At 37.4% G+C, this 216,712-nt stretch overlaps 11 protein-coding genes and 3 non-coding genes across 19 annotated transcripts in view; 8 read left to right on the top strand and 6 right to left on the bottom strand.

The window, feature by feature from the left end:
• Positions 1-8,410, top strand: part of dnah12 (dynein, axonemal, heavy chain 12) — an 11,874-nt gene extending 3,464 nt beyond the window's left edge. Inside the window, 27 exon segments of the mRNA XM_046868782.1 lie at positions 189-430; positions 521-668; positions 947-1,092; positions 1,200-1,372; positions 1,375-1,413; positions 1,493-1,685; positions 3,721-3,824; positions 3,827-3,912; positions 3,992-4,164; positions 4,276-4,416; positions 4,564-4,722; positions 4,841-4,985; positions 5,091-5,241; positions 5,327-5,580; positions 5,732-5,872; positions 5,966-6,137; positions 6,315-6,369; positions 6,371-6,441; positions 6,444-6,523; positions 6,642-6,810; positions 6,813-6,829; positions 6,923-7,026; positions 7,124-7,328; positions 7,509-7,646; positions 7,756-7,847; positions 7,947-8,014; positions 8,127-8,410. Of these exon segments, the coding sequence (XP_046724738.1) occupies positions 189-430; positions 521-668; positions 947-1,092; positions 1,200-1,372; positions 1,375-1,413; positions 1,493-1,685; positions 3,721-3,824; positions 3,827-3,912; positions 3,992-4,164; positions 4,276-4,416; positions 4,564-4,722; positions 4,841-4,985; positions 5,091-5,241; positions 5,327-5,580; positions 5,732-5,872; positions 5,966-6,137; positions 6,315-6,369; positions 6,371-6,441; positions 6,444-6,523; positions 6,642-6,810; positions 6,813-6,829; positions 6,923-7,026; positions 7,124-7,328; positions 7,509-7,646; positions 7,756-7,847; positions 7,947-8,014; positions 8,127-8,320 (3,660 nt within the window). The 3' untranslated portion in view covers positions 8,321-8,410.
• Positions 8,411-21,034: 12,624 nt separating this feature from the next.
• Positions 21,035-36,308, top strand: tasorb (transcription activation suppressor b). Its single transcript, XM_046869707.1, is given in 24 exon segments — positions 21,035-21,468; positions 22,443-22,588; positions 22,973-23,065; positions 23,258-23,330; positions 23,660-23,751; positions 23,857-23,991; positions 24,090-24,205; positions 24,421-24,452; positions 24,832-24,935; positions 25,080-25,084; positions 25,086-25,183; positions 25,374-25,477; positions 25,610-25,682; positions 25,786-25,860; positions 25,952-26,632; positions 27,231-27,559; positions 28,078-28,201; positions 29,660-30,528; positions 30,636-30,755; positions 30,987-31,146; positions 31,427-31,526; positions 31,790-31,968; positions 32,102-32,239; positions 34,554-36,308. Coding segments are annotated over 24 exon segments (5,529 nt in total). The 5' UTR covers positions 21,035-21,161; the 3' UTR covers positions 35,930-36,308.
• A 3,808-nt stretch (positions 36,309-40,116) lies between these two features.
• On the bottom strand, positions 40,117-43,556 carry LOC124399157 (amphoterin-induced protein 3). Its single transcript, XM_046869913.1, has one exon. The coding sequence runs from the start codon at positions 43,170-43,172 to the stop codon at positions 41,778-41,780; it is 1,395 nt and encodes a 464-aa protein (XP_046725869.1). The 5' UTR covers positions 43,173-43,556; the 3' UTR covers positions 40,117-41,777.
• Positions 43,557-59,702: 16,146 nt separating this feature from the next.
• LOC124399102 (kelch domain-containing protein 8B-like) lies at positions 59,703-172,339 on the top strand. Of its 2 annotated transcripts, none has more exons than XM_046869818.1 (7): positions 59,703-60,377; positions 73,735-73,902; positions 75,068-76,035; positions 129,695-129,859; positions 137,296-137,520; positions 158,728-158,829; positions 170,540-172,339. In XM_046869818.1, the coding sequence occupies exons 3-7, from the start codon at positions 75,645-75,647 to the stop codon at positions 170,734-170,736; spliced, it is 1,080 nt and encodes a 359-aa protein (XP_046725774.1). In that variant the 5' UTR covers positions 59,703-60,377; positions 73,735-73,902; positions 75,068-75,644; the 3' UTR covers positions 170,737-172,339. The 2 variants fall into 2 exon arrangements, with proteins under 2 accessions (XP_046725774.1, XP_046725775.1); XM_046869819.1 differs by lacking the exon at positions 59,703-60,377 and adding an exon at positions 60,711-60,946.
• A 6,204-nt stretch (positions 172,340-178,543) lies between these two features.
• Positions 178,544-181,634, top strand: guca1b (guanylate cyclase activator 1B). Of its 2 annotated transcripts, XM_046869773.1 has the most exons (5): positions 178,544-178,933; positions 179,039-179,066; positions 179,166-179,281; positions 179,658-179,772; positions 180,271-181,634. In XM_046869773.1, exons 1-5 carry the CDS (start codon positions 178,733-178,735, stop codon positions 180,396-180,398), a joined length of 588 nt encoding a protein of 195 aa, XP_046725729.1. In that variant the 5' UTR covers positions 178,544-178,732; the 3' UTR covers positions 180,399-181,634. The 2 variants fall into 2 exon arrangements, with proteins under 2 accessions (XP_046725729.1, XP_046725728.1); XM_046869772.1 differs by lacking the exon at positions 179,039-179,066 and having other exon boundaries at positions 178,546-178,933; positions 179,132-179,281.
• Positions 181,635-185,854: 4,220 nt separating this feature from the next.
• Positions 185,855-187,943, top strand: oard1 (O-acyl-ADP-ribose deacylase 1). The gene is made up of 5 exons (XM_046869668.1): positions 185,855-185,996; positions 186,162-186,319; positions 186,417-186,475; positions 187,033-187,145; positions 187,318-187,943. Coding segments are annotated over exons 1-5 (435 nt in total). The 5' UTR covers positions 185,855-185,994; the 3' UTR covers positions 187,421-187,943.
• Positions 187,944-188,477: 534 nt separating this feature from the next.
• On the bottom strand, positions 188,478-191,655 carry apobec2b (apolipoprotein B mRNA editing enzyme, catalytic polypeptide-like 2b). The gene is made up of 3 exons (XM_046869666.1): positions 191,011-191,655; positions 189,082-189,617; positions 188,478-188,833 (listed from the first exon to the last, which is right to left on the bottom strand). Exons 1-2 carry the CDS (start codon positions 191,268-191,270, stop codon positions 189,083-189,085), a joined length of 795 nt encoding a protein of 264 aa, XP_046725622.1. The 5' UTR covers positions 191,271-191,655; the 3' UTR covers positions 188,478-188,833; position 189,082.
• Positions 191,656-192,815: 1,160 nt separating this feature from the next.
• Positions 192,816-198,925, bottom strand: si:dkey-109j17.5. Its single transcript, XM_046869665.1, has 2 exons — positions 198,399-198,925; positions 192,816-195,095 (listed from the first exon to the last, which is right to left on the bottom strand). Exons 1-2 carry the CDS (start codon positions 198,546-198,548, stop codon positions 193,317-193,319), a joined length of 1,929 nt encoding a protein of 642 aa, XP_046725621.1. The 5' UTR covers positions 198,549-198,925; the 3' UTR covers positions 192,816-193,316.
• A 468-nt stretch (positions 198,926-199,393) lies between these two features.
• ccdc115 (coiled-coil domain containing 115) lies at positions 199,394-203,750 on the bottom strand. Its single transcript, XM_046869667.1, has 5 exons — positions 203,468-203,750; positions 203,257-203,360; positions 202,920-203,026; positions 202,606-202,797; positions 199,394-199,727 (listed from the first exon to the last, which is right to left on the bottom strand). The coding sequence occupies exons 1-5, from the start codon at positions 203,675-203,677 to the stop codon at positions 199,612-199,614; spliced, it is 729 nt and encodes a 242-aa protein (XP_046725623.1). The 5' UTR covers positions 203,678-203,750; the 3' UTR covers positions 199,394-199,611.
• Positions 203,751-204,096: 346 nt separating this feature from the next.
• Positions 204,097-204,168, bottom strand: trnae-uuc. The gene has a single exon. It is a non-coding gene; the product is annotated as a tRNA-Glu (tRNA).
• A 361-nt stretch (positions 204,169-204,529) lies between these two features.
• On the top strand, positions 204,530-204,601 carry trnah-gug. Its single transcript has one exon. It is a non-coding gene; the product is annotated as a tRNA-His (tRNA).
• Positions 204,602-204,755: 154 nt separating this feature from the next.
• On the top strand, positions 204,756-208,251 carry LOC124399069 (EBP cholestenol delta-isomerase). Of its 2 annotated transcripts, none has more exons than XM_046869762.1 (5): positions 204,756-204,977; positions 205,703-206,012; positions 207,012-207,048; positions 207,139-207,269; positions 207,802-208,251. In XM_046869762.1, the coding sequence occupies exons 1-5, from the start codon at positions 204,972-204,974 to the stop codon at positions 208,017-208,019; spliced, it is 702 nt and encodes a 233-aa protein (XP_046725718.1). In that variant the 5' UTR covers positions 204,756-204,971; the 3' UTR covers positions 208,020-208,251. The 2 variants fall into 2 exon arrangements, with proteins under 2 accessions (XP_046725718.1, XP_046725719.1); XM_046869763.1 differs by lacking the exon at positions 204,756-204,977 and adding an exon at positions 205,240-205,424.
• A 1,503-nt stretch (positions 208,252-209,754) lies between these two features.
• On the top strand, positions 209,755-209,827 carry trnaf-gaa. Its single transcript has one exon. It is a non-coding gene; the product is annotated as a tRNA-Phe (tRNA).
• Positions 209,828-212,152: 2,325 nt separating this feature from the next.
• Positions 212,153-216,712, bottom strand: part of fkbpl (FKBP prolyl isomerase like) — a 5,402-nt gene continuing 842 nt past the window's right edge. The window contains exons 1-3 of one of the 3 annotated variants that reach the window (XM_046869678.1): positions 214,859-214,984; positions 214,233-214,631; positions 212,153-213,101 (exon numbers count right to left, since the gene is read on the bottom strand). In XM_046869678.1, coding sequence (XP_046725634.1) covers positions 212,370-213,101; positions 214,233-214,613 — 1,113 coding nt within the window. In that variant the 5' untranslated portion in view covers positions 214,614-214,631; positions 214,859-214,984 and the 3' untranslated portion in view covers positions 212,153-212,369. Of the gene's footprint in view, positions 213,102-214,232; positions 214,632-214,848; positions 214,985-216,712 lie in introns of those variants that run through there. The other 2 variants (XM_046869680.1, XM_046869677.1) reach the window with 2 other exon arrangements.

Below are 216,712 nucleotides of genomic sequence, written 5' to 3'. Positions count from 1 at the left end.
AGGTTCATCTGGCTTTATTCTTAGTTAAAAGTATTTGCTTTTAATCTAATAAATTGCTTTTACTTATTGGGTTTTTTTTCATTCGTTTGCTTTCTTCCCAGTTAATTTATCAGTTAAATGTTTTTTTGTAGTAAGATGCTTAGTCCTGAAGAAAACTGTAGGTAATTTTGTAATTAATGTAATTATAGGTAGTGGCTCCAAAGAAGGCTAATCTGGCTTTGGCAGAGCAGTCACTGGCTGACACTATGGCCCTGCTGAATCAAAAGAGAGCAGAACTGAAAGAAGTGGAGGACCGCTTGGCCTCCCTGCAGAAGACACTGGAGGAGAAAACTGAAGAGAAAGCTCAACTGGAATTCCAGGTGGACCTTTGTGCCCGTAAACTGGAGAGAGCTGAAAAGCTCATCGGGGGCTTAGGAGGAGAAAAGACTAGGTATAATATTTGCGAAAAATGTAATTAGAGACTTAACATTTCATTTGAAATTCCAATCTGGATATTAACAGATGTGTTTGTGTTATTTAGGTGGTCTAAAGCTGCAGATGACCTTCAGAACACATATGATAATTTGACAGGGGACGTGCTGATATCTGCTGGTGTAATTGCTTACCTTGGAGCCTTCACTGCTGGCTTCCGCCAAGAATGCACTAAAGATTGGACTACGCTTTGTAAGGTACTAAACCCACTGACAAAATGCAACTATGACACTATGTTTTAACTAGCACCATCAGGTTAATAACTCCAACATTTTATTTTTAAATATCTGTCCAGTGTGGTTTCCTTGACCTTTCTAATTTTACATTACTAGATATGTTGAAAAAAAATAAACAACATCTTTGCATTATTATCCAGTCGAACAGTTCTCATTCTGAGTTGCTTGATTGTCCAGTTCAAATAAGGTGTGTAACCATCCTATGAAAACAGCTGCAGTAATGAATATGCTTATTTCAGTCCAAGAAGATCCCATCCTCAGATGACTTCTCTCTGAGTAAAACCCTTGGGGATCCTATCAAGATCAGGGCCTGGAACATCTCAGGCCTACCCACTGACAGCTTTTCAATCGACAATGGAGTCATAGTGAGCAACTCCAGAAGATGGTACTTCTACACAAACATTGTACACAAAGCAAAACATTTAAATGTTCTCTTTTAAGGATCTGCCGATGATGTTTTGGTGTCAATGCATATTTAAATATTTTTTGCAGGCCTTTGATGATTGACCCACAGGGTCAGGCCAACAAATGGGTGAAAAACTCAGAGAGAGAGAACAATCTTAATGTGATTAAACTTACTGATGCGGACTATATGAGGACTCTGGAGAACTGCATACAGTTTGGAACTCCGCTGCTGTTAGAGAATGTCGGAGAAGAACTGGATCCTCAATAGAGCCCTTACTGCTTAAACAGATATTTAAACAAGGTAAGTGGTGTCATTAATTTATTGATTTAAATTCATACAATTGAAAATTAGAAAACATTGTTTTATTGTCTAAATTTAGGAGGTATAGACTGCATTAGGCTGGGGGAGAATGTGATTGAGTACTCCAGGGACTTCCGCTTTTATATCACTACTAAGCTCAGAAACCCTCATTATCTGCCTGAGCTGGCTACCAAAGTGTCCCTGCTCAACTTCATGATCACTCCAGAGGGTCTGGAGGACCAGCTGCTTGGCATTGTGGTGGCGAAAGAGAGGTGATGAAATACACAAACACAGAAAGATCAGAGGATTTATATAAGTGAGAGAAAAAGCTACTAATTCAGTTTGCCTACATATAGTATATAAGGCAATGAGCCTTAAAAAAAAAAGAAAAAATATATATATATATTTTTATGTATATATGTATATATATATATATATATATATATATATATATATATATATATATATATATATATATATACATATATATATATATACACACACACTGGCGATCAAAATTAGAGAACAATTTATAAACAATTGAACAATTCAGAAATAATGTCATCTTCACTGCTCAATAGTTTTTGTCCTGTCTATAACATGCTACCAGAACACCTTTTTCACAAAATAACTATGGCATTTCCAAAAAAAACCCATTATTTTGCAGAAAACACACTGATCAAAATTAGAAAACAACAATGTCTATAGCATGGAAAAAGATTACAACAAAATTTTCTGAAGGTTACAACAGTCAGCAATTAGTAGGAAGTGTACAGGCCTCTGCTCTAAATGACTTCAGCACATCTGCAGCCACAGGACAGCACTAGTCTCTCACACTGCTCTGGTGTGATTTTGGTCCACTCTTCTTCCAGTCTCCTCCACAGTTTGGTGACTGTAGTGGGTTTCATGACCATAACTTTGTCGCCAAGGATTTTCCAGAGGTTCTCTATTGGGTTGAGATCAGGACTCAGGGCAGGCCATGTCATTATTTCAATGTTTTCAGTTTCAAGGAACTGCTTTACCCGTTTTGCTGTGTGACATGGAGCGTTGTCCTGCATGAACACTGCGGGCTGATTGGGTGATGAACGCAGGGAAGGAACCATGTGTTGTTGAAGAAGGTTCTGATAAACATTTGCATTCACTCTGCCATGTAGTTGTATAAGAGCTGCAAAAAACATACCCCAAACCATGACACTTCCTCCTCCACTTTTCACTGACTTCTTTACACACTTTGGGTTCAGTCTTTCTCCAGTTTGTCGCCAAACATAATGTTTCCCATCGGACCCAAATAAATTAAACTTGCTTTCATCACTGAAGTGAACTTTGGACCAGTTCTCCTCTGTCCACACAACATGCTTAGTCTAGCCTTTTGATTCTTTCTGCTAATGAGAGGTTTGGTCACTGCAGAGTGGGCTTTCAGTCCAAATGCTCTTAAACTTCGAGACACTGTATGACGAGACAGATCCTTACCCTGTTCAGCGCTGAACTGGTGAGCAATTCCAGCTGCAGTGTGGAAACGATTGCCCATTGAGATCCTCCGCAGTATCCTGTCCTCTCTTGTATTTGTCTTCCGTGGACGACCAGCCTTCTTGACGGACTTGAATGAGTTTGTGATGTTGTAAAGATTCAATATTCTTGAAATCACAGATTTGGAACGACCAACTTGTCTTGCTATGGCTGATAGGGTCATCCCTTTGGCCTTCATCTTGACAACCTGCTGCCGGAGGCTTTCAGTCACTTTAGAACGGCCCACCATCTTGCAGAGTCAGCGAAACTGGAAGTTAGGCTGGCAGTTAAATAGGGGTTGACAGATAATCAAGGAAATTAGCACCAGGTACTAGATTAACACCAATAACTGGGAGGTATCTGAAAGTGTTCTCTAATTTTGATCAGTGTGTTTTCTGGAAAATAATGTTTTTTTTGGAAATGCCTTAGTTATTTTGTGGAAAAGGTAGCATGGTATAGACAGGACAAAAACTCCCTCAACTGTTGAGCAGTGAAGATGACATTATTTCTGAATTGTTCAATTGTTTATAAATTGTTCTCTAATTTTGATCGCCAGTGTGTGTGTGTGTGTGTGTGTGTGTGTGTGTATATATATATATATATATATATATATATATATATATATATATATATATATATATATATATATATATATACTGTATATATACTGTATATATACTGTATATATGGCCATTCAATAGTGAAAAGTTTATTTTAAGAGGTTGATCTTAGTATGCTTTTACAGCCTGTCTTCTCAACATTCTTGAATATTATTGTGTATACTTAACATTTGTTTCATAGGCCAGAGTTGGAAGAGGAGAGGAATGCACTCATTCTTCAATCTGCTGCCAATAAGAAGCAGCTGAAGGAGATTGAGGACAAAATCCTGGAGACTTTACAGTCCTCAGAGGGAATATACTGGAGGACGAGAGTGCTATTCAGATCCTAGACTCCGCAAAAATAATGTCTGATGATATCTCCGTGAAACAGCAGGTCTGGTGCTGAGAAACAGTGGTTTTAAAGATGTTGCAGTGTTGTGACAGTGACTGATTTCAACTTTGTGACCTTTCAGATTGCAGAGAAGACTGAAATTAAAATAGCAGAGTCAAGGGAAGGCTACAGAGCTATTGCCAAGCACTCATCCATCCTATTTTTCAGCATTGCTGACCTGGCCAACATTGACCCTATGTATCAATACTCACTTAGTTGGTTTGTCAACCTATATATTAACTCCATCCAGGACAGGTAGCTAAATATATTTTTTATGAACTTATTTATTTGAGCACTTAACAGGTTTTAAAAGTCTTTTTTTTATCTATATGGCACATGCTAATTAGTTTGCACTGTATGTTTTAGTAACAAGTCAAAGATTCTAGAAAAGAGACTGAGATACCTGACTGACCACTTTACCTACAACCTTTACTGCAATGTGTGTCGCTCTATCTTTGAAAAGGACAAACTTCTCTTCTCCTTCCTCCTGTGCTGCAATCTGCTCTTGTACGTCATGGTATCAACTTTGAGTAAACCGTTTTTTTTTATGAATTAATAATAATTATAAATAAATTGATTGATGCTTTTAGAACAATGAAACAACATGACTTTTCTTTTAAACTGTGGTTATAATTGTCTCTCTGTTTTAATCAGGGCCAAGAAGGAGGTTAACTACTCGGAGTTCATGTTCCTGCTCACAGGTGGAGTTGGTCTGCAGAATAATGTTCCCAATCCTGATCCCAGCTGGCTCCAAGAAAAGAGCTGGGATGAGATCTGTCGAGCCAGTGAGCTGCCTGGCCTGCAGGGCCTTCGGTCTGTATTTTTTATTTATAAATTTTTTTGTAAGCTTAACGTGCTTCAAAATATATCTAAGTCATAAAAGTTTTATTGTTAATTTCATGTTTTGCATGTCTTTCCCATGAATATATAGGGAGAGTGTTATGAAGTCACCTGAAAGCTTCCGACCTATTTATGATAGTAAGGAGCCTTTTAACACTCCGTTACCGAGCCCATGGTGTGACAAACTTAATGACTTTCAGAAAATAATCATCTACCGCTGCCTCAGGCCGGATAAAGTGAGATTTTCACATACTGTATATTCACTCATACATTATATTTAATTATACTTAAATATTAGTTATTTATAAATATATTAATGTTTTTTTTACAATTACTAACAGATTGAACCAGCCATTACTAGCTATGTGGCTGAAAAACTGGGTAAAATGTTTGTTGAACCACCGCCGTTTGATCTGAGTAGAAGCTACAATGATTCCAATTCTACGATTCCACTGGTGTTTGTGCTCTCACCAGGAGCAGACCCTATGGCCAGTAAGTATTGTCCGTTACTGTAAAAATAACTATTGTCCTGGTCATATCTCACTTACTGACTGTTAAATCCTCTTTTACTTCTCAGGTTTACTGAAGTTTGCAAATGACAAGAACATGGGTGGTACAAAGTTCAAGTCAATTTCTCTTGGACAGGGTCAGGGTCCTATAGCGGTAAATATGATTCAGTCTGCTATGAACGAAGGCACATGGGTGTGTCTACAAAACTGCCACCTGGCTGTATCTTGGATGTCCACACTTGAGAAGATCTGTGAAGACTTCAACCCAGACACATGCCACCCGGACTTCCGCCTCTGGCTCACCAGCTACCCTTCACCCATGGTGTTTATACATTTTAGTATTGTGCTAAAAGATTGTACATATTCTGTATATAAAGAAAGATACATCTGTGTTTGTGTCCCCATTATTTGTCTAATAATTTATATTGTATTCTCCCCCCCAAAAATTCCATCTGACATGTTTGCTGTAACAGTTCCCAGTGACCATCCTGCAGAATGGAGTGAAGATGACAAATGAGCCTCCCACAGGTCTTAGGTTGAATCTGCTACAGTCCTACCTATCAGACCCTATCTCAGAACCTGAGTTCTTCTCAGCATGTCCAGACAAAGAAGCTGTGAGTGTAGACACTTTGTGTTCATTAATTTTTTATTTTATTTTTTTTTAAACACAAAGTCATGATAAAGACAAATCCCCTTTGTATTCACAGGTTTGGGAAAAGCTTCTGTATGGAGTTTGTTTTTTCCATGCCCTTGTCCAGGAAAGAAAGAAATTTGGACCACTCGGTTGGAACATTCCATATGGATTTAATGAATCAGATTTGCGTATCAGCATCAGGCAGTTGCAGGTAAAGACTCTTTCATACATCAATAAATATATTAGTATAAACTGTATATAAATAAATTATTTATATTGAAACGGTCATAGCTGGCTTTGTGAGTAGTTTTGTAAAATTCTCATTCCCCAAATTAGCTGCGCATAATATAGATTGCAGCAAAACAAACATTTGTGCTTGATCCTGTATTTCTTTTCTGCAGCTCTTTGTGAATCAATATGAGGAGGTTCCTTTGAAGCCATTACATATCTGACTGGAGAGTGTAACTATGGTGGGCGTGACAGATGACTGGGACCGCCGCCTCCTCCTGACCATTCTGGCTGACTTCTACAATAACGACATCATCAAGAACCCCGCTACAAGTTCTCTCCTAGTGGAAAATACTATGCACCTCCAAAGTCCAATTATGAAGACTATGTGGAGTTTATTAAGGTGAGGAAAATGATTGATAACACTATATGCACAGATCAACATATACAATATTTTTAAAACCAGAAGAGATATGTTAAGTAAAATAATATGTAAAGTAAAATTCTTTGAATACTTGCAGATTTTGCCATCCACCCAGCATCCAGAGGTGTTTGGTATGCATGAAAATGTGGACATCTCTAAAGATCTGCAACAGACTAAACTCCTGTTTGACTCCCTGATCCTGACTCAGGGAGGTGGCTCAAAGGGAGGCGGAAGTTCTGCAAGTGACAACAGCCTGCTGGATATTGCAGTGACATTCTGTCTAAAGTAATCACCCATACTATGATTTCTATTATGTAATAAGTATGTATTATGTAAAACAGTGCATTGTAATGAAGTATTTTGTTGTCAAATATCTAGCTACCAGAAAACTTTAATATCGAGGCTGCTCTTGACAAATTCCCAGTGCAGTATGAAGAGAGCATGAACACAGTGCTTGTACAGGAAATGGAACGATATAATAAGTAAGTCCTTTAAAATTGTTTAGGATTCATTTGCTTTTTCGATTTTGCCCATTTGCTTTTTTATGTAAATAATATTGTACGTCCTTTTCTTCTTCAGTTTGTGCAAAACAATTTCTGAGAGCCTCCAGAATCTGTTAAAGGCCATTAAGGGGCTTGTCATAATGGATGCTGAGCTGGAGGAAATAGCAAACAGCTTGCTTGTAGGAAAAGTGCCAGAGAAGTGGGCAAAGCGCTCCTACCCCAGTCTGAAGCCCCTGGGCAGCTACATGACCGACTTCCTTGCTAGGCTTAAGTTTTTGCAGGTGAGAAAAGAAGATAGTACAGTTCATATAAGTAAAGTTTTTTTAAATGTATAACTTATACGTAACTTAAATGCAACAAATATAGTCATGTGATACAAAACACTTAGATGGTCTATCAAAATAGTTATATAATGTTATCACTATGTTATTGTCTCTAGTAATTAAAGGTTTTTCTTTTAGGACTGGTATGACACAACCAAGCCCTGTGTATTCTGGCTGTCTGGTTTCTTCTTTACTCAAGCTTTCCTGACAGGAGCCATGCAAAATTATGCCAGAAAATACTCCATCCCCATTGACCTCCTTGTATTTGACTATGAGGTATTCTGTGACAAAATACTTCATATGCTTTTATACTCTGAGAGTATTTTCTATCATGTAAACAAAACATTCTAGTTGTTCTTGATCTACCACTGATTACTTTACCCAGGTTATGCCGTTTGATACCTCAGCCACCTCCCCTGAAGATGGAGTCTACACTCATGGCCTTTTCTTGGATGGAGCTCGCTGGGATAGAGAAAGGTTTGTTTATTTAAGAACAACCCATACTGTATATCTGCAATGTATTCTACATTTTAATTAAACCTATTTTGAGAATCTCCACATTTTTTTTACATGCAGTGGTGTTTTAGCTGAACAGTACCCCAAAATCCTATTTGACTCACTCCCTATTATATGGATAAAGCCAAGTGAGTAAACATCAAAATATTCTAAAAAGAAAATAGCTTAAATGTCATTAGCCAACATTTTGCCATGAAAATTCTTGATTTTATTGACTGTCTTTTGATTTTCATATTCCAGTGGATAAGCGGGTTATGCCGGAAGCTCAGAACATGTATATCTGTCCTCTCTACAAGACCAGTGAGCGTAAAGGAACTTTATCCACCACAGGTCACTCCACTAACTATGTCATCTCTATGACTCTGCCTACGGGCCAGCGGCCACAGCATTGGATTAAGAGAGGTGTAGCTATGCTCTGCCAGCTTGACGATTAGTGACATACACTTTGACCTTGAATTTATTTAAATAAGTCGACTTACTGTTAAATGATTTCCTGCAAGTAATAAATGAGTGTTTCTACTGAAGCTAAAGCTTTTGTGCTTAAAACATATTTAAATCCTTGCACTATGGTTTACAATGGCTTTCCTGTTGCCAGCCTTGATATGCTATACCGCAGTATGTCAGTTGAATTGTGTGGTCCATGTCAGAAAGGGGTTGGGTGGACTAGTCTCATGATTGCATATATTTAACTGTCAGGATATAAATAGGTGTGTGTCTGCCATGAGCCTGAATGCTCTGAGGTTATAAGTGCAACACAATACAGCAGTGTCCGTTGTCGAAACGTAAAACATTTGCATCTGAATCTGTATATGTAAAAACATGTTCTTCCGGGAAAAGTGTACAAGATCAGTGGCGTGCTGCATGACCTGAGTGTTGCTGCCTGGCATTAATGTGTTTCAGAGATCAGATCACCACAGTTTCAAACTGTTAGTAATCAACAATTTAGGCACACAGAGTTTGAGAGTCAATTGCTTGGCAGTAATGGTTATACCTCATATGTTTGAATTCATTGTATAAAGGCTTTTTGCATGATCACTAAAGATATAGTACAGCTATTTTTACACAATACCGCACAAATGTTTTGCTATGATCCAAGTACTTTGGCTATCTTTACAGACAGTGTGTATAAAAAAATGAGATAAAACTCCATATATTCTCCATGTTTATTGGTCATAACCAGTAGTGGACAGTTAGGAACAAAATGTAAGTTATTATTGTACTTAAGTAGCTTTTTGTGTATCTCTACCTTACTGAAGTATTTCCATTTGGGGAGACTTTAACTTCACTACATTTCAATGTCAAATATCTTAATTTTTAACTACATCTTGTAAAATCAGTTGTTCCTTTTTATTTGTGAGTGGATAGAAACATAACCGGTCAAGCATGCAACAAGTCAAAAACCAGGGTAGAGCACGCGCTCTCTTTTCAACTTGTTTTAAATGTTGCTTGGTGGTATCTAGTTCAAACAGTTCAACAGCAAGCCTAACATTTTGAGAGTAATAAATAATGGAAGAAACTACTGAATCTGACTTGCTACAACACCCTTGGTCTTATTTGCACCATTTTTTTTTTTAAAGTACATGGTTTGTTTTTACTTCATTCACCACTGGTCATAACAATGCATATTTGCCTAAGGCCTGAAGTATGCCTAAATGATGCATTGTTCACAGTCAGCCTACACTAGAATTCTTTGACCATGAAGAATTTTTTTTACAGCCGTGTGCAGGTCTGATAAATTTTTGTTGGTCCTTTTATAAAATCTTTAGAAAAGTATAAATGTTTATCAAACAGTTTTGGAAGTGCTGATTTTCTCCGTATCTGCATGTCTATGCTGCTAAAAGGCAGTAATCACCAGTGCAATGCAATGCATTGCTGATATTCACTGAAACCCACACAACTTCCTAAGAGCCACAGCTCACAGAGAGGAAACTGCAAAATGACTAGTATGCTACTAAACAGGAAAAAAAAACTACTTTTGACTCACATTTATAAGACTAAAAAGAAACATAGAAAAGGCCAAAATATAAAGAAAAAAAAGAGTCTTTACCAATAAGGTCTTAGAAAAGCAGATATATTCTGATATGTTCTTTGCTACCCTGACTCAAGATTACATTTTTGTTACTGCTCACCATCACTGCACACCTCATCATTATTTATCTGTAATAAATAGACATTCGCTGCCACGCAGATGAGGATGGATACCCTCTTAAGTCTGGCTCCTCATGCCATCTCAGGGGTTTTTTCCTTGCCCCAGTTGCCACTGGCTGACTTATTAGGGACAAACTTAGACTTATAAAGAATTCTTTATTACAGCATTATCTGTATAAAGAAATCAGGTCAAGTTTTAATTGTCATTCAACCATATATAGCTGATGCAGTATACAGTGAATTACGACAATATTTCTCCAGAACCTTCGAGCTACATAAAACAACATAGAGCTACAAAAACACACAGCTAAGGACTGAAGCAAGTTGTCCTATCCACATAAAGTGCATCGTGTGAAACTTGGTGCCATTAAACCTTCTATACAGTATGTTATACAGTGCAATGTGCATAATACAAGAGTATGTAAGAGTGTACTTGTAAATAAACACAATATGTAAACACAAAAGCTTATGCAAAGCAGTCAACTGGATGTGCAAAAACAATGTGTAAACAGTTATGTAGTTATAATAAAATAATAATATAACATGGGTGGTACTGAAGACATGGATGTGTAAAATGAGTACCGAATGTGTGTTTTGATTTGTAGCAGCTCAGTAACACAATTAAGTGAGTGTGTGCGTGTGAATTTCAGTTCCAGTTCAGTTCTGTGTGTTGGGGAGCATGAAAATGACAGTAAAATGTGAAAAGGTGAATATTTTTGTTTATGGCTTTTATTTTTATTTATGGATAATGTATGCATAGGCTATGGTTGCATGTCTAATTTAATTAATTGACCATCTTAAAACAGGTATGGATTACTATATTTATAATTTTTATATTCAATTTTCTTTAATGTCATTTGTATGTTTACAGATTTACTGATTAACTGTCTTCACAAATATTACATTTGTAAAATAAATAAATTATTCAAACTGGACAACCCGATACATACCTTTTTCTTATACATATACAGTATTTACACACAATCAGGGTCATAAGGTGAATACTATCATTTTTCAGTATGTACAGGATTTTCATGAATACCAAATTTATATCTTATTGAGTAACTCAGCATGATAAATAAAATATTTTTTTAAATATTATTACTAATTATTAACAAGTACTGTAACTGCTAGTACTGACAAATACTCTGGGTCATGCATCCTCTTCCATACATTCCTTGTGTGTGATCACAGGAAATAAGGATGCCCTACAGATGCTTGTAAAGCACAAGGCAGCCATGTCTAAGGCAGACAAAAGGAGAATGATCCCTCTGTATCAAGCAGCAGTACAACAGAAAAGGAACATTTTGGAGATGGCCTGTATGCTTTAGTCCAGCACCATTGATTTGCAGGATCAAAGTGCTTAAAGTAAGCATTGGGCATTTTATTTAATGAAAGAATTGTATTATCAATCTCCATCAGGGTCATCTGAGTCCCATACACTGAAAAAGTCTTATCTGTTTCTTTTTGTTGTGAACATGTTACATTCCTGCTTAAGAATGGTACCAAACCTGACTGTCAGAATGAAGTTGAGGACTTAGGACTCTGCATTAGTTGTGGATGTGCAAGAATTAGGCTACTAGATATTGGATAACGGAAACATATAAATAAACAAGCCATGCTGTTTTGAATAACACAGACAGTCAAGACATTTGTTTTTTTTCTGTTTTTATGTACAGCCCAGTGTTTGTTGTTTCAGATATTATGTAAGGATCTCTCTTGGGCCTAGATGACTGTGTATATGCTGGTGCAAACACAGATGGCAGTAAATGTACATGATTAGGCCTTGTAAAATAAGAGAATTTGAAAGACTAAACTGCAACAAATTAGTAAAGTTTTTATATATTTTGCAGTATGCATAAATTGGCCTATTATTTAATTAATTTATTATTAGAAATTCAATTACCTGAATTTATCCTCTGTTTTTTCACTATCGTTCTTATGGGCCAGCATATGGCCAAAGCTTTACTCTGTAGAGTCTGTTCCAATGCTGTTTGAAGCAGCAGCATCTGGAAACCCTGATATAATCTCGCTGCTGTTGGAGTACGGAGCTGATCCCAACACTCCCACACAAATGGGCCATCTGCCCATTCACTGTGCTGCTTATCAAGGCCATCTGCTGTGAGTGATGGGTGGTTTCTTATGTGAATCCTCATAACTGTCCTGGTCCATAGGGAAGCCTTCTTTTAGTAGTAATAAAACAATATTTGTAACATGGTGAATATCTTGAATGGTTATATTCTCTCTATATATAGTGGATTTGCTCTGCGTTGTGTGTGTTGATAAAAAAAAAGACTTCACACAATGATGCAGTTGTCATGTGAATTACTTTCAACTTCTGGGTTTCAGTAATAAAACAACAGACACTATCAGACAGTAAAAGGGAGAATCTCTGGTCGAGCCGTGCCTCTCATCGATATCACATTGCTCAAAAGAGAAAGTTTATAACATACGTTGATGATTTTAGAACTACAGTAATTATATATTGTTGAGAAAGGAAAATACAGAAAAAAAAAGAAATACTATAGTGGTCCATTTACATATCTGTATTGAAACAACATACACCATCAGACAGTTGAAGGGAGAATTTCTCTAACCCTGTCTAACCCTGTCTAACCCGGTCTAACCCGGTCTAACCCGGTCTAACCCGGTCTGACCCTGCCTCTTATTGTCATCACATTCCGCAGAAAAGAATTACGTCAGCTCTACCCATCGCGCTTTATGCATGACATGCACATGACCATGCATCACGCATGCAATCTCTCTTAATACAAATTTCTAAATAAAAAAATCACATAAATTAATACCATTAGTTAATCACAATTTCAGTAATCTAGTGTGACAACATTACACACACACACACACACACACACACACACACACACACACACACACACACACACACATACATACATTTTTACTTGCACCTCTCCACTCTTAAAGTACACTATATGGCCATATGTAAGTGGACTCATACACCCATATATGCTTGTTGATCATTCCATAAAAGATCTAGACCCTTTTGCTGTGACTTCCACTCTCCTGAAAAGGCTGTGTGGGTTTCTGCAGGCCATCTGACCTACAACACCAGCTGTGGCAAATCATACTTTTATAGACATATAGACATGGACATACGTATTTAGTATGTGCTACATATTAGGCTAATTGTTAAGCAAAAATATTACATTGTGTGACAGCTATTTGCTCTCATGTTTGTAGCAGATTTTGGGAACTGTCCACAATTCTGTCCACACACTTTTGACTATATAGTGTATTAGCAAATACATAAATACAAACAATAATATTTTTGCTTGATTTTGCTACCTATCTTTTCGTCAGTGTTAGATGAAGAAGCATGTACTTGAGTTAAAGTAAGTAAAAAATTACTTAAAACTTTCAAACTAAATTTTTTTCTCTCTTTCTCTCTCTCTCTCTCTCTCTCTCTCTCTCACACACACACACACATTCATTCTCTCTCTCTCTCTCTCTCTCTCTCTCTCTCACACACACACACACACACACACACACACACACACACACACACACACACACACACACACACACAAAATGCAAAAATGCTGTTTGTAGACTACAGTTCAGCGTTCAACACCATAATTCCCTCCATGCTCACCTCTAAGTTGGAGGGACTGGGACTCAGCCTGCGGCTGTGTCAATAGATCTCTAACTTCTTGACAGACAAACCACAAGCCGTATGGGTGGGCAAACACCTCATCCACCCTTACCCTCAGCACTGGAGCTTCCCAGGGTTGTATTCTGAGCCCCCTGCTTTACTCACTGTACACATATGACTGTGTGGCCACTTCCAACTCCACCACCAGCATCAAGTTTGCTGACGACACTTTTGTGGTGGGCCTGATCTCCAACAACGACGAGACGGCCTACCTACAGAAGATTAAAAACCTGGAGAGATGGTGCCAGGAGAACAATCTCCTCCTTAATATCAGCAAAACTAAAAAGTTGATAGTGGTCTTCAGCACGAAGCAGGAGCAGTCATACCAACAGCTAAACATCAACGGGACCCCAGTGGAGAGAGTGGACAGTTTCCGGTACATAGGTGTTCACATCACACAGGATCTGTCTTGGACCTGTCACATCAACACCCTGATGAAGAAGGCCCGGCAGCGTCTGTACCATCTGAGATGCTTAAGGGACTTTAAACTACCCTCTCAGGTGCTAAAGACTTTCTACACCTGCACCATTGAGAGCATCCTGACGGGTAGCATCACTTCCTGGTTCGGGAACAGCACCATGCAGGACAGCCGAGCCCTCCAGAGGATGCTGAGGTCAGCTGAACGTACATCCACACCGAGCTCCCTAACCTGCAGGACATCTACAGCACGCGGTGCCGGACCAGAGCCAGGAAGATTATGAAGGACCTCAGCCATCTAAACAATGGACTCTTTTCTTTGTTGCATTCAGGGAAGCGCCTCCACTCCTTGAAAGCAAACACAGAGAGAATGAGGAGGAGCTTCTTCCCGCAGGCCTTCTTTTTTCTTAGTTTATTTTTCTCCTCATTCTATTCCCTCATGCTGGACCGTCGGTAAAAGCATTTTACTACATGTCGTACTCTGTGTGTACAGTATGTGTATGTGACATAAAATTTGATTTGATTTGATTTCATTTAACTCTCTCTCTCTCTCTCTCTCTCTCTCTCTCACACTCACTCTCACACACACACACACACACACACACACACACACACACACACACACACACACACACACACTCATTTACTCACTCACTCATTTACTCACTCACTTACTCAATCACTCACACACAGGCACACAAACACACACTCTATCTCTCTTCACACATCGCAGTACATCCTCGCTGACTTAAAACCTAACTCCCTGCACCATTAATAAAAGTTTTTATCCATTTATAAATAAAAAGGAATGACTGATGTCACAAAATGTAGTTCAGTAAAAAGTAAAATATTTGACTTTGTAATGTAGTGAAGTTAAAATAAAAGTCTCCCCAAATGGAAATACTTGAGTAAAGAACAGATATGCCAGAAAGCTACTTAAGTACAGTAACGAGTTAAATTTACTTTGTTACTGTCCACCACTGCTTCCCCTGTCATTACAGAGCACTGAAACAGCTAATACAAGTAACATAAGTAATACAATACAAACAGCTAATACAAGTAAAAAAAGAGGCCATTAAGGAGGGTGGCATGAGTCCATTACATGCAGGCAGACACTCTGAGTGTTTTAAACTGTACTTAAATGATGGGTTTGACCCTAACTTCATGCTTCATCTACGGGTGCACAAAAACTATGAGGATGAGCGCAGATCAGCACTTTATTTTGCTGTGGCAAACACTGACATACAGATTACTGTTGAAGGCTAGTGCTATGCCAATCCAAGACACAGTCTACTCTCCTTTTTACAAACTGCTAGATAATCCTTATTAACATAAGAAATGTGCTGCATCTGTTCAGATATATTACGTTACCATGTATTTCTCTATTGGCCTATATAGTAACTGTGCCTTTCCTGAAAAGGATGAGACCACCATCTACCACAATTTGCTTAGTACGGGATTGATCCCTTATCCCTTCCAAGATGACAAGCTCCAGTTTGTTGTTGGTTCCTTATTACTTAGTGGCATATGGTATCTAGGTGATTTTCACTGCCTCTGCCAGTTACATATGTCTGTGAATCTGTGCATGAAACCTTAATAACCACCAGGGTTCTTTGTTACTCACAGCCAAGACAAGACTCAAGGGAAAGATTGTCCACCTTATCTCATGTATACACCAATTAATTATCAGTTCTCATACTAGTATGCTAGTTTCACTTTTTCTTTAAAGCTGAATGTAAATCCATTGTTTAATTATGCACACAGACAGACTTGTTATTCAAGTTTCAGGTTTCACTGGCAGGTGCTTATTCTGCTTTAAGCATATAAAGAGAAATTCTACTATATTTGTACATTCCTCTCCAGATACAGAATGTAAATATTGTATGCAAAGTGACATATTGTATTGGGAAATTTTTAACATACAATATACACACAGTCAAAGTCTAGTTCTGTGTTTTTTTAAATGTTAAAGTGCAGTTACCACTGAACACAAATCATGGCTCAACTGTAATGATGAGCTTTCTTTGCCACTGTCTTAGTGTGAGTGGACCATGTGATGTCCTCAGTGATGGGAACACCAAGGAACATGAAGCTGCTGGCCTGCTATTCAACAAATCCCACTAGTGTTGTTTTTAGCAAATGTTTCAGGACTGTAGACCATCATGGTTGTTGGTAATCAAAACCTGCTACTGTTGCATCATCCGCAAATTTGATGATGACATTGGAGTTGTGTGTGGCCACACAGTTGTAAGATAAGATAATATATACCTTTATTCCTCCCACAGTGGGCAAATTTCTGATATGTAGGTGTAAAAGGTATACAGGAGAGGACTGAGAACACTAATGCTGAAGTTCTTTTACATATTACATATAAATAGCAGATGTGGTCTTTAATTCATTTGCATTCATTTGGATGAAAGGATTGTTTGCGTTCAGTTTTAGAGCTTATTTGACTATGCCCAAAGTGCATTGTTTCAGCCTGAGTGCCTTAAAAAATGCTGCTCTGTGTCCCACAACCCTCTTGAGAAAGTTTAGGTAATATAAAGCAGCAAACAATTATGACATTAGATTATATATATAAGTATATAAGATAAGTTAAGATACACCTTTATTTGTCCCACAGTGGAGATATCTATCTATCTATCTATCTATCTATCTATCTATCTATCTATCTATCTATCTATCTATCTATCTATCTATCTATCTATCTATCTATATATATATATATACACACACACACACACACACACACACACACAGTATATGTATATTAAATACTGCCATTCCTGTTCAGAAGGGATAACAGTATCCTGGCTCAAGCACATTACAGGACAGGTGGTAAGAATCTTGTTGGATTATGTCAACCATGTCACCTTCTGCTCCAAATTGAAGAGTGTCCTGGTAGAACTGAAACAGTGCCCAGAAATATGCAAGATTAAAGGTGTGTTATTAGCAACATAAAAAATTCCATTTGATTCCTTCTTTTTTTTTTCCTTATAATTCAACTTTTTTTTATTGTTTAACAGTCAAAACGGCAACAGTCAAAGCACATCACACGGCATTTAATAATGATCTTTGCTATTACACATTCAGCCACTAGTCACTAATAGTGTAACAGTGTAATACAATCATAATTAAAGCACATGGAAATTAAACAGTTGTTAATCAGTCCTACTTATTTAAACCATTTTTATATGCTGCCAAAAATGATCCCAGGTTATTTTAATTTCTCCCTCGCTATGCAGTCTCCCCAACATGCTCTCGTATGAAGCCAATACAATCATCCCATCAATCCAATCTTTCAAGTTTGGGGTTTTGGAGCATTTCCAATTGCGTAAAATCATCCTGGCAGCTGTAATACAACCAATCTTAGTTAGGGTAAATACATTTTTTGCTATGTTGGGTACCACTGATTTATCTCCCAGAAAGCATAATCTTGGTTTCACAGGTATATTAGACCATGCGATTTCTTGAACTTTTAATAGAGGATTGTTAATGAACTGCATGAAAAATAAAGTCATGCAGTGACTTATTACTCACTCAATGACATATTATGATCATTTACTGCTAATTCTCCTATTAACAGCTGTCAAAATTTTTAAGTTAGCTCAGTAATACTGCAACATACTTACTTTTTTTTTCATTTATTTATTTATTTATTTTTGCACAGATATTCCCTGAAGCTTCACGCAGTTATGTTGATTTCAGTGAGTGATACATGAGTGCCTTGGTCTTCTGTTTATTTATTTTGATCTGCTTTATAATTCTGCCAAACACCCTGAAGGACTATAATCAGTTCAACAAATATGACATTTACAGCAAAAGGCACTTGAACTAAACAGAAGCATTTCATTTTCATTGTCTTTGGGGCTTTTTTATCATCATTGACAGTTGTTGCCACATGCCACAATTGGTTGTTTATTGTGCACTTTTTTTGTTTGTTTAGAATATAGGTTCTGGATTTTCTCCATCATGGTAAAACATTTGTACAATGCAATATATGTTTCACCAGAGTTAACTGATAGGTTCATTCTATTTTAGTCAAACTGCAATACAGTACTTATTTATGCAATTCAATACCAAAGAAGCAAAAGTCAATTTAGTACAATTTGGAATTATTTAACATTTAAATTATGTAGAAATGGTTACGCTTTTTTAGAACAAGTACATTATGTACAACTGGACAACTGCCTTCATGCAGTAATATTTGGTGTAACGGTACATGTATTCATACCTGACATTTTTTGATACAGGGCTTTCGGAATGCAATCCTTTTTATGTGCACAGAACATAGTTAAAATCTGAGGTTCCTCAAGGAAGTATTAAATAGCGGACCGCAAAAACACAACAATTTAGTTTAGTCTGCGCTTCGCATTTTAAGTGCTTTTAAATTATTGGTATTACACTTAAAAACATACACAACAATGAACAGTGAAGACATTTATTAAAGTTTGCTGAAATAAGAAGAACAGTTAAGTGGATAATATCTTTAGAAAATTAAAAATTTAATGTAAAACACACAAACACTTACATACACATCTGTATTAATCAATTTAGTTTGTGCCAATTTAATTGATTACTCAATGTAATCAATTTAATACAAGTGTATTGCATTACTTACATTTTTTCTATTTTATTTGTATAAAATATTATTGTATATATTATTTTACCAAGCAGGCATTTTATTTAAAATTGTTTTAAAATGTTGGTCACAAATGTTAATAATAATAGATAGAGTTTTAACAAGAAAACGACAAGCAATTTTTTCTTTTGCATTACCTTATTGTTGCATTACATTATTGTTTGTTACCCCTAGTTTACATCAGGATTGGCTTCTTGTTAGCCATTACATGGAATATTTCTATGAAATGTTCTACAGTATTTCTATGTTCAACTACACAGATTTACCCGTTTTTAACCTTGTTTCCCCACAAATCTGACCTACTGTACCTCTAATGTTCAAGTTCACTATTACAATGGATTATATACATATCAAGACACATTTACCTGCAGTGTATGTGCTATTACTACTCACAGCACAGTTATAGGAATCCAACAATGGTAACAGACAACTTTCCATTGTCAATCTACAACTTATTTTATGTATACTACAACAAGGCCCTTTTCCTATTATAATTAGTAGTTGAATTATTATTATTATTTTTTACTTTAATGTGGCTTTCAAACCTACAGAAAGATCTGTTTTGCATACCAGATTTCTGAATTTTTAGATTAGTAAAGAATTGAGTGAAAGGTCAGAGTTTGTTTTAGAAGCAGCTCATGACAAGACAGAAACCCAATCATAAAGACAGTAGTGTGTTCGAAAGAAAAACAGCTTCTTAGACCGATTAACTTCGGCATGAGCCTGTCAAAAACTGCATGCTTACCTTTGCCATAAGATGGAAAGATTTTGTTGGCTTTAATCACTCATGTTACACATATTGTATGTACTGACATAATCAATATTGGATGAAGTACACAAACCGAGTACTTGACTTTTAGTAGATATACACTAGGTAAAATATTACTCCAGTAAAAGTGCAAAAACTACAAATGCATTTGCCTTCAAATGTACTTAAGTATCTAAAGTATTATGACTTATTATGGCTATAATGTCTTATTACTAATTTTGTTACAAGACTCTGGCTTAACTAACTGTAATGTAATGAACTGTAATGCAAAGACTGTAATGTTACTTTCAGCACACCAAACTATTAATAGAATAAAATTAATTAGTCAAATACTTGATCTTTATTATAATGATAATAAGCTCAATACCTTCTTTTCAAATACTTCAAGCAAGTTAGAGTGAGGAGTTTCTTCCATCATTTATTACTCTTAAAATATTCTGCTTGCTGTTGAACTGCACTGAACTATAAGTTTGTGCTAAGTAGATACCACCATGCGACAATCAATACAAGCGCACACTCTACATACGAATTACATTTACTTCATTACTGTCCACCACTGGACATATTTAAATGTTCTAGTGTCACAGTTGTCCTAAACTGTAAACTATAAATTGGGTAATAAGTATTTGGGATGAAAAGACTGATTTTACTGCTCTGGAGTAGCTAGAAATGTGTGTAAGGTAAGCTTTTCATGCCAAAGCATACTTTTTTTTTACAATAAGGCAGTCATTGGAGACACTATAAAGAGGAGAATCTGGCTCTTGTGGAACTGGGGAGATCGGAGAAGCCTTCCCACCTCACTCCCAGTTTTCCTGACATAGTCTCTGGATATCCCATGACAGGATAAAGTTCCTGATAACATAGCCAGTATGTGCAGGTACAAGATTAAAGTAAATACATTGTGATGTATTTTAATGATGATTTAGGGATCGCCTAAAGAATAAAGTACGCTTTATTTTCACCATCTCCATATAACTCATTTCTGACCTTTTGCTCTTCTATAAAACATCTTAATTTATGAATTACATAATTTTAAATCTGTTTAGTTCTAAGTTATTTATGTTTGGATTTAATCCATCCATGTCAAGTAAAAATAAAAAGCTAATGACAGTACTAAAACCTCAAGAATGAACCAATGAATGAACAAAGGAACAACAAATAGATAGATGGAGGAAGGGATGGATGAGTAAGTGAGTGAACAACAAAGTAACCAGTGAATGGATGGCTAAATGAGTGAGTAAATGAGTGAGTAAATGAGTGAGTGAGTGAGTGAGTAAACAACAAAGTAACAAGTGAATGGATGGCTAAATGAGTGAGTGAGAAACAGTTACACTGTGTGTGTGTGTGTGTGTGTGTGTGTGTGTGTGTGTGTGTGAGAGAGAGAGAGAGAGAGAGAGAGAGAAAGAGAGAGAGAGAGTGTGTGATTAGTTTTGGCCTTTGGGCGGCGCTCGGCTGCTTGTAAACAGAGTGACGCCAGAGTATTCGCAGCGCAGGGAAGCCGCACGTCAGAGGCATAATGGCGGAGGCTGGTTGAGAAGGAGAATTACTCCGTAAATCGGCGCTGAAACCAACTTCACCGCCAGTCGACTGAAGTGATCGGTGGCCAAAATGGCCTGCAATCTGAGCGAGGACAGAAAATACGAGCGAGACAGCGTCAAGCCCAGCGGCTTGCGCGTGGACGGCGGCGAGAGCCAGGAACAATTGTCAGCCTCTACCACGACTACATCCAAGCAAAATGGCGATCAGGCTGGATGCGAAGACGAGCAAATGACTGAACAAGATGCTTGCGAGAGGCGGAGGAGCGGGCTGTCAGATTTGAAGGGCTGCAGCACTTCGCCTTCGCCGTTGCTCCGATCAGCCGAGGAGTGGCCGCGGAAGACCTTCCAAATCCCTCGCAAGATCAAGGAGCGCAAAGGTTGTGTCCCCCCTTCACTGGCATTCCTGAACCTGAAACTGGGCTTCTTGTGCCTCGCAGTCTGTCTTGCATGCCTGCTAGCTGTACTAACCGCCACCGGCTTTGTCCAGTTAGCCTTGTTATTGTCACTTTTAGCGCTTTTACCGCACGTGTCCTGCTTTGCTTGTAACTCTAACAATTGACTGTTCATTTGAGCTCGTTAGCCACCACATGCAAATGTAAGTTAGCAGAAGATGGCTAGCTGACTAGCAATTCTTCCAGTACAAGACGGGTAGCAGGGTATTGCTTAATGCAGGAGATTCTCTATGCCCTACATTATGTGGCACTTCTGGCTCGTAATTTGAGCCTGGCTCTGCGAAGTTGCGACGTCTGTGCCAGCTTCATAGGTAGTTAAGACAAGCCTGGCTTCAGCACTGAGCTCCCTCACTTCTGCCACTCCTCATTCAGCACCAGCACATCTCCCACATAAACATCAACTCGGTCTCCTCTCTCACAACATCCAAATGACTCGAAACGTTTTAAATAACAAATCAGGCAACCATGGCCAAGTCTCCGAGTTAAAACCCAAAACAATCACCCATGTGACCATGCTCGCCTCATTCGACCCTTTAACAATCAGTGCAAAGCGATTAGGTTTTGTTTACATATACTTCCATTCACTTAGATTCAAAACTAAGCAGCAGACAGTTTTCTTACACTGTTATTGTCACCTTGTGTTGTTCTTTTTTTGTGTTCCAGTTCATAATAGCCCTAATTTGACCCGAATGGCTTGTTTTGTTCTAGTTACTGTAGTTACTTTCATGCACTCAATTCACAGATTAAACGATTCCTGTACGTCTCCGGGTTCACATTTTTTTATCAACTGTTGCGGCTTATTGTAGTCAGTATTCTTGTACTGTCCCGAATGCCTGGCAATAAACTGCATTCTGATATGACATAATCTTACTTTTCTTTTCTCTATTCTGATTTTCCAGGTCTGCTCCAGCAGATAATGCCAGAATCATGGGAATTTGAGGAGCTTTTTAAACTGCTCTCTTCCTCATACCTGGATGCATCATCTCGAGGAGCTTTCACCTACACTAAAGCATGTCTCATTCACAATGAGCTCCTGGAGAAAGAGGTGAGATCGCTGAATATTGTGAGGCGAAAATTTTTTAGTGTTTTTACTTTCTGTGACACCGGCGATTCAAGGCTATGCTTTTTTTTAATAGTTCAAGGTGGTAGTAATTTCAGCTCTGTTTTCATTGGGAAGTTATTTAAAAAACTGTTGTTATATAGTGACTAAAGCCAGCCTGATAGGTGCTCAATTTCTGATTGGTGTGTTTTGTAATTTAATATGTTTTATTAGCAGCCCTCACATACAAATGCCAGTTTGAGTTCATGATGTCACAGACTAAATTAAGTTTAGATTGTGAGAGGCCAAGTTTTGAGTACTATTCTTGGTACCGTTGAGATTACTGTTATTTATTTTTACTAAAAATGTTTCTAACTTGCATTTGGCCAGTACATAGAGAAGAAAAGGGAACTCAAGCAAGCTGGACGGACAGACGCTGAGCTTACTGACTCCTACGCTTTTCTGCTGCCTGATGCAAAAAAGGTGAGATTAGCTAAATGTATCTCTGTATAAATCTTATGTATTTGTCTATTTTGTAATCAACAATTTAACATAACTAAATCTGCTCTTTATTTAGATTTGTTAAGCTGGTAAAGAAGTGTAACGGTCTGAAGGATTTTGTTCCTGTATTTAAGGACATAAAAAGATATGTAACAGTTGTGCCTCTTGTTGCAGACTCGCTGGATCTGTGAGAAGGGCCTTTCAGTGGGGCATGCACGTATTAACAATCTGGGAAATCCCAGTAAAGGTGATACTAGGCTTTACACAATGTGTGTTTGTCTGTTCCATGCTACACCTTTTTGTAAATAATTAATCATACTCATGTTTTAGGTAGTCAGAGTTTTTCTAGCATATAGGACAATATTTTCCAGATTTATGCTTTCTGATCAGGAGCTTTATATCTGTAGTTAGTTGACAAACAAATCCAACAAATTGTGATTGGTGCTCCTGTCTGATATCACTTGGCCCTTTTTTTGTTTTTCCTATGGATATTCTTCGAGTTTTGATGCAAAATTGCAAATCTTCTGCCATCAGAATATTTCTGATTTAGAAACCTGTTGTTACTTTCTTCATTAGGAATTTACTTATCAAAATATTCAGATTTGTTGCAAATGAATCCATTCGAAGCCGGTGCTTCTGGGGACATAATCATATTTAAAGTCATGAAGGTAATATTTCTTTGATTTATATCACACTTAGAATGTAATCTATATTTTTTGTTGTTGTTTTCCAATTGTCAGTGGCTGATTATGTTGTTTGTTGTTGCTCTGCAGGGTAGATTAAAAAGCATATTTGAAAATATGCCCAAGAGTAATCTGGAACTTGTTCCTAAGTTTGACTGCCACATGCACAAAAATGCCAGCAAAGTTACCTCATTATTGTCATATAGGGCTTTTGAGCTCACTCAGGTATTGTGCATTGATTGTTCCTATTACTATATCATAACTCAGCATTTGCATGTGTTATTGTTACATGTTATGATTGTTTACCCCCATGTCATCTGCAGCAATACTTTTATGAGTTTGCTTTTGAGGAGCTGAGGACACGGCCCAGACATGTGTGTCCCTATGCTGTGGTGTCTTTTCAGTACAAAGGCAAAGAGGCAGCCACAGCTGCTCACAGGTACATGACCTTTTCTTTGTTGTACTAATACCTAATGGCAATTTCTACGGAAGGTCTCCTTAACTGGGATTAGCTGTTGCATATTATTCCATCTTTTCTATTGTTTTCAATTATAAAAATGATCATTGCAGCTCTAGTATTTAATTAATTTAGACTCTGTTCACCAATTGTGTTTTATACCATTGGATACATTGTTTATTCTCATTTTTTTGTAGATTGAACAGTGGCGTGTATGAAGGACATAGAGGTAAGCTTCCTTCATCTAGAGAAGTGGTGTTCAATCTTATCCAGAAAGGGCCGGTGTGGGTGCAGGCTTTTATTCCAACCAAGCAAGTCCACACCAAATTCTACCTGTTCAAATCTAATGATCATTTTCAATGACTATCAAGACTGAATAAATGAAAACCTGCACCCACACCGGCCCCTTTGTGAAAAAGATTGGACACCCCTGATCTAGAGTGTCTAAGTTTTCTTTGGGGTTTTTTATGTTAATAGTAGATTTTTATTTGTATTTTTTTTTTCAAGAAAATGTATTTATTCTCATTCGTGTATATGGCAGAATTAAAGTTCCTTATTCTGTGTATTAGCTCTGTAAGACATACTGATTGGTATGTTGTGTTTTGCAGGATGGCGTAGGTATACAGTGTGGAGTGGTCCGTTAGTGAACAGGGGAGAAGAGTTGTATCATGTGTGCATTCGGTCGCCCAACCCCCTTTCTGCCATTCAAACTGTAAGTGACCTTAAATAAAATTGTAAATGCAATTTTGAAATCATATAATATAATTGGATCAGATGATTTCCTATATGTCTGAGAAATGCGAATGTGTCTTTTATGGCGGTATTTTACTCAATTGTGTTTTTGCTTCTTTTTAAGTCCGGACAAAATTGACATAAGTATGGCAATGCACCTTGATCAAGTGAGAAGGAAAATTCCCTCTACACTGCTTTCATGGGACGCATACAGTGACACACAAGAAGGTAATTAACAACTATAATTTTATAATTTGTTAAGTATAATTAACAATTACAACAAAAAAATCATAAATGCTGATGGCTGTCATTTCTACCATTTTTATAATGAGGAATAATATTTCACAGTCTAATTGTTCTTTTGCCCATGTTATTGTTATGTAATGACTTCTGTTATTTATTGTTGTTTTCTATGAAGTAATGAAATGTGGGCTGTACTGCAGCCTCTTTGATGTCATGGCTAAGACCAAGCAGGGAAACTGTTTGTCTGGCCTGCTACACAAAATGGAGAAAGAGAAAATGGTGAGTTGTTTTTACATGAAAGGTGTACATACTTTTGTAAACTGTTATTAAACATACTGTGCTAAATGCGTTATTCCCAAAAAGCGTTGTCTTCTAAGTTTTTCCCAGCATTTATTCTGTGTGTTTATCCAGGTTCTTGTGAAGCCACTGGCAGAAAGGGGCTTTCTTTTCCTCCTGTCATCATCTCACTTGCACAATTCTAATGGTACACTCATGGTGCATATTCCTATTTACACATCTGTTTTTTTGTTGTTGTTTATTACTTCATGCAATGGCATTGTCTTTTTTTTGTTTTTTCTAAAATGAAGAGAGGCGAGGGAGAAGTGACAGAGGATTGCAGGCACTTTTTGTTTTTCAAGAATCAAGAATTACAGGTAGATTAAGTAAGTATGAGCCTGCATAGATATATATTTTTTGTTTTTTTGATACTTAGATTGATGCCTTTTTTCGTTTTTTCCCCCATCCCTTTCAAAGTGTCCAAGCACGCTGGCCTACATGTGGACTCTCTGGTTCCGTTAGAGCCTAAAGACCCAAACACTGAACATATAGAGACCTTTGCGCCTGCCCTGCACCATTCTTTCTACAAACTGCGCTCAAATCCACCGAAAGATCTGGCGAGTGCAGTGAAAACCCAGGCCCTGGACTATCTGAGTTTGAGGGAACAAGGCTCAGGACGGCTTTTCTCTGTGCCTGAGTATAGATCAAACATGGATGAACGGTCTGGGACATACCCACCAAAACGCTCCAAGAGCATGGACTTAATGTTGAATACATATGTTCGTGCACCTGCAAACTTCCAACTGGCTATATCATGCCTGCAGCAGGACGTGGAGGAAAGTGGTCCTCCTATGGTTGACGAATACAGTCCTGTGTCTGACTGGAGTGGCTCAAGCAGCACCAAGACTGGGCTGGCACAGTCTAATGGTAGTGGTGCTCAGAAGCCCCAGGGCGAGTATGATAAAGACAAGATGGAGAAGCTGCTGAAACTGATCCAACTGCACAAGCGGGCACTGGGCAAGGAGGATGGAGCCATGCAGGACCACAGCGAGGACTGGGAGCCTGCAGGGCACAAGCGGAGGCCTGAGGGAGACATCTCTACCGGAGTCAGCAAGTACCAAAAGACCGAAGTGGTTAGCAATGGAGAGATAGGAAGAGGTAAGATTCCGTTGCCTGACCAACAGAGTGGGGTCGTCTGTGCCATGAGACAGATCTTCACGCACTTAGAATACAGTGTTCTTCAAAGTCTTAACAGGTTTTTTACTTTCTAAATTTGTTGTTTTTGGAACAATCCTCATTTGGAAAACTGAAACCTGTCTTCATTTTTTAAATGGACAAACTCAAAATGAATACTTCAGAATATCTTGTACATGATGGCCATCTATGATATTTTGTCTTGTTATTAATATTGTGTTAGATTTACCAATTGCAAAGCCATGTAATGCCTTAACTGAAAAATAGTCTTCTTATTTGAAGCCTCTGCCTGCATGTGGTTAAGCCAAATATTAATATTTTTTTCTGCATGAATTATAACCTACATTTGGATTTATAAATCGATGGCACACCATCTTCCATTGCAGAATTAAAAGAACTGTTCTTAGTGCATATGCCTTCGTTAACCTCTGTGATGCAGGAAGTCTTGAAGAACATAGGGGAGGAGCTACAGATTGCAAGATGCACAGCTTGAGGAGCACCTGCCTGTCCCAGATACATTGTGAATTTAAATTGGTGTTCTTTTTTCTCCTGCATCTTGCAGTTCCTCAGGGCGAAACGTCAATGTCTTTGTCGACAGTGATGGATGGCATAGGGATGTGTGACACAGACCTGCGTGATCACGTTAGCCACACCACACCCATCCAGGACACGCAGACTCTGCTCAAGATCTTGATTAGTGCTCTGAAAAAGGTATCTCAAAGCTCTGCTTCTGCTTCTGCCACCACTGCACCTCTTATGCTGCCCACGCAACTCCAGGAGAGCCTGGTACCTGAGCGGTCGTGTGAGCCAGCCGAACCAACTGCCCACTATGAACGCAATTCAAGAGCTAGGCACACAGAGGAGGAGCAGGTCTCACAGGATTACCTAGAGGTTTGGGATTTACTATGTATTCTCATTTCATTTTTTTTTTTACATAAGAATAAACTACAATTGTTAATTACACAATAAATAGCATTTTTCTCAGTTTACAATTATATAAAAATTATCTTCACTCGTACCTGCTCAGGTTGTCAGAAATGTCTCTCTTTATGTTTATCACAATACAATCCAGTTTTCTCGGATGTACATTTGTTTGGTCGTAGTCTCTATCTTTCTAGCATCTCTGTATAGATAAACAAACTATTGTTTTTTTTTTAGATAGACGTATTAAATTAATCAGTTAGCTGCCTAACATAGCTGTTCCCAGTGCAATCATAACAGCCTAAAACCGTTATAGAAGATTAACGTCTGTAGATATATTTAAATGTATTTTATAGTCAACACTCCACATGTGCTTACTATATAAATATTATGTATGTATGATGAGTATTTGTGCAGATGTTCTTTTCCTCATTGAACAAGCATTGAAGATCCCATTAAAAGGTTTTCTGTTGCATTGTGTTGTTTAGGATCAGATGGCATGCAGTATTGGCAGTATGGATATGTGCAGTCCATCCTCCAGCTTTGAGCAACAGGTGCTGGTCCCTGCTGAAGCTAGTCATAATCGCTTACAGTGGCGAACAAACTCTACAGGTATGTTGAGATTCTTCCACACCATGAATAGCATGAGCTCTGTAAGGGTAAAGTACTACCGTATTTTCCGGACTATAAGCCTCTACTTTTTTTCCATGCTTTGAACCCCGTGGCTTAAACAATGAAGCGGCTAATATATGGATTTTTCCTGGGTTTTTCCCAGTTTCACAAACTTCAAGCCTAACCCTAACCCGTTGTAACGCGTTGAGTCTGGGTGAAGGGAGAGCTCACTAACTCCAGTTGCAACAGAAATCATAAAATTACAGACAGGTTTCCAAAACTCGTGCTTTTTTATTTTTCTTTGCAACAGCGTTAAGGGTTAGTCAAAGAAACTTAGAAATGAGCATCAGAAAAAAATTAAGGACATATTCCTCGGCCTTGCACACATGCAGTAATACCGGAAAAAAGCGGCGGCAAGCAATTCCCAAAATGCCGCTCTGCTCTTAATGGAGCCACAACATATTTCACCCGTTTCACCATGTAACAGACACTGTCTTTCATTAAATCCTGTGTAAAGTTCATTAGTTTCAATGTTTATATGGCTTATAGACAGGTGCGGCTTATTTATATTCAAAATAAAAATCTTTGCAAAATTTAGTGGGTGCGGCTTATATTTGGGTGCGCTTAATAGTCCGGAAATTACAGTATATACTTGCACATATTTGCAGTGCCAAATAATGATCTATGTTAATATTTGTCTTTATCATCTGTTTTGTCATTGACACATATAGTGATAGACACAAATATGGCAAAACTCACTAATTTTGTTGCCCAATTCTGTTGAATTTTTATATTCTAAATGGGAGACAAAAGAAGACATGGCTAGATATGAGTTTGCACATTATATTATGTTTGTAAAAGGAGCTGACATTATTCATAACATATATAATTATTCTATATTGTTTCCAGTTTAATGTTACACATAGAAATTACTTTTATTTGTAAAACTTTTTGTGATAATTAGACTGCTTATAATAACGTTGCATTAACTAGTATCAGTATATCTTTGCGTGACATTTTTATGTAATTGTTTTTTAATACAGTAATTTACGCTTTACGAATTTACGTTCGAATCTTGCGCCCCTGGTTTATTGCGGAATTGCATTTGCCACATAACTAATTAGTTTAGCTGATTTTCCCGGCCTCGCGGATAGCACGAGAGACCAAAAAATGTATATATTTATAAAATAGAATTATTCATTGAAGTAAAATGTTAATACAGTACAGTACTTAATACATAAAATAGCATTTTTGGGGTGGCATCCGTTTATCGTGGTTTTTCGTTTATCTCCGGCGGCTTTGGTATGAAACCACTGCGATAAACGGGATTACTGTAATTTTTTCTAAATAATTTTTGTAGGCAGGTCGATTAGGTTGAAAGACTTCTATTCCAATGTGCTGATTCCTATGATACTTTTTACATTTATTTCAAGTAATTTTTTTTTTCTTTTTTCACAGCCACAGTCCCAGTTACTGTGGGGGAGGAAGGGACATCTTATATATCAGTAAAGGACAGATCAGTGCCAACAGTCCAAACCTTGGACTCCATTCTGGACCAGGAGTTTCAGTCTCTCTGCACAGGCATTCAGGAGATGATGGAAAGGCAGCATATATTTTATGTTTCCCAGCCTACAATTCCTCGGCAAGAGGCTACACCTAGCAGATTGGATTCCACCTTTTCTACATATGTTTCAGAATACATTTCGCCTTTTCCAGTACAAGGTTATATCAGCATGTTATGCGAAAAAATGAATCACATGATTAGCTTACCTGCTGCTCCTCCTTTCCCTGTTGTTCCAAATGAGGCAGTTCAACCTGTTCTTGCTCCTCCTCCACCTGTTGCTCCTCTTTCTGCTGCACTTACTGCAGCTCCTACTGTTACTCCTGCTGCTGTCCTCCCCTCCAAACAGTCAGCTTTAAAGACTTTGAAATCGCAGGAATCCTCACACAAGACAGCCAGTAAGCAAATAACACCCATTTCAACACCGACATCAACCCCTGGCTCTACTCCCACCCCGATTCCACCTCCAGCTCTTAAGAAACAGCCCTCACCTACCAGCAAATCTCACCACGAGAAAAAGACAGATGCAAAGGTTCCAAATATTGCAGACAGTCCTAAATGCATGCTCACAGTAAGCACTGGTCTCCCACTGATACCCGAGGTGCCCCCTGAACCAGCGCAGACAGGCGCACCAGGAAATGACATGATTGGCCAGATCAAGCCAGATGTGCTGTGCACACTGATGGAGATCATGCAAATGAATGCAGTACGTTTTTACATTCAGCGGGGGGATGATGAGGAAAACAAACTCTGCACTGAGATTAAGGTAGGAATCTATATTTCTCTCTATTTATATTACATGTAACTATCACTATATTTAGATTGCTGTTGTCTCAACTATATGTTCTGTTTGTGACTGTCTCAATTTATCAGAGTTATTTAGAAAACCTTGGCAACATTGAGTGCAATCCTCTGAAATATCTGGAAAACAACTGTCAGCAGAAGTTTATGGTCATCATTCAGAATGAAGACATAGCTTCTCGTGTTCACAAGGTTAAATTCTTTTATAAATAAATAAATATATATATATATATATATGTATATATATATATATATATATATATATATATATATATATATATATATATATATATATATATATATATATATATATGTATATAATATTATTTTCTGCATTACAAATAAAATTACCATACAATAAGTGTTACATATTCAGGAGATTTACAGCACTCGTTTCTAATCTTTTTCAAATGTTTTATTCAGATTCCAGCATTGGTGTCATTAAAGAAATTGAATACAGTGTATTTTGCTGGTGTGGACAGCTTAGATGATGTGAAAAATCGCACTTACAATGAGCTTTTTATGTCTGGAGGCCTAATTGTATCAGATGAGTTCATCTTGAACCCTGACTTCATCACTTTAGGTAAGTTCTTGAATGGATAAAGAGATCTATTTAGATGTTGAAGTTGGTAAGGATCAAGGCTAATAACTGAAAGATGTTACAATTTTGTCACTATGCAGTTCCAGAAAGTATGGCAAGTCTGCCTGTTTGGGCTTTTTTGACTACTTCTTTGGCTCATCTGAAATGTCAAATGAGTTTTTATTTTACATCATATTAAAATCTTTAATCCCTACTCACACGTCATCAATCCTCCAAATTTCAGTTGTGGCCGATGGCTTAATGTTATTTGTTTGTGTTGCAGAAAAGCTTCAAGTATTTCTGCAGTTCCTGGAGCAGCAGAGCATGCCATGGAAATGGAAAGTTCACTGTAAGACTCAGAAGAAGCTGAAAGAGCTCAGCAGGTTAGTGCTTAGTTGGTGCTAAAGCAAAGAAACACCTTGTTTTACTACACCAACAAATTTATTTTATTTTATTTACCGTTATTTATTTGACTTTGATTGCTTGGTTTTTTGAGTGGCATGTTTTTGTTATGACACTTCTTTAAATAAGTTCCTGCCAAGACTAAGGTGGCAACCTCTCATTTTTGTAGATGCTTGATTCATGTTTTTCCGTTGACATATTCTCCTCACTGCCTCAGATTAATGCTCTTTCTCTACTCACACAGGTCAAACTCTGAAGCTCTGGATCTACTGAATCTGCTGACAGCTTATCAAAAGAAGCACCTGGTGGAGTTCTTACCTTACCATGAGTGTGATGCTCCGTCACGACAAGCTCCAGATCTGGACTGTCTGGTGAAGTTACAGGCTCAGCACACACAGCTACGACACATCATCTTCCTCACAGGTACATACATGAACTCTCAGATAGCAATAGACATTGATCCTGTGTATTTGCCCCATGCCTGTTTATTTCTCCTTTAAGTTTACTTTCTAATGATAAATTCTAGGTTTTTAACAGAATTACATTTTTTTAACAGATCAGTCTATTGATGAGCCCAAGTTCTCTAGTAATGGGATCATCACTGCTAGCCTGAATGACATCATAGTAGACTTTGAGAGCCTGATAAGCAGGAATAAATCAGAAGACTGCACCCAGCCCATTGTCCTGCCTCCAGGTAACAGCCACATTGTGGGGTTGCAAATAATGAGGTTTTTGTATCCACAATGAATTGGAATGTCTTATTTTCTTGAGCAGATCTAAATTGTTGTCTTGCTTTATGTCCCTATTCTCATTCTTTATTTATTTATTTTTTTACCTACAGAGTATCACTTTATCTCTGGAACACCCTCTAACAGTCAGTAATACTTCAAATTAGAGCTGTACAAAGTTGTTTTATATTGGAATCAGAGTTATATTTTAAAATAGTTCATTACTTATTCTTTTGTTTGGTCTTAATCTCAATCCTCCAGAACTAATAGTTTGTGTTTTGTTTATTTTTATTTATTTATTTATTTGTTTTGTTCAAATTAAAATTGCTATATATTAGGGGTGTACCGAATGCAATCTTTTCTACTTGCGAAACATTGATAATTTATTAAGGAACTGATTAAGTTTATTTAGTCTCTGCCTCATATATCGAGGGCATTTTTAAAAATTATTATTAAACTTGAAAACAATGGTGGGGTATAAAAAAGAATCTAGAGTTAGTGCAGCGTTACTGTGGCTACTCGTTTCATACTGGAAATAAGATTTGCTTTGTGCATGCATGACGACACTAAAGAATCCATAGCACTAGTGTTAGCCACTTCATGGTTAGCGGCTATCTGCTTAGCGATATGGATTCTCTTGAAATAGGGAAATCCTGACAATTCCACATTTTAATGGAGTGAATAAAGGAAGGTTAGAAGAAATAAAGGCATTTGTTGAAGTATGTTGAAATATGTGGAACAGTTAAGTAGATTATATCTTTAGAAAATTAAATTCTAAATGTAAAACACACATACACACTCACATACACATCTGTATTCCCAGAATGGGGTCTAATAACTTTAAAATATTTTCATAAAATCTTTCCATTTATTACATTTTACTTAAAGTTTCATTTGTGCTAATTTAATAGATTACTCAATTTAATCAATATAATTAGTGTATTGCATTCATTTGATTTATTCTGTTTTATTTTTTATAATTAAAAATGTAAACTGTTCAAATGTTGATCACAAATGTTACAGTTTTTCCTCAGTTGCTTCAGAGCGTTTCTCAGATCAGAAATGAAATTCTTAAAAGGTCTTGTTCAACCTCCACATCATGTAGTGCACATCACTTGTGCATATCATAAAAACATTTCTCGCCGCTTTAATCAAATTGCGAATGCTTTGGCACATTCAGTTAATTGTTTCGGTTTCCTACATTATCAGTTGTTTGTCATGTTGATCAAAATATATTATACTGGTTTCACCTGAATAATCTTATCCCACAAAACATCTCGGCATCAGTTCATTGTATGTCATTGAATGCAAAATGGTTAACCAGTTGTCATGATGAATTGTGCAGATGAATCCTGAATGTGACTAATGTAGGTGAGTTTTTGGCATCAGATCAACCAATGATCAGCTAGTTCTCTTAAACAGGTCAAAGGTGAATCTCGTGAACCTTTAATTAGGGAGTGTATAAAGACAGAGCAAAACACAGAATAGAAATTTCTGAAAATGAATAAACAACCAAGAACACTAGTACAGTACAGTAAAAAGCATGAACCATGTTCCGTCTCTTGCAATAAATATAAATCAAATATGCAATCAAATAAATAAATTTGTGCTGCTGAAATTCATAGATGCCAAACAGAAGAAATTCAGCCTTGTGGATTTTTAATCGTTGTAATCCAAACCATAGTTTATATCAGAAAGTATTGAAACTGTGCACTGTCATTTTGACAACATGATTAAACATTTTCACAATTTTGTTTGAACAGTGACTAAAGGATTCTGATGGTAATTAGATGTTCATTGACACACATTACTTATGAGAGATAAACTAAGGATTTTGAGAAAAGTATAGGCTTTTGCAAGAAATCCATTGTGTTGTGCTGTTTGTACACATTGTTTTGAGGTTGCATGTACTGGTTTGCAAATATTAAGGATGATTCTAGAAATGCTCCAAAGCAAATGAGGAAAAACTGTTATCATAATAAACTGAATTAATAAAAAAAAAAAATACAAGCAATTTTATGTTTTGCATTTTATTCCTCTAATCATGATAAAATTCTGCCGAATCGTGACTTTAAACCGAGGTACATACCAAAACCGTGAATTTTGTGTAAATATAAATATATATATGTATGTATGTATGTATGTATGTATGTATATATGTATGTCTAAATCCTATATTATACTTTACTATATATATAATATATTCTATACTACTATATAGTAAAAAAAAAATATATATATATATCTATATCTATATCTAGCATTGCCTTTCATCTCCAGCAGAGCCAGATGCGTGCATGGAGGAGGAGGACATGTCCCTTGACTCTGATGAAGATGCTACAATGCAAGTAGGGGTGAGGGCAGCAGAGAAGCAGACTGCTCTACCGTCTGAACCTGTGACTGAGGACGTTCTACCCCCTCTCTCTGACCTACATTGCACAGATTCTCTGTCGTCTTGTCCTGTGGATTACAGCATTCTGAAGGCGGCCATCTCACAGTATAAAACTTCAAAGCAGTCTGGAACCTCCATAGATGAGGAGGAGGACAACTTAGCTAGTTTTGGCGTGAACCCCCACCAGAGCTACTTGTACCCCAACTCGGCACAATGGAGCCCCTATTCCGGTTCTCCTGGCTTTCACATGAGTTCTGCCTATTCCTCACCTGCATGCTCGACCTTGCAAGGACAGGAGTACAGCCAAGTGAGTAGCAGAAATGCTACCCTGGCCAACACTGTGCCCCTGTCCCAACTTCCTAATCAAGCGAACCCCAACACTTCTTGTGTGAGCCAGTCTGCTAACCCTACACCTACAGGCCTGTCCCAGGCATCCTGTAGCAAAGGGGATGCAAATCCTGAAGGGCTGTCCTGCTCTCAAGCCTTGCCTCAGGCTCAAACTCCATCTGGTGCTGGTGACTGTCATTTGTTTTTGCCTGGCTCTCAGGATGCACAGACAAAAGCCACTGAACCTCTTGCCTTCTGTTCTTCTTCCTCTGTACCTTCTACTTTGCCCAGCTATCCAGATGCTCCTGTATTCCCTGGTCCCATACCCACACCCCCTGGACCACCCATGTATAACTGGACAGCCCCAACAGTTGCACAGGACAGCTATACACCTGGTATGAGCCCGGCAGTTTTTGGAAAGAATGAAGGCACAGTTTCAGCTGAAGGATTATCTATTGGGACTGGAAATATAGTTGATGAAAGCATGTCTGGCCCACCACCATCCTCCATGCAGTTCCAAGAAATAGGGTCTGAGCAGAGCAGCACATCAGGCAGTGTAATGCCCAGCAATCAGGGCTGTAGGACTTCATTAAACTCTTGTACAGAGACCCACAGAGGTGGCATTACACCTGGCCGTGGAATGCCTGGAGGCTGCATGCCTAGCAATCCCAGAGGGCTTCTACCACGTCCTGGAGTCACAATGCGTCCTGTGTGCCGAGGAGGGCCGCATGGACCAATCCCACACAGTGGGAACCACATGTTCGGTCCCCGAGGGCCCATGCCAGGGCCTATGGACATAAGGCGTGGAGGCTTTAGAGGGAGAGGTCCCCCTATGCCTATGAGATCCAGACCAGGCAGAGGGTCACTGTGGGGAGGTACGCACTGTAATCGGGGCTATGGTCCTCCGAAGGATTACTACTCAGACTACACTTACTAAAATGTTGGGAGCAGTCAGGACTTACAGACTACTGCCATACAGAATGTATATATTCAACATGAAGAGCACATTAAATTTAAGAAAGAAAAAAGAAAAAAAAAAATTGGTTTTGTACCATTTGTTCATCAAATCAGAATGCGTCCAGGCCCGTGACTCTTCTTTAACGAGTTGTTTGAAACCTTGTTCAGACCACTATATTTATATCGCCAAGAAATGTAATTACCTTTCAATGTATTTTTTTTGTTGTTGTTTTGTTTTGTTTCTTTTGTGTTTATAATTTTCAAAATGGATAGTGAACAAGGGGCAAAATGCAGACAATATTTTTTTAAAAAGGAAATTGTGAATCACTTAATTTTAGCCTTTTTTTTTTTTTTTTTTTTTTTTTTTTTTTTTTTTTTTTTTACATTCTTGGTTGTACAAATGTTCTATTAAACAAGGTTGTATCAAACATTGTGTTGGGTATGTTAGCTTGTGTGTGTGTGTGTGTGTGTGTGTGTGTGTGTGTGTGTGTGTGTGTGTGTGTGTGTCTGTGTGTTTAATGCAAGGATTGATTGTTTACAGATGTCTTTTGAGTCTGTTGAAGCTCAATTTCTTTTGCTGGCTGGCCAACAGAGGGCAGCTTTTCTCTTGCTTGGCACAGATGTCATCATCTTGTAGAGATGATTTTGTTTTTGTTTTTTTCGTCGTACACTTTTGTAGATTTGGAATATAACTGCCCTGTTTCATACATTTCTCTTAAACAGGGAGAGTTTGTGTATTAATTTCATCAATATATTGCCCATTGTTAATTAAAGAACAGTTACAATTCTTTCATTCAGGGACTTTTCAAGTCAAGTCAAGTTCTTTCTCCCAAGGTCTGATCGAAAGCATGTAGCTATAAGTAGCAAAAAGCACTGTAATCTGTCATTTTAAAACACAGCAGTAGAGAAGCAACACTTTTAAGGTTAATAACACTATAATCTCACTGTTCATTTACACTTTATTCTTAAAAGTACGTATGCAGCCATTTGCTTGTATGTGTCCATTCCAAACCCATTGGTGTTAAAACTGAGTTGGTCCCTTTTGCCACTGTAACAGCCTCCACTTTTTATAAAGACTTTCCACATAATTTTGAACTGTGGTAAAGTACAGTCATTGTTTCACTTCATCCCAAAGTTGTTCAGAGAGCTCAGGGCGCTTTGCAGACCATTGAAGCTCTTCAAACCATGTGTTCATGTACCTTACTTTTGGCAGAGAGGCATCGTTCTGCTAGTACAGGTTTGTACACCGTGATTCCAGTAAAGGGAGATTGTTGTAATGCTACGAGTCTATGCGTAAACACCTATGTTTCTGGTTTATATATTCAACCATGTAGTCTCTTTCTAAGGTAATGGCATATCAGAGCTAATTTATATATAGTTCTATGAAACAATTTAAACAATGACACTTTTGTAGGCAAACCAAAAAAATGTAGACAAAGATGACGGATTTGTTTGTGTATCTCTTGCTGCAATAACTGCATGAAGACTTTTTTTCCCCCCTGATGCTTTTCCAGGCTTATGGATTGTGCTTCTAAATATGCTGGCACTCACAAAGGACTTTCCAAATCTATTTCTGAATGCCATGACTGTTCAAATGGGATATTCTCACTATTTCTATGTGTAATTGTAGAAATACCCAAATGAAATTGCTGCATAACTCACCCAATTGCACGTGACAGATGTCAATAATCAAAATTAAGACTAAACCAAACCTTATATTATGACTGTGGCAGCGGTGAGCCACACCTGCAGAAGACCCTAATCAGGGCGCTCTGTTTCAGTCCTCTGACGCCGATTAAAGAAGAGTGAGACACCAAGCTGAGAGAAAGACGAGTGCACTCTGGTGAGAGGAAAATTGTGAAAATTAAAAGTAATATAGAAAGCTCTGCTTGGTGAACTGTCGCCTGTGTCTCTTTCTTCCAGCCTCTTCTCTTCAGGTGATCCATGTGTTACCAGACATTACCACTTTTTTGGAATATATTTTAGTGCTCACCTCTTGTTGAAAATCCCACTGCACCTCCAGAGGGCTAAATTAATTCTAGTGCCTTAGAATCCTCCCCTTTGTGTCTTGTCATCAATGCCAAGCTGGAGGTAACGCTTTTTTTTTTTTTTAAATCCACAGCCACTGGCTACTTCTCTCTGCTGCCTCTGAGAAACCTTGATGGCAGGGCACAGTCTCCAGGCTCTAATCCCCAAGTCTTTGAAGAGTCTGATTATAAATGTTCCTCAAAGCCACTGCATCCCACTTCCACAGGGCAGACTATGATGCTCCAGTTAGAACATCCTAAATTATGGATCATTGATTTCACTGGTTCCCTTATAAGGTGGTGTTGATGAGGCACTTGAGCATAAACATCTGTACTATGCTGAACATGCTTCACAGCTAGTATAACATACTGTTTATGCTGTCTGCTTATATCAACCAGCAATTTCCAATGATAAGCTAAGCTGGCCTTGCTCGCGTGATAAGGAAACCTCTTTGATCCTCTCCAAGACAAAGGCTTGTCTGTAACGTTTTCTTTTGTTTGTGGTTTCAGAGAATTAGCACCTTTTTTTTTTTCTAGGATGGAAGGGAATTTTAAGAAATTCACTGTGATTCCATGTGTACCATTCCTGATTGAGACTGACCTTACAGACACTGTATGTGTTAGAGAGGCTGACCGGGAACAAGGGTTACATCCTGGTAAGGCTGCCACTGCTCCTGCAATACTTAATCAACAAACTTCCTTCTTTCACAAATCCTCACAGCCTATCTTCCATTTTGCTACACCTTCCCACTGCACCTACTGTTAGAAACCCACATTACAGCCTCTTATGTATTGCATTCTTTCTCCACTACCATCTTGTTCTACCCTGGACCTATTGTCTTTCTCCAGCATGGATGACTTTCAGCCCAAAGCGTCCCTAGGAATAAATAAATAAATAAATAAATAAATATGTTGCTTTATTTTTTTAATTGATTCTTCACTTTATTTGTTATGTGTTTGCCTATTCAGTTTAATCCCACGTATACAACTGAATGAATTTCTACATGTTAATTAAGATATTATTATTGTATAATAATGTATCACATGCCACTCTCTTATTCTTCTTCTTTCGTCTGCTCCCATTATGGGTTGCCACAGAGGATCATCCGTCTCCATACCCCCCCTGTCCTCTTCATCTGCCTCTTTCAAACCAACTACCTGCATGTCTTCCCTCACCACATCCATAAACCGCCTCCTTCCTCCTTCCTGGTGGCTCCATCCTCAGCATTCTAATACCGATGTACCCCATGGCCCTCCTCTGCACATTTCCAAACCATCTCAATTGTGCTTAATCCCTCACCTTTTCTCCAAAACGCAATCACATTCCTCACTGGTGGTATTAAATGTTCCATCACAGATTCCTTAGCAAATTATGTAGTTTTCTGAATTCAAAGAATCAAATTGAATAGGTGAAGGCATGGAGTGCCTCATTATCCCTATGCCCAAATTGGTTAGGGTTCTAAGGAGCATTATCTATGTAGCATTATACAAAACAAACATTCCCAACACCATTGCACCACCTTCACCAGTCTGGACTGTTGACACAAGGCAGGTCTATGGATTCATGCTACTAGTGCAAAATGCTTGCACAAACATCTATGTACCTCATCAGGAATTTATATTCATCAGTCCACACCAGTTTTTTCCATTCTTACTGTCTAGTTTTGGTGAGCCTGTGCCCACTGCAGTCAAACTTTTTTTATGTTTTTGACTGACAGAATTGGAGTTCTGCAATTGTAGTTATCAGCCTCATGGGTTAATGTGTTGTGTAATCTGGGTGGCACTGAATGTCCATTTATTACAGCTAAACGATGTTGAGGTGTGCAGTGATTATGATCAAATGCAAACTGTAGTCCAGTGTCAGTGTAGCAGACGGTTTACATTAACTACAGAGGAGAGGAGATGAGAGGAGATGAGAGGAGATGAGAGGAGATGAGAGGAGATGAGAGAAGTCACTGGTTACTCAAGAGCATGTTTAACTCACCCAAAAAAGAGAGAGAGAGAGATCCCTTTTACATATGGACCAAGAGGTTGCATTATTCTTTATAATATTGTACTGCAAATTGACTAAATTTAATAAAGAACCAATTCATACAAGATCTTGAAGCCTGGTTAATCAAAATATGTGGTATTTAATAATTTTAAATTAAGCCATTTACAGAAGAGCAAGTAAGGTGACACAAAATTCATGGAACAGCTACACATACAGTATTGGAATAACAATGCAAAAAAAAAGTACAATTAAAAAGAAACAGTTTCATTGTGACAGCAGTCAGAATATCTCCTTTAATTTCCTCAATTATTTGGACATTAAGGGATCAAAGTTCCATTTATAATTTTTTTTATTAAAAAAAAAAAAAATTGCTGGTATTGCAGGTATCACACAAGGATTTTCATTAAATAATCAAGCATGGAATGATTGTTGACTTTTGGAATAAAGGAGAATTGACACAGTATAAAACTGGCTTTGCTGCTATGAAACCACATCTTTGCCTGCTACATCTCAATTGAATTTGCATGATTTACATATAAGTGAATGGCCTGCCCACTTTTATCTGCACTTTCATTTTGTGAGATTTGAGAGATGAGAAAAAGGACAAAGCAAAGCTTGAAAATTGTCAAACACCCACATTATTCTTAGAGTAATCTGGTAAATTCAGATCTGTTCATGTCCCTGCTCAGATAATCTGGTCATCCCTGCAATGCAATGCATTGACACTGTGTGTGTGGGAAGGGGTCTATGAGCAAGCCTGTTATATAACTAAGTGCAGCTTTGCCTCTGCACACTTGCCATATTTAAGCATCAAAGATTTAATTTCTTCTGTAAATGTTATATATTTAAATCACAGCATAAACCAGCAGCAAATAGTGCTAAACACTTAACTAATCTAAATAAAACTAAATTAAACCAACAAACTTTAACGACAAAGACCGCTAGACAACACTGTCGTGGGCTATGGCTAAGTAACAGTCCTCATAGGAATTTATGGAACATGACACATATAAATGGTTTAAAAATATAATGAGCAGAATCTTGAGAATGTATATATTGTAACTACTGAGCTCTTGAAAACTCTTTTAGGTCTAAAAGGGCATCCGTGCAGATTAAATTATCTGAAAAACGAATTAAGATTACACAAACAGGTTCCTGTATCACTTATTTGCCAGAAACCATGAGTATGAAGACTTTTGCCCTAAGGTTTTCATTTGATTCACCATTAAATACAAGATGCCAACACAAACAACTTCATCCCACACCTGTCCCAAATTTAACTGCAGTTCTAGATTTAGTGGACTGTGCTGTTGTGATTCTATACAGTCATGCTATTTTGCTGCCAAAATATTTTCGAAGCAAATGATTAAGAGAATTAATCCTGGTCTTTATATTGTTTGCTATATAGTCACTCCTACACTGCTATGTGCCAGTCAAACACTATTTCATCAAAGCCTTAAGCAATATATATTTCATTGCTTCACACAATTTGACCCTTTTATAGCAAGATGGATGTTTGTAATATAAATGTATACTATGAAATGTCATAGAAGAATAACAGAAAGTAATAGTATTTTATTTGTCATTTTCCAGATTCATAAAATACATTCCGCAGTCATAGCTGTCTATTAGAGCACATGCTGAACTCTTTTAGTGGGATAAATAGAGGTAAATGCAGTCAAAATAGACATCATTTTCATTTTTCCAGCATTTGCATATCAAATTGTAGCAGACTTTTTTAAGAACAATGAAAAACCTGAAAAATTCAGTGGTTGTTATCATGTGCTGCATATGATCCTTCTAGTCTTCTAGTCAGCTTTACCCTCTGCTGTAAGGTGCGTATTTGTTTCCTCCATGAGTGGCTCAAGGAACACCAAATGTTTGTCTAGGTTAGATTTATCCATTAGCTTCAAATTTGCAGTTGGTGAAACTCCAAAGATGAATGCCAGAGACTGGTGGTCCTCACGAAAGCTAGAGATTGTTGATGAGTTTGGTGGGGCTCTGCAGCAGCCACACCTACAAGGGGTTAAATATAGATACACAAGTATGAGAACGAGAGTGATGGCACAACTCATTAGTGTGGTGTAACCGGTGCTGAAAGGTTCTGTTCTTAAAAGCTGAGGATATACAGTTAGGTTTACTTCACGAGTTTCGTTGGTCATCCTGACCTTGTCCACAGTTAGGCAGCGGTAGATTCCTGAGTCTCGCATCTGGACAGATAGGATTTCCAGACTGCCATCTTTTTTCAGCTGCAGAGTACCATTTTGAATCAAGTAAGTCATGTTGTCTTGGTGAGGAATAACCCAAGAGTAAGAGAGAACCACATTACTGAGTGTACCAGTACAATCTAATCTGACCTGATCCCCTTCATAGACTATCATGTCAGCTTTGGGAGAAATCAAAGAAATCATCTTTTCAATAGTGCAGTTATCAAAGAAGCGAGGGCTGTGGAGGAAGTTGACTGAGGTGAGTGGATCTCCAAACATTCTACATGAATATTCATTCTTAAAATCTCTTACAGCTTCATAACCTTCTTTTTCCCAGTGCCAAAAAATACGATATGTGGAACAGTCACATTCCAAGCTGTTATTATGTATGAACAAGCCTCTTCGTAAAGTTAAAGGCAACAGAACAATATCGTCCAGAGGCAGTTGTGTTATGCGGTTAGATGAGAGGTCAAGAGTGACCATCTTAGGATGGCTATGTTTGCGAATGGAGAAAAAGGGGAAGTCTGTAATTTGGTTGAGGCTCAGGTAAACCTTCTTCAGGTTGCTCAATCCCACCAGAGCATTGTTTTCCACGTGGGTTATGTGGTTGTTGTAAAGTAGTAGTTCTTCCAACCCCAGCAGGTCTTGGAAAGGGTGTTTCCCCACTATCTGCAGTCTGTTGGATGAGAGGTCAAGATGATGTAGAGTGCTAGTGTTGTGGAAGGCTGCTGGACTGAGCAGAGAAATTTGGTTATGAGCAATGCGCAGGACATTCAGCCTGAACAGTCCATGAAAGGTGCCTGGTGCCAGCCATGTGAGCCGGTTGTGGCTGATGTCTAGGGTTGAAGTGGTGGGGGGTAATACAGAGGGAAATCTCTCCATACCTACAGACCCACAGTTTACAATGTCCGAGGTGCACAGGCATCCTGGAGGACAGTTAGCGTCTGACAAATGAAACCAGAAAGCTGTTAAAACTATCCACGCTGTAGAGGTCATTCTGCTTCCACAGGTCAATAATAAAATACAGAATTTAGAATCCTGGATAGACAAAATAGGGTCTTTTTATTCTATGTACTCCCCAAATTAAGATATTTTTAAATAGCAACACCCAAATGCATATTACAGTATGTAATATGCAAACTCAGACGAGAACATTGTATACTTAGCAGTATGCAGTACTCACAAAATGCAGTCAAAGTGAGGTTCAAACAGTCACGTTTTGGTTGCTCCACTGATCATTTCTTACTGCTAAAAAAAAGGAGATTTCTTTCTAATCCGAATCAGTAACTGTCCACAGAGCAGTCCTTTCCAGTTTGTTCCATATGAGACACATATCCATCGTCTAAATGAAAATTGCAGTAAAACATGCACTAATCCTTGATCCCAGATTTACCTACCTTCTGCAGAATCAAAATAATCTCTCTCTCTCTCTCTCTCTCTCTCTCTCTCTCTCTCTCTCTCTCTCTCTCTCTTGCTTTCTCTCGCTCTGTTTTTCTCTGTATTGTATGTCTGTGTGTGTTTGCGTGTGAGCCTGTTTGTTTTTAATCCCTTCTGGAATTGTTTCTATTCACATCCTTCTTGCTTAGAGTCTACATAATTTCACACTTTAAATCTTTTTCCTGAAGAACTGTTTCCTGAGGTTTCATACATCATCATCATCATATGTTTTTACTTAAACTATCCTAACTGCTGTTGGAACATAATAAGCGGAATTCTGTATAGTATGCATTGAATTTTAAGCATTACCTCCCACCACTTGCTCCTGAGTAGATGTCAGCTGTTATGTGAGTGCTGGTCATACTAGCCTGAGGTTCTTTTCTACTGTCACAGCACATGAGTCTTGCATTGATTACACTTCACCATGTGCCGTTAGCACAGTGTGACACTGTGAGCCACACGATAGACCTCCAGTGAGCCAGAGCTGTTTCAAAAGGTATTTTTGAAACCTTTTAAAAGTATTTACAGTGCATCCGGAAAGTATTCAAAGCGCTTCACTTTTTCCACATTTTGTTTTGTTCTAGCCTTATTCCAAAATGGATTAGATTCATAACATTCTGTAAAAAATACCCTATAATGACAACATTAAAAAGGTTAGTTTGAAATCTTTGCAAATTTAGTAAAAATATATAACGAAAAAAATCACGTACATAAGACAGCTGTAAATAAGACAGCCTTTGCTATAACATTCAAAATTGAGCTCAGGTGCATCCTGTTTTCAGTGGTCATACTTGAGATGTTTCTACAACTTGACATGAGTCCACCTGTGGTAAATTTAGTTGATTGGACATGATTTGGAAATACAAACACCTGTCTATATGAGGTCCCACAGTTAACAGTGCATGTCAGAGCACAAACCAAGCCATGAAGTCCAAAGAATTGTCAGTAGACCTCAGAATTGTATCGAGGCACAGACCTGGGGAAGGGTGCAAAAAATGTCTGCAGCGTTGAAGGTCTCAATAAGCACAGTGGCCTTCATCATCCATAAGTGGAAGATGTTTGGAACCACCAGGACTCTTCCTAGAGCAGGCCGCCCAAGCAAACTGTGTGATTAGTGCAGAAGGGCTTTAGTCAGGGACGTGACTAAGAAACTGAAAAAGGTTCCAAAGGTCACTTTGAAAGAACTTCAGCGTTTCTCTGTAGAGTGAGGAGAACCTTCCAAAAGAACAACTATCTCTGCAGCCCTCCACCAATCAAGCTTGCCAGACGGAAGCCACTTCTCAGTAAAAGGCAGACAGCCCACCTGGAGTTTGTCAAAAGCCACCTGAAGGACTCCCAGACCATGAAAAACAAAGACTTTCAAAGGCTTTATACAATGAAGCATGGTGGTGGCAGCCTCATGCTTTGGGGATGTTTTTCAGCAGCAGGAACTAGGAGACTAGTCAGGATCGAAGGAAATATAAATGCAGCAATGTACAGAGACATCCTTGATGAAAACCTGCTCCAAAGCTCTGGACCTCAGACTGAAGCGATGAATTATCTTCCAACTAGACAAGGACCCAAAGCACACAGCCAAGATAACAATAGAGTGGCTGCGGTACAACTCTGTGAATGTCCTTGTGTGGCCCAGCTAGAGCCCAGACTTGAACCTGATTAAATATCTTTGAAAAGATCTGAGCCACTGTTACATCATTATACTGTATATGATTAAAATGTACAAACAGTGTGTTAGACAAAAATATAACGTTAAAAATATAAAAAAAACAGATGCATATATAAAGTTTTACTTTACTTTTGCATATATATCCCATGAAAAGGCATATACTGTTGCAGATACTGTTGTCTATATTTATTTTTTTTATAATTGTTTTTTTCTTTGTGTACATAATGCACATTTATTTATATGCTGAATGAATCTATTTGACTGATTTAAGTAGAATTAAAGTGGAATCACGTGAAATCATGTGTTGGGGACATAGAGCAAGGAGGAAAATTGTAATTCTTGTAATAATTAAATTCTGGCTCACACCTACAACCTGCAAAATCTCACACATGCAGTAATTGCACATTTAATGCAAATGTAATAGGTGCAAAAGCTTGGAGTCCCTTAAGAACAAAAAGATTGCCCAAGCCTTATGTTATGTAGTGCATGTTTAATATGTTTTAATAAAGATGTCTGAATACATTCTTATAATAACGTTTTTTTTAACCTAGTATTTTTTATTTATTTATATAAAACTTTATTTAGTGACGTATGCCCCCTAGTGGTTATCACTGTTTGGTGACAGGAGCTTGTTTAGGTCAGTGTATGTACATGTATACGATATGCATAATGACCAAAGGTTGGGGAAGAAATCAATGGGTCACTATGAACATGCAAGTGAATAATTGTAATAATTGTAGTTGTTGCTCAACACATAGATGGAGATCTAGGTTGGAAAGTGTAATGTTTGATTAAATTGATAAGGCCTGACAAAATCAAAATAAAATAAATGATAACTACATACATGTTAACCTTTAACAGAAGATAATTATGGCAAACTTATAGTTTAATGATGGGGGAAAAATGGCAGGGATTAATGGCCCAATTTAGAAGTTAATAAGTGGTTGATTGGTTCATCACTCTTGCAGCTGCCAGCAAAGGTCTCAATGAATAGTTCACCCAGAATGAAAGAAAGCCACCAAGGATCATGTAATTATATGTGAATTCTATTATGCTTAGTAAGCCCAATAATTGTTGGATTAAACACCCCAATTTATATATCAATTTATTTATTAAATAAAAATGTGGAAATTTAATTAACATTTGGTGTGATTCAATTCTTAAACTTGCACTTTGTACATTTGCACAAAGTCTGGTATTTTGTAGGATCAGGGTCAGGTGTATGATTAACTGATTATACAAAGGAGATGCTAATGATCATCAGTCTCATAGTTGAAGCCTGGTGCATGTCTACAATCTTGTCCCTGTGGTCTTTTTGACAGCTCTTTGGTCTTTCCCATGGTGGTAGAGAGGTTTGAATAGAAGTTGATGTTGAATGTTGATTCTGTGACAGGTGTCGTTTCTGCACATAACGTGTTGATATTGGGAGTACTTTCCTAAAGGGACAGGAATAATTTGGTCTGTGAGTCAGAATTCTTGCTAAATTGGTACAGGATCAAATACTTATTTTACTCGATAAAATGCAAATTAATGTATATACTTTCTTTAATGTTTTTTTTATGTTTTTTTTTATGTATTCTCTCTATCTCTGTTGAATAAACCTACCATAAAAATTCTAGACTGTTCCTGTTTTTAAGGGGGCAACCTCACAAAATTAAAAGGGGATCAATTACAGTTTTTCTTAGCTGCTTTGGAGCATTTCTCGGATCATACCTAATATTTGCAAACCAGTACGTGCATTCTCAAAACAATGTGTACAAACAGCACAACACAATAGATTTCTTGCAAAAGACTGTACTTTTCTTAAGATCCTTAGTTCATCTCTCAAAAGTAAGTATTTGTCTCAATAAACATGTCATTCCCATCAGAATGAAAAGTCCCTTTGACATTGTTCACAAGGAAAATCATCAAAATATTTAGTTATGTTGTCAGTATGATGGTTTGGATCACAGTGACTGAACATGCACAAAAATCTGACTTCCATCTGTACTGCATTTATGAATTTCAGCAGCACACATTCATTTACTCCGTGCAGCTTGGGACGGTTTCTCAGCAATGCCTTGGGTGGTTCCATGAAATTCCGGAGTAAGAACAAGAGTTTTGAGGATGGATTAGACTGTAGTTAATGTCAACAGTCTGCTACATTGACTCAGGACTACTTTTCGCTTCTAATCATCATCACTGTACCCCGCAACATCGTATATCTGCTATAAATGGACATTCGGTGCAACCCAGATGAGGATGGGTTTCCTCTCGAGTCTGGTTCCTCTCAAGGTTTCTTCCCTATGCCATCTCGGGGAGTTTTTACTTGCCACAGTTGCCACCGGCTCGCTCATCAGGGACAAACTTACTTATAAAGAACATCTTCACTTTTACAGTTTTTCTTAGTTGCTTTGGAGCGTTTTTCAGATCAGAAATGAAATTCTCAAAACTACTTGTTCAAACTCCACATCATTTAGTCATTTGTGCTCATCATAAGAACATTTCTCATTGCTTTGAATAAATTGCAAATGCTTTGGTACATCATTTAATGGATTGTGTACAAGTGTCTGCTTTTTCCTACATTATCAGTTGTTTATGTCATGTTGATCAAAATGTATTATACTAGTTTACAGTGTTTCTCAGTTGCTTTGGAGCATTTCTCTAATCATCCTTAAGATTTGCAAATCAGTAAGTGCATTCTCAAAACAATGTGTACAAACAGCACAATACATTGAATTTCTTGCAAAAACCTGTTTTCTGCTCAAAATCCTTAGTACTTCTCTTAAAAGTAAGTATTTGTGTCAATGAACATATCATTGCCCTCAAAATAACAAGTCATTTTATCATTGTTTAGTAAACAAGATAGTCAAGATGTTTAGTCATTTTTTTCAATATGACAATGCTTTATTTTTAGTATTTCCTGATTTAAACTATGTTTTGGATTACAAGTATTAAAATGCACGAGGCTGAATTGGCAACTATGAATTTCAACAGCACAAATTTACACATTACTGTATGTGGGATATTGATTGTAAGAGACCGGACAGGATTCACACTTTTTTAAATTTTTCTTTACTAGTGGACTGACTAAAAAATAACAATATATTGTCATTGTAATAGAAGATAAAAATTTAGGCAAAACATTTAGGCATCAGTTCATTGCATAAGTCAATAAATGCAAAATGGTTAAGCTAGTTGTGAAAATTTATCAAGCTTTTCTTGGTAAATGTGTCTTGAACTGATGAATTGTGCAGATAAACCTTGAATGTCACTAATGAAGGGGCGTGTTCACTTTTAGATCAACCAATTTTTAACTAGTTCCCTAAAATATGTCAAGGCTGAATCTCGGGAACCTTTACTGTAATTGGCGAGTTTATATAAAAAGAGCAAAACACAGATTTACAATTGTTGAAAATGGAAACAAACATGGTCGAGAGCCAAAAATAAGGATGCATGCTAGAAGGGTATGGAGGCAATATAGAGGAAGAGGAAGAAGAGGCCAGACACATAGACACATTTCAGATGAAATTAGAGCCACTATTGTGGACCATGTTGTCAATCATGGCCTCACAATGGTATTGCAAGGGCTGACAGACTGGGATGTCAGGGGGTAGAAACAGATTACACTGTATAGTGCGGCATGTGCAGAAGTGTTTTCTATGTTTACCTTTTGGAATTTTTATTTTTGTGTCTTTTTATTTTCTATCACAATGACATTATATTGTAATTTTTTAGTCAGTCCACTAGTAAAGAACAATAAAAAAGTGTGAATCCTGTCCAGTCTCAATATCAATCAATATCCACAATCAATATCCCACATACAGTAATGTGTAAATTTGTGCTGTTGAAATTCATAGTTGCCAATTCAGCCTCGTGCATTTTCAATACTTGTAATCCAAAACATAGTTTACATCAAGAAATATGAATATAAAGCAGTCATATTGAAAAAATGACAAAAAAGTTTGACTATCTTGTTCGTAAACAATGATAAAAGGACTTGTTATTTTGATGGTAATGATATGTTCATTGACACAAATACTTACTTTTGAGAGAAGTACTAAGGATTTTGAGCAAAAAACAGGCTTTTGCAAGAAATTCAATGTATTGTGCTGTTTGTACACATTGTTTTGAGAATGCACTTACTGATTTGCTAATCTTAAGATTGATTCGAGAAATGCTCCAAAGCAACTGAAAAAAACTGTAATCACCACATTATCTGTGAAAAGCTGCTTTGAGACAATGTTCATTGTTAAAAGCGCTATACAAATAAAAATTTATTGAACTGAATTAAATAATGTAGGAAAAAGCAGACACTTGTACACAATCGATTAAATGATGTACCAAAGCAGTCGCAATTTGATCAAAGCAATGAGAAATGTTCCTATGATGAGCACAAATGACTAAATGATGTGGAGTTTGAACAAGTAGTTTTGAGAATTTCATTTCTGATCTGAGAAACGCTCCAAGAAAAACTGTAAAATTCATCTGCACAATTGACCAATTCAAGTCACATTTACAAAAAAAAGTTTAATAGAAATTTTAGATGAAAGATGATGACAAGTGGTTTTACCATTTTGCATTCAATGACTAATACAATGAACTGATGCAGAGATGTTTTAGGGTTTGAGATTATTTAGGTGAAACTAGTATAATATATTTTCATCAACATGACATAAACAACTGATAATGTAGGAAACAGCGGACACTTGTATACAATGAATTAAATGAATTTTCAATTTGATCAAAGCAACAAGAAATGTTCTTATGATGAGCACAAATGACTAAAAGATGTGGAGGTTGAACAAGTAGTTTTAAGAACTTCATTTCTAAACTGAGAAACACTCCAAAGCAACTAAGAAAAACTGTAAAAATCTCTCTCTATATATAAATGTATCTCTCATTGTAGTATTATGAAATTTTTTTTGTTTAAAGAGGGTTTTATAACCTTTCCTAGATTTTTGCAGCAGCAAAAAGTGCATGTCTGAAACTTCTTTTAAACTTTCTTTCGGCTTCTCCCATTAGGGGTCGCCACAGCAGATCATTTGCATGTTTGATTTGGCACATGTTTTTACACTGGATGCCCATCCTAACGCAACCCTCCCCATTTATCCGGGCTTGGGACCAGCACTAAGAGTGGCTGGGGTTGGTTCCCTGACCGGGGATCGAACCCGGGCCGCAGCAGTGAGAGCGGCCCGCATCCTAACCACTAGACCATCTGAAATTTCTGTTGAACTTCAATAAAATTTTTTTTTTTTATTTGACTTGTATTGATGAATTGTGCTGATGAATCTTGAATGTCACTATGTAAACCTTCAATTGGCAACAGAGCAAAACACAGAATTACAATTTTTTTGAAAATGAATGAACAACCAAGAAACGAATAGATACTATTACAGTACAGTAAAATTGTGAATCCTGTCTGGTCTCTTGCAATCAATATAAATAACATATGCAACCAAACAAATACATTTGTGCTGTTGAAATTCATAGATGCCAGACAGAAGTAATTTAAATTTCGTGCATTTTCAATTACTTTAACCCAAACTGTAGTTTATATCAAGAAATACTGAAACTGTGCACCGTTATACTGAAAACATGACTAAACATTTTTGATGATTTTGTTTGGGGGACATTTCATTCTGATAGTAGTGACATGTTTATTGACACAAATACTAACATTTGAAAGATGAACTAGAATTTTAAAAAAGGTACAGGCTTTTGCAAAAAAATCTATATATATATCCATTATATTGTAATTTTTTAGTCAGTCCACTAGTAAAGAACAATAAAAAAGTGTGAATCCTGTCCAGTCTCAATATCCATTAATATCCCACAATCAATATCCCACATACAGTAATGTGTAAATTTGTGCTGTTGAAATTCATAGTTGCCAATTCAGCCTCGTGCATTTTCAATACTTGTAATCCAAAACATAGTTTACATCAAGAAATATGAATATAAAGCAGTCATATTGAAAAAATGACAAAAAAGTTTGACTATCTTGTTCGTAAACAATGATAAAAGGACTTGTTATTTTGATGGTAATTATATGTTCATTGACACAAATACTTACTTTTGAGAGAAGTACTAAGGATTTTGAGCAAAAAACAGGCTTTTGCAAGAAATTCAATGTATTGTGCTGTTTGTACACATTGTTTTGAGAATGCACTTACTGATTTGCTAATATTAAGGATGATTAAAAAAAAATTCTCCAATGCAGCTGAGAAAAACTGTAAATTAAAATCTTTCAAGAATTGACAGTTTTGTAAAATTCTGTTTTTTTTACACTTTAAAATATCTGCAATAAGGTTCCCTGGTGGTCTAGTGGTTAGGATGCGGCACTTTCACCACTGCGGCCCGGGTTCGGTCCCCGGTCAGGGGGCCAACCCCAGCCATTAGGGTTGCACAAGCCTCAGTGCCGGGTCCAAGCCTGGATAAATGAGGAGGGTTGTGTTAGGAAGGGCATCCAGGGTTTTTATTTGGCACATATTTGGCAGGGTTTTTATGTGCCAAATCAAACATGCGGATGGTCTGCTGTGGTGACCCCTAATGGGAGAAGCCGAAAGAAAGTTTGTTTTTAAAATAACTGAAATAAATTTCTATTATGGGGTTCTCTAAATTGGCAGTTAAAGGAATCTTTAGCAGCAAAATGTAAATTAACTATTAATTCCAAATACATTTCACTGTTTCTAGTACTATTTATATGTCAGTAAAAAGGACCTGTGAAAGTACCTTACACAATATAATGTGGTTTAAATGAGACATGTTGTTCACTTTGTGCTTCTAAATAATTGTAATTTCTATAGATGCCTCACCCTCTCTCAAATTTTTAGTCAACTACATCAAATTCATTTCTCCCAACGCTTGTGTGCTTTTCCTGATGATGGCCTGCTGCAGCAATTTGTGCTTTCTCATTACAACCTAAATGAGGTAGTGTGGCATAATTAGCTTGCAGTTGGAGCGTTGGCAGTCTTGCTTACAGCATAGAGAAATTTGTGGTGTTTCTGTTTCTGCCTAATGACTTGAGGACAAATAAGAAGATTTATGTTCATGCTCAATTTCCAGGAATAGTGACTGCCATTCTTCTTACTCTCATTAGCATGTCTGCAAATTTGATTATTTCACTAAGTCATTCTTATTGATTGATATTATATGCAATGTTTTGAGTATCAAAGCACAACTGAGGTTAGAAAAATTAATGCCAAATGAGGTATTATTTAAGGTTAAAAATAATAAGAAAGAACAAGTCTTGATCCTTTTTGAAATCTGCCCCTGTTTGGTCAAACTTTTTGCATTGAACAAATTACTTATATGGATTGGCCAAGAGTTTGCAGCCTTGTAGGTACACCGAGCCAATTAAATCTGACATGTGTTAGTCCCTGTGGATCTCTACTTCTGCATTAAAATGCTGCCTGGGGCTTCAATGGTGCCATTATATATCAAAATCAGATATAATAGCTGAATTGGTCTCTACATATTTTTTCTCCCACACAGACAGTAACCAAGACTCGGGATCAGTTGTCACCTTGCCAATTTAACTGTATTCCAATATCAACTAAAGAGACATTGTTCTAAGGCACGTTGACCATGATCGTAATAACAGGGTTGCTTAAAAGAAATAAATGACCACTGGTTATCTTTTCTTATTATCTTTATATTTGCTGTCAGTAGGTAAATGTTTGGTGTGATAATTATATACAGGTAGGTGACTAGTTAAATTAAGAAGAAATAGTGGAATTATGCTGTGAAGAAGTTTTCCCCAAATCTGGACCCTTGAGAAAATCTTTATTTCAGATCAATATAAAGTATTTCTGATTGATCACCCTTGAGAAAACAGTTCTATCCTGATGGGTGTGGCTGCCTGATGGGATGACAATGATTCCATCCATTCACTGAGTGTTATGGTCTGACCAGACCTCAACTCAGTTAAAAACTAGAAGGGATTTTATAATGATGTGTTGCACAGCGTGTACACCACTATTATCAAAACGCCACCTGAGAGAATATGTGTCTTTTATGTTCATCATTCATTTTGAATGGCTGATGTAAATTCTTGCTAAGTTGCATTAAAGTTGTTCTGGTAGTTCATCATGATGACACCTTACTAAAACACTTAATATTTCAGTTTTCCTCATACCTATAATCCATGTGTTAACAATGAATTAAATAGAAAAATGTCTATTAATGTGATTTTTCCTGCCCTGAAAATTGTATCAGATAGCTTTTTCACTTAAAACAGGCCATGAGTTATTGAAAATATTGTTCTATTATTAAAGTATCTATGTTGTTAAGGTTGGCTTTTTCATGCATTTTAATTGCAATAAGACGTAGGAGACATACTTGAACTAGAACAACTAAAAGAAGGATTAGGAAACAAAGCAAAAGTCCGCTAAGCTTTCACAATCAGAACACAGACTTTTTTAATGAGAAAAAAGCAGTTATTTTGCATATTATTTGCATATGAGTGTTTCCCCAAGACTCATGTAGTGCAACTCAAGGGAGTGCCTTTGTCGTGCCTTAATGCTAGCTATCAAACACAAAACAGCCAAAAAAAACCCCAACTTGACCTGTTCCTATTTGCAAAGCAAATCTTTTGTGTGCATCTTCATAAAAATCCCCATAACCATCATCATAGCTGTCTGGAAGCAATGTGAAGATAGAAAGTAACTTATTTGATTATCACACCAGTGCTTGGGTTATAGCAAAAGGTAATGAATTTCATGAGTTTATCTTCTTCTTCTTCTTCTTCTTCTTCTTCTTCTTCTTCTTCTTCTTTCAGGTTCTCCCATTAGGGATCGTCACATCGTCATCCGTCTTTCCCCCTCTTTCCTCTACATCAACCCAACTACCTGCATGTGTTCCCTCACCACATCCATAAACCTCCACCATGGCCTTCTTCTTTTCATCCTACCTGGTGGCTCTATTCATAGCATTCTCCTACTGATATACCTCATGTCCCTCCTCTGCACATGTCCAAACCATCTCAATCTCGCCTCCCTTACCTTGTCTCCAAAACGCCCTTCATGCGCTGTCCCTCTAATAAACACATTTCTAATTCTGTCCATCCTCGTCTCTTCCAACGAAAACCTCAACATCTTCAGCTCTGCTACCTCCAGCTCCACCTCCTCTCTTTTACTTAATGCTACTGTCTCTAAATCATACAACATAGCAGGTCTCACCACAGTCCTATAAACTTTCACTTTCACTCTTGCAGATAATCTTCTATCACAAATCACTCCTGCCACTCTTCTACACCCACTCCACCCTGCCTGCACTCTTTTCTTTACTTCCCTAACACACTCTCCATTACTTTGCACTGTTGACCCCAGGTACCTGAACTCCTCCACCTTCTCCACCTTTTCTTCCTGCAACCGCACCACTCCACTGCTCTCCCTCTCATTCACACACATGTATTCTGTCTTACTCCTACTGACTTTCATTACCCTTCTCTACAGCATGTACCTTCACCTCTCCAGGCTCTTCTCAACCTGCTCCCTACTCTGACCACAAATCACAATATCATCCGCAAACATCATAGTCCATGGAGACTCCTGTCTGACCTCATCCGTCAACCTGTCCATCACCACTGCAAACAGGAAAGGGCTCAGAACCGATCCTTGATGCAGTCCAACCTCCACCTTGAACCAGTCTGTCGTTCCTACTGCACACTTCACTGCTGTCACACTGTCCTGCACCACCCTCACATACTTCTCTGACACACCTGACTTCCTCATACAATTCCACAACTCCTTTCTTGGCACCCTGTTATACGCTTTCTCTAAATCCACAAACACACAACTGCAACTCCTTCTGACCTTCTCTATACTTCTCCATCAACATTCTCAAAGCAAATAATGCGTCTGTGGTGCTCTTCCTCAGCATGAAACCATACTGCTGCTCACAGATGGTCACCTCGTCTTTCAGCTAGGCTTCCACTACTCTTTCCTATAACTTCATGGTGTGACTGATCAATTTTATTCATCTGTAGTTACTGCAGGTTTGCACATCTCCCTTATTCTTAAAAACCGGTACCAGCAAACTCCTTCTCCATTCCTTAGGCATCTTCTCACCTTCCAAAATCCTGTTAAACAACTGCCATCTCTCCTAAACATCTCCATGCTTCTACTGGTATGTCATCTGGTCCAACCGACTTTCCACTCTTCATCCTCCTAATTGCTGCTCTCATTTCCTCCTTAATAATCCTATCAACTTCCTGCTTCAAAATCTTCACACCATCCAACCTTCTCTCGCTCTCATTTTCCTCGTCCATCAGCTGCTTAAAATACTCCCTCTATCTTCTCAACACACACTCCTCACTAGTCAACACATTTCCATCTCCAACCTTTATTGCTATAACTTGCAGCACATCCTTCCCAACTCGGTCACTCTTCCTGGCCAATCGGTACAAATCCTTTTCTCCTTCCTTATTGTCCAACCTCTCATACAGCTCCTCATATGCCTTTTCCTTGGCTTTCGCCACATCCCTCTTCACCTGCTGCCGCATCTCCTTGTACTCCTGCTTACTTTTCTCATCACTCTTTCGATCCCAATTCTGTTTAGAGAACCTCTTTCTCCTTATGCTGTCCTGCACTTCCTCATTCCACCACCAAGTCTTTTTGTCTTAATTTTTATTTCCAGATGTCACACCAGGTACCTTTCTAGCTGTCTCCCTTATCACTTCTGCAGTAGTTGCCCAATCGTCCTGCACCTCATCACCACCGCCAAGCCCCTGCCTGACCTCTTCCTTGAATCTCACACTACAGTCTTCCTCCTTCAGTTTCCACCATCTTATTCTTCTTTCAGTCATCACATTTCTTCAACTCCAAAATCTTCCTACAGACCACCATCCGATGCTGTTTAGCTACACTGTCCCCTGCCAACACCTTACAGTATCCAATCTCCTTCAGGTTGCATATACTACATAGAACATAGTCCACCTGTGTGCACCTTCCTCCATCCTTATACGTCACCCTATGATCCTCCTTATTTTTAAAATAAGTGTTCACCACGGCTAATGTATAATAATTCATAATAATGGATTTAATCTATTTTGGAATAAGGCTGTAACATAACAAAATGTGAAAAAAATAACGCGTTGTGAATACCAGATGCACTGTATTTCACCACCATCATCAAAACACCACCTGAGGAAATATGTACCTTTTATGTTCAGCATTCATTTTGCATGACTGTTATGAATCGATAGTGTATTAAAGCTGCCCTAGCAGTTCAAGATGTTAAAACATGCTAAAACATGCTAAAACATTTTATGTTGTTTTTACCCCTTTCATTTCTTTCAGTTGTCTGTTCATTTATATACTATGTCTAAGGTAAATAAAAGAAAATTGTTGAAGATTTGGATAATTTTTTTTCTCCCGTGGGCATGATGATCAGGTACAGTTTGATCATTTAGAGTATGTTGCCTCTAACGTTTGTGATATTCATGGTAGCACCACAGTAGCATCTCTGTCATCCCCGCACTCTCACATGTTTACTCAGGTTTATTGAGGGTTGTGTGGCGGACCGTTTCTTGTTCCAGAGATCCCTCATGTCTGTGTTACCTTCTGGCTCTCTATTTTCGTTATGCTGCAATAGCTATTCTTGCCGAAATCCCTACTCACACCCTGATCACACAGTACACATTACCTTTCAAGTAACAATAAGGATACTTTATAATATAAATACTTTATAATCATGTTTCTCTCTTCCTGTCACCATTTTACTCTGCTTCACTCTGTCATTCTGTATCTCTCTCTCTCTCTCTCTCTCTCTCTCTCTCTCTCTCTCTCTCTTTTTCTCTCAAAAAATATGCTCCTGAGGTACCAGTGGTTAGTGATCATGTCTCATCCTTCTCTTTGGGTCTGGCTGATTCATCCCAAAACTCTATCTCTGGATGGACTTCTTTTCAATTAGAGACCACTCTGTGCAGCTGGGGATGGTTCTGCATGAACAGCCTAAAGATCAATGAATTGTAATTAATATTGTAATAACAGTGTGCTTCAATGACAGGACCACGGTTTGCATGAACAGTTTTGCATTTAAGTGCCCATCTCTTTACAATACCTCCCAATCAACAATGGAACTATAATGAATGGGCATTCTCATTTCTGTGTTACCTTCCGGCTCTCCCTTTTAGTTACGCTGTCATAGCGAGTTTTGCTGAAGTCCCCAACTGCACAGTGTCCTTAACTTTCTTACAAAACAAATACTTAATAATCTATATCCTTCTCTTCCTATTGCCCTCTTCCTGTCAACAGTCTGCTACATTGACTCAGGACTACAGTTTGCTTCTGATCACCATCACTGCACACCTCAACATCGTTTATCTAAATGGACATTCAGTGCAATTAAGATGAGGATGGGTTTCCTCCTGAGTCTGGTTCCTCTCAATGTTTCTTCCTTATGCCATCTTGGGGAGTTTTTCCATACCGCAGTCACCACCGGCTCGCTCATCAGGGACAAACTTACACTTATAAAGAACATCTTATTCAATGTTCATTGTTAAAAGCACTATACAAATAAAAATGAATTAAATTGAATTCTCTGAAGGTTTCTTCCTTTCTTCTTACTCTGCGCAATATACAGTTGGTTTACTGGTGGCGCTATTGTGTTTTTTGTGTATTTGTCCTACACTGTCTTGTGTTGTCTTTGCTCTGTCTGTCTTGCACTGTTTGCACGAGGTTGCACAAAATGCACTTTATGTTGCGAGGACACTTACTTAGCTCTGTGTTTTCTGTTATGTATCTTTATGTTGTTTTGCTGACTCTTGACTCTTGAGTAGAGGTGGGTTATATGGCAAAAGTATCAAAATACTTAAAAACATTTGTACAATTATACAGATAGTTCAGGTCCACTAATTTATTTGTTTAATTGGCTGAGCAGGGATCCAGGCATGCCTATGCTCCTAAAACCACACTGGGGATTTTCATTGTTTTACCCTGTCTGTGTTTGCAGTGTAACATTCCATTTTCTAGGTCAAAACAGTTACTACAGTGGAATTAGTGACATATCAGTGGACAGGGCAAACAGTAATTTTGTTCATAAACATTACTTTAAATGGAAGAAAGGGCAGCAATTTCACCTGAATCATCTTTATATGCATTGTAAATATCAACTTTAGCTAGTTAGCAAACTAACCAATGTGCTATAAAGTGAATGTGGCCTTCTAGGGATCTATTTCCTTTAGTGTAGCAAAAATTCACTGAACATTTGGTCACGCTATATCTAAAATGTAACTTACTCAATATTAATTTCTCATTTAAAGAACTGTTGTATTGAAGCAGCAATACACTCAAAACCGCACGGTTATACTAAATTAACGGTGGCAAATCACAGCCATGCCAGTGTTCAGAAAAACCGCATGCTTTCTTAAGCAATGCTGCTTAATTTTGTGTCATGCTGTGTCATGCTGTTAGCTAACAAACAGTCAGCAAAAAAATACTGTTGCATTTAAAAAAAAAAAAAAAAAAAAATATATATATATATATATATATATATATATATATATATATATATATATATATATATATATATATATATATCATGGTATTTTGTAATATGTCAGAAAGCATACAATTGATCAAAATATCAATATTATATCATTATTTAGTTCTTCAATAACACGGAAAGCAAGGGACCTGTAGCTCCCTCCTTTTTTTTTCTCAATTTAGTCCTTAAAAGGTGTTGGAATTGCTTTTCATTTTATTTCTTAATTTATTTATTAGGCATAACTTCAACAGTCAGTTGAAAATGTTTCACTGAGGTGCATTTATTGCTTGTTATCCTTATACCTTTTGCTGTAGCTTTACTCAACAGACTGACTTTAATTTTGAGCTGATTTCAAAATCTTTAAATAGGTTTTTTACGCTCTTAATGACTTGATACATCTCCGAGGTCCTCATGTATGAAAGGGGTTTTGAGATCAGAAGCTTTTTTTAATGGACAATACCTGTGCCAAATAAAAGAAAAACGTGTTTTTACATCTCAAAGACCTGAAAATTAGCCCACGGTGTTTCACAGACACCCAACATAGATCAAAACATAATTCACTTTATTTAGGTAAAGGTTCCTAAATGAGGAGTGCCAAAACGATTTAATTCCACAGATTCTGAAATTCGTAGGAAACCATTTTTTTCCTTTATTTTTTGATTATTTAATATGAATTGCTTGGAAAGTGCTGTTTATTATTAATAAAGATGCTACTACTGTTGCTACAGATAATGAACACCGCGAGAGGGCAGTAAGGGAATTGATTGTATTTGCCGGATAGACTTTTTGCTTTATATGCTGTGTAATTTGTCATAACCGGTCCCGGGGGTGGGTGGGGGATTGTGGGGTGTGGGTAAACGTGAAAAAGAGCAATTGTCATTCTGTGCGCTCAATTGCTTGTTTCGGGAGCGAAAATGGAGGTTTGCATTATGCATTCTATTATACCTCCCAGCATGAACCCTGGCAATCAGAGAAGGCAAATAGCGATTAATCTTTCGGCCTGTGGGTGATAGTCCGCACCTTTTCAATTACTGAACCCTTCTCTTGGGAAATAACAGCTCAAACTTAAACGCAAAACTTAAACGGATTTTTGCGATTGGTCCCCGTTTGCTTGTAAATTATTTCCCACTGAATCATTGCTGCTGACTTCAAAAAATGGCAGAGATAATGGTAGGATTTGTATTGCTATAATTATTAATATTGATATGCTAGCATTATTAATGCATATGCAAAGATCTGATCGAGCGGACAGTGTCCGAACTGAAGTTTGTTAATAGAACAAAGACACCTACAGAAGGGACATTGTAGTACAGTAGGCAGGGCAAGCGGGCAAGTGTTTCCTTGTCTCAGGATGAACGGAGGAAATGTGCGCATCCATGCAGCGCAGCGCAGCAGAGGGAGGGTGAGGGGAGGCAGCGCAAACATTCTCACTCGCAGCGTTTATACAGGAGCATAAACAACAACAACCGAAAGCAAAACAAAACAAAAAACAACTGCACATCTGGAGACGGAAAGAGCACGACACGGTAAAAGCGGCAAACCGCTGGCTGAACTTCCCCGGAGATTTTTCCCATATGTGGACTCTCACCGACTGCACCGTGGACACTTATTCTACAGGGGACAATATAAAGGTAATGTTTTAATGCATGCTGGGGTTTATTTATTTATTTTAAACTCACAATGTTGCAAGTGTTGTTAAAGAAAGACAGTAACACGGTTTACGGTTTCTTGCGTTCTTACGGTTTCAAGGAAATTTGTTTATGCAATAATAATATGGTGGTCTATTCTACGTGAATGCATGAAGTTTTCAAACGACTATACAGAATGTTTTAAGAAGCAGAACACGAGTCGAAGCTTGAAGAAGAAAAAAACATCCGGGTTAAATCGGACCCGATTATGCTGAAACTTGATGTGCTGTGATCGAGTGGAAGATGGACGCAGTTCTGGGTGGTGGAAGGCGTGTGGATTTCTGCAGACTGTGAGTCGGGAAGGCGCAGGACTCGGATCTGTTGTTTGTGATCGCCAGCTGCGTTTACGCACGACAAAGCTCCCCATCTCGCTTCACTTACCACTTTCTAAAACCTTATCGCCATATATTTTTTTCCTTTTTCTTCGAACGTGCTGCTGTGTCTTTATCTGTACCTGGATCCCAAAGGCGAAGTGGTATTATGTGCGCCAAAAGTGCATCTGGCGAGATCAGGTTAGATTATTTGCGTGTAAACGCAAATGTTTTGCGTTATTTATGAATGAATTTTGTAGAACTGAATTCCTAACTTGTTGCGTTGTTTATAGCCCCCCACTCCCTTCCCTTTTGTCAAAGCCCGTTCTTAGATGTTCTCAATAACGTCTTTTTATGCACCATCATATTAGTTTTGGTTCTGCGGTCACCTTTTCCGTCTCTGATATTAGCTCACTCACTCTGACTGAACCCTTCAGTCCACAACCTGCATATTATAAAAAAACCTTATGGATGCTAGTCGAAGCCTCATCAAGAGCTTGCGGGTAGAAGCTTGAGATGTGCTTTGCTGCACAGTGATGGAGCTTAAAAACCAGCTTGGTTTTAAGTAGGTCTCGTACAGTATCAACCGGTTTGGACTCTGTCTTCACTACTACTACCCCTCCTACAGCTGTAATGACTGCTTGATGTGTACAAACAATTGCATGTGCCTTTTTGGCAGTTATTTGCATAATCATATATATATATATATATATATATATATATATATATATATATATATATATATATATATAAAAAACACATAAAACACATTCTTATTTACCATATATTTGCTCCGTAATTGCGTTGACATCTGCAATTAATGAGTTATTATCATATATATTAAATGTCACACTTTGTTTTCTCATCTTAATTGAGGCTTTGGATTAGCCCACCCCCATTGCCCTTATAAGTTACTTTAGCACATAATAAAAACAAGTGTCAATGCTGGGTTAAACGCACTGAATAACAGCATGCATAGAAAAAACGATGCATAAAGCAAAAACCCTTTGTCTTTCTGAATAACAATTTTCAGCCGTAGTTAATGTTCAGCCTGTGACCTGTGGTTTATGACTAGCCATAAGGAATAGTGTAAATACTTTGCACTTCCATATGAAACCAACGTGCATCCGAATATAAATAAATCTCAGTTTCATTAATTTTTGTCTATAAATTAGTTCCAGTCTATGCCCTGATCAGTTAACACCATGAGTAAATACATGAATAAATGTAAATTAGTAAAGCTCCATCAGACCGGCACTGACAATTTCTTTGTTATTTTATCAAAAAGAATTCAGTATCTGGGCACTTGCCAATTAATTGCTTTACCCAGTCACTGCATTTGATTAATTTCTACTGAGTGGCAGGAAGATTAATGAAAGCAGATAGGAGACAAGGAACACACTCAGCAACACAGTAACATTGGTTTTGTTTCTTCCTCTTTCAGCTGCTCAGAGCAGGGTGAAATTGTGGTTGAGAAAAAGGCTAGACAGTCTTGTACAAATTACAAAAGATTCTGGGCTTTTTTAATGATATTAACCTCTTAATGATCGTGGAAGAGTTTAGTACATCAAGCAATAATTCCATTAGCCATTATACTTGTTTAGCTGTTATATGCATTGGAAAAAACAGTGGGTCTAATGATTTCGCTGATCACCATAAATGAATATGTAAGCAAAATGACGTGTAAATGCAGTCTGAACGGACTCTGGTGAGTCACTGATTATTTTATTGTCCTTCCTGTTGGGTTTGTTCTGTTCCTGCCACCCATATGATCTGTGGAAATGTAGTGTTGTTGGAGAGGATGGATTTCAGCTACTCACTCAATTGAGTGGCCTTCATCCTATCCTGTTTTTAGTCAAATTATTAACTAAAACACTGCTATTGGTCAGTAGACTATATTCTTTATAAAAGAGATTAAAAAAGTACTAGAACCAAACACCTTTCATTTCATAATTATGTCATAAGCCTAGACCTGTAGAGCAAACCTATTGCACTGGCTGAATTTTCTTTTACATACTTTTTTCCATATAGTAATAACTCCTTTGCATTGTTAAGACTATGCAAATGTTTGTGTCTCAGCACACCATGTATTGGAAATACATGTAAAAATTTAATAGTCTTTTAAAATGATCTGTATTGTGCTTACCTGCACTTTTGGATGAGATGTCGAGTGGATGTAAAAAAAATTATTTTGTACTTGTGATGGTTTTATAAAGTATTTTAACCATGTCTTCAATGATTGTGATGTGTTTGTAGTATCGCCTTTTTTTTTTTTTTTTTTTTTTTTTACAGCAGAACAGTGTAGATCCATATAGTGAATAGTATAGTATTAGAATAGAATAGTATAGTGAAGTTGTGTGTGTGTGTGTGTGTGTGTGTGTGTGTGTGTGTGTGTGTGTGTATGTGTTTGTCGGTATCAGTGTGTCAGAATGAAATGAGAGGATAATGTAAGAGCTGTTTCACACGGAGGCTCAGTTAAATGCAATGTCACAAGCAATGATGCTCATTTCCATTGAGCTCCTGATTATTTGAATGATAATCCTTTCTTCATTATATTTTTTCCCCCACATCTCTGTTTCCCACCATTTTTATAGTAGGCAGGTTGAAACAGAGATAGAGCTACAGAAACCGAATACACAGACATTCACCCTCTCAGTCATCCACACATTCACACATTCAATATTATCAGTAGTGGATCACTATAGTCTGTCTAAAGGCAGCATGAACCGAGAGCAACAGTCGGCTAGAACATGTCCCTATGTATGTATGTATATATATATATATATATATATATATATATATATATATATATATATATATATATATATATATATATACATACATATATGTTATATACATACTGTATATGTACACAAAGTTAGCAGCACTTTAGTAAAACCAAAAGTTAGATAAAGCACATAGGCTGATCATTTGCTACAACAGTACAAATAGAATTGCATTGAATCAAACTGAATTCTCGAATGTAGCTATTATTTCGTAACTTGACATACTGTATATTTTTGTTGTTTACAACCCAATCAATATACTATGGTATGGACCTCCAATACAAAACATACACTTTATAAATTATTTTCTTTTTCCACAAAAAAGGTTTATTTAAAGCTAAATGGATATTTTTTATTCAAAGATTAGGGCATGCTGGACATTAATGACAATAATCACAATTTGTCACAATAATTAGTTACAGTAATCCTCTGTTTTTGATATAAGATGCTGTCTTGGAGTTTGTTCTCTTAATCTAATAGTATGACAAACTCTACAAACTTTAAAAATAAAATTACAGTTGATAATAAAGTGTAATGAGTAATATGATGTCTGAGGTAACCTAGGAGTTGCATCATTATTGCATGGTTGAGGTAAAAGTGTTACATTTTTTGCCTGAAAACAGCAAGAACTTAGACATGAATGAAGACACTCAATTTAATTGTGGGAACTTTCAATCATGTTTCAATCTGTAGGTTATTAAAAAAAATTTTATTTAGCTGAAACTTGTCAGCATGTTTAAAACTGCCTAGCTGTAGAGCTATTGGATACACTGTCTTTCTCTTTAGAGATATTTGTGAGTTCATTGAACCTGTGGTTCATTGGAGAGGAGTGTCACCATGTCTGGTTCCAGGGAAAGAGTTGGCAGGATTATAAAGCTAAAGGACCAAAGCAGGTCATGCATATGCACAATGTGAGCCTGCACAAGACTTACAAAGAAAAACATGCTCTGGCTTTCCACAAGTGGCTCAGCAGCTCAGAAAAGAAATTTAGCAGAGACGACTATGCTGACCTGACAGACTTTATTTCTGCCCTACTGACTTCTTCCCTAATTCTCAGAACCCTAACCTCTGACAGTGAGGAGAAGCAGAACGGCAACTATCCATTCAATGTGTATGCAGAAACAGATCTGATATCTGCACGTCTAAGTAGCTTCATGTATGCTTGTATTTTACCTTTAAAGCAGTAAGACAGTAACTGATAGTGTAGACCTGATATCAAAATAATATTTTACAGATTACAGTGCATCCGGAAAGATTTCAAAGCGCTCCACTTTTTCCATATTTTGTTATGTTATAGCCTTATTCCAAAATGGATTAGATTCAATATTTTCCTAAAAATTCTACAATCAACACCCCATAATGACAATGTGAAAGAAGTGTGTTTGAAACCTTTGCATATTTATGAAAAATTTAAAAAGAAAAACAAATATCACATGTACATAAGTAATCAAGCCTTTGTTCAATACTTTGCTGAAGCACCTTTGGTACCAATTACAGCCTAAAGTCTTTTTGAGTATAATGCTTCCAGCTTGGCACACCTATTTTTTGGACAGTTTCTCACATTTTTCTGCTTGGTGTGTCTATCTATTAAAATAAAATATTTAATGTTTAGCAGAGAATAAGGTGGTTCTCCGATACTATGTGTACAGATTTAGCCAGCTAACATATGATAATGATAAACAAGGTAGTTCTTTTCAGGTTTTCTGCAGTAATACAAAATTAGAGGCTCATTAATAAAGACATTGGCAAGAAAATCCCAAAACCATTTTTTTGGTGAGAAAAATTGAAATAAATAATTTTAAAATAAACTGAAGTAAATAACACCTAATATTTGTTTGCATATCTCTTGCTTGAAATATCTACCTGTTCTGCTTTTTTTGGTAGAGTTTCCTTTTTTGCCTCTTCTTCAGAAGATGAAATGCATGATTAATCTGAGGATTTACTTGACCATTATTGAGTTGGCAGTTTGTTATGGGTCATTGTCTTTCCCTATTATGAAGCACCTTCCAATTCGATTGGATTAAATTTTTCTGTAAAGCAGCAGAAAGAATGTTTCTGTGGACTTCTGAATTCATAATGCTGGATCAAGTGAGCCTGTTCCAAAAGCAGCCATGTAAGCCCAAGCCAATACATTGCCCTCACCATGTGAGACCAGTGAGCTTTTATGTTTTGGATCATGAGCAGATCCTTTCTTTCTCTACATTTTGGCCTTATAATTGATCTTAGTTTTAGAACATGTGTGGCTCATGTCTATTTTGACCTGTGGAAGTGAGGTCACTGACTGCTGTTTTAAGGATTTTATTCAAGCTCTCATCAAATGCAGTTGTTTTTCTTTGCTAGCCTGTTAGATCTCTGTTTGTGCGAGGTCTCTTTTTGTTTTTCAGGACATATTGTACTGCCTATGCCCTTTGCTATTTGATTTTCCTTTTAATGATATTTTAAATATGCTGTTATTTAACAAAAATATATCATCATTGCTTCGAATAAGCTTGCTTTATAAATATTTTTACTATATAATGTATAATTGTAAACAGATAAGAGGGCTAATATGTTGTTAATAATCTGTACCGACCCAAAGTGTTGTATTCCTTATACATTACAAGTATTTTAAATGACCTGGGCAGGGTAGCTTTATTTCATAGAAACGTCTAATACATTGTAGGGAAGTTTTTAAATCAGTATTTCTGTTCACTAATGTGTACTAGCTCACCTACACTTATACTCTGTGTGCATAGATTGGAGCATAGACTCCTCTCTGATGATTGTCTCCACCCACTTTCAGTACTACACCCTACATTCTTAGAACTGACTTGATCACTCAGAGTACGCATCCCTCTTTAATTTGCGTAGGCAACATTTCCCTAGAGCTATTATTCACTTTAGTTTTGTTCCCATGGCTAGAATATTTTCAGTCTTTAGTCCCACCACAGGAGGGTCAAAGGGGAGGGAGAGGGAGGGAGGGGGAGAGAGAGATAGAGAGAGAGAGAGAGAGAGAGAGAGAGCACTGGGTATTGCTGTTCTGCAGTTAGACAGATTTATAAATTGGTCAAGCAGAACCTCAGCGAAGAAAATAGAAATCTGTATCTCTAGAGGCTCTTTACAAAGAGGCTGTGTTCCCCAGGAGCTTTAAAGTGTTTACTCATCCATTTCTTTCTAAAGTGCAAAAAGTACATGGCAAATTCAGTATTATTTATAAACCTAAGAAGCAAATATTAAATGAAGAGCTACATAACAAACATAACAAAAGTTAAGCTTAAAGGGTAATAAAAAAACTTGATAAAATTAGTTTGGTCATTGTTAAAAAAATAATAAAACTTAATCCTCACCTTGTGATATTCTCAATGGGTTTTGTCTCAAATATTTTGCAGGTCTTTGTAATAAACAGTGACAGATTATTAGATTAGAAAATTATATTAACAGAATATTTTTTGAAAGCAGTAGGGGCCAAAATGAGGCCACATAAAGTTGCTGGCTTTGTCAAGCTTTCTTAATTGTTGCTTAAAACCCTTAACTTTCTGCTTTTGGTAAAAACTTTTACAATCACAATTTAAATATTTTAAGCAGTTTTGTTTTATTTATTTTTTTCCACTTTTCTTTTTCATTGTACAGACATATATACACTAAATAAAATATAATACAGAGTTTGAAGAACTGAGCCAGAAGAACTGCTTGGTATCTGTGGCTCTGAAGTTGATGGATTATAATCTCCTTATAATATAAACTAAAACTCAGGCTGTCTTTATCTTATACACAAAAACATTCATGGGTGTGTGGACAAATTTCAAAGAATGTCCTTTCTATTCTTTCTCTACTGTTTTCTATATGTTTTCAAATATTGTTATTACATTTTTTTAATAAAAAAAACACTTAACATTAACATTAGTGCTAAATGTGTTCCATTCAAGTTAGAACTGTGTCAAAGTCTCTGTGCATCTCACAGTTATGACATACCAAATGCAGCTCAATATTTATTTACAAAAATTCTTCTCTAGATCAGGACCAAATATTGAATGGTTCCCTGAATTGCTCAACCTTGAGCTAATGTGTAGCTAGATGTTATACAACAATCTATAAACTATGAAACGAGTTAATAAACTATCTACTGTATTGTTGTAGCTAGCTAGTTTCCTATCGTTACAAAAAGATGAGGTAAGTGACCAATGCTCTTAGAGACTTTAGTTTAAATGTTAAAAACGTTCTTTAATTAAAGATTTTGTGTTTGAGGATAACACAAAAGCAGCAGCCTTTATGAGATTAGGCACTAACTGTTCTGTGGGTTAAATTTCAAATAGATCTTCAGAATTGAGCACTTTGACATACAGTAGATCAGTGATGTGTGACAGGACAGGAACACTTTAGGGGCCAATCAACTTTTAAATTGGGGCAGTTGCCAAAGCCCTGCTGCAAAAAAACACCCGGACCGCCTAATGCTGCCACCATCATGCTTCACTTATGGGATGGTTTTGGGCAAGTGATGAGCGCTGCCTGAAATTCTCCAGACGTAAAATTTTGAATTGAGGCCAAAAAGTTTAATCTTGGTTTCATCAGACCAGAGAATCTTGTTCCACACATTCTGAGAATCTTTCAGGTGCCTTTTGGCAAACTCCAAGCATGCTTTCATGGGTTTTGCACAGAGGGGACGCTTCCCTCTACTAAGGCCCTTCTACCCTGATTGCTCAGTTTGGCCAAGTCCTGGAGGAGTCCTGGTTGTGCTACAATTCTTCCATTTGAGAATTGTGGAGGCCACTGTGCTCCTGGAAATCTTCAGTGCAGCAGCAGGTTTTTTGTAGCCTTGCAACAATTCAGTCTATGAGTTAACCAAGTCAACAAGTAGCTAGAGTAATTAGAATACAAAAAATCATCTGCATGATTAATAATAATAATTTGCCTTAATATGCTTTGTTTAGTCAATTTAACTACACACAGAGCATTACATTTTCAAACTAAGCCTCTGATCCCTGAACAGAGAATTCGTTCTCATAATAAGAGAGATGGAACAAGACAGACAAAGCAGAGGTGGCCTCATTCATACACCATCAGCATTAAACTTCAGGCTGACAACAAGATTATAGGTGGATGCACCAGAAATGTTGGATGTTCACAAAAAAGTTGGAAATAAAATTCTGAATTTAGAGGAATAAAATCAGAATTGCGAGAGAAAAAGTATAAAAGTAGATCAGAAGATTAAACTGTATTCAGATTTGACACATTGATATTATAGTGATTGATAGTATAGATACTAATAGGTCACTGGACTTTTGCTATTATCCTACAAAAGAAATACTGTAAATACAAGCAATGTGAACTTAACATGAGAAGAATTGTTGTCAGGCAGATGAGCTATAAAATATAAAGTAGAAATCAGGTAATCAGGTAGAAAATATATTTCCACAGTGTACATTCTTTTTCCAAAGTGTACTTAGCTAAATATTTGCGAAAGTGAGGGACTAAAACAAAAAAGCACAATTTCTACAATCCATTAGACTTCATTGGTAGCTTTTAATGTAATTTAACTAAAGAGGGTTTTTAAAGGCCACAGTAAGTGCTGCTTTATGCTGCAGTTCCTTGAAACTGAATATTTTCACAAGTTATATCACAGTGGGTGGTGTGTGTTTGTGTGTGCGTGCGTGTGTGTGGGTGTGTGTGTGTGTAAGAAATGTATAAATTGCTGATGGGGAACTTGTCAGCAGGGGGTATGAAGTATGTTGTGTGTGTATGTGTTTATGTGTGATTCATTTTGTTTTGTTGCAGCTTTATTCAGGATAAGGAGCAATGGAGCATCTGATTTGGAAACACATTTGAATGATAAGGCAAGATATCATCACTGCCGCTTATCATGTCAAACATGTACAGCTTTGCTAGTGCTATTCATTCGGTTTAAATTATACGTTTTTTGCTCATTTTGCTTCTCTTCCCCACTTTCTTAATATTTCACTTTGTTTGACTTTGGTTGTTTTTGTCATGGATATAATTTTCAGCATTGATATTTAAAAATTTTTTCTCCCAAATAAAATAAGATATACCTTTATTCGTCCCACAGTGGGGAAATTTCTTTTTTTTTTTTTACAGCAGCAAATATATAAAAGAATAGACACATACTATAGTGTACAAGTATATACACAACACAATGTATAAATACAAATAAGGAAAAAGTATGTATTGCAGGTAGTATTGCACACAGGTGGTATTATGTTAGGTGTGTATTATGGTGACCGGTTTACTGGGAGCAGCTTTGATTGTAAAGTCTAATAGCAGCAGGGAGAAAAGACCTTCTGTAACGCTCCTTCAGACACTTAGGATGTAACAGTCTGTCACTGAAGGAGCTGCTCAACGATGAAACGGTTTCATACGGGGGTGAGAGGCATTCTCCAGCAATGATGATAGTTTTGCTACCATCCTCCTTTCTTCCACCTCCTGTACAGTGTTCAGGGGAATTCCCAGGACTGAGCTGGCCTTCCTGATCAGCTTGTCCAGTCTTTTCCTGTCTGCAGTAGAGATGCTGCTGCCCCAGCAGACCACACCATAGAATATGGAGACCACACCATAGAATATACTGCTGTTTTGTTAAGAAAGAAAAACTCATTATACAGTGTACACTGTCAGTGATGCTCATCAACCCCTGATAATTCTTAGAACGTAACTCCTGCGAGTTCAAGGGGACCACTGTGTTCCATCCCAAAATGTTTGTAGTTGTTTGGACAACCAGAAAACATACATGTATTATTTTTATCGTTTGTCTAATGTTCTCAATTCATGTTTTTTTTTTTATGCAGTGTTGTACCACTTTACTTTGGCTCTCTCTTCATTTAAAGTGTTTTACTAGTTGTACATTTGGCCATTCATTTTCTTAATAGCAATAATATATGCTCTAATGGTTCTGTTGCATTTAGAACACAAAACCATCTGTAAATTTGGTTCTTTAGCTTTCCTTATCACACAGCAGCTACTAATCTGGGAGGATGAAGTCAGAGCTACGTCTTTTCAAACCTGCCAGTCATCTTACAGTACAACCCAAGCTAGAGTAACCCACTTGGAAGACAGCATTGTCTACTCTTTTCCACATTCATGAGTCGTTAGACATTGACAGTTAGCTCTGTGACTGGCAAAGGAAAGAGAGAATAGCATCCATCACACTAAATTATGTTCTCTAGACTATTTACCACAGATGGCTTTGGCACTGTTGATTGTTTATGTGGATGTATATAAACTGTGTGTGTACATGAAAAAGCTGACCTATATTGTGTGTTTCATTGTGTGTCTTAAAACATATGTAGAATATATACATACAGTTTGTGCACAGCCAAAATTCATATACATCAGATTTTGCTCAGTGTTGTTTTTTTCATTAAAGAATTCTTTTGGTTGTACAGGAGAGTCTGATTAGGGACTACCACACTGGAATGAATTTGACTCGGAGAGTGTAGCAGAAGTTAGTAGAGATGAATTGTAGATGTCCACAAGCATCACGCTGAATTTCAAGCTGATTTTGCCAGCAGGGGAGGATGTACACAGATACCTCAAAGCTGCATTTAGATGAATCTAGGATGTGCCAGAGGATAAAAGATGCACCACCCAGTCTGGTGTGGAGCCCAGACAACAACACAGAAAAAACAGTTTAGTGTTCTATTATCTTAAAGGCATACTTACTGTTTAGTTCTGTTTTTTTTTTTGTTTTTTTTCTTAAACTGCATAGCTTTAGTTAGTTCTATTTTGTGTCTTGTAGTTCTGTGTTGTTTAATGTAGCAACTTGGTTCTAGAGGAAAAGTGTTATGTTCCACTGTGTACTTTACCAGCTGTATATGGTTAAAATGACAATAAAAGCCACTTGACTTGACATGACTTGTTCCAGCTGTCTCACTGTACTTCTTCTACAGGGAGAAAGGGGGTGGCACAATGAGAGTCACTGCCAAGCTGATACGGATTTTTTAAAAGAAGAAACAGTTCATCACTTTCTTTTTTAAAACATACACTTATGGAAAGACTTATCTGCTGCTTCTTTTGAGTTTTTCTGCAGTCAGTCAGCATTGCTTAGTAGTGATCAGTAGTGACTTCTTTGTATGTGCAAAGACTCAAATGAAATATTTTCTCATTTAACATCACATTTCATAATGAATACGATAAACAAACTGCCATTTCTAAAACGTGTCTTATGAATGCGTTTTAGTTGGTGACTCTATAGGTACGTACTCTATTGTATTCAGTGCGCTTGTGTAATAACAGCACTGTCATTCACATCTAATCTTATTTCTCTTCTCAGCTCAATTGTGCTGAAAGTTTATTTCCTGTTTTAAACTAACGTTTAGGAACATTCTAATGTTTCTGTTTTGTCGAATGCTTTGAAGCTCTACATTAGGAACGTAGCAATTTAGGTGGCTACCTGCCATTTTCTTTTTCTATCTCACTCTTACACACAATTCTGTGGCCTCTGGCTTTTTTCTTGGGGCTTTGTGTATGTGTGTGCCAAACCTGTCATATGGAGGAAATCACTGTTGATTAAGCTGACACTCTGTAAAGCTCTACAGGGAGCCTGAGCTTTAGAAATTCTGTTTGGAAAGGAGCAATTTTTTCCCTTTTATTTAATTTCTATTTATACACACAGGGAAGACAGGCAGCTGTGAAAAAAGGGGGACAAGAATAAGGGGAGGAATAAGACAGGTGGAACATACATAGAAAATCGAAATAATTTCAAACAAGGCTGACCACAGAGGACGGTTTTTGTTCTTTTATTGCCATTTCAGATTGACTCCCTCATATGCATTTATCTTTACTTCATTCACTTAGTAATTTACCAAAATATTGTAAGACTTCACCAAACTGCATATTTTTTAACAAAAGAGAAAAACTATGTCTTTTGAAAAGACTGATTTTTCAGGCTGAATCTGTCAGAAGGAAAGTAAAGATTCTACAACTGTAAATAGAAAGGAAGAAGAAGAAAATCTTTCATTTCAGATCACAATTCTCTAAATTACTCTATGTGAAATGGTGAGCTGGTTATTGGAAATAAACAAATATTTGCATTCCCTGAGGTTAAAGAGAAAAAATAGCAACGTAATTATAATTTCAAGATCCTAAAAAAGAAATATGGATCTATTCTGAATCATGAAAAAGAAATCTGAAAAGAATTTGAGAGTATTTGAAAGTTTTGGGGGTGGTTACGCAATGGCAAATATTTAAAGTAAGAGGACCGTTCACTGATGATGAATGTCTCTCTATATGTGAGGAGGTTTTTCATTAATCAGCTTCAAGCTCTATAAATGAGCAAAAATTCAAGTTCATATACAGAATATACCTCACCCCAGTACGCCTCCATAAAATGTACCGAAATGGATCTCAGTTGTGTTTTGAATGTAAAGCTGAAATAACAACATTAATGCATTTATTTTGGGACTGTAATAAAATGAAACCTTTTCAGTATGAGGTACATGATATCCAACGCTGAATAGGTGTTTAACACAAATGGCTAATCTTCTCCCTTTGGAAAAACTTACACATGACTTACAGAACAAATCTGAATTATTTTGGCAGTTATTGGCCGCTTTGTGAGATTTACTTAAACAAGCAAGACCCTAGCCCTGACATGTTTTTTTTTTATATTTTCAATATTTTTACTTTTTTTTTCCATGTTCACTCTCTCATATTAACAAAAATTTATAGTTATATTGTTATTACAATTATTGTTTATTATTGTTATAGACATTTCTGAAATGTAAGACTGTAATTTAATAGATTTTCATCTGTGCAAGCATCACTGCAGTATATTCTTACTGCAAAGATATGGACTAAAATATTCTTTCAAAAGCACAATGTCTTCCAACGTCTTTCTCATCACATTTCAAGTGAATGAACTGCAAAACATGTAAAAAATGTATCTTTGTAAAAAAGTTTGTTGTATATGGTACAATAGCACAATAGTTTGTTGTTCATGGTGACTGTGTTTGTTGCAGTAATTTATTGTGAAGTAGATAAGTATATTATATACGTTAAAGAGTCACCTGTTATCTAAATTGTACTCCTACAGTAATCCACTTCTAAGAATTCTAATTAGTGGATGACAACTCCCAGAGGGACTCACTCTCTCTCTCTCTCTCTCTCTCTCTCTCTCTCTCTCTCTCTCTCTCTCTCTCTCTCTCTCTCTCTCTCTCTCTATCTTTCTGTGTGTCTTGAATGTCTTGTATTTATTTCTGTTTCTCTCTTGGTTTCTAGGAAATCATACAGAAGCTGGCTACAGACCCTTATCTGCCAATCCCATTGAACTCCTGTCTGATGAAAATACATCATCTGGAAAATATTTCCTACAAACTATGAAGGACAACGGCTTCAGATATTTTCAGTGAAGTAATATCTGAAGATAAAGCGAAGCATGTGTTCTGGGTAACTGATCATTTACATTTAAGTGTTTGTTTTCTTCTGCTTTACTCACTTTTAACTCTGTGTACTTGTAGTGGAACATTTTTGAGAACTGTTTGTAAATGATTGATGATGAATATACTGGAGAAATCATATAGAAAAGACATAGCGTCATTATGATGGGTATGTGCTGGGAAGTGAAGCAGTCGAAGCATAGTGTAGGTCACTGTTATCAGTGACATTAATTACAAATTACTTACACACACACACACACGCACACACACACACACGCACACACACACACACACACACACACACACACACACACACACACACACACATCCTCAGCATCCTTATCTTTTACTCCATCTTTTCTTCATCCATCTTATCTTCATCAGCATCTGAGTGGCATAGTCTTATCTTTTTGCTCACCTCTCACATACACACACTCATCCTCATTTCTCAGTGCTACGCTACAGCAAGCTTCTAATCAATCCTGTGTGACTCTGGCTCTTTCTCCCTCACTAACACGTGTCCTGTTTATGGTCTGACAGTCTTTTTTGCATTCTCCCCCCTCTCTTTGCTTTTTTTTTCCACCTCAGTCCTACACAGCTGTTCCCATCACATACCTCATCTTAATAAGATTACTAATTAGAAATGCGCAGGTCCCAATTACACTGCTGCGGTTCCTGCTCCGAGCTGTAATTCCCTGTAGAGAGGTTGACCTATGATGTTGGCCATACTACTGAAACTTGCCACATTCCCCTCACTCTCTCTCTGCCACACACACACACACACACACACACACACACACACACACACACACACACACACACACACACAGATATATATATATATATATATATATATATATATATATATATATATATATATATATATATATACACGCACACTGCCAATTGTTTTATTATCTGAGTCAAGGTAGTAAATGGTAAATGTCAGTGCTTTGGCCATCAAATCATGTGGGTGACAGGGTTTATTTGACACCTGGACTGTTTTGCAGGAAGAATCCCAGAAGGACCTGTGGCTACCACAATCAGAATAAGCCTACTGGAGGGGGCAAATTTACACTGCAATTAATATTTTTATCTGCCTATATATTGCTCATTGTCATTCCCTTTCTCTTTGTAAGTCATTTTTCTATTTTGTTTTACTTTCTCTTTGCCAGCCTCTAGATCAGGTGATCAAATATCTGATTATCCAGAAGCCGACTGCTTCCAGGGGCTTTTCTGCTTTTTTATGGCTGTGAAGGAGAGGAAATGAGCACTGCATGAGAAATCACTGTTGTGGATTACTGAAGATCAAGCCAGACCAAGACCCCCTGATAAGTAATGAGAACTGTTAGGAGGAATTACACCTAAAACTTGACCGAATTTATCCTGTTGGAGCATCACTTTTGGCATGCATGACAGTTTTCCAGTCTTACTTTAACTGATCCAGTATTTCACCAAAGTAGCAAAGCAAATAAGTGATCTATATGTTAATGGTTATCTGATGGTCGAAGCAACAAAAATGAATTAAAAACAGGAGAAACTTATGGCCAGATTTTGGTTTATTTACTGCAGCTGAATTTTCCCCTTTTGTGGAGAAAACGGAATAAAGCTTGTTACTCTGGCAAAGTGAAAATAGCTGCTGCTCCAAAGGCAAACATTTTTGGATAGATTAACATCTCTTATTTTGTTTGCCTTGTTTTCCTGCTGCCTGGTCCCTGTAATGTTCTATCGCCTCTGGGCCCACGTAAAGCCATGCCAGTGCCTGAGATGGCTGTAAGTCCTTTGAAATCTTTGCAATGGGAGGTTTTCCCTCCAATGGCTACATGCAGAGTCTACTGCACACCTGTGCTGTGGAGCGACCGCCTTTATGTGATGGGGGGCTGCAGCGAGAATGGAATGCCTCTGGACTCTGTAGAGGTCCTGGACCTAGAGAGCCAAAGCTGGTGTCAACTCCCCCCATTGCCTACTGCCAGGGCTGGGGCGTCAGCTGTGGCACTGGGGGACCAACTGGTGGTGATGGGGGGCATGGATGCTCAGCAGAGTCCACTGTCATCTGTGGAAATCTACCACCCTGATGAAGGCAAGTGGGAGAAGAAGACTGGATTGGGACAGGCATCAATGGGCATTACTGCTTTGGAGATAGGTAAGAGCTGTGAGCTTTTTCCCCTTGTTTATGTTTCAGAAAAAATGTATCCTGTAATTGATTCAAGACACAGTGTTAAATTCTAATCGAATGACAACAGACAAATGACAGCACACAAAACATGACAAAAAATAAACAAACTTATAATAAAAATTATTTAAAAAAAAATTATTTTTGTCTGGGACAAAATATTTTTTCTGTATGCATCTAGTGATGCTCTTTCTCAGCTTTAGAAATGTATTTGTCTCAGTTACTGTTGACAAACCGATTATTTGGTAAAACAATGGAGCCATGAATGGTGTGATGTTTCACTGAGATGTGTATGACAAGCAACCATGAGAAACCTGATCAACATGAGCCAAATATCTATCGATGCGACCCATTCATGTCCCAAATTATTAATTGGTTATTTATGTTAAATAATATTATTCATATTTATTAACTACTGTGAATAATTTGGTGAATGTGATAAAAAAAGTTTGTGAAAAACTCATAACTTTATACTAAAAGTCTTCAGTTTCACAAGGCGCATACGTTAGAGACTTTAAGAAGCGTGTGTTTCCAGAAACAGGCTTTTGAGTGGAAACGAATAGAAAGAGACTTACTTGTTTTCTTCACTTGTGGCTCTGTGTGATTATCTGTTTTTTCTCCTTACAATCACTCCCACTTAAAATGCTGTCTTGAAAGCCTGACTGCCTGTATGCTGTGGATACATACGCTCCCAATCAAAGCCCAATTGTCTTTCTCTAACACACTGCAGAATCTCTCTTGAGAGTGAACATTTAGGTGCCTTAAAGTAAGAGGCAGAGAAGAGATGGATGACTGTTTAGTTTACAGTGTTTCTTTTTGCTGTCTCTTCATCGTATTCCTTAATATGGAGTACTGTAAAAGTATCATACACTTTTCAAACAGGAAACCAGCAAAACACTGCAGCCAGTTCTTGGTTCCTAAAAGGGTCTTCTTCCTACCTCTTTCTGTTTTGTTTGTCAGTATTTTGGCATGGCTTACTGGCTACAGCATCTAGGATGAAAGAAGAAAAGAGTAGAGTGAACAGAAGTGTGAATGTGAACAGCAGGTTTTCTTCACTGAGCAGGCAGACAGCAGTTACCTGACAAGCTCACATTTGCTCAGATATGCTCCTATTGTATTTATAGAAATATGAATAATCTTCTGCTGGCATCAGCAGGGAGGTGTATATGTTATCAGCCCCGGGTATTCAGTGCATGGCTTTTGTTATAAATAACATCCCTTTGACACTGTGACAGGTCTGACATTTAGAGAGACGTTATGAATATTGGGATAAATTAAAAATAGAATTAGCACTACTAAATTGCATATTAATATTGTGTGTTTAGTGTCCTCCCTATTAAGTATTTGCAAAAGCAGGTCTAAGCTTACCCATATAGTCAACAATTGATGGCTGGTGCTGCCCATACTGTTAAGTTGAATGACAGTGATTTTTCTAAACTTGACTGCAAGACTTTATGAGACCAAATCTTTGACCAAATCGATAAGCTTACAGTTAGACCATGTTTGCTATAACCTTTTAATACTGCACTTGTATTAAACATGTCTGGATAATTTTACTTTTAACGTTTACATTTTTACCCTTATTTTCATTCTTAATTCTATTTTATGTTATACAGAAAAACCCCGTTGTACGAGCATAACTCGTTCTTGAAAATTGCTCGTAGGTCCATTTGCTCGTACGTTCGAACTGATTTTCCCCATAGGAATGAATGTAAAAGTGATTAAATCCGTTCCAAGACCTCATTCGATCGCTTATTTCTGCACTTAAAAAGTATTTTTAGCCTATTTTAACAAACAATTACACCACAAATTACCGTAATGTAAACATAATTTAACACTTACCTATGTGATAGTGGTTGATTGCGAGTGTGAGACGCACACCACGCTCGTAACCTTCTTGGTTTCCATGGTAATTGTATTTACTTTCGTTTTCGCAGCACCATCATTGATTTTCTTGGGAGACATTTTTCAAGATTTCTAGTGAAATAAAAATATAACAGCAAAGTTTTTGCTGCAACGAGAACAACAAGAGCGAACAAGCGATACGTCGTCAACTAAGCGACTGATGCTACCCTCAGGCGAAAACGGGGAACCAGCAGTGTGGGTTTGCTCCTGCCTTCAAAATTTGCTCGTGAAATAGGGTAAAATTTTGCGAGCAGGGTCGTATCATGATATACTGTGTATGATTATGTACTGTATGTGGCAGATAATATGGCTGTTTGGGCCTTCAACAGTTTTACAGTTTAAACATTTGACTTTGAAAATAGCTGTGGTCATTGATCGTTGAGTGGGACGCATAGTTTGCCAAAAAAGCTGATTTTACTGCAGCAGGGTTCCTCGCACACTTAAGAGATTAACCAATTTTTGCTGCCTATTCTAATTTAGAAAACATTTCAACAACTTTCTACCATTATGTCTTGGATATATAAACATTTAAACAGCATCCTTACCTTCTTGTTTCAAAGGACCAGTGAGATTGTGTCAGAGCATCATTGCTACCACAATAAAATCACTTAGAGTGGCAGAAAATCATTAATACTATATTACTATATTATTAATACTAAATTATTAATACTATATTTTTTTATCTGATGCTCTATATTTTAGAAGTTCCTATCACATACATAACCATACACTGTATGACGTAGTGAAATGCATTTTAAGACCCGTTGGTAACCTACACTTTAATAAATAATAAAAAACAAGGGTAAAGAGTTTGAAGTTGCAGAATAGAATTTAGAAAATAAAATAATTTACTTTATGTGTCAATACGTTTAACTATAATCTGTCATATTGGGTGGGCAGGATTTGACAAAACATTACACTCTCCCACACTGCACTTGTAACTTATTACTAATCCTCATCTGCCTAAACTCAACCATTTTGGCTGATTTCAATTGCTGGTATTTATGATCATTAATGACAAAAGTACTAATACTAATACTAAATACTAATATAAAGCATATGACATTGTGCACACTGACATTGTGTAGCAGTATGTAATCATAAGATAGAGTTTATAATGAAGAAATGTTTCTTTATTATAACAGATGACAGATTTTGCCTTCTAAAAGATGACAGTGTCATTTGTGTTCTCCCATGTCATTTCTTTGCTTTAAAAATAAAATATAGATGCATTTTATAATAAAAGGGAGATTGGATCCAAAAACAGATAGGACATTTTTTAAAGTATTAAATCAATTAAGGTTTGCTTCAGAGTCTGGATGCCATCCCCAAATCAAATAACAAATGTTATTAATTATTGTATGTTATTGTATTCTCTCTGGGTCAAGAATGACAAGGAGAGGTGGATGCTAGTGCAGGGAAAATCGTTCTTTAACTCAAAAGCAAAATAAAAGGGTAAGATGATTTTCATACTAACTTTAAACTGGGCTAGATTATAATCATGAAACTGAGAAACAGGCCAAAACAATATCATCATTCACAAAAGTAGGCTTGGTAAAGTAAGTTGAGTGATCACTTCGCAGTTTGTGCCTGAACCTGGAGCCTCTTTATAAAGTGTGTGTGTTTGTGTGTGTGTGTCTGTGTGTCTGTGAGTGTGTCTGTGAGTGTGTCTGTGTATATGTACATGATGCCCTGCACTAGACTTCTGCTGTATCTACTGTATCTTTATTTAATTCAAAGCACTTATAACAATGGATATCGTCTAAAATCAGGTAATTAGAATACCACTGTAAATATGACCTGTGATATCTCAGTTTTTTTTAGTCCTCTTTTCTCACTCTTTATTTCTCTCTCTCTTTCTCTCTCCCTGTTGTACTACTTATATGATGTATCATCATTGGGAGTGACAAGCTTTGAAGAAATAATCATATTTGCATTTCTTTGAAATGCTTTGAACTTTCCAGCCCATTGTGTAATAAGTATTTTGTGCTGATTAGTATACTAAGGAGGTTGAAGAAGGGTTTCTTTCTTTCTTTCTTTCTTTCTTTCTTTCTTTCTTTCTTTCTTTCTTTCTTTCTTTCTTTCTTTCTTACTATATTTTTTTTGTAAACAAAATTCAGAATGGTTAAGACGCCAACATGAAAATAGAAAATTACAAGCTGCCACTGGTTTCAGGGTAGGACATGACAGATAAACAAAGCTAAAATTATGTATTGGGGTCAGTGGAAAGGAATCAGAATATTTATTACAGAAATGAATGCAGAGGAAGTTGGATGTATCATCTGGAAATCAGGATGATTTTGCTTTGTGTGGAGCTAGATGCCAGAGATATCATTTAGAATGTTTGAGTATTAATTTATGGATTGTTTCTGATGGCCAGACCCACACACACCAACCCTGGCAGGTGATTGGCACACCAGTTCATTGTGACTTCAGCTTTTGGCATAGGTCTCAACACCCAATTTACTTTCTCTATTTCTCTGCACGTCATTGTATTATTCCATCATCTTTCTTTCTACAACTCTTCTCCTCATCTCCATCCCTCTCACTTCCTGATCAAGAGAGCATTGCTGTTGCCTAGCAACAGGTGTGTGTGTGTGTGTGTGTGTGTGTGTGTGTGTGTGTGTGTGTGTGTGTGTGTGTTTGTGCGTGAGTGTCTGTTTGACCCAAAGACATTTTTAGAACGAAGCTGAACAAGTCGCTGTGCCAACCCATGACTCCCTCCACTCTTGTTGTTGCTGTTGTCAGTTTTTGGCATGTATAAGGGAAAGATAGAGTGCTTATTACTGGGTCTAGATCAGCACCACTACTATTAGCTAGCCTCTCCAGCAGTCCCAGCTGTGATCATGCTTTCTTTTATTGTGATTAGTTTGACTTGCTTTAGCTTCACCTCAGCGACCTTTGTCATTTATTTTATTAGACTGTAACATACTACTTCTTTTAAGGTTTTCATTATAGTATTCATAGCAATCTTCTTTGCATCAAATCTAAAAGTTAAATTGACTATATGGGTAATTCATAATGATTATATAATTTACTAGTTCGATTTTTTAAATTATTTTAAATATTCAGTTTATGTGATATAAGATATTGTTCTATTTCTATACATAGGGGAAATTAAAATTAATAAAAATAAAACTTTTTGTACAAAACATCATCAACATGATTTCTTTGTAAATACACACTGTGTCATTTCACGCACTGATGATCTGGTGTCATGCATTTCTTTGATTCTGTTCCTTTTAAATGATCTTTGTGCTGTATCTTTTCCTGGTACACCATGGCTTTTGTAGCATTTTAAAGGCTATCTGAAAAAAAGAAAATGCTATGTTATACAAACCGAATGAAAAAGTTTGCTTTATTTTTTACATGTGAACAATGAAACTGAACCACCTGCTTTTAGACCATAATTGAAAAGAAAGAGAAATAGAGATAATAATGGGATAACCAATTCACCACAATGTCTGTAATTCTGAATTTAGCTTAGTGTGGGCTAACATGCAAATGAGAAATCTAAAAGTTGGCACATTTTTCTAATAATAGCATGACTGCAGTGCTACCAAATAATGGATGTTTCTTTTGGCAGCAGTTGCAAGTTCTGGATGTCTGACAATATTTTCTAATACTTTCCTAAAAGTAGTCTTAGAATTATACTTTAGATATCTTAGTTAAAATACCTCAGTCCCAGGTTCTTGTGTATTTGTGGATGGAATTAATGGTTCTAATGGTTTCTGAACCTCCCCTTACTGGATTTTGCTAGCTCTTTATGTTTCTGTAAACTCCTGGGAACAGCCAGGTGTGATGTGTTATATTGCATGGATATATATGTGTGCATGCATAACAAGTCTTAAACTTGCTGTAAAATACCAAGAGACCAAGCAAAGTAAATGACTTGCACCTGACACACATGACTGCTCTGATGTAATGCATGCTATGAGGGATGAAACTAACAGGAATTAACTGAAGAAAAATTAATTTGATGCAAATTGAAGCATGTCAGCTAAAAACCAAGCTGACCGAAATGCAAGTAAGTTTAAAAGCAAGTAATAGACAGCTATTTCAATTGATAAATACATCGATGGTTTAATGAAAACAATGCAGATGTGATTTTTCATTTAGCACTACATTTTGTCCACATCTTGTATTTTTGTATTCAGATTTTAGAATTACCATTTGCATAGTAAGTGCTAACACAGAAGGATATGTTACAAACATGCATGGTTTCTTTTCTATTTTTTTTATTTCGTTAAGAAATAAAATTAAGTAGTTTCTAAATTACTTAGTTATAAGAAATATAGAAATAGTAATTTGTCATTTTATTATGTTTATTTGATACCTTAAAAACATTATATAAGAAGGCAGGGGGAAGTGGTAGCTTAGTGGTTAAGATGTTAAACCTCTTTCTGGAAGGTTAAATCTTAGCACCACCAGGCTGCAACTGCTGGTCCCCTAAGCAAGGCATCAACTGCTCAGAAGTACAAAGGAGATAATTGTGAGTGGCACTTGTGAAGAGTGTCTGCCCCTGGCCATAAATGTAAATCAAGGCAAGCATTCTGGTCTGCCTCACTGTTTAGCATTGGTGCAAGCTTGACAATTTTATTTATTTATTTATTTATTTTCGGCTGAAATATTACATACATTTGTGATATTTCATTTGCACTGAATGGAGACACCTGCCATTCACTGTAAGCAACTTTACCCATTCAGTGATGTTATGAAAACTGGTTGGTAAGGATTTTTATGTGTCTTGATAAGTGTTGCTCTTATGATGCTCACAGTTAGCTGATAGGTTCACCCGAGCTGATTCTACAAAAGGAGATTACCAACAATTTAACCTTGTCCTTCCTCAGGACTATAAGAATAGGCCAGATTTAAGGACTTAATAGATTGTCCTCAATTCCAGCACCTTGATGTGGTCACGTGTCCTCATCTTTCACCCTGCACAACATTGCTTCCAAGCCTGAAAAGCAAGTATCTGCATTGACCATCACTTTCCAATTGGGAAGTGCTCCCAAGCTGATTCTTTTGGTTAGAAAAGCCTTGTATCTCTTGCAAACTAGAGCCTGAGATTAACTTGCTGAGTTTTTCTCTGTCTGTTTCATCACGTTTCTGAAACCTTCACTTTCGTGTCAGAATCAGAATCAGAATAAATGTATATGCCAAATATGCAGGTAGCTGGAAATTTAACTTAGCAGTCAGGCATAATATGGCGTCAGGCAAAATATGATGTCCACACCCAGGGTTTCTTTAAAACCAAAGAGCACCCTGGCTGTAGATTTGCAGGATTGTTTTGCACCATCCAATCTAACATGGACTGCTATTTTAGGAGTTGTTGCCATGCCTAGTTTAGTATATGTTGGTGATATATTTAACATCTATATTTGCTATATAGTGAAAAGGGCGTGCCCATTTCTAGATGTTTTTGAAACTGAAGTTGAACATGATTGTGATTTGACTGCATTATCCTTCTAAAAGAATGTCCCTTGTAGATGTAGATACAGCATTCTCGTCCTTGTACAGTGCTATACATGGAAGATGACTAGTTACTAAGATGGCCATTGTTGAAAGATATGAGCCTTTATATAGTATAGTCTCAACACCTGAATCATTGATTTTAGATGAGCTGCCATGAGTCAGACACTGCCTTCTTAGATGGCCAGTGAGCACATAGCTGTTGCACATTTTCAGCATTAAGGTGGCCCGCATGCTTAAAGGCATTCTGCATGACCAAATCTCTTCTTGCCAAAGTTATGAGAATAAGGGGTCTGTTATGTTGAGAGAAAACAGACTGCATCCCCACAGCTTTATCTCAAATTGAGATAACGAGAGAAATCGAACCGTCAAAGACGATTGCATCAAGTGAAGAGGTGATCAGATGTGTCTGATCACTGAACACAGTAAGACCATGTGTGTGTTAATATGGGAATGTATTGGTATTGCCTGTGTAGTGCCACATAAGCCATTTCATTCTGTCATATTCAATCCCGTTTTATCATGGAAACCAAAGTTATCAGAAAATACTGCAAGGGCATGAAAACATAACTGTTGGAGCAGCTGGGATTGGTCATAACTGTTGGGAATAAGGAATTTTTGATTATACATTCAGTTTAGTGCACACCTCTCGTTGGCAAATCTATGCATACTTGAACTTGAGGAGTAGAAAAGGGTATCCAAGTGATTCCCAGGTTGTCTTTTACATACTGACAATGTCTTCAACCCATGAGATTGGAACATTTGATTTTATCAGGATATTTATCATAATGTTCCAGATGCAAGGTCAGAACAAACAAGGTCCCTCATAAATGCACATTTCTGACAGCATTTCTGAAGTGCCAGGCTGCAGAAGTATAATGATGCAAATTATTTTTTCTGTAATACAGTAAAGAAAACTGCACAAAGGGATAGTGTAAACTGATTTTATGAATTGTCTATGAGAAACCTATATTGAATATATGTGCAATTTCCACTGATTTGGCTACTAAGATCTAATATATGATGTACTGTATTATTAATTCATTTTTAAATGAATGAATAAGGATATATTGTTTCTGTGTCCTATTTAACAATTGTGGTTAATTTTCACATTTATTTGGCTTCTTGTATGAACCATGCCACAGTGTCTTTATTAAAAATACCTGTAGACCTACTCTTTCATGTAGTTGTGCAGTGAGTCAGTTGTGTGACAGCAGTGCAATACATAAAATAATTAAGATATGAGCAAGCAACTTTGAGTAATGTTTACTTTAAACATCAGATTTGGGATAAAATGTGATCCCAGTGATTTTGAGTGACTAGTTTGTGGGTCATAAAAGTGGATTTTGTCTGATATGCTGGGATTTACACACATACAAAAGTATTTAGAGTTTACACAGGATGGTGCAATAAAGCAAAAACACCCAGATAGTGGCTTTTCTGCAGACAGAAAAACCTTATTGATAAAAGAGATCAATGGCCAGGCTGATTTGAGCTGACAGAAAGGCTACAGAAAATACTTGATAAAATAATCAGTAAAGCATCTCAAAATGCCACCATCTTATACCTTTAGTCAGATAAACTACAAAAGTAGAAGACAACATTAGGTTTAATTTTTGCTACTAAGAACAGACAGCTAAAGCTGCAGTTGGCACAGGCTCACCAAAACCGGACAGTTATACCCTGGAAAACTGCAGCCTGGTTTGAGAAATCTTAATTTCTGCAGTGGCACACAGATGATAAGGTTAGAATTTGGTGCAAGATGGTATATTTGTGTGTGTAATTCTTTTTTTGCCACACTATGTGCCTGTTAATACCAATAAATCATTGTTTCAATGCCAAAGTCTGTTTGAGTATTGTTGCTGACCACGTGCAGTTCTTCATGCCCACAATTCATTATTTAATGACTCCTTGCAAAATGTTAATGCACCATGTCACAAAGCAAAAGTAATTTCACATTTGTTGAGAGTAAGTTCACTGTTCTTCAGTGGCCTTTCAAATCACATTTGGGATGTGGTAAAATGGGAATTCACAGCATTAAAATTGTACCCAAAAATCTACAGGACTTATAAGATGCAATCATGTCAATATAAACCAGAATCTCAAGGGATTGTTTCAAATCTTGTGAATCCATGCCATGAAGAATTTATATTGTTTTGAGTGCCTTCGAACAACTGGAACACGAACAACTGGAACACACAGGAACACACAGGAACACACTTTAATGCAAGTCCTATTCAGTGTATGTCTGTGTATGAATACATGTGCAAGCTCATTAGCATCCTCATAGCAGCAGACATTGAGAGAGAAAAGACAGGCTTGCAATGACCCTCTTGATGCAGCACGTACTTACTAAAAACAATACCTTCAGTTCAGTTTATGCTTTCATTTCCTGCTCTCCTAGCAGTTTCAAAAAATTCTCTATAGTTTTCAGAGGCATTGTTCATTCATTGTGGTAATTGTTACCCTCTCACCTTTTCCTTAGGGCTACAACAAGTGTGTGAATGTGTTTACTTATATGCAAATTCACCCTGATATGTGACACACAATACTCTTTTTTTCCCATGCACATATATTAATAGTCTGAAATGAAAAAGCTGTTACTTATTTATTTTTATTATTATTCATGATGTTGGGTAAGGACTGATATAGTACTCTGTGACCAAGTATGCATAACTACATTTGATCGCTAAGTGAAGCTGGCTTCTACAGGAAGCGCAAGAATAGGGAGGAATTTTCCATCTTGTATTTATCCTGCTCCATTATTACCTTTTGCAAACACTGTAATTTACTGTAGTGAACGTATTTTTGTATTAAGCTGGTTTACTTCCTTTACCACAAGAGAGCTTTTTTTTTTTTTTTTTGCAAAACCCCAGAGGATCTTTTTTGTCTGTATCTGTTTCTGGGTATACAGGTCTGTAGTTTAACTGTACATTAGTTCGTTAGGTAATTTTGGGTTCTATCAATTACTCAGACTAAATGTTTTCCTTTGTGTCCACTTAGCCCTTTCAGCTTTACCACATTCACCTCTCTATTCTCCCAAACCTGTCATTGTGACATTATAAAGTGCAAGTGCAAGTGATCAAAAGGAACCAGTGTTTCATAAAGCTGACAGCATATTCCTTTTCTCTCATATCCACAATGATTCAATTCAATGGATTTATTCTTTATATAAAAATCTTATCTGAATACAGAATATATTTAAAGTGCTCACTGGTCTATGGCAGAGCACTGTGTGCCATTACTTATACCACTTCTTTTGTGATAAGTAACAGTGTGCTGTTTCTGTAATAAATTGCTTTTAATATAAGATCCAACATAAGTAATGTTACAAAAGCTGATTTGCAATGCAAATAGAATATCTGATCAACAATTTTAACCTAATAAACCATGTCAAGTGCCTAAATATCACATACAAATTAAAAAGAAAATCTGTTTGTTTGCTTAGTGAGTTCAAAGTCATTACTTTGTTATTGCTCTTGGTGACATCTGACTGTTTGTTTGACTCGTGCCAGGCTTGCACGCAAGAGTACAGATCATTCGTTCTTCACACTCTGTTACACTGCATTGCTCAACCCAGAGGCCATTATTTACAGTCGTCCGATATGAGTCACCCAGGGGAGCAGTAGTGCATTTAAAAAAAGGCAGCCTCCTTAATTCCAACACTGCTGAGAGGTAAATGTACTTTTAGTGCTGCAATCTTGAGTTCTTTTTACTTACTATGAACAAGTGGAAAGGGAGTAAGGCCAGGAACATTGGAGGAGGTTTAAACTGTTCTATCATTATGTGGGTGAAAAAAGAAATGGTTTAGGGGTAATACTGAAATACTGCTTATGCTCAAGTGGGTTGTGAGATGGAGGAAAAGGAAAGTTTCTGGAGTGAGTGAGATGAATTGGTAGATGGTGTACCTAGGACAGAAAGACTGGTGATTGGGGCAGACTTCAATAGGCATGTTGGTGAAGGGAACAGAGGTAATGGGGAGGTGATGGGTAGGTACGGCCCTAAGGAGAGGGATGTGGAAGCGCAGATGGTGGTAGATTTTGCTAAAAGGTTGGAAAGTGGTAGTGGTAAATACTTATTTTAGGGAGAAGGATGAGCATAGGGTGACATATAAGAAAGGTGCACAGAGGTGGACTATATTCTATGCAAAAGATGCAACCTAAAGGAGTTTTGAGACTGTAAGTTGTTTGCAGGGGACAGTATAGCTAAACAGCATTGTATGGTGGTCTTTAGGATGGCTATGGTAAGGTATGCGCTGGAGAGAAGGGGAATGAGAGGGAGGGCAGGGGAGTGGTGCAGTTGCAGGGAGAAGAGGTGGTGAAGGTGGATGAGTTTGGGTACCGGGGTCAATAGTGCAATGTAATAGATAGTGTGTTAGAGAGGTGAAGAAAAGAGTGCACGCAGGGTGAAGTGATTGGAGAAGAGTGGCAGGAGTGATTTTTGATAGGATATCTGCCAGAGTGAAAAGGATAGGAAAGTTTATAGGACTGTGGTAAGACCTGCTATGTTGCGTGGTTTAGAGGCATTGACTTAAAGACAGGAGCTGGAGCTGGCAGAGGTGAATGTACTGAGATTTTCATTAGGAGTGACAAGGATGGACAGGATTAGAAATTAGTTTATTAGAGACCACACATGTAGGACATTTTGCAGACAAGGTGAGGGAGACATGATTGAGATTGTTTGGACATATGCAGAGGGGGACATGGGCTTTATCGGTATAAGAATGCTAAGGATGGAGCTGCCATGAAGGAGAAAAAGAGAAGGGCCTCGGAGGAGGTTTAAAGGTGTGGTAAAAGAAGACATGCAGGTAGTTCTGAAAGATCAGATGTAGAGGACAGGGTAGTATGGAGACAGATGATCTGCTGTGGAACCCCCTAACAGGAGCAGCCGAAAGAAGAAGAAGAATTAAAATAATAAAAAAATTAATAAATGATCGAACCCCTCACATTTCATCAACCATTTTAGTATTTCTTCTCAAGGGACAATATTATAGAAATAAAACTTGAAAATATTTTAGAGTAGTCACTGTGCAGCTTTACAGCCATTATTGTCAAAATAGCTGGCAACAATAGTGAGTACACCTTAAGTGATTACAGCGGTATGCCTCTTAATCATGCCAAGCCACATGTCCTATTCATCCAGTTCATGTTTTTGTGCTGCCATGTCAATCTAATCTGCCCAGGGCCTGCAAAGTTAATACTGCTGGCTCTTTGGCCATAGAAATTATTAACAACGGGTCTTAACTGGGTTTCTTGCTTCAGTCAAATGGTATTCACCCTCCATGTGAAATGCCTCTCTCTCTGTAATGCCACGTGTTGTTATATTATGTTTTTATAGTATAAAAACATATATAGTATAGATGGTTTCTATAATCAACCTTATAGTGGCGGTATTAAGAGGTGAATTAAGTTGGGTAAGTCCTCACTGAAGGCCCAGGTACCAAATTCACGGCCCGCCACTGGTTCAACATAACACCTAATGGCAAAGAACTCTCTGAGAATTTGAAAGTTGGAGTTTTATGTTGGAGTTTGTAATTTTTCACAAAACAATCAATAAGTGCACTCAATATGGCTAAAGATATTTTGAGATCATTTATCTTTCCCTGGCTCATTTGTTTCCAGGGTGTACTTGATATTACTGTAAATGTGTCCTGGCATGTTGATTGATATTACTGCATTACCAGTCCTGTCTTCTAAAGTTGTTTTTAACCTGGTTTTATTTCCACTGACTGCTTTTCTGTTCTCTCACTCTTTTTGTCACAGAGCTGAAGATGACCGCAGGCTGTTTAACGTAGAGCTTTGTTAATAATTCATCTAATGGTTTTGCTGGCACTGCACACATACGCTCAAAGTGGCTGACTTTTAACTGGTCAAGGGCAGAAGAAGATAGGAGGATAGAAGGATATCTTTCCTTGAATTTTTTGTACACTACTAAGATAACATTTCACTACAGCTTCATTACAATTAGCTGTTTAAATGACTTGTAATTGCCTATATGCCCATCTTTTCCTCTTCCCCTTAGTGCAGCATCTAGTTCTGAAAGAAACATATGTTCTATTTGCACTTCTGACTGTGCCATCTCCCATTCAACATCAAAACATTGGCAGTTGGTGCTATTTTGTCATTTCCTTTACTATGGCAAGATAAGATATCTAATAACCTTTCACTACAGCTTTATTAATAGCAGCTGTTTCAGTGACTTGTAATTGCCAATATGCCTACTAGGTGTTTTGGCGTTATCTCTGTTACTGTCTTCTAATGATCTGAAGCTCTTTCAAGTACTTTTAGTTGGACAGGTTTGTCATTGTGGTCTGTGTTGCCAATCTGCCAGTTTAGGTTTTGCAGCTTACTTTAAACAAACTGGAGACAAGCCAAGTTTTAGCTGTGAATCACAGTCCAACGGGTATGCTGCGGGCGGCGGAACACACATGCACAAACTGATTCACTCACGCCTCTCTTTTTCCTCTTCCCCCTTGTGCAGCATCTTGTTCTGAGAGAAAGTAATGCACACATGTTTCATTTGCACTTCTGATAGTGCCATCTCCCAGTCATTCAACATCAAAACACCAATGGTTGGTGCTATTTTTCTCTTTTCTGTTACTATGGCAATGTGTGTTTCCATGGTAAAGGCTTGCTACTTGCAGGTAATTAACACCTCTATGTTCTAGCGTTGTACTAAACAGAAAGCACTGCCCTATTACAGCGTGTAATTGCATGCAGTGTCAGATTGTGTAGCCTGCAAAAGATGTTTTTTTATTTTTCTTTTTACCTGAGAGAAATTTTTTACAAGTAATTCTGCAATTCTTACATAATAGTACATTTTTGTGAGAAATATGTGTCACATAAGACCAAGACAAAAATTGATGTAACTGGTGCCTGGTAATACAGATCATAATGTTTATAAAGAGTAACGGCAGGGTCAATGGAAGGGCTAAGTTCTATGATAAATCATTGTTATTAATTTACATTGCAGATTAGGGAACAGTTTCTGTTTATAAATTAAGCACTTTATCAATTATCACTGTTCAGTTTTCAATGATCATATTTCTTAAACATATAGCATTTTACAAAATTAATGAAATTCACATCAGGGAAGTTAATGTACAGTCTCAATATAATAGAACATAGAAAACTCGAGATCGCAAAAACATTTAGGCTTTAATACAAATAATATTAATATTTATTAAACATAAATTAAACTTTTATTAATATTTTTAGTAGAAAAAAAATATATATATTATATATATATATATATATATATATATATATATATATATATATATATATATATATATATATATATATATATATATTTTTTTTTTTTTTTTTTTTTTTTTTTTTTTGAATGGCAGGTATTACAAAAATACATTTCATATATAGTCCCCTTCAAAACTAATGGACCTATTTTATTATTTATATAAATGTTAAGACAGGATGGATAAACAATTCCGCATTTATTTCCTGATATTTACCTCTAGATGTGTTCAACAATGTAGAACAATGCATGGTTGATAACAGACCACACAAGGAACAGTCTTCAAGTAAATTAAGCATATAACACTAAATATTTGGTGACATATCTTGCTTTGATGTTTTGATTTGGGTAGTTTCCTCTTTTAGTTGCCTCTTCGGGTGTTGAAATGCAGAAGCAGTCCTGCAAATCTAAGCCATGACAATGCCTTTGCCATGCTTTACCAGTGAGTTTGTATGTAGATCATAACAAATAAATTCTTTCTTCACATTTTGGATTTTGAATTTTTATGACTCACCTCTGTTATTATTATTATTTTTTCACATTCCCAATCTGGTTTTCTCATTCTTACTACTTATCACTGCTTTCTATATTTTGTCTTTGAATATGATATTTCTATATTTCTTCTTTGATTGTGATACAGTACCTTCACTCTTGTCCTGTGGGTGTTGTTAGTGATGTCACTAACTGTTGTTTTGGGTTTTTTGTTCACAGAGTGCTGTTGGATTACCTTAACCAACCTGTTTGATTTTTGGGTGTTAGCACACCAGAGGCTTCTTTTGCATAGAAGCAGGAATTTGTGGTCCTCTGGAGAGGTGTAGGAACAGCTTGTGAATAAAAGTTGAATGCAACCTCCACTCTGATTCAATGGTATAGCTATATCTCTGGCAAATGGCTAGCTAATGCAGTTTACGTAGATATTACCGTGATATATGTGAACATGCAGCATTTTAATTCACCCTGCAGAACAAACTCAGATGAATAATTTATGATAGTGTGTAAGAGATCCCTGAGATGCAATACATTGAGACTGATACTCAGTACACACTATCAGTCATGGTTTGATCTGCAGAAGGCAGTTCTGCAACTTTACAACTTATTTTTATATCACATGGGAAAAAGGACTTACCAAAAACAGCATTAGTGTAGTACCAGTCACAGCACATTTGGTGTTTGGGCAAGCTTTACTCCATGAATTGTTAAATCATGTCATTCTGAGCCAGTGTATAAATGCCTACGGTCATCCTTTCATTATTAGTTTATCTCCACCACTTCCCACTGTTCTGCTTACTCCTTTCCTTTTGTTTTATTTATTTTTCTTTCCTTTCTGGCTCTGAAGCAGATAAGTAAATTTTTTAAAGAAAAACAAAAGATAAATGTCACATTTTAGTAACTTTAGACAATAAATATCATATGTCACAAATTTGAAATGTAAACACAACTTTTTTGGGTTCCAGGTATAACATTCTACATTACTCTCAGGAACTGGGACCCCAAGCAAATGCCTGTCTTCCCTCTTCTGTAACTATGCATATGAATGCACTATTTTAAAAAGTCTTTAGCACTGCATCATTTATTAGTCTGTCTTTTGCTTTCATTATTTGTCTTTTTTTTGGACTCTGGACAGTGTGGCTAAAGACACTTGCACTTTCCTAGTGTAGGGTGTTCTTTTTAGTGATGAGGGTGGTTTCACAGAACACACAGCAAAGGCGAATTTTATGTTCTGATGAATAGCATAATGTATGACAAAGAGCTATAGACTAAAGCCTACTTTTTTAATATACTGTATGTATCAGCCAACCTCGATCTATCTATAACATTCACCAGTTCCACATTATATTTGGGTTCCAGTAAATCTCCAGTGTAAAGTTAGTCATAGCTTTTTTACAACAACACACTTCATTAGGACCTCTGAACCTCTGAATATAGTTACTATCTGATCATATATTTGTGTCACTTTGCAGGCTTATTGCTCCAGTAGCTGTGTAAGGAACGTTTCATTAATGCATGTGTTGCTGGTTGAAAACATTTTCGATGCCTACTTCTGATTTAGGTATGTGGGCTGATGGTACATGTCTGAGAGAACCTCTAATTCTCTCTTTCACTCTATATCGACTCCTAAAGAGCTGGAGGGGAATCTTTTTTTTCTTTTGGTGTTTGTGTGTGTGTGTGTGTGTGTGTGTGTGTGTGTGTGTGTGTGTGTGTGTGTGTGTGAACTTGTGAAAGAGTAGAGCAAGGGGCATTTTCAAAGTGTGATGTTGCAGATTTTTAAACTCTATTTAGTGAAGCACCCTTGTACCTCCGTAACTGAGCCAGAGACTCCTTGATTACCATACGAGCCTGCTCAGAATTGCACACACACACACACACACACACACACACACACACACACACACACACACACACACACTAACCCACACACCAAACCTGGCAGAATGCTGCATATTGTAGTACAATAGTAGAGAGCCACTGCCAGGAGTGGCAGAAACACACGCACAGCATCAGTGTGTGATCCTTTTTCTCATCAAACATTTTCTCTGCCACCACCCAGCCTTCCAGTCACTATGTTGAGATTGCATGTAAAATATGACCTAAGTTTTTGCATTTGAGTTCTGCTATTTTTAGCAGGGAGTGAATTTTTCTGTGTCTTTGAATGTATATGTTTTTGCATGAGGAGGGTTTTGATTTGTTTGTATGGCAGTGTGTTTGCATGAGCAGGATAGATAGGGAGCAATAGAATACACACTTAAACCCTATCCCAACCCCCACCCCCAAATTCAACTAAAAGATGGATTGCTATTGTTTTTATCTTAGAGATTAGCTTTATTCATGCATCTTTGCCAAATTGACTTGTGCAGCTATGCATATATGGGTGCGTTTGTGTGTATGTGCATTCCTGTGTGCATCTTTAGTCTCGTTTCAAGTCAACCCCCGCCCCATTTTCACTCTCTCTATTAGTCATTGTGTCTGTCTGTCTTTTTCTCTCTTTTTTTATTTCTTTGGTTTGCGCTGTGACATGTCATTAGTGAGGCTGACGACAGAGCAGCTCTTATTCCCTATGACTCCATCTCCCATTGTGCCAATTTACACGCTGCTGTCTGACCAAAGCCATGTTCAGTGTCACCTCAATCATGCCCCCTCAGTGCCTCCCAAGGCTGTCAGTCTGTTTCAGATCTAGCCATATGTATCTATATTATTTCTTTATACTCAAAACCATATATCTACACTGCTAGTGTTCAGGCTATGTAGGAATCAAATCAAATATAATTCTCTCAGATGAGAGATTCATATTTTCCATGAGAGGTCTACATAGGCTGTAATGTACAGCGTGTTTCAGGAATTTCATTGAGTTAAAATATGGATGTACAGAAAGCATCTCATATTAAAATCACAGTAAAAAGTATTTAGTTTGTCAGATTACACTGCAATAACTACAGTACACTTGGCCATTTACGTCAATTTCTATTTACAATACATCAACAGTTAAAACAGATTCTGACATTGCACTTCACATTCAGTTTCTTTTTTATTGTGCATTATAGCTTTAGCACAAGACACAGTAGGAAGTTCATGCCATTGTCTGAAATGTTAATATAAATATAATATGTATAAAATTATGAATTAACACAAGCAATAACTATTGCAGATAGGTGCTTTGTCAGCTTATCCTTGTGTGCAGATGTTCTTTATATTTTAGTAAAATGTAATAATTGTAATAATCTGGGAAGCCCACTTTAGGTTTTGTGTAATCTGAATCTAAATACCAGTAATTTTACTGTACTTGTACTGTAAGTAACTTTTTACATCTTTTGCTGACTGACATTTTTAACCTACTCATGATTTTTTATCCTGTACTGACTGCAGTTTTTTATTTATTTTAGCTACTGCCTCAATTTCTAATAGAGCATTTATTACTGAATCACTCTAGTTTCCAAGCACATTATTCTCCAAGTTCTTCAATTACTTCAGGTTATAGGTAGTATGTTATTGCACTAACGTTTAACATCACCCATCTCTCAAAGTCTGTCATTGCACCATATAATGAAAAGGTCATTCTCGTTCCAGGTATTGTATTGGGTCTGTTCACACAGTCTCCATTATAATTTCCCAGAAACTATGCAATAAATTATTTTTTAACCCCTTTTTTACTTTTTACTTTTTACTACAAAATGGGCTCCTCATTCCTCTCTCCGAACGAAAAAGACAACATTACCAAGATTCGGTGTTCACAGGTGCAGCATGTGCTCAATAAGAGAGAATAAAAATAGAGTCCCTTGTGTAGCCCCAATGGAAAAATCCACAGAACATTTATCCATTTGTCTTTTTGCAGTTTATCAGTCTCCACAAAAAGCTTTGCAGAGCATCACTGATGTGCAGTAAGATGAGAAAAACGCTAAATATAAGAGGCGTAATCATTATACTGATAATTACACAAGCCAAAAAAACTGTGTGATCAGCCTAGCAATGGATAAGTGAGCACACACGCACACTCACACACACACACACACACACACACACACACACACACACACACACACAAACGCATGCACGACACACACATGGCGGCACACACACACATACACACTTGAACACACATACTGAATAAACCATTTGATCAGAGCATGCTGTGCAGTGTTGCCTGAGTGTTTCCAAATATACCCACTGGCTGTGCGTAATGCTGTGTACTGCCAGAGATGGGCTCTGCCGTACCGTGACTGTGACGTCTGTATATAAAGAGCATATCACTGTGTGTGGCTATTCAATTCACAGACATGCCAGCATTTAGTCGCTCACACACACAGACACACACACACACACACACACACACACACACACACACACACACACACACACACACACAGATATATTGCAGCTGATGTCTTTACAAAGGATACTATTATTGTCCTTTATTTTTAGGCAGTTTACACCGCCAGTGCTCACTTTTCTGTTAAAACTGTCTTTTTGGGCTGAATTATTAACTCTTCCAAAGTTTTTGTTGCAGTACAAACAAAAAAAAAAAACACCACCCATTTAGTCTAACCAGCTTGTCAGTTCACATCAGCACAGAAACACTGACTCTACCGTGTTCCATGTGTTAACAGCAGGACTAAACAGAACTGCAGCTGTCTGCTAGTGAATGTGTACAAAAATTCACACACCCTGCTTTTCCACGATATTGGTACATTCAGACATAAACAATAAACACAGTTGTGAAAAAGCTGCAAAAAAAAAAAATGATGAATCAGGCTATTCTTCTAAGTGTCCATGCCATACAGTATATGAATAGAACAGTTTTATGAATATTTAATTACATTAAGAATAGCCATCAAATACTATTCAAGTTGTTATAGTATTACATTTTTTGTTTTTTTCATCAAGCTGACTGGAAATTTTAATAGTAATAAGGTACATTGGGTGTGTTGTTTTATAATGGAATAGCATTGCTACCTCAGATGTGTTTTTTTTCTATATGTATAGCAGATCACAGTGCAGTGGAAAATGTATATTTTTTAAAATAAAATGTAGCATTATAATTTTTAGCTGTTTGTAGTAACTTTGTGAAACATCTTCATTTAAATAAATATTTCTTTATATAAATTCCTTTATATAAGAGTTCACCTATATATAATTTTCTATACACATTTTATTCCTTTATTATTAGTGTTGGATTATGTGGATTATGTTGGGCTTTACTTTAACTCCACTTTGTATAGCTATCACAATAATGTATTAGAACAAGCTTATTGATATAAACCTATGATTAGAATCACAGACCAAACTACTATCAGAGCTGCTGTCATTGAAAATTAGAGACATTCTCCACAATTAGTTTTGAGAATTCCACAAACATTTTAGCTTAAAAGTATAAAAAGTACAAACCTAAATTATTTTAGTTTTTAGTCTGTGTGGCTGGAAAGTTTAGGAATAATATTTAGGATTGAAATGTTTTAATTGGTCGGATAAATATGGTGAAACCTACATTATGTGCATGTGTAGCACTGAATGTGTAGTATGTTTAGGTGATGAATGAGAGAAACTCTGTCAAACATAAAATAATTGGATCAGAAAGCTCACTGGATTAGAAAACTGGTGGCTGTCAGTTTAATTTATTTTCGGGTTGTTTTGTGGGTGGATTGTTGGATGGGCTTTGTTTCTTTGCAATCTCCTTCTGTATCAGTTGCAGAAAAACATTACCGTACACAGAGCATGCGCATTTAAATCCTGCTTGCACCGGAGAAAATTTTAAAAGATTAAAAAAACAACATGGACTGATTTCAAATTGCTTTTCAAGCTGTGGCAGTAATGAAACACCAGTAATGAAACCTGGGCTGCTTAACGTGTTAATACCTTATTGCTTGTCTCTCTCTTGCACTCTCTCTCTCTCTCTCTCTCTCTCTCTCTCTCTCTCTCTCTCTCTCTCTCTCTCTCTCTCGCTCTCTTATTTGCCCATCACTCTATCTCTTTAATGCTCTGCACATTATGCCTGATCTTTAATAGAACATTTTGTATTTAATATGACCTTAATAGAGTCATTGTCTTATTTTGTTTGGTTGAAATTAATATGGGGAAAATGCTATTAATCCTTTTTTATATGTATTCGTCTGACAATGCACACATCCAGAACCAACTATGCAACTACTATGAATTAATTCTCTCTTGTCTTTGATTTGTTCTTTCTTATAATGACAATTTATCTCATAATATCAGCAGTTTTGCTGTCACTCTGTTTTATGGTGTTTTAATGGCTCATTGGTTGCTTTTTAAAATGTATCAAAGACACATTAATTAACTGAGTGTTTATCTCATTGTCTCAAAAACAAATTTGGGAAATATGTAGAATTTAGAAATGTGGACAATATTATTGCATACTATTTTGAGAGATTTCTCCATATATCGTGCAAAATGTCGTTACATGGTTTGTTTTATAACTAACAAAATTCTGTTTGTTAGTTTAGATTGCTCAGTTAGTCCTAGATCAGTTGTTTAATAGCAATCTTACAGACATGGACAATAAACAGTTTCCGAGCTGGCATGCAGAGAAACCCAAATGTGCATATGTATTAACCTCAATACTTTATATTCATCTGACTGCTTGTAAATGAGTAATACTAGATAGTTCTTGCATAGGAGGATAATTCTTTAAGAATTTTGTTAAAATATGTGGAAAATGTGATAGTGAGGTGTTTTACTCCTAATTCTGAGTTTAACTATAGATTGCTGATTGACTTTAAGTGCCAGCCAGTGAATTAGTCAGTCAGACAGGCCAAAAATGTAAATATAAATTAAGAATAGTAGAATATTTAAATGATTATATGTATATTTTCAATTCTTTAAAAGTATATAATACAATATTTTGTGTATTTTTCTGTGTATTGAATATTTTCCATACTGCAGTGTAATTAATGTGCAGTTCAGCCTGCAGCATGTGTAGTGCAAAAGAGAATGCTCAATGCAGAGTTCAGCGCTTATGTATATTTCATGTATTGCTATACCCTGCTTTACTGAATATGATGGCTGCTGTGTGGAGGAACTTTCAGTATTCCATGTGTCGGCATGGCAGTGTGGAAATCCTATTGGATAACACTGCATCTACATTTTGAATAAACCATAATAAATCGCACAAATGGTATTTTATTTTGGAGGCTTTCTGCCAGTACTTTTTCTTGATGACAATCTTTACTTTAAAAATCTTAAATATACAATATTTTACCAACATTATTTGTATTGAAAACTCTATTTAGTTTTATGTATTTAGTTGGCTGCCTGTTTGCAAAGATCATGTTGGGTAACAAACCAGTTTAACAAATGCACCTTTTTAGGATACTTGCATTCCATGGGAAATTCCTTACATGTTGCTAATGTGGCTTGTTCTTGTGAATTTCTTCTCTACAACATTAGAAGGATTCTAACATTTCTGTCCATGCAGTCTGCCCAGGTGCTTGTTCAGTCTATTGTCATTTTGAGACTGGACTAGTGCAACTCTCTGCTGGCAGGTCTTCCTCTGAACGCTATTTTTCCACTGCAAATGATCCAAAACGCAGCTGTGTGTTCAACCTGCCCAAGTTCTCCCACACCACCCCACTGCTGTGCTCCCTCCACTTCTAGTAGCTTCATGAATCAGATTCAGAACACTGATGCTTGCCTACAAGGCCAAAAATGGACCATCTCCATCTTACCTCAGACCTCAACACCTTGCACTGCACAATGCTGTCTAAGAACCTCCAGCACTGCTCGACTGGTACCACCTTCTTTCAAAATTAGAGGTAAATATACTTCAAGGCTCTTCTCTGTTCTGGCACCGAGGTGGTGAAATGAACTTCCCTAGATGTCTGAACAGCGGAGTCCCTGTCTTTAAGCGACGGTTGAAGAACTACCTCTTCCTGAAACACTTAAACTAGCACTTTAAAAGTTTGCTTTGTTTAAAAAAAATGTTAAATCAACAGAGTTGTAGACTGATTTATCTTAAGTTTGTAATATAGCGTAGCAGTGTAGATTTATTCATTCCTAGAGACTCAAAGCACTTTTTTCCGTTGCTCTGGACAAATGTAAATGTAAAAAGGAAAAGGGACATATACATTTTTTTTTACATATATCCAAAGTGGTCCAAGGAAGGAACAGTGGTGAACCTGTGACAGGGTCATGGGTGGCAAAGGCTAATCGATGCATGTGGGGAGCCAACTGAAGAATTTACTACTATTCCTACTATTTTCTTCCAAACAACCCGCAACAACTAAAAGGTTATTGTTCCCACACTCCCCTAGGCCTAGCCAAGGTGGTAATGTAAGGAGAGGGGGCTATAGAATAGAGTTGGTTGTTGAATTTATGGTTCATTGTGAGTTCTGCTTGACTGGTCAATAGTCATGGCAACCTTTGATCTCCAGGTCTTTGTTGCTTCTTCAAGTCTGGATGTTTTTGAAAGGTGTTGGAAGGATGACCTATTAGAAATAGCTGCACACTATAGTGTACCGGTTTCTATGAGTGGTAAGAAAAGAGATTAAGGGTAAGGTTCTTGCTAAGCTGTGTAAGTTAGGGGTTCTTTAACTCTCACCACATGTTGATACAACTGTGGCTAGTGGTGTGGAAAACACTGATGTTGCTTTTGGGACTTCAGAAGCAGAGATGGTTGAGCCGGTGGTTGAAGCCAGAGCTACCTTACCCTGCTTTGACCCATTTTCTCCTTCTTTGTCAGCAGGATCAAAGGATGAGGCCTGTGTCAAAGTGTGCATTGCACATCTCCAATTGGATGCTCAAGAAAAAACAGAAGCACATAAGCAGAGATGGAGTTTAGGATAGCTGTGCATAAGATGGAACTCGAGGTAGATCAGGAAGTCCGATTAAGGCAAGTGGAGTTAGAAGCATTGAAGATCTCTTCAATGTCCACTGCCCACTTGGCTAACCTGTCTTCCCCTTCTCTGCCACTGCATCTCCTGTAAGGCCTGTCCCTATGCCTCGGTCTGCTTGCTCTGTCCCATCCACCTGCTTTTGATGTAGCAAAAACATTGTGTTGGTTCCTCTTTTGTGAAGTGAAGTAGACACTTATTTCGGTGTTTTTGGGCGTATAGCTATAGCCTTAAATTGGCTAAAAGATGTGTGGACTTTCTTGAGTTCTTTCTTGACTTCTATGAGGTAGTTAAAGCGGCTATACTCTGTGCTAACAGGCAAAGGTTCAGGATCCTTAGGAAACTTCCTTCACATAACTTTGTAGAGTTTGCCCGAGAGAAGGAAACAGGTGTGCTTCCAGTAAAGCTAATGATTTTGACTCCTTGAGGGAGCTTATGTTGCTTGAGGAATTTAAGAATTGTCTACCTGATTGTGTTGTGGTCCACATAAATGTTTCGGAAGCTGCTGTACTTGTACTGAGTTGTGTTGATTCATAAGAATGTATTTAAGCAGACTGAGGTAGAAACTTCGGTAAACACTGATCAGCAGTTAAAGACAACTTGGCCTAGTCGGTCTAATTCCCCTCCTAGCTATACTCGATGTTTTTACTGTCATATGCCTGGCCATGTAATTGCAAATTGTGCAAGTTTAAAACAGAAGCAAGACAGGCAGAAACAAGCTTGTAGTCATAACCAACAAATTGCATTAGTGAAAACCCTTAGTACTGCTCCAGGTTTTTTTGGACAGGATATTGAAGAATCTCTTGATTCATTTTACCAGCCATTTGTAACAGATGGTACATGTTCTTTAGTTGGGAAAGATCAAACTACCTGTAAAAATTCTTTGTGATACTGGCACTACTCAGTCATTCATATCAACTGGTGTTTTATCTTTTTCAGACTAGTCCTTTTGAGGAACACATGCATTTTGTAAGGGGATTACCATGCAGTACATTAAGGTTCCTCTTCACTACACTTGCTATACTTTTTTTATACTTTGCTATTTACTATACTTCACTGTACTTGCGTTCAAGTCTAGCTACAGGGATATATAAAGTAGCGGGATGTCATTCTTTACCTGTCGATGGTGGTACTTTCATATTAGGGAATGACATAGCTGGAGTTAAAGTCCTTCCAGTCTTAGAATTTCTGGAGAGCCCTGCTGACAGTCTCTTACCACATGATCTGTTGTGTGATCACCCCACAGTGTTCCCTGCATGTGCTGTGTCCCTGTGCATGTGGTCGACCTATCAGATTCGTTTCTTGCTAAAGAGTCTGCTTGTGTTGCCCCCTCCCACTGTATTTTCTCTAGACAGAGTGGCTTCAATGAATATTCACAGCACAGTGGCTCAACATTGTGAGTTACCAATTAGTCGTTTACAATTTGTTGAGGCTCAAAATGCTGATCCTAGTCTGGAGAAGTATTTTTGCTGTGTGTAGCCATGAAGAGTTAGCAAATTGACATTTTGTAGAGAAAAATATTTTAATGTGAAAATGGTCTCGCACTGACTTTTAGATTGTGGTACCTTGAGTTTATAAGCAAGGTGTACTTCAGGTAGCCCATGATCATCCTTGGTCAGGACACATAGACATCACAAAAATGTATTCACATATTCTTAAACATTTCTTTTGGCCTGCACTCAGGAAAGATGTTGTGCAGTTTTATCTGTCTTTTCATGTTTGTCAGTGTGCTAGGAAGCCAAATTAAGTTATTCACCCAGCTCCTCTTTACCCTATACCTATACTTGGGGAGCCATTTGAGCGTGTTCTCGTTGATTGAGTTGGTCCTCTGTCTAGAACTAGTCTGGGAATCAGCATTTATTAACAATATTGTGTGCTGCTACTCGGTTTCCAGAAGCGATTCCATTAAGTAGAATTACTACTTCAGTAGTTGTAGAAACACAAAAGGATTCAGAAAATGTTGTTGCACTGTCACACATTGAAATGTGTGTATTGTATACTGTTCTTTTTTTTTCGCAAACCAGTTTGCACTTTCGGGTCTGTGCTGTTGTTTTTCTACATTTCCCCACGCCCTTGTGTTGGCTATGTCTTCGGCTCTCTACTATATACTGTATATAGGTGGAGTCACCTGGTAATTGTAATAGAGGCCTGGGGAAAAAAGGACCAATGAAAGCAAAGGCTGGCCAGAGCCTTCCAGATCGAAAGCAGCCACCTAAAACCCTGGGGGGAAGGATGAAGAGAGAGAGAACTGTTTGCTAGTTGGCCTGTATGTTAGTTGACCTGTTATACTAGCTCACCTGGTTTAAGAACAGGTAAGAACGTGCACGCACCTACATTTCACCACATAGGTATCACTATTGTTTAGACACCCTAGGTTAGAGGGCAGGTGCCACCCCTTGTATTTTTGTGATAGCGTAGCCTAGTGTAGTCTAACCCAGCCATTATGGATGCACAAGCCAGTGCACTCTTAGTGCCGGTCCCAAGCCCGGGTAAATGGGGAGGGTTTCGTTAGGAAGGGCATCCAGCGTAAAAACATGTGCCAAATCAAATATGCGGATCACAAATGAGAATTTCATACCGGATCGGTCGAGGCCCGGGTTAACAACGACCGCCACAGGTATCGTTAGCTGACAGGGTACCGGTGGAAATTGGGCTACTGTTGGCCGAAGGAGGAGAAGGAGAGGAGGAAGACGTCTACAGAGACGGCAGGGAAAGGAGCAGTGTAGGAGAGTTTAGGTTCGGGTTGGTAGTTTAAATGTTGGTACTATGACGGGTAAAGGGAGAGAGGTAGCTGATATGATGGAGAGGAGAAAGGTAGATATGCTGTGTGTTCAGGAGACCAAGTGGAAAGGAGTAAGGCCAGGAACATTGGAGGTGGATTTAAACTGTTTTATCATGGTGTGGATGGAAGAGAAATGGTGTAGGGGTGATTCTGAAGGAAGAGTACAGTAAGAGTGTAGTGGAGGTGAAGAGAGTTTCTGATAGGGTGATGATCGTGAAGGTGGAAGTTGAAGGGATGATGATAAATGTCATCAGTGCCTATGCTCCACAAGTTGGCTGTGAGATGGAGGAGAAGGAAAGATTCTGGAGTGAATTAGATGAAGTGGTAGATGGTGTACCTAGGAAAGAACGATTGGTGATTGGGGCAGACTTTAATGGGCATGTAGGTGAAGGGAACAGAGGTGATGAGGAGGTGATGGGTAGGTATGGTTTTAAGGAGAGGAATGTGGAAGGGCAGATGGTGGTAGATTTTGCTAAAAGGATGGAAATGGCAGTGGTGAACACTTATTTTAAGAAGAAGGAGGATCATAGGGTGACGTATAAGAGTGGAGGAAGGTGCACACAGGTGGACTATGTGCTATGCAGAAGATGCAACCTGAAGGAGATTGGAGACTGTAAGGTGTTGGCAGGGGACAGTGTAGCTAGACAGCATCGGATGGTGGTCTGTAGGATGGTTTTGGAGGCGAAGAAGAAGAGGAGGAGAGTGAGGACTGAAAGAAGAATAAGATGGTGGAAACTTAAGGAGAAAGAGTGTAGTGTGTGGTTCAGGGAAGAGGTCAGACAGAGGTTTGGTGGTGTTGAAGAAGTGTTGGATGATTGGACAACTACTGCAGTAATGATGAGGGCAGCTAGAAAAGTACTTGGTGTGACATCTGGAAATGGAAAGCAAGACAAGGAGACGTGGTGGTGGAATGAGGAAGTGCAGGAGAGCATAAGGAAAAAGAGGTTGGCAAAACAGAAGTGGGATAGACAGAGTGATGAGAAAAGTAGGCAGGAGTACAAGGAGATGCGGCAGCAGGTAAAGAGGGATGTGGCGAAAGCCAAGGAAAAGGCATAAGAGGGGCTGTATGAGAGGTTGAACAATAAGGAAGGAGAAAAGGATTGGGAGAAAGAAGGTTGGACGATGTGGAGTTGGTGAAGCAGGATGTAGATAGGATTAGTAAGGAGGACGTGAGAGCAGCGATTAAGAGGATGAAGAGTGGAAAGTCGGTTGGACCAGATGACATACCGGTAGAAGCGTGGAGATGTTTAGGAGAGATGGCAGTGGAGTTTTTGTCCAGGTTGTTAAACAGGTTTTGGAAGGTGAGAAGATGCCTGAGGAATGGAGAAGAAGTGTGCTGGTACCGATCTTTAAGCATAAAGGAGATGTGCAGTCTTGCAGTAACTACAGGGGAATTAAGTTGATCAGTCACACCATGAAGTTATGGAAAAGAGTAGTGGAAGTCAGGCTGAGAGAAGAGGTGACCACCAACAGTATGGTTTCATGCCGAGGAAGAGCACCACAGATGCCTTATTTGCTTTGAGGATGTTGATGGAGAAGTATAGAGAAGGACAGAAGGAATTGCATTGTGTATTTGTGGATTTAGAGAAAGCGTATGACAGAGTGCCAAGAGAGGAGTTGTGGTATTGTATGAGGCAGTCAGGTGTGTCAGAGAAGTATGTGAGGGTGGTGCAGGACATGTATGAGGACAGTGTGACGGCAGTGAAGTGTGCAGTAGGTACGACAGACTGGTTCAGGGTGAAGGTTCGACTGCATCAAGGATCGGCCCTGAGCCCTTTCCTGTTTGCAGTGGTGATGGACAGGTTGACGGACGAGGTCAGACAGGAGTCTCCCTGGACTATGATGTTTGCGGATGATATTGTGATTTGTGGTGAGAGTAGGGAGCAGGTTGAGAAGAGCCTGGAAAGGTGGAGATATGCGTTAGAGAGAAGGGGAACGAGAATCAGTATTAGTAAGACAGAGTACATGTGTGTAAATGAGAGGGAGGGCAGTGGAGTGATGCGGTTGCAGGGAGAAGAGCTGGAAAAGGTGGAGGAGTTCAGGTACCTGGGGTCAACAGTGCAAAGTAATGGAGAGTGTGTTAGAGAAGTAAAGAAAAGAGTGCAGGCAGGGTGGAGTGGGTGGAGAAGAGTGACAGGAGTGATTTGTGATAGTAGGGTATCTGCAAGAATGAAAGGGAAAGTTTATAGGACTGTGGTGAGACCTGCGATGTTGTATGGATTAGAGACAGTGGCATTAAGTAAAAGACAGGAGATGGAGCTGGAGGTAGCAGAGCTGAAGATGTTAAGGTTTTCGTTGGGAGTGACGAGGATGGACAAGATTAGAAATGAGTTTATTAGAGGGACAGCGCATGTAGGATGTTTTGGTGACAAGGTGAGGGAGGTGAGATTGAGATGGTTTGGACATGTGCAAAGGAGGGACATGAATTATATTGGTAGAAGAATGCTGAGGAGGGGGCCACCAGGTAGGAGGAAAAGAGGAAGGCCAAGGAGGAGGTTCATGGATGTGGTGAGGGAAGACATGCAGGTAGTTTGTGTAAAAGAGGCAGATGTAGAGGACAGGGTGGTATGTTCATTTCTTTGGCACTGTCCATGTTCTTTTGCCAGTGTGAATCTAGTCTTATTGACTCCTATGAATACTTTGCACTACACTTGACCATTAAAGTAATAACTACTCTAAACTCTTGTCCTACAATTTTTTTTCAAACAACCCACAACAACTAAATGGTTATTGTTCCTACATTCCCCTAGGCCTAGCCAAGGTGGGACCGTAACAAGTATTCAGATCTACTGTACATATCATAAAAACATTTGTAAGTTTTAAACACTATAAAGGGTTTTCCAAACCAGCCATACATACAAACATTTCTTAAACTATAATTGTTAAAGCAAACAAGTAACTTTACATGCTTTTTAAGCATAAACTGTCACTTTCCTAAGAGAAAATGGATACACATATATCCATAGATATTTAGCTGTGGTGGTTAAAAGTCAACTTCTCCTCTTCCAATGTTCCTATATTTTGAGTGGCTTTTATTTGGTGCTTAAAGCTCTTTACATAAGGCCCATGGTGTTGAGGGAAGGCCCAATTGCTCAAACAAGCAAAGTGATCTAGACTGATGAGACATGTTGGAGAATAATCACTCTTAAATGCCTTACTCTTAAATCTTAACACACACTTAACATTTAATGTCTCTAGTTTAAGGTACACTGAGCTGCCAGATAATCAAGCCGAATAAAAGAAGTGTGTAATGGAAAAGTGTGGGTTTTGCATGTCTACCCCAGCGCCTTAAGCCTAGTGTATAAAATGATTTTTGCCCAAGTTTCCCAGTCACTGGCTGATTTTAAGGCTCAGTGACTACCCTTTTAAGCGCAGAGACTACTTGCTGCTCACTCACCTGGCTGCTGTTCATGTTGCGAGAAAAATTCAGCAATTTGATTTTCTTGGAATGCAAGTGATCACCAAGGCTACAGGCATCAATGAGCACACGAGGATGTCAGATTCAGGTGTTTTCTTGTATCAACCTCCAGTTCTGGTGTCTCATTTGATTGAGATGGCAAAGGAAAAATTAAAGCACAATAATAATGCCTTTGTTTGAACTTCTTTGGCGTGTTACACCCAAATGTTGATAAGGGCAAAACAAAAATTAAACAGGATATAATTCCTGGTAGTGCAAAGTATACTGTAGATTATTTGTAGTATACCTTTAGTTCTCTTTGAAGAATAGACCATTCTCATTGCCTGCATATCCCAGTATATACCAAATGACGGTTCTTTTTTCTTTTAAACTTGTTCCAAACAAAATTGTGACAAAGCCATCTACCGTATTTTCCGGACTATAAGCCGCTACTTTTTTTTCCACGCTTTGAACCCCACGGCTTAAACAAAGAAGCGGCTAAAATATGGATTTTTCCTGGGTTTTTCCCGGTTTCACAAACTTCAAGCCAAAAAAACTGAGCCCCATAACATTAGACCAATGAAATTGCCGAACGGGTTCAGGTGAACAAATGAAACTCTTCATATTAAATCGCGCTCCCACTGAATCGGGCCGCACCACATCATAAATACGGATGAGGTTCCTCTGACATTTGACCTGCCTCTCACTCGGACATTTTTTACAATAAATGCAAATCATTCATCACGCTGAAAACAACCGGGCATGAAAAAACGCACTTCACCTGTGTTCTGAGCTGCTCGGCATCGGGAGAAAAGCTTCACCGATGGTGATTTTTAAACGCACGACGGTGCCAAAAGAGAAACTCCCAAGAGAAATTGTTGTGAAAGGATGGAGGAAGACAATGAACAATGACTTTCTTGGTAGGCTACTCTTTAGATACAAGCCGTGTAACAGGCACTCCCTTTCATTAAAGCCTGTGTAAAGTTCAATGTAGGCACCTGCGGCTTATAGACGGCTTATTTATGTTCAAAATAAAAATCTTTGTCAAATTCAGTGGGTGCGGCTTATATTTGGGTGCGCTTAATAGTCCGGAAATTACGGTAGTCATGATATACAACTATTCTGCATGACCACTTCTACACCCAACAAAAAATTGATTAGCTAAGCGACTATGGTCATGTAGTGTAAAAGGGACCCATTCTGTGCACAGTTATTGGCTTCCCAATGACAAGTCTGTTATTATGTCACGATGGAGACTGTTAGCTACTCTATGCTATTAATACAGTAGAAAACAGCCGTTTTAATCCAGAAAGAACAATCACACATACTACTTCTTACTCCTTAGTAATGTAGGAATGTGGGTTTCTGTTAGAATTGTTGTTCTTATAGGTCAGTGTATGACCTTGTTTTATAAACATTGTCTAGCTATATACTGTATAATGCACTGAAATGGAATCGACTGAAGTAAACAGAAAGAAAGGAATAGAGACTTGAATGTTGGCATGTTATTGAACTGTGTTTGAACTCACTAAAGGTCTTACATGCATCTTAAAAGCTCACAGTTTGATTTAGAGCACTGTGAGGTGGAGGTAATAGGACTGTAGATATGGAATCACCTTGTGTCCTTGTTTTTTATTACTGTTTTGTAAACACTGTTTGGTGTGTATTTCCTGTTGTACTATTTGAATGCTAATTCTTAATAGAATATCCTTCCAGCCTTGAAAATCCCATCAAAGCCAATAAAAGGCTTTGATGGGATTTCTCAGTTTTCTCACTTTTTTAACATGAGCAAAGCTACATATTTTACCTCTGACATGTAACAGATTGTTAAGTTAAAGTAATGTAAATAAAGTAAAGTAAATCTCTAAATTTAACATCTGTAATATATGTGCGATCACCACAGCAAGAAAAATTTAACACATTGTACTGAGAAAGCACATAACATTTGTTTACTCACCTATTATAAAGAAAAGAAAGCTGTTAAGGAAGTCAAAAAGTCGCTAGGCCACATGATGATGGCAGGTAATTTTGTCACAGCAAACTCCATTTGGACTAGTTGAAAGCGATGCAATAAAGATTTAAGGATTGGTGTTTATAAGCTCTGAAGAAATTTGGCTGTGTTTGTGATTGCTTTTTGGCTTGCATGCATCTTTATTTTATTGTTTTAATGTGTTTGAATGCCTCCAGGAAGCTTCTACTTGTTTTGAGACTTTCTTGGCTTTCAGTGATGTAATAGCATTGATTTTCTTTTTAGAGTAAGAAGATTAGGCTTGATAGTACCTCACTAAACACTTTTTGTCTTGACTATCTCAAAGAAGACGTGGTGGTCAGATTCTGACTCCATTTCTAGGCAAGGGAAATCGATTGTAGTGTTTTGAGGTTTATTAGCAGTGGTGAACAGTAACGAAGTAAATGTAATTTGTTACTGTATTTAAGTAGCTTTTCACGTATCAGTAAATTACTAAAGTATTTCTATTTGGGGAGACTTTTACATAAATTTCACTACATTTTGAAATCAAATACCTTACTTTTTTACTAATCTACATTTTCCGTAATCAGCCATTCTTTTTTATTCATTAATGGATAAAAACTTACTTCCCTGGTGGTCTAGTGGTTAGGATGCAGCGCTCTCACCGCTGCGGCCCGAGTTCGATCCCTGGTCAGGGAACGAACCCCGGCCATTAGGGTTGCACAAGCCTTAGTGCCGGTCCCAAGCCCGGATAAATGGGGAGGGTTGCGTTAGGAAGGGCATCCAGCGTGAAAACGTGCCAAATCAAATATGCGGATGGTCTGCTGTGGCGACCTCTAATGGGAGACGCTGAAAGAAAGTTTTAATGGATAAAAACTTAACTTGCCAAGCATGCAGCAAACCACCAATCATGGTAGAGTGCGCACTCTGTTTTGAACTTGTTTTGATTGCCGATTGGCGGTATCAAATATATGGCGGTACTTGGAGAAATCTAACTTGCTACAACACACTTAGGATTATTTGTGCAATTCTAAGTCCTATAAATTAATGTTTTGGGCTCATGGTAATTTTAATAGATATCAATCAGTGTTTGAGTAATTAATATTATTCTAATAATAGATTGCTGTGCTAACAATAACATTAGAGTTTTTTCACATAAACTGAATTGATTATGCAAGAGTCATGTGACAAATGATAATAGGACATTATAGCCATAATAAACTGTAGTACTTTCGATATTTAAGTAAATTAAGGCAAATACTTTTGTACATTTACTCAAGTTAAAGGTATAATGAAGCACTTTTACTGGAACAATATTTTACCTACTGCATCTCTACTTTAACTAAAGTTCATGGTTTGTGTACTTTGTCCAACACTGTTTATTAGCAGAACCTTCATATATAGTGTTACTGTATGAGTTCACATGAATTTATTAATTGCTATTTTTTAAAGTCAGGATTCACTGCACAAGGCACCAAACAGTAGATCTCTTAAAAAAAGAGACTTGAACTTTTTTATTTTTATTTCTATTGATTCTTAAGAGACTAATTTACATCTAATTTACAGTATCTCACAAAAGTGAGTACACTCCTCACATTTCAGGAACAATTTTAGTATATCTTCTTAAGGGACAATAATATAAAAATTAAACATAAGGATATATTTCAGAGTAGTCAATGTGTAGCTTGTATAGAAGAAAAGATTTACTGTCCTCTGAAAATAACTCAACATACAGCCATTATTGTTAAAATTAGCTGGCAACAAAAGTGAGTAAATCCTAAGTGATTACAGCTGTATGTAATTTAACCATACAAAGCCACATCTCATATTCATCATATTCATATTTTTGTCTGCTTGACAGGACCATACAAATTTGTGTATATTACATTAGAGCTGTTAAAATTAGGTGCTTTTAGTACAATTCTCTCATACTGACCATTGGATGTTTAACATGGCACCTCATGGCAAAGAACTCACTGAGGATTTGAGAATTAGAATTGTTGCTCTCCACAAAGATAGCCTAGGCTAGAAGAATTTCAGTAACACCCTGAAACTCAGTTGCAGTACAGTGGCCAGAGTCATAGAGAGGTTTTCCAAGTAAGGTTTCCTTCGGTACAGGCCTTGCAAGGGTCGAACAAAGAAGTTGAGTCCTCATGCTGTGCGTAACGTGCAGAAGCTGGCTTTAAAAAACATACTCATGAGTGGTGTCAGCATTGCTTTAGAGGTTGCAGAAGTGGAAGGTCTGCTTGTTAGTGCTCACACCATACACCAGACACTGCAGCAAGTCGGTTTTCATGGCCATCGTCCCGCAAACTGTTTGCTGAAGACAACCTGTCCAAAAACATGAATTACTTGGACCATGTCCTGTGGTTTGGTAAAACTAAGAAAGACTTGTTTGGCTCAGATGGTGTCCAGCATGTGTGGAGACGCCCTGAGGAGGAGTAGCAAGAAAATTGTGTCTTGCCTACAGTCAAGTATGGTGGTGGTAGCATCATGTTTTGGGTCTGCAAAAAATTGCACGCACACACTGAGACATTTGAAAATGCTTACATCATTATGCGTGTAAAAAAATTAGGGGCGTAACGTACCCCAAAATTCACGGATTGGTACATACCTTGGGTTTTAAGTCATGGTTTCGTTTAATTTTGGTACAGTTAGGGGGAAGAAATGCAAAGCATAAAATTGCTTATCGTTATTAGTGGGTTTGTGTGTGTGTGTGTGTGTGTGTGTGTGTGTGTGTGTGTGTGTGTGTGTGTGTGTGTGTGTTTTACATTTAATATTTTATCTTAAAAGATATGTTCTACTTAACTTTTCTACTTATTCCAGCATACTTTAACAAATATCTTTATTCCTTCCATCCTTCATTCATGCAAAATTGTCAGGATGTTCTTCTTCTTAAGCGAAAAATTCTTGAAGAATTCGTTAAAGAATCCATATTGTGAGACTATTGTAAAAAAGAAATAGCCGTGATTTCTCGCATGTGCAAAATAATGCACTACAATTGTTAGAATGAGTAACAGAGTGAGTAACTCAGAATGAGTAGCCACAGTGACACTGTAGTTTTGCTAGTGCTGCTTAAGTTCAGCATTTAAAATCATATAAGAAGCACATGTTGCACATATTTAATCTAATAAAATATTAAATCTACCACCTATTGAGGCATTAGTGAGGATCATAGAGCTTGATTTGTGGACAGGGGCACTGACTTTGAAACATGGGTTGATCTTTTGTTTTTCTTTTGTTTTTCTTTGATTTTTCTCCACAATTTAGGGCAGTTTTCACCTATCAGGGATTTCTTTTCACCATCTCATCTTTTTACTCTCACACAACAGCTACCAACCATTTGTGTACCACAATTGGAGGAAAGCACTAACACTACCCGCTTTCTTTTTTCTGTGATTTATAGGGGAGAGCGAATATGCCACCTCTTCTTAATAGTCTGGCTAGTATTTTTTCTTGTGAATTCCCATGCATGACTATGGTTTTATCAGGTTTATTTGTACTCATGTTGTCTGGATGATGAGGCTTTACTGTTTTGCCACTTATGACCTAGTGAAGGAAACTCTTAATGCTACAGTGTTTGAAGACATCTGACACAACTGTGTGCTTCCAACATTGTGGTAAAAGTATAGGGATTGCCAACATATGCATGTGTTAATCAGTTTATCCTTAAACATGTTATATACAGAGTCTAGCACTGTCCATGAAACAATGAAATAGAATAGAATAAATTCTTAATTAACTATAGTTTCTTATTCACCTAACCACTTCAGTACAGCATTCTCATAATTGGTTTCGTGGAACCTAAAATAATTCCATGGAATTAACAGAATGCTAATATGTTATCTATTTATTTACAAGTCTAGTATAATACTTAACCATATGTTTACCGTTTTCTTCTTTTGGTTTATTGCCAAATCAGGTTTACAAATGCCCCTGGTCATAGCAATTCAAAATACCTTGCCACAGTGTCTCATTGTTAATACAAGATAAAATAAAGGCTGTTTGAAAGTCAGATTAACCACACTTGCAAGAAGTGCAACTGTTCTCTCTGTCATATCAACGCGCCATCTCCAGCCTCTGCTTTTACAACCCACTTCTGGCCCTCACTCATTGTGCTCGGACACAAAGCTGTTCTGCCGCTCTAAATGAGCAGTGCACTCAGCAGGCACTTTAATAGCTTTAACCTTTTCATTTGTGAGTTCCTTTCACTGTGTTAATGTGCTGCCAGGTATATCAGAGAGCACTGGAGCTTTCATCTCGACACCACTGACTCATTCTGCTGGAAAAGATAGTGTAGTCTTGACCACCTATACTGCATTATCACCATCAGTGGAAGGTTAAAGATCAGGTTTGACAGTAGAAACCATACATTTCAGATTTAACTGTTATTTAAGCCTTTGTTTTTAGTTTTTTAAATAAGGAAAGCTCTTATGTAAGCGCTTCAGTGGTGTCTGGTAGTTTTTATAATAGGGAAAGCACAGATGCGTGTTATTGAAGCACATATCTGTGTTTCATCCATGTGTCTGGTTTCCTGTTCAAATTCTCAGTCTCTCTTCATTAAAAGCATCAAAAGACTTTTCCTAAATCAGGTCGACATTAGTTGTGTTTGTTCTCTCTTGCTCAAAAGCATATAAACTGCTATTTTGTAAGCTATTTTTTTTGTATCACTACCTACAGAGAACTATAAATCAAAATAATAGGCAAATAATTAAACATAACATTATTATGTATAGTATTTAATTACTATTATTATTATTACTATAATAATTGTATTATACAGTATAATGCTAACCATTATTATACTAACCAGCTAAAATCAGTCATGGATTAAGCTACTGACCCCTACTGGGACCTCTCCCAGTCCTCACATTAAGAAGCCAGTCGAAATGTTTAGCTTTTTCTCTGGAAAAATAGACCACACATTTACTAAAAGACTTCCAGTAAAGCCATGCTTCTGGATTGGGATACAGAATGATGTGTTAAAAGCCCAGTTTATTTGCAGTTATCATTAGACCACAGCAGTGCACTTGAATATGCCAAAAGAGACCATGCCTGAATTGTGCTTTGTCAAAAGAGCTTCAAAGGTAATTTTCATGCAGGCTGTGCTAGCTACAGAAAAGTCTGATTTAAATGAATCACCTACATGATATTGTGTAAAAAGTAACATTTCACATTTCTACATTTAATAGAGAATCATTTATTGCTGCACTTTGATGGGCTTCCCATGTATTCTTAAAGCAATCCCAGGTGCTTTATACGTGTTATCCTAGTGACAGGAATAGTCACAGGAATTTAAAATGCAGCATTCTTATGTAGGGTTCACGTGGTGTTAAAGGCAATACAGACACAAGACCACAACATCATCGATCAGACTTCCAGTACATTCTTAATAAGGGTTCTTCAGAAATTCTTTGGATCTTTGAAAATGGTTTCTCCTTTTAAAGAGACCCTTTGTTTATAAAGCATTCTGCATGTAATCTTGTTTCCCAAAGAGGACAGACCAAAAAATCCTTAAAGGTGCTAAATATAAGGGTAATGGTGTGTAACATCCAACTAAAAACAAATCCAAGTGCAAATAAAAATGTTATTTTATTTTTTCTTTATCCCTTGCTTGGAGTCCACATGGGCCATTACTGGGGGAAATTAAATCTTTGCCTTAGCTGAGAGATTTCTAGCCATCTGTTTATTACTGCTTGACTGGTTTCCTGATCCCTCCTGCATGCCACCAATTTTATTAATCAAAGCTCCGATTAGCCTGCATTCCCCTTCAGCTCTCTAGCAGCACTCAGAGAGTGTGCAAAAAGCACTTAGAATAGTGAGTGTGTGCAGCCTTGAAAAGCAAAGGAGACAGAGCTTTTGAAATGCCATCAGCCTCGGTCTGTTGTTCGTGATGATATACAAATTACAGTATCTGTGTGTCTTGTACACACAGACTGGTACTAGTGAGAATGTGCTCCCTGTCTCTGACTCAACTTCATTAAAAGTTTGTAGGAATGTTTGGCTTGTAGACTATTTAGACTCTTGCATGTTTGTGTGTGATGTCTGTGTCTGTGTGTTTCGGTGTGTGTGAGAAATAGAGAAAGCAAGAGAGAGAGAGACCTGAAAAATCTCAGTTTGTTTACATTCGTTTTTGCATTTGTAGGATCTGTTCCCCTTCAATCAAAAACGCTTTGGGATCGCTTCCGCGTTGTCCACGCTCTGAATCACGTGTGTAATTACTCAAATAGGGTGACGTCACGGCCAAGAAGCATAAAAGCACAGCAGAAGGCTTGTCCACCTAGAAAGCTTGACTAGTGCTTTCTGCAACACTGCCTCCATGCCAGGGCCTGCCTTTCCTCCCAGACCTGCACACTGAAGTGTCCAGGTTGTGTGTTAGGCCTTATTCTTCCCACATCGTTAGTCCTAGGGTGTCACTATATTCGTATTTAGTTGGACTGAGAAATGCCTTGGGTTAAAGAGACACTGGCTAGCTATCTCTCCCCGGGTTATGCGTTGTCTCTCAAAGCCCCAGCGCTGTCCACCAAGCCCTTGGCTATGCTGCAGGCCTATCAGGCGATCTGCTGCGGGAGCTAGTTGTGGGAGATGTCTTGGGTGGTCAGCAAGTCCATGAGTTCCACTGTGCTAGGGAACTAGCACAGTCAGATCTTTCCGACAGGTATAGGGCTGTGCTCCTGGATGCCCCCTGGTGCTGACTGGCCTGTTCATCTAGATCAGAGTATGTTTCTAAGGTACCCTCGTCGTCCCACAACCTGTTATTCTCCAGGCATTCTCTCCTCCTCCCTTTCAGGCCCCAGACCAGAAGAAGCTTAACCAACTGTTAAGCTTCTTCTGGTCAATATAAGTCTACAGAACAGAACTGTGGAGGAAGTCAAAGCAGCTGTTCATCTGCTATGTCTCTCCGAGTAGAGGTCTTCCTGCGAATAAGCGTCCCCTGGTCTCCCGCTCCTTTCAGGGTCAGCGTGCACTCCTCTTGAAGTGTGGCTGGCTCTAAGGCTTTGATTTATTGACTCCAAGACGTTTACAACGCTGCGGGCTGGTCCACCTCGCAGGCCTTTGTCAGGTTCTATAGCCTTGACCACTCCTGGCCCTGCAGTCCTTCGCCCTAGCTGTGCCTGTCCACACTAGGCAGGGATTAGTCTTATTTTAGAGATTAGTCTGGCTTGATTGGACTCTTGTTCCAAAAGCATTTTTGACGCAGTATGTAACCATGGTTCCCCGAGGGAATAAGACACTGCGTTTCCATGCCACACTGCCTGCATCCCTGCAGCACTTCCTTTCCTTTTCAGAAGCTAGCACTGGATTGACTCCTTGTGCATTTATGCTTCCTGGTTGTGACGTCACCCCGCTGGTTACATACGTAACCTGGAGACTTTCATCACAATGTTGTGCATGCTGCCTAGTTGGAAATTGATCATCTGATTGTCCTTGTCCTTTCTGCTGGTGTGTAAGCAAATTTGAAAGATGATGATTGAAACATATGATAATGATAGTAGTTAAGTTCAGATGTTTGTGGAGTAGTAGAGCAGCATCTATCTCTTTTAATTTATTTTCTTTCATTCATCCTTGATTTATTCTTTGTCTCTTATTTTCTCTCCTAGTCTTTTCTGTCCCTCTCTAAATTCCACTTCCTGTCTGTCTTTTTTCTCTTAATCAAACATGTCAGACTGCAGTACTTACATCACGAAAAGCAGCGTTCTGCCAGTGCATGCTTTTCCATACAGAGAGGAAAGAAACAGGGCTGTCCTTTTTTCTCTCTACTTTGTGCTTAGTCTCACTTTCTTTTCTGCAGACACATACACTCTGACAAATGTGCATGATCTGTAATCTTAAATCTTACTTTTTGTGTTTGGAAAGAGAGAGTGAGAAAGAGAGAGAGAGAGAGAGAGAGACAGAGAGAGAGACAGAGACAGAGAGAGACAGAGACAGAGAGAGGGAGCATGTGTGTAAGCTTGTGTTTGTGTTCATGCATTCAGCCCCAAGCTGCTGCTGTTTGTCATCAGCCTGTCAGTTTAAATTTACAGCATCGTCCAGTGTTTGACATACAGACCTGAGGACACACACACACACATACACACACGCGCACACACATATATAATCTTAACTTATAATAAACTACAGGCTTTAGATCAATATGGTACAATGTTATTTAAATTCATTAACTTATATAGAGATTATTTATTTTTTGTTTGCCATGCGGTGTTGAGATGGATATAGATTATTCCAACTCTATGCCCAGTACATTTCTGCTGTATTACTAACTTAATCATTATAATTAATTAATCATGTGCTGTAAAATAATTATGGCACATAAACATTTGCAATAACACCCCTGCATGACGAGTAGCCCAAAGCAATTTTGGCAGCCATGTGCCACAAATAAATTAAAATCCTAGTATCCTAAAGTATCCTAAAGTACTGTAGGTATCAATAGTATTATTTCAATATTGATACAAAGTACAATTTGTGTAAAATTATGAAGCAGATTTTGCAGATTGATGTTAATTTGCTTGTTTTAGATATGATGGAACAAAATAAGGGGTTTGAATACATTCTAAAAGCATTATGTAATGCTCAACATCTCAGATGTCCTATGTATTTTTATTACACTTTAGATACAAAATAAAATAGTGCAGTTGTTAAAACGTACAGTATGAAGTCAAAATGAATGCTGCAACATCTAATCTAATGGGCTTCTCTCATTCTCTCTAAAAAGCAATGATGTGCAAGACAGCACACTGACATTTGAATAGTGAGATGTCCGTTCTGGATAAACAGAAAGACCTTAAAATTAAAATCGTACAATTAATGATATATTAGTATTTGGATTGTGTGTATGAGTGAGTGCTGCAAAAATGTCTGGCACTATTATTCAGAAAGTCTGCTGCATATACAGCAATAACCGAAAGGTATGTGTAAATGTAATTAGATATCAAACTCCCAGCCAAATGTACATGACATGCAAAAGTGGGATTAAAAACAATGTAAATTTGATTCGGAATGTAATTTAGTACCATGTTTGGCATTATTGCTGATTATTGATTCTAGAGAGACATTTTAAATCCTGCCCTCTCTCCAATGAGCTTGAACTGTTCTTGCCCTTTATACTCTATAAGAATCTTTTTTTCTTCTTTCACCATGCAGACTCAAAATGAGAAAGACAGGACAGAGAGAAATTAATGGGTGAAAGTTGAAGATCTGAAAATGACTGTGCTGGGAAGAAATGTATTGCTCTGGAGAGGAAGAAATGAGGATTGGAGAGGTTTATCAGACAAGGAAAAGGAAGTATCTTGAAAGATGAGGGTGTGTATAGTAGCTCATGAGATTTCACTAGCATTCATCACATGCAGCCATTTGTCCCAAGGAATTAAAATATTTGTGGGCCTCTGAAGGTTTGGGAGATGTAAGGGCATTTACAGCAAACTGAAAGGAAATGGTCAAAGGTTAAAAGAGTGGGACTGTGGCCAATAAAATAAAATGAGCAGTAAGTGACTGGGCTTTGTAGAACTAGGGTTAGAGAATTTCTGCTATCATACACAAATAATAAATATATTTTATCTAAAATTTATATTAAATATTTTGTAATGAAATTCTTATGCTCTTTTCTGTAGGTTTGAGCATGTACCTCTGCATTAGAGTGTGTATGCCTGTGTGTGTAATTATGCATGCATGCAGCAATAAAAGATGAGTAATGGTCAATGTGAAATTTCTTGACACTTTGGGAGCTTATTTTAATCCATAGCTTGGAGTGCAACTGCAGCCATAATTGGAATAAAGTCACGGAAAGGAAAAATGTGTCTTCTGGAATTTGCTTTTGTGCATTCTATTATTTATATTCTGCGAAAATCCACATTTTAAAAGACAAAAGGGGAAAGGCAAAATAATGAAAGTGGGAGCTGCTTGAGAGGAATCAAATACATTAATAGGGACTTTCAGGAAATTGAAAAAAATAATAATTTTGAAAGAGTTTGTAGCAAGAGGCTTTGAATGGTTATGTGTTTGTTGTACAGTGTAGTTATGTTTGATACGATGATGGGTGCATAAGGGAGAACTTTACATGCTGCCCTAGGATTTTTAAATATAATATAGATTTACTCCTATTAAAGAAAATACTGCAAAGTCACCTCTGTCATATGACCAGTTTACTTTGATGTGCAGATCAATGCTGGTCACTGGCCCTGGATGTCATCACTACCTGTCAAATCACAACATCTGCTCTGTGTGTTCTTTAGTTCTTATGAATCTTGTGTTTATAGGCTTGAGAGGCATTGTGCTCGAATTTGTCCATGCACTGAGATTAGTATAAAGCTTAGATTTCTTGACTAAACAGCTTTTTCTGGAGTTTATTTCATTTAACTATCCATCCATAAACCACATTTCTGTTCACCGATCTGTGGTACCATATTAATAGAACATGAATTTGACAGCTGTTATGTGGGTCCTTAATGTTATGTTTCTTGTGCCATTTGGCAATGGACTTTCCTTTGTACTTCACTTAAGCCCTCTTCTGTTTTCATATAGATCCATCCTTCAAGATTTATCGATGTTGTCTCACCCTCCCCAACCAGAGCACTTAGCACACATCTCAATAGCCATCTGACACATACCCTCAACACCAGTGATGTCAGATGATATTGATCAGAATAGGTGAAGGACAGAACAAGATTATACATTCAGCACTCTCCTGTCACGGTGCAGGGTTAACTCTGTAGTGACCAAAAACATCAGACAACAGCCGCCTTCTTAACTATCTGTAGGAATATCAGTCAACTTAGAAACCAACATAACGCATTCTGATTGAGTGTGTATGGGGGTTGTGAAGGGTAGCATCTTCAACTGATGAACCCGAAGTTTGATTTTCGTATCTATTTTATTTCCCTGATGGCTCTGATTACACCTGGGACTAGCTTTGCACAGTGTGATGTTCCTCTGCAAGCATTAGAACGACAGTAATGATAATGATGATTATGAGTGCACAATGATTGCTGATGATGTGTGTATACATGTTTATGTCAGAGAGAGACAGTGACAAGAAGAGGGAAGAAAATAAAATGAACACAATATATCTGATTGCAGCTGAACATACAAGAGAACATAAATCAACAGCCGGACTCTTTAGCATGAGACATACACAGTCTTTTGCATGTGCAGGTACTTGTTTGTATATGACGGTAGGGGCTTAGGACCATAGATTTTGGTGAATTTGTTGGGCATAACAAAATGACTAAATAAATGTCAAGAGACCACCATACTTACATACTTAAGCTACTTCCTAGCTAAAAAATCTTAATTTTTGGGTAGGTAGTAAAGATTTGAGAGCATACTGTCGTCTAGTTTCCTGTTTAACAGTTCTTTTTGAGTGGAGGTAGACATAACCTCCACTCAAAGTTGTTTTAACTATGTTTGAGGTGATCTCATTGACCAGACCTGATAAGATTTCAGAACAATTTCAGCCTTTAAAATTTATGTTTTAGGACCACATAAAGGACCTAAATTAAAATTACCCCATGCATTTTTCTTCATAATCCCCCAAAATGTCATAGAGAAATAGTGATGTCTGAACTTATCCTTTCTACTATCCTGATAATACCTTGTCAAAACCTCCCTCTCTTTCTTCACTGAATAGAAAAAATAGCTAGCATAAATGTTGAAATATTTTTCTCCATCTGTCTATATACCAAAGCTAATACAATGGCAATATTCACTCCTCAATACTGGCTAGTCAGAAGAATATTTTTTGTAACAGTAGCTCTGAGAATAGTGTAGGCAGTAATTGAAATCATAGGTTTGTATAAATGTGCTTATTTTAATACATTAGCATTTCTATAGCACAGTCATGGAAACTATATAACTATATATAATTATATAAAACTATGTCGTTTTGGATGTGAATGCTGTACTAATGCTGTTATGTTTCCCTCTATTTTACACCACTTCCTAATTGTCTGGAGGTGCATGTATTTCTGGGAGACAAGAAGAGATTAGAGAGCAGAACTGAGGACCTAATTCAGAGTAATAGATCCCACAGTGAATGGATGGGATTGGGAGGTGCCACAGTGTGTGGGCGCAGGGTAAAAAAGATGTATTGGATTTTAGATGTAACATGCTCAGTAGGGGGATGCTGGAAACAAGGTAAAACCGTTTCTCAAGAAACACACAAAAAAAAAATACTGCTGAGTTCCTGAACTTAAATTCCCAGAGCATTTCAGAATCTCCTATTGTGTTATTGAGTGGCAAACCTGCATCACCTTATTTTGATTTAGTGCTATGGCTGTGATATCTTCTGATATAAAGTAGAGCCTATTGAAGTACTGGTGATATTGCCCTTGGTTGAGACTGCGCCATGCTACTTGCTCTATATATCAGAGTTTGGCTTTAATCATAGAAATCCTGTTGCTGCAGAGTTTGCAAAAAAAAAAAAAAATGTTTATATTTTAGGATAAAATACTCACTAATAAAATAATGGGTTTGGAGTTTACAACCTAGAGACTAGATAGTACATCAGGAGTTCGATATGTAGTAAACATCTATAAAAGATTGTTTACTATATGGGTGAAAGGAAAATAATTGCTCCCTTAAACATGAAAAAGGATACTTTTCTCAAAGTGTGTCCATCTGCTCTGTGGCATATTAAGGGGAAGCATTTAGAAAAGATCCAATGGCTGGCTTGTGTCTCAGAGGATGCATGTGTTAGCCGTCACTCTTCCTTAGCTGTGTTATGGTTTGGAGAGATAACCAAGAAGTAGAGAAAATGGGCTGAAATAAATGAAAAAGGATGGCAAGATTAACTGATTGATGGTTTAGACCCAGTTTACTAGACTTATTAGAAATGTATGCCAGAGTAAAGCTCAGGATGAAAGCATTAATTATTTTTTTATTTTTTATTTTACCTTATTAAAATGTACACAAAATTATTTCTATTTAAAAAAAACGTATCTAACCTTAAGCATAACATTTTGTATACAAGCCTCTGGATGATGTTTTCTTCGATTGGAGGTCACACTGTGCAGCTGGGGATGTTTTTTTTTATCAACAGCCTGGGGAACCATGAAATTACGAAATAAGAACAGGACCTTTGAGGATTTGGATTTGGACTGTAGTTAATGTCAACAGTCTGCTACATTGACACAGGACTACTGTTTGCATATGATCACCATAACTGCACACCTCAACATAGTTTATCTGTAATAAATGTGCATTTGGTACCACCCAGATAAAGATGGGTATCCTCTTGAGTCTGGTTCCTCTAAATGTTTCTTTCTTATGCCATCTCTGGGAGTTTTTCCTTGCCACAGTCTCCACCAGGTTGCTCATCAGGGAAAAACTTAAACATAAAGAACCATCTTATTATATACAGTGGCGATCAAAATTAGAGAACAATTTATAAACAATTGAACAATTCTGAAATAATGTCATCTTCACTGCTCAACAGTTAAAGGAGTTTTTGCCCTGTCTATACCATGCTACCAGAACACCTTTCCCACAAATTAACTAAGGCATTAAAAAAAAATACATTATTTTGCAGAAAATACACTGATCAAAATTAGAAAACAACAATGACTGTAGCATGGAAAAAGATTACAACAAAAGTTTCTGAAGGTTACAACAGTCAGCAATTAGTAGGAAGTGTACAGGCCTCTGCTCTAAATGACTTCAGCACATCTGCGGCCACAGGACAGCACTAGTCTCTCACACTGCTCTGGTGTGATTTTGGTCCACTCTTCTTCCAGTCTCCTCTACAGTTCAGTGACTGTAGTGGGTTTCTTGGCCATAACTTTGTCACCAAGGATTTTCCAGAGGTTCTCTATTCCAGAGGGACTCTGGGCAGGCCATGTCATTATTTCAATGTTTTCAGTTTCAAGGAACTGCTTTACCCGTTTTGCTGTGTGACATGGAGCGTTGTCCTGCATGAACACTGCGGGCTGATTGGGTGATGAACGCAGAGAAGGAACCATATGTTGTTGAAGAAGGTTCTGATAAACATTTGCATTCACTCTGCCATGTAGCTATGAAGAGGCCCAACTCCTGCTGCAGAAAACATGCCCCAAACCATGACACTTTCTCCTCCACTTTTCACTGACTTCTTTACACACTTTGGGTTCAGTCTTTCTCCAGTTTGTCGCCGAACATAATGTTTCCCATCAGACCCAAATAAATTAAACTTGCTTTCATCACTGAAGTGAATTTTGGACCAGTTCTCCTCTGTCCACACAACATGCTTAGTCTAGCCTTATGATTCTTTCTGCTAGTGAGAGGTTTGGTCACTGCAGAGTGGGCTCTCAGTCCAAATGCTCTTAAACGTCGAGACACTGTATGACGAGACAGATCCTTACCCCATTCAGCGCTGAACTGGTGAGCAATTCCAGCTGCAGTGTGGAAACGATTGCCCATTGAGATCCTCCACAGTATCCTGTCCTCTCTTGTATTTGTCTTCCGTGGACGACCAGCCTTCTTGGCAGACTTGAATGAGTTTATGATGTTGTAAAGATTCAATATTCTTGAAATCACAGATTTGGAAAGACCAACTTGGGGGGATGGCTGATAGGGTCATCCCTTTGGCCTTCATCTTGACAACCTGCTGCCGGAGGCTTTCAGTCACTTTAGAACGGCCCACCATCTTGCAGAGTCAGTGAAACTGGAAGTTAGGCTGCCAGTTAAATAGGGGTTGACAGATAATCAAGGAAATTAGCACTAGGTACCAGATTAACACCAATAACTGGGAGGTATCTGAAAATGTTCTCTAATTTTGATCAGTGTGTTTTCTGGAAAATAATGTTTTTTTTTAAATGCCTTAGTTAATTTGTGGAAAAGGTGTTCTAGTAGCATGGTATAGACAGGACAAAAACTCCTTCAACTGTTGAGCAGTGAAGATAACATTATTTCAGAATTGTTCAATTGTTTATAAATTGTTCTCTAATTTTGATCGCCAGTGTACATCCGAGTAGTTGCGTATTTAATGCTGATTTGTCAGACAACCATTTGATGTATGAAAGAATGTGTGGAACAAAGAAAACATGTCCAAACCTGAGGTAAATTTAGTATAGCCAGTATCTACCACCATGTTTTGTGAGGCTGGAAAAAACTGGACAACCTGGAGGAAACACATAGAGAGTAACACGAGCTTGCATTCAAAACAAGGAAGCTGGTGCTGTGAGGCAGCAGCATTACTCTTGATGCCATATTGGCATCTACATGGTCTTAAATGGATAATGCTGGGATATTGATTAAGAATGTTGCCATATAAACCACTACTTTAGGTGCATTTACCTTAAATTCTACTACACTACATACACTATAACAGATTCTAAATACTACATATACTATAACATTCCAGAGCACTGAGGTCTGTGTTAGATATTACTCTGAACTCTATTCCTTTAGTCACACATAAAGAATCCAAAAGTGTGGTTTTAGCAGACCAGAGTGTTCTGTGGCTGACAGAAGAGTTTTATTAACATGTGTTAGTCTCTGGTTTACAGTCACTTTACTTTGTCTCAGGGTCATTCAACCATGTATTCACCAGCTTTAATAGCAAAGCTCCCATATGACATCTGAGATTACACGACTCACTGAACTACAGCATAAAGTCTGATATCAACTTACTTGTCAAACATAAACCTATAGTTCTAAAGCACGTGTGTATGTATATATATATATATATATATATATATATATATATATATATATATATATATATATATATATATATATATATATACAGTATATATATAATGCTATAGAACTGGAAATTGAGGTTACACTGTATATACTGTGTGTGTGTGTGTGTGTGTGTGTGTGTGTGTGTGTGTGTGTGTGTGTGTGTATATATATATATATATATATATATATATATATATATATATATAATAGAACATTTATGACAAGTAATTCACAATTCTTTTGAGTTTACAGTACAGTACATGTACAATTCCCTTGACAGTACTGATTAAATCGATTTAATATTGCGTTACTGGGTCACACAATATTAAATCGATTTAATCGGTACTGTCAAGGGGAATTGCATATGTACTGTACTGTAAACTCGAAAAGAATTGTGAATTACTTGTCATAAATGTTCTATTTACTACTTTAAATGAATAATACAATAATAAAATATTTTTTTAATTATTTTTATGTAATTTATTAGTACAAACTGTTTTGAATTGTTACTCCGAACCGTCGAGCAACTCGCAGCTTCTCGGGAACTATCAGATTTTTCACGAGTTACGTTTAGTCCGTTCCAAATGAAAAGTCACGAACTAAGGTTGCGAGTATCCAGGGTCCACTGTATGTGTGTGTATGTATATATATACAGTGGTACCTCGACATACGAGTTTAATTCTTTCCGTACCCTTGCTTGTATGTCAATTTGCTCGTATTTCAAAGCAAATTTCCCCAGTTGTTTTTGTTACGTGTTTTTGAATAAGAAAAATTTATTTATAAATGACAAATATTGTATAAAAACATAATAAAAGAGAATGTAAAGAAATAAACTGGTTAAGCATAGTACATATCATTGAAGTACTACGCCCGTACTGCCTCGCCATGTCAATCACTCGCACACCTTGCTCAAAACATGAGCAAGGTGTGCGAGTGATTGACTTGGCAAGGCAGTACCGGCGTAGTACTTCAATGATATGTACTATGTACCTATGTTTTCACGCTTTAATTTAATAGAAATCATCTTCTTCTGAGCACTGACCTTTCCACTTACTTTCTTCGGACCCATGGTTATAAAAAGAAATGTGATAAAGTACTGTAAATGTACAAAAAGCTAAAAAACGCGAGTACAACTTATCAATGATGCTTCGACAGCGAGGCAAACAAGCACACTGACTGAGGCCAGTGTTGCTGATTCATCTCGAGATTCGTCACAGCCACGTTAGTGCGCGCCCACATTCAAACCTTTGTTTGTGTGCGTGTGTATCAAGACGAATCAGCAACACTGACTGAGGCGTTTTGAGCTCGTGCGTATATATATATATATATATATATATATATATATATATATATATATATATATATATATATATAGTTACAAGTCTAATGTTGACAATGTTGATAGAGTTTTCACTTAAATGTGCTTCAAAATGTGTGATTCTAGGAGCAGTTAATGTGAAAAGTGTCAAGTTTATAAACTGTTTGCGAGTAGAAATGCCAGCACTGTCAGCATGATTTGTGAATACTGTATTTGACAAATCTTTAACCTCAGTTATAGAACTTGAGTTAAACATTTGTGCAAAGGCTTGTATTTTGCACCTGCTATAGATGTTTTGGGTTACATGATCCTGTAAAATTCCTATCTGACATGTTCATGTCCACATCTCCTACTTTTGCAATTTTTTAGTTGCTTCCCACAGGATGCCAGTTCCAATACATGACTTCTGTGCTGGTGGTCAAGTTAGACTCTTACTCTAACTGCATCTCTAAGTATTTTTATTTTGTTAATTTATTACCTGCTGAGTTGTGATTGCACCACTGTCCACATCACAAAGCACACAGCTGAGTCAGCAGTACCTGCTGCTGAACTGCGTTAGCCTATGTGTTCATTTGCATTTGGTAATGCAGTGTTTTACTGTGGTATTGTACACCCTGGTTCAAGTATATTCTAATAATTTTTTTTTTTTTTTTTCTTAAGATGTTGTGTGAGACGAGACAAGTAGGATACATAGTATCATATACTGTTGTGATACTGTATATGGTAAATAATTTTAGTCCACTAATTTAATTTGACAATTAGTGTTTGAAGAGTGCTGATATTTATTATAATAGTGTTTAATATAGTATTTTGTAAAGTAATTACAGTAAGGGCACCAACAAATTTACTCTACCAATTACATTAAAAGCACTGAGAGGTGAAGTGAATAACATTGGTTATACCTTTACAGTGGCACCTGTCAAGAGCTAAAATGTTTTAGTCAGCAAGTTAACAATTTAGTAGAAATATGACAAAGTTAATGTCATGATAGCCGGAAAAAGTGTGCAAGTGTAAGGATCTGGGTGACTAAATAGGTTCAAATTGTGATGATCAGACAAGTAAATCTGAGCATCTCCAAAATTGCAGGTCTTGTTGGGATGTTCCCACTATGCAGTGGTTATGCCAAACAATGCCTAACAAAACCAGCACAAAGAAGGACAAATTTTGAACCAGTGTCAGGGACATAGAGGAGTGAGGCTAATTGAAGTACGTTGGGAGTGAAAGCTAGCCTAATATGGTCTGGTCTTCTCTCACAAAAGACCTGCAAATTGCAGATACAGTTCACGTTGGCTCTAATAGAAAAGTTTACTTCATATGACTACTGTGTAGCCCTAGACCAGTTCCTATTCTGCCCTCTGTACAAGGTGGACCTATACAATATTACAGAGGTGGATATAATGTTATGAATGATTGATGTCTTTTCTTTTCTCTTGATGACAAGAGAAAACATTACTTTTGTCATATATATATATATATATATATATATATATATATATATATATATATATATATATATATATATACAGTGCCCTCCACAATTATTGGCACCCTGTTTAAGATGTGGTCAAAAATTCTCCTTTTTTTAAAACAACATAGAACCCAAATGCAAAAAAAGAGAAAAATCCAACCTTTTATTTAAGTACATTACTTTGGTGGTAAAAAAATCACACATTTAGAAAAAAAAAAAACTTGAAATCATGTGTGCCACAATTATTGGCACCCTGATGTTAATACTTTGTACAACCTCCTTTTGCCAACAAGACAGCACTTAATCTCCTCCTATAACATTTCACAAGATTGGAGAACACAGAGAGGATTTTGACCATTCTTCTTTGCACAATCTTTCTAGATCATCCAGTGTCCTGGGTCCTCTCTTATGCACTCTTCTCTTTAGCTCGCCCCACAGGTTTTCGATTGGGTTGAGGTCTGGGGACTGAGATGGCCATGGGAGGACCTTGAGTTTGTGACTGCTGAACCACTTTTGTGTAGATTTTGCCACATGTTTTGGATCATTATCCTGCTGAAAGACCCAATGACGACCCATCTTCAGCTTTCTGGCAGAGGCCATCAGGTTTTATTTAAAATATCCTGGTACTTCAAAGCGTTCATAATGCCATGCACCCTAACAAGGTTCCCAGGGCCTTTGGAAGAGAAACAGGCCCACAGCATCACAGATCCTCCACCATACTTCACGGTGGGCATGAGGTGCTTTTCGGCATACTCATCTTTTGTTTTATGCCAGACCCACTTAGAGTGTTTGTTGCCAAAAAGCTCAATCTTAGTCTCATCTGACCAAAGCACACGATCCCAGTTGAAGTCCCAGTACCGCTTAGCAAACTCCAGACGTTTACGTTTGTGAGTGTTAGTAAGAAAAGGCTTTTTCCTTGCATGCCTCCCAAACAGCTTGTTGGCATGTAGAGAGCGTCTGATGGTTGTTTTGGAGACTCTGTGACCCCAAGATGCCACTCTTTGATGCAATTCTGTGACGGTGAGCTTGGGAAATTTTTTTACTTCTCTTACCATCCTCCTCACTGTGCGTTGTGGCAAGATAAACTTGGGACCTCTTCCAGCCTTGTTTGTCACTGTTCCAGTTGTTTTAAACTTCTTAATGATTCCTCTGACTGTAGATACCGGCAAGTTAAGGCGAGTGGCTATTTTCTTGTAGCCATTGCCTGACTTATGAAGGTCGACACACATCTGCCTTACTTGAATGGTGTGTTCTCTTGTCTTTGCCATGTTGACAAATGGGTAAGAGAATTAGGCCTCTGTGTCACGTCATATTTATACCCCAGGAAACAGGAAATCATGAATTACTAATTAAAAGTCCCTAGATACCCTGACCAACCTTAGCAACTACAGAAAAATATATTAAAAAAAAAAAATTAAATTTTTCAGAGGAATTGTTAGGGGTGCCAATAATTGTGGGACACATGATTTCAAGTTTTTTTTTTTCTAAATGTATGATTTTTTACCACCAAAGTTATGTACTTAAATGAAAGGTTGGATTTTCTCTTTTTGCATTTGGGTTCTATGTTGTTTTAAAAAAAAGGAGAATTTTTAGAAGTCCACGACCACATCTTAAACAGGGGTGCCAATAATTGTGGAGGGCACTGTATATATATATATATATATATATATATATATATATATATATATATATATATATATATATATATAAACCGATATCTTGTAAACATCTGAATGAATACACAGAGTAAATGTAAACAGTCAATTTAGTTAATATGCAACTATACATCCAAATATATATAAAAACAATTGTAGGTGCAAATATACATCCAAATATATATAAACATACTGAAGTTTTAAGTATAAGGCTTTTGTAAGGTGCAAGGCAGATAGCAGCAGTATGACAGTAGTGCAATAGACTATAATGTGTAAAAGTGCAAACAGTGTCAGATTCAAAGAATTTGTACATTTAATAGTTTTTTTAAATAGGTGTTTGTAAACAGGTCCATATGTGCTGCAGAGACTATAAAGTGTCTCATGTGCAATGAGTGTGGGGTTCTACAACATATTGTAGAACTGTTGTGTACAAACAATTAAGCCCCCAGTCATGCTCTTGAACTGATCATCAGCACGGATTATTACTTCATGCCAATGGCTGGATTTTCTTATATTTATTCACTCAGTGGTTGATGGTCTTACAAATAGTTACCATGTAAACAGATAAATGTTTAAGCATTCATCTTGAACCTTTAAATACACTAACAGTGATCAGACTGCCTTGTGTTATTTTTGTTCAAAATGAACTATCTTTGATATTGTGCTGCATTTTGTAACATTCTCTTGGACAATTTTTTCGTGTCCTTGTTTTAAGTCTCCCTTACCGTCTCTTAATCTCTTTTAAAGCCTCTCTGCTTTTGAATCTCCTCTACTCAGCTGTTTCTTGTCTAATTTTTGTAAATCTATGCTTCATTTTTTACACACATTTTACTTACAAAAGCCAGATAGAAATGAGGTGAATGATGAGCATTAGTCTTGCAAGACTTCTGGGTTCATTATTTAATAGCCAATCAGTATTATATGTTGGTTGTATGGAACAAACATAATTTCTAGGAGCTGGCTCAAATGAGACCACTGGTTGGTATTACAATCTTCCAGTGGCCAATCCAACCCCTGGCAAAGGTGTAGGTTTAGATTAGGTCTATTGATAATTCTGTCAGCGAAATGTTTGTCTGGCTGTGTTAATCAGGATAGCAGACAGTGATTTATTCCACATTATTGTTCTGTGTTAACCAAAAAAAAATACAATGCTTAATAATGTACAATCTTTATCAATAGATTAGATTAAATTCTAAGCATGGATTTTTATCATCGGAAGGAAAAATATATTTACTGAAAATTGAAAGCATCAAAACATTCATTGTAGTACACAGTGATAGTGACTCATATACACTCAGTCATCTATCATTTATTGTTTATCAGCAGGGGAATGATGGCATTCAGTAGTGAGTAGCAAAACTAATAATTTTCTCTCTCTCTCTCTCTCTCTCTCTCTCTCTTTCTTTCTCAGATGGAAAGGTGTATGCACTGGGGGGTATGGGTTCTGACACCAGTCCTCAGGCACTGGTGAGAGTCTATGAGCCAGTTAAGGATCAGTGGTTGTCCCTGACCTCTATGCCCACTCCCCGCTATGGAGCCTTCTCTTTCCTGAGTGGCAACAAGCTCTATGTTCTCGGTAAGCCCACACATTCTCTACAGAGAGAGTCAAGAAACTGTCAGATTTTATTGTCATGAAACAAGAGCCTCTGAAGCTATGCTCAGGTAACCATCTATGTAAAGTTTTGCCCTTTTTCTCTTTGTTTCCATTTCTTTCACCTCCCAGCAACATGCTGGTGGAAGGACCATGCTTAATTGTCCACAGTTCTAAATGCGTGTGTGCTTAATGCAGTGTGATGGACTAACCTCTCATCCAAGGTGTATTACTGCAAGCGATGTGGTTGCTGAAGAAATGAATATTTGGATGCAAAATATTTTAAAGCATGTATAATGCATCAAAATTCTGTTTACCTACATTGCATAGACTTTTTTTTTTCTCTTAAACATTACGTGTATTGAGTTTTTTTAAAGGGTGTTAAAGTATTCCAGTGTATTTGCTATATTTGATATAGGTTTATAATCTATGAAAGTAGACTATAGACTGTCATATAACAATGTCTCACTTTAGGAATCTGTACATTAAGATTTTGCTTTCACTGTTCCATTGTGCAACTCTTGGACCTGCAAATAAGATACTGACATCATAAACCACCACCCCCCTCAAGCACCTGCATATTTCTCTCAGCCACCAAGGTTTTTAAGGAGAGACCTTACTGACCAGCCATCAAACAAACAAGCTGCACAAAAAGCTTGTCACTATGAATTAGCATGGAGAGGATGTAAGAGTGTGATCTACCTACACAGTCTCTGAACAATCCATCATTTGATTACATTCCTTGCAAAGTGTCTCTGTTTACATCTACACATGTATATAATATATACTATGAAATGGGGTGGAATAGTCAGTAATTACATTGTGTCTGATTTCCATAGTGTCACAATATTCATGCAGTACAGCAGACAGGGTAATAACACCTGGTAATTGTGCCAAGGCTGATTATCTGCACAATTCCTTGGAGACAGGATCTGAAATATGCTTTTCACAAGAGGGGCAGCACTTTGCATTTCTCATAACTAGAATGAGAGAATGTGATTTGTACATGGTCCTGGAAAAAAATATTTACACTGTTCACCTGAGTTAATGGGTAATCTGCCATACATTTTGGGTTACAAATATCACATTTATATAACTTTCCGACGTGTTGAGTTTTTAGTGATTAATTTTCACAGCACAGTTCTGACAGTTGTTTATGGTACAAGGTATGTATTATTGTGCTCATTCTAATATATAATTGTTTGGATAGTAATAATGTATGTGGCATACAAACAGATTAACAAATGGATAAATTGATAAAATGTGTAAAACTGTGGATAGTGAAGTTTTTTTTTACATTTTATTTTGTGTAACATGCTTAGAAGGTGTCATCAGTGTCAGTTATTTGTAACAATTAGATATAAAAATGTATTGTTTTTTTTTTTGGATATGTTTTTTGGATGTCTCATATACTTGACAATATGCCTTTAGATTTACTTTACTAAAAAAAACTAAAGAAAACAGAGGCTTGAGATTGACTGATGGTTAAAATGACAGCTTGGTTCATAAAAATGTCAGATCATCAACTGGACTATAAATGAATACAATGTACAAAATATAGTCTTTTAAAATACATTGTAAGTATTGGTAAATTGCTGTGGTCGAGAACATGCTGCTATTGGAAAACAATCTTCAAGGTGCCATCACACCCCCTCACCCTGATTCTGCTATTACAGCCTGCCCCATGGCATTATTTTTACTTAACAAGCTACAGTAGCTACAAAATCAAGGGCACAGTGGTAATCTCAGTAAAAAAAAATAGAAAGTGAAATATAATTTTGTAATCCTCCGCAGTGAAAAAACAGTGAATCAATGAGGTCTCTGAGGTGATAATGCTCGAGCTATTGCAATAACATGTAAAAACATTATTTTCTGCAGCATCTATTTCTGCAGGAAAAAAGTCGGTATGAACTCGATATATTTTATTCCCCTGCTGGTTGTGAGACAGTGGATCAACCTGTAATGGCTTGCGAGCTATTTTGTCACAGTTTGCTAGCATGTAATTAAATCTATTAGTCCTTGTGTCTCTATTTGCAAAAGGAAATGACACAACTAAATCATTAGTCCATTTATCCTGTCATCGTTCATAGAAGACTGTCATCCTTAATTAGACAGTTTTTTTTAAACGTTGTACTTTTGGAGTACTTCTCAAAAGCATTTTAGGCAGTTTGCACTTTCTTTTTGCTCACAAGGTTGTGGTGAAGAACATGATGTGAAATGATGTGTTGTAGAAGGATCAGATTGACACATACACATTAAGATAATTTAATCAAATCAAATATCCAGCTCTATTCAAGAATGTAACTGATCTCATGTAACTAAAATTCAAAGCTAGCTCATTTTTTAACAGATAAATAACTTCTTTTATTTTGTACATTGAAATGCTGTTACACAATATATTTCATGTTACGAAACCAACTGGAGGGAATTTTCAAGTGGCTCAGTGGGAAAAGAAATTGAAGGTACACACTGATACTGAGATGCCAGTGCTGGACTGATAATAATACTGTTCCAAAGGCAAGAAGTGATTTAAGATTTGATTGAGGCAAATGCAATCGTACAAGTCTATTAGAAGTCTATTAGATTAAACGGTAATTGGTTTTCCAAGACAAAAAAAATTTTTTTTTACAAACTTCTAGCCCCATTGTCAGGACGCAGACCACGCGGAGACGACTTGAGTAACTGTATCATGTTCAATGTTAAACGAAACACCAGAGTCAGATAGAGTTACGAACCATGAAGCGGAGTGAGTCCGGAAGACGGGTATGATCCTCGGAAGGAGTATAATCCACTGAACGGAGATGATCCACGTGACGGAGATGATCCACGGAGCGGTAATCCGGGCATGGACCAGCGGGGAATGCTGGCGGTCGGGAATCCACGAGATCTGTAGCTTGACCTTCTAGAACCGAAAGCCTGTGATTTGGGAACGTGAGTTTATATAGGTGCATAGCTAACGAGTGACAGGTGTCTGTAGTTAAAGCCGGGAGCAGCAGAGATAGCGGCAGCATGACAGCCGGCGAGGGGGCGTGGCAGGTGGATCCCTGACATTACCCCCCCCCCCCTCCAGGGGTGGCACCTGACGCCCCAAAACCACTCACACCAGGCGGGCCAGGGCACTCCGAGGAGGGCCCCGCCAACCGTCCAGGGTCGAAGGAAGGACCCAAGGCGTAGCGGCGTCCCCCGCGGAGATCTGAGGTGGATCTGGAACAGAGCGATGGCCACTATGGAGATTTGGAATGGAGCGATGCCCTCAGCACGGGTCCGGAACAGGGCGGAGTTTAGAGGCCGAGCGACGCCTACGGCACAGTTCAGTGGCCGTGCGACGCCCATGGTGGGGTTCAGAGGCCGTGCAACGACCAGGCGTCGTCTTCAGGGGTGCTTGGAGACGAGATGTTGCCCGCAGAGGGACCTGGAGGGGAGACGTCACCGTAAGAGGGACCTGGAGGCGAGACATCACCGTCAGAGGTCCCTTTCGCGGCCGGGCGGCAGTACGACGTCCCTTTTGCGGCCGGGCAGGGGAACGCCGTCCCTTTTGCGGCCGGGCATTGGTACGATGTCCCCTTGGCGGCCGGGCTGCGGTACAACATCCCCTTGGCGGCCGGGCGGCGGTACTACGTCCCCTTGGCGGGCAGGCGACGGTGCAACGTCCTTTTCGTGGCTGGGCGCCGGTACGACGTCACTTTCGCGGCCGGGTGTTGGTACGACGTCCTCTTCTTGGCCCTGGAGCGGAGCGCTCGCTGGAACGATGAAGCGGAGCGCTTGGCAGAACTCTGGAACGGAGCGGCACTCGGAGGAACTCTGAAATGGAGCGGCGTGCTCGGAGGAAGTCTGCAACAAAGCGGCGCGCTCTGCGGAACTCTGGAACGGAGCGGCGCGCTCTGCGGAAACGAAGGGGCAGAAGTGGAGATCCGCCATTGTCATCCCGAACATCCCCATGAAAAGCCTGATGAAATTGCCGTATGTGCCAAAATTGCCTCCTTTAGCGCTCCACAGCTTACTTGCTCGAGAGAGAGCATCTCCAGACAGGAGGGAAATAAAAAAGGCGAACTTGGCCCGCTCGGTGGGGAATTGGGATGACTGTGTCCCGATATATTTGCAGGTGTTTACCAGGAAGCCACTCTATTCGGCCGCATTGCCGGATAAACAAGGCGGAACCTCAAACCTTCCGTTTCGGTTTCTGTTTCAGTTTAGGTCGGTTCTTCTGTCAGGACGCAGACCAAGCAGAGACAACGGGAGTAACTCTATCATGTTTAATGTTGAACAAAACACCAGAGTCAGATAGAGTTACAATCCTTGAAGCAGAGTGAGTCCAGAAGACGGAAATGATCTTTGGAAGGAGTATAATCTATGGAACAGAGATGATCCACGGGACGAAGATAAACACGGAGCTGTATTCAGGGCATAAACCAGCGGGGAATGCTGGCGGTCGAGGATCCATGAGATCTGTAGCTTGACCTTCTAAAACCGACAGCCTGTGACTCGGAAATGTGGGTTTATATAGGTGCATAGCTAACGAGTGACAGGTGTCTCTAGTTAAAGCCAGGAGCAGCAGAGATAGCGGCAGCATGACAGCTGCCGAGGGGGGCGTGGCAGGTGAATCCCTGACACCCATACAGCTCTTATGAATTGTATTTCTGCATAAGTCGATTTTATTTTGTGTGTGTGTGTGTGTGTGTGTGTGTGTGTGTGTGTGTGTGTGTGTGAGAGAGAGTGGGGATAGTCTAGTTAGTTATATGAAGTTGTAAGTGGGTGGGACTGCACTTCACATGATCATGTTGTAGAGATCAAATAGAACTGACCTTGCTGACAAAATTACATATACACACAATCTGCACTGATTTCTGAGTTCTTTCATCAAACTTAGAAGCACTTTGCCCCTGAGACAATGGTTTTAATCTGCTATTAAGTGATATGTTCAGGGCTCACCCCAGACCTCAGCTTGTCACAGATGGGGATGCTGAGAGGCAGAATTGAAACACAAGTGTGACAGGAAGTGCAAAAGGAGCTGTATTATTGTTTATTTTGTGGCAACCTGAGTCTTTACCAGCGTTTGTCTCACTGATTATGCACAAATTATACACAGAATTATTCATACAAAATTTTGTCCAGCATGTAATTACATATGCATGAACATTGTTTCTCCCCTCTTACTCTTAATTTTCTCTCTCTCTCTCATGTTTTTCATTGTTATTCTTTAAAAGGACAAAATTTATATGCAGGCAGCAAAAATAATGGTTCTATTCCATTATATATTAAGGCTATATCCAGACTCATCTCTCATTTTATATATATATATATATATATATATATATATATATATATATATATATATATATATATATATATATATATATATATATATATATATATATATATATATATATATATATATATATATATATATATATATATATATATATATATATATATATATATATATATATAAAAATGAGAGAATCTGGATAGAACCACACACTGTTTATGGCAATATGATTTAAGTCATGACCCCACAGGTCTGTCTGTGTACTGATGTAAGAGCTCAATAACAGATTGCCCAATCTTGGCCTGTCCACATCCTTTCTCCATTCATGCTGGCATACAAAAGTTGCCTCCTAAAATAGGATCCCAGGTGTGGGAGGCCAGTGTGCTGTCTGCTGAGGAACTGTGTCAATGACCTTGTTTTACAACTGTGAATTTTCAATCACAGTTATTATAAGTGCGCTTTATTATTATTATTAGAGCGAATTATTTTATGCGCGCACCTTTCCAGCATTATAGCATTTTAGTTAATTTTATGATTAATATTATTATATTATTAGTATTTATGTTTTTTAAATTCACTATTTTGTATTGCTTGTACTATGATTGAATAGCATGCTAACATGTATGAAGATTTGGAGATTATAATTTTATTATATAACATTCTGGCTGAATTCATTATCATCTGTTTCTCTCTTTGTTTTTCAACAAAGCAACAAACATTTGGCCTATAAACATCATTAGCTAATGATCTACACCATTACCATGCACAGAAACACATACTATACTCTGTACAGTTTTTTCTTTTGTTTCTTTTTTTCAATTACATGATTAACCATGTCCTACTCGAGTGGCTTGTTATGGTAATACTTGTTAAAATAAATGTTTTTCAATATTTTTCAAAATGTTTCCCTTTTTGATTAAAATTGCAGGTCAGTTTTCTATTATTAATATTAATTATATTTTAAACTATAGTAACAGTCATAACAACTTAGTAGTATAATAAGTAGTAATTGACAATTACGTATTGTCATAAATAAATACTCACATTGCTCTAATAGAACACTACATTGTTTTCTTTGTGATGTGTTTTTGTAAGTGTGACAGCCTGGTGAGAGTGTGTGTCCATGCTTTAGCAAGTGTGCATATGGCTCACAGAACACAAGCCGTCTGTCCTTTGAGCTAGGAGACTCAAATCTGGGCCAACACCAGATGCACATAAACATATGCGCCTGTTACACTTTTTCATAAACCCTTTTCGATATTGGTTGTTTTCATTTTCTTGAACACATTCACTTCAATTATATGTAAGATCATATTTATATAAGCACTGTCAGTTCAAGCTAATTAACCAATTATTTTTGTTTGTTTGTGTGTTTCCTGTTGCTCATAAGATCTTTGCCCTAATGCAGTCTGATAAGTTCCAGAGATGGATGGGGATCAGACACATAGGCAAGAAAGACTTAGTACAAGTGACCAAAGGAGAAAGAGAATAAGGGAAAACAGAAGGTTGTTATAAATAGTTGAGGGTTAAGGTGGATAGGGGGTGGTGGGTCTCTCCACCTTTGGCTGGTCCCCATGACAATCCCCATATCTTTATTTTGTCATTAATATATAAAACATGTTTTAAGTTTAATGTTCAATTTTATTGTAGTCATAGCATTAAATATCTGTATTAATAATTAATTGTACTGAGAATGCAAAAGTTAAAACCAGAATAAACTTTCCCTATGGGTATATACCAATAGGCACAGTGGTCAGGTCAGTTTAACAAAAGACCACATAACATGGAATAGCATTCATCCTGCAACTCTCTCCACAAATATGATGCAGTTGGTTATTTAAAAAAGCTTTTCTCTATTTTTGTACCACATTTTTTGCTTTAAAAAAAGCGGATCTCAGTTCACTTGGCTGCAGGACAAAATTTGTCAGGAATTTTTTTTTTCAACTGTGACGACAGGCACTTTAGACATTAAAATAAAAAAGGAGGCCTTGCTGAGCTCTGACATCTTAAGCAGACACAGCCAAGTTGGAGATCTGAGCCCTATCAACTTCACATCGACACCGACACACACCGGACACATCAATACAGCTATATTTATTTGTTGTGTAGCCTCAGTCTCTTAATCTGTTTAATCTCTTTCTCATCTGAACATCAGGTGGACGTCAGGGCAAGATGCCGGTAACAGCTTTTGAGGCCTTTGATCTGGAGATGAAGAGCTGGACACGCTACCCATGCATCCCAAGCCGCAGAGCCTTCTCCAGCTGCGCCGCTACAGAGCGTGCCTTCTACAGCCTAGGTGGCCTGCAGCAACCCGGCCCTCACAACTTCTATTCTAGACCACACTTTGTCTCCACTGTGGAGGAGTACGATTCCGAACAGGGTGAGGCATGCTCACTTTCTCACACATACATACAAACATGCACTGTGTCAGCACTGTGGCAAGGAAAAGTTTGAGGCTGTTTATGCTGTTTATTTGTGCACTGCAGATCTGCATTGAGACAGAAGCACAAACAAACAGTTGTGAAGTCTGGAGAATGCAATGTGAGATAGTACACAACACTTAAAACTATAATTTATGTGATAAATGAAGTTGATTTTTTATTTATGGTAAAAATATATATAATATATAATATAATATATAATTACTAGATAAAACATTCATGAGATCCTGTGAGTCTCCCTGACAATACAGTAATAGCAATTAACAGGCATTATTGTATTAGGGATATCTGTTCTGGGGTGAATTTATATGCATATGCAAGCCTGACAGAAACGTCTCTGGGTTACATATGCAACCCTGGTTCCTCAAGTGAATGAGATGCTGCGTCAGCAATGGTTTTTGAACACTTCTGTGTGACCACGCTCTGAACCACGGAAAAGCATGACGTCGTGGTGATGTCACAACCAGGAAGCTATAAAAGCACATGCTGTAGAGACGGCGCTAACTTAAAAAATGAAGGTAGTGCTTGCAGGGACGCAGTAAGTGTGCCACCGAGACGTAGCGTTTTGTTCCCTCTGAGAACCAGGGTTACATAATTAACTCAGAGAATCGAGCTGCATCAACAACGCTTCGGGAACAAGTGTACAATACCGCCAGACTGACCAATCCCTTTCTAGTGTGGATAAGCACAGCTAGTTCAAAGGACAGAGGGGCCAGGAGTGGCACTAATGTCAAGACTATAGAACCTGACAAAGGTCAGTGGGGTAGACTAGCCTGCTGCATTGCAACTGTCTTGGAAAGACACTCCAGACAAAAAGGCTTTAGAGGCCGCTTCAATTTGGGTTGAGTAAGCTCTGCCCCTGAAAGGAATAGGGAGACAAGAGGACTCATAAGAGGAGTGGATAGCATCCACAATCCACCTGCTGAGGGTTTGCTTATACGCAGAGAGACCCTTCTAGACCCTTCTAGCAGACAACGTGGCAGTTCTGTGGACGTATATGTCACAGCGTGACTGTGACTGTGGGGAGTGGATTGCCGGAATCTCAAAAGGAGCAAGATAGAAGGTCAAAATTGGTCAAAATAGTTTGACCAATTTAACTAGCTAGCTAAAACTATGTGACTTGTATGTTATGTATTATATGCATTGTATTATATGCACAGATACTGCTATTAAATCAGACACAGTGATATTTACCTAGCTTTTGGCAGCTAAAATATGAGCTATGACAGCACTGTCAGTATGCAAACTAACTTTTTTTAAAACATAAATTACATTCCCAATCATCAGTATATTAATTTCAATATATTTTCCATGTCCCAAAATGTAGAGTAAATGATAAATAGTCACAAATTGTCCTTCTCAATACGTGGTGAGTTTCCCGGTCTGGCCCATGCTGTTTTTCTTTAATCTTTTTACGCCATGTGCTTCTCCATGTGCTTTATGTTTTGCCGAGTGCTTTTGTTTCGGTTATAGATCTCCATCTCCAACCCTGTCCTGTTGTTAATGTGTTACCAGATTGTATCCATCTGTTCTGCATTAAGCCTTTAATTAGTTTATATCTGTAGGGCTTTTTTTTTGTCAAGTCTTAACTTGCATTTGTACAAGCCTTGCTTTTTTCTTTCATGTTTTGTTAATTTTGAACCTGCTTATGGTTTTATTTTCTGACCAAGGATTATCCTTTTTAAATGTTGCCTACACACATTCAGCCCCCTCCCAGGACAGATATTTAGCATCGCCATGATAATTTATAAATTAAAGAATATTACCTAGCGTGCATCTACAGTGGACCAATGTCTCATTCTGGGTGTGTTCCCACTTTGGGCCTTGTTCCAATCACTGGTCACAATAACCTTAACTAGGATCGAGCTTGCAGGAGAATTTTGATCAGCTCAGACGTGTGCTACCAAATACTCCTTAGGAGTTTGTGCATACAAGTTTAGAGGTGGTAAGAATAGTATATAGTATGTGTTATAATTGAAAAAAACTTTTTTTTTATCATTAACTGTCTAAACTACTGTACAGTACTACTTTAAAGTTTTTAAAGTTTACACATTAATATTAGTGACAACAATGACTTTGTTATTGTTATTGATATGTATTAAACAACAAAAAAAAACCACATGATTTCCTAAGTTGACTGTGTGATTCTGTGCTGGCATTAATCAAAAACAAACACAAAACAATTGTTTACAATTGGGTAATATATTAATGACATGCCAGTGACAGAGAAAAAATAGAACTACAAAAGTACATGTCACATGTCACATAGAAGTCACAGGGGCGGAAATGAAAATTAAACATGGACAAGGAGCATCTCTCTGTCACTAGGAGTGGATTTATGGTATACAGGCATCACAAAGGCCTATCATATAAGCACTTATTCTAATACTGACAAACTCCATTGTTACAGTACAAATTGCTAATTAGATGCAGCAATTGTTTACATTTTCTTTCTGTTCCTTGTTAAATAATAAATTATAACAATAAATGCAAATGTCTCACCATAGGCATATGATTTGCCTTCTCATCTAACAATATTAGTTGGCCAGTTCTTTTGAACTAAATTAGTAATTGAAACTGAGTTATGAAATTCTGTTGAAATCATGCTGAATCTTACTGAGAATTAAGCTTTATCTGTAGCCCAAGAAGCACCCTTCTCTGTAGCCCTGTTATGTTTAATGTGAGTGCACGGCTTCTTAAACTCATGCCTCTTTGAGGGTGCTCACACTTTGTGCTCTTCTTATGAAAGCTTTGTAGCATTTAATTAAATTGTCATTTTGCTAGGCGTGGAAGCTGCTTTGCCTGTCACAGGCACTATTCGCAAAGGAGTCGACTGCATTTCCCCAACGAGTTCCAACGGGAAATCTTTCACATAAAGCCGAAGACCCCCTGTGGGCTGTCAGCTCTTATCACCAGGAAATGTGTTTTTGCTTTAAAATCCCATATCTTCGTCTTCTCATTTCTTTTCTTTCAATTTCTGGGTGTCTGTGTGTGTATATGTGAGCATGTGTGTGGACTCTGCAGATGGTAATCTCTTTTCTTGATTTGAAGCTCAAACGAATCCATCAACTCATATGAGATTCCAGCCTGCTTATATCAGACCTTTTCAGGTTTTCCAGAATGCACCATTAACCTTGTTGCTGATTCGGTCTGGAAAATAGAAATGACTAAGAATGAACTGCAGCAACAAAATCAATAAGGCAACAGGAAATCTAGCTTTTTATTTTTTTAAACCTGAGAGGGCTTTGTCATTTTTTTTTTTTTACCATACTGTGCAGTGTCCAGTGTCAGACAGATGGAAAATAAACATTTCATTGTTTATGGTTGAGCAGATTTCTTGTCAGTAAAAGTGTGACATTCTGGAGAGTTAAGGAAAAGGTTGCAGGGTTGGAGCAGGTTGCCAAGCTGCCACAATATACAGTAAGATACAGAGCATTTCCATTTTAATATCTTTTTACAAATACTCAGTGTTGCAATTTGTGCAGTAATGGAAGTGTTTGAGAAAGCTGGTATGTGTGCAATTAATAGATAGTGTGATAGGTAAGTAATTTCATTATCCTTTCCCCAGTCAGGGAACCAACCCCAGCCACTTTCAGTGCTGGTCCCAAGCCCGGATAAATTGGGGAGGGTTGCATTAAGAAGGGCATCCAGCGTAAAAACATGTGTCAAATCAAACATGCGTGAGGATCCGCTGTGGCGACCCATAATGGGAGAAGCCGAAAGAACGTTTATTACCTAATAAGTCTGAGGCTCTACAGACAGTAGGTGAGTGTAATTACCAATCTATTGAGCCAGCTTAATTATGCTTTCTTGATTGTTTTTATGCCCATTTACAGTCCCATTTTAGTGAACACACGTATTAATATGTATGTGTATATATCGTCATGTATGCATTTCTAGCTCCCAGTATCAGCCCACTAGCCCTTTCATCAAATAAGCAAAAGAAAAGCCAGCAGCCTTTATCTCTCTTCCTCTCCCCGCTTCCAATGCAGGTTATTTGGTTAATTACATGCACTGAGTTTCTCTCCTGAGCACAGGATTTGTTTGAGAACCATTTCCCTGCAGCCTAAAGCAACCGTGCTTAAAAGCTGGCAAAGATGTTTGTTAAAAGGTAGCCCTGCTGCCTCGCCTGCTGTTCACTTCATTGTGGTTAGGCCAAAGCTGTTCAAAAGATCCCTTTTTTTTTAACACACTGAGGCACTAATATCTCTCTGTCTGTTTTAAACTTTTATTTTAGGTATAGTTTTGGGTCACCTTTCAAAGTATTGTTTTACTTCCCATTTGCATGTGGTAACAGAGTTTGCTGAAGAATTGTAAGCCTTTCAATGTTGTAAAGTGTGTCAAAATTATTTAAAACCTTTACAATTCCCTTAATAGGGCTCTACTAAGCAATATTTTATATTCGTACTTAAGTATATTTTCTTGGGAGAATGCTGCCACAGCTACCTCATAGCTTCAGGGTCCACTGTCTGTGAAGCATATTCTCCAAAACGTTACATGCGTTTCTTCTGCGTCCTTTAGTTTGAAAGAATGCCACTAAGCTGGTTGTTTACTATAAATTGCCCCTAAGTTTAAAGGAGTGTGTGAATGTGTGTGTACAATGCCCTGTAATGGTCTGGTGTGCCATCCAGGGCTTGTACAGGATTTCTGGGATAGATTCTTGAGATTCTCATCACTCCTACCCAATCTTACTTGACAGTATGAGGCAATTGTGGCATTACATTTTGTTTTTACCAAACATGTTGTTGTACATGATAATCAAATTTCTCTACCTTGGTTTCATCAGTTCCAGACATTGATTTTTTTAGATATCATTTTGCAAACTTTATGATATTAAATGTTTCATTATATGTGTTTTTGTGATTTATCAAGATATTTATAAAATGGTTTTGACCTTCATTGTCATCATTTAGTGTTTGTTTTGATGTGTAAATATAATCTTGTAACTATAATACTTTCTAAAGCAAAGATGCTCAAGATGCTTATTTAAATAATAATTTTGTCTTTAGTTCATTTTCAAATGTAAAGGTAGTCTTTAAGGTTTTTTCTACCTTACTCACGTTCTATCCTTCATTACACTGACGTCCTCAGGCGATTTGCCATGGTCTGGGGTTCTGCCTCTGCAGTAACTTCAGACTTCTTAATATCACACAAATCCTTTATCTGTAGACCCAGCTGATCCCTACAATTCAGCGCTAAAGGCATTCATCTCCATGTGGACCACTGTCCTGGCTCAAAACTCCTATATATCACTCAGTTTCATTTCATTTGATATGGTGTCTTTGTATCTCCATGCGTGAGAGAGAGAGAGAGAGAGAGAGAGAGAGAGAGAGAGAGAGAGAGAGAGAGAGAGAGAGAGAGAGAAAGCAGAAAAAAGATTCTTCATGCTTTTGTAGGTAAAATAGAGTGAGTCTATTTCTGTAGTGGGCTATGCAGGGAGAATGCTCTTCTTCTTCTGTGCTAAGTTTATACAGACAGTTAACTAAAAGACTGACACTCTGAAAGCTGAATAATACAAGACCTCAATTTTCCCCAAGCACTGTCATGAATTTAATATTTATGGCAGCTATTACTTCTACGGTTAGCAGATTATACTAATGTTCCTTGCAGCAGTGATATCATTTTATTCTATTTTAAAGGCAGACTTTTTATTTGCTAAATATTTCTAAATCTAAATCCTTCACAGAAATCTGTCTTTATTAGCTAAGAGCCACCTTCAAATTTGCCGCATATTAATTTCCTAGAGTAGAAGTCAACTGAAACCTAGTGCAATCTATTTATTCACTTGCTGTTCCTGAATTAATTTGTTCATATTAAAGTCAGTAATATGCCATGCTGTAATAACCGTGTCAAAGCAATTTTCGAATCACATGTAGTTGTTTACAGATGTCGTACTGAAACGGTCTGTAGGGGGGACAGGCTATTAACAGACAGCAGGGGTGTGAGGCTTTTTCTGTGCACAAAGGTGCTTGAGGTTTGGTCCAACAGGAAGCTGCATTCCTTTCTGTATTCAAACTGAGTTTATACACATAGCTCTTAAACACGTCATGTGGCCTGCTGTTTGTGTTTCAGTCTATGTCAAAACCAGACCAAATACAGTCTGACAGTCTTTTTCTTGATTCTTGGCACTTACATTGTAACAGTTTGTTCAACTTGTCCTGCCATTTCTCTACATTCTAACCCCTCATTCTGTCCTGACATTGCAGCATCCACTCTCCTTGTGCATGCATGAGACGGAAGAGAATGAGAAATTCTCAGTGACAGTCTGCGCATGGCTGAGACAGTCATGAGTCAAGTCTAGAGAGTGAGCCAGAGTCAGAGTGAGCTGAGATATTGCAGCGCTGCCCTCTCCCCTCCACTTCTTTCTGCACACACTGATACCGCACTGCGCATTCACACATACCATGCATGCATAGAGAGCTCCACAGTTATCCACAGTGACTCATGGCCACTCGCATACCTGCTATAAACACTTGCCAGCAAATCAGAAAAAACAACCCTAGCATAACATGTCAGAAAAACATTAGCTTAGAGTGAGGATGTAAATATAAAAATTGACCTGTTTTTCTGCTGGGTGACCTTGCCACTATGTCATTGATTAATTTACAGTAAGCCATGTCTTGCTTTGTTTCTCTTATACCACAGTAATTTACCAGTAAATGCAATTTTTATTTATAAAAAAACGTCAACATCTAGTATAAGGTCCATTTTTTATGTACAACCGACCATAACATTCATAAGTGCTTGATAAATATAACATCCTATTTTTCTGTGAAGGTTTTCCACTACATTATATATTCGCCCATTTAGACACAAGATCATTAGTGAGGTCAGGCAATGGTATTGGGCAAGTAGGTTTGTTGGTGTTGGAGCTCACCCAAAAGCATTTAGTGGGGTTAAGGTCAGGGCTCTGAGCAGGACAAGTTTTTTTTTTAACCCTAGTACGGCTTACAATGACAATTGATTAATTCCATATTTTTGACCACAGTCCATAAAACATGTTAGTTCTTACTGTCACCTTTATTATAACAGGTATTAGCTCATAACTGTGTAAAACATAAATAGTCAATAGATCATCAGTTTCTCATCTTCTCTTTATTTAAAAAGCTGCAGAAAAGGCTTAGCTTGTCAAATTTGTGGAAAACTTAATATAGCACAGTGCTCTGTAAGTAAAAAAAAACCTATAGGAATCCATGCATATTCAATATATTAATTTTTTGTTCTTATATAAGTAAGCTTTTCTTTTTAACTAAAATATGTGCATTGTAGGCTTAATTTATATAATCATTTGCCATTTCCCTGTGAATAAGTTCTTACTTCAAGGACATTAACATATTATTATGAATATATTAACCAGTTAGAGCTGGAAATTCATCAGTTCTATGGGGTAATCATGATGCTGCCTTCCTTAGCTTTTGTTTGGAGGCAGAAATTTAGGACATTTTCCTCTAGCAGTCATTATGGCTGCATCTGCATGTCATGATTAGTCCAGTGAAAAAGATGAGTCATTGAGATCAGAAAATTTTATTAAACTGTAAGTGTAAAAAGAAAACCTAAAACTTAATTATTTTATGGAAGCAGATATCTTGATGGATGATGTTGATTACGCACTATACACCCTACCTTACTAAAGCTTTTGTCACTTTGTAACTATAGTGTCTTCTTCTTCTTCTTTTGGCTTCTACCATTAGGGGTCGCCACAGCGGATCATCCGTCTCCATAACCCCCTGTCCTTTACATCTGCCTCTTTCAACCCAACTACCTGCATGTCTTCCTTCACCACATCCATAAACCGCCTCCTTGGTCTTCCTCTTTTCCTCTTTCCTGGTGGCTCCATCCTCAGCATTCTTCGACCGATATACCCCATGTCCCTCCTCTGAACATGTCCAAACCTTTACAATCTAGCTCACCTTGTCTCCAAAACGTCCTACATGCGCTGTCACTCTAATAAACTCATTTCTAATCCTGTCTATCTTCGTCACTCCCAACGAAAACCTCAACATCTTTAGCTCTGCTACCTCCAGCTCCACCTCCTGTCTTTTACTCAATGCCACCATCTCTAAACCATACAACATAGCAGGTCTCACCACAGTCCTATAAACATTCCCTTTCACTCTCGCAGATACTCTTCTGCGAATCACTCCTGCCACTCTTCTCCACCCACTCCACCCTGCCTGCACTCTTTTCTTCACTTCTCTAACACACTCTCTATTACTTTGCACTGTTGACCCCAGGTACCGGAACTCCTCCACCTTCTCTACCTCTTCTCCCTCCAACCGCACCACTCCACTGCCCTCCCTTTCATTCACGCACATGTACTCTGTACACTCCTGCTTATGTACTCTTACTCCTGCTGACTTCCATTCCTCTTCTCTCCAGCGTGTACCGCCACCTCTCCAGGCTCTTCTCAACCTGCTTCCTACTCTCACCACAAATAACAATATCATTCGCAAACATCATAGTCCATGGAGACTCCTGTCTGACCTCGTCTGTCAACCTGTCCATTACCACTGCAAACAGGAAAGAGCTCAGAGCCGATCCTTGATGCAGTCCAACCTCCACCTTGAACCAGTCTGTCAATCCTACTGCACACTTCACTGCTGTCACACTGTCCTCATACATGTCCTGCACCACCCTTACATACTTCTCTGACACACCTGATTTTAAATCCACATATACACAATGCAACTACTTCTGACCTTCTCTATACTTCTCCATCAACATATTCATTCTCCTCCATCTCACAACCCACTTGTGAAGCATAAGCACTGATGACATTTATCATTGCCCCTTCAACTTCCAACTTTACGATCATCACTCTATCAGAAACTCTCTGCACCTCCACTACACACTTACTAAACTTTTCCCCTTAGAATCACCCCTACACCATTTCTCTTTACATCCACACCATGATAGAACAGTTTAAACCCACCTCCAATGTTCCTGGCCTTACTCCTTTTCCACTTGGTCTCCTGAACACACAACATACCTACGTTTTTTCTTTCCATCATATCAGCTACCTCTTTCCCTTTACCAGTCATAGTACCAACATTTAAAGTGCCAACCCGAATCTCCACTCCCCTACACTTCTCCTTACCCTGTCATCTCTGTAGACATCTCCCTCCTTTCCTTCTCTTCTTTCGGCCTTTGTAACTATATACTTTTGGACTTTGTAACTATAGTGTACAACCACAAATATGAACACAACCCAAATGTATAAAATGATGGCAAGATTGATAAAAAAATGCTGAATATTTACAGTATATGTTGTCGTGTCTTTTATGAATAATCTTTGACTGTAACAGTATTTGTTTACTGTCATTAAAAATAGATGTATACAAAAAAATTTAGGATCTTTAATGATTTTTGACATAGACAACGGGAGATGTGCTTGGGTGAAGTGAGAATGTGTGACAGGAACTACTGTAAAAGCATGCATTGGCAACTGTGAAAGTTACTACTCCACACTAAAAGGCAGTAAAAAAAAAAGATGAAATATTGCACTGAATCAAATTTTGGGCGTGATCTATAATGATAGTCCTTCACAGATGATGCACTGGCATGATTAACTTCTTCTTGTGTCTTGTATTTAGCAGTGACATTTGCTAATGTTGTTGAATGGCTAACACAGCAGGCATTTGTTAGAAATGTTTAGACACATTCAACAACCCATAGAGTGGCGCACAAAATCCAGGCTGCAATTAGACGACAAACAGTCCTGTTTTTTCCATCTGTGCCAAATCAAAAGCATTTGATTAAAGCGAAGCAAAGCCGAAAAGTACAAGAATGTCTCCACAAATATATACAGACTGCATGCTGTGTGGCAGTGAGTGACAGTGAGTTGTTAAGTAAATTATTATAGTCTTAGGCATCTTGTATTTTTTCTTTGATTGAAGCAACAGCATTGTAGGAAATGTGAGCTTTTTACTGAAAAAATAAAGGCCAGATTAAGGAATGAAATAATTGATTAACTTGAGCCACTTGCAGGGTCTAGATAACAAAAAAAGTGCTTGGGGATAAACAGCAGGCAGTAAATTATTCTGTCTTGGGATGAGTGCAACAGACAGCGAGCAGCGGTAAGTGAATTACAAAGCTAAATTTGCCTCATCGGCTAATGAGCCCAGGTTATCATGATTCAGCATCGCAATTCATGCCAGCACCCTGCTAGCAAACAGCTGTGGTTCATGTGGTCATGCTCTATTGAAGTCAAAAACAGTATAATGTTGTGTGCTATTCTTATGAGCTGATGTGAATCAAGTCTCTTGGTTTCTGGTGATAGAGTGTAGTAGGGCAGGGCATGCTCAGTCATTAGCGGTGGCAGTTATTTTTATTATGTCTGTTCTAACTGTGTGTAAATCAAGGTACTGCACATGTAGCTATACCCACTTTACGTTCATACGCAACATCCAGCAACCACACACAATTTTCTGATTGCTCTGGACAGCTATACAATGTCAAACAAGGGGAGAGGTCTGTATTTATGGGCAGCCACTGCAGGACATGGAGAGATTTCCTGCAGTTTTAGAGGTGACACCACTGTATTTAAGTGTTCCCTGTGTGTGTGTATGTGAGAGAGAAAGTAAGTCACTGTGTGCTCTCCTGCATCTCTTTCACATTTTCTCTTTCGATAAGTGCCTCTGCTTTCCTTTCTGTGGATCTGCATTCTTTTCCTTCTTGGCTGTCAGAGTCTTGAGTCATCAAGGTCAAGAGACAATCTGATATCTTGTAGAGTGCCCAAGGGACATTTTAAATAGATATTTTAGTAGCCCAATGATGTATTTTATGCAGTTGTAACTACAACTTTCTACAGTCATGGAAATGTAGAAATTCTTCAGTCTATATTCTATACTTGACAACCAGTACCACAAACTGCTTCTACACATTGTAATGGACATGGTCTTGGACCCGAAATAATTTTAAATCTTTTCCCTTTATGTGGATCTTTTTCCAATATTTATTTAAACAATTATTACAATTTCTTCATCCAAGTCATAATATAGTAGACAGACACATGCCACCTCAAACTAATAACACAAAAACATCCTGATAAAGGTTTGCGAGTTTAAATCCCACTGCCACCAAGCTGCCACTGCTGGTTCCTTGAGCGATGATCTTAACCCTTAACAGCTTCATATATAAATAAGATTATAAATAAGATATATTGCTGTGGATAAGTGTGCCTGGCAAATGGTGTAAATGTAAATGAACTTGGACTTGTTGGGCATGGTGGAGGGAGACATCAGTGTTTTTTCTTGCCTCATGGTCTGTACAGCTTGCAATTATTTAAACAACAATAATATTTTTTGTTTTTCTTGTTTTATGTTTTATGGAACACCATCTGAGGCTTAATCGAAGTTGTTGATAAGTCTGATCAACAGCCACAGGGCACATTTGGGTTTGGACTTGGTGTTAACATTGGTTCTATTTGTTATTTAAAAAAGGAATTCACACGTGTTTTTCCACCATAGACTAATTTGTCCACTATGTTTAATAAATACGTAAAACGTACAATTGTTTGTATATTATTGGTTACGGCAAAATTATATGTGCAACATTGTGAAAGTAATGAATATGAAAGAAATGTCGGAATACCAAAAGGGTTCACATACATAAAGTGATTAAGATGGGCATGCATAGTTGGGGAAAAACACAAAATAAACTGCATATAAGCAATTTGGATGGGTTTGATTTGTTGAGTGTAATAGTATTGTTTTATTTATTTATTTTATTTTTTGGTTTTTGTTATTCACAGCTGTATTAAACAGTCCAAAAATATGGAAAACAGTTAATCATGTGTTATGAGTTAAATAGATATTATGTGTTATGCATTTTCAATGCTTACTGGAAACTGCATGTACAAATGCATGTTGTTAACATTATTTAGATACATTCCAAATGCAAGACACATGAAACATCTAGAATTAAATTTAATAAGAAAAGAAGGATACGAAAATTAATGATACCTGCAGAATGAGTAATAAAGTTTCTTTAAGATTATGCCTCGAAATGAATATTCTTCATTTACTCTCATTAATTCCTCTCTATGTGCTGAGAATTGTAGACGTGCCCAGGTCTTGGTCAAAAGCTGGTCAAAATCAGCACATTTCAGCATAGGTCTTATTCACAGCTCTCACTGGGATGACCATGAATTAGTACATTGATCCACTCAAATCAGCTACAGTGTGCAACTCTGAACATTAGTGATTTATTGGGAGCTGATGAGCAGCTCGTTCCTGTGGGATTTCAGTGTGATTAGGCAGGCATTTTGTCCTGATTTGCTGTTATTTATGGGTATGCTTATAAGGTAATCATTTGTAATCCAAAGTGATATGAGTTGTGGACAAATGCAAGCTTGTTGCTTAGATTAATTTCATGATATCCTGATTGTTTTTGCTGATGATTAATTCAAGGTATTTAAAGAATATAACAGGACAGAAGAGCAGCAGCAGACTTCAATTTACTATATGGTGCTGTGTGTGTGTACTGCACTAAAGTGTGTGCATGCGTGTGTGTGTGCGTCAGAGATGATTGATTTGTGAGCTTTAAATAAACATTTTCAGGTTCTCATTTCCAGCTGGGGCATTGTTCTGATTCTGCAGACCTGTCAGTCAACACACATCTCCTGTTCCACACACAGAGAGAGATGAGCACAGCTGTATCTGAGAGAGAGAGAGAGAGAGAGAGAGAGAGAGAGAGAGAGAGAGAGAGTAAAGAATAATGGTTAGTAGGAAAAGATAATTTTCCATCTATGTAATTGCATGACTGAAATGATCAAAGTTGTACATGTACATTTTTTTTAGGAAATATATTGAACCCATTAAAGCAGTCGTTTTGAATTCAGATTGTAACTGTGTCATGTGGTGACAAAGAGAGTTAGGTTGTAAATGGCATGCATTCATTTAATTATGAAAAAAATGTTTTGCACTCTGGATGTAGCACAACACTTATGATAAAAATTGTAAATCTAGAAGCATAGACAGTAGTTCAGTAGTCGTCTCATAAAGCACAAGGTTATGGATTTATATTCCTTTATGGCTTTTTAGAAATAAGAATAAATGTCCAAGACCTGCAGGCTATAAGAGCTTTGTAATTGCATGAATCATTAATGTGTGCAAGATCAAAGATAAGAGAGAACTCTTTTGTGTTGTTTAAAATCATTCTGGGTTCAACATGTAAAAAATTATTTATTCATTTATTCATGTAAAAAAAAAAAGAAAGACAAAGCTGGGTTGGAAAATTTAAATAAGTGGTGGGTAAAGGTTTGTGCAATCTTTCTCTAATTCTCTAATTAAATGAAATGTAAAAAATCAATGTCAATGCCTGAGGGCCATACCACCTCCACTGTTTTGCACAAGTTTAAACTAAACCAAGTGTAAAGCTTTTGAAATTTCCAGCTTACACCATGAGTCCATGTTCACAACATGCTGCCACTAATGCTGCACACGTCTTGATGCTTTGGCTTGAAGATGACGATTCTCATTAATGATTTGTTAAACATATATTTTTTTATGTATTAATACTGTTAATCATCAGAGGGTGCCAAGACTGTATTGTGTTATCCCATATTTGATAGCAAAATAACTTATTCTGGAAAGGCTGAGGATGAGTTCACCATTTTCTGAAAGTGTATGTTTAAATATTTAATATAGTACATAACTGCAAACACTGACCCAAATGCTTTATAAAAATATATAGGCCTATTCACATTCAGGTTGCCATCTGTAATTAAATGTCTCCTTGTGATAAAACCACACTTGTCTGGACAGCTACTTCCCAAATATTTTTCACTGTGTTATGATCATATTTTTGCACCTTAAATTTATTTAAATTATGTGTCAGTGGCAGTCATTTATATAGCCAATTTAATCAGCACTTGAGCATGCCCTTGGTTTTATTTATCCTCTGATGATTTCTTAGTGCAGCACATTGTATGTAACATAAATTGCAACAGCTACATTTTAAAAGGGTTTCCAATTTATCCATTATTCTGTTATTACTGTGGCAATTTAGAAAGCTACTGATTACATTGGAAGCCTTATCTTTTCTGTGGATGCTTCAAAAACACTTTTGGTGATGGATATGTGATTCCCTGCTTAACCTTTTGTCTATTTGTCTTTTTATTACTATTCTCTCACTCTCACTCTATCTCCCTGTATTTTCCTTCACTGCCTCTTTTTATTATTTTTGTTTTGTCCATTTTAAAGTAACATCAGTGACTTGTTTCAAAACACTTCACTGATTCTGAAGTGCTGAAAACACATTTCCCAGGTCAGTTTTGCCTCAGTGTTCTATGCACTTCATTAAATGAAGTGCACATGTGTATAGCAAGGAAAGGGAGGTTTGCTATTGTTTGCTTACTTTCATATTAGCATCTAAATTAAAAGTTTACCAGAAGCTTACTTTTTAAATGCCAATGGTGACAGCTCTTCGTAAAATGAGGAGAGCACAATTGGAAACTGGTGTCTTCTTTTTATAATTTTTCCACCGTGCACAGATTCTTACTTGCTTTTGTTTCTATGCAATTATTCTATGCAAGTGAGACTAAGGCTAAGGCTTAAAGTCATGTGACGTTAAGCATTAGCTTATTCATCTATAGTAGTGGTGTCCCAAACTAAGGATTTTTTACATAGTCAATTTAGAATGGTCAAGTCTTGCCCATATTCGACATATAGTTGAATATTGTGTGTGTGTGTGTGTGTGTGTGTGTGTGTGTGTGTGTGTGTGTGTGTTTGTTTTGGGGAGTCAACAAGTGGATAAGATGAAACTATCTTTTTTAAGTTCAAATGAAAGGCAATGTGGATAAACTTTGGTAAAACTTTAAAGCCACTATGTACAGGACATCATACAAAGATATAGAAGAAAATGTGTAAAAACATTGTGATCAATAAAAAAACATAAATAACTGCAGAAACTTGCATTTCACATGTTGGCTAATCGAACTAAATTGGTTAAATTGGCTGTGCAAGCACACGCTAAAGTAAAGCGCAACATCGGTGGAACAACCGAACAAACAAAAAATAATTTACAGAATCCATTTAGAAAAGCATATACCTTTACAGAATATCCCAGATATTGTTAAATTGTAGCATGTTAAAAGACAACCTTGTGAGAACTCTGCTGCATTCTGGACTGACTATAGAATGTTCATTAATGATGCAGGACACCCACCTAGTATTGCATTAAAATAGTCCAGTCTGGAGGTCATGAATCCATGAACTAGCTTCTCTGCATCAGATATAGATAACATTTCTTAGCTTAGCAATATTTCTACGACGGAAGAAGACTGTTTATGTAATATAGGTGATATGATTTTCAAAAGACAAGTTGATGTCTAAAATAATTCCAGGTCTTTTACTGTTAAACTAGTATTTAGAGTACATCCTTTTAAATGCAAATTGGATTGCTTGAGCTTCTGTGTATTGGTTTTTGGTCCGATGAGCAAAATCTCTGTCTTATCAGAATTAAATAATAGAAAGTTGTTCGTCATTCAATCTTTTGTTTCGTTAACACACAGTTAACCTAGCCAAATGAGATGTTTCGATGAGATATATAGCTGGATATCATCAGCATAACAATGGAAACCCATGCGTTTTAATTATATTTCCCAAGGGAAGCATGTATATTGTGGAAAGTAGAGGTCTTAGAACTGATCCTTGTGGCACCCCTTATTTTACTTGCATTAACCTGGATAGTTCACCATTTAAATCTACTAAATGGTAACGATCAGACAGGTAGGATCTAAACCAACGCAATAATTCTGTAAGCGATTTAGGAAAAAGTCTTGAGCTATAGTGTCGAAAGCAGCACTAAGGTCTAGTAAAACTAACAGAGAGATGCAGCTAAAGCTAAACACAGGCCATTTGTGATTTTAACTATCGCCGATTCTATGCTATGATGGGACCTAAAAATTGACAAACTCTTGAAAGATATTGTTGCCTAAAAGCTTAGCCAAAATGGAAGGTTTAAAATAGTTCTGTAGTTTTGGATCCAAATTAGGTTTCTTAATAAGGGGCTTATTATCCAACAACTTGATGGGGTTTCTGACGTGACCTACAGGTGTTATTAATAATAATAAAAGTCTCTCCAGCTGTATGTTACACTTCCTTCAGTAATTTTGTTGGAATGGGATCTAACAAACATGTTGTTGGTTTAGCTGTGGTGATAGGATCATACAGCTGTTCCTGCCCAATACTGTAAATCATTATAATTGTAATTGTAGAACTTTAGGTGAGACTGGATCTTGGACCTCCACAATTTCTGATACTTTGCAGTATACTTTTGTTTTTAGTGAAGACATTCATAAAGGCCTTACAAATAAACTGTGATAGAATACTCTTTTCAGAGATATTTTTTTTTGTTAATCCAGCCACTGCACTAAAAAGGAACATAGAATTGTTTTGTTTGTTTTCTATGAGCTTGCTCAGGTGTTATGCCCAATTGACTTTTAGTACCTGTCTGTAGCTGAGCATGCTGTCTTTGTATGCAATTCTGTTTTCTCCATTTTCATTTCCAGATTTTGGGTTGCTTTCTTTAGGGTATGAGTATGATAATTATACCATAGTGCAAGTGTTTTTTCTCTAAGCTTTTTTAATCGGATGGGGCAATCATGTTAGATGCTAGTGAGTTAGTTGCAACTTAGGTGCTAGTGAGGATAGTGCCTTTGCTGTTTACCATTTCATCAAAATCATTAGTATTTAGGGGTATAGTGAGATGTTGAGATAGATCAGGCAGGTTACTTATGAATCTGTCTTTAGTAGTTGGAACAATAGTCCTACCAAGTCTATAATGTGTGTACTGTATGAGGTAATGGTCTGTGATATCATTTTGAGGTAAAACATCTATATCAGTGACGTCTGTTCCGTGGGATATTATTAAGTCTAAAAAGTTATAATTGTCTCCAGGTCAGCTTGAACCAGTCTAGCCAACTCCGATTTCTCACCCTGGTCATAAAAAAATGCAATTAGTAAAGAATGTATGAGTAATCGTTGGGGTTTTGCAAATCAATGCCATGCCATGGATGTACATTTGTAATATTTGGTGGTTGATTTGGTGGTTACGTGGAAGCTTTGGAAGATTTTCTTTAATGAGGCTTTGGATCCCAACAACATTTTATTCTATAATTGAGCATATCTGCATACTGAAGGTTCAGCATCTGTTTTGCAATAAACAAGTGGACATGAACAAGAAAACTAACCAAGATTAAGTCATCAGTGCTCCAATACATTTCCTACTGAGGGTAAGGGGGAAAGGGAGGGGTATCGGGCATGGTGTGAAGCCACAGAAGAGCTGTATGAAACAGCTCTTATTTCCGACGGTTGTTGACTCATCTTAATCATGTGGAGCACATAAAATCCATCTACATCACCTTTCTCTATCCTGTTACCATGGAGAGGAGATTTAAGGGGAGAGAAGGCTTAGAGCACAGGTCTACAGATCCAAACAGCAAATGAAAAACAAAAGAAGGAGAAGGCACTTAGTGATGTTAATTTATTCTTTGTGACAGACAGCATCAAGGAGGGACTTATTATAAGACACTCCTTGATGCTTTCCTTTCTAATTTAAAAACCAAGATTCACAGTGACAGACACTTAATAGAGAAGGGACAGGAGTAGGAAAGTAGAGGAAATGGATATGTACAGTATCCTCCAAAAGTATTTTAACATATACATATTGTTGTAACACACACACACACACATATAGATGCATATGTATAGTTCCTATAAAAGTTCCTCTTTTACTCCCTGCTAACACAAAAGTAGGAATAGAATGTAATTACTACATAGTGACTCACAATGAGTTTATCTGCTGGTAAAAAACACAGTGAAATAATTAGGTCTTATTGTGTTTTAGGAACAAACAATTAAATACAGTATATCTGGGCCATTTGCTTTTTTAATTGCAAGAATATAGAATATAGCATCTTTCTGCATTTAGTAAAAAACTATGCAGAGCAGAAAATCATTCTGTCTATATTTGCTATTGACTTTTTGAAGGTTTTCTATTTAATGAATTTTGATCCCCAGTCTGATATTAAAATATTTAATCCCTTGATTGTTTCTGATGATTTGGATTTCTGGCATTATAAATAAATTGTTGCTTAATTTAATCAATGTTTATTGATACATTTATTACCAATAAAATAGTAACAGAAATAGAAAAATAGAAAGCATGTTTGCTGTATGATGTCAGCAAGTTGGTTATTTCTTTAGCTCAAGAAATCCATGAAACTATGTGATATATAATCAAGCATCATTAGTCTTCATAATGCCCAGTGATTGTCCACTGATCAACCAGTCACAATGGAAGCATGATCCCTAACTGATAGTGCTTGCCTTTAGACAGGTATATCTAAATGTAGACCTTTTTAGCAGTTTTAATTGGCATTAGAGACAAAGATAGAGACATGGAAAAGATTCCTGTAGCATGTAGATGTAGCAGCTGTGAAATTTAGTGTACAGTCTGAGGAGACAAAAGCATTCAGAAATTATCAGTGGTGGGCCGTCAGGGCCAGCAAGCTCTTCTTTGCTGGCCTAAACTCTGTCATAATCACTGACTTACTTTTTTTGCACATTTTATCCACGAATATGTATTAAATTACCGTAATTTCCGCACCCTTATATAAGCCGCACCCACTGAATTTTGTCTACACTGAAACTAATGAACTTTACACAGGCTTTACCAAAAGAGAGTGTCTGTTACACGGTGTAACGGGTGAAATATTTTGTGGCTCCTTTAAGAGCAGAGCGGCATTTTGGGAACAGCATGTCACTGCATTCTTCCGGTATTAATGCCTGTGTGTGCGTGTGAGACTGAGGATTATGTGCTCATTATTTTCTGATGCTCATTTCTAAGTTTCTTTGACTAACCCATAACGCTGTTGCCAAGAAAATAAAAAAGCACGAGTTTTGGAAACCTGTCTGTGCTTAAAGGATTTCATTTGCAACTGGCGTTTTAGTGAGCTTTCCCTTCACCCAGACCCAGTAAAGTACACTGAATGAAACATTATTATATCTTTACATACTCTTTCTATTATGTTTTTATACAAGATGTGTTATTTAGAAATGTATTATCCAATTTAATAACATGAAACAAAAAAACGGGGTGTCATTTTGAGGGTTGGAACGGATTAATGCCATTTTAAGTATTTTCAATATGGAAAACTGATTTGATGTGCGAGCAAATTGAGATACAAGCTCGTCCACGGAACGAATTAAACTCTTAGGTCAAGGTACCACTGTATCACTCTGCGGAGTTTATCTTTTGTCATCGTCGTGCGTTTAAAAATCAACACCGGTGAAAGTTTTTCTCCTGATGCCGTGCAGCTCAGAACACAGGTGAGGTGCGTTTTTTCGTTTCCGTTCGGAAATTTCATTGGTCTAATGTTATGTCACTCAGTTTTTTGGCTTGAAGTTTGTGAAACCGGAAAAAAACCCAAGAAAAATCCATAAATTATGGATTTGGTATTTCCCAAATGTAAGCTCAAGTAGCAGTGCAACCAAGTGTACGTGAAAGTTTCTATCTAATCAAAGTTCAGCCATCACATTACATGTTATCGGGATCAAAGGTATTTGCCTTAAGCCATTCACAGTCAGCACTGTAGGCTCTTATAGAGTAAAATCCATGTTACTTGAATCTGTTTCTTTAAGCTGTTGCATATTGCTGGTCATCACGAGGAAAGTTCAAAACAATTCAAAACAATTATTAAGCTTTTTCATAAACTATTAATACGTTTTTGTTTTCTTTCCCATTTTCCTTTTTTGAACAAAAAACACAATTTGGCTTCATTTATAAAAAAAAAAAAACAACAAAAAAAAAACTAATTTATGGGAACAAATGGTTAATATTGATGCTTTCACTAAATGCGGGCGGCACAGCTATGGCTGCAGTGAAAGGAGACTTTCAGTTGTGTTAATTGGGTTCTTTTGCTTTAGTAATTGCATTCATTCTTACTGCATGAGATACCTGTCTGTGATACAGCGCTTTGTTATACTGCGTTTCTGAATAGTATCGATGGTTTCTACAGTCGTGGCTTCATAATGATGGTCTGGATTAGGTGAATTGATTCAGGTAGGACACCACCGAAGGTCTAGGATAAATGCATGGCCCACTACTGAAAATGATAAATGTAACACTGAAATGACAGATAAAAAGGAGGCTACTAAATATAAGCGGCTACACCACACAGGGCAGACAAGTCTTTTGTAACAAAAGCAAAATTCACTTATGTCTTGTGCCAAACAGAAATTGTTTCAATAAATATCATAGAAAATTGAGTGAATACATGGCAGTAAACACAGTGGCGAGGACACTTACTAGTCCTTAGCCCTGTGTTTTCTGTTTTCTGTTGTTGTATGTAGCACCAGGGTTCAGGAGGAACGTTGTTTAATTTCACTGTGAAATGCGTCAGCTATATATGGTTGAAATGACAATAAAAAGCTTCTTGACTTGACTTGACGTGACTTGACACACACACAAACTGATGCCTTGATGCTACAGTGCCTTTGACAAATAGATAAATAAACACACTCGCATGAACACACCCAGAGAGTAACACACATTTAATAACATTGAATGATGATAAATAGCTTTTTATATAAATGATTGTTCTGTGGGGTCCACCAAATATTACACACACTGCTAAGTAGTGAATAGAACATAAGGGTACAAAGACAGGCTAATACATGGCTGTACAAAGCAGAGCCAGGGTGCCAATAAAGCATAGTCACGCACTGCACTAGCACTGACTCTCAGAGATAAACAGTTTGCACGTTTTTCTGCACTGTGTGTTTGTTTATCAGACAGATGGCTCAAGAGCAAATCAAACGTCTGTAGCTTGACTTGTGTTGACCTGTCGACGTCTGCTGACCGTTCTGCTTGTTTTGAATTAGTACATTTATTATCCAGGCATTCTGCAGAGCATTTACACTCATGTCAGTACACATCCCATGACACGCGACACACTTTTGCTGGAAAGCCAGTTCGCTGATTTGTTTTAGTAATATGCCAGTTCTCACATTTGTTTGAGGGGAACAGTGATTAAGGAAAGTACAAATTTAATACAACATTTACTGAGATTTATTTTCCTTTGGTTGTCATATCCCGAATGAGCTCTATTCTGACCTTTGACCTTCTGGCCCTTTGTATAGGTGTTTGGCTGAAGCCCACAAGAAACTCCCGGATGAGAGAAAAACGAGCAGACTTCGTGGCTGGCTGTCTCGGTGGAAGGGTGATTGTTGCCGGTGGGCTGGGTAAGTGTTAAAGGAGTGTGCCATATTACAGACATAATTTAACCATGACAACTGCAAGACTTTTGTTCAAGGCAACAACTGTCATTATACAACACCCACACAAACATTACTTTGTATTCAAATTTACTCGCAAGCAAATTATGTTTATTAATGCAGCTTGGACTCCATGACTAAATCATTAGATATATATAAAGCTCACATTTTAATAAATAAATGCTTGGCAAGGCGGCTTTCGGAAGTTTATTTCCATAATTTTCTCTTAAGATAAGTAATAGCAAAACGTCAGCTCTTATAAGAGAACAAATCATTCAATAAATTCCTCCAAAAAAAAAAAAAAGTCATTAATGTTAACTGACAACAAATAACAATTTCTTATTCTTTAAGGTGAAAATGCATCATGAAAATATAAATAATAATAATAATAAATAATGTAAATAATAATAATAACCTACTTCATCCATGATATTGTATCCGAGCACTCATTGGTCCTCCCAATGCCGATTCTGCATCTACGTAATGCATAAGCCAGCTGTATTCAATATTACTCTACAGCAGAATGGTTCTTAACAATTTGTTTGAGCACCTTGAATGTTTTATTAAAGCAATCTCTGGATTGTTCGGCAGCATAGCAGATCTAGTCTACCAACAACATACCAATCTACACTGGATACCGACAAATCAACTCTTGCTATAGAACATATTTTAAAAATCGTAAACCATACTTATTTATCAATACATAGGTTTATTATACATTAATAGTAACATTGAGATAGTTATAGGAAAAACTAGCAAAGTGTTTCTTACAGAAGATTTTCTTTAATTTTTTAATTTGTACTCAAAACATTTCAAAGTAAATATATCTTATATAAGATGTATTTGTTTGTGATCAATAGATTTTTTTAAACAGTACTTTAAAACATTGACCATACATTCAACAAGAGGTAAACATTTTAAACAGAGTAATCAGAGTTATTTTTTGTTAGATTTTGGAAGTACGGTGGCCGAAAAGTGCAAAACACACTAACAAATCCGAAAGCAAAATAACAAATGCAAAAACAAATGAACAAATCCAAAAACACATTGACAAATCCGAAAACACAACGACAATTCAGACAAAGCGGAAAAGGTAGGTATAGTTTGTGAATGGAACACTTACCGATCATTGGATGAGACACCTGTCATTCAAAATATACAGGAAGTATGAAATCCTATGCCTTTGTTTCTTGTACATGTGTTAAGTTCTCCGTTTACTTTAAACTATTTTTTATTTAGATTAGTGCACCTTTAAATATAAGAAAATAACAGAAGTAAACATTGGCGAGCAAGGAGAAAATGGAATTAATTTAAATCTACTTTAAAGAAGGGCATTCATATGCAGTAATTTTGAAGATGCTGCAGTATATCATGACATAAAGATTAGTTTGTACACTTTTACACATACGTTCCAACTTTCTCCTGCCACAGACTGTTGTACTTCAGATGCTTTATGGTCTGATATCCATAACTGGCTTTACCCAAAGGTTTCCCATCTAAGAAATGTCACTGTGAAGGTCATCTCTTTGGTCATGTTATGAACAATAACAAAGACGAATTTCTTGTTAATAATATACTTCTGATGGAAAAATTTTATATACACAATTCGAAATACTTGAAAGTGAAACCAACAATTTTATAATGAGATTATTTCTTTCACAAAAGCCCTTAAAGTGATTAAAAAGAAAAATCCAATGAATTTTTTGTCCTTTATAGAAAAATATGATTTACAGATTAAACCATTGCCTGTTTATTTTTTATCATTTTATTTTATTTAATTTTATTATTATTATTATTATTAATTTTGTTTATTTATCTATCTATATTTTTCCCTCTTTCCCCTAAATATATGTGTATATATTTGTTTTTTCATGCACTTGTTCTATGTATTGTAATGTAAGTTGTACTTGTTATTGCCACGTTGTTTGTATATGGCTAATTGCTTAATAAAAAAAATAAAAATTAAAAATAAGACTGTTGTACTTCCTGTATATCTTGAATGACAAGTGTCTTGTCTAATGATCGGTAAGTGTTCCATTCATAAACTATACCTACCTTTTCCAGATTGTCTGAATTGTTGTTGTGTTTTTAGATTTGTTAATGTGTTTTCGTGCAACAATTCAGACAAACCGGAAAAGAAAGGTATAGTTTGTGAATGGAACACTTACCGACAAGACACCTGTCATTCAAGATATACAGGAAGTACAACAGTTTCTCCTTGCTTGCCAATGTTTACTTCTGTTATTTTCTTTATTTAAAGGTGCACTAATGGAAATAAAATAGTTTAAAGTAAACTGAGAACTTTACACATGTACAAGTAACAAAGTTATAAGATTTCATACTTCCTGTATATCTTGAATGACAGGTGTCTCGTCAAATGATCAATATATTTGTATATCGCTTTTAACAATGACCATTGTCTCAAACAGTGGTCACTGGAACCTCAGGAGCATGTTTATCTCAACCGAGAGAGAGAGAGAGAGAGAGAGAGAGAGAGAGAGAGAGAGAGAGAGAGAGAGAGAGAGAGAGAGAGAAGAGGGGTGACAGGAAGAGAAGGATATGGAAGGATTATTATGTGTCCTTATTGTTGTATGAAAGTTGATGTCACTGTGCAGTTTGGACTCCGGCAAGACTTGCTATGGCAGCATAGCTAAAATGGAAAACCAGAAGGTAACACCGACATAAGGGATCTCTGGGATAAGAGACGACCCACCACACCACCGTCAACAAACCTGAGTGAACGTGTGAGAGTGAGGGGACGACAGCATACAAATATCCCAGTTCACCAAACACTCTTTATCCATGATTTCTCCAGATCTGCTCCTTTACCTAAAAATATCTACTGATAAAAGACTTGACTAAATAAATACGTTTTTAACCTCGACTTGAACACTGAGACTGTGTCTGAGTCCCGAACACTGATTGGAAGGTTGTTCCATAACTGTGGGGCTTTATAAGAGAAGATCTGCCCCCTGCTGTAGTCTTTGTTATTTGAGGTACCAACAAATAGCCTGCATCTTTTGATCTGAGTAGGCGTGGGGGATCATACTGGTACAGAAGTTCACTCAGATACTGTGGTGCGAGACCGTTAAATGCTTTATACGTCAGTAGTAGTATTTTATTATCAATGTGAGATTATCAATGCCAGTGTAGACTAATCTAGTGAGGACTCTTGCTGCTGCATTCTAAACTAAGTGAAGCTTATTTATGCACTTACTCAAACACCCAGACAGTAAAGCATTATAGTAGCCTAATCTAGATGTAACAAAAGCATGAACTATTTTTTCTGCATCCTGTAACAGCATCATATTTCTAATTTTAGCAACATTTCTAAGGCATAAAGAAAAGACTAGGGTCAATAATCACACCAAGGTCTTTGACTGCTGTACATGCTGAAACAGAAACACCATCCAGAGATGCTACGTAATCTGAAAGTTTACTTATAGCTGCCTGTGGTCCTAGTAAAAGTACTTTCGTTTTATCTGAGTTGAGCAGAAGAAAGTTATCAAGCATCCACTGTCTGATGTCCTTTACACACTCCTCAACATTGTTAAGCTGATCTCTCTCATCTGGCTTTGCTGAAATATACAGCTGTGTATCATCAGCATAGCCGAATACCGTGTTTATGTATAATTTCATCCAGAGGCAGCATATATAAAGAGAAACGCAGTGGGCCTAAGACAGATCCTTGTGGAACACCAAACTTTACCTTAGAGAGTGTGGAGAACTCACCATTTACATCAACAAACTTATAGCGATCAGTCAAATAAGACCTAAGCCAGGAGAGAGCTGTTTCCTTTATTCCAACAATGTTCTCAAGTCTAGCAAGCAGTATTTACATGTTCTTGTTCAGGAACCCAAAACCCATTTACATACATCCAAGAGTCTCATTAGCACAGTGTTTCAAGAACAAGTTTCTTGTTTAATATGCAATAATCATTGTAACTTATAGGAAAAAAATTATACATTTAGCATTTATATTCTGAAAGTTATTTCTGTAAACCTGCTTTGTGACAAAGCTGTTAAAAGCACTATATACATTTAATCCAGTTGATTTCTATCCAGCAGATGGATTTATTTAATTTTATGTATAAATTGTTACCATATGTCAAGGTTGTATCATGGTCATGCATTCTTCAATTGCTTCCTTCCCATTTAAAGTAAATTTTAAGGGTATTTCAGGCAAATAAATTAGCAGCAAGAAGGATGAGACTCGTTGAAACACTGTCAATTCCAATAGCATTACGTTCTGTTAATTAAGTTTTAAGATGACAGCATTGGGTAGTAATAAATGCTTTTAAAAAAGATCAACTGTAATGAATGTGACAGCAGAAATGAGACCCAATACCTACAAAATAATATGTCTGTTACTATGTCTGCTTTGTATTCACTGAGGCATTATGTATTGTCATTATTTAGCTAATTAGTAGCTATAGTGTGTGTGATTAAGTACAAAATAGGCCTATTTTACCATCAGAAACTTTTCTTTTTTTTCTTCTGTTAATTACTTGTACTTTTCTTTACATTTACATTTACACAGTGGGTGGGCTGTCAGGGCCAGCAAGGCTTTCTCTGCTGGCCTAAACACTATCAGAAGCACTGACCTACATTTACAACCTAAGTTGTAATATTTGTTCCATGAAATTGTATTAAGTTATTCCCAACAGTTTATTCTCTTCATTTTGTAGCATTTCTCTTGGCTGCACTGCTTTCAGTACATATATGTGGATGTTAGATTTTTTGTCTAATACTATTTCAGCCTCTATGTGCTGCCATGTCAATCTAATCTGCCCAGTGCCTTTAGATTCAGTAGTGCTGGCTGTTGTACCTTAATCTATATTAGCAATGGGTCTGTTTAATGTGCGCTATGCACACATTAATACATTAATACACTTTTTACGCCCACAATGACTGATGGACGAAGAGAAATTGATTTAGTCTTGGACATACTTAAAAATCAATTTTCATGGTGGACTTTTCCAGTAAAGGGAGACATCATGAGGAGACGTCTGCCAACCCCGAAGCTAGCTAGCTTCCAGACCAGTGCCTACTAGCGGTACCACTGGCTTACAGCTTCTGAGGAGTGTTGCATGCCTGTTAGCTTTTTGTTTTTTTATACATTAATACCCTGAATTAGGGTTTTATATAGTTATAATAACTATAACAAAACATCTAATTCAAACTTTTTCTTTTTATCTAATTAATCAAATTAATAGTTAGTTGCAGCCCTAGTTATATGTACAACTTGTAGAAAAAGTACAAGCAAACTTACAGAATATACTTTACTAGCGTTTATGTTTAAATTATCTTATACTATTCTAAAATCAATGTGCAGTACTAAATCAAAATATTTTTGCAATTAAATAATAATACGTGGAAATTCTAAAAATCTTTTTTTTCCAGTATGATATAGATTTCATTCTTCAATAGTTTTTTCTTTATTTTTGTTTGGTGATTAGACTGTAATAAAGCACTCCATGTATGCAAAACCTTTTGACTGGTGGTGTACTGTATGCAGTGGTGGGTCATGCATTTGGTACCTGGGCCTTTCAGTGGGGAAATCTACCCCGACGTAATCCACCTCTTAATAACACCACTATCACGTCGCAATTATAAAAACCATCAACACAATAGAAAAACACAATATAAAAATGTGTGGCATTACAGAGAGAGAGGCATTTCACATATAGAGGGTGAATACCGTTTTACAAAAGCAAGCTCCAAACCTCTACACTACAACAACACTACACTGCAACTGTGCCACCTACATCATCTGGAGCAGTTCAGAATCAATATTTGTCTAATAACATGACAAAAACATTACAAATTTAAATAAAGTACAACCTACTTACCAGAGATGCATACTCATAATTTGCACCGCTCCTCAGAGACTGTAATACGGTGGTACCGCTCGTATTCACTGGTCTGAAAGTGGCAAACAAACTCTTTCCGGGGCTGAGACAAGCTAACTTTGGGGTTGGCCGACCTTTTTTCACGATGTCTAGCTTTTCTTGAAAATTGATTTTTAAGAATGTCTGAGACCAAATAAATTTATTTTCCTCCATATGCGTAAAAAAGTCTAACTCATGTAACAGATGTATTTATGTATGCAGAGCGCTATAGATGTGTTTTGCCAGTCGAACACTGGCTGTAAAAGTTTCCTTCTGACCAACCAATCACAGAATGGAAAAAGGCTGACTCTATTCTGTGAGAAGAATTTGAAATCCGATTGGTTAAAGAACTACAACTGTTTATTAAGGAGACTATGGTAAAAAAAAAAAAAAAAGGCCAGCAGTACAGAATTTGAAGGCCCTCAGCAGATTAGATAGCACCACATAGAGGCTGAAATCTGGTTGGACAAGAAATCTAACATACAAACACTTTGCAGCCAAGAGAAACGCTATGAAATTAAGGGAATAAACTTTTGGGAATAAATTAATACAATTTAATAGATCAAATATTAGAATTCAGGTTGTAAATGCAGGTCAGTGCATCTGATAGTGTTTAGGCCAGCAGAAAAGGCTTTGCCGGCCCTGATTGCCTGCCACTGACTGTACGTTCATGCAGCATGTGGCAGACAACCACTGTTTTCAGTCCACAAACTTTTAAAGCTTTTGCCCTTAATTCTACATTTGTATGAAAAGCAAAGGTCTGTGATTAATGGTGTATGATTCAGTAAAAAGGTTTAATAAATGTCCAGCCTTATTAATGTTAATACAATAAGGTAGGTCAGGTAAATGTCCGTATTGCATACGCCTTCTAAAGGAATTGGCCTGAAACCAAGGAACTAATCCTACCCATATGGCTGGGCCCTTATTAACACTGCTGCACTGACTGGCTGTTATGCTTGTGTTTTATTTTGGTCATTATGAGATATTTCTATTAGCACTATGACTAAACAGCCCTGTTGTTTTCTGTCAGTGGAAGAAAAAACTCCAGCCAATTGTCCAGCTGTACCACACTGATACAAATATGATTACTTTGCTCACCAGCATCCGTCATTGATATGCTGTGACCTTGTATTCACACGCTTGCAGTAAACACAGCTGTTACACATTCAAGAGAAAAAAGCTGAACCAAGCACCCATATGCAGCTAATTTCATAGCTTGCAGGAGACTTTGGTGTGCTCCAAATTGTCGAAATAGCGAGTGGTTTGCTGGGAAACAAAGAGAAGCTGTGAAATATATATTTTACAATCTCAGTTCATTCTTGTTGACAAATTGATTGACAAACTGATAGTCAAAATAATATATGAGCAAAAATAGATAGGGATGGACAAATCATAACACACAAGGCAAGTTGAAGCTCCAATATGTTTGCCCATTGTTTTGGTTACCTGAAAACCTAAGAATTGCAGCTAGCACAATGTATTAGAGGGCTAGTGGTTTGCTTTTTCATCAGTGTTTCCGCATACTGAATGTTCCTAAATCTGAGACAGTTGTCAATACTTACAAATAATTTTATATATAAAAGCACATATATATATATGTGTAATGTGCAGCAGGCAGTAGGGCTCAGAATTAATTGTACATGCAGTAGTTTTAGCATTGATGTTCACATTTTGTTTGAATGTGAATTCATTCAGACATTTTTCTTTTTCTGGTTGCTGCAATAGAGAAAAACTCTTCTGACTTTCTGAGCATATTTGTCTGCCAAGGAACCAAATATAAAAAAGGTAATAGTCTGGACACCTATTCTTCATGTCCTGGCATGCAGGCTAATGATTTCTCCAGTCTTGAATGGAATGCTTAGTAAATTTTCACTGGTGTATATGCTTGACAGAAAACAGGCTCCATACAGAATCATGATTAATGAAGGGTTGTCATTTTCAATAATAGTATTAAGATCGGATATAGCCTCTGATCCCAGGATGTCAATTAGCTAATGGATTTGGTTAGCGTCATCCTTACACTGCAGCCTGCTATACCCATATAACCTCCCCTCCCTACATCCTTCAATAGAGTCAGAAAGCCAGATTTGTTCTTTAAATAATGGTGCCTAGCAGAGTTGGTGGGAGATTTCTATCATGTCCAAAATAATATACCTGCATGCAGATGAAATTTCATGTTTTATTTCATCACTCTAGACATTTAGAGGCAAAATACAGAAACAGATTTTTTTTTTGCCACAGTGGAGATTGACATATGTATAGTGTGTGTGTGTGTGTGTGTGTGTGTGTGTGTGTGTGTGTGTGTGTGTGTGTGTGTGTGTGTGTGTGTGTGTCTTTTTATCCATGCATCTTATTATTCCTCAAACTGTTGTGTGTGTGAGGGGTTTCTTTTAACCTGACATATGGAACTAGCACTTTTGTCCTTTCTAATCTCTGTTTTTTTTCTTACTCATACACACTTACACACACACACACACACACATACACACACACACACACACACACACACACACACACACACACACACACACACACACATTTAGTTTCACAGTTATGCTGATGATATATAGCAGGGGAAAGCACTGTTCTTCATGCAGATCCTCATATCTTTTTAGAATTAATGTCTGTCACTAACTTGGAACTCATATTCTAGAAATTACTCTCCATCCTTAATGACCTTGCCCACCATCACAACCTTATTCTAATATTGTTGCACTGAATCTAGACTCTAGATACCCAGTAGATAAGATAAGCTAACACAGTCCTTATGACTTATTACATTATAACATACATGTATGTGCTACTTGAGCATTTGAAACTTAGTTGGGAACATTATCATTCAGGACAGTTGTACAATGTAATTAAATCAGAAACAGTCACAAAAAATGATCAGTGTTTTGACCCTAAGAAAACAGCTGTTTTAAGCTCACTAATGGACAGACATACATTAACATCGACTTGACATACCTTGAAATCTCTCAGTGGATGTTGTTTCCATTAATTAAATTGCTGTATTTGGACACTTTGGACTATTTAGGTGTCTGCATTAGCTAATTTAAAGCCTGAAGAAAGCTTCTCAAGAAGAAATAGAGAGTAAGTGAATGTATGTGTGTGTGTGTGTGTGTGTGTGTGTGTGTGTGTGTGTGTGTGTGTGTGTGTGTGTGTGTGCGGGTGTGCGTATGTGTGTGTGTGGTTGGCTTGGGAATTGCAGAAAAATCAAACAATGAATTAAGGAGTGTGTGTGTGCGTGTGTGAGTGTGTGTGTGTGTGTGTGTGTGTGTGTGTGTGTGTGATTTGTGTGTGTATTAACCTGGGAATTGCAGTAGAATCAAATAGTAATTTAAGTGTGTGTGTGTGCGCGTGTCTTGGCCTGGGGATTGCATTTGGAAGAACAGTGAATTAAAGAGTAGCCAGAATAAAGCCATTAAAATAGTCATGACATCAGAACATTTTTTACTTGCCAAGTTGGGCCACATTGCAAGTGTTTGACACTCATACATTAATAGCAAAACAAGCTGTAAGGCCAGAGATGAGGAAAGTAGTTGACGTTCTGCATGTATTAGCATACACATTTTCTGAGGGTTAGAACAAATTCTAATGTTTCTGCGAATTTTGGATGCACCCCCGCAGCCTCTTTGGTACCTTGGTGAATTCATCTAGACATCGTCACTTTATAAATGTAATAGTGTACAGTTTGACCAAATACATAGTTTAGAATTTCATTCCTAACGTTCCTGAACATTCGGCTCTGCTGCGGATTCCCGCTAATGTTAATATAATCTCCAACATGCTGTTAGTTAGGTTCCAAATGAGAACCCGCAAATTTTTTGAGGCACGAGTTTATTATCAGGTGTTGGATGTAAAGCTAATCATTTGAGATTTTAAGAAAACAGAAAAGCAAAGAAACCTATTACACAACTCTCACAACCATATAATGAACTTTATATTTGGTGTTTTTGTGCTGACTTTTAAGCTCTTTAAAACACATACATCTTTTAAGATGTACCCAGGTTTAGATATGTTTCCTTTGCTGTTTTAATGAATATAGCCACTTATTTATCTTATATTCTACATAACAACATACCATAACAGAGATTTTTATGTGCATTGTTATTCTGACAGCTGCTGAGATCAGCTCAGACCTTACAAGATAGATTTCGTCTGGATTATACTGCGGGTACAAATGCAGAAGCAGCCTCTACATGAGACATGCTTGCATACCTTATATTTACATCAGGAGGATTACTATCCAGTAGAATATACAGTACACTGGTGCTTAAATTACATGGCAAAGCAAAACATACTTGTTTAGCAATCTTACCCAAGACTTTTAACAATTTTATGCCAGCTATTCTGGCATCTCATAGAGATGTTAACCACTTGTTTGATTATTAGCGTTGTTATTTAAAAATAAAAGTTAATATATATTAACAATGATTTTGACTATTAGAACTAGTGTTCAACTTGTTCTTGTTATGGATATATGTACAGTGTTACTGTCATATAGGCTGGTACTGCACCACATGTATTGAATTAATACAGGGCACCCACAGTCATCCACTAATGTATGCGTTGTTGTTTTTTTATAGTAAGCATGCAGCCAATCATAGTGTGTTAGCATACAGATCATTAAGCCCACATTGCTTTTCATTATGGGACATATGAAAATGAACAAGCTGCTGAGAATCTCATGATCAACCCCCAAAATTCAAATGAACAATAAACTGAATCAGTTCGGGAATGCTAAGTTGTAGCACCTCTTCTTTAGATTTGTGCTTATTCTATCCACGGCTGGGAGAATACTGAAATAATGTAGCTTTTTTAAAACCCACGCACAGTAGAGAGTCTGCATATTGCAAGATGTGGGAGCTATATTGAGATTCCTGAAGCAATAATGAGGGCTTGTGCATAGTGTGCCATGCCACAACTCGTCTTTGCACAGATTGTAGACACCATGGTCACATTGTCATTTTCTGATTACCTCCCCCAGGAGCTCCTGCGGTCCTGCATTTGTTCTTCTAGGAAATTTTGAGGACAAAAGTCACCCCTCGCATCGTGCTGATGCTCACATCATCTGCGCTTCAATTCGAGTCTCTATGGAAACTGGTACAACTTAGCCATGATGCATGGTGATGTTGGTCTCTTCAACAGCCCTGGTGAAGGCAGATAGAGAATATTCTATGCTGAGACATTTTCAGTGGCATGACTTAGATAGTCTTTTATATGGTCTATGTCAGGGGAAAAAGTAATGAAGCATGGTGCATAATTTTTCCAGATATCTTCAAACACACCTGTCAAAATCTTCATTTGCCCCCAGACCCACCAGGTGGCAGGTGTTCTGTCTGAAAGCAACATCGGCTCTTATTTGTGTATGCATGTGTGAGTGCAGAGGGGTAATGGAGAGGTGCTGTGATGGTGATATGTTGATTGAGGAGCTGGAGAGGCAGGCTAATGATGTGGCTGTTCTGGGTTCTCAGAACATCTGTCTGAAAGAGTTACAGCGAAAGCCCATTCCATTTCCCTGCAGCTCATCGGAAATATGAAACACTTTAAATGCTATCTCACACACACACACACACACACACACACACACACACACACACACACACACAAACACACACTCGCTCATTTATTATCATATTATGAATTTAAAATGCATTTAATTCTCATGAGAAAGTCAAAATCAAACATGGCTCACAGTGTACAAAGTATCTGGTTTTAATATTGAGACACCTAAAAAGTAAAAATCTGTTCACACTTGTTTTGTGTTTTTTGTGTCACTTTAGGTAATCAGCCTTCGCCACTGGCTTCAGTAGAGACTTATAATCATGTGAAAAGAAGGTGGGAAGTTGTGGCTCCGATGCCCACCCCACGCTGCTCCTGTACCCCTCTACAGACCACGAACATGCTATTCCTAATTGGAGGAGTATCACAGGGTCCCAGCAATGCAGTGGAGGCCCTCTGTCTGCAAGAAAGTGTTTGACACACCAACCAGTTCTCTTGCACCTATAAGGACTTTTGCTGAACTCTGCAGAGTAAGAGACATCCAGATAAAACTGCAGAGTCCTGTGTTACATGAGTCCTCCTCCCACACAAGGCTGACAGTTCAGTGAAGACAATCTACAGGCGTCTGGACAGCAACATGAAATTCGTGATGGACTAAAGACTTTGAAGTCTCCTACAAGCAAGCAAAAAAACTATGTATACACGCAACGAAACAGGCATGGGTGCAGATGCCTTTGAACTGTACATTGTTTTTTTCACAATCAAAGCAGGGTACTTTTCTGGCTAAACTCAAAAGGATCTTAGGGCCATATCCACCATGCTGCTGCAGAGTTCACCTGCAGTAGCACGTTGAGCACTTTTTTCTATTGCATTAGAGAAAAAGCAAAGACGGCGTCGATCTTTTGCAGGAGTGGAGGCGGATGTCTGTGTGTTTTTGTACCTTCACAGCCAAGCATGTGTGAAATTCAGCACTCTCATCTTTAAAGTTAGAAGAACATGCCACTAATAGTTAACAATCAATGCCTTGCACCGTAGCATGTTATGTTATGGTTTAAGGCAGTAATATAGACAGAGTGAGTCAAAAATAGACAGCAATAGCATTAGTATTCTGGCACGTGTCAGAGCCCCAAATAATGCATTTAAAACATCCATAATGCTCCCTAATTGAGCTCTTGGAATGACAGCTGATAGTTATGATGTGTGATTTACAAGTGAAGCAGTTTTCTAAAAGTGTAGACTTGAGCTGCATGATGCTGGTGTCATGCCATGTTTACAGTTGGTTTAAATGAAAAAGCTTGGTTGTCATGTGAATTCACAGATCACAACACAATTCTATGAGGTAACACACATTTACTGCTTGAACACACACACAAACACATATATCACATATTTACATATGCTTGGCATATACTACACTGGTGCTGTTGTGTATTTCACAATGGATTATCAGAAAATTGGAAAAGGTGCCTAGAAGGTCAACCAATAATTAGCTGATTTGCAGATTAAAATATACTATTAAGAAAAAATAGAGATGGCTGCATAAACACACATGCGTTCTGTCCTTGAATGACAAGAAATGTCTTCTTATACCAGAAGGTGGCAGTAGCCTGTATTTGTACATTTTAAAGAAGACAAAGTTTAAGACCACAAAAAAACCTGTGTTCCAAATTGCATAATACCACTTTAAATAGTATGTCAATAGTATTTGTATGTTGTCAGTGTCAGTATCAGTAGTGGTGTACTATATACTTTGACATATTATTTAAAACAGTGTTATACAATTGGTCATGTAGCATGCCACTGTGAAAGAACTGCCTTAGAATGTAAACAGTGCTTAGCTATTTAATTACAAAAGTATAGTTGGCTATATCTGATAATCAGACTTTTGAAAAGAGTCCTTTACTTGCTTTAATTTCTATTCTGTTTATTAGATTGGACATAGCTTAAACTGAAGGACATTTAACCACCAGTGTGAATAGCTGATGTGTAACAGCCCAGAGGCATTATAATACCCCAGGCTTGTCTCACAGCCCACTCTTAACAGGACTCCTGGTACCCATAATAAAATACATACATATTCACACAGTCATATTTAGGGTTTACTTTACACGGTCTCTAGGGTTTACTGCTGCCTACAATGTCTGTGAGGAAGGGTAAACAGTGTCGGATGAATGCTGTGTGACGAAGACGTTCATTTACCTCCAGCATTTGAGCGACACATGGCCTGTCGGCGAAAGTGATGATCAAAGAACCATGCACATATGGTCCATGCACACTTGTAGACGCGCACTCTTAGCAAGCACGTCTTGTTTGTTTAGATTTACAAGTCCCTAATGAGACAACTGTGATAGTCTGCGGGCTGTAGTCTTTTGCAGCATGTCATAGTAGAAATTTGATAGCTCATGATGGCACTTTACACTATGCCTGTGCAGTGATAGCATGAAAACACACGGGAATGTGAATACAAGGAAGAAGTGCTGCTTTTACTTCTAAGAAAGGACGGCTTATTTTGGTCGTTGTGCTACACCATCACAAGCTCTGCTATATTACTAAGTCAAAGCACGCGTCCAGCATTGTGCATTGTGTGTGGCTTGAAGGCACAATGAATGCAGTTTTGACAGAATGTGACAGCCTCTGGGCTCTGTACAGGCAGGGGATGTAAGAGTGCATTAATTAGATAATGTTGAAGGAGATATACCTCTTTTTTTTTTTTTTTTTTTACTTATTGTGAAACATGACCTATCAGTGAACTGATGTTAGTCCACACTTATGAAGTCGCATATATCTTATAGTTCTAGCCCAAGTAGGAGCAATATTACTTTCTTTCTGAACATTTGGTTTTAGAAAGCATAGTGGTAGTAATATAAATGAATTAGAATATTTTTTTAACTAGGTGTTCTCATTGAGCTTAAATATATTGGCCCATTGAATTTAGGCTGTAACAAACACTTTGATCTCAAGTAGCAGTGTTGCTGTGATTTTGACTAAGTTTTGTTTGTCATACATATTTCCCTGTAGTGAATCTCTAGTTTTGAACCAGTGATTTTAAGTCGGCTTTCCCAGTGCTTTGTGTTTTGGTTGGTTGACATGTATGTTTTGTTAATCTGTGAAGTGATACGTTGTCATTGTTCACCCTTTTCTTAAAAGTTGTGGTGCTGGGTCTGTCCTTTTCTCTATGATGCTGTTTTGACATTTGTATTCGGTGTGTAAATGCAGGTTGTGCTGCTGATGGGTGCTGATGGTGTCTGACATGACATTCCGGTACCACGTTCCACGGCACAGCTGAATGTGTACCTCCTATTCAGAAAACCTGCCAAAGAGGACCTCAATCAAAGAACAAAATACCATTTTTAGTGCATAGTGTAAAGGTGAAAAGGTGTGTTAATTGTGCAGTTACAATCTCCCACTAGAGAACAGTTTTATATCTCCAGTGCCTGTGACAGGCTTTTGCTGTGTTTACATCAGAAATAATGAAAGCCTATGGTACATAACAGATGAGGTACACTTAAAAAACAGACATTGGTTTTTATTCATCAAAGTTGTGTACAGAGTAAAACACAAACTCCATGCAAAATATTTTTTTTTCAATTGTGTCCAGTTTGAGCAAGGTTTTTAGCAACCTGAAAAATGTTAAGTTAATGTGCAGTTAAATTATTGACAGTAGCAAGTGCAGTATGATAGAGTCGTAGGTGTAATAACAGTAAATAAAAAAATTACATTCATAATCACAGCTGCATCTATTGATTTCCGGCAGCACAGTGCACAGAATTATGCAGATACAAGCCAATATCTTTGGTTAATGTTTACAACTAAGATCAGAATGGGGAAGAAATTTGATTTCAGTGATCATGCATGGTTGCTGATCTGAGAAATGCAGAAATGTTTATAGACTCAGAATTGTGTATATAAAAACATCCCATTTGCACTTGTAGAGAACAAAAACTTGTTTCAGAACAAACAACACTTTGGGCTTTGAGGCGATGATGGGCTGCAATATCAGAAGACCACTAAGGGTGCAATTCGTGACAAAAGACAAAAAGAGGCAACTGGGACTTTGCTGAGCCCACTGTAGCATTATATTCCTGTTCTTGGTACAAACAACCATGCCACAGTCAATATGGTCATATTTTCCCCCATTATGATGTTTTTATGGGAACATAAACTAAAGCTCTTGACCTATATCTACATAATTGTATGCATTGTTCTTCTACATTATTGGCTGATGGAATAATTGCATACAGCAAATATTGCAATACAGGTCTTCCAATTAAAGAGGCCAATTAATTATATCATCACACATTATTTGTGGTTATATAATTTCATATCAGCACTAAAGCTTACCAAACATGTTTGAATTAAAAGGTTTAAGTATAGTTTAATTTATTTCTTTTAAATTTTCTTTTTTAATAAAATGTGGACAAAAAATTGTTACACCCAATCTATACAAGATCTAATAGGAAGGAAATGGTTGAAAATTGTCCAATTTACATCATTTTAATTTAAGAATAATTTTCATGTCTACTTGTCTATATACACATTCATTTGTAATAAATGAACACAATGCAAATATGTTAGACCATAGTTTCAGTAGAGGAAATTGTGTTAACAGTTGGGTTTCATTTATTTCAAGGTTTTATTTTGTACACATTTTCTTTTCTGTTTTTGAGAATACCAGAAGCGGCACTGGACACAGGTTTGACTAACTCGACGTTAATGAGTGTGTTTTTTTTCTAGATTCTAGCCACAACAAATACTTAAGAAATTAGTGTTTGTGTCATTTGTGCCTATGAGTCATTTGTGTTTAAAGCGTCATTTCGTTGTGCAACAGTTGTATGAATCAGACTTATATTGTTTTGAGCGAAACTCACATCTCTGTTCATTTTTATGCAACTTTGGTGAATAAGGGCCAATGTGTTTGCATTGCTATGCTGCTTTCATTAGCAGGACTGTTAACCATGCAGGTTAATCCTGCACACTTAATATCATTGTAACAGACCAATTAATAGCAAAACATTCTTCTCAGAGATTTTTCTAATATTATAGTTATGAATTAGCATTTATGGTATAGGAGCAGGAACACCAATATCCCTGCTCTTTCCAAGACCTTATGTCCAACATGTTCACAATCTTCTGACAATCAATATAAAGCAATTTTAAATGAAACCATCTAAACTGGTATAAATCTTGACTTTTTATTTTAAAGGACCATAAAACGTATTCAGCCAGAGGCATTCATTTGTACTTGAGTTGAAAGCTAATGCTTGTGCCCGGGCAGTTAATGAAGACCCCCACTGGGGCTGTGGCACATTTATCGAGTTTGATTCATAATTTTATTTACATTATGTGGAGAAGCTTTAAAAGGTAGCATTGTGATTGTCATAAATTCAGAATTCCAATATGAAGAGTAGAAAATTCACTCACATTGTAAAGCAGTGACCAGTTGATACACAGTATATTCTTCTAATCCATTGTTGTGCATAACTTGGGTCAATTAAGATCGATTGTAATTTTCTCTCAAGTTTCTGTCTCAAAGTGGTATCAAGGAAAAAAATCATGAATGTAACAATCACATACAGCATTTTCTTACAGTACGAAAGTGAACCAAATTTGTCATTAATGACAGACCTCCTAATGAACCCCTTCCAGCACATATTGTAAAAGCATATCATACACAAATCTTCACTCAGACTGGCATAGTTGCTGTCAGCGCTCTGGGATAAAACAGGTTTGTGCAAGTTTGTGGCAGCGGCTCTAGTCCAGTAGTTCAGTGCCTATATATGTGAGATAGTGCCTCTACTATGACTCCTCTAATAAATGATTTGACCATTGCTGTCCAACACTGTTTTACTGTGTGCCTCTGTTTTGCCTCATTACATTGGTCTAATTTCAGCTGAACATGACAGCAGCCCCATCACGTGTCCTGAACCGTGAATACGTCTGGCCAGCACACAAAAAAACATGACAAATGGATTGTGCTCAAATGTCACATCCATTCATTATAGATGAAGTAGAAGGCACCGGAACATCTTCAAAGGTTGCCATGGGCTCTTGTAGGACCGGTGCAAATTATTTTTTGGCCTTGCTGCTTTGCCTGTTATGACTTCAATTTATGACACGACATTCAGCAGCCTGACAGTTGAGGGTCATATGAAAGAAGAGCTGATCTGGTTTACTCTGTGTAAAAGTATTTTATTAGAATGACAGTATTTTTTACACTGACCTTTATTACATTTTGTATATTTCATTAAATGTATTACACAGTACAGAACAAAGTTGAATTTATAAGTTGTGTGCTAGACTCTCATTTCCTCTGCTAGCAGGGGATGACCTTTTAGGAATATTAGCACTGTCAAAGTAAAACAAGCTAGCTATTACATATAGATCATCTTTTTTAGTTTAGTCCCCTTCTTCATTAAAGAATACTCAGCTGAACTATTAGGATTTATAAATTGTGTCACTCATGGGGAATAAACTGTGTCCTCCTTAACATTCTTTTGTTCTATCATGTGTGAGAAAGAGAGAAATTATATTTTTTTTTATCTGCTACCCTGGCAACTAGCCCTGACATTTTGAGAGATTTCATATCCTGAACAGAATATGCTGTAATGGTTTTTCGGCTTTACTGATTTCGCATTAATGCCATCTCAGATCCTACTTCTCAGTGATGAGCAACAGGGTAGAGAACAAAGGTAACCTTAATTTTTTTTAGAAAATGTTACATGGGTTTATTGATGGTTACACATAATTTTAAGTGTCTGAATTCATACACTGTAGGTTACTTGTAGGTTACACTGTAGGATAATTTTAGATAATCAATTAGATATCTATTCTATGTGACCTCTATATCAAACTTCATATGTTTTTTAGCTTTTTACACAGGTTGTCAGGAGAACACTTCCACCCAGACCTAGCAACCAGTACCATGCTGTTCCACAATGGGCCCTATGAAGTACTGACATCTAGGGACATTTTGAAGTATTGCACTATGGCGGAAAATTTGCGAGATTTATGAAGCAACTGGACTGATTTTTTTTTTTTTATCTAATATCATGTAAAAAAATTTACATAAACCTAGAAACACCGGCATTTAAAATGCAAATGATGCATATAAGCCACTTTAGAAATGAAGTACACTGATTCATTATCCATTACATCAAACTACCTATTATTTCTCCCTGATTTGGAGTCTGACTGAAGTCACTGAAATGCTTTCCTTGTTATACTTATGCAACACGTCAGGAAAAAAAAATCTTTCGAATTGCATTTTCACAATTTCAGCAAGGTGTCATATCACCTTCAAACAATACAGCAAAAAAGGTTAGTGAAATTGTGGTAATTCTTCTTAGCTAAGATATTGCGGCCTGCCTGTCTCCCACTCTGTTTCTGACAGTATGATGGGTGGTAATCCAATAAGGACCTTCCTTAATGCCTTTGATTGTCTTGACACTTCTAGGGTAAACTTTCTTTCGGCTTCTCCCATTAGGGGTCGCCACCGCGGATCATCTTGACACTTCTAGGGTAAGAGAGCTTATCCTTCTTGAAATATACAGTCAGCATTTTGGAATTGTCCTCTGAACTTCGTAGGCCTTAGGGCGTTTCCACAAACACTACACTAGTATGCAGAGACCTACACATTGCCTGTTCTAAGTTTTAGTCAGACATTTTCACAAATTAACAACAATGTAGACTTTTTTTTGCAAATAGAAATGTTATCGAAAAAGTGCTTGCATAATGAATCAAGGCATATCTCTGCATTTCAAAAAGTAGGTTTAATTAAAGCAAGAATGAATGCAAACAGAAAATGGGATCTTTGTGGACCTAGCCATCCAAATAGATGTAAATTGAGCTCATGAACTGTCTGCGGGTCTAAGGATTAAAGTCCATATCTCCAGTCTTTGGCTCTTACTTTGAAAATATTTTCATTAAGAACAGAAGGAATAATATCATATTTTCTTGAATAATTCATGATATTGATCAGGTTTCTGCTCTGAACATAACATATATTCCTTTAAATGCTCTGCCCAGTCATCAAATAATGATCAAAAGATTTCTGACTGTGAGCTGGTAATGAAATAATGTTAACAGCATTTAAAAATGGTCACGTTTGAACCTGGTAATTAGACACATATAGACCTAATGATATGTGTCTAAATGTCCTTTGTGAATAGTATGTTCTAAATATTAAACTATAAGAAAAAAGAACTACTCTTCATCTCCCTCTGAGCTAATTGACTAAGGCATGTTGATATGTATAATCCCTGCTGTCATGTGATGCAAAACAATCCATGTTCATTATCGCAAAACAGTAGGGTATAAGCACAAGGTCATACATGTGTTTGCTAAGTAGATACAAGTTATAGGAGACAAATCTGCACAATTTTCTATGGAATGTTTTGATTTACAATAGCTGGCATGTAAGAATGAAGATCTTTGGTTAAGCAGCTAAATAAGAGCTTTTCAAACCTCTATGCACAATGGGTCAGCGACTAAGTGAGGAGACAGATGATAAGGAAATCGATGTTGCTGAACTGCAGGAGTGGTATAAGAAGTTTGTGGTGGAATGCCCAAGTGGAACTCTTTTCAAGCACGAGTTCAAGAGTTTCTTTGGTGTAACCGACAACCAAGAAGCTGCAGACTACATTGAGAACATGTTCCGTGCTTTTGATAAGAATGGGGTGAGTAATACAGTGTTTTTACTGCATTGCTTTATATTTTATTCAATTACATTTATCTGATTTTTTTTATTCAATTTAATTTTATTAATGGATTTACTGCAACAGTGGATGCAGTTCCCTGTGGCCTTGAAAGGTTTGATTTTAGTATCATTTTAAATTGTGTTCCATAGTATTCTTTTTTTGTCTTGTTTTTCATAGGACAATACTATTGATTTTCTGGAATATGTTGCAGCCTTGAATTTAGTATTACGAGGCAAGCTGGAGCATAAACTGAAATGGACTTTTAAAATGTACGATAAGGATGGGAGTGGTTGCATTGACAAGACAGAACTAAAGGAGATTGTGGAGGTAATCACCTCCTGCTTTGGATCATTATTTATTTAGACAGACTTGGAAAGCGTTTTTTTTAATTGTCAGATGAACTGAAATGTTAAAGAACATGATTAATTCAAAGATACTAGTTATGTAACATATCTAATTTCGTTTTAGATTTAGAGACTGACAGAGACTGAAATTCAGTTTGATCTTTGAAAAGACAGATTGCTCTCACTGTTAGGGCAGTTAAAGCATGTTACTTACACACATGCACATGAAAATGCAAACTGCACAAATGTAATAGTTAAAATATAGTTTCCCTTTAGATCAGCCTAAATACATTGTTCTTTTGCATACAAAAAGGTAAAATAAACTGCTTCAGTTTGTTATATTTATCCTGATTTTGTAGTCAATCTACCGTATGAAGAAGGCCTGCCATGGTGAGCTGGATGAGGAGTGTAATCTACTTACCCCAGACCAGGTGGTGGACCGAATATTTGAGCTGGTGGATGAGAATGGAGATGGTTAGATCATGTTTTTTGTTCTTTTTTGTTGCAAAATGTAAAAGGCAGTAGGGAAAAGAATGACACTAGTAATACAACCACAAGCACATAAAAAACCTACAAACATTACATACATAAAATAAAGCAAAAATATTCTAAAGATGAGATGAAGATATTGCCAGAATATATATATATAAAACACCTGGAACCCAGACCAAAAAGATATTCTCAAATGAGCCTCAACATGTCTAATAAAAATTAAAAAATTAAAAATTTGATAAAGTATTTGCTCCCATTATTCATCACCAGGCTCAATTCCAAGCTCAATTTCTTAATTTCCTTTTACTATCAAGAGGGAATACTGGCCAATCTTGATAATAGCTGTGGGTATATTTCTATGTGTGCCAGGTTTAATGGGTCAAATTAAAAAATATTTTTTTTAACAACGCCCCTTAATCTTTAATGTGTCTGTGCTATATAAAGAAGGAGTGATGTTGAGCTTGTTCACTCTTTACATAGGGGAGCTGTCACTGGATGAGTTCATTGATGGTGCACGGCGTGACAAGTGGGTCATGAAGATGCTGCAGATGGATGTGAACCCAGGAGAGTGGATCAATGAACAGAGGCGGAGGAGTGCCAATTTCTAAAGCAGTAAATCCAAAAGCCTCCTCAGATTTCATGCAGTCTCTTCACTCTTTACAGTCTACCATAAACAGTATTAGTACTGTGAATAAAGACTATGCAGCAAGGCAGCCTTTTCCTGAAGCAAAAGTCTACCTTTCAAATGGCACAGAGATATGAACAAGGGAAATGTTTGGTTGTTTTTTTCTTTCATTTGTTTTTGTTTCCTGTGCATCAGTAATACTTCACATTTAAACGTCTGTACATATATTTTGCCTGTATTTTCTATGAAATTCAACTAGGCTTGGATTGAAACGATCAATTAATGCAATAATACAATAACATATTTTAATTTTAGAGTAGGTTGAATAAATAAAGTAGTCTATCATTCTACTGTGTTGGATACAATTTTCAAGATGGGTTTTAAGACAGGTTAGGTTTAGACATTTTTATTATGTTTAGAAATAAGGTGTGGCCATACAGAAATATGAGGCTCTTTTTGTGAACACTAAAACAATATAACAGAAAGCCAGTTTTTAGCTTTATTTACACAATCACAAAATCTTTGGTTTCCAAAGATGGCAGACTTGTTAATTGTGTTCACACAAATACATTTTATTTGTTTACATTTCTTCTTAGTTTTATTAAATGTGGCAAATTATTTCCCATTTCAATTTAGTTAGTTAAGTTTGAATTTTGCTGAGTGTGCAATAACAAAAATTGAGACAAGTCCTCTGGAATTGAGTGCTTGAGTACTCACTGAATGGGAACACAATTAATAAAGGTTTGCCAAATATCTGACTCATCACTATAGAATCAAGTCTGTAAAATAGAATTTGGTTGCATTGATTTAATATGATTTGTTAAATACAGTGATTTGTTTAAACAAAGTGAACATTGATAACAACTAATTAAGGCATTTATACAAAATAAAGTAATAATTTCCAGCCTGTGTTCTTTTTAGTATATATCAAATATTAAATCTTACATAACACCTTTGTACTGTGCATGGTCATGATGGATGTGGAAATGAAGTGCTAGCATTTCTCTGCAGAAAACATAAAGAAAAACTTATAATGAGTCGTATATTATATAAAATATGATTGATGGCACCTAATATAACACACAAACCAAATAATTAGTTTTTCTGACTATGCTATCCAATATCAAGGGTTTGATTATTTTACAGTAAAGTCACACCATCACAACACTCTGTCTGACTTAACAAATTTGTACTTAATAAAATAACTATTTATCGTCAATTCTAAGTCATTATATATTTTGAACAGAGTTTGCTGTAGAGCTGTAGCTAATACATGGGCATTTTTTTTAAAGCTAAACAAGATTAGAAATTGTAAATTAGAAGCTACATTTAGTTAATGCAAAAGAACACCTGACCTAGGAGGTTTGGTGGACAAGACTACTGGGCTATTGGATGGCGTTACTCCTGAGGCCACTGCTTCACAATCTTTACACCATCCAACCTTCTCCCTCTCTCTCTCTTTCTCTCTCTCTCTTATTTTCCTCGTTCATTAGCTGCTCAAAATACTGCCTCCATCTTCTCAACACACTCTCCTGCCTGGCAAATCGGTATAAATCCTTTTCTCCTTCCTTAGTGTCTAACTTCTCATACAGCTCCTCATTTGCCTTTTCCTTTGCTTTCGCCACATCCCTCTTTACCTGCTGCCGCATCTCCTTGCACTCCTGCCTACTTTTCTCATCACTCTGTCGATCCCAATTCTGTTTTGCCAACCCCTTTCTCCTAATGCTTTTCTGCACTTCCTGATTCCACCTCCATGTCTCTTTGTCTTACTTTCTATTTCCAGATGTCACACCAAGTACCTTTCTAGCTGTCTCTCTTATCATTTCTGCAGTAGTTGCCCAATCATCCAGCACTTCTTCACCACCACCGAAATTGTAAATAAAATACAACCTACTCAACAGAGATGCATGCTCATAATTTGCACCGCTCCTCAGAGGCTGTAAGCTGGTGGTACCACTCATAGGCACTGGTCCGAAAGTGGCTGACCTCTTCTCACGATGTTTATCTTTTCTTGAAAATGTATTTTTAAGTATGTCCGAGACCAAATCAATTTGTTTTCCTCCATCAGTCATTGTGGGCGAGTCTAACTCAGATTTTTGGTGTTTTACTAGTCGAGTTTTACTAGTGTTTTACTAGTCGAATTTGGCTGTAACAGTTATTAGACTAAGGTAAAAAGGCCAGCACTACTGAATCTAAAGGCCCTGGGCAGATTGTATTGGCATGCCAGCACATAGAGGCTAAAATCTGATTAGACAAAAAATCTAACATCCAAAGACAAGTCCTGGAAGCAGTGAAGCCAAGAGAAATGGAATAAATATTAGAATTTAGGTTGTAAATGTAGGTCAGTGCTTCTGTTAGTGTTTAGGACTGCAGAGAAGGCTTTGCAGAGAAGTTTCATCATTTAATTCATTTTAATTCTTATTTCTCTTTTCTTTTAATCCCCCCCTCCCCCCATGGCAGATGGCAGCAACGTTCTACTAAACTGTATCCCTTTCTAACGTTATCACCACGAACCACACTGACAGATTAATTTATATATCGATGGATAGGTAAAAATGCAGATAATAATTAGTTGCATAGATATATTCAAGGCGCATAGATCTTTATTTTCTTTAATCAAAGATTTCTTGCTCTGGCTAAGTTTCTCGGCTTGACTACATTGATTGTCCATGCTTATCTCTTGCAATAACACACCATACTTTCTGTGAATTACCTAAAGATAGAAGCACAATATTAGTATCTTAGTGTCACACCTAGTGTAGCATTGTATGTACAACTGCACAGTAGTTATATATATATATATATATATATATATATATATATATATATATATATATACAGTGAGGAAAATAAGTATTTGAACACCCTGCTATTTTGCAAGTTCTCCCACTTAGAAATCATGGAGGGGTCTGAAATTGTCATCGTAGGTGCATGTCCACTGTGAGAGACAATTTTTTTTAAAAAATCCAGAAATCACAATGTATGATTTTTTAACTATTTATTTGTATGAAACAGCTGCAAATAAGTATCTGAATACCTATCTATCAGCTAGAATTCTGACCCTCAAAGACCTGTTAGTCTGCCTTCAAAATGTCCACCTCCACTACATTTATTATCCTAAATTAGATGCACCTGTTTGAGGTCGTTAGCTGCATAAAGACACCTGTCCACCCCATACAATCAGTAAGAATCCAACTACTAACATGGCCAAGACCAAAGTGCTGTCCAAAGACACTAGAGACAAAATTGTACACCTCCACAAGGCTGGAAAGGGCTACGGGGAAATTGCCAAGCAGCTTGGTGAAAAAAGGTCCACTGTTGGAGCAATCATTAGAAAATGGAAGAAGCTAAACATGACTGTCAACCTCCCTCGGACTGGGGCTCCATGCAAGATCTTACCTCGTGGGGTCTCAATGATCCTAAGGAAGGTGAGAGAGCAGCCCAGAACTACACGGGAGGAGCTGGTCAATGACCTGAAAAGAGCTGGGACCACCGTTTCCAAGGGTACTGTTGGTAATACACTAAGACGTCATGGTTTGAAATCATGCATGTCACGGAAGGTTCCCCTGCTTAAACCAGCACATGTCCAGGCACGTCTTAAGTTTGCCAATGACCATTTGGATGATCCAGAGGGGTCATGGGAGAAAGACATGTGGTCAGATGAGACCAAAATAGAACTTTTGGGTCATAATTCCACTAAACGTGTTTGGAGGAAGAAGAATGATGAGTACCATCCAAGAACACCATCCCTACTGTGAAGCATGGGGTGGTAGCATCATGCTTTGGGGTGTTTTTCTGCACATGGGACAGGGCGACTGCACTGTATTAAGGAGAGGATGACCGGGGCCATGTATTGCGAGATTTTGGGAACAACCTCCTTCCCTCAGTTAGAGCATTGAAGATGGGTCGAGGCTGGGTCTTCCAACATGACAATGACCTGAAGCACACAGCCAGGATAACAAAGGAGTGTCTCTGTAAGAAGCATATCAAGGTTCTGGCGTGGCCTAGCCAGTCTCCAGACCTAAACCCAATAGAGAATCTTTGGAGGAGCTCAAACTCCGTGTTTCTCAGCGACAGGCCAGAAACCTGACTGACCTAGAGAAGATCTGTGTGGAGGAGTGGGCCAAAATCCCTCCTGCAGTGTGTGCAAACCTGGTGAAAAACTACAGGAAACGTTTGACCTCTGTAATTGCAAACAAAGGCTACTGTACCAAATATTAACATTGACTTTCTCAGGTGTTCAAATACTTATTTGCAGCTGTATCATACAAATAAATAGTTAAAAAATCATACATTGTGATTTCTGGATTTTTTTTTTTTAGATTATGTCTCTCACAGTGGACATACACCTACGATGACAATTTCAGACCCCTCCATGATTTCTAAGTGGGAGAACTTGCAAAATAGCAGGGTGTTCAAATACTTATTTTCCTCACTGTATATATATATATATATAGTGGTGTGAAAAAGTGTTATCCCCCTTCTTGATTTCTTTTTTTTTTTTTTGCATGTTTGTCACACTTTAATGTTTTAGATTATCAAACTAATTTAAATATTAGTGAAAGATAAAATGTGATCACGACAAGAAGTTTTTAAATTAAGGTTTTTATTATTTAGGGAAAACAAAATAAAAGTGTTTGCCCCCTAAACCTAATAACTGGTTGGGCCACCCTTAGCAGCAACAACTGCAATCAAGCGTTTATGATAACTTGCAATGTGTCTTTTACAGCACTGTGGAGGAATTTTCCACTCATCTATGCAGAATTGTTGTAATTCAGCTACATTGGAGGGTTTTTGAGCATGAACCACCTTATTAAGGTCATACCACAGCATCTCAATAGGATTCAGGTCAGGACTTTGACTAGGCCACTCCAAAGTCTTCATTTTGGTTTTCTTCAGTCATTCAGAGGTGGACTTGCTGGTGTGTTTTGGATCATTGTCCTGCTCCAGGGTGTATGATAGAGATCAGATAAAAATTACTATTTTTTTACCGCATGTGAGTGTATAACATGGTACAAGAGTCTAATTGCAACGTGTTTTTTCATTAGGCCCGCCCGGGTCGGCACATGCACTCTGCTTGGCTACCCAAACGTCAATAATGAAGATGAGAATCCTTCCGAAGTCTCACGAGTCCCTTGAGTCACATGAGTCAGAAGGGATTCTGCCTGCATTTGCCATGGAATTCCACTAGAGGGCACTCACCGAATCCTTTAAATTCACCGAATCCGTGGACTCATAAATCCCACTTGCGAGTCCGACGGATCCGCCGAATCCCACGGTTCTTCTGAACATGCAGAAAGTTTACTAAACTACTTATTGCTAAATTCACTATCTAACAACAACATTATAACAATTAAATTGTGTATTTTTCTATATGTTGGTTTTTGTATCAATATAACAAAGGACTCAAGTGATTAGAGTAAATTAAGAGAATGATTCATGAATCAATCACGAGTCATATAAAGGATTTAATTATTTAACCCGGATGAATCCGATTCTCATCTGTAGTCAACACTTCCGGGTTTGAGTTTACATTGAGTTGAATGAAAACAGCTAAAGATCTGTAAGCAGACAGTCTAATGTGAGTAAACTTGGTTGCTAGACTGTTAATACATTTATAGTTCATTCCTGTTGTTCAAATCTTGCTAATCTATCATGAGGTTTCATCGATGCGCTTGTGTATTGTCAATGGTTGTAATAGTGTTTGATCAGACCTGCCCTGATAGAGTTGCGTTTGATGATCTAGGATGGCATCGAAACTGCAATATGTGAAAGGAGATCTGTTCTCCTGCCCCAGCACACACTCCTTGGCTCACTGCATCAGCAAAGACTGCAGGATGGGCAAAGGCATTGCTGTCATCTTTAAAGAAAAGTTTGGAGGAGTTAATGAACTCCTGGCACAAAGTGAGTGTCGAAACAAAATCATCTGCCTGGGTCAGTCTTCACAACGACCATGACCCTAGATCACAGTTGATTCATAATCTTCCTTGTCTTTTCACAGAGAAACAGCCAGGAGAGTGTGCGGTGCTGAAGAGAGATGAACGCTATGTGTACTACCTGGTAAGCTTGTTCTCCTGCCGTTGCTGTTTCTTGTTCAGTATACCACATTGATGTTAAATGCGTAGTTCTGGTCAGAAGGTGTTGACTTTGACTATAGGTCCAGCTGAATGATTCACGTTAATGCACTTTGAATATGGTACTGCTTCACCAACTTAATGGTACCAACTTAAATAGGGACATGTTTCTATAAACTTTAGAAATGTGTTTAAATGATGAGATATTTATGTAGTCTTTTGGATGGACACTCCAGTGTCAGTGCTTTATAATAGTATAAAAAGTATAGCTGTAAACTGAAGTTTTGTTCGGGAAACTTGACACAAATGGAGTCTTGTAAGGGAAATACTTATATAACTATGTATATAACTACCTTTTCTAAATTGATTTAAAATAACAAGTTATCTTATTTTGCAAAACTATATGTGGATTTTTTTGGTTATTCTGTAATAAAAAAAATGCTAGCAGCAAATTGATCAGGTATAAGAACCTGATCAATTTAAAGGAAATAAAACATTTTGGAATGCTATTGGAAACATTTCTAACATTTTCCTTCAAAACAGATTACAAAGGAAAGGTACAACAACAAACCTACATATGATACACTCAGGCAAAGTTTGGAAGCAATGAAAGCACACTGCTTAGAAAATGGAGTCACCATGCTATCAATACCACGGTATGAGATTATCTTTGTAAATAAAACCTACACATCACTAAATATGCAAAACATTGGATCTTCTTTATTGTCCCTTTATTGTTTGCCTATAATGTCTCACCAATTTACAAGTAAATTGTTAAGTATAATTTTCAATATATTGTGCTTTTAAAAATCTACTTTGGGCTTTTAGGATTGGCTGTGGTTTGGACAGGCTGAGTTGGGATAAGGTGTCTACAATCATCGAAAATGTCTTCCAGCCCACAGATGTAACCATAACTGTATACTTACTGTAAGATGCAACAGTCCAGGAAGAAGATTTACAAGTTTAGTTTTAGGATTGTGATGAGTTGAGATAAGGTGTCTACAATCATTTCAAATGTATTCCAGCACACAAATATAAAAATAACAGTATATTCACTACATGCTACAACAGTCCAGAAAGATGATTTACACCTTTAGTGCATTCTGAATAGTGAATTATAGCACCCATACCACTGCTTGATTGTACATCATTCTCAAATCTAAGGTACATTTTTGTGATTTATAAGTCTATGTTGCAGTATTTGTTATTCATCTCTCCATTTCTTCTTTATATATATATATATAATATATTTGCTCTGATTGTCAAAAGGGTTTTGGAGAATTTGGCTTGGATATATATATATATATATATATATATATATATATATATATATATATATATATATATATATATATATATATATATATATATCCCAACTGACTATTTCTGATTTGCTTCATACTTGGGGGGAAATGATGTCCTGACACAGCTCTAATAAATAATCTGCAAAATTTCAGGTGTGTGTGTTTGTTCATTTCTGAGATATTGTCTTTTATAATGAGGGCGTGGAAGTGTGTGTAAAAACACACACTCAGGAAAAGTTAAACATTTCCATATGTCATTCATTTTTAACTATTTGTGCTGGATTTCATGAATCTTTTAGGGATTGTAAGGTACCAGCTGTCCCCATGTTCTAAAATAGAAGGTCCACTGTTACTTCATTGTCAATTTATGGCCTTCCACTTTAGCATAGAGATATACAAGGTCAAATTCTAGCATTAATAATTTATTATTAGTTTTACTTTGTAGCTTTTTCTGTAGCAGTTGTTTTTGTTCTATGCATCCTTTTAAAGTGTCTACATATATATCTGTGCAACTAACATGGTTGACATTTTGCAAATAGAAAATCTGAGATGTTCATTCAAGAACCTCTGATGATTTCACATGGATTGGCTAACTGGTAAAAAAGTGATGGTGATTCACAAGAATGATTTCAATAACTTAAGAAACCTGAAAATAAAGTTATGATGACCAAACATGCACCTACATGGAATAGAAAATGAGTTATTATTTCTGTTTAGTATCAAATGACAAATCACAATGCATACATTCAGAAATGTTCCAATGTAAAACAATGCTGTCTCAATTTGATTCCATTTAATTAATATAGAGTACAATTGCCAAAGTGTAAATAATAGAGTAACATCCATTCAGTAGAAGGTGTTGGTTAAGTACAGCTATGTGGTACGTGTACTTCAAAACTGTCCATTAAGATTTAGGGATAATTCAGATACATAGTTGTGGTTCTGTGTTAGACAGACAGTGGACAGAACAAAACAATAATTCAGCAGATAAAAGATGCAAGTAACGTGAGAGGCAAATGATGTCCTTTAAGAGGTGCTTCCTAGTGGAGAAAAGAGAAAAGTTGTTTAGTTTTTGGAACTTGTTAACATACAGAAAAAAGCAGTTTTAATAGCTAAGTTAAGTCGAATCAGCTAGTGTAACTGAAACACCATTAGTCTGGGTACACATGTATTGCAGAGTTCAGCAAGCATTAAGCTATGACTTGTTTTTGTAACTGACATCAAGCTTTTTGCATCTCTTGGCTATGTGAGACAAGGCACAGCTCTTGATTATAGGTGATGCACCTACCCTACTGCAAAATGTTGATCAGCTTCTCATCGTAGTACTCATAGTTCTCTTGACAGTCCTCCCATGGTGTAAAACTGTCTTCCTCATTTTCCACAAAAGTGGACCATACATAGTTGAAGTCCACTGGCCTCATCATCCTCAGTTTGCAGCCTGCTTTCACCAAAGCCTTCAGCCCTTCCTGTATTTCAGGCTCCTCCCACAGGAAGAGGCGGGAACAATGAATGTTGAGGCGCAGCGTTTTTCGGGCCCGCAGGATATCTCCTAATTTATTTGCACATGATGCACATGGACTGGATGATATATACCAGGTGACTGTGTATTGCAGCGATTTGTTATATAGAGGTAACACTTGCTGGAAAAAAGCCTCCTCAGCATGAGAACCTGAGTGCTCGTCCTCCAAGTACCCATTGAGACCATTAGGTTCTACTCCGTCACCCTTTATATCCACTTGATAGCATAGGAAGGTCTTGTTTCGGCCTGAAGAGTACTCCACATTTTTAAACTGGAACTTGAAGAATGACGGGTTGAGACGTTCTCTAAGAAGGTACACATAGAAATTAAAAGGTTTACAGCATTTGCCAATAATTGGATATATATCTTTTTCCAACCTGTTTTATGTTGGACCAAACACTAAATTTCATGCTGCCAGTTTAATAGATGTCCATTGTGATAACAGTAATTTCTTCAAATAGAACATCAACATCTCTTGTAGTTCCCGAAACAATATGTACAAATCAAACTTATCATATCATCAATGTACCTCCTAATTTTTCTATTCCTTGCATCCGGCAAAAATCTTTAGATGATAAATCAGTCAATGTCCAAAAAGTTTGTGTACTGCTGTTCATAACAATTTCATTTTAAGGTATGGATGCTTCATACATCTATCATTCATTTAAATGAGAACTCCTAGAACTTTTGGATTCAAACGGAAGGCTGCCACCATATGCAGCCAATGTTGATATTTTTCACAAATAAAACCACTCTTGCTTAATTTTCAACATGAAAATGCAAAATCCAGACAGATTTTGAGTGGTCTATTCTGCAGCCAGGATTTATTTAGTTTGGGCAGAAGAATTGCACCCTAATGATAAAGGAATGTAAATCTAGTAACCTGTCCTATTTGAGGGAATCTTTGGATATCAACATTTGTCAGTGGTCTTCACTCGTATCTCATTTTAAACAATATTGAAGATATTTCCCCAACAAAGGCAAAGCAAATTTGTTAGTTGCCAGAAGTCATTTGCATAAATGAAACTAGCAAATATAATTAAAGTGGACAGGCAAAAAAACAAAAAAAGTAACATTCTATCTAGCTGATAAGTGAGCTGACACATTTTTTTTATATAATAAATGTAATAATTGTATTATTAGTAGTATTTTAATCCTTATTATAAACTATGTAAATGGTTTCATAGTTCATGCAATAAAAAAACTTAATTTGCCTACTATAGTTACATGGGCAGTGGGGAACTGTTCCTGCTTTACTGCTGTAATGTTAATATTAGCTCTAACAAAAAAAACATTGATGAACGTCTGAGATACGATGTGAGAAGCTTGAAATAAAATTAACATTGGCTGAATTGCTATAAGTCAAGCAAACAAGTTGTGAGGAAAGCAGGAATTTCAATAAATCAATTCACATCATGTTCTACCCTTTTCTTATCTGTCAGTCATCTCAACAGTCTCCCACTTATTGTTTTTTTTTTACATAATGATAAGTCAAGTATTAAATAGCATATTTTGTTACTTAATATTAGCCTTCACTAACCTAGACAAAATCTTATAATACTAAGGTGACCTACATGCTACTACAAATATCCAGAGTTCTATACTTTTTGTAGCAATGACAAACCTTTTAGATTTGTTGATCTAAAGATTAAAGAGCAATGCAAGAGTGTCAGGAGTGATTTTGTGAGTTATACTTACCCTACAATAATCTCAAAGGGAGGTAGCTCCATAGCCTCCAGTTGAAATTCTCCATCCTCAGCACCTCCTTGAGCACCCTGGGCTGTCTCACTAGTTCCATTTGGCTTCTCCACCTCTGAATCTGGCTTCATGTTAATCTGTTTGTCACTCTCTGCATTGTTTTCCAATTTTTTCTTTATCTCTTTTTCAGCCTTGCTCTCGACACTGTTTTCTTTCTTTTTTACCACACTTGCCTTGCTGGTAGCCTTTTTGTCTGCCATGGTTGAGCTTTAGCTGAGTGTGAAAAATAAACTAATGCAATTAAAGTGCCAGTTGGCCAGGAACAGAGCTAGGGACTGAAGTCTGTGTGTAAGAGTGCAGAGATGAGTACAGAGAATATAGAGGTGGTGAATGGCACTGGCAAATAGGGGGGCAGCTGCTTTCTGCTGTTCACATGCTATAAAAAGAACCTAGGATAATACAGGGGGGCAGGTCTGCATACATTCTGTTATTTTGAACCCTGCATGTCAATGGGACCAGAACCAGTGGCATTATTTCTGTGAACAGGTGTCATTTCCAGGCTTGTCTTTCTTTTTCAAAGACAAGGTTTTTTTTATTTAGGGTATACTTTTATCAAATATGACATCTGTGTTTGACTTCACCATTCAGCTTTATATAAAAGCTGTCTACACGCCAACATCACTGTTTATTAATAAACATTTTTGGCAGTGTGTCCGGTGTGAGTCAGCTCCTTCAGATACTGCCACAGACTAAACTCTAAACCTTAATGCCTCCACATCAAGGCCAACTAAAGGTCAGTGAAGCCCTGGCAGTGGGGTACATTCCAGTCAGGCCGAATCAGATAAACAACTATTCATGAGAACATTTAAACAGAAAGAATATACCATTGCTATAAAATTCTAGCACTCTCCTCAATAGATCATCAGGGTGTGCATTTGGTCCTGTGAATAATATGCACACAAAATAAATGCCCTGGCTTTGTTGTAATGCATTTGCCGCACTGCAGGATCTGCAAGCAATTTAATAATGTGCTGTTAATGGAAGATAATCGCCCTCTGAGCAACATGGTAACAAACTCTGTTTACCTCAATTGCTTTGTCATTATTGCTCATCACATCTATTTCTTTCAGCCCAGGTAGAATGTAATCCTAAATCTTTGTATCTAACTGACACATAGATCAATTAAATTATAAACCTTTTTTAGCTGTTATTATTTTAATAAGGTTATGCAATGAAGGAAAATGACACATGGTGTTATTTTTAAGTGCAGCATAAATCTGTAGCCATGAGCATATCAGATGTTGTATATGTATACAGTGCAATCTTTGTTGGGAACATCCAGTAAACACAATGACTCAGCATAAATTTCTTCTATAATAAAATTGTAGATTGTGAGACCTGTAACTTTGTTTACTTCAGTAAAAAATTTATTGAGGTAACAGTACTTATACTTGATTAGAATATTTTATTATTCTTTCCACCTCTGCTCATAGATAAGTTATTTAAAGATATATGGCCCAAATTTTATTTTATGTAACTGTGTTACAAATTAAAGAGGGAAGAGAAGTGCTTCAAGATGTTGCAAGTATCTCCTCAAAATCATTTCCCTGGTAGCTTATACACAGCTATAAACAGAACATATGTGAATCACACTTTTGACCACAAAAAAAATAATAATAATTTAGTTAGTAACTGTTCAACTTATTTGCTGGCTGCTCTGGAGGATAGTTAAGACAGGGTGTATCCAAACCTGTATTAAGTACAGTCTAAACTATTTATAATAAGTAGGGAAACAGAGAGAAAAGGGAGATGTGAAAGTGCTTTTATGAAATGCCAATGCAACATATAGATGTAATCTTATGCCAGTTAATGAGTAATAATATATTTCACAAGCCATTTGCAAAATTCTATGTTTGTGACATGTATTCAGCATGAATTAGACTTTAGAACTATGTTATGTCTTTAGGGGGAAAAAAAACATTTTTATATTTTCATTTTATTTTCCCATCGTCAGTATTCATTTTTAAATTCATGATCTCCCTCTGATAGGACAACCACATCTATCACCACTGAGCCACATGGGAGCCTGGGTTCTGCATTTTCATACCTTTTAATGATCATTTGTCTTAAAGAAGAACCATATTAGCATTGTTAACTTCTCAATCATCTTAATTAACGGGGTAGTCTTAGATTAGCAGTTTTATGCTCTTAGATTTTGTGTTTAGAGCATCTTTTGAATGAACAGAAAAAACCTCTAAATCTACTGTCGGTATACTTAAAAAAAACCCAACATCCTTTTAAATTAGTTAAGACCACAATATACTGTAGTTGGCGTTCAAATAGATCAGTGTATCTAAGTTTTTTGGAAGCAGTCGGCAGTGTTCAGGTCTTAGAGTTTTGCCCACAAGGCAGAATATCCTTTCCACTGTTGTTGTTGTAGCTGGCACTGTAAAAACTTTCTTGGCCATTAGTGAAAGTAGAGGAAAATCAATAGACTTGCGCTTCCAGTACTGCAGGGGATCTTCATCTGTGGGCTCTTCATGGAGGTATGCAGCCAGCTCCTGCTCTATACTTTTGGCCTGTGTAGAAGGTCTGTCTTTGATGAAAGAGAATAGTCTGCTCCTTTTAGATGGAGATGGCTGAGGATCTGAACTCTGCTCTGGTGGACTCACAGGTTGGGTGTGCTTTCCCATCTCCTCCAGGAGAACCTGCTTGTGCCAGTCTCGGTCACTGCTCCAAGACAGCTTGAACTGTGGATCCAGGGTAGTGGCGGTAACAAACAAAGGATCCTCCAGGACGCCAGCTAATTTTTGGTCCAGTGCATGAGTCAATCCTGTTACCAGTCCTGCACACTGGTGGGTCACAACTTCTGCCAGGTGTTTACGTAGGCCCAGGACACTGGGGAGAGCAATACTGATAGACACATGCTTGTCTCCCTGGACCATATCTGTGGCTTCCTCAAAAGGCTCCAAGATTTCAACCAGTTCTTGCAGAGTGGCTTTTTCAACACTGTTGAGAGCCAAGTCATTTCTGTCCACAATGTCTTCCAAAAAATCTAATGATTCAAGCATTTGCCGCATTGTTTTTAACTGGGTGTTCCAGTGCCTGTTCGAATCAGATGGGTGCTGTCCATTTCCGATTGTGCCAGGACCAAACACTTTACTAAGTTTTTCAGGAGTCACTGTAGCCACAACATAGTTGTAGAAGCAAGCTGCTTTTGTGAGAGTTGTGAATATTTGAGCAGAAGAACAGATCCCTTCTCGTATGCACTGACTTAGTGAATGGGCAAAGCAGTTTATCCTACACCTACCCAGGCACTGATTTAAAGAATTCTGCTCTGCTGTTCCACCTATTGCATTCTTACCTTCGCCATTTTCTTCATCACTACTGGCTTCCTCCTCATCTTCCACAACACCATTAACATGGAGATAAAAACCGGGTAGGCAGAAAGTAGAACGGCTTTCACTAGGGGAGGGATCAACAACGATGCGAAATACTTTACCTGAGATATCATGAGCATGACAGATCTCATCGAATTCACTGAGAAGGCGCTGAGTATCCCTATAGTTTTGAAGAGGAATACATGATAACAACAATGACTTGATCTGCCAGTCTGTGGTTATGAAATGGCATGTGACTCCAAGATATCCAGAACTGTTGTTGACAGACACAGCATTGTTCATGCACAGGTCCAGGGTGATACTACAGGACTCGATTCCTGAAAGAGCAAGTTTGGTCGCTAACTGTACTTGGTAGCTGTAAGCCGGTAGGAGCTGCTGTTGAATGTAATAACTAGGCTCTGGGACGTAACGGGGCTCAAGGAGCTTAAGCAAGTCACGGAAGCCCTCGTTCTCTACAGTCTGCACAGGCTGCAGATCACGGATGATCATCTTGGCAATTGTTTCTGAAATAAGGGACTGTCGTGGATCATTCCGGTCAAATTTGCTTGTTCCAGCCCCATTTTGAGAAGCTGTTCGACTGGCCCCATTTATGGGTGTATAAGACTGCACTGCTCCAGAAGAATAGGCCTCTCTTTTCACATCTTTTTTCCTCAAAAACTCATCGTACATTGCTTGATGTTTACGCTGAAAGTAGGAAGGAAGATGGCTGTTAGTAATTATTGAACTTTAAAATAAATACACAAAAGTGTGCACAAATTCTTTGTAGCTTATTGTGCAACTGTAAAGACAAACAGTATATTCCTATATGTGTACATAAACAAAGGTTGATTGAATAGTTAAGGGTTCCTTGTTACATAAAGAGGTTGACTTTCTGACAGGGAAACCTCTCAACCCTTTTAAAAACATCAACAGCTTGACAACTTGTATTAAAGCAGGTCAAATTTGGTGCTTGGAGTACAATTCTCTCACTGGATCACTGGATGTTCAACAGGGCACCTAATGGCAAAGAACGTATTGGTACCGAAATGTTTGCTGCATACCGGAATTGGTTAATGCGGGCGCAAAACAAATCTTATTTCCAGTACGGCCTAAGTAGCAACAGTGACACTTCACAAACTCTCTTTGTGTATAGATGGGTGAGTAGGTGGGTGGATAAATGAATGAATGGATGGATGGATGGATGGATGGATGGATGGATGGATGGATGATTGTCAATAACTATGACAGAATTTCCAGACTTCATTCAAACGCTAATTAGAAAATGCTAATTCAAACGTTTTTGCAGGTGCACTGTACTTATTAGTGTGTTGCATAATTTGTTCCATTATTCAAAATCATGTGTAAAACCCAGCCATTAGTGTTGCACAAGTGTTGCACTCTTAATGCCGATCCCAAGCCCAGATAAATAGGGAGGGTTGCATTAGAAAGGGCATCCAGCATAAAACGTGCCAATCAAATATGCGGATCACAAATCAGAATTTCATACTGGATCGGTCAAGGCCCGGGTTACTGGTGGAAATTGGGCTACTGTTGGCTGATGGGGGAGAAGGAGAGGAGGAAGACGTCTATGTTAAATACGTATTTTAAGAAGAAGGAGAATCATAGGGTGATGTATAATGGTGGAGGAAGGTGCACACACCTATGGACTATGTTTTATGTAGGAGATGCAACCTGAAGGAGATTGGAGACTGTAAGGTGTTGGCAGGGGGCAATAAAGATAGACAGCATGGGATGGTGGTCTGTAGGATGGTTTTGGAGGTGAAGAAAAAGAGGAGGAGAGTGAAGACTGGAAGAAGAATAAGATAGTGGAAACTAAAGGAACAAGGATGTAGTATGAGATTTAGGGCAGAGGTCAGACAAGGGATCGGTGTGGGTGAAGAGGTGCTGGATGATTGGGCAACTACTGCAGAAATGATAAGGGAGACAGCTAGGAATGTACTTGGTGTGACATCTGGAAATAGAAAAGAAGACAAAGAGACTTGGTGTTGGAATGAGGAAGTGCAGGAAAGCATAAGAAGAAAAAGGTTGGCAAAACATAATTGGGACAGACAGAGTGATGAGAAAAATAGGCAGTAGTACAAGGAGATGTGGCAGCAGGTGAAGAGGGATGTGGCGAAAGCCAAGGAAAAAGCATATGAGGAGCTGTATGAGAGGTTGGACACTAAGGAAGGAGAAAAGGATTTGTACCGATTGGCCAGGCAGAGGGACTAAGCTGGGAAGGATGTGCTGCAAGTTAGAGCAATAAAGGATGTAGATAGCAATGTGTTGACTAGTGAGGAGAGTGTGTTGAGAAGATGGAGGTTATTTTGAGCAGATGACGAACAAAGAAAATGAGGGAGAGAGAAGGTTGGATGGTGTGGAGATGGTAAATCAGGAAGTGGATAGGATTAGTAAGGAGGAAGTGAGGGCAGTGATTAAGAGGATGAAGAGTGGAAAGTCAGTAGGACCAGATGACATACCAGTAGAAGCATGGAGATGTTTAGAAGAGATGGCAGTGGAGTTTTTAACCAGGTTAAAGATTTTGGAAGTTGAGAGGATGCCTGAGGAATGGAGAAGGAATTTGCTGGTAACAGTTTTTAAGAACAAGGGAGATGTGCAGACCTGCAGTAACTACAGGGGAATGAAGTTGATCAGTCACAACATGAAGTAATGGGAAAGAATAGTTGAAACAAGGCTGAGAGAAGAGGTGACCATCTGTGAGCAACAGTATGGTTTCATGCCGAGGAAGAGCACCACAGACGTATTATTTGCTTTGAGAATGTTGATGGAGAATATAGAGAAGGTCAGAAGGAGCTGCATTGTGTTTGTGGATTTAGAGAAAGCATAAGACAGGGTCCCGAGAGAGGAGAATGCTGAGAATGGAACCAGCAGGAAGGAGGAAAAGAGGAAGGCCAAGGAGGAGGTTTATAGATGTGGTGTCGGGAGACATGCAGGTAGTTGGTTTTAAAGAGGCAGATGTACAGGACAGGGGGGTATGGAGACGGATAATCCGCTGTGGCGACCCCTAGTGGGAGAAGCCGAAAGAAGAAGAAGATTTAAAATCATGTGTAAAACTAGTTTTTGCATTTTTTCATGTATAATGGCAGACAGAAATAAAATTTAATCTGTTTGGAAGTGTATTCTGACCAATTTGTTTCACTCATTCACTGTACATTTATGCTCATTTAAATGCAAATATGTTGTGTGATTTTCATTTTAATTTGTCACAGTGTGACATTTTCTCATGTGTCCACAAATAAAAAATATTTAAAATAAAATACTTTCATAATGTATAATGGCCTGCAAAACAAAAAACAAACAAAAACCCTGCAAGTCCACTGTTGTGATTTGGACTATAATGATATTAAAAATGTAATAGAAATTCCTCCATTTGATATTGCATATTTTCTTTCTTATGTTTCAACATGTCCAAAAATAAAACTGAATGCCTGTATGCATTCATTAAATTATCAACATTGTAGCCTGGTTAATCACATGTAATGTATGAAATACTGAAGGGAAATTGTGTCTTTACACAAAATCAGAAAACTGAAATGCATAAAATAGGGGAACGACCTGGCCCAGAGCCTTCTGGATACTTTGGACTTATACCTGGAATCCTTCCAACCAGGTTACTAATATTGTTGTTTATCACCCCACAAAAATCACTTTAGCCTGAAACAAGAAGAACTCAAATGTAAGTGCTGCTGCAAAGCACCGGTTCGTTACAGTCTTGTTTAGTTAGATGTCTTCCATTTTTCACAACATGCCAGTAGATGAACTGTCTATGCAAAAGTGCCTCTAGGTTACTTGAGTTTGCTAAATGTTGCACTGTGATATACGATCATCCCATCCACCTGAATTCTCACCTCACAGCTAGTGTTCTGGGAATAGGCCCCGGATCCATCTCAATCATGATACAGTGGTTACTTACAATGCATGTTAAATGCAAATATCTGAATATAGACCTTTAATTCTCATCTGAATGAATGGAATCAAATGATTTACCTTTAAATGTGTAACGAAGTTGGAGGTGACAGTCCGCTTTGCCTGTATCCTTGTGCCACAAGCTTTGCAATTAGATTCGATTTTGCCATTTTCACCCTCGAAGACAATGTTGAAGTAATCCAGAATGGACACTCGCGAATTTGACGCCATCTGGGAACGTGAAATCCTCTGACACTGATGCAACGAGACACCTACACACTTTCAGCGATCGATAGAAGACGTCTCTGCTTTATGCGTTTACACAGTTCCGTGATGGCGTTCCGGTGCTGATGATGATTCTCCGTTATTCTACATGACATCACGCTTATTGTGTGCATCAGCTCCTGGTACACCAAACCTACCGTTTGCGCATTGTGGCAAAATGTATGCAGGTCGCGTACAAAACGCTGTTTTCACGGTCCAGTGCTAAAATCACAGCACCGCACCAAGGTTAACATCTGGCACCAGCAAACAGCTGTGTGTTTCTGTGCTACTGTTTTGGATAGCAGGAAGTGGTCGGGAATGGCGAGTTTTTCTCCTCCAGTGTTTCCGTTTCCACCTAGAGGAGGGAAAAAGCACGCATTCAAAATGAAAACTGCATCTGACTTGGATTTATGAAAAATACAAGTCAGATACAGTTTTCAATTGCAATTATATTATTAGCAAGTGGAACTTTATCACTGGCTGTTTTCGTTGAGAACAGTTTATTGTTGATATTTTATGGAGCACGGAGAGTTAAACAGAACTGTAAGGTGTTGAGGTATCACCCGTGGTGCTGGGACAAAAACTGCGGGACTAATAATAATAAGCCACAGCATTGTAAGAGTAGTGCTTTGCAAGCACTACTAATAATAATGAGGAGAAGAAGAATAAGAAAAAGAAGAAGCAGAAGTAGAAGAGTGATGATTAATACAATTTTTGTCCAGAATCTTCAACACTCAATTGTCAGATTTTCAACACACAAATATCCAAAAGTTTTACAAAATTTTACAATTTAACACAGGGCAAAATAAGAGTTTGAAAAAGTCTGAATAAATTTTAATGTACACTGTACTCCTGTAGCTGAATAACAGGAAGGTGGCTAAGTAAACACACATTAGTTTATCATCACATTTAAAAGCATATTACAGGTTTGATTGTTTATTTCATTAAGAATCACATTGTCATACACATCAAAAGAGACAGTTCAACATCTGAGAAACAAATAACTTAGGGAGGATAACTGAGTGAAGTGTTATTCTTTTAATTCAGAGACAATCTTCTCTTTGTCCTTCATCTGGGTCTTCATCTCCAATCTAGTTTTCACAATTGCACTCTGCATGGTTGAAATCTCAGCTGATAGAGTAATGACTGCAAAGATTAAATGAAAACGGTAAGTAACTAACAATTTTACTAGGGACCACAAAAACCTTTTTTTCCAGAGGTTTACTACTAAACACTATTTAAAAACAAAGTATGTTATAGATAACTTGAACATGTCTTGACAGCTTATAGTGGCTGCTTGTTGAGTTTATGGGGTGATTTCTTCTTTGACCAAATTTACTCATGCTGGGTTGTTTCTTTTTTGTTTTAATAAAACAAAAATAAACTAAAAATACCAACAGCATTTGAGTATAAAAGATGAAGAAATTTGTGTAAATCAACATTTGTATTGTATTTTGCACATGGCAAGTTGATGGACAACCCTGCTTTAAAAAAAAGTCTATGTAAAATGTAATACAACATTGTTTTGACAATTTTTGTTTAAAAATATAAAATACATTTTGTTCAGTTGTGAAGATATAAGCATCCAGAATATATAATCAATTTAATGTTGTATAATAATCAAATGATGTATGCATAAATGAAATATAGAATCATTGAAAACAAGCATTTGAACGCAGTAACGCCATGGTAAATCATGTTTGAAAACATCTAAGTTACTGTTGTAGTAGACAAATGCTATAAAAAGAGAATAGGATGTAGAAACACAGCAAGGTAACAAGCTTGATTAAAAAAACAGGGTAAAATATGAATTTGTGTATAAATGCATTCTTCTTCTTTTGGCTGGTCCCATAAGGGGTCACCACAGTGGATCATCCGTCTCCATTCTACCCTGTCCTCTACATCTGCCTCTTTCAAACCAACTACCTGCATGTCTTCCCTCACAACATCCATAAACCTCCTCTTTGATCTTTCCATTTTCCTCCTTCCTGGCTGCTCCATAATTAGCATTCTTCTACCAGATATACCCCATGTATAAAATATTTTAGTTAAAACATTCAATAGTTTACTGCTGCTGTTATTTGCTGCTTTTAGATTTTGCTTTTGTTGGCACTGTTTTAATTGAATCCATCACTACACTTGCAATCAGAAATATAAAACCCCTAAAGAGTTTTAAGGATTTATAAATAAAAATCTTTCCAAAGTGCAGGATTCTGCTTTGGATGGCTTCTTAATGAGTTTAGTGATAGACACAATTGGGAGCATTATAAGGAAGTTTAAAACTTATGGAACAGCTGCAAACCTGCCTGGCCGTGAAAGAAAGCTCACAATTTAATCAAGGGCGATTAACAAAGTAAGGATAGCTAAGAAAAACCCCTGTGTGACTGCAAGAAAGCTACAGGATGACATGATGAAGGCTGGTACAAGTGCTTCTGTGGCAACTATAAGATGTGCACTGAATAATCAAGGACTTCATGGCCGGACCCCAAGATGCACTCCACTCTTGACATCAAGGAACATCAGGAGTCGACTAGAATATGCCAGGAGGAATTTGGATAAAACTACAGAGTTCTGGGAGACAGTTCTATGGACTGATGAAACCAAACTGGAACTTTTTGGACATATGGACCAGCGGTATGTCTGGCGTGCAAAAGGTCAGGCTCATGACCAGAAGAATACCATCCCCACAGTCAAGCACGGAGGTGGGTCAATAATGATGTGGGGCTGTTTTTCTGCAGCAGGAACTAGCAATCTTGATTGTGTACCTGGCATCATGGATTCCCAGAAATACCAGGTCATTTTGAAGAAGAACGTAAAGCCTTCTGTTGACAAATTAAACCTTGGTGATTATTGATCTTCCAGCAAAACAATGATCCCAAGCACACCTCCAAATCAACCAAAGCTTGGTTGGGGAAAGGAGGCTGGAGTGTCCTGAAGTGGCCTTCTCAGTCACCAGATTTAAATCCAATTGAAAATCTTTGGTGGGATTTAAAGAAAGCAGTTGCAGCATGGAAGCCGTCAAACATCACTGAGTTAGAGGCAAAGATTCCAATCGAGAAGTGTAAGAAGCTTGTCAGCACTTATCGAAAACGCTTGTTAGAAGTTATAAAAACTAAAGGGCGCTCCACAAGGTACTGAAGCTGGGGGTTGAATAATACTGCACATGCTCATGTGTTACAAGACTTTTTTTCATTTGAACTTCAAAGTTAAGTCAACTTCTGTTGTCAAAATAACTCAAATATGTATCAATAAATATTGTTTTATTTCACAAGTTTTTTTTTTTTTTCATTTATTTTCATTATCTTTCATCAACATCACTGTATTGTCTATTGAGGTGAGGGGGTTGAATATTTCTGATTGCGTGTGTATGTTGTGAGCGAGCTGATTGTGCAACCTTATGCTCGTGAGTCATGACAGAACAGATTCAGTGCATCTGCCCCTATGTTAGCAAACAAACAGTTTACACAATAGCACTTCATTAAACTACACCATTTTCACATGATGAGGAGTATATAGTTTTTGCTTACTGTGCTGATGTTTTGGCATAATCTATGGCACCAGTGTTTTCTTTTCATGTGCTCGTGCATCACTGTGGTACTTCCATCCCACAAAATCTCTGCTTTGCATAACTTGTAAGTTCTTAGTTGTGTTTAATAGAATATGCTCCCATGTCTTGGATGACTTGGCACACACCCTTTTCCTGCTACCAGTTGACCTGTACTCTGGGCCGTTTCGCAAGCGGCTGTGTTCTCTTACCGTCGCGCTAACCCATAACTTAAGCAGCCCAACTAATCAATAATGGCATTCGATGACAACAAATTGAATTATTAATTATTATAGATTTTTTTCGATTAGTTGTTGCATCCCTACTATTATATATGGATAGACAGTTGCACTGATTATGTAATTGCATAACTTCCTAATTTTTCTCTTCAGGTTTTCAAAGCCAAGCTTAGAAAACCTGAATGTATGAGTAAGAACAGCACATTAAGCAAAAAAGAAAAAAAAAAGCTTTTATGCTTACCTTCTTTAAATGCTGCCTGAGCTTGCTTAAGGTTTTGTGGGACAAGAATCCCAAACCATTTCAGAGGATCTTGCTTAATTGAAGATTTCTCACTTTTTGAATTAAATTGAGTTTCCTTCTCACATTGGTCTCTGGAAGTGTCTTTTTCTTCCTTAATGTCTGTCTTGGTAATGTTTACTCGTCTTCTGAGGCCTGCAAATAATTGTGCTTTGTTTAAAAAAATCAATTACTTTACATTTCATTCATTTTTGTCATCATAATATTGTGGTGCAATCCATTTAACAGCTAAAACATTATTTCCATTTCAACCCTACCTCCTTCTGTTGGTCCTATGGTCTCTACTGTATCACTCTGTTTTAGTTCTTCTGCTTTGTCATTAATTCGCTTGCATCTGAATGCAGCTTCACCCTTTTCAGATAGGCTGCATTTCAGTGGAACACAAATAAGAAGTCAAGGGCCAATACTGCAAAATACTACAAAGATAAGTAGGTGTGCATATAATGTAAAAGAAGTGGTTGTAAAGCAATTAGCTTGCACTGTCAAATTATCTTATATTTTACGTTTCTTTGTAAGAAAAGAAAATTACATGGCAAATGTATATATTTACCTATCAATAAAGTACACTACAGAAATATGCATTAAAAAAAACACCTGGCATGGACAAGTACAAGTGGCTCCATCTCGCTGGCATACTGCAGGGCTGAGACCTGCTTGTTTCCCATCGAGTACCGAGCCTTGGAAATGTTGAACCATCCCTGTGAAAAGACAAATTAGACTTGATACAGGTAGACAGGTAGTATACATCCGATCAAGGTAACAGTATTCGACAAATACGCAGACGATCACAGTTACAACTTATTACCTCTTCTATGAGCATGTTAAGTTTTTGTCGTTTCTCCTCTAGAATCTCAAGCTGATCCATAAAATGAAGTAACTGCTCGTCTAAGCGTAGAGAGGCTGGATCCAGACCCATTTCTACACGTGTGACTTGGATCCAATATATCACAGGTACTGAAGGTCGACTTCGTGCAGTAAAACAGAAAAAACTAAAAACACAGTTAAACAGGATCATTAGTTGCGTGTCCTCATTGCATGCGTTGCTGTATTTTCTCCATTCATGGCGTCGCCATGACAGGTCATGTGACAGAAAGAGTCAGCTGACAGCAAATAATGACATTTCCGGTCCCTGTTTTTTTTATTTACAGATTGGTTTTTCAGAGCATTTTAAGTGAAACCATGCAATATACATTATAATGTAGATAAACCATACCGAGCAACCTAACCATGTCTAATTGTTATTTCCGTTTATCTGTACTTTCAACGGTTTAAACTAAAGCTGAAAATCAGTGAAAGGTTTGCTACATGTTAAAGTGAAACTTGAACTTACATTTGTTCTTTAATGAGTACCACCGCATGTTACAAATATGTTTTACATAAAACTATTGCAAATAGCTTTTTTAATTGAATTGTTAACAAAAACAAAAATTACCATTCCCATACCGGGAGTCGAACCCGGGCCGCCTGGGTGAAAACCAGGAATCCTAACCGCTAGACCATATGGGACTTATTAAGCGTAGATCATACGGTCCTTATAACGAGTGAATATAATACGACTAAGTAAAAACAAACTAAAATAATAATAGTTTGTTCGCAGAATTATGTCGAAAGTGCTTATACATATATACATTTATTTTAGCTAAACGGGCGAGTAACATGCATATTCTGTTTGAAGTGTCTGCTATTTTAACACTGTTTAAGTGTCTGCTTACCAAGCCTTCTACAATAAGTTGATTCTATTGTACTGAGGATAATATGCGGAGGCAGGGTTAAAATTAATTAAATCAGGAAAAAAAGCGTCGCGAATGGCATCGTGGTATGCTCTTTAAGGGATTTTTCAGGTTCTTTGCCCGTGCCTCGGTAGCTTGCCGTGATCGTATAGTGGTTAGTACTCTGCGTTGTGGCCGCAGCAACCCCGGTTCGAATCCGGGTCACGGCAGAGACAAGAGGCCTGACATTTTTTTTTTTTTTTTTTTAATGTAAGGTTTTAACCAACTTGTCACATCTTGTTAGGGAACACACATTATCTGCATTTTGAAAATTAACACACCTGGTGATTACAAAGAACAGGCTAGATTTATGGTAGGAATGATGCCCAGTCTGAGCTGTGCACTCTCCAGGAAATGGAGTTGATTTCTTTGACAGCTCACTTGGACGTTATTAACAAACACGAAACCGTTTATTTGGTGCACAATCACTGAAGCTCATGTGAGCACGATAAAAGTAAATGGTCTAAGCTATAAAAAGCTTCCCACACAGACATTTTAGTTCAATTTAGAATCTGACTTCTTCTGAGGAGAGGAAAGCAAATGCAGGTGAGATTAAGTATTTAACATTAGAGTAAACCACGAAACCAACACGGATTATTTTGTTTACAACAATAGCATACTTTTACTACAATCTGGTGAAGGTAAAGGTTCATTCACTTCCTCGTGGCCTTGCCTATGAGACTTATAGCCAATCCGGTGTCTTCTTGTGAATGACGTCACTCGTGTTTCGAGTGCCACCGTCCAGTAAAAATGGCGAAAGCGCTTCTCCAGGCGGTCTGGCTACACAGCGTGATTGTTTATTGGTCAAGGCGTGTTGTAGTGGGATGTAACTTTTGTGGCGCGATATGTTTATTTAGGTTTGCTGTAATTTATGACATTTAAATTTCGTCTACGTTTCGTCTGGCTGTCTATGGACATATTCTTAATGCCGTTTGTCATTTCAATAGTTTTAAGTGCAGTTTCTTTGTCCGATCTTTCTTTTTGTAATTTAAGGTAAGTAAAACGATCAGACCGACTTTCAAAAAAGCATTTATGTACATGCAAAATAAAATAATTGTGCATATAAATGCATGCATGTATTTCAAAATATGCATAATGATCTTAATGCTGCACTTACATGTGTGATTTCTATATGCAGCTGCATATCAATGCTGGCTCAATATTTTTTCCCAGTGTATTTGACCCTTTTTACAACCTTATTTTTGGTGTCCATTTGACTGATGTGCACTTGCTGTTGCAGTAAGTTTATTAAAAACCTTGTCTTTTTGTAGATGTCAAAGATGGCAACTGAGCCTATAAGTCACCCGTACTGGCCCAGAGACCTGTTTATCCCGAACTACACTGAAAATGAGCGCTCCATGTTGGAGATCGTTACTTTCCTGTTCTCAGTGTCAGGACTGCTGATGTTGTTAGCCTGGACTTTGACAGGAAAGAGCGTTGGAAGAGGAAGACTGAGCACATGGAGAAGGTTAGCACTGTGCTGGTTTACCGTGTGTGGCTTCATCCATGGTGTCATCGAGGGTTGGTTCTCTCTCTACTACACCGTCATTCCAGGAGACCAGAGCTTCCTTTCTCAACTTTGTGAGTGTTTAATAAAGCCATAAATGCCTTGTGCACAAGCAGTTTAAAATCTCCTTAAAACTTAGATTAAATTAATTATACAAACTGTAAATCAAAATGTCTAGCGTAGGTAGGTCAGAACCAAAGAACTCCTGTAGTTGACTAGAAAATATGTTAGAGTTATGCTTATTTGCCTGAGCAAAATGCTTGGTATTATTTCTAGTCTGTCAGTTCATTAAAGTTTAGGGTAATTCTCAGGATAGAGTGGTGTGCATCAGTGAGATATGTTTTTTTTTTTAATATGTTTTTTCTTTAGTTCATCTTCATTATGGAGAAAAGTTTCCTCATTCAGATACTGTATGTACTTCCAAACATGCAAGTCGTTCAAGCACCTGTAGGTGGAGCTGAAGCGTAGAAACTGTGCAGTCGCCCACAGAGTCAAACTTAAGCCAGTTATAATAGAAATATGATATTTTCTCAGGCCAGAATTGGCCCGGGGACCTTCAAATTGACATGTCTGGCTAATTGCAACTAGACTAGTGATTGTCAGTTCAGTGAATAGACTAATAGGACACACATAATTTACATCTGAATGCTTGTACATGTGGTGATTACAAAGAAAAAATAATGGCTTGATTCATTATAGTAATATTTATTTTCTTTTTTTACTGCATACTTGTTTTATTACACTATTTTCTCGCCATTTACGTCAGGCATAAATGCCATCCGTTTTAGTGATAGTTTAGGCTTTAAGATTACTTATTACAGAAACCATTAATAAAGAATCAGTTGCATTGTCGAAGTGTATGATAAAAGATAAAAAAACCCAGTTATGTTTGTGTTGTTACTGTGGAGTGGAAAAAAACTTTTTTCTAAGACATATTTCACTCTATTCCTTTAAGTTATTGTATATGAATTTGCAAGTACTATATGTACATAAAGAAATTTCATGTCACTGGTTTGTGTGCACAGGTGATATTGCATTACCTGTCAATATTACATTTTCTTTTTCTTCCACAGGGAAGGAATATTCCAAAGGCGACAGTAGATATGTCATGTAAGTTGTGAGAATAACTTGGGACTTTATGTAATTCATTCTGTCCCAGGGGCAACTTTTTCTCACCCTTCTTTGTATATCTTTTTCTAGAGCAGATAATTTCACTGTTTGCATGGAAACAGTGACTGCGTGTCTGTGGGGACCTTTTAGCCTGTGGATTGTTGTGGCATTCTTGTATAATCATTCCTACAGATTTGTACTGCAGCTAATTGTGTCTCTAGGTGAGATGTTTTCTTACACATATTCATCAGTAAAGCCATATGTCTTTATACTGTATTTCTTTATATTAGTAGGTAATTCATTAAATTAGTTTCGATTTCGATTGGGAATCTGATACAGTTTTCACCCATAGCAAGCATCTTTTCAAATCTAAAGATACATTGTTGGAAATGTTTACCCAAACAATAGAACAATAGAGTAAAAAAAGGATGATGATGGTTTGTAATTATAATAGTATGTAATCAAGTATATTACAACTTTTTATATCAGCTGTGGGAAAGATCATGAAATAAGAAAATCGTTCCCAACAAACATTTGTAACACTGCACATTAACTCCCTAAACTGACAGTATTAGAAGCACTGATATTTCATACATATGCAGGATAAGATAAGCAGATAAGTCATAATGGCTGATAATAACTTTGAATACCTAGACCTTTGCCCTGTATAATCTAAAAGTTGATGTTAAGTTAAATGCTTTGTTAGTATGCATATGTCAGCCCCTAATTAACAGTTATCTTCTCTGTCTATAGGTCAATTGTATGGAGCAGTGCTCTATTTCTTTACTGAACACAGAGATGGGTATATGCACAGCCAGTATGGACACCCTATCTATTTCTGGTTCTATTTTGTCTTTATGAATGTTCTATGGATTGTGATTCCTTTTATTCTTATTATGGACTCGTGGTTCCAGTTGAGTTGCACCCAAGACATGGCAGACAAAACATCTCCCAAACGAAAAAATAAATAAAAGGATGGATGTTCCTGGAAAGAGAATAATAAAAGGATGAAACTGGTGGGGGGATAAATTTCTGTGCACTGTTCTAGGTGACATTTTGAATATAACTGCTGTTTGTGGTTATTTTATGTTATATTCATACCACAATATATGTAGGTATACACAACCACACAAAATGTTCAATCATTTCTTTGCTTTTATGAGATTACCTGTATTGATGGTTCTAATAAATTAACAACCCCTATATATTTCTAAATATAGTAATAATCATGACAGAAACACTGTACTAAAGGTACAATGGAGCTTGAAAGTTTGTGAAACTTTTCAAATTTTATAGAATTTTGCGTAAATATGACCTGAAACATAATCAGATTTCCTAAAGTCCTAAAACAATACAAAGAAAACCTAATCAAATTAGACAAAATTATTATATTTGCTCATTTATGTATTCAGATTGTATATACCAGTGTATACACCATTGCATACTTTTAATGACATCCTAGAAACCAGCCATAGATGTTCTTTTTCTAGATAAAGAGTAATAACCGCAACTTTATTATATAATTAACAATTAAGGACAACATATGGCAACTGAAGTACAATGTAGGTCTAAATAATGTAAAAAAAAAAAAAGAAAGTCACAAACATTATTTTTTACATTATTTACACCTACATTGTACTTCAGTGGCGATATGGTGTCCTTAATTGTTCATTATGAACAATTTAATTGTCTTTAATTCTTAATTATTAAGGCTGAAAAGGTTAGTCCTTTATTTCAATAATCAGTTATTATTAAAACTATGTATGCAAGTGTGCCTAAAGTGCATTAAAGAAAATCATTACAGCATAACATAAAAATGTGTTAAAGAGTAGCGAGTTACGAATGTTTAACTATACAGATTAAACCACATTTAACCACAGCTTCAGTTTCTGAAGTCAGGAGGCTTGTTATGAGTTTTGCCATTATCAAGCCTGTAGTTATTATTGAGTTCTTATACAAAATGACTTTAATGCAAAACTTAGCAACTAAAAAGGTAATTGGCTTTTAAAGTCATCTTGGCTCTAGCTTTGATACTTAGCTATATAAACATTTACGGTCAGTTTAACTGTACTTCGAAATGCAGAGCAATAGATGTGCTATTCATCCTGCACAGTGGATTATAGTGTAGAGAATTAGAGCATGTGAGCTAAATATTTACACTGGTCCCCTGAGCTCGACATGGTTATCTTCTAAAACAAGTTCCGAAAATCCGCGGATTTTGGATGCACCCCTGCAGCCCCTCTTTCTTCTTCCGCTTCTTCTTCTTCTCCTTCTTCTTCTTTCTGCTTCTTCCTTTAGGGGTCGCCACAGCGGATCATCCGTCTTCACCACAAGCCCCACCCCCCTGTCCTCTACATCTGCCTGTGTCACACCAACTATGGTACCTTAATGAATTCATCTAGACGTCACTTTTATACAACAATGTGTTTTTAAATGTTTTATGAAACTTGTTAGTGAAAACACATTTTAAAATGCTATTCCTAACGTTCCCGAACATTCCGTCCCGCCGCGGATTCCCCCGAATATTAAGATAATCCGCAACTTGCTGTTAGTTAGGCTCCAAATGAGAACCCGCTAAATTTCCGAGCCGCGAATTTTTTGCGGTTTGACTACAGTATTTCAATATATGGCTGGGTTTGAACGTTTAAGTATGGTTTGTTAATTACAACAATTACTTTTGGGGAAATGTGTACAAAAAAACATACCGCCGAAATAGCTCAGTTGGGAGAGCGTTAGACTGAAGATCTAAAGGTCCCTGGTTCGATCCCGGGTTTCGGCATTTTGACCATTTGTTATTAAAACATTGTTAAAACTTTGTACATGTTTTTTTTCTTCTATAATCGTAGTTTTTGTATTACTTTTAGTTGTTAACGTGGAATTTGTACGTTTAAAGACCTAGGTTATGTTTAATATATTTAAGCATGTTTTCTCATATATTTTTGTCAGTTCATACCTCATGAAACAGACCAAACCATTTCTTCTAACAAGGAGCAGTCCTGTTTCCAGCTTCAGAGAGCCAAACTCCTGTGCTGGCAAATCACCGCAGATGAAACATCCACTCTTCATCCCATTAAAAGCCTTGTTTGACTTTTTAGACCTTTCTGGGACCCTAACCCTAGTCTTTTTTAGCTAAGAAATACTGACTACATTTATACTAGTAACATAACACTAACTCATGACTTTACTACTTAAAAGGCTACTGTATGTGCTACTGCAATATAAACATTTGCACACTGTAAACAATTTAAATCACACAATCACCACTGACTCCACTAATCTGCTCGGTGTGAACCTTGTGAACATTGTGAACCTTCAATTGGAGAGAGTATACAGACAGAGCAAAACACAGAATTACAAATTCTGAAAATTGATGAACAACTAAGAAACAAACGAACACTTGTACAGCAGAGTAAAAATGTGACTCCTGTCTCTTGCAATCAATATAAATCAAATATGCAATCAAAAAATGAATTTGTGCTGCTGAAATTCATATATACTATACAGAAGAAAGTCAGATTTTGACACAATTACATACTTTTGAGAGATGAACAAAGATTTTGAGAAAAGTACAGGCTATTGCAAGAAATCCAATGTTTTGTTCTGTTTGTACAAATTGTTTTGAAAATTCACATACTGGTTTGCAAATATTAAGAATGATGCAAGAAATGCTCCAAAGTGCTTTTTCCCTTTTCTTTCTTTTCCTTCTCGTTTCCCTCATTTATGCTGCGCATCTGTGTAATGACAGAGAATGAGAAGAGCTGTATACAGACCAGTAAACTCCTGTAAATTCCACTGATTTTCGAACATACTCAGAAATATACTGGCCGGAAATGTCAAATTCCATATGTATGTGACCGACGTAAACTTCTGTGTTGACCATTAGTTGCCATGGTAAATAACCCTCTCAGGGTATTTTTTTCCCAACCAAGAGATATTTGCATTTCACACCAATAGACCTTTCATGTCAGGCTTAACCTTTTTATTGGTTCCACCTCTTTTAGCCCATCTCTAAATCTTAACAGCTATTGAGCCAGCATATGCATTAGGCTTAAATTTCAGCCCACCCACACCCCAGAAATGTAGGCCTGCTCATTTGCCTTACAGGCCTGCAGTATTGTTTACAATATAAATGCTCAGTGATGGACTTTAGATATATTTTATAAAAACAATTAAATATATATATATATATATATATATATATATATATATATATATATATATATATATATATATATATATATATAAAGAACAAAGTGAAATATACAAATTCTAAGTATAAATAACAATAAAAATGTACAATACAATATGGACTATAAAACTATATAAATTATAAAATAATACTAAATAAGGTACTTAAAATTACAGTTGAATAAATAAATGCTCATCTGACTCTGTGTCAGCCATGTACCGCGGAGTAAAGTTAAACACCTGGAGAGAGAAAAACTCCCTAACTGCGACTGGATGACCAAAGATAAAAATAAGACGTGTGATTGGCCAAGGAAAGGTGGAAAGATGGAACGCCAGAGAATGGCACTGGTTGAGCAAAGATGGAGAAAGTTCCCATATTGGCTGAGAAAAGATGGCGCTGATAAGCTGTCATTACAAAACATTCCAACATTTCAACATGGTTCCAACATTCCGATATCTGAGCCTGACGAGGCCACAACTAAGCAAATAGTTCCATCTACTGACAAAAACTTATTACACCATCGAAGCAAATCAATTTCTACAAATGCTTAATATGTAAGTTTTGCTTCATAAAAAGCAAAGTCTAGCAATTTTTATATGGTCATATCAACCATTCAATATTGAAGCACAACAAAATCCTGTACTTTATATACTCAACTGTCTAAACATTATTTGTGCATTATAAAAGTATGTACCTTGATAGTAATTGCTATTAGTAGTAGTGGTCATTCAAATAGTATTTAAAAAGTGAAATTTACTTTAAAATCAAAAGATTTGCATAGTTCCCACATTATTATTATTGACCATTCAGATTCAATAATGAGAAATAATGTGGTTTATGCAGCGGGTCTTTCAGCTCACTTTGTTATATTTTTGTAATATTTAGACACAACACAAACAGACATTAACAATGTAACACATTTATAAATAATTTTATTGGTAGTTGTTCAGCATACATACATAACACAATCACAATGCATAGAGCAGTATCTCTTGTCAGGGAACATATTCCGTTAAAACACTGTCAGATCATTGGATGAGCTTTGCATTTCTTTTTGAGCTCTTTTTAAGTTTTGTATAGTTTTAATATGCTACATTTACATTTGTGCACATACTGTTTTGTCAGCAAACCCCTAGGTAAACATTTTGCTTAGCCTTTGCCCAAGCTTATTGTCAAACTCTTTTGCTTTTGCATTTACGTTTTTCAAGGCATTTTGGGCAGAGGCAGAACCTGGTTGGAGTTGTAGGACTTTGCCAAAAGCTTGCCGTGCTTCTGTGAAGTCTTCCAACTGCAGACATGCTTGGCCAAGACGATACCAGGCTTTTACGTTCGTCGGATCCAGTGCAGTGGCTTTGTTGCTACTGTTCCTAGCTTTTGCTGGCTGGCCAAGTCGGAGCTGACACAGAGAAAGATTAGAATGGAGTTCTGCTTTCATAGTCCTATACTCCTCCTCAGTTTGGATATAAGTACTTTTTGATTCTGTATCTCTATTTACTGACTGAGTTTCTAGGTCACTTTTCTTATCACATGCTCTGCTTACGTCTACCTTCAGAACCCCATCTTTCCCTTTGGTATGTCCCTTTAAAGTGATGAGCAGCTTAACAGCACAGCAGTACGAATGCATTGCTCCCCAGATGTCTCCCGTGCTGAAGCGCTGGCTGCCCCTCTGCTTATAAAACAGCACCCAGGTCAACTTCTCTGCTGGGATCATCTGCCAGGACTCCTTTCCTGGAGTGAATGAGTGGAGCTGCAGGGAAAAACACTCACTTTTCAGCTGTCTCTCCTCTTCTTTCCTCTCTAACTGGGCAGCATGAATGTCACTTGGTGCCATTTTCAAATGCCGTTGATGAGGCCTTACTGTGAACTAAAGGAAAAAGATTTAGATTTATGAAGTAACATATTTTAAGTGGAATATTGGTCTTTTGATATTTATATGCTATTTTCTTCAATTGTAATTCATAATAAAATAAAAGCTGAAGTCTTATTTAAGTATTATGTGTAAAACTCAGATATCCCTACTGAATTTAATATAATAAAAATCATTGTTAAATCATATTAAATTGTGATCCAAGTTAAATTTGTTTTAAACAATATGATGATGCAGCAGGGTAGCTTTACCATCTCACAGTAACCTGGATTTTTAAAGCACCGAACCTGTTGGTGTGGAATTTCCTATGTTCTCCTGTGTCTATGTGGGTTTCCCCTGGTTTCTCCAATTTCTTCTTAAAAGTCAAAACATGCTTGTCCCAGCAGACAGAGCAACCTGTCTGCTGAGCAACATGAATCGCAAATCTAAAGTGTACTTTCTGCCATATGGCTCAGTGTTCCTGGCATGAGGTCCAGCTCCACTTTGACCCTGACCAAGATAGTGTCTAATGAATATAAATGATAAAAAAAATACAGTTAATACAGGGTGGGTGAAAAGTTACTGGAAATTAAAAATCGGTAATACATTTATTGAAACAAATTGTATATGTACTTTATTACATAGGAAAATGAAAGCAAATCTTTAAATTTCAATGTAGGCACAGGTGGCTTCAACTAGTTTCCTTAAACGGCCGGGAATGGAATGCACAGTCAGTCTTCAGAAGGAAGTTGTTTGGGATATTACTGAGAACCCTCCAGTGTACAAGGTTTTGTTCTGTACACCTCTGTCTTTGCGATTTCTTGGAGGTTATTCATGAGGTTCGGCTCATCCCAGCCTGTGCCCTGGAAAATGCTGGTCTAACCACGCATGCACAGTAATAGCAAAAAGTTGTGTTGCACCATCCTGCATGAAATAAGATCGCCTTCATTCTACAGGCATTAAATACTGCCTAGTTACTTTTCACCACCCTGTAGTAGCTTCAGAAACTCTCAAAGTTGTCTGCTTTGGCTTTACTGCAATAGCAGAGACGTATTGGATGCCAACCAATCAGTTAATATGTGCATGTGTAAGCAGGTGAGAAACCAAAACTATTCACTGAAAGAGACAAAGCTGCAATCTGTCACTTACCTCACAGGTCTCTTCAGCCCTCATTCCTTCCAAACAGCTTTCTATAATGTCACATTGTCCCTCTCCCACACGCAGCACTATCCACCTGTCCAGTGGAACCTGCAGGACTGACTCCTGTGAGCGAGGAAACTCTGGAACCTGCACAGAACTGACACTGACTCCCGGCTCAGTTTCATCCGAATGTAGAGGCTGGGCATGATCTTCTTTGTGGTTCTTGAGACACACTCTGAGTTTGCATATGGCCCCTAATAGAGGAGTGTCGTCTCCTTTCTTTCTTTCCCCTTTCCATCTTCTCTGTACCTCCCAAAGACCGCTAGGACTCACTGACAGCCATGAGTTTTCACTTGTCACTTGTTCTCCTGGGTCAGGTTCCCTGTCCATAAATGACTGTTAAGAGACCTAAAGAGCGAAATCGTAGCAATCAATTGATATTACAGAAATATAAGCGAAACAAGATTTGATAGTATTAAATAAAATTATTTGCTTTGGTGGCGTTTGATTTAAGTAATCAGTCTTATTCCATAGGAACTTCACACATTTACATTTAACAGTCAAGCTTTCTGGACTGCATAGTTTTTAATCTAATCTTTAACCTAACGTTTCATCTAAATTATACCTTAAATTACCTAATGACAGTTGATAAAGCTGTGCAGCTAACTACAGTCAGCAGTCGAGTCTGTCATGCTGCTAAATTCCACTTCCGCTTTTATGACTTGAGTGTTTTTGTTTATGAACGCAGAGCTCTGGCGCCACCTGTCGGACTGGGGGGTGTGGCAAGCGTTGGTATTCGGAGATTTACCACAAGATGACGCTCCTAGTTCGCGATTTGGATATTTAATTTCCGTTTAAATCACAAAAATGTAAACTATATTCTTTTTATTATTTATATTAACATTAGGTTGAACGCGTGGATTGTTGTGTCACTGTAATTTAAAAGGCAAAAACCACTAAACCCGTCTTTAAAATTCCTGCTGTAATACTTTATATTGTAGACGGGGCAGAATTACGAATGGATTTCTTATAAATCCTTACTTACATATAATTGCACTACACATTGCTGGTTAGTGTATATATATATATATATATATATATATATATATATATATATATATATATATATATATATATATATATATATATATATATAGGTGTTGTGTTGGGGCCGCGGGAGTGCGCTACACGGGAACGAGCTTTCCGCCGTTTCCTGGGTGCGCGTGACGTCAGGAGTAACGTGTGGCGGGAGGGTACGAGGCCGTGTTGCCATGTCCGTAGATTTACAATCTAAGGTCGTAGAAGTGTTTCAGAAGGAGGTTGAATGGGTGCTGTGTATAGTAATTTGTCTCAGTTGCATTTCTCTAATCATTCTTAATATTAAATATGAAAGTGCATTTCTTAAAAACATTTGTACAAACAGCACAACACATTGAATTACTTACAACAGCCTTTACTTTTCTAATAATCCATAGTTCATCTCTCAAAGTATGTATTAGTGTCAATTAACGTCATTGCCATCAGAATAACAAGTCATTTTGTTATTTTTAACAAACAAGACAGTCAAAATGTTTAGTCAGATTGTCAATATGACAGTTTCATAATTTCCTAAAGTAAATGGCGGTTTGATTTACAATGACTGAAAATGCACAAGGCTGAATTTCTTCTATATGGCTGCTAAATATCAGCAGCACAACACATAACTATATGTGGGGATATTGATTGCAAGAGACCGGACAGGATTTACACTTTTACTGTACTGTACAAGTGTTTGTTCAGTCCTGGTTGTTCATCCATTTTTCAGAAATTATATTTCTGTGTTTTGCTCTGTCTGTATACGCTCACAAGTTGAAGGTTTACAAGATTCACCTTTGACCTGTTTTAGAAAACTAGTTGAATATTAGTTGATCTGATGCTGTTCACTCTCCTACATTGGTGACATTCAGGATTCATCTGCACAATTCATCAATTCAAGTTACATTTACAAAAATAAATTGAAATTAAAATTTTACAGATTATGACAACTGTTTTTTTTTGTTGCTTTCATAAACTTATGCAATGAACTAATGAGGTTACAGTTTTTCTCAGTTGTTTTGAAACGTTTCTCAGATCAGAAATGAAATTCTCAAAAGTACTTGTTCAATCTCCACATCATTTACTCATTTGTGCTAATCATAAGAACATTTCTTGTTGCTTTGATCAAATTGTTAATCAATTGTGTACAATTGTCTGCTGTTTCCTACATTATAAGTTGTTTATGTCATGTTGATGAAAATATATTAAACTGGTTTCACCTAAATAGTCTTAACCCCCAAAACATCTCAGCATCAGTTCAGTTGTCATCATCTGTCATCTAAAATTATATATTTTTTTAAAAATGTGCTTGAAATGGATGAATTGTGCAGATGAATCTTGAATGTCACAACTGAAGGAGAGTGAATGGCATCAGATCAACCAATAATCAACAATTTGCAAATATTAAGGATGAT

This window comes from Silurus meridionalis, chromosome 16 (assembly GCF_014805685.1).
Source record: "Silurus meridionalis isolate SWU-2019-XX chromosome 16, ASM1480568v1, whole genome shotgun sequence".
Taxonomy (NCBI): Eukaryota; Metazoa; Chordata; class Actinopteri; order Siluriformes; family Siluridae; genus Silurus; species Silurus meridionalis.
The sequence above is the reverse complement of the archived record's forward strand: the minus strand, read 5'-3'. Positions and strand labels throughout refer to the sequence as shown.

Excerpts from the sequence above, each read along its gene's own strand:
- LOC124399157 (XM_046869913.1), bottom strand. The coding sequence starts at position 43,172 with ATGACCTCTACAGCGTGGATAGTTTTAACAGCTTTCTGGTTTCATTTG.
- LOC124399102 (XM_046869818.1), top strand. The coding sequence starts at position 75,645 with ATGCCAGTGCCTGAGATGGCTGTAAGTCCTTTGAAATCTTTGCAATGG. Across the intron at positions 137,521-158,727 it reads GGAGTACGATTCCGAACAGG|GTGTTTGGCTGAAGCCCACA; the intron begins GTGAGGCATGCT and ends CCCTTTGTATAG. Across the intron at positions 158,830-170,539 it reads GATTGTTGCCGGTGGGCTGG|GTAATCAGCCTTCGCCACTG; the intron begins GTAAGTGTTAAA and ends GTGTCACTTTAG.
- guca1b (XM_046869772.1), top strand. The coding sequence starts at position 178,733 with ATGGGTCAGCGACTAAGTGAGGAGACAGATGATAAGGAAATCGATGTT. Across the intron at positions 178,934-179,131 it reads GTGCTTTTGATAAGAATGGG|GACAATACTATTGATTTTCT; the intron begins GTGAGTAATACA and ends TGTTTTTCATAG. Across the intron at positions 179,773-180,270 it reads GGTGGATGAGAATGGAGATG|GGGAGCTGTCACTGGATGAG; the intron begins GTTAGATCATGT and ends CTCTTTACATAG.
- oard1 (XM_046869668.1), top strand. Across the intron at positions 186,320-186,416 it reads TAATGAACTCCTGGCACAAA|AGAAACAGCCAGGAGAGTGT; the intron begins GTGAGTGTCGAA and ends GTCTTTTCACAG. Across the intron at positions 187,146-187,317 it reads ACCATGCTATCAATACCACG|GATTGGCTGTGGTTTGGACA; the intron begins GTATGAGATTAT and ends TTGGGCTTTTAG.
- apobec2b (XM_046869666.1), bottom strand. The coding sequence starts at position 191,270 with ATGGCAGACAAAAAGGCTACCAGCAAGGCAAGTGTGGTAAAAAAGAAA. Across the intron at positions 189,618-191,010 it reads CCCTTTGAGATTATTGTAGG|AGAACGTCTCAACCCGTCAT; the intron begins GTAAGTATAACT and ends GTACCTTCTTAG.
- si:dkey-109j17.5 (XM_046869665.1), bottom strand. The coding sequence starts at position 198,548 with ATGGCGTCAAATTCGCGAGTGTCCATTCTGGATTACTTCAACATTGTC. Across the intron at positions 195,096-198,398 it reads ACTTCGTTACACATTTAAAG|CGTAAACATCAAGCAATGTA; the intron begins GTAAATCATTTG and ends TCCTACTTTCAG.
- ccdc115 (XM_046869667.1), bottom strand. The coding sequence starts at position 203,677 with ATGATCCTGTTTAACTGTGTTTTTAGTTTTTTCTGTTTTACTGCACGA. Across the intron at positions 203,027-203,256 it reads CTTGTACTTGTCCATGCCAG|CCTATCTGAAAAGGGTGAAG; the intron begins GTGTTTTTTTTA and ends ACTGAAATGCAG. Across the intron at positions 199,728-202,605 it reads TCAGGCAGCATTTAAAGAAG|TCATTACTCTATCAGCTGAG; the intron begins GTAAGCATAAAA and ends TAATCTTTGCAG.
- LOC124399069 (XM_046869762.1), top strand. Across the intron at positions 206,013-207,011 it reads GAGCTTCCTTTCTCAACTTT|GGAAGGAATATTCCAAAGGC; the intron begins GTGAGTGTTTAA and ends TTTCTTCCACAG. Across the intron at positions 207,049-207,138 it reads GGCGACAGTAGATATGTCAT|AGCAGATAATTTCACTGTTT; the intron begins GTAAGTTGTGAG and ends ATCTTTTTCTAG.